The sequence below is a fragment of the Lepus europaeus genome, chromosome 3 (assembly GCF_033115175.1).
Source record: "Lepus europaeus isolate LE1 chromosome 3, mLepTim1.pri, whole genome shotgun sequence".
NCBI classification, from domain to species: Eukaryota; Metazoa; Chordata; class Mammalia; order Lagomorpha; family Leporidae; genus Lepus; species Lepus europaeus.
Window position 1 is genome coordinate 34925846 of NC_084829.1, and position 230671 is coordinate 35156516.

The window sequence follows — 230671 nt, forward strand, 5'->3', positions numbered from 1 at the left end:
AGCTGGGAGCCAGCGCTCCAGGGAAGGCTCACGACCTGCTCCAGGGAGCGGGGTCGCCCCTGCATGGAGATCCCAGGGTCCTGATACCACTGCCCGTGCTAGAGGCAGGTCCCTGCCAGTCCTCATTTTCTGTGTAACAGGAGAGCCGGAGGAAAATGCAGTCTGGGGGCCATACTGTCCTTGCAGGCATTCGCTGTCCACTGTGGCCATGCCGGGGCGGTGTGGCCGACCAGCCTGGGTGCAGGCAGGGGTCAGCACGCTATGGAGACGATGAACGCCTCCTGTGCGCTGCCCGCCATGCTGCCCCAAGGAGAGCAGCAGCCAGGACCCCATACCGGAGTGCTTGCTAAGGGCAATCAGGTCCCTGTCTCAGACCTGGGGCACCCCCAGCACTTCCGTGACGGACAGCCTGGCCCACAGCTTGCACAGGCTGCCCAGGGCCCCCAGCAGGCCGGCCCACCTCACCTCTCCGGCCCTGCCAGCTACAGCATCCTGTAAGTTCACGATTGGCTCCCGTCAGTTTCTAACAGAGGGATTTTGGGCATCGTGACAAGCCGTGTGCCGAAGCTACAGCAGAGCAGATTCAGGCTGCGAGACGGGTGCACAGCAGCCTCCGACACAGATCCTTTGAGGGGGCTCACCACCGGCTTCTCCTGCAGGCCTGCGCGCGGCTGGGCTGAGCACAGTGCGCACGCACAAGCTCAGGGTAGGACAGGCCCCACGGGAGGAGGGCCTCCGAGAGCAGAACAAGCACCTGCAGCCCCCAGCCTCAGGCCCTGCCCCCAGCTGCTCAGACCTCCACAAGGCCTCGCTCCCTGGACTAGGTCCCCAGGCCCCTGACCACAGCCGGGCCCAACCCAACCCTGCCCAGCTAGGCCGGCCTTTTCTGAACCTCTCCAAAGAGCTGGGCAAAGCCGCTTTTAGCCTCCCCTCCTTCCTTTGATCGTGTAACAGGAACAAGAGCAAGTAAAAATACCCAGCGAGTGAAAGGAGCCAGGAGAGCAGAGGCAGGGGTGGGGCGGGTGGGAGTGGGAGCTGCCCCAGGCTCAGTGCTCCCTTCTGCCCCCCACTCCCACCCCAGCCCTGCCTGCCTCTGCCCAGGAAGGGAGAGCTGGGGCCGGTTAGCAGGGGCTCTTCTGCGAGGCCCCTTCCCTAGTCTCCAGGGATCACCCCCCCCCCCCACACACACACACACACATTCCAGTACAGCCAGGAACAATGGCATCCCCCGGGAGTGTGCCAGTACAAGCCCCAGCGCCTGCCCCCCCCCCCCAGCCAGGTGGGCGCCTCCTCCCTCTCCTCCTGTTCCACCCGCTCCAGCCCCTGCTGGAATCTTTGGCTCCCACAGAGGACAGAGTTAGGCTGGGAGGGATGAGGCGAGCTGAGCGCAGAGGGCAGCAACAGTTCACAGGCCAGCTGGGTGTTCCAGAACATTCTCTGTGAATGGGGACATGAGGGAAGCTGGGGGGACAATGGCCAGCTACCCCCTCCCCGCACAAAGGACGTCCCCACCCAACCCAGCTGCGCGCAGGCCTCCCTGACATGGGAGGGCCTGGGTGAGGCTGCAGGCTTGGGGAGCAGGCGCTCCGCCGCCCTAATGCAGTGTGGCGCCTTGCCTCTCGGCCCAGCCAGGAAGAACCACAGGGCACACGCCACCACCAGTCCTACGAACCGCCGTGACTTTCTCAGCCCCCAATTACTTTTCCACCCAAAACGAAGGAAATGGAACAAAACCCACAGGCCAGAATAAAACGCTAATAAATACAGAGGAAACCTGACACTGGCTCCGGCAGCTCCAGGGCCGGTCCCGTGGCAGGGAGGCCTGGGGGGTGGGGGCACCCAGCACCTCGCAGGCCTGCTCCGTGGGGTCTCGGGGGAGCCCCTGCCCTCAGCTCACCACCTCACCCCAGCTCCCTCCACTGCCTCTCGCATTCCTTCCCCCCTGCACTGCCCCCACCCCCGGTGCTACGCAGGCATCCGCAGGGGTGGCAGGGGACACTGCTTTCACCCTCCGAAGCTGCGTACACTGGACATCAAAGTTGCCACTGCCGTCTCCCCAGGACAGGAAAAGAACCTGGGGGGGGGGACCCTCAGCTGGCTGGGCAGACGTGTGCTCTGCACAAGGTGCAGACCAGAAAGCAGGTCATAGGCACAGCCACGGCGCCACGTGGGCCACCACCGCTGGGGGCCAGGCCGTGCTCCTCGGATCCCCGGGCGCCCCAGCCAGCCGGGCCTGGCCTCCCCAGCATGGCATGGGGAAGACAGTGACAGAGATGTGAGCTCAGGACCCAGGGCCTCCGCTGCTGCGTCTCCAGGACCTGCCTGTCAACAGCTCTGTACCACACACGGACGGTCTAACGGTGGCCATCGGGCCAGAGCTTCAGACGGGCCACGAAGGACTGACCGGGCTATCGGGGGCGTCTCGCTGGCCATGGCCTGCTCTGCACAAGGAGTTCCCAGGCTCTCACCCAGCACCGCCGCGTCCTGAGAACGCGGTGGAGGGTTCTTGGAGGTCTGGCTCCCCAGCCCCCTGCCCACTGAGCCCCTGCCCTGCTCCAGCGCGTCGGCCTGGCCAGGGAACACCGCAGACCCCACCTCACAGGCCAGCCCTTCCTTGTCCTGCTCTGTGCTGGCCGTGCTCTGGGAGGCACTGGGGGGACACGTGAGGGAGCAGGGAGCAACAGGGCTGCAGCAGCTCCCTAGCTTAATACCAGTGGGCACAAAGGAGGGGAAACTTGAAACCGATGGCCCCTGCCATGCCCCTGCCTGTGAGTGCCTCCCTTCAAGACAGAGCTGAGCTCTCTCCTCCCCCAGGAAGCCTGCCCTGATTACTCCAATTCCTGTTACCACTCCCCCTGCAGCTAACGTCACAGACCCTCCCTCGTGTTAATACTAAGGAGCCTGAGGACATACTAAGGGCCTGTGGGGACCGGACCAGCCTCATCTCTGCATCACCTATGCCTAGTCCAAGGTTCAGAACACAGAAAATGTTCAATAAACACCTAGACAAGCAGCCAGCGCCACAGCCCGTGGTAGGGGGTCTTCGCCTTGCACTGAATTCCGAGATGCCTGTTGCGAGGCTACGCATGTGCAATTCACCGCCACGACTGCTTGGCCAATCACACACGGGCGGAGCAGCTCCCAACACCTGACTTGTGGGAGAGATGGTGAGTACCCCGTCACACAGCGCCGTGCAGCCCTCAGGGGCAGAGCCTGGGAGAGCAAGCAAGGGCCTGGGGAGTACCCCAGAGAGGCTCTCCTGGGAGAGGGCAGTCAGGCAGGCTTCTGAGGAGGGGGCATTCAGAGATTAAAAGCAGTGAACACGCGTGTGTCTCTCTTGGAGGGCAGAACAACCCAGGTGGAGAGAACAGCAAGAGCCAAGGCTGGGGGTGGGCGAGCACTTACACACATCTGGTGTTCAAGGGACTGGAAGGCAGTGGGACAGGGGAGAGACATGAGGACGTGAGATGGTGCCAAGCACACGACAAGTGGGCCCTGAGGGATCATAGTGTGGACAGGGACATCGGGGGCCACCGGAGTACGATGAGCACAGCGACAAGCAGCGACAAGGCCCAGGACGGCCACCTGCGAAGACCACAGTGGTTCACGTCACTGCTCCGGGATTGGAGCACAGCCAGACAAGCTCCTCCCATCGGCCCCTGGTCCCAGCAGTGCAGCCCAGCAGGTGCCCGGCACTGACCTTCCCCCTCGCCCAGACCCGGGACCCTGCTGCCATGCTCAGCTTGCCCAGGTCTCCACCCAGCAACAGGCCCCCACTCCCACGTGGCCCCAACCACACCTCCCTCCCTCCCTTTCCAGCACAAGATCCAAGTGGGCAAGTGCGTGCGGCTGATGCTCTTGCGTACGGCTGGTGCTCTTGCGGGCATCGCTGCTGCTGTTGCCTCCCCTCCTCCCGCCAGAGCTCCCCACCCCAGCTCCAGCACTGCCCTGGAAAGCTGGAGCCGCTGGCTTAGCCAAGGTTGAGACTCCCGCCCCCAGGCCACAGAGGCCAGGCCTCAAGAGGGGACAGTAAGCGACATCAGAGAAGCCAAGAATCCAGGTCGAGTCCCCAGGTCTTACTCCTATATTTAAACCTCAAAATAGCCCTGTCGCCATGGCCCCAGCCAGAAAACAGGTCCCAGGTCCGGTTTCTGTCTCCCTAAGGAGCAGAAGGAGGGCTGGGAGAAGCAGGCAGAACCGACTTCCCGGTCCTGAGGCCGGCGGCCCCCACCTGGGAGAACAGCCGGCTGAGCTCTCTCGGGACTCCGGTCACCAGAGTCTCACCAGTGACGGGCAGCCAGTCCCTCCTCCTGGAGGCCCCGGGTGGCTTCCCGAGACAGTGCAGTGGCTCAGCCGCCCAACAGCATGGGCCGGCATGTCCCAGGCACTGCAGATGCTATCTCCCTAATTGAGCGGGGGCCAGATAATGTCATCATGCACTGCGTTTCCCGACTTATTTAACAGACGTGCGTACACAGATATTTACGCCTCACTGCCGCCCCACAACCTCAACAGTGAGGTTCCTAATCAAACACGGCCACGGGGGCCAGCGGCCTTAATTGAAGGGGCGCTCTCTACTGTCGTGGCGCTCAGTGCTCCAAGGAGCCAAGAGAAATACAGACACGGGAGAAGAGCCTCTCTTGGGCCACGGACCAGGAGGCAGGTGGGCAGGGCTGTGGGCTGGGCTACTAGCAGGCCTCACCTTTCCTATACAAGTTCCATTTCTATGCGGCCCTCCCGGGAGCAAGCTAGGGCAAGGAAGGCAGGTCAGGGGAGAAGGAAGCCGGTGAGGAACAAGTGGCTACCGGCCTAGGGAGGGAGAGCAGAGCAGGGCTCAGGATGGGAAGAGAAGATTGCAAGGGCCAAAGGCAAGGCAGCCCCTAAGTTCATTATTCAGAGTCTCCTGCTAACTAGGGCAGAGGTGATGCAAGGAAGCCCTCCCGTTATTCCCATGAGCCATCATCGAGGGGAGGGGCCGGTGCCATAATGCCGAGCCCCCCAGCACCAGGCCCACAGAGCCCAGGGCCCGCCCCTCAGCACCCCCCCCCCCCCGGGTCAGCCTCTCCTGCCAGCCTCGGGGAGCAGGGCCAGAGCCCAGATGCCAGCTCCCTGCACGCCTTTCTCCGGGCAGCGGAGGCGGCCGCCACTCTGCAGCAGGGAGATAACCTTCCCCAGGCAGCCGGCCGCCCAGCTGCCCGGGCTGCCGGCGAGGCTGCCCGCTGCAAAGCTGGGGTCCAGGCCGAGCAGAGGAGGACAGCAGGGGTGGGCAGAGATCTTGGGGAGGGCGGTAATTAGGGGCTGCCGGCTCCACACTTGTCTAGGGAAAGGACTCGACTATTAGCTGTAATTGCAACATTCGGGAGCCGGCTCCCACTCTCCCTGCTGGCAGCAGGGCGGGGACCTGCAGGCCGGGCTGTGGACACCCAGGAAGCAGGTGTGCAGAGCCCACCCCACCCCACCCCCGGCCCGTTCTGGCTGGTGGCACGTGGCTGGCTCCCAGGCCGGCTACCTCAGCTGCCTGCCGTGGTGCTGTGCAAGGCGCTGCCTCCCTAAGACGTCATTGCTGCCGCCAGGATGAAGCCGCCCAGATGCAGGTGGGGGGAGTGGGAGGGAGGAGCAGCCACACTAGGCCAGAGGCGGGAGCGCAGCTCAACTCTGCCTGCTCAGGACCTGCTGCCCCCCCTCCTGCAAATCGCCCAAGGTGTGGAGGGGGGGCATTCCTCCCGTGCAGCCCTGCCACCTTCCCTCCTGGTCTCCTACTTGCAAACCCATCTGGGCCAGAGAATCCAAGAAGTGACTGAGACCTGGGTAGGGGACAACTTTCTGGGTATTTCTGTCCTGGTGGTGTGAAGGTGTTGGCAGGTGGGCGAAAGCTTATGCCTGAAGACAGAAGTTGAGGGAGAGGTTTCCACAGTGGTGCCCTAACTCACAGGTGCGCGCCCCAGCCAAACAGAAGCTCAAAGCTCCCCCCACCTCTCCAAGGACAAGGCCCTGGCTGAGGACTGGGGAAGCCCTCCAGGAAGTTTGGGGTGTGAGTGTCAGGGTCAGGGGGACAACGGCTTTGCACCCCACTCCCCGCTAGCCTCCAGGTCTGCCCACAGAGCAGAGCAGCCCCCTGCCCTAGGGTGCCACACCCAGCAGCCTCCAGACTGCTCTGTGGGAACTCTGCACAGACAGGAAGCTCCCCTGCTAGCTACAAAGTCCTAGACCCAGCATCCCCTGTGGGTAGGGGAGAGGGGGCAGACGCAGGGCCGTCCCCAGGGGCTGGCCCCGGGGCTGTGAGGCCCAGCGCTGCAGAGCAGCAGGCTGTGGGATGGGGGTGCCGGGCACCCAGGGCCTCCCTGTGAGCCCTCTGCCCGCTCCCAGGTGGAAGCACGCACCTGCCCACGCTCCCTCCCGTCACCCCCTCTTCCTGCCAGGCGGATAGAGGGGCTGGCAGACACGTGGCTCAACGGGGCAGCCCAGCGAGACAAGCCCGGCTCCCGGCTCGGTGGACGTCTGGAAGAACCAGCCTTCTCCCCGCGCCGCGGGCAGCGAAGGCGGCGAGATGGGGGAAGGAGGAGCTTCCTCGGAGAGGAGCGAACCGTGAGGGCGGGGGCATCACTCCGGGCCTAGGGGCAGGGGGCGCTCGTCCGTCCGCGCCTCAGGACTCCCCGCGCCGCCGCCGCGGCTGCCCCAGCTCTGCACAAACAGCCTCAGACCGCCCGGTGCGGGGGCGCCCCTCGCAGTTGGGGCCTCCCCCCTCCCGGCCCCGCCTCCGCGCGGGGAGGGGACGCCACCAGCCCGCGAGCGCCGGGGAAGACCGACCCCGCAGCGGGGACCCCCAACCCAGGCGCGCGCGCGCGCGCGCACACACACACACACACACTCGGCAGCCCACGCGCCCCATTGCCGCGCGGGGACTCGGTTCATCAGGGTCCCGGGTAGGGACGGCCCCGAGCGTCCGGAGACAGCCTGACCCTCAGGTGCTAGCGCTGCGGGGAGACCCCAGGCCCTGGGACGCCACCCCAAGCCGCCGCGGCTGTAAGGGGAGGGGGGTCGCTGGCTCCGGCCGGTGGCGAAGGCGGCGCTGGGACGGCACGGGAGCCAGACGCGGTGCCGGGAAGGGAGCCCAGGCGCGCGAAGCCGGCGCTGCCCTCCCTCGGGGAGAGACGGCGGGAGACGAGGGGCAGATACTGCCCCGCGCCCCCGCCGGCCCTGCCTGTCCGCAGAGGGGCGGCAAGACCCTCCATCCGCTGCTACCCGACAGAACCCCTGTCCAGACGCTACTTTCCCAAGCCCGAAAGGGAAAAAAAAAAAAAAAAGCCGCTTTCCATGCCCTCCCTCAGGTTCTGGAAAAGCAGATGCTACCCCAAGGGGAAGAGCCCCTGGGTCGGGGTCCCGCGCCCTGCGGCCCGAGGACTCCGTCGGCCGGTGCTCCTCCGGGCGCTGCCGGCCGGGCAGCTCGCCGAAGGACACCTCCCGAGCCCTGGAGTCCCCGCCGCAGCCCGCGTCCCAGGAGGCCGGAGGGCTCGGTCCTCGCTGCCCGTCCCCTTCGGGCCACAACTCACCGCGCGCCGGCGAGGTTTAAGCCGCGGCGAGGGGTCGGCTGCGCGCCCGCCTGCCCCGGGGGCGCAGGGAGGCGGCGGCCGGAGGCTCGGTGCTCGCGGTGCTCGCGGTGCCCGGAGCCCGGGCCGCGGCGGGCGGCGCTGACGCTGCGGACCGAGCAGGGCGCGGAGCCGCCCGGAGTCCCGGACGCAGCAGGGATGAGCTGGCGAGAACGCCAAGCCCGCGGCGTTCGGCGGCTGCTCCGGCGAGAGCGAGCTGGCGAGCGGCGGCAAGCCCCCGTTCCTGCTGCCGCGGAGCCCGGCGCCCGAGCCGGAGCGAGCAGGAGCCAGGAGGCTCCGGGGACTGGGTCCGGCAGCGGGCTCCGGGCTGGGAAGGCAGCGGAGCGGGAGCCGGCCAGGGAGCGCTGCCCGCCGGGGTGCGGGCGCCTAGCGGCGCCGCGGCAGCGGCAACAGCGGCAGCAGCAAAGAAAAAAATGAGAGCGAGCGAGAGAGGGAGCGCGAGACGGGGAGAGCGGGGAAGACGGCGAGAGGAGAGGCTGCGGGCGGGGCGGGAGCGGGCGAGGGGGCCGCAGCCGCTGCCCCTGCGCCCACAGCCGCTGCCGCACCCGACGAGGCGCCAGCCCAGCCCCGCAAGTTTGCGCTGCAAGTGCGGGCCGAGCGCGCGGCGCTTCCGCCAGCCTTTTAAAGAGAGAGCACCTGGGCGCCCACCCCTACCCGCACCTCCACCCCCGGAAGGCCCGGCTCCTGCGCGCCCCGCCGCCCCTCCACACGCGGCGGCTCCCCCCACCTCCCCGCGCGCGCCTCCACCGCACCCCACGGGCGCCCTCGCCCGGAAGCCCCCCTCCCCGGCGCGTGCCAGCTCACGGACCCCCGACCCCGAGGAAGACTCGGCGGGGGACTCCTCCTCACCCCAGAGGTCGAGGGTCAGGGACGCCCCCTACACACACACACACACTGAAAAGTACAGCAAGGCCCAGGCACGCCAGGGGCCGCGCTACTCCCACCCGGTGCGTCACGGGAAAGCCTCCCGCGGGGCTGCTTCTCACACATCGGCGAGCACGTGGTGTGTGCCCCCGTGTGGCATGTTCTTTTGCACACCCCACTGCGACTGGTTCGGGCCTATGATGGGGGCAGGGGGAGGCAGGCCCAGGGAGGCGTTTCCACGGCCCCCCTCCACGTGCCTCTCTGAGAGCCAGTGGCCACGGGAACATTCCAGCCGCTGCTCCACCAGGGCTAACAGGTGGTGTGGGCTGCGGGCTGCAGGAAGCCTTTGGCCTGCAAGGAGCTGGAGCCCAGCTCTCCCCCCTCCCCGGGGGGGGGGGGCTGCAGGTGCTTTGAGAAAGGTGGCCTTAGAGGCAGGCAGGGGAGGAAGCGGGGAGGGAGCCATACCGCCCTCTTAGGATGGCAAGAGTCCTTCCCAGACTGCAGAAGTGACTTCAATTAGAGCTGTAAGTGTGTGACTGTCCTTGTCCCAGGGAGAGCGCAGGACACATGCCAGGGAGCTGGGGACAGGGCCGGGGCAGCAGAGCTGTACAGACCCTCCCTGCTGCAGAGCACAGCCCAGGCCTGGGGGCAGCCAGCCACTCCCACTTCCAGGATGAGGGCTGTGGGGGGGCGGGGGGGGGTGGCCTCCCCCTGCTTCACCCCTGCTCCCTCCACCTCCCTTCTCCACAGACCTGCCCCCGTGGGAGGTGGGGGGCACCTCCCCCGGCGCTCCAGACTCCACGGGGCCAGCTCCAGTCTCGTTCACCATCCTTCACCCGGGGCTGGCACTGTGCCTGGACCATAGTGTGAGCTCAGAGAACGTTGGGTGAACGAGTCGCTGTTGGCAGAGCGCGCACGCACTCTGCTGTCCCATGTAATAGCCCCAGGACATGTCTCATTTACACCATCAGGCGGAACCTGCTGACGGAGGGGCCCACTTGTGTTCAGGCACTCATGCACGCTGCACATGTGTGTGTGTGAGAGAGAGACAGACCAGCATTGCCTGAGATCCTGCTCCATCCCCAGCCCTGAGAACACACACACACACACATAAGTGTGGCCATTGGGACCCCAGCGGGAAGCGTCTTAGAGAGACAAGAGCAAAGGCCGTGAAAGCCGCTGCCTGGGCCCAGCAGCTCTGCCCAGCCGTGTGTGCGGTGGTCCGGGCTCACCGGGACTCAAGGCGTGCCTGCCGAGGGCCGGGTCCGCACCTGTAGATCGATAGAGCTCTGCAGGGCCGGGCACTGCACGCAAGAGGCTGCCAGCGTGGGGAGCTGCGGGCAGGTTCCCATTCAGCGGGCCTGGGTTCTGACCCGAGAGCAAGGGTTATTTTTTCTCCTTCTCTCAGCGGCACCCCTTGGGCTGGTGCCCGGGCCAGAGACAGTCAGGAGCAAAACACGATGGTAACACATGCACGACACCTGGTCCTGTAAGTGGGAGCCACTGCCATTTCTAACACAACATAACCCTCACCGCCCTTTGGTTGAGTAAGGGAGCCAGTGGGTAAATGAATGGATTAGCCAAACTGAAAATAACACGGGCCACGCTGCCCATCCCCTGCCCGGAGCAGCGCCTTCACTCTGGCCATAATTATCCGGCCCCCGCCCCCCACCAGCTGTGTGGCAGAAGGCTGGGCAGGCTATATTTTTCGGGGTTAAAAAAGGAAACACTGTTGGCTGGCAGATGGCTGAGTTTGTGTGGACTCGTCCAGTCTGCAGGTTCCCTGCCTGAGGCCTAGCTCCTCCAGGCAGCCCGCCTGGACCACCCCTGGGGCCTCCGGACTGCCATGGCCTCAGAGTGCTCAGCCATCGGCCCTCACCTGCGGCCCCGGCCGTCCAGCGGGGGTACCTTCTTCTCTCTTGGGATTATGGCCGACTACTCGCCCTGGACACACACATGCTTCAAGGAACTCCCATGGGCATCCCCTGCCTTAGGGGAGCTGGGGAGCCCCCACTCTGGAAGACCCGTGGTCACAAGGGACCCCAAGGAGTCACACACGGAGGGCCCGGGCCTGGGCCAGCTGCTCCACAGTCTGCCTTCCAAAGCAACCCCTATTGCTCAGATGGACTGGGAGGGAGTGGACAAGGGCACAGAACTGGAAGCCAGGAGGCCTGGTCCCCAGGTCTTAAGAGCTGTGACCCTGGGGATGCCCCCAGCCCCTCTGAGCACTGGGTTCCCCACCAGCGAGGTCAGGGGCCCGGGCTGAGGACTCTTCTGGGATCCTAGGGAAATAACAGTACACAGACTGGTGCCTGGGCAGCATACCTCCGTGACCCGGAAGTTCTTCCTGAGATCTGATCTAACCCCATCCTGCTGCCCCAGATTCTTCTTTCCTGCCCTACCCCCACTGCACACAGTGTTGGGAGTTCATAACCACAAAGCCACTTCCCCATTTCAAAGGAATCCTAATAGGAGCAAGCGATTATCTGGGGAAAATCCTGAAGTTTGGGGTTTGTTGAAATCAGTCACAGCGAGCTTGAAGGGGCAGGGTCTGGGGAGAGGCTGGAAGCACCTGCCGATGGCCCTGGGCTGGGCTGACCAGCCACTGCCTCCGCCTCCCGTCTAATGGGTTTCAGTTGTGCTTTTCCCTCTCCCGGGCCATTAGATGGAGATGGCCGGGGGAGGGGGGCGGGGAGGACAGTACCGGTCAGGGGTCAGCACCGGTCCCCTGGCAGCAGGTCTGCAGGAGGAAGAGCTGACCTTCCAGGGAATGCAATGGGCCATGCTCCCCGGAGACTTGGAGACTCCTGAGTCACCTGCACACACTCAGGGCAGCGTCGCTGGGGCAGGGGCTGTGGCCCAGGGCCTCTTCCAGCCCCTCCCCCTCCCCCTCTCAGAGATGCGGATCAAGGGTGTGAGCACTGGGAAATGTCTCTTCCCTAGGGGGGGCTCCAGGACAGGCCCGGTCAGGCTCCAGCACACTTATAGGCCCTGCTCTTGCCCTTGGCCAGAGTGGCCCCAGCCTCCTGGAGCCCCCACCCCCACCCCCTACCCACCCACCCCCGTCCCGCACCAGCCTCCTGGAGCTTTGGGCTTGCAGTAGTGCCGCTTTGGCTAAAGCTGCAGCCCTCCTTGCACCACTCCAGAGCAATCGCGCATTCTGGGAAAAGCACATTTGTCTGCAGGTTTTCAGGGAACTTGAAAGCAGACGTGAAAGCTACGCGTTGCGGCTGGAGGCTTCTTTGCTGGGAGCCGCATGTGTCTGCAGGAATGACGAGAGCGTGCCTGCTGGGCCCGGCATCCCTGGGCCTTGCACACCCTGTGATACTACACCTCAGCTGCTTTGTCTGGCTAATCCCCAAACCACCTGCTCTAAGGGTCTCTGAGGAGGAGGGGTCTGTGCACCTGTCATCGTCCTGTTTGGACCAAGGGCCCCACAGCACACTCGCAGGCTCAGAGACCAGCCCGGCCACAAGGATGGAGCTTCCAAAGTGTGAACTGCAACGCTGACACCCATATGGGCATGGGTTCGACTCCCGGCTGCTCCACTACCCATCCAGCTCTCTGCTAATGTCCCTGGGAAAGCAGCAGAGGATGGCCCAAGTGCTAGGGCCCTTGCACCCAGGAGGGAGACCTGGAAGAAGCTTTTGGGTCCTGGCTTCAGCCTGGCCCAGCCCTGGCTGTTGCAGCCATCCGGGGAGCGACCAGTGGATATAAAATCAACCTCTCTCTCTCTTACTTCCTTTCTCTAGCTCTGTCATTCAAATGAATAAAATAAAAATATTTTCAGAAACAAAACAAAGAGCAGAGCTGTGTTCAGATCAAACCCAATCGCCCGGGATCAGGGGCTCAAGCCAGCCAGGTAGGGGAGGACTGAAGACCGGGCACGCTCAGCAGCTCTGTGCGAGGAGGGTTTGGCGCTGGCTCCATGAGCACCTTAGGAGAATGGGGTGCAGGACGGGCGTCAGAGGCTGCCTGGGGTCTGTGTCTTCTTCCACCTGTGTGGAGGTCAAGGCAGCCGGGGAGGGGGCGGGGTGGGGGAGAGGCTTACGGAGTTGGGGAGCAGCTGGGGGAGGGTGGGGCCAAGGGAGGGGCCCCGGGTGAACGTCAGCTTCCCACTGTCTGCTCCAAAGCACCTAACGACGGTGCTTCCTCTCCCTTCCAGCCTCAGTCTCCTCAGTTGGGGGGGAAGGCTGAAGGGGGAGGGCAAGGTGGCCACCTCCTCCCAGTGGGGGAGTGAAGGCCGCAGTGAATCCCTCCTGCGTGGCACACAGGCCACATGGGCAGAGACACCTTAGTCTGGGAGACAGGCAGGCGCAGCAAGTGGCAGGGGTAGGGGGCTCTCAGTGGACTGTGGAGACAGCTGAGGCCCCCGGCACCCAGGCCCCAGGCACCCAAGGCTGCCTCAAGCCTAAGGGTGGCCAGGAAGGAGGGGTCCCTGAGCACAAGAGGCCGGGGGAGGCCTCAGAGGAGGGGACACTTGAATCAGACCTGGCACACAGTAGGTACCCCAGGTTTGACTGCTGACCCCATCAGTAGCTAGCCCACCAGACAGGAAGACCCCCTCCTCCTCCCTCTCTTCTTTTTCTTAAGAGTCAGGATCTTCCAGCCTCTTTGCCACGCTGCAATTTAAAACTACTTATCATCTCTCCCTCTCTCTCCACATGTCCAGGGGCTGTCAGCCGCGAGCCAAATGTCATCAGGATGGATGTCACAAGTCTGGATGTCAAAATACAATTAACATTTCAAAGCCCCTCCCAACTGCAGCTTCAGCCTCTCGGCCAGCCTGCTCCAGCGGGGAGTGGCAGGGCTCTGGGCACCAGGGCGGGCAGCCAGGTGACAGGTGCAGGAGGGGGCGTGGCCAGGCTAGCTGGGAGGGGGGAGGAGAGGGGATACAGGGAGGGAGCAGGAAGGAAATGCACCCCCCAGAGAGCACCTCCTCCTGTCCCCCTTCAGACCCTATGCCTGCTACATGCCTCCCACACACACCCATGCGCCGTCCACATGCTGTCCACACACAGGCACTGTCCACAGCGCCCATTGTGCTAACCAGCGTGCGCCCCACACCACTCCCCTGTCCTCAGCCACCTCTGAGCTGTCTGAGCCATGAAGGGTGCTGCATGTTCAAGGCTCCTGGGCCCGGGGCCTCAGGTGGTGTCCTCCCGGCCAGGCCCCAGCACCCTCACCTCGGGCCTGCTCAGGCAGCTCCCGGACAGCAGGGAGGAAGCTCTGGCATTTGCTCCCTGCCCAGGAAGGACCCAGACAGCTGACCAGAAGGAAAGCTGGAGAGGACCCCAGGACCTCTGGCTGGCAAAGCCCCAGGCAGCACCGATCCCGCTCCAGCTCTCTCCAAGGCATTCCTGCCTGCCTCCAGCAGCCTCCACGGAGAGCCGGGGAGGCTGGGGGAAAAAAACGCACAATAGATCAAGGCGGGGGGGGGGGAGGTCTTGCATAGTCCAGTCTTGGGGCTGAGCTGCAGCCACCCCCTCATCAGCCCCAGGAAACCTGGGCCACACCAGGCGTGCAGCAGGTGCAGCAGCAGGCAGACAAACAGCCTTCCTCCTCCTCCTCCTCCTCCGCGTCCTCGCGCTCCTGCGCCTCCTCCCCGCCACCAACCTGTCACACGGACCCCCCAAAGGGGACAAAGCCATGCTGGAGAGGAAAAGCCCACACCCGCCAGCTCCTACCCTCGTGGGCTGCATTTTAATGGCGTCTGATTGGATCGGATGCGCTTTTAATTCCCTCCTGGGACATCAGGAGGAGGAGGGTAGGAAAGAATCTTTAATTCATCAAACTGAAATATTAATAGAACTCCAGCCGGCTGGGGTGGTAGATGAGGGGCCGGGAGGGGGCGGGGCTGGGGCCAGGGGCGCAGCTGAGAAGGCTCAGTGGGGGGTCCATCCCACCCCCTCAACACAAACTGCGAAGCTGAGAGACTCGGCTGCCCGAGAGAGGAGGTCGGGCCTGAACCGCAGTGGGCACCTGCCAGGACCTTGCCCATCCCTTCAGCCCACACCTCTGGGATCTGCATCAGGTGCAACCGAGCCCAGGCCACCTGAAACCTCCCCCAGACCAGTCCCCGGAGGTGGCGGCAACCTTGGTTCAGCTCCACCAAGAGTGCCCAGGGGAGGAAGAACCTCAGAGGCTGTCAGGGGCACCAAGACCTTATGTGTTCCCCGGAGCCGGCACCAGGCCCAGGGCCACACCGGGATCTTGAGGGCCGTTAGGGACGCAAGATGACCCCGGCGCTGGTCCCCTCCGGCGGAACGCACTCGCTCTGCGGCTGCAAGCGAGGCTCCTCCCCGCCACTTTCAGCTGGCACCCTAGACCCTGAGCAGGAGGAGCTGGTGAAGCCCTGCCCCGGGGCTCGGAGCGCTCAAAAGCCTACGCGCGCGGGCCCCAGGAGCTCCACAACCCGAGGCCGCTGATTCACTGGCCTGCCCCGAAATAACGCCCCGCTCCCCACTTCTTCCTCCAGGTCCCGACCTCGGGAAGCACGTGGGACACGTGCGCCCAGAAGCAGCAGCAGGGCCCGCCACGACCGCCGCCTGGGCCCCCTGCACGCGGGGAGCGCGCCCTCGGGCGGAGCAGGCGCTGGGGAGCCTCGCGTGCCGGCAGCCGCGCTCCCATCGCGGGCCAGCAGCGCCGCCCCGCGGCCGAGAGCCCTCAGTGCAGCGGCGCTCGGGCGCCGGGAGGGTCCGCGCCGAGGCCGGCGCGACCCAGGCCGGGGTCTCCACCGCCCACGGGACCAAGCGCCGGCCTCCTCCAACGCGGAGAAGGTTGTTTTTCACCTGAGCGGTTCCCAGGAGGAGGCTGCGGGGGCGGCGTGGGTCTATTTCAGGGCTGTTTCCCAGCTGGGCCGCCGCCCTCGGATTCGTGCGCGTCCCGGCTCACCTGCTCTGACGGCAGGGAGGGGCCCCCGCGGATGCACCCACACGCACAGCGGCGAACCCGGGGGGCCGTGGGCCAGGAAGCACAGGTGAGGGACGCAGTGCGCTCTGCTGCGGTGCGGAGGGGAGGCTGTCGGGGTGCAGGCCTGCCCCGGACCCCAGCGTCCCGCGCCCCCGCCGTGAGCCAGGCCCGCGGTGCCGCACCTGGCTGCACCGTGGCATCTGCCGAAGGCCTTGGAAGCTGCCCAGGAGCCTGGCATCCGACTCTGTGCAGGGCACCGGTGTTCACGGGTGGGCAGGCTGCATGGCGGGCTCCGCTCGGCCGCCCCCTTCCCACGGGCTGCTCTGTGCCTTGCTCTCTCTCGGGCCTGAGGGCTATCGCGAACACGCGTGACCGTCCGCGTGCCATTTTCACTAACAGTTCAGCCGTGTCTTCCCAAGGGGGTACGCGGGGGGGGGGGGGGCAGGAAAAGCACTGTTCCACCGGACACGAAAAGAAGGCAAGAGATGTGTGGGTGGAGGAGGCGCGTGTCAGACTCGGACTCCCAGCCCTGCACTGGGGACCATGGGGTGGGGTGTGGGGTCGCGAGGGCTGACAGAGGAACTCCGCCCCAGCCCTGCAGTGGTTTATCCGACGCTGCTGGGTGAGTCTCAGAGCCCTGTCGGTCGCACTTCCCAAACAGATCCTGGAGCTACCCACCAGGGTGAGCGAAGCCCACAGAAGGCGTGGAATCTGCAAAGCCAGACCAGGTGTGGGTACCGTGTGGCTCTGCGTGGCTCTGCTTATGCAAAGTAAAAAAAAAAAAAAGTCGGAAAAAGTGGAATCTGCAAGAGTATTTCGAAAAGTTCAAGAAAAACGGAATTAAAAGATGTTATTTTTGGTGCAAAAAATTGAAATCAATGTGTGGTTTTCTCATAATATGCATTCTTGTGAATTCTTTGATGATCTCATGTATGCATGCATTTCAAACGTTTTTAAAAGGTGTAGTTAGAAGGCCTGCTCTGTGGCGGCGTAAGCTAAGCCTCCATCTGCAGTGCTGGCATCTCATGTGGGCACTGGTTCAAGTCCCAGCTGCTCCACTTCCAATCCAGCTCTGTTGTGGTCTGGGAAAGCAGTAGAAGATGGCCCAGTCCTTGGGCCCCTGCACCCACGTGGGAGACCCAGAAGAAGCTCCTGGCTTCGGATCGGCACAGCTCTGGCCATTGCGGCCAACTGGGGAGCAAACCAACGGATGGAAGACCTCTCTCTCTCTCTCTCTCTCTCTCTCTCTCTCTCTCTCTGCCTCTCCTTCTCTCTGTGTAACTCTGACTTTCAAATAAGTAAATCTTTAAGAAAGAATTACTTGTGAGGCACACACACACACACACACAGCTCCCATCTGCGGGTTGACTCCCTAAATGCTCACAGAGGCTGGGATTGGGCGGGGCGGGGCTGAAGCCAGAGCCGGGACCACAATCCAGTTCTCCCACCGGGGTGGCAGGTTGGAGCCTTGGCAGGAAGCTGCAGTCCCAAGTACAGCCAGGTAGGGGACTCTGGCTCTCCAGCATGGGGCGCGGGCCTCTGAACTGGGGGCCCAAACACCTGCCAGCCGCGCGGACCTCCTGCAGCTCCCTCCTGCGGGGCCCAGGCACCGGCTCCCTGCCCCTTTGGGTCGCTGCTCACCTCAGAGGTAACCGATCTTGTGACCTCTCACTACAAAGGGAGAATCCTTGAAAAGTGGAATTAAGAGAGAAGTTTATTTCGGTGTAAGAAGTTTTGAGGAGTGAGTGTCGCCGCACAACGGGCTGAGCTGCCTCTCGGGATGTCTGCGTCCTACATAAAGCCCCTGGCTGGAGCCTCGGCTGCTCTCTTCCTCATCCAGCTCCCGGCTACCCACTTGGGAGACCCCCAGAACTCCCGGCTCAGCCTGGCCCAGCCGTCGCCGCTGGGGCTGTTTGGTGAGAGAGCCAGCAGATGGAAGATCTGTGTATGTGTGTCTTGCCTTCTCTCTATGTCACTCTGCTACTCCGCCTTTCAAATAACTAATTAAATATTTTTAAAAAGATTTTTATTTATTTATTTGAGAGGTAGAGTTATAGACAGAGAGAGGGAAAGACAGAAAGGTCTTCCATCTGCTGGTTCACTCCCCAAATGGTCACAACAGCCAATCTGAAGCCAGGAGCCAGGAGGTTCTTCCGGGTCTCCCATGTGGGTGCAGGGGCCCAAGGACTTGGGCCATCTTCCACTGCTTTCCCAGGCCATAGCAGAGAGCTGGATTGGACATGGTGCAGCTGGGACTTGAACCGGTGCCCATATGGGATGCCGGCACCACAAGCAGCATCTTTACCCACTACGCCACAGTGCCGGCCCCTCAAATAATTCTTAATTTTTTTTTTTTTACTTATAAATAGAGCTCGTGGAGGAATAGGCTAGGAGTTAGGACACTAGTTGAGACCTTATGTCCTGTATGGGAGTACCTGGGTTTGATACTGGCTGTGGCTCCCTTACCTGACCCCTGGCTTCAGATCAGCGCAGCTCCAGCCGTTGTGGCCAACTGGGGAGTGAACCAGCGGATGGAAGACTTCTCTCTCTCTCTGCCTCCCCTCTCTGTGTAACTCTGACTTTCAATTAAATAAATCAATCTTTTTAAAAAGCTGTGTATTGATTTAAATGTTTTTTGCATCTACATAAATTGTCTTGTAATTCGCTTTTCCGCGAACTCTCGGAAGTGCCCTCCGTGTCGGCTCAGTCCTTCCTCTGTGAAAGTGCGCTTCGGTCCCGTGGAAGCTTCTGACGCTCTCCGGACCCCAGGAATGGCCCTGGCCTGGGCCGGCCGGGAGGAAGGGCTCCAGCGCCCCCAGCTCCGTGGGCCTCGCCCTGCTGGCGGCTCCAGCCAGGCAGCAGGCACCTGAGGTTCCGGCTGGGGGTTGTGGCTGCACCAGGATGCCTCTGGCCAATTCATGGAAAATAAGATAACAGGAGCTGACGTGCTCGCTCTTGTGTGACTCCACTCCGAGGACCGGAACTGGCCTCCAGGTGCCCTTAGGACAGCAGGATAGCAGCAGCTGCCACGGTCCCAGCCTCGCCACACCTCCCGGAGCCATGGGAGAGACCAGGAGCACAGATACAGCCCCCCCCCCCGCCCCGCCTTCAGCGTCACTGGCAGTCGGCAGTGGGCAGTCGGGGCTCCGCAGACCCCAACCTGCTGTGAACCTCAGGAAGTGACAGGACCCGGTCTGCAACCTCGGAGGGCAGCATCACCTGGGTCTGCAGCGGGCACCGAGGCCGGGGCAGACGCACACGGAATTACCCGGAGGGAGGGCGTGTGCCCCGTGGGGAGACACTTCTGGAGAACGGGGGGGGGGGCGGGGGGGCAGGGGGGTGGGCCCAGGTCTTGCGGGGAGAGGGGTTGACTTGGCAGGGGCAGGTGTCCCTTGGAGAAGGAGATGAGCTGGGGACGCGAAGGGCTTTAACAGAACAAGAATCAACACACATTAACCCCCCTCCAAAAAAAAAAGGATGTCACTGATTGTGTTTAAAGTTTTTTTTTAAAATATTTTATTTATTTGAGAAGCAGAGTTAGAGAGACAGGGAGACAGAGAGAGGTCTTCCAACCGCTGGTTCACTCCCTAAATAGCTGTAGTGGCTGGAGCTAAGCCAATTCGAAGGCAGGACCTTCCTCAAGGTCTCCCAGGCGGGTGCAGAGGCCCAAGCACTTGGGCTATCTTCCACTGATTTCCCAGGCCATAGGAGAGAGCTGGATCGGAAGAGGAGCAGCCAGGACTCAAATCCACACCATATGGGATGCTGGCGCTGCAGGTGGAGGCTTAGCCCACTACATCACAGCGCTGGCCCCTAAAGTACTTTAGAAGCGCCCCTGTACCGAGAAACCAAACCTTTCACTTCTGCTGCTAGTGCCTGTTAACAGCCGCTCGAAGCAGATGATGTTTATTTTTTTAAAAAAAAGATTTATTTATTTACTTAAAAGGCAGAGTTACAGAGAGACGGAGTTGGGGAAGAGAGAGAGCGAGCCATGCCATCTGATGGTTCATTCCTGAAATGGCTGCAACAACTGGAATCGGGCCAGGCTGAGGCCAGTAGGAAAGGTGGAATTAAAAGATAAATTAAAAAAAAAAAGATAAATTCTGTGGCACAGTGGGTTAAAACTCAAGCCTGCAGTGCTGTGGTCCCCTATGAGCACTGGTTCTAGTCCCGGTTGCTCCACTTCCGATCCAGCTCTCTGCCATGGCCTGGGAAAGCAGCAGAAGATGACCCAAGTCCTTGGGCCCCTGAACCCCTGTGGGAGACCTGGAGGAAGCTCCTGGCTCCTGGCTCTGGATGGGCTCAGCTCTGCCATTGTGACCATTTGGGGAGTGAACCAGTGGTTGGAAGACCCCTCTCTCTCTCTAACTCTTTCAAATAAAAATAAGTCTTTTTTAAAAAATAAATTTATTGGCCGGCGCCGCGGCTCACTAGGCTAATCCTCCACCTTGCGGCGCTGGCACACCGGGTTCTAGTCCCGGTCGGGGCGCCGGATTCTGGCTCGGTTGCCCCCCTTCCAGGCCAGCTCTCTGCTGTGGCCAGGGAGTGCAGTGGAGGATGGCCCAAGTGCTTGGGCCCTGCACCCCATGGGAGACCAGGATAGGCACCTGGCTCCTGCCATCAGATCAGCACGGTGCGCTGGCTGCAGCACGCCAGCGGCGGCAGCCATTGGAGGGTGAACCAACGGCAAAGGAAGACCTTTCTCTCTGTCTCTCTCTCTCACTGTCCACTCTGCCTGTCAAAAAATAAAAAAATAAAATAAAAAATAAAAAATAAATTTATTTAGATGCAAAAAATATTTGAAATCAATACATAGGTGCAGGGGCCCAAGCACTGGGCCATCTTCTGCTGCTTTTCCAGGCCATAGCAGGGAGCTGGATTGGAAGAGGAGCAGCCGGGATGTGAACTGACGCCCATATGGGATGCGGGTGTCACAGGCAGTGGCTTAATCAACTGTGCCACAACACTGGCTACAATAGAAAGTATTTCAACAGAAACTAGAAGAAGTAGACAACATCCCTGCAAATCTACAAAAAAAAAAAAAAAAAAAAAAAAAAAAAAAAAACAGAAAATGAAAATCAAAACATTTCAGCTGATGAACACTCTTCCCCAGAGAAATACCAAGCAGAAGAAAACTGGTCCATAACCGTCCAAGCTGAACTGAATATTCTTTTGTTAAAAGAAGATTTTTATTTATTTATTTGAGAGGTAGAGTTACAGAGAGAGAGGGAGAGACAGAGAGAGAGAGAGGTCTACCATCTGCTGGTTCACTCCCCAAATGGCCGCAATGGTCAGAGCTACACCAATCCAAAGCCAGGAGCCAGGAGCTTCCTCCCACTCTCCCATGTGGGTGCAGGGGCCCAAGGACTTGGGCCCTCTTCCACTGCTTTCCCAGGCCACAGCAGAGAGCTGGATCAGAAGTGGAGCAGCCGGGACTAGAACCGGTGCCCATATGGGATGCCAGCGCTGAAGGCAGAGGCTTAACCCATGATGCCACAGCACTGAACTGAATATTCTTACATAAGCATTTACAAACAGGAGAAAGAGTGTATACTAAAATTTTAAAAACATCAAACAAAAATAGACAAAAGATATGGCAATAGGAAGTGAGAATTAGCGAACTTAGGAAATAAACAAAAGTCAAAAATCATCTCAGAAATGTCACAAGGTAAATTCAATCAAAAATACAGTGAGAGGCACTCACGAAAGGAATGAGAAATCCAAGAGAACTAAAATCAATTTAAAAGAAGCTTTTTAGAAAACGTCAGGGAGAACGAGATGGCCAAAGACGATCCAGTGTCCACGTAAGTGTTGTGCCTGGGACAAAAAACAAAGCCGGGAGCAGGCGTGTGGCGCAGTGAGTCAAATGTAAGCCGAGGCTTGGGACACCTGCCCCCATTGGAGTGCCTTGTTGAAGCTGCGTCACTTCCAGTCCAACTTTCTGCTGACACGCCGGGGAGGCAGCGATGAGGACTGAGGTACCCGGGCCCCTGCCACCCCCAGGGGAGACCAGGATGGAGCTCCTGGCTCCTGGCTTCCGTCTGGCCCAGCCCTGGCTGTTGCAGGCATTTGGGGAGTGATCCAGCAGATGGAAGATCCCTCTCTCTCTCTCTCTCTCTTTCTCTTTCTATTCTCCTCCTGCGGCTCTGCCTTTCAAGTAAGTAAATAAATCTTAAAAATAAATAAATAAATAAATAAAAAACCTAACATCAAAGTATAAGCCCCCAAAATGAGAAGCTTTCTAGAAATAAACTTGAATCTGCACACTGAAAGGACCAATCAAGTACTCAGAAAAGTTAACCTGGATGGGGCCAGTGCTGTAGCAGAGCGGGTTAACGCACTGGCCTGCAGTGCCAGCATCCCATATGGGCGCTGGTTCAAGACCCGGCTGCTCCACTTCCGATCCAGCTCTCTGCTGTGGTCTGGGCACACGTGGGAGACCTGGAAGAAGCTCCTGGCTCCTGGCTTCGGATCAGACAGCTCTGGCTGTTGCGGCCAATTGGGGGAGTGAATGAGTGAACCATCGAATGGAAGACCTCTCTCTCCTCTGCCTCTCCTCTCTGTGTAACTCTGACTTTCAAATAAATCTTTAAAAAAAAAAAAAAAAGTTAACCTGGAAAACCTGGGATAGTCAACTCTGAGTTAGAAAACCTGGGAAATGGGAGACGGCGTCTCGCAGACTCCACAGTAAACAGGAGATCTAGCTCAGCTGTCCAGGGGTGCTGCAGCAAGTACCAGCACCACCGAGGTGAGGCTTGGCCAGGAGCCGAGGGAATGAGAGAGAGGGATCTTCAGTCTGCTGGTTCACTCTGAGAGACTGGAGCTTCCTCTGGGTCTCCCATGTGGATGGCAGGGGCCTGGGCACTTGGGCCATCCTCCCCTGCCTTCCCAGGTGCCTTAGCAGGGAGCTGGATCAGCAGTGGAGCAACCGGGACTCGATCGGGTGCCCCTGTGAGGTGCCAGTGTCTCAGGCAGTGACATGACAGCCCACTGGGCCGCAGAGCCATCTGACCGGGATTGTGCTAACCTGAATCTAACCATGAGGAAACCATCAGATACATGTAGGTGACAGGTTATTCTACAGGATGACTGCACTCAAAACACAGCAGTGTCACGGGAGACGGAACACACGGGAGTGTTCTAGGGTGCTGAGGAGCTCTGACGACTAAGCTTTGCAGAATCCCTCACTGGGCGCTGGACTTTAAGACGTAGTTATGGTGTCGGCGCTGTGGCCTACTGGGTAAAGTTGCTGCCTGCAGTGCTAGCATTCCATATGGGTGCCGGTTCGAGTTCCGGCTGCTCCACTTCCAATCCAGCTCTCTGATGTGGCCTGGGAAAGAAGTAGAGGATGGCCCAGGTCCTGGGCCCCTGCACCTGCATGGGAGACCCGGAGGAAGCTCCTGGCTCCTGGCTTCAGATTGGTGCAGCTCCGGCCATTGCAGCCAATTGGGGAGTGAGCCAGTGGGTGGAAAACCTCTCTCTCCCTGCCCCCCCCCCCACTTCTCTCTCTAACTCTGACTTTCAAATGGATGAATAAATCTTAAAAAAAAAAAAAAAAGAAAAGAAAGCAAGCCAGGGTTCATCAGAAACTCCTGGCTAACAGAATGGGAAAGGGGGCGGTTTACCAGCCAGCTCCCCAGGGTGGGGAGGGGAGACAGAAGCAGCAGCCAGGGTTTCAGGGATCCCCAGCTTTGGGGCCCTGCTGTGGGGCAGCCTGAGCCCCAACCACCTCATCTCTGTCAATGCACAGGTCCCAAAATCCCAGGAGAGATCCTGATTGGCCCAGCAACTGGGCCCACCCCCTGTGTCTGTCCATCCTGTCAGACGTCAGGGGAAGAAGGCGGGCAACCACCCCACCAAAGATGTCACCTGCGGGGATGCCGCATCACAGACGCTCGGCCCCTCCCTCCGTGGTCGCTTTCTTGTGGCTTCCACTTGGGAAGTGGATTGGCGCTACTCCTTGGATCCTAGGTTCAAAAGCCTCACAAGGAAAGGCCTTCTCTTACCCTGGGTCCGCTAGCTGCAGCAGGGTTAAGGTGATAAGAGGCCCCTCCTCCTGAGCCTCTCAGCTGTGGCCTGGGGGTTGAGGTCAGACTACTGCCTGTGACGTTGGGGGCGGGGGGAGTGGAGCTGACAGGAGGGGTCTGCAGAGCCACAGTTCAGTTCACACGGTTAACCTGGGAAAGCCTGCAGACCCAGAGGCAGTGGCTCAGAGCGGGCGGAGGGCCGGGGCAGGGAGCCACATGTGGGGGGGGGGGGGGCAGGGAGCCGGATGGGCTCACGCTCAGCCGGGCCTTTCTCCCAGGAACCAGGACATGAAAGAGAGACCCACGATGCACCCCTGCCTGTCCCCATGAACTAGGACGCGCGCTGCCCTGCAGCCAGAGTGGGAACTAGAGAAGGAGGAACTGGCTCGCTCCCTGAGGCCCGGCCGTGTGCGAGACCCAGATGGAGTCCCTGGCTCCTGGCTGTGGTCTGGCCCAGCCCCAGGCAGTGCAGGCATTTTAGGGAGTGAACCAGCGGGTGGAAAAAAAAAAGATTTATTTATTTATTTGAAGGGCAGAGTTACAAAAAAGCAGAGGTAGAGAGAGGTCCTCCAACCACTGATTCACTCCCCAGAAGGCCACACAGCTGGGCCAATCCAAAGCCAGGAGCCAAGAGCCTCCTGCGCCTACCACGCAGGTGCAGGTGCCCAAGGACTTGGACCATCCTCCACTGCTTCCCCAGGCCATAGCAGAGAGCTGGATCAGAAGTGGAACAGCCGGGACTTGAACCAGTGCCCATATGGGATGCCAGCACTGCAGGCGGTGGCTTTACCCACTGTCCACAGCACCAGCCCTATGTGTGTCTTGCCCTGCCTTTCAAATAAATAAATATTTTGAAATAAAAATATAGAAACATCTTTAATTAAAAAGATTCCCACCAAGTGTGCAGCTTCTTGAAGAAGATCCACCTTCATTCACTCAACACACTGGATGCTTAAATTAAAAAGCTTTACGGGGCCGGCGCTGTGGCGTACCAGGTAAAGCCACCATCTGCAGTGCCGACATCCCATATGGGCGCCGGTTCGAGTCTCAGCTGCTCCACTTCCAATCCAGCTCTCTGCTATGGCCCGGGAAAGCAGTGGAGGATGGCCCAAGTCCTTGGGCCCCTGCACCTGCATGGGAGACCAGGAGAAGCACCTGGCTTTGGATCAGTGCAGCTCCGGCTGTTGCGGCCATCTGGGGAGTGAACCAGCAGATGGAAGACCTCTCTCTCTCTCTCTCTGTTTCTCCATCTCTCTTTGTAACTCTTTCAAATAAATAAATAAATCTTAAAAAAAAAAAAAAGAAAAAAGAAAAAAAAAAAGAAAACCTTTACAGAGCAGCTCAGCCAGCACTCGGGACGCCTGACTCACACCCAGGCTACTGCACACTTCAGACCCAGCTTCCTGCTAATAAGTCTGCCAGGCAGGGGAGATGGCCCAGGTCCTGGGGCCCCATCACCCACATGGGAGACTCCAACGGAGCTCCTGGCTCCCGGCTTGGGCCTGGCCCAGCCCTGGCGGTGGTGGCCATTTGGGGAGTGAACTAGCGAACTAGCGGAGGGAAGATTCTCTCTCTCTCTCTCTCTCTCTCTCTTTCTCTTTCACACTTTCATTCTGCCTTTTCAAATGCAGAAACACTGAATGGGGAGGGAGGAATGATGGGTAAGATCACCAACACAGAGGCTGTCAAGGGAGCAACTCTGGGGCAGCCGGGTCCCAGCTGCTACTAAGGGGCCCCTGGGGACCTGGCTGCTTGGTGCTGGCCTGGTTTCCTCAGCTGGTCTCCTGGGGGAGGGCTTGTCCCTGGGCTGCCCAGCTGCCTCCTCTCTGGACACTTTCCCCGGAAGCAGCGCCCCCTACTGCCTTCTGTCCCTACATCCCCACAGGCCTGGGCCGACAGCCACCAGGCAGAGCTGCTGTGTGGCCGCTCTATGCGGTGCTCATGGCTGTCCGCAGCGAGGTCTCTAAGGACCTCACACTGTTAGTCCAGCCTGGCCTGGGGCGGGGGGGGGGGAGGGGGCTCTAGGGACATCGAGGTGACAGCCCAGTGAGGGGAGGCAGAGGCAGAGGCTGGCTCAGAGATGCAGAACCACAGCTATTGTCCGATCATCAGTGCCACCACAGAGCCCTGGCACAGCCACCCCCGCCACTTTTCGTGGGGAGCTCCTGTCCCACCCAGCAGGAGGCACATGTGACTGAGTCCTCCCCCGCCCCACGGGCCCCTGCCGTAGCCTAAACCTCCATGGGGAGATCTCAACTTACAAAAACCAAAGAAATCAAGACGGGATTTTTTAATAATTTTTTTTTATTTTTAAAAATATATGGAGGCAGGTGCCACCGCATAGCAGGTAAAGCCATCGCCTTCAGCACCAGCATGCGATATGGGCAACGGTTAGAGTCCTGGCTGCTTCCAATCCAGCTCTCTGCTGTGGCCTGGGAAAGCAGTGGAAGATGGCCCAAGTCCTTGGGGCCCTACACCCACGTGGGAGACTCAGAAGAAGCTCCTGGCTCCTGGCTTCAGGTTGGCCCAGCTCTGGCTGATGTGGCCATTTAGGGAGTGAACCAGTGGATAGAAGACCTCTAGCTCTGTCTCTCCCCCTCTCTCTGTAACTCTGCCTTTCAAATAAACAAAATGAAACTTTTAAAAATATATAGATATATAGAAACTTCTAGGCTCCAGAACTGTATAGAAATAAATTTCTGTGGACTCCCACTAAATGTATATTTGTATGGAGAAAGACCGATCTCCTATCTGCTGGTTCACTCCCCAAATGCCCACAGCAGCCAGGGCTGGGCCAGACTGAAGCCAGGAGCCAGGAGCGCCACTTGAGTCTCCCACATGGGTAATGGGTCCAAGGACTCTCCTGCGTTTTATTGGTTTTTGTAAGAGAGAGACAGAGTGTACTCTCATCCACTAGTCCCTGCCCCCCCCCCCCCCAATGCCTGCAATTTCTAGACCTGAGCCAGGCCAAGAGCCAGGAGCTGGGAGCCCAATCCTGGTCTCCCACATGGGTGAAAGGGACCCAAGTACTTTAGCCATCACTCGCTGCCTCCCATCATCAGGAGGCTGGGATTGGGAGAAGGGCCAGGACTTAAATCCAGGCACTCTGATAGGGGACACGGGACTTAACCACTAACCAAACATCCACTCCAAGCATATGGATTTTTTTTTAAAAGATTTATTTATTTATTTATTTATTTGAAAGTCAGTTACACAGAGAGAGGAGAGGCAGAGAGAGAGAGAGAGAGGTCTTCCATCCCCTCGTTCACTCCTCAGATAGCTGCAACTGATGGAGCTGTGCCGATCCAAAGCCAGGAGCCAGGAGTTTCTTCCAGGTCTTCCACATGGGTGCAGGGGCCCAAGGACTTGGGTCATCCTCTACTGCTTTCCCAGGCCATAGCAGAGAGCTGGACTGGAAGAGAAGCAGCTGGGATTAGAACTGGCACCCATACGGGATGCCAGCGCTTCAGGCCCAGGAATTAACCTGCTGTGCCACAGTGCCAGCCCCAGCATATGGATTTTTACATGGAACTTCAAGAAATGAAAAACACAGAGGTTGAAATGTAAAACCATGATGAAGTCATCATTAGATACTGCTGAAGAAAGAATTAGTGATCTGAAGACCTGTCTGAAGAAATGACCTAGAAAAAACACAGTGAGGCAAGAAAATGAAGCATTTCATTTTCATTTCAGACTTTAATAGCAGAGCAGAGGCAGGTGTGTGGCACAGGGGTTAACTTGCCATTTGGGATGCTTAAATTCCATCCTGGGGTGCCCATGTGAGTCCTGGCGACCTCATTTCTGATTCTGCTTCCTGCCACTGTGCAGCCTGGAAGGCAGCAGATAATGGCCCTGGTTACTGTGGGCGTTTGGAGAGTGAACCATTGGATAGAAGATAGCTCTGTCTCTGTCTCTCTCTCTCTCTCTCTCTCTCTCTCTCTCTCTTTCTGCTCCTTTCAAATAAAATGAATATAAATATACCTGATCTTAGCCAAAAGGCCGAGAAGTGATAAAATGAATACAAATAAATAAATGGTTTGTTTTTTTTTCTTGCAAAACACCTCAGATTCCACTCGTGTCCACGACCAGATTAGAAACACGCAGCTCATAGCGCATCCTTTGCCACAGAGCAGCCAAGTAGAAAGTCAGCACAGAGTCTTATTTTACTTTTACAAAACAAGTGCACTTTAGAATTGAACCACTGTCTTGTTCATTTTTCCAGAGCTAAGACCTACGTTTTCTGGCTACTAACGTACAGCCAAACCCTGTGCTGACCCCAAGCAGACAAGGGCTGGGAAAGCTGTTCCCTGACCCTGCTCCGGCTGAGCTGGAGCGGAACGCCATCTCGGCAGGAGGTTTTCACAGAAAGAAATCTGCCCCTACCTATCCCAAGAGAAGACCCAGCACGCTGGCTCGCACAGAAGGCGTTGCGGGCAGCCGTGCATGCGCACAGGACCGGTGCCGGCCCGTGTGGGGCAGTCGCTGCTGCCAGGAAGGCGGGGACGCCAACGTGAGACGCAGCTTTGCCACCACAGCACTAACAACTAACAAGGGCGCAGCATAGAACACTTTGACCTTCAAGTGGGTAATCATGGGAGGTCCAAGCTCATATCAACTAGGGCAGCCTGGGTGTTCGACCAGAAAACTATATTTTTTAAAGATGTATTTATTTTATTTGAAAGTCAGAGTTACACATCAGAAGTGGAGCAGCTGGGACACAAATTGGTGCCCATATGGGATGCCGGCACTGCAGGCTGCAGCTTTACCTGGCATGACACAGCGCCGGCCCCAAGAAAAATATTTTTAAAAAAATAATGCTGGGGAGCTGGTGCTGTGGCGCAGTGGGTTAAAGCCCTGGCTTGATGCACCAGCATCCCATATGGGTGCCAGTTCGAGATCTGGCTGCTCCTCTTCTGATCCAGCTCTCTGCTATGGCCTGGGAAAGCAGTAGAAGGTGGCCCAAATCCTTGGGCCCCTGTACTCATGTGGGAAACCTAGAAGAAGCTCCTGGCTCCTGGCTTCAGATCGAGACAGCTCTGGCCATCGCGGCCATTTGGTGAGTGAACCAGCGGATGAAAGACCTCTCTCTCTCTCTCTCTCTCTCTCTCTCTCTCTCTCTGCCTCTCTGTGTAACTCTGACTTTCAAATGAAATAAATAAATCTTTAAAAAATAATAATAATAATGCTGGGACTGGTGCTGTGGCATAGCAGGTTAAACCACCACCTGCAGTGGTGGTCCACATGGACGCCAGTTCGAGTCCCAACTGCTCCACTTCTGATCCAGCACGCTGCTAATGCACCTGGGAAAGCAGTAGAGGATGGCTCAAATGCATGGGCCCCTGCACCCACGTGGGAGACACAGAAGAAGCTCCTGGCTCCTGGCTTCAGATTGGCCCAGCTCCAGCAGCTCCAGCAGTTGCAGCCATATGGGGAGTGAACCAGAGGATGGAAGATCGCGCTCTCTCTCTCTCTCTCTCTCTGCCTTTCAAATAAATAAATAAATCTTTTTTAAAAAATGTAATGCCAGGGCTAAAATTGTGGCTTTACAGGTAAAGCCACCACCTACAATGCCAGCATCCCATATGGGTGCCAGTTTGAGTCCCAGCTGCTCCACTTCTGATCCAGTGCCTTGCTAATGGCCTGGGAGAACAGCAGAAGATGGCCTAAGTGCTTGGGCCTCTGCACTCATGTGGGAGACGCAGATGAAACTCCTGGCTCCCAGCTTTGGACCAGCTCAGCTCCACCCACTGTGGCCATTTGGGGAGTGAACCAGTGGATGGAAGACCCCTCTCTCTCTGTCCCTCTCTGTATATCTGTAACTCTGCCTTTCAAATAAATAAATAAATAAATAAAGGTGCCTACAAGAGACTCCTAGAAACAGTGGGACTGCCTCAGGCCCAGCAGAAGACAAATCCTCACAAGGACTTCCACGGTGAGCGTCGGAGCTGATTTTCACGCATGGCTTTTAGGCTTTTAGAGGCCTCTCAGTTGATCTCACAGCCAAGACAAGCTGGGGTCATAGGAGACTCCGGAGTCATCCGACAGACGGCCGCTGGCTGAGCGCTGCCCTGGATAAAACAGTCCACTAAGCTGAATGACCGGACCTCTGACAGCGAGGTCCACGCAGAGCCTGCTGGGACAAAGAGGAGGTGCGACCCTGGGCTCCCCCGCGGTGCTGACACCAACATGGATGCGGGGGACGGATTGGCATGTGCGTGCTCCGGCAAGCCTGACTCGGGCGCGCCAGGGGCAGGGTGGGGGTCCTGTGGCTCTGAGGGCAGGGGTGGGGGGTGAGGAGGAGCAGAGCCGTTTCCAACCCATCGATGCACACTGCGAAGGAGGCACTGCGGACAGGAACAGGCTCAGCCTTCCCACGACCCGCTCTGTCGTCACAACCCGATGCAGCTCTGAGCCCGCTGGGCGCCCATTCACTGCCTGGAGGTGGGGCCCCGTGCGCAGGTCATTCTTGGAGGCCTGCGTGGAACGACCTGCACTGCACCATGGCAGAAGTCCAGGCTCCCGGCCTCTCTCTCTGCTCTGTAGCCCAGAATCGTGCAGTATTGTCTTAAATGGCTGTGCAGAGACAGGAGCTCTTACACGGGACCAGTCCCAGCAAGTCAGAATAGAGGGAAAAAGGAGGAGATTCAGTATTTCAAGAGATGACTATGAAACTTCCGAGAGCGAGGAGCAACGTATAGCCACAAAGAAAGCACAAATCCCAAGCAATTAGAGAGAGACTCCCACGGCAAAGCGCTTTGTGGTGAAAACACAGAACATCAAAGACAGAGCAGTGCTAAGATCCCCAGAGGGAAGGGACAGCTCCACCTGGACCGGAAGTCACAAGGGATGCCAGAGCCGGTGGAGCAATGCTTGACGCTGCAGTAGCAGAATGCACACAGCTGGGCGATTTATAAAGAGCAGAGATGTTTTCCTTCCTTGCTGTGGGCAGGAAAGCACAGGCATGAGAGAAAGGGAAGGAAAGGGGCCAAGCCCATCCTCTTATCAGTGTTCTTCTAAGAAAATAACTGGGGCTAGCATAGTGGCACGGCAGGGCAAGCCGCCACTTGTGACTCTCAAGTGCAAGCCGCTCCACTTCCAATCCAGCCCCCTGCTAATGCACCTGCAAGGCAGCGTAGGTGGGCCCAAGTGCTCGGGTCCCTGTCGCCCATGTGGGAGACCAGGAGGGAGTTCCTGGCCCCTGGCATCAACCTGCCCAAGACCTGGCTGTGCAGCCATTTGAGGAGTGAACTAGCAGATGGAAGATCTCCGTCTCTCCCTCTCTCTGTGTCATTCTACCTCTTAAATATATCAATCTTCAAAAAGAGAAAATAACTAACCATGGGCATATTGTACAGAAAAGAGGGGAAATGGCTCACAGTCAGCTTTTCCGTTACTATAATGAAGTACCAGACACAAGCCACGTAGGGAGAAAAGAGGTTACTTTTCTCACAGTTCTGGAGGTTCACAGTCCAAGATCAGGCAGGATCCCCAGGGTCAGCATCAGTGGTGACCTTCTGGCTGGCAGAGTCCCCGAGTGGCACAGACAGGCAGTGCCCCTGCCCGTGCCCGTGCGGCCTCATGTAACCATGGGGCCGCACCCAAACAACCCCATCACTAAACGTCATAGCAGATTAATTCCCACCCTCTCAGGACCCTTGACTTTGGGGCCTCAACACGTGGGTCTCTGGGGAACATCCCACTTCCAAACTAATATCCACTCTGCACAGTTCTACTGGCTTTCTCGGGAGACCTCGTCTTGTTGGGACTTCTGCTGCATCCCAGGATGACAGGAGCACGTGTGAGAGACATCACGTAGAGAGACAGGAAGCAAGAGACCAGGGAGGGGCTGGTCTCTGTTGTTTAAAACAATCGGTTCTCATAGGCGTGAATGCGGTCCCAGGAGAGCTGGCGCTCCCTTGGATAACACTGACCCATTTCTTTAAGATTTATTTTTTATTTATTTGAAAGGCAGAATTAGAGAGAGGGAGAGACAGAGAGATCTTCCATCTGCTGGCTTATTCCCCCAAATGGCTGAAACAGCCAAGCTGGGCCAGGCTGAAGCCAGGAGCCAGGAGCTTCATCTGGGTCTCCCACGTGGGTGCAGGGGCAGAAGGACTTGGGCCGTCTTCTGCTGCTTTCCTAGGCCATCAGCAGGGAACTGGATCAGAAGTGGGGCAGCCAGGACTCGAGCCGGTGCCCATATGGGATGCTGGCATCGCAGGCAGGGACTTAACTCGTTGTGCCACAGCACCAGACCCAACGCTGACCCATCCTAAGGACCTAATCCCCTCTCAGAGGCCCCACCGCCTCACTACCGTTATGTTGGGGGATGAAGCTTCAACATGAATGTTGGTGGAGACAAACCTCACTGAGTCCACAGCAGCCAGGAGCCCACCCCCAGGATAACGGCCCGAGGGCGGCTTGCAGAGCTCCCAGCCCTGGGCGGGAGGTGCAGCAGGTGCCCCATATCTGAACGTGGGGAGCCACAGTCAAGCCACAGCATTCCACTCTGAGCCCCAAAAGCTCATGCAAGACACGTTCAAGAAAACCCGGTGGCCCCAAAAGTCCTAACTCCCTCCAGCACCAGCTCCGAAGCCCGCAGTCCAGGGCGTCAATCACAGGAAATGTGAGAGCGACTCAGGCGTGACTCATCTGGGAGCGGGTATCTCCCCAGCTGGGAGCCTGGGAAATTGGCTTCCAAAATACCAGTGCCGGCCAGCACAGGGTGGACACTCCCTTTTCACCCCACCGGGGAGAGGCAGGCAAGGAACAAGGGCCACGGGGTCCAGACAAGTACAAAACCCACGGGGGGACACAACGCTGAAGTCTTCAACCTGGAGAGCCATCCCCTTCGACTTCAGCCCTGCATCCTGGGCTCCCTGGGGCCTCAGGCCCACACGCCCCTGCGGCTTTGATGGGCTCAGCCCAGCCAGCGGCTCTCACGGGCTGGGGTTGCATGCCCGTGGTCCTACCATTCTGGGGTCCTGGGAGCTGTGCATTCCCACAGCTTCCCTAAGCGTTATCCTAACAGAGACCCTGCAGGGCCGTCACCTCTACAGCTCCGCTGGGCGCTGCTCCGGGTGGGGATTCTCTGGCCCTGTGACGAGTCTCTGCCTGAGCTGCTAACACTTTGACACCTAGGCGGAGGCCGCCCTGGCCCCACACTTCCTGCGTGCTGTGCACCCGCAGAACGAGCACCACGTGGATGCCCCAGGGAGCTGCGTGTTGAAAGAGGTGAGCCTGGGCAGGAGGAAGCGGCTTCTGCTCACCGGGAGAAGGATGCTGAAGGCAGTGTAGCGATCTCCGGGGCAAGCTAGGACCTCGAGGGCAAAGCTCCCAGGAACGCGCCTCAGGGCCTCAGCTGGCCCCTGTCGCCTTGGGACCCCTGTCCTCTTGGGACCCCTGTTCCGGAAGCTGCTGCGATCCGCCCCGCCATCCCCGCCGCTGGGGCTCCCGCAGCCCCACCTCTGGTGTTTTGTCCTGAACTCACATTTTCACTCATTTCCCCAAACTGTTCCTTCTGTTTCCCATTCAGTTGCTAATTTCATCTCCCAGGCGTGTTTCTCCTCATTGTACAGTAAACAGCCAGAGGAACCCGCGCAGATTATTCCGCCTCTACCGCTAGCAGCTCCAAAGCCCCAGCTGCCTCCCGCTTGTCGGTGTGGGGTGCAGCGCCAGCCCCGCTTGTCGGTTCCGATCCCTTGTCTTAGTCGGAACTGAGCTGCTGTCACAGAGGCTGAACCTGGGCTCCAGGTGGAACGGAGAGTTACTTCCTTTCTGGAAGCCAAAAGTCCGGGGTCAAGGGCCTGTACCTGGCAGTAACCCTCTTTGGGCGTCATCCCATGGGAGAAGGCAGAAGGGCAAGAGAGCATGTAGGGGCTGTGGCGTAGCCGGTAAAGCCGCCGCCTGCACTGCCGGCGTCCCATATGGGCGCCGGTTCTAGTCCCGGCTGCTCCACTTCCCATCTCTGCTATGGCCTAAGACAGTAGTAGAAGATGGCCCAAGTCCTTGGGCCCCTGCACCAACATGGGAGACCTGGAGGAAGCTCCTGGCTCCTGGCTTTGGCCTGGCCCAGCCCCAGTCATTGTGGCCATTTGGTTAGTGAACCAGGGGATGGAAGATACCTCTCTCTCTCTCTCTCTCCCCTTCTTTCTGTATCTCTGCCTTTCAAATAAGTAAACAAATCATGAAAAAAAAAAAAAGGAAAGGAAAAGAAAACACACACACACACAAGGAGACCCATGTCACCAGGAACTCCAGTACTGCCCCCCATTAAAAAAAAACAACTTAGACATAAACAGCAAGGAAGATACATCCAAACTTGAATACAGTAGAAGCAATGAGTAGAGGGAAATCTCCTTAAAAACTAGGGAAGGAAGAAAGGCCGGGCGCTCACGCCTACGTCAAGGCGGCCGCCAGGACGCGGCGGAGACCGGCGAGGAAATCAGCACACAGGGACCCGGATCAGCCAGCGGAAAAGACGGTGACGCCGGCTTGGCCTCCTGAGTCAGACGCCGGGTAAGACGCTGGCGTCCAACACCCGAGTGCTGGGTTCAACGGCCGGCGCCACTCCCGACTCCAGCTTCCTGCCAATGCGGACCCTGGGCGCGCAGTGATGGCCCCAGCGGTGGGGCCCTGCCCCCCGTGTGGGAGACCTGGGCGGAGTTCCTGGCTCCCAGCTGTAGCCCCAGGTAGGGCCATGGTGGGCATCTGGGGAGTGAACCAGCCGATGGGACCTCTCTCTCTCTCTCTCTCTCTCTCCCTCTCTGTCTTAGAATAAAGAAGTAGATAAATAAACAAATGATTTTTTTTAGAAGACTTATTTATTTATTTTAGAGGCAAAGCTACAGAGAGGCAGAGGCAGAGAGAGAGGTCTTCCATCCACTGGTTTTATTTCCCAGACGGCCATTGAGGCCAGAGCTGCGCCGAACTGAAGTCAGGAGCCAGGGAGTTCCTCTGGGTCTCGCATGAAGGTGCAGGGGCCCAAGCACTTGGACCATCTTTCATTGCTTTCCCAGGGCATCAGCAGAGAGCTGGATTGGAAGTGGAGCTGCTGGGACTCGAACCAGTGCCCATGTGGGATGCCGGCACTGCAGGCGGCAGCCTTACGGGCTGTCACAGCACCGCCCCTGTTCCACTTCTGATCCAGCTCCCTGCTAAGGCACCTGGAAAGAGAACAGCAGATGGCCCGGGCCCCTGCCACCCACGTGGGAGACCCGGATGGAGGTCCTGGCTGTTTGGCTTTGACCTGGCACCGCCCTGGCTGTCGCAGTCATTTGGGCAGTGAACCAGTGGATGGAAGATCGATCTCTGTCTCTCCCTCTCTCTGTTGTTCTGCTTTTCAGAATAAAACTAAATATTAAAGGGGGCAGGGAGGGGCTTTAGTTCTGTGGCTTTTTTTTAAGATTCAAAGCCTAGAAACCGAACTTGACAGCAGAACGACCTTGCTGAAGGGTGAACAGGGGTTCATTCCGTTTCCTGTACGGTCCTGCATGCCCCAAGTGTTTCAAAATCTGTAGTGAAAAGCGAGGCCCACACGCACGCCGGGGCGCTGGGCAGGGCACCGGCAGGGGAAGCCGGCCTGCAGCCCACTCCGCAGCCTCGCCGCGCCCACCCGACCACCGCCCGGGTTTCCTGCCGGGAGCCCCCCCTCCTTGTCGACCCTCCCCCACCACGTGCCCCGTCGGGGGCATTTCCCCCACTTCCGCGTCTGCCCAGGTGCCCGCCCGTCACTCACCACACGGGCGCGCTGCACTCCAGGGTCTGCCGGCGCTCCGGCCCCCGCGCCTCTCATCAAAGAAAATGGAACAGGAGAGAAAGAACCCGGATCCCCTGTGCGGGGGCCGCTGGCCTCACGCACGGGCAGCTGTCAAGGTAGGCACTGAGGTGACGCCTGCTCTTCCCAGAATGGCCCCCCAACATCCCCTGGAGCTTTGCTCCTCCGGGTGCGGTCGGTGGACCAGCAGCACCCATCTGAGCCGGGCACCTGTAGGAGATCCAGCTGCCCCGGGAGCGCTGGGGGTTCCTGTGGCTCCGGCATTTCCCAAGCTGCATAACCAGGGCCAGTGGGTCCCAAGTCCCTCTTCATCCTAAAGTCGCTGCCAGGGCCAACGCGGCTGCTCCCTTTCCCCCAGGAGACTGTGTGAGCAGAGCACAGGGCCAACGAACGCTGCGGGCCCGCCCTTTGGGTCCCCGGCCCCTGACACCGTCCCCCCTGCCCCAGGCCACCCACGGAGGGCTCCGAGGTGACCCTGGAGGGGCGTGTGCGGGACAGGAAACCTGGCAGGCGCCCTCACCTCCAGGGCAGTGGCCCTGGTCAGCCAATGACCCTTCCCAGACCAGGGGGACAGCCCTGCTTCTCCTAGAGGCCTGACGAGGAGAAGCCGGGGTGCGTTGGTGGTGGGCTGGGCACCGTCACAGCCATGGCACCAGGGCTGTGATGTCTCCGGGCCCACGTGAGCTGACAGGAAGCTGTCCTCTTTGGGGGCTCCTGCTGAGCCCCCAGTCCCTCGTACCTCCTCCGCCTTCCAAGGGTATCCCGGGGTCCCATGTCTGTCCACTTGGGGTGGCTCACCTGCCTGCCGGACAGCAGTGGGCGGCCGCCCCGTCTCCCCACTACCAGCCCTCTCTCCTCCTGCTCAACTTGAGCACCCACTCGGGACAGCTGGCACCCACACCCTCGGGATCGCAAAGGAAAGAGCAGGAACAAAAGGCTGGAAGAGCCCCCGCCCACGAGCTGCCGCGCGCATCAGCAACAACCCGCCCCCTGCACAGGTGATGGCTCAGGCTGCGGTGAGGCGAGAGGACATGGTGCTAGCCAGGCCCAAAGGCCATGCACCTGTGGTCTCAGGTACGTGCGAATGCAGGGCCACAGCAGGCAGACGGGCAGGGGAGAGGGGGCAGCTAAGCTGCGTCGTCGCGTCATTGGCGGGGCGGTGGAAATGTTCCCAGATGCCGGGAGCCACGGCTGCCCAAGGCGAATCTCCTGACACTCGCGGAATCGTACGTGAGTTACGGAATCATATGGAATCGTGTGTGAGTTACAGCCCGAGCTGGATGCTTCGGAAGAGAGCCAGCATCCACGAGCCTTTCTCTGAGCGGGAGGACTTAGACGGCCCAGGAGGTGCCAGTGCCGTGGGTAAAAACGGCCTCAGGGCCAGCAGCACAAAGCTGCAGACAGGGTCTCCACAGGTCACGCGCAAGCGTCCGGAGCTGGGACGGCTCGGCAGTGATGCCGGGACCAGAAGACCCGGCCCCAGCGTTTCAGCCTCAGAAGACAGCGGCCTCCCGCCCACGGAGCAATGGCCAGCCAGTCAACCCAACGCAACGGGAGACTTGGGTCATGTGGGGGCCTGTTCTGCCCTGGACATCTTCTTAGAGGGCACAGCCAGTTGGGACACCACCTGTGACACCGGCATCCCTTATATGGGCCGGGTTAGGGTCCCCTATGTGGGCCAGTTAGGGTCCCAGCTCTCCACTTCCCACCCAGCTCCCTGCTGGTGCACCTGGGAAAGCAGTAGAAGACAGTCCGAGTGCTTGTGCCCTGCACCCACGTGGGAGACCTGGAGGAAGCTCCTGGCTCCTGCCTTTAGCCTGACCCAGCCCCAGTCGTTGCAACCATCTGGGGAGTGAACCAGGGGATGGAAGATTCTCTCTCTCTGCCACTCTGCCTTTCAAATAAATAACATAAATAAAAGCAGGTCACAGAGTCTGTGTCCCACCCACTGGCAGGAGCGCCCCCAGGAGGATGCTGTGGGTACAGGCGGGAGGTGAAGGGGGCCCTGGGTGACAGCAGGCACCACCCCGGGGCAGCCCACACCCAGATACATTGGTAAGTGCGGGCCACACCCCCTAAACACAGCAGTGGGTGCTCATTATGGGAAACACAGAAGGGTCCATCAAAGCGCAGCCTGTCACCCTCACCCCACCCCCCGCGCCGGGATCTGCCCCTGCCACCCAGCTCTGCCCCTCTCAGGAAACCTCCGGGCAGCGCTGGGAGTGGGCTGCCCCCGGGGTCTACACTGGCCACCGTTTCACTCACCCACACGGAGATCTTCTGGGGAGGAGGATGGTCAGTGGCGAGAAGAGCTGGGCCGGAGGAGAGGAGTGGCCGGGGGCTGCAGGCAGTGGGGCACAGGCGGGTACTGCCCAGGAAAGCCCAGACAGCAGACAGCCAGGTGGGCTACAGGGGAGACCCCTGGGCCGCGGCTCACACCAAGAGATGCCCACACCTGCTCCCGAGGGTCATTCCCGGACTGCCCCTCTCCCCAGCAGGGACCAGAGCGGTCCTCACTGCTGGCGAGGGTCCTGGGAGACCCTGGGGAGTCCGGCGGGATCCAGAGCCCCCCACCCGTGGCTCCCGTGGTCTCCAGGCTGGCCTGGGGAGTTTGTCTCAGGTCCAGTCACACTCGGGTTCCACTCCCAGACCGGAGTTAGGGCCTCGACTGTGGCCCAGCTTTGGTCTCTGTCCTCAGTGGTCAGGAGGGGTTGGAGGATGCCTCAGGCTGCTTGCCACACCACCTGGCCTGGGCCACAAATGCCCACAGGAAAAAGGTGCAGGACTCTGGGTGGTAAGCGGGGCGGGGGTGTGGATACCCCGGGGTAGCCATGGTCCTCAACCCCATGCCTGCCTCCTGGGGACTGGACACCCTCCTCCCAGTGCTTTCTTCCCAGCTTCCGGCTCGCCGAGGGCCTCAAGGGGCCCTCAAGGCAGTGGAGACAGGAACGCGGGAGGGAGCTGTCCACAGAGCCACAGTCCAAGGCCCAAATGGACCCAGCCCTGTCCATGTGCGCCGCCTGCAGCCTCACTTTGAGAGCAGGTGCGGCAACGCCGGCCACAGCCACGAGGTGGCGCCAGAAAACCACATTAAGACTCGCACAGCAGCACCATCCGGGCCTCTCTGAGTCGGGACCCCAGGGCTGCCAGGGTCTGCGCGCCGCCCGCCCAGACCCTCAGGGGAGCAGGCTGCAGGGCCCTGCCTGTGGAGGGAGACGAGGGAGCACTCGGTTGCACGGCGGCGCACCCTCCCCGCAGGCCCCGTTGCCGTGAACTTTGCGTCTCCCGGGTCGTTCGGGGCCAGCGCCTTGGTCAGTGGCTCCCTTGCCCGGCATCCCATCAGTGGAGAAGCCGGAGCCCAGGGGGATCCTGTGCCTTGGCCGGGCTGCGTCGCTCATCAGCGGTGGGGCTGGCCTTGGGACCACAGCCCCGCACGACCATCAGATCAGGGTGCCTCACCCCGTGGAAGGAGGGAGGCCCTGCCCACTGTGCGTGGCCATGGTCAGCCCAGGGACCTGGCCCAGGCGCCCCCACGGCCTAAGCAAGCTGGGTCCCAGGGCCAGGCTCCCCAGCCCACAGCCTGTCCCTGGCGCGAGTGGGGTCCCGGGAGCAGTGGCCTGAGCCGCACGGTCCTGGGAGAACCCTTCGGCCTCCCTCGTTCCACCCCCAAGTCGGTGCAAACCGAAGCTATGTGGTGCGCCGGGGAGACTCCTGTGTTGACCAAGTGCAGGGACCCCAGGGAGCAGGGGAAGTGGCTGCTGCCCTCCAGGCTCGCTGGTCAGGGCTGGGAGCCGGAGGTGTGGTTGGAGCGAGGGGGCCCTGGAAGGTGGCCCGCAGAGGCGGCGCTGGCCTGGCCCGGGGCTGCGCACTGCCTGCCTCTCAGACGGAACGTGCTGGTTGCCGCCGCCTCACTGACCCGCGGCTTGACTGGCTCGCACCCATCCAGTTTGTACTGAGGCCTGCTGGGTCCCAGGGAGCCTGTGCAGCCAATGAGGGTGACCACCACACTGTGGAGTCCCTGGGGGGTGGAGGGGACGTCAGGCTGAGACCCTCGGGGAGCGGAGAGCGGGAGCAGGTGCCCCGGCGGGGCCAGTGGGAGGAGGCATCCTCGGGGAAGCACGCTGGAAACCAGTCTGCTGTTCTTTCTCTGTGGCAGAGGGCTCCCATCCGCTGACCACCCCCCCAAATGCCTGCGACAGCTGGGGCCGGCTCAGGCTGCTCACAGCAGCCAGCAACTCCACCCGGGTCTCCATGGCAGCGGCAGGGACCCACATGTGAGAGCCGTCATCACCTGTCGCCTTCCACGGGTGCCTTAGCAAGACAGCTGGAGCCAGGAGCCAGAGCCGAGACTCAAACCCGGCACGCTGATGCCCGACGCAGGCGCCTCAGCCAGTGTCTGCACCGCCAGGCCCAAGGCCCGCCTACACCACTGGGCACCAGCAGCTCCAAACCCCGTCCTCCCCAAAAACCCTTTTGGTGGCTTAAGACCCCAACGATTGCTTTAACTGCTCTTGATCTTTAGTGATTTATATGCGAGCCTCAGATTAGCCTGTTCTTATCACCTGTGCTGTAGGAAACCCTGGATTCCACTGGAAAGCTAGCGGAGAGCCTTCTGGCTGCCAGTGCTGGTGTGGACGGGCGGCTGCTGGCACGCACGGCCGCGGGGGCTGGCACGCAGGGAGCGCGCAGCCGTGACACGCACACGGGCAGCTGGGCTTCAGGTGCCCCCGGCCCTTGGGCTTGCTCAGCAGCGTCCAGCTGGACGGGTGCTCGCGGGCTGCTGGGCTGAGCCGGCGACAGACACGGGCGCCCGTAGCCGCTGGAGGGCACCGTGAGCGGGCGCTGTCTGAGTCCCTGGCAGACTCGCCGGCGTGTTCAGGGCTTTCCTCGCCTGTCTGCGTATCTCTGGTTTCTTGTGAGGGAAAACTGTTTCCAAATAGAAGTGGTGAGTGTCCTCTGATCGGTCGTGATGGGAGACGATCGACAGATCTGCCTACGCTGTTCTAGAACACGAGTCTTGCAGAGCTCAGTTTTGATGAAGTCACTGACAATTCCGCGGAAGTCTGGGAACAGGAAGTGCAACGCTGATCACGCCGTGGACCTGGAGCCACGCTTTTCCCTTTTGTCTAAAGCACGCGTTGATGTAATTAAAAGTAAAATGCCCGTCTTCTCGCTGTTTAAAATGTTATACATTCTTCATTTATGTGAAAGGCACACAGAGATCTGGTGGCCCACTCCTCAAATGACTGCAACAACTGGGTTAGACCAGGCGGGAGCCGGGAGCCAGAAACCCCATCCGGACCTCCCATGTCAATGGCCGGGATTCCAATACTTGGGCCACCACCTGCTGCCTCCCAGGGGAGTGTGGAAGCTGGATCAGAAGCAGAGACATGGCAGGGCGCGGGGTGGGGGGGCAGCAGGTAAAGGCACCCTCTGCCATGCTGGCATCCCTTATGGGCACGGGTTCACATCCCAGCTGCTCCACTTCCCATCCAGCTCTCTGCTATGGCCTGGGGAAGCAGTAGAAGATGGCCCAAGTGCTTGGGGCCCTGTACCCATGTGGGAGACCAGGAAGAAGCTGCTGGCTCCTGGCTCTGGCCATTATGAACATGTGGGGAGTGAACCAGAAGATGGAAGTCCCCTCTCTCTCTCTCTCTCTCTCTGCCTCTCTGTAACTGCTTTTAAATAAGGAAGTAAATTATCTTTTAAAAAAAAAAAAAAAGGCAGAGCCGGGACTTGCACAGGCATCCAGTTGTGGGACAAAGGTGTTCCAGGCAGCATGCTAACTGCTGTGCCCGACGCGGGCCCCTCTTCTTGTTTGTGCTGGGATAATGCTTTATTTATTACTATTACACAGGGAACTCAATGAAAAATTCCTGCATTCTTATTGCTCATTATTATTATTCAAGTCACAATGATTGAAACTAAAGTAGGGGCCGGCTCTGTGACACAGCAGGTTAATCCTCCACCTGCAGCTCTGGCATCCCATATGGGCGCCAGTTCAAGTCCCAGTTGCGCCTCTTCCAATCCAGCTCTCTGCTGTGGCCTGGGAAAGCAGTGAAAGATGGTCCAAGTCCTTGGGCCCCTGCACCTGCATGGGAGACCGGGAAGAAGCTCCTGGCTCCTGGCTTTGGATTGGCTCAGCTCCAGCCATTACAGCCATTTGGGGAGTGAACCAGCGAATGAAAGACTCTCTCTCTCTTTCTGTCTCTCTGCCTCTCTCTGTAACTCTGCCTTTCAAATAAATAAATAAATCTTTAAAAAAGAAAAAGAAAAGAATTTTGTATACAGGAGAGGTGTTTAAAAAAAAATCCCCACTCTAGGTATGAAGGCAAGTTATGACCTTGCAGTCAGGGAGGGCTTCCCTGAGTAGGCAACGTGGCAGCTGGAGGTTAAGGGTAAGCTGCGGATAGCCGGGAAAAGAGGCCAGGGAGGCGCCCCCGGGTGGAGGGAAGAGTATGTGCAAAGGCCGATTCCAGGTGTGTGGGAGGAACACCTCCATCACTGTGGCTACGGCAGAGCAGAGAGTCCTGTGATTCTGGATCCAGCTGGGTTGTGGGAAATCCAAACTCTGTCCCATAGTTGTTCCCTATCAGAAAAGCCCAACGGTAGGTCGGTGACTTGGGCCTAACGTGGATCACAGTGCCTGAGACCCAACCCCTTACCGCCAGCCTCGACACTGGCTTCTTCCTCGTGCTCCGAGGTGGCTGCTTGAGTGTCAGCCATCACGGCTGTGTTCTTGTCAGCAGGCAAGAAGGGACAGAAGCCCCGGCCAGCAGGCGTCAGAACACAGTGCTGCTGCCTGGCCGGGGACCGGGACCCCGTCACGGAGGCCCACCCAGATACAAGGCGGCAGGGTGGAAAATGCCTCGAGCCCATATACAAGTGGGGATTCTCTTTCTAAAGAAAAAGAGAATGGGGGGCCTGGTGTTATGGCACAGCGAGTAAAACCAACACCTGCAGCGCCGGCATCCCACATGGGCGCCAGTTCGAGTCCTGGCTGCTCCACTTCCGATCCAGCTCCCAGCTAATGGCCTGGGAAAGCAGTGGAAGATGGCCCAAGTGCTTGGGGCCCTGCATCCGCGTGGGAGACCCGGAAGAAGCTCCTGGCTCCTGGCTCCTGGCTTTAGCCTGACCCAGCCATAGCTGTTGTGGCCATCTGGGGAGTGAATCAAAAGATAGCTCTCTCTCTCTCTCTCTCTCTCTCTCTCTCTTTCTCTGTAACTCTTCCTCCCCCATCCCCTTTTTTTTAAAAAAAAAAAAAAAAGAAGATTTAGTTATTTATTTGAGAGGCAGAGTTACAGAGAGAGAGAATGAAAGACAGAGAGAGATCGTCCATCTCCGGTTCACTCCCCAAATGGCCACAATGGCTGGAGCTGGGCCTATCGGAAGCCAGGAGCTTCCTCCAGGTCTCCCACACAGGTGCAGGGGCCCAAGGACTTGGGCCATCTTCCACTTTTTTCCCAGGCCACAGCAGAGAGCTGGATGGGAAGAGGAGCAGCTGGGACTTGAACTGGCGCCCAAATGGGATGCCAGCACTGCAGGTGGAGACTTAACCCACTATACCACAGTGCCAGTCCCGTAACTCTTCTATTTAAATAAATAAAATAAAATAAATCTATGGAAGGAAGGAAGGAGCAGAAAGAAAGAAACAGAGCGAGAAGCAGGGGTTTAGCCCAGCAGTTGAAGCCCGCACGTCCCACGGCAGAGTCGGGCTGCTCACCCGGCTTCTGCTCCTGACCCCAGCGTCCCAGCCGCGCAGACCCAGGCAGGGCGGCAGCGAAGGCTCAGACAACAGGGTTTCTGCCTCTCACGGGGAAGACCTGGGCATGTGGCGGTCTCCTGGCCGCAGCTCCGGCTGTCGCAGGTGTATGGGGAGTGAGTCTGTGGATGGAAGCTTGTCTGCCCACCTCTGTCTCCGTGCCTGTGTCTCTCTGCCTTGCAAATGAATAAATAATTCTTAACAAGACAACAAGGTTGGTTGGGGCCGAGCTTCTGTATCAGAGCACCCGGGGTTGAGTTCCGGGTCAGCTCGCAATTCCAGCTGCCTGCAGGGAGACGGCAGTGACCGCCTGGCTGGTTGCGTCCCTGCCACCGCATGGGAGACCTGGGCTGCGTTCCCAGCACCTGGCTTGGCTTGGCCCAGCCCTGGCTGTTGTGTGCATTTGGGGAGAGCCAGTGAGGGGAAGCTCTCTCTCTGTCTCTCTGCCTTCCATGTAAATAAAATAAATAAATAGAAATCATTTTTCAAAAAGGACAGAGTTGGGGCCGGCGCTGTGGTGTAGTGGGTAAAGCCGCCGCCTGCAGTGCCGGCATCCCATATGGACGCTGGTTCGTGTCCCGGCTGCTCCACTTCCAATCCAGCTCTCTGCTATGGCCTGGGAAAGCAGTAGAAGATGGCCCAAGTCCTTGGGCCCCTGCACCCACGTGGGAGACCTGGAGGAAGCTCCTAGCTCCTGGCTTCGGATCGGCACAGCTTCGGCTATTGTGGCCATTTGGGGAGTGAACCAGTGGATGAAAGACCTCTCTCTCTCTGTCTCTCCTCCCTCTCCCTCTCCTCTCTCTTCCTCTCTGCCGTTACTTCTCTCTGTATAACTCTGACTTTCAAGTAAATTAATAAATCTTAAAAACAAACAAACAAAGAGCAGAGTTGATGTATGTATACTGATTGGGGCGCAGTGTCTAAGATACACTTTTGGGTGAAAAACAGTGTGAAACTCTGGGACTGTTTATGTTAAGAAAACGAGTTATGGAGCCAGCACTGTGCCATGGCAGGTAGAGCACCGCCTGCAGTGCCGCCATCCCCTATGGGCGCTGGATCGGAAGTGGAGCAGCCAGGACACGAACCAGCGCCCATATGGGTTGCGGTGCTGTAGTTGGTGGCTTTACCCGCTATGCCACAGCGCTGACCCCTATAACTCGTTTTGTTTTCTTTTTTTAAAGATTTATTTATTTATTTGAAAGGCAGTGTTACAGAGAGGCACTTCCCATCCAACTTCCTGCTAATGTGCCTGGGAAAGCAGTAGAAGACGACCCAAGTCCTTGGGCCCCTTACCTGCGTGGGAGACCCGGAAGAAGCTCCTGGCTCCTGGCTTCAGATCAGTGTGGTGCGCCAGCCGCAGTGCGCCGGCCACGGCGGCCATTGGGGGGTGAACCAAGGGAAAAAGGAAGACCTTTCTCTCTGTCTCTCTCTGTCTCTCTCTCTCTCTCACTGTCCACTCTGTCTGTCAAAAAAAAAAAAAAAAAAAAAAAAAACGAGTTATAGGGGTCAGCGCTGTGGCATAGTGGGTAAAGCCACCAACTGCAGTACCGCAACCCATATGGGCGCTGGGTTGTGTCCTGGCTGCTCCACTTCTGATCCAGCTCCTTGTTAATGACTTGAGAAAAGCAGTGGAAGTGCTTGGGCCTCTGCTCCCACAGGGGAGACCTGAATGAAGCTCCTGGCTTTGGCCTGGCCCAGCACTGGCCACTTGGGGAGTGAACCAGCAGATGGAAAATCTTTCTCTCTCTGTCTCTCCCTCTCTCTCTGTAAATCTGCCTTTAAAATAAATAAATACATCTTAAGAGAGAGAGAGTTATGGACCAGGCCTGCTGCAGCTGCAACAGATAGGGTCGAGGCGTTGGTGGTGGTGCGGAAGACACACAGCCCTTGCGGGAATGAGGTGTTGCTAGGCAAAGGCTGGGAGGTGTGATGACCCCTCCAAGCTCCAACTGAAACACAGTCACCCGCAGCCCTGGGAGGGGCCGAGGCCTCTGGCACCCAGCGAGCCCCAGAACACCCTGGAGCCCCATGGTTCTGGCACTCCTGCCCCTGGCACCCCAGACGGACAGCCGCTCAGAGGAAGATCACGCCAGGGCTGGCAGTGGCCCGGGCTGGAAGCGTAGAGGTCTCCAGACCCAGAGCTCAGGGGGCTGCATGGTGGAGGCCGTGCCAGGCTGGAGGAAGTGCCCGAAGGCCATCAAAGCACAGGACACGGGCAGCCCGCCTGGAGCAGGGCTGCGCTGAGAAGCGGCAGTGGACGCAAAGTTCCAGCAGATGTTTGCCGAAGGCTGGCCTGGGGCGCCCACGAAACTACCCAGTCTTTTTCTTTCTTGTCTTCTTTTAAAAGATAGATCTTATTTATTTAAAAGGCAGAGAGACAGAGAGAGCAGAAGAGACAAAGGGGAAGAGAGAGAAAACTTTCATCCATTGGTTGTTTCCAAAGCACCACAGGGACAGGGCTGGGCCGATCCGCAGCCAGGAGCCAGGAGCTCCATCCGGTCTCCCACGTGGGCGGCAGGGGCCATCTTCTGCCTTCACTAGCTGGGTGCATTAGCAGGGAGCTGCGTCTGAGGTGGAGCAGCTGAGCCTGGAGCTGCTGGCATCGCAAGCGGCGGCTTAACCAGCAGCCCCCAACCCCACAGTGCTTTAGGAAATTTAAAAAGAGGATGCTAACCAATGGGTGGCTTCAGGGAGGCCATAACAAGACGCAGCCCAGAGGGGGATGGACGGGGCGGATCAGCGATGTGGAGATGGGATTACCGGGAGGGAAGCACGTTTGTGGGTGGCGCTGTGCGTTCAGCCCCGGCCTGTGATTCAGGTGCCTGTGAGACACCCAAAAGGTGGTGCCAGGTGGGCAGTTGGACATCCAAGTCCAGAGTGCAAAAAGAGGTCTGGAGGTAGACGGGGTAGGGGGAGCACGGTGAGGAGGCCGTGGGATGCCACCGGCCAGAGAGCACGGTGAGGAGGCCGTGGGATGCCACCAGCCAGAGAGCACAGGTGCGAGTGAGAGGCTGAGCCCAGCCAACTTGGCAGCGACCACTGGACAGAGAAGAAAGCAGAGCAGCAGCCTGGAGAAGGGGTTGGGGGGCAAAGCCCTGAACCGCAGCAGGCAGAGGCCGCCTGCAGGCCAAGGGGCTGAGTGTGACCAGCAATGGGGGGATGGTGGCCAGAGGCCTCCCCCCGACGGCCTCCCTCACCTGTTCCAGGAAGGACAGGCAGCAGCCCTGGCCCCGGCACCCCCCGCTCGGAAGGCAGTTCCTCGTGGGCAGGTGGACGCCACGGCCCTCAGCTTTACGGTTCCCCGGCGTCCCTCCCTTCCACCACAGAAAGCCATTTTCGCTCGGCTCTTGCCTGTCCGGCCACAGACTGCCGCCCACCTCCCTCGCAGCGGGCCATGTGGCTGCGCCCCGGGAGCAGGACCTCCGTCCACTTGCCCTTTGACCTGGAGGAAAGTGCTGACTTTCAGGGCTGCTGGGGACACAGAGCGTCCTGGAAGGCAGTGGACTCGGGCAGTCAGTGCCTTGGCGCACGAGATGGACAGGAGTGACAGAGACCACGGAGGCGGCAGACCTCACGGGGCAGGGCGAGGCTGCTGCCCGCAGTGCCCGCGTCCCATGTCAGAGCGCTGGTCAACTTCCAGCCTCCCTACTTCCCATCTGGCCTCCTGGAAGGCAGTGATGATGGGCCACGTACCCTGACCCCTGCTGCCTGTATGGGAGACCCCAGTGGAGGTTGGGCTCCTGGCTTCAGCCTAGCCAAACTCCAGGCATCTTGGGGGAACAAAAGCAGAGGGAAGTCTCTCTGTCTCTCTCTGTCTCTTTCTCTGACACTGTGCATTTCCAATAAGTACATCTTATGAAAGAGAGACTCACAGAGAATTAAGTGTTTCCACATTGCACGGATACGAATTCTGCATGAGCAATGGTATAATCGCAGCTACCAACACATGAAGATGAATTGTTAGGGGCTTGTGGGAAAGCCCTTTCCTCCTTCCACCGCATGTTATCGTGTGTAGAAGCAACATTTGGTGACAGGCAGCCATCTTGTGACCATGAGGAATAACGTGGCTAGTACCTTGACAATGGCAAATATGGAAGTTTGAAGTCCTTGGTCCTTGGTGAGGCTATTGAGCTACTCAACTAACTAGTGCTGTCTCATCTTAGCCATCACACTACAATAGAATTTTCTCAATGTTTTTTTAAAGGCAGAGAGAGAGAGAGAATCTTCCATCTACTGGTTCACTCCCCAAATGGCATCAAGGACCAGGACTGGGCCAGGTCAACGCCAGGAGCCGGGAGCTTCTTCCAGGTCTCTCACGGGGGTGCTGGGACCCAAACACCTGAGCCATCTTCCATTGCTGTCCCAAGTACTTTAGCAGGGAGTGGTTTGAAAGTGGAGCTGGGGCTGGCGCCACGGCTCACTTGGCTAATCCTCCGCCTGCGGCACCGGCACCTTGGGTTCTAGTCCCAGTCGGGGTGCTGGATTCTGTCCCGGTTGCCCCTCTTCCAGTCCAGCTCTCTGCTGTGTCCTGTGAGGGCAGTGGAGGATGGCCCAAGTGCTTGGGCCCTGCACCCCATGGGAGACCGGGAGGAAGCACCTGAGCCAGGTGCTCCTAGCTTCAGATCGGCACAGCGCGCCAGCCGTACCGGACACTTGGGAGGTGAACCAATGGAAGGAAGACCTTTCTCACTGTCTATAACTCTCTCTCTGTCTCTCTCTCTCTCACTGTCTAATGCTACCGGTCAAAAAAAAAAAAAAAAAAGTGGAGCTGCCAGGACTCAAACTGGTGCCCATATGGGATGCTGGCAGTACTGGTGGTGGTTTAACCGACCACCACAGCACCAGTCCCTCTGTTTTTCTTTAAAGATTTACTTATTTATGTATTTATTTGAAAGGTAGCACAATAGAGGGAGAGGGAGGAACATACACAGGGACAGATCTTCCATTTAGTTCACTCTCAAACGAACACAACAGCCAGGGCTGGGCCAGGCCAAAACCAGGAGCCAGGAACTCCATCCGGGTCTCCCACGTGGGTGCAGGGACTCAAGCACTTGGGCCATCATCTATTGCCTTCCCAGGTGCCAGGACGCAAGCCGGTGCTCATGTGGGATGCTGGGGCTGCAAGCAATGTAACCCATGGGGACACGATCCCTGGTCTCTACATTTCCTCATTTTTGAGCCATCTGAGACAAGATGTTTGGCACCAGTAGCCTGCATCTTGCTAACCACGCAGTGTCCCTTTCTCCCCCTGGAAATCTGGTACAAAAGGTCCGGGTGGCAAGTGGATAGCGGTGGCCTCATCCATGGGGGTGGGGTAGAAACTACTCATCCAAAACTACGGATAGGGGCTGGTGTTGCGACAGAGCAGGGTAAGCCACCACTCGTGACACCAGCACCCCATACTGGAATACCAGTTCCACCTGCTCTGCTTCCTCCAGCATTCCTACTAACGCACCTGGAAAGGCGGCAGGTAACGACGCGAGTGCCTGGACCCCAGCCACTCAAGTGGGAGACCTGGATGGAGCTCCTGGCTCCAGGCTTCAGCCTTGCCCAGCCCCAGTCATTGCAGCCATTTGGGGAGTGAACCAAAAGAAGAAAGCTCTGTCTCTCTCACTTTCTCCCCTCCCCTTTCAAATAAATAAATAAACAAATAAATAAATCTTAAAAAAAAAACACACATGGATAATGACACCTTGCCTAGCTAGCAGCAGGGGAGCTCTTGGGGTCCCTTCCGGCTGTGAGCTGTGCTCTGCCCAGCTGCTGATGTGGTACATTCCACCCGCGGGAGGAGGCTCAAGGGGGTGGCCCTGCGTGTCCCCTGGGGGCAGCTTTCCCTGAGGCCCTGCCCCAGCCCCTACCGTGCTCAGAGGGGGTGGGGGCGGGCAGACCTTGGGGGTCAAGTGGGGGTTCTGGGCCACGAGGGGAAGGCTGCTTTGGGCCTGGGGGCAGGACCCTGAGGAAGCACGAAGCCTGGTGACACAGGCCGTGGGTGACAAATGGTTTGTCAGCCCAGCTCGCCAGGACCCAGGGCCCTTGGTCACCCTCCCTCAGGACACACCACTTCCAAGCCGACCATGACCTTGAGCAAGCTGGTGCCGGGAGGGTTAGGGGAAAGACAGGGATCTTCTCACCCCTCAAATTACCCTCCTCCCAACTAAATTCAAACTGCATTGAACTACTGAGCACGCGGTTTGCCCTCGCTCTGCTGGCTGGACTCCGGCAGGGCCCACGGGGAGGGCCCACCTTTCTCCCTCAGCCTGCACCTCCTGCTCAGGCTCTCCATCTCAGCCGGACTCCCCGCCTGCCCCAGCCAGCTGGGTCAGCTCCCCTCAGAGGCCTCCATCCCAGCAGAGTCAACACCCCCCCACCACGTGAACCGTCCCTGCAATCGTTACCCCAGGCCATGCCCCAGCCTGTGAGGCACAATGTGCCCCGGGGGTGCAAAGGAGGCCAGGCACAATCTGGGAAAGGCTGAGAGGGCTGGGTGGGTGGGTGGGGAGCATGTCAGGTGCAGGGCACAGAGTCCAGGGCAGGGGAGTCCCGCAGACGCACACAGAGGCCAGGGCTGGTGAGAAGCAGCTCAGCGGGCAGGCAGGCTGGTGAAATCGGCCATTGCAAAGCTTCATTTGAGCCAGGGTGATGTGCGGGTGATGTGCCAGCTCCAGCGTGGGCGTTTTATGTGTCTTCCTTTTTTTTTTTTTTTTTTTTAATTTATTTAATTTAATTGAAAGACAGAGTTTGAGAGAGAGAGAGAGAGAGAATCTTCCAGGTTCACTCCCCAAATAGCTACAACAGCCGGGGCTGGACCAGACCAAAGCCAGGAGCCAGGAGCTTCTTCCAAGGCTCCCACATGGGTGCAGGGGGTCAAGCACTTGGTCCATCCTCTGCTCCTTTCCCAGGTGCATTAGCAGGGAGCTGGATGGGAAGTGGAGCAGCCGAGACTGGAACCGGTGCCCATATGGGATGCTGGCACTGTGGGCAGCAGCTTAGCTAGCTACACCACAGTGGTGACCCGGTGTCTTCCTCTTTTAATCCTTGCCACACCCGCACTCCATGGCTAAGGCACAGGGACCTGAACCTCAGCCTCCCTCCAGCTGCCCCCACCACAGCTTTCTGGGCCCTGCTCAGAGACTCTGCTTCTCGTAGTCACCGCACCTGCCCTCCCAGGAACTTCTCAGGGGCCACACAGGCCGCAGACGGCCACCTGGAGACCGGCATTGAGTTGCAGGCTCCGGCTCTGGCATGGCTCAGCGCCAGCTACTGCCAACATTTAGGGAGTGAAGCAGCAGATGGGAGCGTGCTCTCGCCTCTCTTGCTCACTTGCTCTCTCTCTCTCTCTGTTTCTCAAATAAATAAACAATTTTAAAAGGCCCAGCCAGGGGCCGGCACTGTGGCACAGTGGATAAAGTCACTGCCTCCAGCTCTCTGCTGTGGCCTGGGAAAGCAGTAGAAGGTGGCCTAAGTACTTGGGCCCCTGCACCCGCGTGGGAGACCTGGAGGAAGCTCCTGGCTCCTGGCTTCAGATCAGTGCAGCTCCAGGCCGTTGCGGCCATCTGGGGAGTAAACCAGTGGATGGAAGATTTTCACTCTGCCTCTGCCTCTCTGTACCTCTGCCTTTCAAATAAATAAATAAATCTTAAAAAAAAAAAAAAAAAAAAAAAAGCCCCAGCCTTTCATGTCCAACCATTATGCCACACTGTCTCCCCATTGTCCTCTGGAAGGGGCACCCCTCTTCACCCCTACAAAGCCGTCAGCGTAAGGCAGGCCCAGGGCAGGTCCCGGCCCTGTGTGGCCACCAGCCTGCAGAGTGACGGCCCAGGACCCCACCTTCTGCTAGGTCCCTCCTGCCTCACAGGGGGTTCTGTGGTTGCCAAGGAGGTCATCAAAGGCATCCTGGCTGTCAGCCTGGGATCACCTGCTCAGGGAGAGGCCAGCTTCCATGTCCTAGGGCACCCCTGCCGCCCTATGGGAGACACCAGGGCCTCCTGCCCACAGCCTTGTGAGCGACGCCCCCTCAAAGTGGCTCCCCAGCCCCTGTCAGGCTTCAGGTGACAGCAGCACTGGCCAGCGTCCTCACTGCAGCCTCACGGCAAACCCCGGGCCACGGCCACCCAGCCAAGCAGCTCCCGGATCGCGGCCCCACTTGCTGAGTTTGGGAGCAATAATATTCATTAATAGGTGGCTCGCACGGCCCCTGGGCCCAGTCCTTCTCTCTGTCTCTCACTCACTCTTTAAAGTAGATGGAATTTAATTTTCCATTGGTCGTATTTAGAAAGAAAGACAAGGAAATAATCTGATTCCAAGGATCAAAATGTGACATGTGGGGGCCAGTGCGGTGGTGCAGTGGGTAAAGCCGCTGCCTGCAGTGCTGACATCCCATATGGGCGCCGGTTCTAGTCCCGGCTGCTCCACTTCCAATCCAGCTCTCTGTTATGGCCTGGCGAAGCAGTAGAAGATGGCCCAAGTCCTTGGGCCCTGCACCCACGTGGGAGACCTGGAAGAAGCTCCTGGCTCCTGGCTTCGAATCAGCCCACTCTGGCTGTTGCAGCCATTTGGGGAGTGAACCCATGGATGGAAGACCTTTCTTTCTGTCTCTCCTTTCTCTCTGTAGCTCTACCTCTCAAATAAATAAAATCTTAAAAAAAAAAAAAAAAAAGTGCCATGTGGGCAGGCATTTGACCTGGTCATGAAGACCGATTAAGACGGTCACGGCCCATATCAGAGCACCTGGGGCTGAGTCCCAGGCTCTGCTCCCAATTCCCGCTTCCTACTGACCCGCACCCTGGGAGGCAGCAGGGGACGGCTCCAGGAGCTGGGACCCTGCTGCCATGTGGGAGACCTGGACTACACTCCTAACTCCCAGTTTTAGCCCAGCCCCAGCTACTAAGGGCATCTGGGGAGTGAACCTGCACCTAGGGCTCTCCTGTCTGTCCTGTCTCTGCCTCTCAAATAAACTGTGGAGAAAGAAGTACACGTGCTCAACAAAAATGCAGGTCAGGTGTGAGGAGGGGACTGGGGGGGAGGGCAGGGGTCTGCAGGACCCCACTGCGGGTCAGGTGTGAGGAGGGGTGGGGTGGGGGAGCAGTCTGCAGGACCCCACTGCGGGTCAGGTGTGAGGAGGGGTGGGGTGGGGGAGCAGTCTGCAGGTCCCCACTGCGGGGTCAGGTGTGAGGAGGAGGGGCTGGGAGGGCAGAGGTCTGCAGGTCCCCACTGCGGGGTCAGGTGTGAGGAGCAGGGGGCTGGGAGGGCAGAGGTCTGCAGGACCCCACTGCAGGGTCAGGTGTGAGGAGGAGGGGCTGGGGGGAGGGCAGGGGTCTGCAGGACCCCACTGCGGGGTCAGGTGTGAGGAGGGGGCTGGAGGGGAGGGCAGCGGTCTGCAGGTCCCCACTGCGGGGTCAGGTGTGAGGAGGAGGGGGCTGGGGGGAGGGCAGCGGTCTGCAGGTCCCCACTGCGGGGTCAGGTGTGAGGAGGAGGGGGCTGGGGGGAGGGCAGCGGTCTGCAGGTCCCCACTGCGGGGTCAGGTGTGAGGAGGAGGGGGCTGGGGGGAGGGCAGCGGTCTGCAGGTCCCCACTGCGGGGTCAGGTGTGAGGAGGAGGGGGCTGGGGGGAGGGCAGCGGTCTGCAGGACCCCACTGCGGTTCAGGTGTGAGGAGGAGGGGGCTGGGGGGGAGCGGTCTGCAGGACCCCACTGCGGAGTCAGGTGTGAGGAGGGGCTGGGGGGAGGGCAGCGGTCTGCAGGACCCCCACTGCGGAGTCAGGTGTGAGGAGGGGCTGGGGGGAGGGCAGCGGTCTGCAGGACCCCCACTTCGGGTCAGGTGTGAGGAGGAGGGGGCTGGGGGGGAGCGGTCTGCAGGACTCCACTGCGGGTCAGGTGTGAGGAGGAGGAGGGGGCTGGGGGAGGGCAGCGGTCTGCAGGACCCCCACTTCGGGTCAGGTGTGAGGAGGAGGGGGCTGGGGGAGGGCAGCGGTCTGCAGGACCCCCACTTCGGGTCAGGTGTGAGGAGGGGCCGGGGGGGAGGACAGCGGTCTGCAGGTCCCCACTGCGGGGTCAGGTGTGAGGAGGGGCTGGGGGGGAGGGCAGCGGTCTGCAGGTCCCCACTGCGGTTCAGGTGTGAGGAGGAGGGGGCTGGGGGGGAGCGGTCTGCAGGACCCCACTGCGGGTCAGGTGTGAGGAGGGGCTGGGGGGGAGGGCAGCGGCCTGCAGGACCCCACTGCGGGTCAGGTGTGAGGAGGGGCTGGGGGGGAGGGCAGCGGTCTGCAGGACCCCACTGCAGGGTCAGGTGTGAGGAGGAGGAGGGGGCTGGGGGGCAGCGGTCTGCAGGACCCCACTTCGGGTCAGGTGTGAGGAGGGGCTGGGGGGGAGGGCAGCGGTCTGCAGGTCCCCACTGCGGGGTCAGGTGTGAGGAGGGGGCTGGGGAGGGCAGAGGTCTGCAGGACCCCACTGCGGGGTCAGGTGTGAGGAGGAGGGGGCTGGGGGGAGGGCAGCGGTCTGCAGGACCCCACTGCGGGTCAGGTGTGAGGAGGAGGGGGCTGGGGGGCAGCGGTCTGCAGGACCCCACTGCAGGGTCAGGTGTGAGGAGGAGGGGGCTGGGGGGAGGGCAGAGGTCTGCAGGACCCCACTGCGGGTCAGGTGTGAGGAGGAGGGGGCTGGGGGGGAGCGGTCTGCAGGACCCCCACTTCGGGTCAGGTGTGAGGAGGAGGGGGCTGGGGGGGAGCGGTCTTCAGGACCCCACTGCAAGTCAGGTGTGAGGAGGAGGGGGCTGGGGGGGAGCGGTCTGCAGGACCCCACTGCGGGTCAGGTGTGAGGAGGGGCTGGGGGGGAGGGCAGCGGTCTGCAGGTCCCCTCGCGCTGCTGGAAGCAGGGCTGCCTTGCTGCTCCTGTGGCTCGAGTCTTCCTAGTATAATAACGGCCTCTAAGAGTTGAGGCCCCCAGAGAGGCCCCGGAGTTGGGGCTGCAGGGGCTCCCTACTGTCGGGCCCGCCTTCCGGGACAGGTACCACTTTGTAACCCAGGAAGTGAAACGCAGAAGCGCTCAAGCGAGGGTTTCAGTGTTTCCCAGAGATACAAAAGAAACTGAAAGCAAATACTTAAATCTTGTAAGACAACGCTGCACCTTTCCAAGAGGGCGCTCAGCGGAAGCCGGGCAGCGCCTGCACGCCCTGGTCCCCAGGCTCTGCGCCCCGGCCTCTTCCTCTCACCGCAACCCAGCGCTGTTCAGCCATGCTGGGCGTGGGAAAGAGAAGCAGATAGGCTGGGGTGCTGCTTTTTAATCTTACCTGTGTTTCTTTTTAACGTTGACAAGTAAAAATTGTAGAGAGGAGCTGTTTGGCGTTTAAAAGATGACGTGATGTGAGGGAGAGGTGTCGGGTTTACCTCTGGACACGCAGAAAGGGAACCGTGGCAACGAGGCCTCCGCCTTCGGAGCTCACCTGTTTCCAGACCCTTGAACCCCGCAGTAAGTGTGGATTGCACCTGTGAGTGAAAAAAGATTTAAAATATTGCCTGTAAACCCCCCCCCCCAATAAAACAAGATGGGCTGATTTGTAGAAAGTACAGGAAAAAAAATTGTAATTTTTAAAAAAATTTATTTATTTGAAAGTCAGAGTTACAGAGAAAGAGAAGGAGAGACAGAGAGAGGCCTTCCAACCACTGGTTCACTCCCCAAATGGCCACAATGGCCGGGGCCGGGCCAGGCCACAGCCAGGAGCCAGGAACTCCATCTAGACCTCCCATGTGGGTGGCAGGGGCCCAGGAACTCAGGCCATCTTCTGCTGCTTTCCCAGACATTAGTAGGGAGCTGGATCAGAAGTGGAGCTGCTGGGTACAAACTGGCCCCAAATACAAAAATATGTTTAAATTTCACCCTTCAGAGAGCTCACCACTGAACATTTTGGTATGATGCCTTCAACTTCTTCAGATAGATGATAGATAATACACAGACAGATGATAGATTTTTAGAGCTATTCAGGGTCATTCTGAACATAGCTTTTCTTAAATTTTATCATGAAGATTTTTTAAAAGATGTATTTATTTTACTTGAAAGTCAGAGTTACACACAGAGAGAAGGAAAGGCAAAGAGAGAGCATGCACGCAAAAGAGACAGGTCTTCCATCCGCTGCTTCACTCCCCAAATGGCTGCAACGACCAGAGCTGAGCCGATCTGGAGCCAGGAGCCAGGAGCTTCTTCCGGGTCTCCCACACAGATGCAGGGGCCCAAGGACTCGGGCCATCTTCTACTGCTTTCCCAGGCCATAGCAGAGAGCTGGATTGGAAGTGGAGCAGCTGGGACCCTAACCGGCACCCATGTGGGATGTTGGCACCGCAGGTGGCAGCTTCACCCACTACACCACAGCACCAGCCCCTATCATGAATATTTTTTAAAAAATATTTATTTATTTGAAAGAGTTAACAGAGAGAGGTAGAGAGAGAGAGAGAGGTCCTCCATCCACTGGTTCACTCCCCAGACAGCTGCAATGGCTGGAGCCGTGCCAATCAGAAGCCAAGAGCCAGGAGCTTCTTCTGGGTCTCCCACGTGGGTGCAGGGGCCCCAGGACTTGGGCCATCTTCTACTGCTTTCCCAGGCCATAGCAGAGAGCTGGATTGGAAGTGGAGCAGCTGGGACTAGAACCGGCACCCATATGGGATGCCAGCGCCTCAGGCCAGGGCTTTAACCTGCTGTGCCACAGCACTGGTCCCATGAAGATTTTTTAAACTAAAAGGTTCCTTATTTATTTGAGAGACACAGGAGGGGAGCAAGAGAGAGAGAGAGAGAGGCCTCATCTGCCAACTCACTCCCCAACTGTCCAGAGTGGACCAGACTGCGTGGGGGTGAAGCGAGCAGCTGGGGACCCCACCCAGGTTTCCAGAGTGGGTGGCAGGGAGCCAGCTTCTTGGGCCATCACCACTGCCTCCCATGGTCTGCATTAGCAGGACGCGGCACACAGGGCTGGAGCCTGGGACTGATGCCGGGTGCTCCCATTCACAGCTTGGCCTCTGAGCTGCCAGGCTGAGCTGCCACTCCTAGGGATAATTTCAAACACCCAACAGAACTCAGGCAACGTTCAGGGGACACCCACACCCGCCACCTGGGCTTCCCTTTGATGCTGCACTCTACCTGCCTCAGCGCAGCTGCCCCTCTGCACTGTGCCCCAGCGACATGGACCCTTCGGCTGTCCAGTCCCAGGAATTCCACTGGCACGGATGCACGTGGCCACCGTGGTCATCAAGATTCTGAACAGTACCATCAGCTGCAGACACCGCCCCTCCGGCCAACTCCTTACACCCACACCCATACGTGTGTCGGTTCTAGTCCCGGCTGCTCCTCTTCCAATCCAGCTCTCTGCTATGGCCTGGGAAAGCAGTAGAAGATGGCCCAAGTCCTGGCCTAAACCCCACAACTACTGACCCCTTCTCGTCACCCTTGTTTCGCCTGTTCTGGGATGTCATGTGAGTGTCTGAGGCTGCTTTTCCTATCCCTGTCATGTGGGTCATTAACTCAGCCTCTCTATTGTTGAGTAGGGTTCCATGGTATGGATGGACCATGATATACCTGTCCATTCACATTCCGGATGAACAAAGCTGCTGGAAGTACCCTTACAGACTTCTGTGTGAACCCAAGTTCTCATTTCTGTAGGGTAAGTATTTAGAAGGGAAATGCTTGGTCATGTGTTTTATCTATTTGAAAGGCAGTTAGAAAGGTGGGGGGAGAGACAGGGAGAGAATTCTTCCATCTGCTGGTTCACTCCCCAAATGGCCTCAATGACTAGGGCTGGGCCAGACCAAAGCCAAGAGCCAGGAGCCTGAGGGTGCAGGGGCCCAAGGACCTGGGCCATCTTCCACTGCTTTCCCAGGCATATTAGCAGGGAGGTGGATGGGAAATGGAGCAACAGGGTCTCAAACCGGTGCCAATATGGGATGCTGGCGTCACAGGGAGCAGCTTTATGCACAACGCCACGCTGGCCCCGTCAGCATGGTGTTAATTTTCTCCCAGGATCCCAGTGGACAATGATATTGGGCATCTTTCAGAGGCTTATTTGTCATCTGTATACTCTCTCGAGTGAGGTGTCTGTTCCACTGAATTTGCCGATTTTTACACTGGTAGGTGTTTTCTTACTATTGTTTTGAGCATTTTTAATGTATCTGTACAAATTGCCAAATACGCGATTTGTAAATACAAGACGTCTTCAGAAAGTTCATGCAACATACGTATTATTGAAAAGTGTGGGGCTGGTGCTGTGGCTCAGTGGGTTAAAGCCCCAGCCTGCAGCACCCACATTCCATATGGGCACTGGTTCTAGTCCCGGCTGCTCCACTTCTGATCCAGCTCTCTGCTATGGCCTGGGAAAGCAGTAGAAGATGGCCCAAGTCCTTGGGCCCCTGCACCCACATAGGAGACCCAGAAGAAGCTCCTGGCTCCTGGCTTTGGATCAGCTCAGCTCTGACTATTGCAGTCATTGGGGGAATGAACCAGCGGAATGAAGACCAACCTCTCTGTCTCTCCCTCTCTCTGTTACTCTTTCAAATAAATAAATAAAATTTTTTTTGTCTTTTTTTTTTTTTTTTGACAGGCAGAGTGGACAGTGAGAGAGAGAGAGAGAGAGAAAGGTCTTCCTTCTCCATTGGTTTACCTCCCAATGGCTGCTGCGGCCGTCGCACTACGGTCAGTGTACCGCGCTGATCTGAAGCCAGGAGCCAGGTGCTTCTCCTGGTCTCCCATGCAGGTACAGGGCCCAAGCACTTGGACCATCCTCCACTGCACTCCCAGGCCACAGCAGAGAGCTGGCCTGGAAGAGGGGCAACCGGGACAGAATCCGGCACTCCGACCCCGGGACTAGAACCCGGTGTGCCGGCACCACAGGCGGAGGATTAGCCTATTGAGCTACGGCGGCGCCGGCACTAAATAAAAATTTTAAAAACACATTTATTTAAAAAAAGTGTGCATGATCTCAAAAACGTTTGCATTAAAATAGGCTTATTGCAGAGTGTCAATTGTTAAATCAACAACAGGAGTCACTGTGCACTTACTCCCCATGTAGGACCTCTGTCCTTGATGCGTTGTACTATGTGAATTAATGGTAAAACTAGTACTCAAACAGTACTTTATACTTTGTGTGTCTGTGTGGGTGCAATCTGTTAAAATCTTTACTTAGTATATACTAAGTTGATCTTCTGTATATAAAGATAATTAAAAAGGAATCTTAATGAAGAATGGGATGGGAGATGGAGTAGGAGATGGGATGGTTTGCAGGTGAAAGGGAAGTTATGGGGGAAAAACCACTATAATTCAAAAGTTGTACTTTTGAAATTTATTTTTATTAAATAAAAGTTTAAAAATAAAGATAAGGATAAAAATTTCAAAACATTTTCTAAAAGTTGGAAGTGGTGGAACATAAAAAAAAAGCTTATTGCTTCATTTCATTTTCCAGTTTTCAAAGCCCCTTCATATTGTGCATCAGCCTGTGAGCTGCAGCGACATTCCCAGAACAACAGTGTCAATTTTGACAAAGTCCCATTTACCCATTGTTTTCTTTCACAGATCATGTTTTTATCATTTTTCATAATTTTTTGACTAATCCCAGGTCACAAAGAATTTCTTCCACTAGAAGTTTTATAGTTGCAGGTTTCACATTTAGATCTATGATTGACTTTGAGTTAATTGTAGTCTAATGTGTGAGGCTCAGGTTGAGGCTTATCAGTTTATTTGGTGTATAGATGTGCAGTGGCTCCAACTCCTTTTATCGCAAACACTTACCTTTTCTGTTGGATGGTTTTTGTACCTTTATCAACAATCACTTGGCAGGCTTTTTGCACAGTGGTTAAGACGCCAATTAGGGGGGGCCAGTGCAGTGGCATAGTAGGTTAAGCCTCTGCCTGCAGCACCGGCATCCTATGTAGGCAGTGGTTTGAGTCTCGGCAGCTCCACTTCCGATCCTGCTCTCTGCTATGACCTGGGAAAGCACTAGAAGATGGCCCAAGTGCTTGCGCCCCTGCACCCATGTGGTAGACCCAGAAGAAGCTCCTGGCTCCTGGCTTCAGATCGGCATAGATGTGGCTGTTGCAGCCATCTGGGGAGTGAAGCAGCAGATGGAAGATCTCTCTCGCTCTCTCTCTCTCTCTCTCTCTTCCTCTCTGTAACTTTGCCTTTCAAATAAATAAATAAATCTTTAATTAAAAAACACTAATTTATTTGAAAGGCAGAGTGATAGAGCTGTTTCATCCACTTGTTTACTCCCCAAATGCCCACATAGCTGGGGTTAGACCCAGTCAAAGCCAAGAGCCAGGAATTCCATCCTGGTCTCCCATGTGAGTGGCAGAGACCCAAGTACTTAAGTCATCGTCTGCTGCCTTCCCAGGTGCATTAGTAGGAACCTGGGTCAGAATCAGAGGAGCTCTCGCATGGCATGTGGGTGTCCCAAGCGTTGGCTCAACCTGCTGTACCACAGTGCCCACCCAAGACAACTTCTTCCCCTTCCCCTCCCTCCTCTCCCCCTTATTCTTCTGATTGATTTGAAAGTCCAAGTTGGAGAGAGGGAGAGATAGAGAGCTCTTCCAACCTCTGGTTCACTCTCCAGATGGCCAACACAGCCCAGGATGGGCCATGCTGAAGCCAGGAGCCAGGAGCTTCATCCGGGTCTCCCACATGGGTGGCAGGGACACAAACAGCTGGGCCATCTTCTGCTGCTTTTCCCAGGCCATTAGCAGGAAGCTGGATTGGAAGTGGAGCAGCCGGGACTCGAACTGCCAGCCCCCACTAGAAAATTCTCTTGCCTCCTTTTCCTCCCTTGTATCAGGCAGTACAGCACAGTTGCTTCTTTCTTTTTTTTTTTTTTTAAGGTTTTATTTATTTGCATGGCAGAATGACAGTGAGACAGACCTTCTATCCATTTAAATCTTTTTTAACAACTGCCTAAGCTTCGTGTTTCCCATCTAAACAAAGCCAGTGCCCCCATACCTGCTTCCCTCCGATGACGTCAGAGCTGCAGGTACCCACACTGCTCGGGCTGCACATCAGCGACCTGACCATCCTCTCCACCCGCTCCCACATCCAGTACCCACCCTGCCGTGGCCCCAGCCCAGAGTGCCAAGTGGCCGGGCAGTCAGGAAGTCATCACCACTCCGGGGCCGAGGGCAGTGGTGAAAGCTGTGTTCCTGGAGTTGCAGTCACCGGGTGACACGGACACAGCACCGGGGTGGGAGGGGAGCACCTGGCCTCTCTCTCTTGCCCGCAGATCTCCTGCTTAAGGTGCTGCCCACCAGAAAGCAAAGGAGCCTGGAGATCCAGGCCAAGCGTGGCCCCTGGCCCAGAGCCTGTCACAGCGGCGACAGGAGGGGAGCGCACAAAGGGAGCTGATCAAGCCCAAGAAGGCAGGGTTGTTCTCATCCCATTTTGCAGACGGGAAGAACTGAGGCCCAGAGATGTAAAGTAACTTGCCTGCTGTCACAGAGCAGGCTCAGCAGAGCTGGAGGAGGCAAGGTTCAGAGGCCACGGTCCCTTGGTCCCACTTCCTAGGACGGGCCACTAGCCCCCAGACGCCAGAGGGCTGAGGGTCGCTGCCCATGGCCCTGTCTTCCTCCCTCACTCTGCGGCTCGGCTCTGCTGCCTTTGCCTGGCCCTCCCTGGCCTCCAAGGAGGCGTCTGCCATCCTCTGCGCTCTGAGCCCTTCCTCACGTACCCCTCCTCTTCCCTCAGTCCCCTCTCTCCTTGTCTCTTAGTCGTCCCCAGAGTGGCTCCTTCCCTCGCTCTCAGACTCCTGCAAAGCTCAGCTTCTCCACGCCTGGGTCCTCCAGCGGCGCCCTGTGCTGCGGGCCCCTGCCCCACCCCGGGGCACCCCCTCCCCCGGCTCCCCGCGGCGGCCGGCTGGGTGGCAGCAGGGGGCGGGGAGCGCGGGGCTGGCGCGGCGCCCGGCCTGAGTCACCCGCATGAGGCAGCGTGAGTCAGGCGCGGAGGGAAGTCCCTGCGGAAGGGGCTTTCGGAGCCACAGCCGAGTCGCGGGGAAAGAGAAAGTGTCTTAAACGCTGTTTTGACACAGTGACCTTGGGTGAGCCCGGGGCCGGGCACGCCCACCACGTGCACCCCGGAATGCCGGCTCTCAGGTGCGCCCCCGCTGGGATGGCGAGGGCCAGCGGGCCTTACAGTCTGCACCCTGCGCCTCCACAGCCCCAGCCAGCATAGCTGTCCTCGGCCGGGCAAGGCCCCTTTCCCCTCACACGGCGGGCACGGGCAGGAAGGACTCCTTGGAAGTCTTCCAGGCCGCCTCATGGAGCCTTAGGGGCGCACCGAGAGCAGGCAACTTGGGGTCCCTCAGCACCAGAGGGCCACAAGGGGAGCTCCCCTGCCTTGAGAGCCCTCCCAGTCCTCCGAGGTTACCTTGGAATCAATGGGTTTCATTCAATTACCGCAGTGTTTATTGCACACCTACTAAGTGCCACCCTCAAAAACCTGGGCAATGCCAGTGAACAAAACAGGACAGTGCAGAAAATGTCAGAGGCAGACAGGCTGCTGCTGCCCAGGACCCCGGCATCCCATATGGGCACTGGTTCCAGTCTCAGCTGCTCGCCTTCCCATCCAGCTCCCTGCTAATGCCCTGGGAAAGCACCAGAAGATGCCCCAAGTACTTGGGCCCCTGCCACCCATGTAGGAGATCTGGATGGAGCCCCCAGCTCCTGGCTTTGGCCGGGCCCGGCCCTAGCTGTTGTGGCCATTTGGGGAGTGAATCAGTGTGGAAGATCTTTGTTTCTGTCTCTGTCTCTCCCTCTCTGTAACTCTGCCTTTCAAATAAATAAATAAATATTAAAAAAAAAAAAAGTCAACCCCCACCTTCCAAGAGTATGTATGCCTTGTGGGTGAGTGGGGGAGACAATAAATAATAAATAAACAGGGGCCAGCAATGGAGTGAGTCACTAGGCCACCTGTAGGGCCAGTATCCCACATCAGAGTGCCGTTTGGGGTCCCAGCTGCTCCACTTCTGATCCAGCTCCCTGCTAATGCACCTGGGAAGCAGCAGCAGATGGCCCAAGTGCGTGGCCCCTGCCATCTCTGTGAGACTGGATGGAGCTGCAGGCTCCTGGCTTCAGCCTAGCCCAGTCCCTGTCACTGTGGCCATCTAGGGAGGGGACCAGTGGATGGAAGATCTCTGCTTCTGTCTCGCTCTGTGCCACTCTTTCAAATACATTTTTAAAAGTTTTAAATAGTAATAATAAATAAAAAAGTTGTGTAGACCAGCATGGCTCAACAGAAATAGAGTGGGAGCCATTAAAGTAATGTTAAATTATCTAGTAGCTACATTAAAATGATTTTTAAAACTCACAAAAATTTAACTTTTATATTCTATTTTTTAAATTTTATTTGGAAGGCAGAGATAGAGAGAGAGGAGGAGAGACAGAGATCTTCCACCTACTGGTTCACTCCACAATGGCCAGGGCAGGGTCAGGCTGAAGCCAGGAGCCAGGGGCTTCTTCTGGGTCTCCCACGTAGGTACAGGGGCCCAAGTACTTGGGCCATCTTCTGCTGCTTTCCCAAGTACATTAGCAAGGAGAGGTCAAAGAAATGAAACAGCTGGGTCTCGAACCAGCACCATATGGAATGCCGGTGTGCAGGCGGAGGCTTAACCTGCTACACAAAGCTGGCCCCGGCCGGCGCCGTGGCTCAACAGGCTAATCCTCCGCCTTGCGGCGCCGGCACACCGGGTTCTAGTCCCGGTCAGGGCACCGATCCTGTCCCGGTTGCCCCTCTTCCAGGCCAGCTCTCTGCTGTGGCCAGGGAGTGCAGTGGAGGATGGCCCAAGTCCTTGGGCCCTGCACCCCACGGGAGACCAGGAGAAGCACCTGGCTCCTGCCATCGGAACAGCGCGGTGCGCCGGCCGCAGCGCGCCTACCGCGGCGGCCATTGGAGGGTGAACCAACGGCAAAAGGAAGACCTTTCTCTCTGTCTCTCTCTCACTGTCCACTCTGCCTGTCAAAAATAAAAAAAAATAAAAAAAAAAAAAAAAAAAAAAAAAAGCTGGCCCCTATATTCTGTTTAATGGAATATACCCAAATATCACCATTTCAACATGGAATCAATGCACTGTTTCTGTAGCCAGCACTGGAAATCCAGGGACTACTTCAGCACGGCTCATCGTGGGCCCGTCCCACAGCAGGTGCTCAGTCGTCACAGGTGCCTTGTGGCTACTGTCACAGCACAGTCCCACGTTAGGGAAGGGCCCTGGGACATGGGGGAGGGAGAGCAGGGTGACGGGGAGAGCACTGGGTGGGTGGCCTCAGCCCAGGTCTCGGGCGAGTGAGGCCTGCAGAGATCTAAACCCAAGCTCCGCCACTGGCCATGGCAAGTCACCTGATTTAGCTGGGCCCCAATGACATCTACAAAATGGGGACACAGCTTTATTCTCTGGGTGTGGGTTGGAGGAAGGCCCCTGAAGCAATGAGATACTCATGAAATGCCACTGTTAGCCCACCCAGCTGACTGCAGCAGTGGCCAGGGCCAGCCTCCCAAACTCACAGCCCCAGCTCTGCCCCGCCCAACACCTAGTGGCCACCAAAGGCAGCCTAGCAGCCCAGGCTACCCCACACCCTCCATTTTCTATCCATTTCTACCTCTTGCTAAAGCAAGAAACTTAGCTCTGTGGACCTCAGTTTCACTGACTGTGTAATGGGTGCCTTGAGTTCTGGAGAGAAAAGCACAGCAGATTTCCAGGGGACTAAGTCACCCTCTTAGGATGGACCTAGGCCAAAACTGAGGTTAGTGAGAGCAGCAGGTGCCAGGTGCCAACCTTACCACACCTCAGGGGAGAAAGACTGACCTTTTCTGCCCCAGCCCTCAAGGCTGCTGGGAGGCAGATACACCTGACCTGTAGACAGATCCCAGGGAGCAAGGGTGGCAGAGAGGGCCCCACACCCAGAGGCTACCATAGGAGGGGATTTGGGCCCCACCTCTACCTGTTGCTGGTGTAGGCCAGCAGACCCCCAAACACAAGGGACTTAGGAGGGTCTCCAATCAGGGGGCCACGTGGGCCCAGGTCTGAGGCTGCAGCCAGGTGGGAGGTAGGACATGGAGAGAGGCCCCGAAGTGCATAGAAAGAAGCCAGTGGGGCCGGGGCCTGGGCCGCAGACCTGCCTTGCCCCTTGCCCAGGCCTGAGAACTGGCAGGACACCCTGGATGGTGTGACCCAGAAACCTGGCAGTCAGCAGCTCCGGCCTGGCACTGCCCACAGCCAGCTCCATGGCTCCCTGCGCGAGTCCCTGGCGGCTATAGGGGTGGGGGTGGGGGTGGAGGGGTGGGCCCCGTGGATTGCTTCTGCTCATCAGCTCAGGGTCAGCCCTTAGCGACCTGCCCAGCTTCTCCAGGGCATAGCTAGGTCCCAGTCCAGTAGTGTGCTTCCCACCACCCAGACTTCAGATATGAAGTGAGAAGACACACTGCCCACCCCCAGGCCACTCAGGGACAGTGTTCTAGTCCCACAGGGCCTCAGACCCCTTGGTGGCCAGTTCCTAGAGAGTAAACAAACAAAAAATACAGTGAGGATTAGGTCTTGGAGGACATGCTGACCCCCAGGATGTATGGGATAGGGACAGGGTGGGCCAGGAGCAGAGGATGTTTCAGTGGGGGTGGGGGTGGGGAGAACACGGTGGGCCCCTCCCCAGGCCATCTTCTCGCCAGATTCCAGACAGGCAGGCTCTCCCAGCTCAGCCTGCCTCCTCCTCCTCCGATTTCCCGCCAGTGGCTACCTCCCCTGTACTCCCCTCCCCCATTCCTTGTCTCTCCCCCACTCTTCCTCTCCCTCCTCCCCCTCAACTTCCTCCACCCCTCCCCCAGCCCCTTCCATCCCATTCATCCATCCATTCACCAAACTTTTGCTGAGCGCCAGGGCCCCCTTAGGCCCTGATGTGGGGCTTGCGTTGTGGAGAGGAACAAAACAAAGCCTGGAGGGTTGCGACTGACTCTCCAGCCCGGTGCAGGCCCCTCTCCCACCGCCTCCACCTCCACCCCAGGCCATGTGATCTGGGGTCAGGCAGGCAGTCCCAGGATGGAGACCCCAAGAAAGCCTCTCAGCCCTAAGAAAGGTTCAAGATGGCTAGGAGTCCTGATCCCACATACAGTGTGACCCAGGACCCGTCCCCCGGGGCCAGGCAGCTTTCTGAACTGGGACACTCCTTCAGTAAATGGTGCAGCCTACAGAAGCATAAAAGGACCAGACTGAAAGTGGGAGAAGCCTCCCGGTAGCTAATGTGATGGAGAACAGTCACTCTGTTTTGTAAAGATTTATTTTATTTATTTGAAAAGTAGAGTTAGAATCTTCCCGTCCACTGGTTCACGCATTCCCCAAATGGCTGTGATGGCCTGGGCTGGGCCGGGCCAAAGCCAGGAACCTAGAACTCAAACCAGCCCTCATATGGGATGCCGGTGTTGCGGGTGGCAGCTTAACCCACTGCGCCACAACGATGGCTCCAGAACAGTCACTCGTGAGGCCCTGGGGACCGCCAGTCATTGCCTCCCAATCTGGCAGGAAACTGACATGAGAAAACACAAGCTGGAAAAAACAACGCAAAACCAAAAACACAAGTTGAAGACAAATAAAAATCACTTAAAACATCAGGGCCTGATCCCTGGCCCTGTGTGTGATGTGAGCAGGAAGGGGGACAGTGGCTAACATTACGCAACTTGAGACCACACATTCTACAACCATTCTACAAGGGGCAGTTAAAGAGCTGACACGGACTTCCAACCATGGTGTACTGCCTGGAGAGGCAAACCCAGCCCCAAGCCTCAAGCCAGACTCCTGAAAACAGCCCAGCACCTGGTAAGAGTTCACATTCCCTAACACACTTCCTTCCTGGGCTCCCACAGGCTCCCCATTTAAAGTGCATGCACAGTGAGCTGTTGAGGGAGGAGGAGGACACAGTGTTCGGGGGCAAATCCTGCAACATGGAACTCTGCAGTGGACATGGCACTTAGACCGAAGGGAAGCTATTTGCTCCACGTAAAGCTTAATAAATCTCACACTCATCCAGCCCCACGTGCCCCTCTGATGAGCTGCCACCACTGCCTGACCACCAACGGTGAACCAGCCAGTTTGCTCTAGTCAAAGGGACAAGGTAGTTGTTGAGCGGCTGCCTGCTTGTGATGTTATAAACCTGAGACCAAGCAAAAAGCCTATTTCCCACAGCAGGTGGCAAACTATAACATCTATAGGTAATGCCCACTAGAAATGACTCCCGTGGCAGGAGAGCATGTGGTAGCAGCACGGGGGTTTACCCTGGCCATAGAGAAGACAGCCAACTTTGGAAGGTATGGTAGCCCTTGCTCCTGTCTCAGGTTGGGTGGCCTGCCACTCCCATGATGGATGCTGGTTTTCCTGCCCTGGGATGTGGCCTTTCTGGATAACAGAAACCACTTTGGCCAATCATTCTTCAATCAGCACATTTTATGAGTCAAAACACTGCTCGGGCTGGTACTGTGGCATAGCAGGTAAAGCCGCTGCCTGCAGTGCCAATATCCCATATGGGCACCAGTTTTGAGTCCCGACTGCTCCACTTTGATCCTGCTCTCTGCTGTGGCCTGGAAAAGCAGTAGAAGATGGCTCAAATGCTTGGGCCCCTGCACCCACGTGGGAGACCCAGAAGTTGTTCCTGGCTCCTGGCTTTGCTGGCTATTGCGGCCATCTGGAGAGTGAAGCAGCGGACGGAAGACCTCTTTTTCCCTCTCTCTCTCTCTCTCTCTCTCTCTCTGCCTCTCTGTAGTTTTACCTGTCAAATAAATAAATAAATCTTAAAAAAAAAAAAGAAAAAAAAGAAAAGAAACACTGTGCTGGGGCCTGGGGACAACCCAGTGAACCCAAAAGATAATATTCTCTGACCTAAGAGAGCTGGCATTCCAGTGGAGAAAACTGGACAGAAAATACCACATACAGCATTTGTTACTGAGAACAATTAAGCAGATGAGTTAATTATATAATTATACAGTATGTTAGAAACTACTGCTATTATTATTTTTTTGGAAGGCAGAGACAGAACCTGCCATCTTCTGGTTCATTTGCCAATGCCTGCGACCGCCAGGCTAGGCCAGGACAAAGCCAGAAGCCCGGACAAGCTGGGTCTCCCATTTCAGAGACTCAACTACTTGAGCCATTATCTGAATCAGGAGTGGAGTCGGGATTCGAACCCGGACACTCTGATATGAAATGCGAGCATCCCAAGTGACATGTTAACCACTGTACCAAATGTCCACCCCAAGAAGCTAAAGATTCATGTGTCATGAGAAAAGCATGTAAGGGGGGGGGGGGTTCCAGGAGGAGACTTCGGCTTCAAACAGTGTAAACAAAGCATACTGAACAGACAGGACAGCGCCGAGAGGGCAAGCCCAAAGGATATCTGGGGGAAGAGGAACAGCAGGTGCAAAGGCCCTGCAGCAAGCTCATGCCTGTAAGAGAACACTGAGGGCCGGCGTGGCTGGAGCAGAGAGCATAGGTAGGAGCGCCAGCATGGGAGGCGCAGGCTGCAGGGCCGTGGTGAGCTGGAAACCCCTGAAGGCCTCTGAGCAGAGAGAAACACGCCTTCCACCGCAGAGAGACATTTACACTGGGAACGAGCGCTTACAAAACCTTCGCAAGAACTGGAGGAGCCGGCTTCGGGCTGGGCCTCCTCCAACAGGACTGAAGTGCTGGCCTCTGCCTCATCGTGTGGGCAGGGAATCAGGAAGCCCCACTGGAAATGCTGAGCTGAAACCTCCCTCGGGGCAGGGGTGGGGGCAGAGGCCCAGCAGCCGGCACCCCTGCATGCTGACCCCCACCACACTGCCCCACTGCCCCACCTCCCCTCACTGCCTCCAAATTGCACTCTTTCTTTGGGGGACCTAATTTACATCCACAACTCTAGCTTCAAAGGAGTATGGGGAATGGTGCTGAATGCCAGCGCACCATGCCTGTCAGAGCCCCAAGCCCATCCCCATGCCAGACCCCCTGAGCCCCTACCTGTCCTCTTCCCAGGCCTCCTGGGATGCTCCCCCTACACCCGGGGTCTCGCCTCTGCGCCCTCCCAACAGGTTCAACACTGGGGAGAGTGCCCAGGTACCTGTGTGTCCCTCCAGGACAGGAGTGCAGCTACCCAGTTCAAGGACACAGCCGAACTGTGAACGGTGGTGCCGGAGAAGGCAGCAAGCCGATCCGGCTGGAACAGAAGCAGGGGAAGGGAACGAGGTAGATTCCTAAGCCTTGAACCACCCCAAGATTCCGTTTTGACACCTGCCAGCCAGGGGCAGTAGCATCACTGACGGGTAGGGCAAGGGTGTGGAGGGGTCTAAGCCAGCACAGCAGTCGGTGTATGCTCCTCCGTGGCGTTCTGATGTTACAGCAGAGCCACACTTCCCCGGGGATCCGGCCCTGATGACGAAAGCCGAGTCCATGGCTTCCGGAGCCAAGCAGGGTACACAGCTGGCTCACAGCAGAGAGGTGCAGGCCTTCTGGGCCCTCGTTTTCACTTGAGAATTTTTCCCTCGAAAGTTGGACGCAGAAGAGGCCCTCCTCCCACTCTGGGCCTGCCAGGCCTCCTGGCAGCAGAGCTGTGGTCAGCAGGGCTTGGAGGCCTGATCCTGCCAGATGACCAGATGCACTAGTAGCTGGGTGACTCGAGCATAGTTAAACACTGTGAACCAGGATGATCTTATCTCTGGTTTGCTTAGGTTAATTCCAGCTGGCGTGGTCCGGCTGTAACTATTAGTAGCACCCCCTTCCACATTTAAATACCCTAGTCTCCCATTACAGCAGAGCACACACACCCAGCGATCTAGCCATTCCTCTTCTAGGCTCGTACTCAGCCAAAATGTGCATACCTACCCACCAAGACCTACCCACCACTGTGGTGCGTTCCTACCACCTAATCATTGCAGCTGTGAGAATTCCTACTCTGCAGACACATGCAACAGCATGGATGAATCTTAGACACCACGCTGAGCAAAGCGGGCGAACACGCAACATATAATTCCATCTAGCCATGTACGGGACCAGGTGGTACTGAGCAACGCCATGGGAGGTAGGATGGTGGGGACATAAAGGAGCAAGATATGCTCACCTCTTAATCCAGGTGACACAAGAGGATTCAGTTTGAAAAGACGTGGAACACCTACAGTTTGCACATTTTTCTGCTTGTACAGTTTCCATCAGTGAAAGGTTTACTTTAAAATGGATGCTGAGGAGCAGGCACCGTGGCTCAGCAGGCTAAGCTGTCCGCGTGGGAGGCCCACACGCCATGCTGGAGTCTCAGTTCTCTGCTCACCATCCAGCTTCCTGCTAATGCATCCTGGGAAGAAGCCCTTGGTGTCTCAAGCACTTGGACCCCTGCCACCCACGTGGCAGACCCAGATGGAGTTCTAGGATCCTAGCTTTGGCCTGGCACAGCCCTGGCTGTTGGAGGCATCTGGGGATTGAACCTGGAGGTGAAAGTAAGTGGAAGTATTTTTTTTTTTTTTAAAGCACACCGGTTTTGAGGACATGTTGGACAACTCCTGACGCTTTCCACCTCTACCCACCACGCTGAACAAACCTGATGGCCACACCCTTAGGAAAACTGGCAGTAACCCAGCCACTAAATGGAGCCACCCGCACTGGCCTTCCCACCTCCTGAAAAATCCAACTGACCTGAAGCCCCAGTTTCTGGACATTCCTGTTGGGCTCACTGAAGTTCACTGGATTGTCTGTATCACTGGACCCTGATCATCATAAAGTTGTTTCCTGTGGAGGAGACTGGTTCTGGTGTCACCCACCCCCTCAGGGACTCCTCAGGCCTGGGCCAACTGGCTGGCGTCCCAGGACTCCTCCCCACCCCAGCCACCCACCTCCCAAATCTGCTCAAGCCTGTCTCCCCGGGCTCCCACCCTCTCCTCCTGGAGCAACTGAAGCACCTGCTGACCCTGCCCCCTACATTTTGAGAGTGCCCACAACTTTGAGGTGCTCACCCCAGGAGCGTCCCACTTCCGGGCAGGTAGTAAGGCCCCGGGAACAGGGAGTGGATGAACCGCTCTCTGCTTCACGGCTCCTCCCCTGCTGCCGCTCAGCTCTCCCTGGTGTATTTTTGGTGGTGGTGGTGGGGGTCCTCTAGACATCAAATGGGCATCTCGGGCGTCTGACAGAGGAAAGCCAGGGCAGAAGGTACAGGGCATCGGTAAGCCAGAAGGCCCGGAGGTGGGGGTCAGGGGGTAGAGTGTTACTTGGACTTCAAGGGTGTGGGTAATCCTGCAGGAGAACTAGCTACTATATTTATTTGCCTAAGAATTTATTTATACCTGCCTCCGCCAGAGAGGGTTTGAGGTGGCTTACAAAAACACACACAATACAAGGTAAAAAACAAGTTGGTGAGGAAATCCGGACGAGAGGCAAATAAGAGTAGGAAAAATAGGATCAAGTCGGCTTGCCAGAAGTGGGCCAAAGAGTTGGCCAAGTTTTCCTACAGCCCCCTGGGGGGGGGGGGAGCCCCTCTTCCCTGCCCAACTCCCCCTGGGGCCAGCCACGTGTCCCAGGCTAGGTGCGGCTTGGAGAGGGGGCAGCCAGGTCTCTACCCGAATCTTTGGGGCCCGGCTGCCGCAGGGCCGCACACCCGGACTCTGACGCCGGCCTCGCTGGCCTCGGGGAGGGCTCTGGGCGCTATCCCGGGCCCAGGCCTGGGGACCCTGGTGGCTGACAGAGACCTGTGACCTGGGCAGGGGCAGCAGGAGCTGGAGGGCGGCGCCTCCGGCCAACGCAAAAGCCAAAGCTCTGGAGCTCGCACCTGAGGAGCCTCCGTCCAGCCGACGCGGCTCACGGCCTACTAAGCGCGCCCGGCGCGCGCCGGACACAAAGATGGAGGGAGCGGCGCGCTTCCACCCCGCCCCACCCCCACCCCGGCTCCAGACAAAGGGGCCGGCCGCCCCTCCCCCAGCCTCGCCCCGGCCTTCCCCCGCCGCCCAGGCCGCCCTCCGGTGACTTCCTCTCCCCTTCCAGGGGCGGCCCCGGGACTTCTCGAGAACTGCGTTTCACCTGGGCGCAGGGCGGGGAGCCAGCGCGCGCAGGGCGGCCGCCGGGCCCACCTCCAGGCCGGGCAGGCCTCAGGCCTGCGCCCTCCCCTTTGAACCCGCGCTCCCGGCCTCCCGCGCCTTCCCGCCCAGCCGCCCGCGCCCCGCCCCCACCCGGCCGAGCACGTGCTGCCCGCGCCCCGAGCGCCCCCCGCTGCCCCGGGTGGGGGCTGGGCCCCCTCCCCCACCGGAAACATTCCTGAAACATTCCTGAAACTTGGAGGCCCGGCCCCTCGGGCTCCCCACCCCGCCTCCACTGCGGGCTCCGGGTTTGCCTGGCGTCCCCCCACCCCACCCCCGCCCCTCCGTCGCCCCCTGAGGAGGGGGCTGGGCCTGGGCCTCGGCTGACCGGGGAGGAAGAAGGGGAGCAAAGAAAACCATGAGTCACTGCCGTGTGTCACTGGGCCGCATTACAATTCCCTGCCTCACAGGAGGTGTGGAAGGCCGCCTCGGGGACCGGGCGCGGGAGGTGCGCCCGACAGGGCCGCGGCCCGGCCTGCAGGGCGCGCCTCCTCCCCGACCCTGCCCTCTCTTCCCCCACCGCCATCTTCCCGCCCCGGCTTCCTCCTCCTTCAGCGCCGCGAGTCCCGGTGGAGCCCGGCGCGGCGGGCCCGGACGGCGCGCGTCTGCTCAGCCCTGCCCGCAAAGCGCTTCCAGGCGTCGCCGGCCCAGCCCTTCGTACTGTTTTTTTTTTTTAAATCACGGTAGACAAGAAATCGGGGGGCCACTGCGGGACCGCGTGCTTCCAAAACGGCCGGAGGGCGCCGAAGGGAGTGTCGCCCCGCTCGGGTGCAGCCCGCGAGCGAGCCAGTCGTGTTTGGCTCGAAGGCTGGAACTCGGTCTGCTCCGCGTGTGGCCGTTAACAAATCTAAACACCTCGGACTTCCCAAGGCGGCGCCCCACCCGCCAGTCACGCGCGGGCCGTCACTGAGGCGCACACGCGGACACACCTGTCGGCCTGGAGAAAACCGCAGGCCGTCGGTGTAAGGGAAAGGGGCGGCGCGTAGGCCGCGGAAGTCTCCCACACCCGCGTTCCCCTCCACCCCCTCCGGCCGCGTGGACCCCCGCGGGCGCGAAGGCCCACCCACACCCCCCACGGCGGGGCGCACACGCCCGGAGCGCCCCTAGAGGTGACTGTCCCGGGACTCCGTTCCAGACGGCGAGGACGCCCCCGCCCCGACGCCAGAAGCCCCTGGGTGACTGCTCGGCGCCCTGCTCCCCCTAGGACCGTGGGGAGTGGGTCGTGACTGGGCGCGCGCCCACCGCAGGCTGGCACCCACCCGCGCGGCGGCGGCGGCTGGCGGGCGGCCGCCCTTTTAAATCCCCGGGCTCATTTGCATGGCCCCGCCCCCCGGTGACACGGCTGGCGCGGGCGGGCCCGTCCCCCCTGCCCCTGGGTCGCTCTTTTTAAGCTCCCCTGAGCCGGGGCTGCGCTCCTCTAATTGGGACTCCGAGCCGGGGCTATTTCTGGCGCTGGCGCGGCTCCAAGAAGGCGTGAGTTCGCGGCCGCTCCGGTGGCTGCTTTTTTTTTTTTTTAATATATCTATAATTTAATTAAATTATTTATTTATTGAGGCCGCGCACGGGCCGTGCCCGGCTTCCTGCCCCTCGCCATCCTTCGGGGGAGGGGGGAGACTCCTGCCCACCCCCCCACCCCCGGCTGGATGTGACATATAAATACCCCGCGGGGGCCTGGGCGGCGAGCACGCGGCGGCGGCGGGCTCTGAGCGCCTCTGCCCTCTCTCCCGGTTTCAGATCCGCATTCGCTACCAGCGGCGGCGGCGGAGCCAGGCCGGTCCCCAGCGCCCAGCACCGTCGCTCCCGGCAGCCCCGGAGCGCGCACCGCAGGCCGGCGGCCGAGCTCGCGGTGAGTCGTCCCCGCGGCCCGCGGCGGCGGCGGCCGAGGGGGGCGCCCGCGCCCCCGCCCGGGGCTGCAGCGCGCGCCGCCGGCTTTATTCCCAGGCCGGGGCGGCGCGAGCCGGCGGCGGGGGAGGGCCGCGCGGCGCGGGGGCGGGCGGCGGGGCCCGGCGGCGCGGGGAGGCCCCCGCACCCCTTCCCCCGCGCCGCGGGCGCCCTGCGGGGGGGGCGCGGGCCCTGGGCAGGCGGGCGCGCGGTGGGGGAGGGGGCGCGCGGCTGCGGCGAGCGCGAGTTGTGCAGCCGGCGGAGCCCGGTGCACCTCGCGCGGCGGCCGCTCCCGCCGGGGCCGGGGTGGGGGGCGGGGAGGAGGACGGGCTGCGGCGGGCGTGCGGGGCGCTCGGACGCCCCCCCGCAGCCGCACGAAGTTCTGGAAGTGCGGGGGATGGGCGGGAACCCCGAGATTGGGCTCTGGCCCCCTGCGCGGGACGAGCCGGCTGCCCGGCCTGGATCTGGGGCTTCACCCCCGACCCCACCTCTGGCCCGAGCTGCGCCTCCTCAGCCCCCAGGGCCGGGCCTGCCCTCCGCCCCCACAAACTGGTTTCTCTGCTTTGCTGGGCTCTGTTGGAACTAGTCCCCTGGACTCCCCGTTTCTGTTTTCCTGGGGTTTTATCTGGCGGGGCGGGCGCAGAGAGGGGGCTTTCTTCCTGTCCCCCGCCAGCGCGCGCCAGGTCTGCTGCCCCGGGGCGGGCTTGGGTGCCCCCTCTGGCAGGAAGTGGGGCCGGGTGCACCCGCGTGGCGGTGCACGCGGCCGGGGTGCGCTCGTTTCCCGCGCCTGCAGGGACGGCCTGCGCCCCTCCCCCTCGCGCTCTGGCCCCGACTCCCGCCGGTCTGCCCACAACGGCCCGGCGCAGGCACTTGCAGACGCCGCCTGGGTCTGCAGCGAGGGCGCACGGGGTCTTCACCAGCCGCTAGGTGGGAGAGCACACCGGCGGGCTCGGAGGGTCGCCAGTTTGCTGTGTGACCTTGGAAAACTCATCAGGCTTCTCTGGGCTACTTTTTTAATTTTTTCCTTTGTGCAAAATAAAAGGGACTGCTAAGATGAGGTACTGGGGTCATTCCTGCAGAGCCTTTAAGCGCTGGAGGAGCCTGGGACCCGAGTGGGCTTCCTACAAGCTGAGGGATTGGGGCTGGCCCCGAAATGTGGCTGCTCCAGGCCAGGCCTCGTTGATGTTCGCGAACAGGTGGCAGAGAGACCAACGTTTCTTGGCCTCCCTAGAGAGAGCCTCAGGACTTCGTGGGGGCCTGGCCGGGTAGGGTAGGGGGGAGGCAGGCACCCACCCCGTGCTATCAGAGGTTCGGGGGACTCCGGGCCAGCTTCGCCTAACTGGAACCCCCCCTGCGAGGGGGCCCTGGGCAGACCTTATGTGAGGTCAGCACTCATTTAGCTGATTAATTTTGATGTTTAGTTTGAAGGGGGCCTGTGGTGTAATATAAGATTCTAATCACTGGCTGTAATTACAGAGCAGGCCAAGCCACTAATGACGGAGCAGGCTAAATCAACCACCTTGTTTGCAAGGGTCTCCCAGTCTGAGATATAAAATAGGGTAATTACCAGACAAAGTCCCGCCGTCTGGAGGGGCTCCGTGCTTGAGGGGTGGGGGCCTTGGGTCCTCAAAAAAAATCGCAAGTTTGCAAAAATGTTTGTTCTTTCCTGGGTTAAAATTGGAAATTGCCTCAGAATCTCTCAAAGGAGGAAGAGAAATCATTTTCCGATAGGAGGTCTCTCTGAGGCTTCAGTGTTTTTATAAACTGTTCTGAGTTGGAGCCCAAAGCCGCGTGGGGAGGCAGTGGAGACAGGTGTCAGCGTTGCCTGCATTTCACAGACGGAGGGGTGGGGCGGGGCAGGCAGGGGGTGGTGGCTGCAGGCTTCCAGGTCCACTTGGGGCTGCTGACCGGGCTGGCCCATGCTGCCCGTGCTGCCTGCTCCAGGAGGGATAGGTGAACTCAGCATGGTGTGTGTGTGTGGGGGGGGGGCTAATCAGACCCCCAGCAGGCTCTCCTCGCACCCCGCCCGCTGCAGGCTCCACTGTCTTCCTCCCTCAGTTGTCCCCATCTCTTGAGTCCTCAAGGATTTCCCCTGGGAGAGGGCAGAGACCCGGTGGGTGGGCACCAGCCCTGGCTGTGTGGGTGGTGGTCCTGAGGCTTGAGCCCCGCCAGATGCACACGGGGTCGCTGTGCGTGGCTGCTGCAGCTCCCACCGTCTCATCTCCCCTCGTCCCTTCTGAACTGGCCAGGTGTGCTCTCTGCCGGCCCTGTGGGTCCCCCACCTCACCTGCACCTCAGCCTGGCCCATGGTACCAGGTCTGGGCTGCACCTCCTGGGCACCACCCCCAGGGCCCGTGGGGGTGGTGTCTGGGCAGGACAACAAAGAGCCCTTCTCAGCAGGAGATAAGGAGCTGATTAGGCCAACGGCCCTGCCCCACCCTGGGGCAGCACGCTGGGGGTGGGCAGTGTGCTTTGAGGCAGGAAGTGGCTCAAGTTGAGATGTGTTGTTGAAGCCTGCTCTGCCCCTTGCAGCATCCCAGCCGGCGCTCTCGCACCTGCCCCGCAGAGAGGGAAGATGAGCGAGTCGAGCTCGAAGGCCAGCCAGCCCTTGGCCTCCAAGCAGGAGAAGGACGGCACGGAGAAGCGAGGCCGAGGCAGGCCGCGCAAGCAGCCTCCGGTGAGTCCTGGGACAGCGCTGGTCGGGAGTCAGGTGGGTGTCCACGACTTTGCCTCAGTGTACCCTTTGGGAAGGGGGAGGTGGCCGGTGTCTCAGCAGGCGAGAGCACGTGCGGTAGGGCACAGGATCATCGCCATCTGGGCTTGTGTCTGTGCTCACCCCACATGCGGCTCTGGGGTTTTGGGGGGATTCCAGGTGAGTTCCCAGGCCAGTGCTAGAAGGCCCAAACCGCAGGCAGCCGTGGTCGTGGTAGAGCCGCCCGCTCCCCACGCTGCCATCTATAGTGGACCAGTGACCACGTACAAGCGAGGAGATGCGTGCACGTAGTTACTCTGTCTGGTAGCTCTGAGTCTCTGAATGCTTGCTGTCCATTCTTGCTGGTCATGGCGCCCTGGGCTAGCACCTGTGGATGGCCACACTTGGAGGAGCCCTGGGAATGGGCTTCACGTGGCACCCTGCGTGGACGCGGAGGCCCTAGGAAATGAGACTCTGGGCAAGTTGGTGGCAGGGACCCTCAGAGCCGTGGTGCTGCCCCACCCCCACGGAGGAGAGGTGACACAGCCAGCCTGGCACTTCGAGGTGCACCTGTTCCTGTGAGAATCCGGGCCTCCCAGGTGCGGGCTGTGTTCGAGGGCAGAGGAGGATGGCGAGCAGAGGAGCTGAGATTGGCCCTTGCAGCTCTTCAGCCCGGGGCGGGTTGTTAACTGCCGTGTGCAACGTGGAGCCTGGGCTAAACCGCCCTGTTTCTCTGGGACTTTGGAGCAATTCACCTGTTACCTTCAGAACCTGGGGGGGAGGGGTCCTCCTCTGATCCACAACTCCCTCCCGCACCTGTTAGCTGTGGCCAGTGTTTGGGTGGGACCCCAGGAGAGAGGGCCTGGGTCACTAGGTCACTAGAGCACTAGACGTGGTTGTGAACAGCCCACGGGCGGCTGCTCCAAGAAGCAGTAGCTGGCTGCCTTCACTTACGATGATCCAGCCTCTTCACATCGTGCAGAGGTTTAGTGTTGCTCCGCCCGGGTTTAGTCAGATTTCAGCAGCGGTGACCTGGGGGGGAGGCCATGGTAATGCCCCTCTCCCCAGGGCGGCTTGGGACCCTCCTCGTCTCCAGCATGCGTCCTCTGAGGGGTGGGCAGGACTGGAAACTTTGCACACATGCATCTCATTTCCCTGACACTCTGCAAGGTGAGGTAGGCAGGCGGACGCTCCAGCATCCAGCGTCTTGCCCAAGAGCCATGGCAGAACTGGGACTCGGGCAGAGCTGCCTGCGGCGGTCTTGCTGCCTCTGTGACACCTTTTTGCTAGGGGACGTCGGTCTCTTACTGTTTTGTTGTCCCAGAGGCTCCAAGGAAAGCAAGGGGAGGGACTCTGCAAGGATGGTCCAGCTGAGGCCTCGAGTCCCCAGGGGCCTGCCCACCCTGGTTCCTGTGGGTGCAAGCCCGCTGCGGCGGGCAGAGGGCTGGGACAGGTGAGGACTGTCCTTGATTGCCCCGTCTGTCTCTGCAGAAGGAGCCTAGTGAAGTGCCAACACCCAAGAGACCTCGGGGCCGACCAAAGGGGAGCAAGAACAAGGGTGCTGCCAAGACCCGGGTGAGGACTGGGGAGACAGGGCAGGTGCACAGAAGTCCACTGCTGACGGGAGCTGGGGCGGGGGACGCGGGGGTGGGCTCAGTGCTGCCCAGGACAATGGGGAAATCAAGTCAGAAGTCCCTGTGGATTTCATGATCTGGAGAAGGACAGGTGGGGGAGAGAGGGGCTGAGTGAGTGCTGCCCTTGCCCAGGGGGACAGGGACACGCACTGGGAGGTCAGTTCCCGTGGCATCAGCCTTGCAGAAACCTTGTTTTGTTTTTTATTTTTTCTAAGGCACTACTCATATCCTCTGAGTCATGGGTGGAGGATGGAGTAGGGGGCGTGTGTGTGTGTGTGTGTGTAGGGCGGGGGGAGTGTGGCTGCCCAGACCCCACAGCTGGGCCTGCCTGGTGAGAGTGGCTGCCCTGAGCTTCGAGGCGGGGAGTGCCGCTCCCACGTGCCTTCCTCCGCGTCCCGGGCACCGGTCCTCGGACAGCACTGCTGAGCGTTTTCGACTTAGGGGATGTTTTCTCTGACCTCTAGAAAACCACCACAGCTCCAGGAAGGAAGCCAAGGGGCAGACCCAAAAAACTGGTAGGTACAGGAGCGGCGGCTCTTCCCATGGGTGCTGCTGGGAGTTCATGATGCGTGATTGCCTGCACCCACCACGGAAGGACGCGCTCCTGACTGTGCCCAGGGGTGCTGGGGTGCCAGATTGTGCAGAGGTCCAAAGGGAGATAGGAACTTGCCCCAGGGTTTTTTGTTTTTAAAGATTTTTTTTTTTTTGAAAGTCAAGAGATGGAGAGACAGATCTTCTGTACACTGGTTCACTCCTCTGGCCACAACAGCAAGGGCTGGGCCAGAGCCAGGAGCTCCGTCCTGGTTTCTTCTGCTGCCTTCACAGGCGCATTGCCCGGAAGCGCAGCCAGGAGGTGACACCAGCATCCCGAGCGGCCCCGAAACCTGCGGCTCCCAGGGGCTGTGTCCTGAGAAGGCAGGCGTCCGGGGCCAAGCCCGACCAGATAGCCGGGGTGGGCGGGCAGGCGGGCTCCCTACTCCTCCAGCAGCCTGGGACTAAAGCAGGGCCTAGGAGGTCGCCTAGCCTGGCCCTGTCTCTGGAGGCAGGAAAGGAAGCCACTGGGGCATTGGTGAGGGTCGCTCCTCCGTGGTCCTCCCGGGAAGAGGAAGCGAGGACAGCTCAGCCCTGGGGGAGGGTGGGAGGCACCCCGTCCTGCCTGGACCTTCCCTGGCTCCCTGAGGTGCTCATTCCTCACGGCTAAGGGGGGCGCTGCTGGCCAGGCCCCAGGAGTGAGTAACAGGAAACAAGTTGTTTTGGAGTTTGTGCCTGGCACGGGGGCTGCAGGCCTGTGTGGTGTCCCGACATTCCCGCCCAGTGAGTGGGCCCCCGGCACACACTTCCCCTGCCTCCCCACCCTGGCCCGGGGTCAGCCCTCGGCCACCCCAGGGGACCCAGGGCCACAGCCCAGTACCTGCCCCTGTGGGCCGAGGCCACCTGCTTCCCCTGCACACACAGGGGCCTCACCACCCTCTGGCCACCCGTTCCTCCCTGTGGCCTCTCCTCCGGAGACAGCCGGGCACTTGTCCACGCCCCCCGAGCCTGCCCTCTGCCCCTCGTGGGCCAGGGGGGCCTGGCTCCTGGCTCTGTGAGAGCAGCATGTGTGTGGTTTTTTTTTTTTCCCCCTTCCTTTTAAATTCTTCCTTTTTATGAATGAAACCGGGCTGTGGAGGTTGCTGAGTCACCCACACACTCAGCCCTGACTCACGCAGGGAGGGGGTGGGGCCCAGCCTCCGGGGGTGGAGAAGGAGGGCGCCCGCCCAGAGCTCCTCTGTCCACCTCCCAGGAGAAGGAGGAAGAGGAGGGCATCTCGCAGGAGTCCTCCGAGGAGGAGCAGTGACCGCGCCGAGCCGCCTGCTCCGGCATCCCAGGAGCAGCTTTCCTCTGGGACTGGACAGCTCCGCTCCGCTCCCACGGCCCCCGCCCTCCCCCAGGCCCCGCACCCCACCTGCGCCCTCCCCACCGCACACCGCAGCACACCACTTGCTGTAGGCCCCCGCCCTCCCAGGGGGGGCTAGCTGCCCTCTGGCCTCAGCTCCCGACCTGCCCTCCCGCAGCACATACTCGCCCGCCTGGACAAGGCTGATTCCCACTTAGCCGCACCCTGCACCTGCCATGACCCCGCTCCCTGGCCCGGTGGGAACACTGCTTTGTGGGCTCTTGGTTTGGGGGCCCTTTCTCGGCTCTACTGTTCCCTCTGGCTTCCCAGAGAGGGGCCTGAGAGGGCTCCCCTGGCCTTAAGGGGCCCAGGCCCCATCTCATTCTGACATGCACCACTCCAGTGCCCTGGCGGCAGCAGGTGTGGCCAATAGCCCCCTGGGACGCCCCAATAACCACAGTCACCAGGTGGGGCTCCCACCCCGTGTTCTGCTTTCCCTCACCTCACCAGGTCCCTGTCCGAGGATGGGCAGCCGCCTGCCCACCCTGCAGCCACTCTGGGATTTGGGTATTGCAGTTAGATGTACAGCAGGGTCACCTGTTGTCCAAGTGAGGCCCAGGGTCCCTGTGGCAGCCACCCGAGGGGGGCTGGGGCCGCGCCCACCCCTCCCTGCTTCTGCTGTAGGCCTGTCTCCCCCCCATGGGGCACTAATAACAAGGAGCTAGCCCTGCCCGCCCCCACCCCTCCTCCTGCTCCGCCCCACCCCCCAAGGTTCTGGTTCCATCTTTCCTCTGTTCACAAACTACCTCTGGACAGTTGTGTTGTTTTTGTTCAATGTTTTGTTCTTAGACATCCCATCACCACTGCTGTCAGCGCCGAACGCTCCCCCCATTGCCCGCCTCTGTTCTGTCCGCATCCCTCCCCCGGGACAAGGGGGCTGGGGCGCAGCAGGCTGGGGCCCTGACACTCAGGCCCAGGGAAGGTGGGGCCTCACCCCTAGGGTGCTGCAGCAGAGCCAGGGGGCCCGTGTTTGTCCTGAAGGGTGTAGGAGCCGCCTTCTCCCCCTGTTCTCTTGGGGAGGGGGCAGCCATTTTATGTCCCAGCCTGGGGCTCCCCCTTTGGTTTCCTATTTGCAGTTACTTGAATAAAAAAATATCCTTTTCTGGAAAGGAGTTTGGTTGTGCTCTAAGGCCTGGGGGACGGGGGGGGGGGGGGGCAAGGGGAGTGTCACTCTGGGGACCTCAGGCTGGGATTGGAGCCTCAGGTAACTTAACCCCCTTGGAAAAATTCTGCCACGTCTCTAGCCACAAAACTGTTTATTTACAAAATATATATACTGAGTATGATACATCTGGGTCCCTCGCTGTGGAAACCCAAAGCCAGTCCAAGATCCAGGGAACCTATGGAAAGCAGAGTTGTCTCCCAGCCACTTCTACCCCGGGGAGGAGGCCCCGTTAGTGCCAGGAGGTGGGTGAGGGCTGAGGGCAGGGTGAGGCTGCCGAGCAGAGGGCCTGGGGGGGGGGGCAGACTGCGGGACCCCGAGGCTCCGGTGGGGGGGAGGGTCAGGTCAGGTCTTGACGTCCAGCAGGGGCACCCGCTTGTGCTGGTAGCCACTCTGCCAGCCGTGCACCACCTGTGGGGATGGAGGTCACACAAGGCTGGGTTGGAGGAGGCGCCCCCCAGCCACGCCCAGGTAGGGAGGGCGGAGGGCAGAAGCAGCCTTGGTTTCCCTGCCCCTACTCACCTTCGGGTCTCCCACGTCCGACAGGAGCTCCTGCTCAGCCTCGTGCAGCTCCTCAGCCGGGTCATAGCTGTACATGGGGAGCAGGTGGTGGCGCAGCCGGTCCACCCTGGGGAGCAGGGCGGGATGCTCAGCCCAGAGGGCCCCCAACCCTCAGAACACCTGCCTGGACCCCCAGGCAAGGACAGGGGCCCTTCCCTGGAGAGCTGGCGGGGGGGGGGGGGGGGGCAGGGGGAACATCTCCGGAAGGAGTTTGAGCAGTGGGGGGCAGGGCCACTCACCGTTTTCTCTTCTGGACATACATTACCTGCAACAGAGACAGCACTGGGCAGCACTGGGCTGCTCAGCCCCTCACCCCCTTACAGAACACAGCTGAGATGGGTGCAGAGGTGGGGGGCTCCTTACCACGGCCACCACCACCCCGACCAGGGTGATGAGGAAGAAAGGGCCCAACACATAGCCCACCATGGAGTCGCTGTTGGCCTGGGGCGCATTGGGCACTGTGGTGTTACTCATGACACTGGCAGGCGGAGCGCACGGCGGTCAGCATGGGCAGTGGTGCCTGGGAGGGCGCCGCCACTGGGCTCCCTGGGGAGGAGGAAGGGAGGTTACCATTGCACCCAGACTTCTACACCCCCACCCGGGGAGCACTGTGAATACGGGCCCTAGGTCAAGTGTTGGGATGAGGGGTCCCCCAGACACCCCTGCTGGGTGTAACCAGCCCAGGACTCCGCAAATTCGTAAGAAGGCCTAGGTCTGGTGGTCTGGTGCCCAAGTCCTGTCCAGCTCTTATCCTGAAATCAGGGTGGGGCTCAGATCAGATGCTGGGCAAACATTTGCAAGCCTCGACTTCTGGGGAAAGGTCAGTAGCAAGTTCCCTGCGCCCTCAGACCTGGGCACCGGGGCTGCAGTTCCTGCCCAGGGGCGCACGCCATCGTAGGAAGGTCCTGAGCTGCGGCCTGGGGGTGAGGCGGCAGCGCCCCAGCCGACCCCCACACTTCGACTACAGGCCACATGCCGGCGCTCTGTGCCCTCCTCGGCCCTGGGGTCACCCCAGACACAGTCCGGACATCCCCTCGGCAGTTCCCCGCGCCAGGGTGCACACAGCGGGCAGGGCTGGCCTGTATCTTCGAGATGATGTCACCTCCCTCGGGTCCCTCTGGTCCCCACCCGGGGCTCCGCCCAGGTCCCTCCCCTCCTGGTCTGGAGGGCGCGGAAGGGGAGCGGGTCAGCCCCTTTGACAGACGCGAGATCGTCCCGCGGCGGCTGCACGCTGGTGAACCGAAGGCCCTGACCGGCTTCTCCAGGGCCTCTGTCAGGGCGTCAGGGGTGAGCGACCGCGCCGTGTTCCGGGGGCGCTGGGCTCGCCCCCGTCACCCAGTCCCCTCTCCTGCCCCCAGGGCGGGGAGGGCGTCAGGACGGGCCAGAGACGGCAGGCGGGAGGCAGTTCCCACGGCGCGGGGAGGCTCAGGCCGGGGTGGGGGTGCGGGGAGCGCCGAGGGGCCGCCCCGCGCCCCGGCATCCTGGGATGCCGGCGCTCCGCTGCCCAGCCACCCCGGCCATGCCTTACCTCCCGCCGCCGCAGCCCCGACAGGAACGCCCTCGCTTGGCTCGCCGGCCCCGGAAGAGCCCGCAGCGCGTGATCAAAGGACCCGGGGAAGTGGGCGGGGCCTGGGCCGCCGGGCGCAGCCAATCCGGTGGTGGAAGGAGGCCGGCCCGGAGCCTTCTGGAGCCGCCAATCCGGAGGCGGGGTGGGTGGGTGGGCGGTGCAGGGGGCGGGGTCGGGGCGGAGGGAAGCTCCCTGGCTTGCAGAGCCACGGCGGCGGCGGCAGGGGGCGACCGAGGGCTGCGCAGCGGGGGAGGAGGGGCGGGCCGGGCGCACTTGGTTTCCCGGCGGCCCCCGGGCCGAGGTGGGCTGCGCGCCCGAAGCTGCGGATCGGGTTCTGGGAGCGGCCGGCCGTGGGTTCGGACCCGGAGCGCCGGGCCCGCGAGGCCTCGCCCAGTGTTGGTTGGCCGGGCCCTGGGACTGTCTTAGCGGGAGGGCAAGCACGCACGAGACGCCGGGTGGGTTTCTCTGTGTTCTGTGGCTTTTGAGTCTGGAGGCCGCAGAGACCCCCGCCCTGGCTCCTGTCAGAACTGGGCCGGCCTGGCCTTGCAAGGACGTGAGGCGCAAGCGAGGGGTCGCGATGGCGTCCACGCATGCGGCTTCTGCCCTCGTCCTTCGGACCTCCGGCCCCATGTCTGAGCGCTCATGCCGGCAGGCTAGTGTGTGCAGGGGGCCAGGGTGTCAGGATGAGGGACTCGGCGCGTTTTAGCTCTCCTTGCTCCTAGGACAGAGCACCCTGACCTCAGGTGACGCTGTGCAAGCCGAGGCCTGGAGCACCGTGCTGGGCAGGCCTTCGACCTGAGAGGGCAAGGCGAACGGCGTGGTGGGCAGCCCCGTGGCTGCCTCCGGCGCTGGGCCGCCCCCAGCCCAGCCCGGGAACACTTCCAGCTCTGCCTGGCCTCTTCAGCGTTGAGGCTGCTCAGGCTTTCTCCCTCTCTGTGTTGCTGTGGCTACAGCTTGGCGGAGGGCAGGAGGACTGAGGCGTTAGAGCGAACCGGCAAAGGCGAGGCCTGAAGAGGTTGAACTGTTTGCAAGCGACCGCACTGCAGAACGAGGCTTGCGGACAGGCATAGACATGGAAGACATCCGGCCCGCAACATGGTAGCATTCTAATACCTGGCATCTGTCAACACGGTGACCCATAAACACCCAGGCACGGGGCGGCGCTGTGGCACAGCAGGGCAAGCCACTGCCTGCGAAACTGGCATCCCGTGTGGGTATCTGAGTCCGGGCTGCTTAGCCTCGCATCAAGCTCCCTAATAACTACCAGAATCATAGAGTTACAGATGCCCACAAAGGAGACAAAATGGAATAAAAATACGTGTAAAAGAAGGCAGAGTGGCCTGGTGCTGTGGCCTAGCGGGTAAAGCTGCCACCTGCAGTGCCGGCATCCCATATGGGCACCAGTTCAAGTCCTGGCTGCTCCACTTCAATCCAGATTTCTGCTGTGGCCTGGGAAAGCAGTAGAAGATGGCCCAAGTCCTTGGGCCCCTGCACCTGAGTGGGCGACCCAGAAGAAGCTCCTGGCTCCTGGCTTCAGATGGGCACAGTTTCGGCTATTGCAGCCATCAGGCAAGAGAACCAGTGGGTGGAAGACCTCTCCCTCTCTCTGTCTCTGCCTTTCAAATAAATAAATCTTTACAAAAAAAAAAAAAAAAAAAGAAGAAGAAGAAGAAGGCAGAAGCAGAAAGGGTGAACAAAGAAGAGATAATACAACAACTAGAAAACAAACAACAAGAAGATGAACTGAAACCTATCAATAATTATATTAAAAGTAAGTGGTCTAAACAACCCCATTAAATGGCAAAGACTTTCATATTCGATTAAAGTGAGATTCAACAATATTCTGCCCCCCAAGACTGCACTTCGAATACCTTCAGATGTGCTAAAAGTAAAAGGATTCGAGAGTCAAAACTGGAGAGGATACCCCAGGATCAGAGAAAGTTGATTTCAGAGCGCAGGGCATTACCAGGGATAAAGAAGGTAATTCCATGGTGACAAAGGAGTTAACTGAAGAAATAAGCTTAAATGTTCATGTACCAGATAAGAGAGCTTCAAAAGATATGAAGTAAAAACGGACAACTGCAAAAGCAAAAAAGTCACGGTTCTAATCCGAGATGGCCATATGGTTCTCTCAGTAAATGGTAAGAGGAGACATGAGCAGCCAGAATGTGGTGGACTTAAACAACACTGTCCATGAACGTGACCTGATTGCCGTTCACCGGACACTCCACTTAACCACAGTATAACGGGGGCTGGTGCTGTGGTACAGCAGGTCAAGCTGCCACCTGTGGCACCAGCCATCCCATATGGGCACCAGTTTGAGTCCTGCTGCTCCACTTCTGATCCAGCTCCCTGATAATGCACCTGGGAAAGCAGTGGAAGATGGCCCAGGAGTTTGTGCCCCTGCCGCTCACTTGGGAGACTCAGATGATGCTCCTGGCTCCTGGCTTCAGCCTGGCACAGGGCTGGCTGTGCAGCCATCTGGGGAGTGAACCAGTGGATGGAAGCTCCGTCTCTGTCTCTCTCTAACTCTTTCAAATAAATAAATGTATTTTTAAATGGCTCAGAAATAGCTCTGCTTACTGAGGAGGTGTTTGGTGCTATGATTTTCTCTCCGTTTTCGAGGCCTCCCACAAACGCTGAAGTTCCCTTCATCTTCCTTTAGCTCACACAGGTCCTGTTTGTTCTTTGACCATGAACGTAATTTGCTCAGTATCCAGATGTCTGAGGATTTGCCAAAGATCTTTCCGTTACTGCTTTCCTATATAGTTCCATTGTGACCAGAAAACATATTTGGTTATGTCTTAAATGTTTTTTAAATCCACTGAGTCTTGTTTGATGGCCTAATATATTCCTCTCTTGATAAAATGTTCTCTATAAACTTGAGAAGAATGTGTATTATGCTATTTTGTTGTTGTTTTAAATACTTATTTTGAAAGAATCGCAGAGAGAGGGAGAAGCACGCAGAGTTCATTCCCCAAATGGCTACCAGGAACACCATCTGAGTCTCCCACGTGGGTGCAGGGGCCCAAGGGCTAGGGCCACCTCCTGCTGCTTTCCCAGGCTGAATTGTAGGGAGCAGGATCGGAAGTAGAGAAGTGGGGGCTTGAACCAGCGCCCATATGGGATGTGCTTGCAGGCAGCGGCTTAACCTGCTCGGCCACAGGGCAAAGGCTGCTGCTTCTTGAGAAGAGCAGCGGAATGGATCAGGCTCTAGGCACCTGATCAGGCAGAGGGAAGACGGCCTGCCGCTGGCAGGAACGTGAGAGGTGGCGGCGTTACAGTCTTGGGCAGTGAAAGTCACAGGAGCATCGGGAAGAGCATTGCAGCAGTGCACTCCGTAACAGACGCGAACCACAGACACAAGTCACCGAAGCGTAGTTAATCTATAGCAAAGGGCCAGCGTCCTAGCTCCTGGCCAGCCCAGACCCCAGCCGTTTCGGCCATTTGGGCAGTGAAACACTGGATGATGAAAGATCTCTCTCTCTCTCCCTCTGTAACTCTGCCTTGGAAATAAATAAATCTTTAAGATGGCTGCCTTTATTTTATGATAAACAAACTTATAGCCATCAGTTTGAGCTGATTTTACTTTAATAGCCTAATTAACTGCCACTATGGATGCCAGCATCACAGATGGTGGCTTAACCCCTTACGCCACTACGCTGGCCTCTGCAGTTTTTTTTTTTTTTTAAAGATTTACTTTATTTGAAAGGCAGAGTTACCGAGAGAGAGAGAGAGAGAGAAATCGTCTATCTGCTGGTTCACTACCCAAATGGTTGCAACAACCAGGCCTGGGCCAGACCAAAGCTAGGAGCCAGGAGCTTTGTCTGGTGTCCTGTGTGGGTGCAGGAGTCCAAGCACTTGGGCCATCTCTGCAGCCTTATTAGGCACATAAGCAGGGAGCTGGATTCAAAGTGGAGCAGGGACCAGAGCTGTGGCATAGTGGGTGAAGTCAGTGGCATCCCATATGGGTGCCAGTTCTCTTCCTGGCTGCTCCACTTCTGATCCAGCTCTCTGCTATGGCCTGGGAAAGCAGTAGAAGATGCGCCATGTTCTTGGGCCCCTGCACCCATGTGGGAGACCTAGAAGAAGCTCCTGGCTCCTGGCTTCGGATTGGCCCAGCCCCAGCCATTGCAGCCACCTGGAGAGTGAACCAGCAGATGGAAGACCTCTCTCTCTCTCTATCCCCACCTCTGCTCTGTCTCTGTCTGTCTTTCAAATAAATAAAGCTTAAAAAAAAAAAGCTCCAAGTTTATCAAGTGTATCTTGCTTACAGGAGACTCACTCTGGACCTACACACAGGTTAAAAGTGAAAGGATGCAAAAAACCAAAAAGAGAGCTGACTGAAATCGATTCTGAGCCGAGCTAGTGAGGCGGGACGAAGCAGCACATTCAGTGTTGTAGCAGGCGAGCCGATAGGGAGGAGCAGCAACGGTGCACGCGCACACCGCACAGCACGGTCCCCGGTGGACGAAGCAAAGACGGACGCGGCCAGAGGGAGAAGTCAGTTTCTTTCTTTTTGAAAGAAAGAAATTTCATTTTGGGGAGAATATGGAACAATTGGAATTGTCATATCTGGCTCATGGTGGTGTGACAAGGAACAGGCACTTTGGAAAACTGTGTGGGATTTTCTTACAGATTTGAGGATGAACCTACTTAAGGATTCATTGCTTTATTTTTAAAAAAGATTTATTTATTTGAAAAAGTTACACAGAGAAAAGGAGAGTCGCGGGAGGGTGGTCTTCCATCCGCAGCAATGACCGGAGCTGCGCCGATCCAAAGCCAGGAGCCAGGTGCTTCTTCCTGGTTTCCCATGCAGGTGCAGGGGCCCAAGGACTTGGGCTATCTTCTACTGCTTTTCCAGGCCATAGCAGAGAGCTGGATAGGAAGTGGAACAGCAGGGACTTGAGCCGGCGCCCATATGGGATGCTGGCACTGCAGGCGGCGGCTTTACCCGCTACACCACAGCACCAGGCCCCATGACTCATCACTTTAATTCCCAGAAATGAAAATATATATCCTCGACAAAATGCATACCAGGATATAGCTGCATGATTTTTTAATCTTTAAAAAGGTCTCATTTTTTTGACAAATCATAATCATATATAATTATGGAATAAAAAATGGTGCTATATGTATATAGTGTGGAATGACTGAATTAAGCTACTTAACATAGATGCCACCTTGAGCATGCATCATTCATTCCTCCTGCCCAGCTGCAACTTCCTATGCTTTGGCCTCCAGCCCCTGCTAACCACCATTCTGCTCTCTGTTGTATGGATTCACTTGTTTTCGGGCCCACGTTGAGGTGAAAAAGTGCGGCCTGTGCCTAGAAATGGTTCTACAGTGGTCGGGAGGGATCTCAGAGCCGTCGTCCCAGTAACAACATCCTGGGTGAAGGGCGGTGCTGAGTGGGGACCGACACCCTGACGGCAGAGTGCTTGTAGACTGGAAAGCACCAGGACCATACGGGCCCTTATCACTGGCCGCTCCACTTCCTCGGATTGAGCCCCCCACCCCACCCCAGCAAAGCCAACTCCCCTGCACCGCCCAGAGGTGGTCTCCCTGGCCTGCCCCCCCAACCCCAGGCTTCCCCTTGGCTCCTGCCCCAGGCCCGGGAAAGCTGGCAGGGGGATCCTGAAGAGAGAGCTAAGGGGAGCAGCAGTGGCTGGGAGCCTCCCTCTCGTGAAAAGGCACCCCCTCTTCTTCCTTTGCTCCCCAGACTCAAGGCAGGAAGAGGAAGTGGGGGAAGGGAGCTCCAGGAGAGGCCTCCATCCGTGACGGGTGATTGGCCAGGGCGCCATGCTGGGTGAACACCACCTTTCCCCACAGGCTGTGCACTGTGGCTTTTTTTTTTTTTTTTTTTTAAAGCTTTTTATTATTTACTTGAAAGGGAGAGTTACAGAGAGTGAGCGAGAGCCAGAGAGAGGTCTTCCATCGGCTGGTTCTCTCCCCAAATGGCCACAACAGCTGGAGCTGGGCCAACCTGAAGCCAGGAGCCAGGAGCTTCTTCTGGGTCTTCCACGCGGTGCAAGGCCCAAGCGCTTGGGCCATCTTCTGCTGCTTTCCCAGGCCATAGCAGAGAGCTGGACTGGAAGTGGAGCAGCCGGGATGTGAACCGGAGCAAGGCTTAGCATACTATGTCACAGGCTCAGACTGCGGCTCTTCTACCTCCCGGACTCCTCCCATCCAGGTCCCTGAGGGCCTCTAGCATTTGCTCCGAGGCTCAGGGGGAAAGTGCAGGGCTGTGGGGGTGCTGAGACGGTGAGGTGATGCTGGGACACCCCTCTCCCCCAATGCCATTTGGCTCTGCCTCTTCTGAGCCCCATCTCCCCGGTCCCTGCTCTGCACCACCCAGCGGGATACGGATAGTGGAGACAGTCTCAGAGCGAGGGCTTGTCCATGGGGACACACAGCCCCCTTAGAGGGAAGGAGCGGATTCTTTCCCTAAGGAGGGCACAGATGTGAGTGTGCAATTATGCAATGGCGTATGGCGGGCAGGTATTGGGTACTTACTGAGCCAGGGAGGTGGAACTGGACCCTAAATGCTGTGAGTAGAAAGAGAAGCAGATGTTGCCAGGGCGAGAGGGGTCGGTGGGGTCTGAGGGGAGCAGACGGGTGGCATTTGGACTCCTCAAGGTGGCAGTCCTGGCCACAGGCTGAGTGCACGGCCTTCCTCGGGGCAGGCTCAGTTCTTTCACAGGACGGGGCAGCAATGGATGTAGCGTTTGGGGTTGGTTTTATTATTATTATTATTAATTTACTTGAAAGGCAGAGAGATAAGAGTGAGATTTTCCATCGCTGCTTCACTCCCCAAATGCCTGCAGCAGCCAGGGGTTGGGCCAGGCCCAGGCCAGAAGCCAAGTCCACCGTGGTCTCCTGTGTGGACAGCAGGGCACAAGTGGGTAAGATGTCACCTGCTGCCTCTCAGCGTGTGCCTTAGCAGGAAGCTGGAACAGAAGCAGAGCCAGGACTCGAACCCAGGCCCTCAGATATGGGATGTGGGAGTCCTAAGCGCTGTGCCCAGGACCTGCCCGTGGGACTGGAAGTCCGAGGGGGATTGCAGAAGGCGGTGGTGTGCATGGTGAATGAGCGAGTGGACACACGATGCGGGCTGACCCTGGCGCGGCCTGGATGGACTCCGGCAGCTGGAGTGGGGTCATCATTTAAATAAAGAACTGGATGGGGGCAGGCGCAGTGGCTCACTTGGTTAATCCTCTGCCTCTGGCACTGGCATCCCATATGGGCACTGGGCTCTAGTCCTGGCTGCTCCTCTTCCAGTCCAGCTCTCTGCTGTGGCCCGGGAGGGCAGTGGAGGATGGCCCAAGTGTTTGGGCCCCTGCGCCCGCGTGGGAGACCAGGAAGAAGCACCCGGCTCCTGGCTTCAGATCGGCGTAGCGGCCATTTGGGGAGTGAACCAATGGAAGGAAGACCTTTCTGTCTGTCTCTAACTCTGTCAAAAAAAAAAAAAAAAAAACCAAAACTGGATGGGGTGGACACTGTGGCACAGTGAGTTAAGCCACTTCTTGGGACACCTGCACCTCCTGTCGGCGTGCCCAGAATCAGTGCTGCCTCCCTGCCTGATTCAGCGCCCTGCTAGTGCGCACGGAAGGCGGCACATGATGGCTCAAGTTTCGGGCCCCTGCCACCTGCTTGGGAGATCAGGATGGAGTTCTGGGCTCTTGGCTTCAGCTTGGCCCGGCCCTGGTTGTCTTGGGCGTTTGGGGAGTGAACCAGCAGATGGAACATCTCTCGGTTTCCCTCTGTCTCTGTCACGCTGCCTTTCAAATAAACCTCACTAAGGAGCAGGACCTAATGCAGACAGAGCAGCAGGCGGTCCACAGTGTGGCAGCCACTGCACTCCTCACTCGGGATCGGAATCAGAATGCTGGGGAACAGGCCTGTCTCACGGTTCCTAAACAGGACTGGACACCCACCCGATCCTGAAAATCCATTTAGCTCTAACCCTAATGGTCCACTGCCACTGTCTCATCTGTAGCCTCCTCACACCTCCCTAAGTGGAACGGCCACTCAGACACTAAGTGGGCTTGAGTACTGCCGCCATTGCTCCCAGACACCTGTCCGCACCCAGGAGCATCCCCACTGCCCAGTCCCCAGCCGGCGTGGTGTGAGGTGTTTAGGGACCAGATGCAAACTCAGCCCTGCACTCGCCACCTCCCTACCCTCAGTTTCTGCTTGTCCTCGTCCACCCTTCAGTCTAGTGACCAAGACGGCGTGCCAAGGGTGTCCGAGGGTGGGTTCTGGGGCCAGCCCTTCCAGGCTGGGCCATGCTTGTTACCTTGGACGTGTTACCTGACTTCTGCATTTTCTTCTGCAGCCTGATGACCTCCTTTTCCCATCTGTGGACTTGCTTTTAGGAACAGCATCAGGTTCCTCCTTTGCGGGTCTTGCGCGTTTGCTGGCTGCCCATCACCCATCCTCTGCTGCAGAACCCGGCCCTCTCCACGCAGGCCTCCGTTCCCTGAGCCCCTGCTTCACCCTGCTCCCCAGAGGAGCTCTGTCACCACACTGCTTCAGCCACTGGGTCTTTGCCTCACGGTGTGGGTCCCCAGGGGACACGGGGCTCCCTGGACCAGTCTCTGGCTCTCGCCTCACTGCCTTCCCCTTTGGCTTGTACAATCCCGTTTCTCCAGCTCCCGGGGCCTCCGCCTCCTCTGCCACGCCTGGCTGCGAGCTGGAGCGTGGAGCAGGGCCTGTGGCCCGGAGCACACAGGACACGGTATCAGCTTCCCTGAAAGCCCAACCCCACGCAGTCACCGCTCCCTTTTAAAGCCTTTGCTGGCTTCTTGGTCATGCAGAGCAAAGGTCACGCACGGCCTGCCAGGCCGCCTGGCCCCAGCTTGCCTCTGCTGTGGCACCTCCTGCCGCTCCCCTTTGCTGCCCACCGTAGCTCTCAGGTGCCGCCGGCCAGGTCCAGCGCCTGCCCCTGCACACGCTGTCCCTTCAGCCCTCTGGGCTCCTCCTAGCTGCTGCCTCCTTTGGGAAGAAGTCACACCTGTCTTCTACCGTCTGCCATTCTTGGGTCTGTCGTCGCACTGTTTTATTAGTGACCGCGGCACTGCCCTTGGCATTTCCCAAACAGGTGCCACCATGTCAGGACCACAGCCCAACTTGGGGTCACATACATTCCTACTTAATGCTTGCAAGCACCCTGCCAAGTGGACTTCTCCCCCACTGAGGAGGGCACAGAGCTAAGGCCAGCTTGCCAACATCACAGAGCTCAGCGGAGCTAGGCCCCGAGCCCTGGCCCAAAGCCCACACTTGCCGTTACACCAGCACTAGGCGGCTGTTCCATGAATGGCGTCTACCCTCTTCTGCACCCTCCCATCCACGCACTCTCTCAGGAGGCGGCTTTTGGGTGTATGATGCAATTTCTCCCCGACACCTACCAGCATCTAGGTGCACCCTTGGTGCCCAACCTGTTGACTGAGTGACGGTGACATCACAAGCAGGCCCCTCCCTCCACCTCCCTGCAGCGCTGATGTGGTCCCACCCCCCAGGCTGTCATCTCCTCTACTTCAGGCCATCTGTCCCCGAGCAGGTGCCTCTGTCCCAGATTTAGCACACGGCTGGGATTCAGGAAAACGGAACGTGAAGCCTCAGGCTGAGATGGTAGCTGGGGGTCAGAGACTGGGCAGATCAACACACCCTTCACCCTCCAGAAAGCTAACAAGGCTGGTTTTTTTTTTTTTTTTTTTCCCCTTGAGGGAACACAATGACTGGGTCTCCAGGGCCGAGGGTGAGCCTGACTGGGGAAGAAGGAATTCAGCCAGCCCCACTGGCGTGGGTGGTCAGACATACCGCCTGGCACGCCAGCAGGGAACAGCAAGTGCACTGCTGATGCCAGTGTTCGGGGCTGTGCTGGGTCCTGCGGGCCGACTTCCTCCCATCACTCGTGTCTGAAGTTTCGGGGGCCCCTTCGTAGGTCTCTCTGGCCACAAGTCCCTTAGGCCACTGGAAGAGTGTAGAATGAGGACGCTGTACTTAGCAAGTCAACATGCAGTAAATACGACAGATGATGGGCCACCTGTCGAACGGCCCAGGAGGATATGACATGGGCAGATGGGAATGCCCCAGCAGCCAAACCCCACGAGAGGTGGCCAGCTAGGGACCCCGAGCCAGTCCCTCCTGAGGGTTCTTGGCTAAGAGGGCTGAGGCACGGGTGAAGGGAAGCCCGCACGATCGGGACTGTAGGGAAACAGGTGCCCTGACTGGCTGGTCGGGCACGTGTCCTGTGCCGGCATGTGTTTGTCAGGCGGCTACTGCCCAGCAGCCAACTTCCTGCCTCTGTGCAGCACCTTGCACAGCCAGCCAGTGCACTGACCAGGTAATGGGGCCTGCCCTCTGCCACCACGCATGCGAGCTGTCATCTGGCATACACATCAGTCTCTTAGGAGTTAAGCTGGTATGAATCTTGCACTGGAAGTGACTGATCCACTGACCACAGCATGTTTCTTGGCTAGTGGTGGCAGCCGCTGGAGTCCCGCCTCGAGAAGGCAGCCCGTCCTGGGGACGGCTGTGCTGGCCTGACCAGTCCTTCCCTCCTTGCATCTGGCCAGTCTCGGATCCGGTCTAGAATGGCTTCCAGGCTGCTCCCCTCTAAGCCATCCTGCCGGCTACTCCTTGACATGGCCAACACCACAACCAAAGCTGCCCCGTTCGGGAATGTGAGTGAGCTCCAACTCCTTGGGCTGCCCTCTGTCTTTGTAGGTCTCCCTCATCATAATTCATTTTTCATTACCGCTCAAAAGGCTTTCCTTTCCTTCTTGGGGGCAGGAGGACACGGCTCACTTAATGCTGTCCTCCCACTGAAGAGACCCCGTCACCTCCAGCCCCTCCTGGGCCCCCGACACTCCCGCACAGCTTCCTTGTTGTCCTGGACGTGTCTCACCTCCTTCCCCTTCCTGCTCCTAGGCCCTGGCGGGGGCAGCCCCCAGCCCGGCACTGGGCACTCTAGGAACCACGCGGCACGGCTGGCTGCAACCTCACTGCTCCTCCTGTCCTTCGCCTGAATTCCCTGGACGGTCCATCTTCCACAGAGCCACCCCTGACCTCTAAAGCAATTCCCAGGAACCCAAGAGCGGGATGGGGGTGAAACCAAGGCCTGAAGGAAAACTCCGGAAAGAAGAGACTGGACACTAACAGGGATGCGTGTGGGAAATACTGGTTTTTATTGGTTGGCACAAGATTACAACCTACAGTGGCAATGCCCTTCCCTCCCACACAGCTCAGACAGAAGGAAAGAGTTAACAGGATGGAAAGGAGGGGCACGCTCACAGGCTCAAGCATTTGTACAAAAGGAGAGGGGCACCGGGCTCCTAGTGCAGTACCGAGGCGCGCTCTAGCTGTGGGAAGGGTCTGTCTCTCCGCTGTTGCTGGCGCCACACAGGGGGACATGTTAGCAAGGACGGGGAAGGGTTACATACGGTTGCTATTAAGGGGAGGTGGGGTAGCATCTGCTGTGCACCTGTCTTGGGCCAGACCTGGGCTGGTCTTCTCAGCTCTCCTGCACAATCCTAGGATCTGCCGGCCGCACCCATGGGCAGGGGCGGGCAGGAGGCCTGTGACACCCGCCTTGAGAGCAGGACACAGGAAAGCTCGTTTCCTCCTGACTTCTCTGGTCCAAACCCCCTGCAGCTGCTGAGCACCGCCGAGGTCTTCCTGGGAGCGCAGTGCAGACACGGACACGGCCCTGCGCAGGCCAGAGGAAAAGCTCAAACGTCCAAGCAATAGCAAGCAAAAGGCCTGGGAAACAAAGCGCAAGGCCACGCGCCCGCAGCCTGGTGGATCCCAGCGCGCATCGACCCCGGGGCCGAGGGCAGGATCACCAAGCCCCGGCTTTGTGACCCTGCACGCACAGGCGCCACGGGATCTAGGATCACAACCAAGCCCTCCGCCCCACGGCGCCATCGTGTGGACTCCTAGCTCTGCGGCACTCACAGGGGCCCTGCTCGCCCTCCTCTTCAAAGGTGACCCGGCCCGCTGGCTGTTGTTTCCTGCCTTTCTACATAGCGAAGCAGCCCGGGCACCCGGGGCCCCGGCCGGTTCTGGAGGCTGAAATGTATGTGCACCAGGGGAAGGAGCAGGACGCCTGTGCCGGGGAAGAGGCCAGCTCACTGCATCCAGGTGACCTGGCCTCAGGGAGGCAGCACATCTCCTCCATGGCTGGTCCTGGGGCTGTCGCCCTCTGTGATGCTGATGGCGTGGAGGTGAGGAAACCTGGGGCTGTCTGGAGGTCACCCCCCGGGGGAGGCCTCCTCGGAACCCAGCCCTTACCAAGATCACTGGAAAGCACAGAAGCCAAGGCTCCTGCAGCCAAGGCCAGGCCACCGACGTCCTGACGGACACACTGGCACCAGTTGGAGGGCTTCTTCAGACAGACACTGACGGAACTCGTTTCCTCCGCCCCCACCCCGGCCGGGAAGCAGCAGAATGGACGTAACAGGCATCGTGAACAAAGCTGCAGCACGTCCACATTTCTTCTACACCACACTGGACCAGTCACTGCTCTAACCACTAATGAAGACGACATGGCAGGTGCCGGGACTCCTCGGATGGAAGCGAAAGGATGAAGCCTTCGGAGGCCTCGGCAGGACTCTGGCAGCAGAGTCTCCTTGGCAAAGATCTGAGCAGAACCGCTCTGGGCCGCAGGGCAGAGGTCAAAGGGCAGGCTGCAGCCGAGACGGCCCCTGCGCTGGGGAGGACACAGCCTCTGCTCCCTGGGCAGACGCTCCCTCTCCAGCACCTCGAGGCTCTCCCGGGCTCGGCCTCAGCCCCGCTGCCTGGGGAGACGGTGTGTGGAGCAGACCCGTCATTCTCAGTACTGCTCCTAGGTGCGTCCACTGTCAGCCTAACCCCTCCGGGCCCCCATTTTAGTTGTTATACTGCTGTAACTGAGTAACTAAAAGCAGATGTCCTTTGGGTCACTTATTAGCGACACGCTTCCTCCCCAACAGACGGAGGTGAAAGACCAAGGCTGAAGGCTGCAGAGCGTCTTATCGGTGGCAGAGGGACAAGTGGTGCCTCAGCTAAGGTGGCACTTCTAAGGTTCTCGTTTCCAGTACCACACACAAGTGCTGGCAGACAGGCTCCATGAATCTGCAGGGACCGCCAGGCCCTCTCCCTGGCAGAGGGACTTCCCACAGGTGACACCACCACTCCACACAGAGAAGGGGGTTCCGTTGTAAGGCCAGCACTTCCGACCTTTTCCTAAGGACTTCAAAGAATTAAGATTTTGATGTCAGGGTCTGGCGTGCAGCAGGCTAAGCTGACATCCCACATGAGTGACAGTCCCAGCTGCTTCGCTTCTAACCCAGCTTCCTGCTAACATACCAGGAGGCAGCGGAAGTGGCCATGCAGGAGACCAGGCTGGAGTTCCAGCTACTGCTGCTCACATCTGGGGAGTGACCCAGCGGATGCAACACCTGTCAGCCTGCCTTCTGAATAAATAAATTCATCCATTTAAATTTAGACTCCTCATTGGGACCTCAAGCCAGAAAAGCTATTTCACTGTTCCGTCCCAAGGTCTCTGAAAAGCTCTCCCACAGATACCAAGCACTGAGCTGATGACCGGTCCAGACCACGACTCAGTGATTACGAGCACTGCACCCTGGCCTGGCTTTGGGGCGGAAGGGAGCACACCGAAACGGCGATGGCCTGGGCAGCGTGGGCAGGCTGCGGCTCGTCTATCCCATAAAGCCTCTGTTCGGGACTGTAAATGCCTTTTTTGGGTTTTGCCTGGTAAGAAATCACATAAGTTTTATGGCTAAGAACTGGGAATGTAAACCAAAGAAAACTTGGGAGTGATTACACGGACTGCTAGAGGGACAGCAGCAGGGGCCCTCCCCACCTCCTAGGTCAGAATCTTTCTTTTTTGGCAAAAGCACCTTCTGCAGCTCCGTCTGGCTGCACCATGCAGTCCTCACGGCTCGCCTCGGCTCTTCCCCGGGCGGCAGTCTCCCGTTCCAGGACAAGCTCAACCTCGCCAATCACTGTGCACAAAGCTGCAGGGCGGGCACAGCAAAAACCACGCGCCTGCTGCCCTCCCGCACGCAGCGCGCCCAGATCAACACAACTCGGAGCTTGCTTTCTCCCTTCTGGGCCTTAAGGGAGCCAGGAAGACAACTATTTGACTAACGGGAAGGTGAGAAGTATCATTTTCTCAGATGCCCCTGAAAGGTTATCAGCTACACACAAGTTTTTGGGTTAAAGCAAAACTAGCTGTTCTCTGAGAGGCAGGGTGGGGTGCTCAAAGCAGAGCGCCCGAAATCCCCGGGCCCCAGATTCTCAACGCAACCAGATGTGGGCACAACAGAATCTGCCCGATTGTAGTCAATGTTGCTCAGATCAGGAGTTTTTACTTTAATGTCTCAAATATCTCACTGCGTTTGGTGACACTGAAAGTGACAAAGAAAGCACAGCCCTCATGCGCAGTGAGGTCAATGCACAGGCTGGTCCCGGTGATCGCCCACCCACTCCCACCCGCCTGACAGAGGCCAGGTTGAGCCACTAACACGGACAGCTCCACCCACTGAGACTCAGAAGAAACGAGGCCATCTCAACCGGGCAGCAGGAACCACAGGCCTTGGCTCTGGCCTCTCTCAGAATCGTTCAGAATGAGAACTAGAGGAGCTGTGTGCATCGTTTAATCATTTTAAGTAATCTCCTCCCTCCCTCTCCCTGCATGCCTCGCACTTTTTGGAAATCTGTGCATTGTTTTCTGAAATACAGATGGGACCATGATAAAATTCTATTATCAATTACAGCCAATTCTCATTTCTCTTCAGAAAGCAAAAATTTGGGGGTGACACAGCAGGTGAAACTTCCACCTGCAGCGCTGGCATCCCATATGGGCACTGGTTTGAGTCCCAGCTGCTCCACTTCCCATCCAGCTCTCTGCTGTGGTCTGGAAAAGCAGCAGCAGATGGCCCAAGTCCTTGGGCCCCTGCAGGCACATGGGAGACCTGGAAGAAGCTCCTGGCTCCTGGCTTCAGATCAGCCCAGATCCGGCATTGCGGCCATGCTGGGGAGTGAACCAGCAGATGGAAGACCTCTCTCTATGTCTCTCCTTCTGTCTGTAACTCCGCCTCTCGAGTAAATAAATAAATCTTAAAAAACAAAAACAAAAACCAGAAAGCAAAAATTAACCCACATGGAGACTTCTCCAGGTATTTCAACTCTCAGCCAGAATGGGCTGAAAGCATACTTCAGAAATAATAAAATCACAACTGTGGAAAAATCACACTGTGGGTACTACCCTCCTTTTTGTTAACAAAATGCATGTGGCTCAGGCTAAGCTGTTAAAAAAAAAAAAAAAAAAAGAAGATGATGAGGATTATGACTGTACAAAGGCTAACGCAGCCCAAACGGCCGTGAGAAGTCCGTGGGCTCCAGTATGTGGCGTGTACACCAGGGCTACCCAAAGACTGACGACACCTTTGGCTACAGAGGGCTGGAAGGAGCCGTCAGAGAGTGAGGAGGGAGTGGAGAAGAGCAAAGGGGAGAAGCAGGAGGAGGAAGAATGGTTTCGCACAGACCTTTTTTCTTCTTTAAAAAACCCACAGAAGTGAGTCTTCGCTTCTAGGCATGCCTGTGAGACTCCACATGGGCTGACTCCTAACATCAAAATAGAAAATATGTCCTTGGCACCAAGGAACTGACCAAGCAGCACCACATTTACACACCGCCTGCACAAGAATCCTGGGGGCAGTGACCTGCCCTGCTCCTCGGAGGCTGTGCGAACAAGGCCTCCAGGGCCCCTGCAGGATGCACGGCGCCACGCCGAGGGCGGAAGTCTAGCAGTGAGGCCACCCTCTAGCCTTCCGTGGTCTCAGAGGGGGCGACACTCCCATACCCTTTGACCCCTGCCAGATGGCTCAGCCTAGCCCCCGCAGTGAGGGGCCCTCTCCAGGAAGGGCAGGCGGGGCAGAAGACACTTGTACAAACAGAACACAACCGATTCAGTAACTGTTCCATCCTGTTAGGTTTGCTAGGAGAAAAATCCAGACTCCTGTCTCATGGATTGTACTCTTTCCTGTGGTCCACTCCCTTCTCTCTCACACACACAATTAAGTCCTGATCCACAGAGGCTGCAGGACCTTACTGGTGTTTCCCAAATGGCTACAATTTACAAGCTAAGAACAAGCTTTAATTAAAACCCCCATTACATTCTTCTCTCCTGAATCCGGGGGCCGATGACGGACGATCTCGTAATAACCAGTCCTGCGAGCCAGAGACTGCATCTGCCTGTCCGAAACCCAGGGCCTGTTTCCACAAAGCTAGCACTGGCAGAACTGATGGCCGATCAGTGCCAGTGAAACATCCCACCAGCAGGGTCACTGGAGATAAAGGTTACTTCAGCCGGACAACCGCCTCGTCTGTCACAAAGGACTGTAACTACACATCAGTAAAAATAGCCATCCGTGTACAGTGCCGGGAGAGAAAAACACCAAGCCCAGCTCACTGCAGTCCCAGGGCAACAGCACCAGTTCCGACAGCTCTGGCATCGGACAAAGCATCCCTTTGTCAGCTAAGAAGGCATCAGAACGCTCTCTCTAGCTAACTGCATTAATAGGACCCATTCATGTCACCACAGTCCACTCTCCTGACCCAAGACACCAGCACCAATCCAAACTGCACTTCTGGGAGAAGTCTATTGTCCCAGCAATCCAGCCAAAACATCTTCAGAGCATGAGAGTGAACAGGCGAGCACACAGCTCACGGCCCCCGAGCCCCGCTGTCAGGAGCACCGGCCGCCTCCTGGGACGCACCTGCAGCACACTCCCAAGATTGATCTGTGGCCCGTACTCTGTGGACTCTACTTCGCATGTATTTGGACAGAAGCTTAGGATGCGCCAAGTCAGGCAAAGAGCAGCAGTGTTTGTTTTGACGCAGGGCACGTGAACAGCAAGCTGGTGGTCAGGCTTACACCCCGAGGTGCCTGCGTTTCTATCCCCCAGGCCTCTGCTCGGGCCGGATCCCTTTCGAGGGCTCTGAGGTTCTGTTTTCTGACTGTTCCTGCATGAGAGAAAGGACACCAACTGAGAACAGACAGAAAATGTCAGAGCTCGTCAGCTGTTGTCTCCAGAACGGCAGGACACTAAATGGCACAGCTCTACCAGACACGTGTATTTCTTTTTAGTGGGAAGAAGAGCAAAAGCTTTTCAAAGTTTGAATATTTATTAGAATTTTTAAATAAAGAGCTACGATTTTAATTTCACATCTTGGCTATGATTTGACAGAGGAGACACCACTAAGAGTATAGCAACAATCTCCTGTCCCAAGCCAGGGATCAATCAGTGCCCCCCTCCCCCATGCCCAACCCTCAGGCAAGACCCTTTTCAAGACAATTTTACTTCTCAACTAAACAACACAATTAGCAAATGCAGCCAGCATGAACCTGTATCAGAAACCAACCAGCCAGCATCCGCTCCAGTAAATGACTAAGTGGCCTCCTGTCGCCCCCTAGGCTGCAGACAGACATTTCCCATCCTGGGGGGCAGAGTTTGGCATCTCTGAGCACGCTCCCAGGGGCGAGGAACTTCACACAGCAGCAGGTGTGAGGGCAGGACTTTGCGGCTGCACTTCTGTAAGGTACAGCCAGACGCCTCAGTGCACAAGGACAATAGCCAGGCCGGCATGGCCTAAGGCCTGGATGGACAGGAGGAGCGGCAGCTGGAGGAGATAGGCCACATTCTGGAACAGACTCCAAACCACGCAGACACAAGCAGCATTCGAGGATCCGGTTTTTAGACAGCCATCCTAAGGATCCAGTTCAAACCCTATGAGCAACAGGCAGGGCAGAATCCAACGTCTATCACTGTTTCTCCGGATCTGGGCTGAGCCAGTTGGTTTCTTCCTGTTTCTTTCCTGGCAGGGAAACCCAGCTTAGAGAAGAGAAGGCCAGGTGCCCCGGGAGCACTACAAAGGCCGCCAGCACTTCCCTCACTGTCTGGGGAACGGAGGATAGGGAAACCTGCCTAGTCACTAGCATCAAAAGCAAAAAGCTAAGTAATTGTGAGGCCCTCCATTTCAGAAATATACCAAATTAAAAAAAAAAAAAAAAAAAAAACTTGAAAAAGCAAACAGTTGAATTCCCCCTTCTAAAAGCCACTCATTTACATATTATACGTCCAGTCTATAGTGTGTAGGTAGATGCATTCTGCAGTGAGAATGACCAACCTGCTGGACCGGACACACACTGCAGGACAAGTGCTTGACAAGTTATCTCACGCTGGTACCTTTTAATTTAAAAAAAAAAAAAAAAAATCAAAGAAAACTCTCTGGCCAGGACTGGGCTGAGGCCAACAGGAACATTTTGGAATCCAAGGGAGGGAACGCTGTTTGCCTCTTCAGAGGCCTGCAGGGGTGCAAAGAGGGAGAGACAGAGCATGCACAAAATACTTACAATTACCTACCCACCCCGCCCCCGGATAAAAAGAAGAAGCCCCACCGCGTAACCCCGGCAGCAGCGCCACCAACACCCCTTTCTCTGCTGCCCATCATGCTGTATTAGAGAGAGGAGGCCTGTGAGGAGAGGCGAAGAGAGCCAGGGTGAGAGGGAGGATCTGCATTTCAGTCTGGTTTCCAATTTCCCTTTCTCTTACAGGAAGTCTTCAGTCATCTGATGCCTGACATGGAGCTCTGAGGAGAAACCGAGTATGTGGTGGCCACAACCGGGGTGCCATTGTTGGCCGAGTAGCCTTGCCTCAGCGTTTCAAAGTATGACGCCTGCACGGGTTTGTGACAACGCAGCACTTTGACAGCATCTTCTATTTTAAACCATTCCCTCTTCCTTCCTGTGGAGGCACGAAGAAAAAGAAGTTAGTACGAGAGGGGAGCAACGGGCAAGTTTCCAAGCCTGCAGGCGAGAGTAGAGGAAGGCTTGTCGACACAGGAACCAGGACTTTGGCCCACGTGCTGGGTTCCCACCACATCTCCAGCTCCAGTGAGCGTGTGACCCGGGCAAGGCACCGAGCCCCTCCATGCCCATTCTCCTCACCGACAGAGGTAATAAGCAGGATGTGGACCTCACGAGACCATCCTGAGGATCGATATACAAAACACCTAAAAGGCACCTGGCACACAGTGCACACTGTGAAGTTAGCTTTTTAGTTGTTACTCGTTCTTTTTTTACTTCTGTTGCTTCTTAAGCAATATTTTGTTATAAAAAGTATGATATTTAATAGCTACAGTACATCGTAATACCTAGCATGGATGTACTGTCATTCAATTAATCATTTTCCTATCATTAGAAACCAGTAGCCTACAATTTTAGCTTAAATAATATTTCATAGGAAGTCTTTCTTCCTGCTTTTCCTTTTTAAATTTCCCAGATAAAGATCCCTAGCAAAATGGCTACAAGAACAAAGCACTGAATGTCCAAGGGCTCAGGATACATAGTGCCAAAGTGTTTTCCTGAAAGGCTACACCAATTCTGTTCATGTGTCTCACTGTCTCACTACATCCCTGCCAGCACTGTTACCTTTTACTACTGCTAATTCTTTAGGTGAAAACTGGTAGTTTGTTTTGTTTTCATTTCAACTTTTTTTTTTTTTAAAGTTTTATTTTTTATTTATTTGAAAGGCAGAGTTAAAGACATGAGGAGAGACACAGCACATGATCTTCCATCTGCTGGTTCTTTCCCCCAAATGGCCACAATGGCCCTGGCTGAAGCCAGGAGCCCAGAACTTGGGCCATCTTCCACTGCTTTCCCAGGTGCATTAGCAGGGAGCTGGATCTGAAGTAGAGTAGCCAGGATTCAAACCGGCACCCATATGCTTAACCTGCTACAACACAAAGCCAGACCCTCAACTTACTATTTTAATGTAGCTCTATATAACTCTTCTATTATTATTTTTAAAAATTTATTTTATTTATTTGAAAGACAAAGTTACAGGGAGAGGTAGTGACAGAAAGATCTTCCATCTGCTGGTTCACTCCCCAAATGGCTGGAATGGCCAAAGCCAAGCCAATCCAAAGTCAGGAGTTTCTTCTGGGTCTCCCACACAGGTGCAGGGGCCCAAGGACTTGGGCCATCCATACTCTGCTGCTTTCCCAGGCGTATCAGCAGAGAGCTGGATCAGAAGTGGAGCAGCCAGGACTTGAACCGGTGCCCACATGGGATGCCAGCACTGCAGGCCGGGGTTTTAACCTGCTGTACCACAGTCCCGGCCCCAAGACTCTGTTTTTTAAAAAATATTTATTTATTTATTTGAAAGGCAGAATGAGAGAGGGAGGAGAGACAGATTTTCCTTCCACTGCTTTACTCCTCAAGTGGCTGCAACAGTGAGGGCTGGACGAGACTGAAGCCAAGAGTCAGGAACTCCATGTCTCCCACATGGGTGGGAGGATTCCAAGCACTTGGGCCATCCTCCACTGCCTTGCCAAGATGCATTAGCATCAGGGAGCTGGATTAGAAGCAGAGCAGCTGGGACTCGAACTGCCACTCAAATATGGAATGCTGGCATCCTAAGCAGCAGTGTAACCTATTGTACCACAATGCCTGCCCTGTGTTCTATGTTTAAGACCCCATTTTTTTTTTTTTTTCCCACTAGTAAGGGTAATCTCAGGAAGACCATTTGGAAGGAAGCTCAAAGGCTTACTCTCCCACTGGATAGTAACAGAGCAACTGGTGCCCTAAAAATTAGTGCTACGAATGTGAGGTTCTTGCCAGACAGACTGACCTGAGGACAGGACCACACTGTACTCATTTCTGCCTCCTTTCCAGCCCTCGGCACTGGTTGTCAAGGAGTTTATTTTCAGTATATCCATACTGAAAGCATTTATCTATGCACACTGCATTATTATTAGGTATAAAGCCATTAGGAGAAGAAGAGCTATGAACCATCCATGTTAACAGCAGGAGGGGTATATGGCAGCAAAGCGTGTACTAACAATAAAGGAAGGGTTTTGGTGAACAAATTTTATCTGCCTGCCAATTTCTTTCTTTTTTTTTTTTTTTTTTTGACAGGCAGAGTGGACAGTGAGAGAGAGACAGAGAGAAAGGTCTTCCTTTTTGCCGTTGGTTCACCCTCCAATGGCCGCCGCGCCGATCCGATGGCAGGAGCCAGGTGCTTCTCCTGGTCTCCCATGGGGTGCAGGGCCCAAGCACTTGGGCCATCCTCCACTGCCCTCCCTGGCCACAGCAGAGAGCTGGCCTGGAAGAGGGGCAACCGGGACAGGATCGGTGCCCCGACCGAGACTAGAACCCGGTGTGCCGGTGCCGCAAGGCAGAGGATTAGCCCATTAGGCCGCGGCGCCGGCCCTGCCTGCCAATTTCTAACAGCAATTATGCTGCTCTAGAACATACTTTGCTTCAGAGGCAAAAAATCAAAACATGAGTGAACCATAAAGCACCTCAGTTGCTTGTTCAGGACAGACACACAGCAGTGGTCTGAGAAAACGGATCCTCAGGAGAAAGCTGGGTGTCCCTACAGGGCAAGTGCCAGCAATAAAACTGGAAACGACCCCTCCCACCTTACATCTACTGATTGCCTTTGGAGGGCAGGGCCGTCATCCAAGAGTTTTCTGTATCAATATGAATGAGTGCCGTGAGGAGTAAGGCCAGGGTCCTGCTTCACCTGTGGTGGCCGCGGCCAGCAGAAGGCCTGGCAGTGAGTGGGCCCTCCGTCCGTGTCTGCTCAGGAGGTACCAAAGCAGAACCCTCTAGAGATGATCCACTGTGATAACAGAAACAATCACTCTACTTTTATGGGCCATGTTTCTATTTGTTGACGATGTACCCAACACAGCTTCCTTTCACACATTTCAATATACTAGCTTCTCAAGTTCAAAATATATACACGCTTGCTTTATTACACACAGCCTTGTGTTATTTCTTGTTACCAGGCTCCTGGGGAATGACCTAAAGTGAGGCAAGGGCTGGTGCTAGGTAGGACTCAGTGGGTCTCTCTGGTGACGACTTACCAATGTTCACAGAGTCCTCCCAGTCCTCCAGCACTTCTGTGACAATGAGCACGTACACATACGTCCTGTGCTTCCTCTCCTGGTTCTGAAAGGACAGTGGAGATTACTTACAGGTAACACAGTCACCCACACTGTCTAGAGCACAGGCACCAAGACTCCTCTTACTTTATCTTGCCCTACAATCACGGCCCATTTCTTCATTTTCATTTCATCTGAAAGGCAAAGACAGAGTAGCAGCCAGAGAGAGCTCTTCCACTCACTGAGTCACTCCCCCAACGCCTGCAACAGCAGGGGCTGGGGGCCAGGCTGAAGCTAGGAGTCCAGAATTCAATCTAGGTCTTCTACTGTGTGGCAGGGACCCAAGGACTTTAGCCATAACCTGCTGCCTCCTAGGGCCACACGAGCAGGAAGCTGAATGGGAAGCCGAGCCGCCGAGCCGAGAGTCAGGCACCGTGACATGGGATGCAGGCTTTAACAGCTGTGCCAGACACCTGCCTCTCGGCCAATCTGAATGAATTCAGGGTGTGTTTTCTGGCCCACTTCTGGAGCTAAAGTTTTATACTCATTCTCCCTTCTCCTTCCCCCAACTGCAGGTTCACATGAACACTGTGACCTCTCAATAAGCAGCAGGTCCGTTTAGCCAGTGAGAGACAGTGGCTGGGGACAGCGTGGTGCCGCCATTGAGGCCAACAAGCCAAGTGTCTTGAACACTGCCCTCCTTCCAAACCACTCTTTTCATCTTTATCCCGCAGTCTCCCACACCTTCCACTTCATTTCAAATCCCCCTTCCTCTGCCACAGCTCCGTATCTGCTAATTTTCCTCTTTTCTCTACACTTACCTATCTTTCCTCCCACCTTGGGAATAGAGATAGAAAAGTAGGAATGGGCTATATAGTAAAGCAAGTTATTCCAGTTGTCTAGAGGAGAAGCCCACAGGATTTAAAGGAGAATGCTATTTATTCTCTGATGGCGCTTCTGCATTTACACAGGTGAAACAGAGATGGCCTCTTCCCTCAATTAGGATTTCTGTGGTTATTATATTAACATACATTTATTCCACAGGGCGTAAAAGACTTACCTCAAAAATTCCAACTAGTCTTCCCAATGTCCCTTTTACTCCAGCCTGAAAAATGAAAGGGAAAAATTAACACACTGTTTCCTGCTGGTCTTAATGGCAGCCTTCTGGAGCAGTCTGTAAAACAGAAAGAAAAGATCAGAGGACACAGGTGGGGTGCACTCCAGGTATGGAGGTTACACCGCCTTCCTGTGTGTCCCAGCCGCAGACTGACCACAGCTGGGTACACTCTGAGGAGAGAGAAGTCCTCCAACTTTCTCTTCCCATAGCCTAAAAGAGCAAGCAAATCAAGGCCATGAAGCCATCAGGAAAGCAGTCATTTAGCTAACAAATACATACTGACTGCCTGACCTAAGCTAGGAAACAGTGCGTGAGCTGGAGGCACAGTGAGGAACAGGCCGGAAGGCAAGATCCATGGGGTGCCAAGACCCTTGCTAACTGGTTTCCTGGTTGTCCGTGTTTGCTGTGCAGGAGGAGCCTAGCACCCTGCAGGACCTCAGGAAGACTTGTGTCAACAAAAACAGACTAATTCTGCCAGCAATAGGTTATTGTAATGGAAATGCACGAGGCTGCAAAGGGGCAACTCCAGTAGTAGTTGGTTAGAATGTTTTAGTGTGTACTAACTCCCATCAGCCCTTGCGTACTTGTTTAGATTTGTGCATTAAAGATGATTTTTTCAGTCTATTTCAACTGATTAATTTTCTTAACTAGACTGGTATTTCCATTCCTACTTTTTCATATCTGCCTATTCCAACCATGTATGCTTTTGTTTCTGTGACATTTTTCTTTCTTTTTTATTAAAAATGATTTTATTTATTTACTCAAAAGTCAGAATTACAGAGAGGCAGTGGCAGGGAGAGAGAGGAGTCTTCCAACTGCTGGTTCACTCCCCAAATGGCCGCAACGGCCGGAGCTGGGCTAATTTGGAGCCAGAACTTCTTCCCGTCTCCTACATGGATGCTGGGGCCCAAGGATTTGGGCCATCTTCCACTGCTTTCCCAGGCCACAGCAGAGAGCTGGATCAGAAGTGGAGCAGCCGGGACTCAAACTGGCACCCTTATGGGATGCCGGCACTGCAGGCCAGGGCTTTACCCGTTATGCCACAGCACCTTTTTCTATCATTTTAATAGAGTGTAAGGATTTGCGCTTTGAACATCTTAACTTACTTATCTGCATCCTCTCCTTAACTAGGCCACTCATGTCTTTTGAAAAGCCTGGCTCCTGGTGTCCAACCCCCCCATCCCATTTCAAGAGAGGCTTTGGGACGCCTCCACTCCACGGGGTGCAATCAGCCCCTGAGGCCAGGCAGCTGCAGCTTCCCCTTGCAGTTCTGCAACTCTGCTGTGCTTCTGCTCCATGGACGTATCTGTCCTGTGGTTGGGCCAGGCTATCACTTGTTAGACTTTGCTTTTATATTTTATGTTTTTGCCTGAAGCAGAGGGGTGGCAGAGAAGGGAAAGAGGAGTGCCTGGATGTGCCTGGATAACGCTATAACTCATCTTCATTACTAATGCCATGCTACTGTATACTTTGTGAAAAATGAAGGCAAAATGTGTTTTAAAAAAGGGTTTGTTTATTTAAAAAGCAGAGTGATACAGGGAGAGAAACAGAAAGAGAGAAAGAGAGAAAGAGAGAAAGAGAGAGAGAGAGAGAGAGAGAGAGAGAGAGAGAGAGAGAGAAGACTCTTCTATCCCCTGGTTCACTCCACAAACACCTATAAACAGCCAGGGCTGGACCAGGCTGCAGCCAAGTACTTGGGTCATCATTCACTTCTTTTCTAGGTGCATTAGCAGGGAGCTGGATAGGAAGTGGAGTAGTCAGGACTTGAATCCATGCTGCAATTTGGGATGCTGGCATCACAGGCCTCAGCTAACCCACTGCGCCACAACACTGGCCCCAGCAACAATACTTTCTAAATACAAGTAATACTCAGTTTGTATCAAATACACAAAAATTTTAAATAAGTACTCTAACAGCTCTTTTAAAAGTTTATTTATTTTCATCTTATTTCAGAAGTACAGAGACAGAGAGAGAGATCTTCCACCCACTGATTTGTTCCCCAAATGCCCACCAACAGCCAGAGCTGGGCCAGGCCAAAGCCAGGAGCCCAGAAGGTGGCAGAGGCCCAAGTAACTGCTGTCTTCCAGGGTGTGCATTAGCACAAAGCTGGACTGGAAACACAGTAGCCTGGACTGGAACCAGGCACTCTAATATGGGATGTAGGTGTCCCAAGCAGAGATCTAAGCACTGTACCAAATGCCTGCCCTCTAACATTTTTTTAAAAAATATTTATTTTATTTATTTGAAAGACAGAGTTACAGTGGGAGAGACAGAGGTCTCCCATCCACTGGTTCACTACCAAAATGGCTGCAATGGCCAGAGCTGAGCTGATCTGAAGCCAGGAGCTTCTTCTAGGTCTCCCATGTGGGTGCAAGGGCCCAATGACCTGAGCCATCCTCTGCTGCTTTCCCAGATGCATAAGCAGAGAGATGGATTAGAAGTGGATCAGCCAGAACTTGAACCGGTGCCCTTACAGGATGCCGGCACTGCAGGCCAGGGTTTCACCCACTGTGCCATAGCGCCAGTCCCACCTCTTACATTTTATAAGAGATTCACAATAGGGGCTGGTGCTGTGGCGCCAGCATCCCATGTGGATACCAGTTAGTGTCCTGGCTGCTCCTCTTCTGATCCTGCTCTCTGCTTCTGGCCTGAGAAAGCAGTAGAAGATGGCCCAAGTGCTTTGGCCCCCACACCCACATGGAAGACCTAGAAGAAGCTCCAGACTTCTGGCTTCAGTTCAGCTCGGTTCTGGCCATTGAGGTCATTTGGGAAATAAACCAGCAGATGGAAGACCTTTCTCTCTCTCTCTCCTCTCTCTCTCTTTCTCCCTCTCCCTCTCTCCCTCTTAACTCTACCTCTCACATAAATAGATAAAATCTTGAGGGGGAGAGAAACATAATAATAGAAATGATAGAAACTGATTTAAAGCAGGGGTGGAGAACCTTTTTTTCTGACAAGGGCCAATTATCCAAATACTTTTAAAAACCATTCACGAGCCATACAAAATTATCAACTTAAAAAAATTACTGCCTGGGGCTGGTGCTATGACATACCAGGTAAAACTACCGCCTGCAATGCTGGCATCCCACATGGGTGCCGGTTCAAGTCCCAGCTGCTCCACTTCTGATACAGCTCCCTGCTAATGCACCTGGGAAAGCAGCAGAAGATGGCTCAACTCCTTGGGCCCTATACCCTTGTGGGAGATCCAGAAAAAGCTCCTGGCTCCTGGCTTCGGATCAGCCCAGCTCTGGTCGCTGTGGCCATTTGGGGAGTGAACCAGTGGATGGAAGATCTCTCTCTCTCTTTCTCTGCCTCTCTGTAACTTTGCCTTTCAAATAAATATATAAATCTTTTTAAAAAAAATTAGCCTGGGCCGGCGCCGCGGCTCACTAGGCTAATCCTCCGCCTTGTGGCACCGGCATACCGGGTTCTAGTCCCGGTCGGGGCACCGATCCTGTCCCGGTTGCCCCTCTTCCAGGCCAGCTCTCTGCTGTGGCCAGGGAGTGCAGTGGAGGATGGCCCAAGTCCTTGGGTCCTGCACCCCATGGGAGACCAGGAGAAGCACCTGGCTCCTGCCATCGGATCAGCGTGGTGCGCCGGCCGCAGCGCGCCTACCGCGGCGGCCATTGGAGGGTGAACCAACGGCAAAAAGGAAGACCTTTCTCTCTCTCACTGTCCACTCTGCCTGTCAAAAAAAAAAAAAAAAAATTAGCTTGCCTATATAGACATATTGAATTTGGAGTCCTGCCTATGGTTGCCTTGGCAGGGCCAGGCCAAAAGATTTCACAGGCTACACACTCCCCACCCCTGATTTAATGGCTTATACTTTTGGATGACTTATATTTTAAAATCAACTTCTGTTAATTATCTGTCAAGGAATTATGTTCCTTTCTCTGCCAACATGCCTGGTTTCTCTATTTTATATACATTCTTTTTTAAAAGGTTATATCAACTTTTTAAAAAAGAGTTTAATTTGTTTGAGAGGTAGAGCTACAGACAGAGGGAGGGAGAGACACAGTAAGGTCTTCCATCTGCTGGTTCACTCCCTAAATGGCTGCAATGGCTGGAGCTGAGCCAATCCAAAGCCAGGAGTCAGAAGCTTCTTCTGGGTTTCCCACATGGGTGCAGGGACCCAAGGACTTGGGCCATCTTCAATTGCTTTCCCATGTCATAAGCAGAGAGCTGGATTGGAAGAGGAGCAGTCGGGACACAAACCAGTACCCATATGGGAAGCTGGCACCACAGGCAGAGGCTTATTAGCCTACTATGCCAAAGTGCCAACTCATGTATCAATTCTTTATATCCATCCACTGTTTGTGGCTTTGGTCCACTTGAATGGAAATGTCTACCTTTCTTAAATTCTTAAATTGCTTCTCTCTATTTCTTCAAATAATTGCTCACCACAACCTGCTAAAGCTAGTTAGCTTGCATTTCATGGATTAACCAACATAGCTAGCTGCCTGAAAGGGTGGGCAGAGCTGCCGGAGGACCAGTTCTATGCTCTGATTCTGGGTCTCCTGAGACTAACACCTGTGCTCCTGCCATAGCCTCCACACATGCATGAAAGTAAACAATGTTGAGATTTAGCAGTTTCCTTATGAAGAGGTCCTCCTTTTCTAAGAGAGGGTTTCTGTTCTCTAAAGTCACAGAGCTGATAAAGAGAAATACTCCTCACAGGCAAAGCTGCTCTAAGACAGTGTCACTGCAACTGTCCCACTTCTCCCAAGTCCCCCGGACCCAGAGTGCAGCTCGCTCTCCAACTCTGCCACAGGCAATCTGACAGTGGGTTATATTTGTATCTCACATGATTCCTGCATGCAGATTGGGGGAAGTGTCAGGGTCATCTCTGACAGATATTTGGCTTAGACATTTGGGGATAAGATTTGATTTGGGATATATATAAAGTTTGGTCCAGTCTGGATACTGATACAGAACCGTTTTTCTCAAATTATATGAAAGCGGCTACAATTTCGATCTTTATGTCAAAGGCTCCTAATCCAGACAAAGAATGTTTATTTTTAAAAAACTTATCTTAGCTATTAGTGAGAATTCTAAATAAAATACATGTTGTCCTTCATTATTCAACCACACGGAGGTATTTTCTCCCTTAAACTTCAATGTATACAATACCAATTCTAGTACTTTAGATCAAATTAAGAATAATCTCAGCAACTGCCTACTTATTAAAAAGAGAGACCAAAAGCTTTTTGGCATTTTCCTGGGGTAGAAGTATTTGCCTGGGAAAGGCTGGACTCACAGGGAGACCTCAGTGAGCCCGTCCTTCCCCCAGCGTCTCCCACACACATGCACCCAGGCAGAGGCACTCATGTGAGTGATGGTCTTCATTGAGGCTGGCCCTCCAAGGACCTCTACCACAGGAACAGGAGCTGCCTACGGGTCTGCACGAGCTCTGAGTGGGCTGTCACCTTAGGAAATGGGCTTCTCAGTCCACAGCGGGCGTCCTGGCGGACACTGATGGCTGCCCGGCCACCTGGAGAAGCACGCCTGAGCTGGGTGCCATGAACCCCATGCCCCTCTGCAGGGACTGCTTCGGGTGCCAACGCCCGTGACCCAATTCTGGGTCCTGGCTCCTGACAGGATGTCTTCTGGGGACTTCTGAGAAAGATTTCCCATCATGATAGAAAGACTGCACAAAAAGAAACCCTACACCTACTTGTCCAGCAGGGACTGAGACTCGGAGCTGCTGCAGTCATCCGGTGATCAGGAGGGGAGGCCACGGACAGGCGAGAAGCTGAGCCCCTGCCCTCGTGCTGCTGCCGAGCGCTAAAGCAACGTGGCACTGGCCACCCCTGCACTTACCACGAGAACAATACAAGACAGGCGGAAAGCCACTTTCAGTTGGCTGAGGAGTCCCTGCTACTTCTTCCCCGATTAAAAGGTAGCTTTCTGACGAAGACCCAAGTATCTCCAGACAGCTACAGTACTGTAGACAAGCTTCCTTTTGAAAGCAGCAAGTCCACTCCTAGAAGGAGTTCAGGGGAACAGCTCTAATGCAAGTGTCTGTATAAGGAGGCCAAGAACAAAATACGACAGTCAATGCACATAACTGTCAGGTACCTGCCGAGCCTGGTCATTAATTACTGAAGACAGCAGTAAATGGGAAGTATAAGGAAAGCGTTCGACTTTCGTTTTTATCTTTCAACAAAATATTTCAAACCTCAAAAAAAAAAAAAAAAAAAAGAAAAAGAAACATTCATATTGTTACTGGCAGTTTTTGTCAAATATGAACAAACTGTGTTGTTTACTTCTTCTTTTTTTTTTTTTTTTTTTTTTTTTGGTTAAAGAAATAAAACAGGGGCCGCGTTGTGGCACAGCCCCAGCTGCTCTACTTCTGATCCAGCTCCTTGCTAATGTGCCTCGGAAAGCCCCTTGGGCCCCTCCATCCATGTGGGAGACCTGGAGGAAGTTCCTGGATCCTGGCTTTGGACCGGCCCAGGTCTGGCTGTTGCAGCCAATTGGGGAGTGAACCAGTGGATGGAAACGCTGTCTCTCTTTCTCTCTGTAACTCTACTTTTCAAATTAATAAATAACTCGCCACTTGCATTTGGTGTTCATCATTCTCTTCATGTCCTCATGCTTTTACAACTCGGCTGCATATCCCCCATTTATAGTATATGATATTTTCTGTAAGTTTCTCTATTCAATTTTTTAAAAAAGCACATACCTTCTGAAACTCTCCTCATCAATATTATATTTCAGAGTTTTAGCTATACTGATGCATGTAGTTCTAGTTAATGCACTTTAATTGCTGGCCATTCATTTATTTTGGGAACTTATCAAAATTAATCCAGTCATTTGTCTATTTAGTTTTGCTGTTATAAAAAATGCTGCTCAAAAAAACCCTACTGGAGATCTCCTTGTTCCCATGCATAAGAGTTGCTCTAACTGACTAAACTTCCATTTCCCCAGATATTATCAAGTTGCTCTCTGGTGTAGATCAACTGCAGAAATGGTTTCCATTCTTCATCTATCCCTGCATCTATGTCCTTTGAAATGTGATTCTGTGGCTCTTCCAAAGTGCTGTGGCTTAAAATATTAAGCATTTATTATTGTGTGCACACCCAGAGATAGGATCTACTTGCTCCTTCCTGTATCTAGGCTCACCTGTGACTTGCTTTGCTCAACAGAATACAGAACAATGGGGTATCAGTTCCAAGCCAGGTCTCAAGATACCTTGGTGTTTCTACCTTTTCTGCTGGAACTCTGCCATGGCATGTGGACAAGCCTGAGCTAGCTTCCTAAAGGTTGAAAGACTATAGTTGTCTCACAGAGCAACCCACAGCCATCTAACCGCCAAACTCGGACAGTGGAGCCAACATCAGAGGAGCTGCCTACTTGACCCAGAGCAGGCTCAGATTTCTGAACAGTCCAGCTGATACCAGAAGCTGATGCACGGGCAGCAATAAATATTTAGTATTTCAAGTCACTAAAAATTGGAATAGTTTGTTATTCAGCAAAGTTATCCACTCTTCAAATATACAAGCAGTAGACAAGCTGCCATCACTCCTGTTTCTCTGCAATACTTGGAATTTATTGTTTGCCATTCTCCTTCCTTCTATTTCTTTCTTTCTTTTGATCAACATAATAAATTTGAAATTGCATTAAATCATTTTTAAAAATGAAATTGTTGGGGCCAGCGCTGTGGCGCAGTGGGTTAACACCCTGGCTGAAGCACCGGTATCCCATATGGGCGCCGGTTCGAGACCCGGCTGCTCCACTTCCAATCCAGCTCTCTGCTATGGCCTGGGAAAGCAGAAGATGGCCCAAGTCCTTGGGCCCCTGCACCCACGTGGGAGACACGGAAGAAGTTCTTGGCTCCTGGCTTTGGATCGGCACAGCTCCGGCCATTGTGGCCAATTGGGAAGTGAACCAGAGATGGAAGACCGCTCTCTCTCTCTCTCTCTCTCTCTCTCTCTCTCTCTCTGCCTCTCCTCTCTGTATAATTCTGACTCTCAAATAAATAAATAAATCTTAAAAAAAAAAAAAACCTGAAATTGTTTATCCTGTCCTATGTTCAGTGGACATTCAGATCTCCTCTTCTGGGACATGTATATTATACACATCCACATTTCACATTTCAAGGTTGCAGTTACTTGCAGCTGTGGTCAGAAGGGCCAGTGTTGGGCCAGTGTTATGGCATCGCTGGTAGAGCTGCTGCCTGCGACACTAGCATCCCAGATGGGCACCAGTTTTGAGACCTGGCTGCTCCACTGCAGATCCAGCTCCCTGCTGGTATGCCTGGGAAGGCAGTGGAGGATGGCCCGAGTGCTTGGGCACCCACATGGAAGGCCCAGAGGAAGCTCCTGACTCCTGGCCATTATGATCATTTGGGGAGTGGAAAATCTCTCTCTTTCTCTGCCTCTTCTTCTCTTTGTGTAACTCAGACTTTCAAATAAATAAATAAATCTTTAAAAATATATATATACATTTTTGAGAGACGATATTCACCTAACTTTTATTATAGCATACTGTTGTAACTCATCTGTTTTACTGTTAGTTGTTAATCTCTTTCTGACCCTAAGTTATAAATTAAACTTTATCCTAAATATGTATCTATAGGAAAAAAACATCATTTATATAGGGTTCAGTACCATGTGCAGGTCCAGGCATCCATTGCAGGTCATGGAACATAGTCCCATGGCTAGGGTGACAGTACTGTGTTCTAATATTTCTTACTTGACTGAGACCATCTGAAAGATCTACAGAAGTATTTGTATCTTGTGATCCTACATTTTGTAGTAAATATTTTCTCCCAATTGGCACTTGTCTTTTACTCTGTTTTCAATGGTCTTTTGCTTCTTAAAAATGATTTATTTATTTGAAAGACAGAGAGAAGGAGAAAGTGAGCGAGCGAAAGAAAGAGAGAGAGCGATCAATCTTCCCATCCTCTGGTTCACTCCCCAAATGGCTGCAGTGACTGGGCTGGGCCAGGTTGAAGCCAGGAGCCAGGAGCTTCTTCCAAGTCTCCCACATGGGTGCAGGGCCCAAAGATTTGGGTCATCCTTCACTGCTTTCCCAGACACATCAGAAAGTGGAGTTGGATCTGAAGTGGAGCAGCCAGGACTCAAACCAGCGCCCATACAGGATGTCAGCACTGCAGGCCATGGCTTAATCTGTGGTATCAGAGCACTGACCCCTAATGTTCTTTGCTGAACATGTATTATTAGACAAACTTGATTTTACTTATCTTTCCCTTTTGTGTTCAGTATTATTTCAAAGGCAGAGTGACAGAGGGAGAGAGAGAGACAGACAGAGAGGGAGCATCCATCTACTGCTCACACCCCAAATGCCTGCACCTAGGGTCAGCACAGGCCAAATCCAGGAGCTAGGAACTCTGTCTGGGTCTCCCACATGGATGGCAGGGACTCAAGTACTTGGGTCAGCATCTGCTATCTCCCAGGTGCATTAGCAGGAAGCTGAGTTGGAAGCATGGAATAACCGTGACTTGAACTGGCATTCAAGTACGGAATGCTGCTGGCGTCTCAAGCAGCAGCTTGACCTGCTGAGCTACACTGCTTACTATGGGGTGCTTGGTGTCTTAAGAAACATCTCTCATCCAATGATATTAAGTTTGTCTCCTATTTATTTCCTAAAAGTCTGAGGATTTTATACTATTATCTACCTATAATTTATTCCCAGGTAACCAATGATTTAGGGACCTCCAGAATAGAGCTGTGTAAATTACTATCCCACTCTGCTAATCTAATTGTTAGTTTATGTACTAACAGCACATGATTTTAACTAATGCAGCTTTATCTTAATACCTGGAAAAGAAGTCTCTGTTCTCTTTTCTGTTTTTCTTTTTCAAAAGCTTCTAAGCCATTATTTGTACCTTCACTCTCCCATATAAATCTCAAAAGTTAGTTTTCCAGATTTCTTGAAAAATCCCTTTTGGATATTGTTATATTTAAAAAAAAAAAAAGGTTTATATATTTGAAAAGCAGCGTTTCAAGAGGGAGACACAGAGAGAGGGAGAGAGATTTTCCACTCATTTGTTCACTCCCCAAATGGCCAACATAGCTGGGGCTGGGCCAGGCCAAAGCCAGGAGCCTGGAACTCCAGCAGAGTCTCCACCTTGGGTGCAGGGGCCCAGGCACTCGGGCCATCATTGGCTGCTTTCCCAGGCGTAACAGCAGGGAGCTGGGTCGGATGTGGAGCAGCAGAGATTTGAATGACACTCCTATGGGATGCTGGCGTTGTATGCGGTGGCTTAACTCTCTGTGCCACAACACTGGCCCCAGAATATTGGTTTTTATTATTGAATAGTTAGAGTAATTCAAGAAAAACACACATAGTCACAATATTTAGTCTTCCCATCTAAGAACAGACTAAATCTCTTCATGTATTTCAGGTCTTGATTTCTTCAATAAAGTTCTATTATTTTTACTGTAAAAGGTCTTACACTACATTATGTTATAGCAAAGCATTTTAGCTTTGATACTATTGCAAACAGTGTTGTTGTTGGCATTTGGGGAGTGAACAACTTGACAGAAGATGGAGATTCTCATTCTCTCTCTCTCTCTCTCTGCCAAGTAGATTAAAGATAAAAATAAACACTTAAAAAATACAAAAGGCATAGAAAACAAAATCAGGAACAAAGACAAAGATAATACATAGAAACCAGTAGGTTCTACTCTAACTATATCAATAATGACCTTAAACATCAGTGGTTAAAAAGACATCAGTTAGGCCGGCGCCATGGCTCAACAGGCTAATCCTCCGCCTGCGGCGCCGGCACACCAGGTTCTAGTCCCAGTCGGGGTGCTGCATTCTGTCCCGGTTGCCCCTCTTCCAGGCCAGCTCTCTGCTGTGGCCCGGGAGTGCAGTGGAGGATGGCCCAAATGCTTGGGCCCTGCACCCCATGGGAGACCAGGAGAAGCGCCTGGCTCCTGGCTTCGGATCAGCGCGGTGCGCCGGCCGCAGCGCGCCTACCGCGGCGGCCATTGGAGGGTGAACCAACGGCAAAGGAAGACCTTTCTCTCTGTCTCTCTCTCTCACTGTCCACTCTGCCTGTCAAAAAAAATTTTTTTTTCAGGGGGAAAATTATTTCAGAATCTAAAAGTAATGGTATTTCTGGGGGCTGGCGCTGTGGCACAGCAGGTTAATGCCCTGGCCTGAAGCACCGGCATCCCATATGGGCGCTGGTTCAAGACCTGGTTGCTCCACTTCCAATCCAGCTCTCTGCTATGGCCTGGGAAAGCAGGAGAAGATGGCCCTGCACCCGTGTGGGAGACCGGGAGGAAGCTCCTGGCTCCTGGCTTCGGATTGGTGCAGCTCCGGCCGTGGCGGCCAATTGGGGAGTGAACCCGTGGATGGAAGATCTCTCTCTTTGTCTCTCTGTCTCTATCTCTCTCTTTCTCTCTGCCTCTCCTCTCTTCTGTAACTCTTTCAAATAAATAAATCTTTAAAAAAAAAAAGTAATTGTATTTCTCTTCTCACAAAATATGTCACAGAGGTCGTGAGAGGTGGCAGCCTTTTATTTTTTTTTCCCCAATTAAAATATGTGACCACCTTAAGGGGGGACGGGACAGATAAGTGTATTTAAATGGAATCTTATGCTTTTTTTGAATTTGCAATTACTGAAGGTGGATCATACAGCCTTCCAGACTACCTGAAAATCTGAAAAATCAGGACTGAAAGATGGGTTTTAAAAGGAGGGAGGGACCAAACACTTAAGAAAAGCTGGGTCAGCAGTCGTCAGTGACTCTGGTGCTCTCCCCTGACGGTTCCTCAGTTCTCCTGCTTTTATTTTAAAGGCAGAACTGTCCATTTCAGTTTGACGTGACCAAAAGTAAGTCCACTTTGCCAAACATTACTAAAAAGGTCATCTTGCTTTTTTCTGAAACATTTAATAGCACATATTTTAATTCACATAATAGATGAACAGTTTATCTTACAGCAGCAATAAACTGCAATTACCTTTCTCACTCTTTGAATGGCATTTCTTTTTTATTTTAATCATACTAACAGGTTAAATCTAGTGGCATCTCACTGTTGGATGACATTAAAGGTAATTTTTTTAACTAACAAAAGTATTTTTTAAAATTACTCACTGATACAACATAGAAGAGTCTCTTTCACATGCACATATTCAAAAGGAAGAAATAAAGATCAAACGGTGTAGATTTAGTTCTGTTTGACCAAAAGCATAGATATAGACTAGATCAGCTCTTGATGTCCTTCCCAACAATGTGTTTCTATGACCCCATAAAAATAAATTCCACCTGACATCACAGTCCCTATATAGACAGGCACACCCCTCAGGCTTCTCAAGTCTCAGGATCTGCCGGTGGTGTCCTTCTTCAGCTCTGCACCCAGAAAACTCTGCTGGTCCCCTGGTCATAAACAGTTGACTACTTATCTTTCAGCTCTCATAAATCTCAGTTAAAACACATCATGAGGGGCCGGAGTTGTGGTATATCATGTAAAGCCACAACCGTCAATGCCGGTATTCCACACGGGCAATTCTTGTCCTGGCTGCTCCACTTCCAATCCTGTTCATGGCCTGGGAAAGCAATGGAAGGTGGCTCAAGTGTTTGGACCCCTGCCGTTCACATGGGAGACCCAGATGAAGGTTCTGTTGCAGCCATTTGGGGAGTGAACCAGTGGAAGGAAGATCTCTCTCTCCCTCTCTCTCTCTCTGTAACTCTGACTTTCAAATAAATCTTAAAAAAAAAAAAACAAACAAAACACCACACACATGACCATCTTGGTTAAAAAAACGGTATCGCCCTTTTACAACTGCCTTCATCTCCATTCTTTTTTTTTCTTTTTTAAAATTTATTTATTTATTTTTTTTGGACAGGCAGAGTGGATAGTGAGAGAGAGAGACAGAGAGAAAGGTCTTCCTTTTTGCCGTTGGTTCACCCTCCAATGGCCGCTGCGACCGGCGCGCTGCAGCCAGCGCACCACGCTGATCCGAAGGCAGGAGCCAGGTGTTTATCCTGGTCTCCCATGGGGTGCAGGGCCCAAGCACTTGGGCCATCCTCCACTGCACTCCCTGGCCACAGCAGAGAGCTGGCCTGGAAGAGGGGCAACCAGGACAGAATGCGGCGCCCCGACCGGGACTAGAACCCGGTGTGCCAGTGAAACAAGGCAGAAGATTAGCCTATTCAGCCGCGGCGCCGGCTAAATTTATTTATTTATTTTTTAATTTATTTATTTGAAAGGCAGAGGTACTGAGAGGCAGAGGCAGAGAGAGATCTTCCATCTGCTGGTTCACTCCCAGATGGGTGTAATGGTGGGAGATGTGCTTATCTAAAGCCAGGAGCCAGGAGCTTCTTCCGGGTCTCCCATGAGGGTGCACGGGCCCAAGGACTTCAGCCATCATGAACTGCTTTCTCAGGCCACAGCAGAGAGCTGGATCAGAAGAGGAGCAGCCAGGACTCAAACCGGTACCCACATGGGATGCCAGCATTGCAGGCAGCAGCTTTACCAACTATGCCACAGCACTGGCCCTTCTCCCAGGCTTTTAGCAGAGATTTGGATTGGAAGTGGAGCAGCTTGGTCTTGAATCAGTGCCCTTATGGGATGCCAGCACAGGCAGTGCCCCAACCTGCTATGCCATAATGCTGGTCCTCCTTTCTATTTTTAAGGTTAATATTTTACAGAGCACCCCTAAAGATATTCCTAGTTAAAAACCCTAAATATTTAGACTAAAATGGTCACTAACACAAATATAACACCACATGACACAACTTTTCATAAACCAGTAAGACTTTTTTTGGGTAGATGTTTGGCTCAGCAATTAGGACACCAATTGGGACATCTGTATACCACATCAGAGTGCCTGGTTCAAGTCCCTATTACTCAGCTTCTGATCCAGCTTCCTGCTAATGTGCACCCTGAATGGCTCAAGTGCCTGGGTTCCTGCCATCCATGTGGGAGACCCAGATGGAGTTCCATGCTCCTGGCTTTATCTTGGCCCACTCCTGGCTGCTGCAAGCATTTGAAGAATGAACCAGGAGACAAATGATTTCTCTTCCCTTTGTCTTTCAAATAAAATGAAAATCAATTTTTATAACAATTTTTGCAAAGGCTGGAATGATAGTCTCTAAAAACGCAAACATCTTCAGGATGGTTCTAGAAGTAATCATGGCAATGACCCAGAAGCAGCCATCTTCTAGGAGCCTGGAGCAGAACTGTTTGAGAGAAGTGTCCATGCTCTGGGCCAGAGGTGAAGCATGCCCAGCCATGTGAGCGGAGGATCATCAGAACTGCACCTCAGCCAGGCCCATCACTGGAAGCCACATCTGTGCCAAGGTTTCCTTTCATCTCTGAACTGTAACTGAGAGGGGAGGACCTTTGCTAAGTTCTCAGCTGCCAGAAACAGGAGATTCAATACCAACTGACTGACAGGCCTGAAAGGTAACACCAAACATCCGTGAGATTCACTGTCCTCCAATGTAAAGCTGCCTTGCACCAGATTTTACACATTTTCTCTGTTCACTTCATAGAGTCAGAATTATTTTTTCTAACAATAAGTTTTCAATTTTTTTTGTTATATTTCTGTGTACACATATGCTTTTCCTGGAAGAGTAGGATAAAGATGGTTCCTCACATGAAATGTACACCAAGGATAAGTGGACAAATGGCCTGTCTTGGTATGAGTGGCAGCTATCATTCATGGTACTTCATGGTCTCCAGCTTAGACTCTTGAATGTGGTGGGCATATCAAAAGTATTTGTGCCTCTTTTCGCCGCACCTTTTTATTTTGAAAATGTCAAACACATGGAAAAATCCTTTGCCTATTTTGTACCTATGTTTAATTTACTGGGTACATACAACCACACTTGAACGTTAATACTAGTCATTCATATTCATGTATTTAAAAATTCTTATTAAATTAAATAATGAAAATTTGGAGAAAGGCATCTAAACAACACCTGTTGATAAATAAATGGGGTTGACTCATAATCCCTCGATTTCCAGCATGTACATCTAGATAGATTTTCTCATTTTAACATTTCCATTAAACAGTGAGATAGTCACAAGGTTTAAAATCTTTACTTGCCTTCACTTATTAATTAGGAGACTGAAAAAAGAAAACTCTTTCCTTCTATGAGACTGTAGTTGAATGGGTACACAGTTCAATGTAAAGTAAGTAAAGACCTAGAACACACTACCACTATGATCGTTAAGGTCTTTTAAAAAAAAATTATTTATTTATGATTTGAAAGACAAAATTATAGAGTAGGGGAGAAACAGAAGGAGGGAGGGGGAGAGAGAGAGAGACCGACCCTCCATCTGCTGGTCCACCGACCAAATGGCTGCAATAGCCAGGGCTGGTCCAGACAAAAGCCAGTAGCCTGGGACTCCATACAGGTCTCCCACAAGGATGGCAAGAGCCCAAATATTTGGGCTCTCTTCTACTGCTTTCCCAGGAGCATTAGTAGGGAGCTGCATCATAAGTGGAGCAGCTAGAACTTGAATTTGCACTCACATGGGATGCCAGCATTACAGCCAGCCTCACCCACTGTACTACAGTGCCAGTCCATTAGTGTCTTTTGTCTTTTTTTTTTTTTTTTTTTTTTTTTTTTTTACAGGCAGAGTGGACAGTGAGAGAGAGAGACAGAGAGAAAGGTCTTCCTTTTGCCATTGGTTCACCCTCCAATGGCCGCCGCGGTAGGCGTGCTGTGGCCGGTGCACCGCGCTGATCCAATGGCAGGAGCCAGGTGCTTCTCCTGGTCTCCCATGGGGTGCAGGGCCCAAGCACTTGGGCCATCCTCCACTGCACTCCCGGGCCACAGCAGAGAGCTGGCCTGGAAGAGGGGCAACCAGGACAGGATCGGTGCCCCGACCGAGACTAGAACCTGGTGAGCCGGCGCCGCAAGGCGGAGGATTAGCCTAGTGAGCCGCGGCGCCGGCCCATTAGTGTCTTTTAATCCATATACATATATTACATTAACATTTTGAAGATTTTACTTTAGAAGACACATTAAAAATATTTCTTTTTTTTTATTTAATGAATATAAATTTCCAAGGTACAGCTTATGGATTACAAAGGCTTCCCCCCCACCCGCAACCCTCCCCTTTCCCACTCGCTCTCCCCTTCCATTCACATCAAGATTCATTTTCAATTCTCTTTATATACAGAAAATCAGTTTAGTATATATAAAGATTTCAACAGTTTGCCCTCACATAGCAACATAAAGTGAAAAAATACTGTTGAAGTACTAGTTATAGCATTAAATAACAGTGTACAGCACATTAATGACAGAGATCCTGCATGATATTGATTACTTTTCTATGTAATTTCCAATTTAACACCAAGGTATTTGAAAGGCAGAGAGAGAGAGAGAGAAAGATCTTCAACCCAGTGATCCTCTCCTGAAACGCCAACTGACAGCCGGAGGTGGGCCAGGACAAAGCCAGAAGCCTGGAAGTCCATCCGGGTCTCCCAGACCCAACCACCTGAGCCGTTACCTGCTACCTCCCAGAGTGCACATTAGCAGGGAGCTATAATCAGAAAAGGGGCTGGAACTAAAACACAAGTACTCCAACATGGGATGCGGAATCCCAAAGGACACGCTAACTGCTGTGCCAAATGTCAGTCTCCAGTATGACGTTTTAATCCCACACAGTGGGTCTCATCTTGACAATTACTGGCAGAGTCTCAGCGGAGGCCACCCTCCCAGCTAGGACAGGTTCTCCTCACTAGGTCAGAACCTCACCCACTGTCAACTACTCCTCAACCACTGTCTGTCTACTCCTCTATAAGCTGATGAGTTGGAGACCCCAGTCTACAAAATTACTTCCTTCATAACTCCCCAAAACTGTTTCACTTATATCGAAATAACTGAAAATATTCTTGGTAAGTTATTCATATTTTAAGCTTTGTTAATGAATGATATATATTTTGTGATTCAAGTTCTGGATTTAAATATTCATGCTTCTGGAAGCCATTTTATGGTATAGCTAGTGAAGCTGCCACCTGGAATGCTAGCATCCCATATGGCCCCCACACCCACGTGGGAGACATAGAAGCAGCTCCTGGCTCTTTGCTCCAGATCGGATCAGCTCCAGCCATTGTAGTCATTTGGGGAGTGAACCAGCGGATGAAAGACCTTTCTCTCTGTCTCTTCCTCTCTGTTACTTCTCAAATAAATAAATAAATAAATAAATAAATAAATAAAGATGAAAATACAACAGTCAGGGGGTGGCATTGTGTGCAAGCCATCCCTTGCATCCCATATGGGCACTGGTTCAAGTCCTGGCTGCTCCACTTCTGATCCAACTTCCTGCTAATACACCTGGGAAGGCAGGGGAAGATCGCCCTTGGGCCTCTGCACCCACAGGAGACCAGGGTGGAGTTCCAGATCCTCACTTCTGCCTGGCCCAGCCCCAGCTGTTGCGGCCATTTGGGGAGTGAACCAGCAAATGGAAGATATTGCTCCCTCTCGGTAACTCTTCCTTTCAAATAAATAGATAAATCTTTAAAAAGAAAAAAAAAGGGGGGGGGGGGCGGTGCTGTGGCGCAGTAGGTTAACGCCCTGGCCTGAAGTGCCCGCATCCCATATGGGTGCTGGTTCGAGACCCTGCTGCTCCACTTCCTGTCCAGCTCTCTGCTATGGCCCAGGAAAGCAGTGGAAGATGGCCCAAGTCCTTGGACCCTTGCACCCACGTGAGAGACCGGGAAGAAGCTCCTGGCTCCTGGCTTCGGATCAGCACAGCTCCGACCATTGTGGCCAACTGGGGAGTGAACCAGTGGATGGAAGACCCTTCTCTCTCTCTCCCTCTTCCTCCCCCCCTCCCTCTCTTGACCCCTCTCTTGACCCCTCTCTCTCTCTCTACCTCTCCTCTCTCTGTGTAATTCTGACTTTCAAATAAATAAATAAATCTTTAAAAAAAAAAAAAAAGAAAATACAACACAGTCACACTGAGCCATAACTTTTCCCTAACTCCAAATAGAGCCAAACATTTATAAGCTATAAAAAGAGTAACAAAAAGAATTTCTTAAATTATTCCAAGTAGACACACACTTTAAAAAAAAAATGTTCTCCTGTATAACAAGAGACGTGAATAACTTTCCTGTTAGAAACAGTTCTGAGATACCATATGGACTTCTGGCTGCTATGATACACACATATATAAAAGAACACAACCATTCTTTGCAGGACAGAGAATGCATGGTACAGAACCAGGATGAGAAAACAGATTTTAAAAATAAAATCATTATGGCATTTCCTATGTTCATACCTGAAAATACAGATGGGATCAAGAAGGGTTACATTAAGTTCCTGACGGACTGCTGTGAGGTTGATTAGTTGGGGCTGGAGATCACTGAGAACAGTTCTGAGCAGTTGAGGAAGGCAACCTTAGGATATTCTATTAAGGTAGCTAGACAATGGAAAATTGTCTTCAACAAAGGTGAATGAAGCCCATACCTGCTGTGACGTTTTTATTTTACGTATGGCAGTGTACTAAAAATTTGAAGACGGGGTTGGCATCGTGTCATAGTAGGTTGGGCTGTCGCCTGCAATGCCAGCATCCTATGTGGGTGCTGGTTCAAGTCCCGGCTGCTCCACTTTTGATCCAGCTCCCTGTTAATGCCCTGGGAAAGCAGTGGAAGATGGCCCAACTACCTGGGCCCAGCCACCCATGTGGGAGGTGTGGAGGAAGTTCCTGGCTTCAGCCTGGCCCTGGGCTGACAGATGTGGTCATCTGGGGAGTGAATCAATGGATGGACGATATCATCTCTCTCTCTCTCTCATCAACTCTTCCAAAATAAATAAATCTTTAAAAAACAAACAAACAAACAAACCAAAAAAACCTTGAGGAAAGGCAGCAAGGTGCAGGAGTGTCTAAGGATACATTCCTACCCTGAAGATACTTCCAAGATAGTTTATATGGCTAAGAACAGGTGCTAAGAGCCAGGGGAGTAGCAGAGAGGTGTGATGTGAGGGACACAAGCAAGGCAGTCAGAGTACACACTGTCCTAAGCTGGTCCATGTCACGGGCTTACCACCAGGTCTGCAAACACGGCATGCACATCCCTCCCTCCTTCTGTCTCTCTTCAGATGTTCTGTGTCTTTGTGACAATGCCTCTGGTTTGGCTAAGGTGACAAGGAGTCAAAGAAAAGGAAATGAAGAGAGGAACAGGGGGCAGAACAGTTTCAGACCCAGCTTCTCTGTTTTCTCCTTGTCAGCGAAGAGTTTTACCTTCCCCATTGAATTAGGAAGAAAGAACAGTTCTGAATCCCACACAAAGAGATGCTTTTCTTTTTATTCCAGAGAGACTGTCTCATGGCTGGCTCCCACAAACCTTGGCTGTCCCGAGCTAGAGATGCACTGTGACCAAGGCCCAGGCAGGTCCTAGGAGAATGCCTGGTCCCTCTAGGCCCATGATGGGTCACCATAAGAAGATTTTGACTATAAGCAGCAGAAACAACAGAAGCCAGTTAGCAAAGGGGAATGTTTTACCCCTTTGTTTAAATGTGGCTGCTGCTGATTTAGCAACAGGTTTATCTGTTTCTGAAATTTCAGCCAATACACTGAAACTCTGAAGCTGAATTCAACAAAGCTTTAGAACAGGTGGAGTTTAATGAAAGTTAGGTCTGATAATGCCAAGTTGAACTATTTAATAATCTTTTTCTGTTCATATTTACCAGACTTTTTCTACTAACAAAATAAACAGAAGCTCAATACAGAGAACTTGACAGCTCACAAGCTAACCCAAAGCAACCACTGCAAACATTTTGGTGGACATCCTTCAAGGAGCATAGCATTAGAGTATGGGTGTCAAAACAAGATGTCCTGGATTCAAATCTTACCTTGAGCACACTAGCTGGGCACATTTGTTTGGGCAAATCATGTATCTCACTGAAGCTCAGTTTTTATTTTCACCTGTGAAATGTATCTCACAGGTTCCTGGAGGATTAAATGAGGCAATATGCTGAACAGCCTGGCAGAGAGTGTCCAAGCAATTTTATCTATTCTTCCTTCTACAAATGAAGACACGCATTTCTTCCTCACCAAATGGTTTCATCTCATAAACTCTGATTCTGCTTTGATTACTTAGGAATGTATTGCAATCATTTTCCCATGTGAGTAAATATTATTTCACTATATACACAGGACCCTCAGTAAAGCAGGGGCAAGCAGTACTTAAGCTAGGTTGCTGTGATTTATAGCACTTGACCTTGCCACTCTGAGCATAAATAAAAGTATAAGACACCAGCAAATAATGGAAAGGTAAGGCACACATCTTCAAAATGGCCAGAAGTTGATGATGCAGCGGGCAGCTCTGCCCAACAACCCACACTACATGAAGTTATAACTACGCAAATCCAACCAACCAACCAATCACGTCCCTCTTAGGATGGCTGAATGTGGGATACACAGAGTCAACAGACAGGTGAGTGGGGCACAAGAGACAACAAATATAAAAAATATTTCTTCTTTGGTTTTTCAACAATTTTCATGCTTCTTAAACCACTTGCAATGGCCGGCGCCGCGGCTCAATAGGCTAATCCTCCACCTCTCTGCTGTGGCCCGGGAAGGCAGTGGAGGATGGCTCAAGTGCTTGGGCCCTGCACCCACAAGGGAGACCAAAAGCACCTGGCTCCTGGTTTCGGATCAGTGCAGTATGCTGGCCGTGGTGGCCATCTGGGGGGGTAAACCAATGGAAGGAAGACCTTTCTATCTCTCTCTCTCTCTATCTCTGTCTAACTCTGCCTATAAAAACAAAAACAAAAACAAAAAAACAACCAAAAAACCACTTGTATTTGTCATTAAATAACTATATGCTCCTAAGCAGGAGTTTGGTTCAGTGGGGAAGTGACCACTTGAGATGTCCACATCCCATATCAGAGTGTCTGATTTGAATCTTGGCTCTGCTTCTGATTTCAGCTTCCTACTATGGCATACCCTGGGAAATCATGGCTCAAATACTTGTGCCCTGCCACCCATGAGAGACCAGGATTCAGTTCCTCCATGATGGAAGAGAGGTCTGAGCTAGTGAGAGTGTGACCAGGCTCCCTGAGCTAACGTGCATTCTGTCTTTCACTCACCGTAAGTGAGGCCCACAGCATTGTGACCCAAGCTCCTAGCTTGTATAGACTGGCTGAGTAGCTGCTGTGCTACTGTCATGCTCTTCCTCACTTAACTGAGGGATGTGGAGAACATGCCTGTCTATCCCACATCTACCCCATTTCTGAAGCTGCTATAATAGTCAGGTCAATAACTGTAACACCTCTTTTTATTAAACATTTGCTATGCGCTGGGCACCAAGGATTCAACAATAAGCAAGAAAGAATAGTACCTGACTACAGAGTGTAAAGTCTAGCACACAAGAAATCATGAACCTGCTGAGAGGAATCACAAAGACTGCATGAAGGAAATAACTATGGCTGATGCACAAAATTAGCCAAATACAACAGATGCTGTAGATTGCTGGCTTAACACCACTCCCACCCTTTGTGAACTCCATGATCATCACCAACCTTACGAAGTTATGGAGTCTTTTTTTTTTTTTTTTTGGACAGGCAGAGTGGACAGTGAGAGAGAGAGAGAGAGAGAGAGAGAGAGAGAAAGGTCTTCCTTCCATTGGTTCACCCCCCAAAATGGCTGCTTTGGCCGGCACGCTGCAGCAATCCGAAGCCAGGAGCCAAGTGCTTCTTCCTGGTCTCTGCAGGTGCAGGGCCCAGGCACTTGGGCCATCCTCCACTGTCTTCCCGGGCCACAGAGAGCTGGACTGGAAGAGGAGCAACCGGGACAGAATCTGGCACCCCAACCGGGACTAGAACCTGGGGTGCCGGCACCATAGGCGGAGGATTAGTCTAGTGAGCCTCGGTGCCAGCCAAGTTTTGGAGTCTTGATGGAGCGAGAGTAAACAGGGTCAACCAAGATTACCAGTCTCTAGTTTTTTTTTTTTTTTTTTTTTTTGCGGGGGAGGGTTAAGAATCTTTCAGTCCTGGAAATGTTTAGAATTAAATATATGAATGTTTCATAAAAATGAAAATCACAGTATAAATTTTTCTTATAAAAGAGCCCAGACATATTTATGATTTTGTAATGCTTATAAGACTATGAATCATTAGACTGTCAATCTTTTTTTTTTCTTTTAAGGTTTATTAGCAGGGAGTTGGAAGTGGAACAGCTGTAACTCAAACTGGCATCCATATGGGATGCCAGCAGCTTAACCACAGCACCAGCCCCGACTGCCAGCCTTATAACCTCAAATTTGAAAAGTATTCTTTGAGAAGTAGGCATTTAATGGTTAAGAAGTCTGTGTCCCACATCAAAGTATCTGGGTTTGATTCCTGGCTCCGGCTCCAGCTCCAGACTCCAGCTTCCTGCTAGTGTGGACCTTGGGAGGCATCAGCCATGGCTCAAGTAATTGAGTTGCTGGCTCCCTACTTTGGCCCAGCCCAGTCCCAATCATTTCAGGCATCTGGTGAGTGAACCAGTAGATGGGAGTTCTTTCTCTTTCTGCCTCTCAAATTTTTGAAAAGTTGGTTTTAAGATTTACATATTTATCTGAAAGGCAGAGTTACAGACAGACACAGACACACACACACATACACACACACACAGAGAGAGAGAGAGAGAGAGAGAGAGAGAGATGGAGGGAGGGAGGGAGGGAGGGAGGGAGAAGAGAGAGAGATCATCCATCTGCTGGTTCACTCCCCAAATGGCTGCAAAGGCTGGGAATGGGTCAGGCTGAAGTAGGAGCCTGGAATTACATCTGAGTCTCCCATGTGGGTGGCAGGATCCCAAGCACTTGGGCCATCCTCCACTGCCTTCCCAGGTGCATGAGCAGAAGGTGGATCAGAAGGAGAGCAGCTGATACATGTATCGGTGCTCACATGTGATGCCAGCATTGCAAGCAGTGGCTTACCCCACTGCACCACAATGCGAGGCTTTAAAAAAAATTTTTTAAAAAGTATAATTGAGTACTTTATTTCCAACTTATGATATTAAGTTTAAAATCTTAATAACCTTATATACAGTATGAGAATATTTAAAGAACCTGAATCATCTCATTTATAAGCATTTCCTGCTGCCATCATCCAGTTTTCTACATCTCAGATGCACCTGTGTAACCCACGGACCATTCCACTGTAATACCCAACAGAACAGCTTCCCTGAGACCCACACTAACTCCAAACCGTGTTCCACAAAAGCACAACCACTGGGTTCCAGCCATAGTTCTCCAACCAAGATCTCTGAACTTTGCTCTCTCTCCAGAACCATCATTCTATTTCAGGTCTTGGAACAACCTACCTGAACCCAAAATTGCAACATAACTCTGTCAAACATTACTTTTGTCTTAGGCATCTAAGAACCTACAGAAGCCAACTGGATTTAAATCAAAATTATGCACCAACAGGTCCTACCACACTTACTCAACAGTCAAACCTTTGGGATCCTCCAGAAGGGGCCAAAGGTTATGATGTTCAGAACCTAGGAAGAGAAAGCACAGAACCATACTTGGCCCTCAAGTCCTGTCTGTACCTCAGGCATTTCTCATTCCCAATAGGAAAATAGGGTCTGATTCTGCTTCAGAATAAAGAAAGGTTCACCCTGTATTTCATTCCTGTTTTATGAGAGGAGGAGGGAGGGGGAGAGGGATCTTCCATCCGCTGGTTCACTTTCTGAATGGCCACGGCAAACAGGGTTGAGCCAGGTTGAAGCCAGGAGCCAGGAACTCCACACTGGTTCCCACAGGGTGTCAGGAGCCCAAGTACTTGGGCCATTTTCCACTGCCTTCCTGGGTGCATTAGCAGGAAGCTGGATGAGAGCCTGAATGGGCACTCCACTGTGAGATGCAGGCATTGCAGGTGGCAGCTTCATCTGTTGCATATTTTAAACTTTTACTTATATTTATTTTCATTTATTTGAAAGGCAGAGAGACAGATAAAGACAGAGATGCTCCATCTGCTGGTTCACTCCCCAAATACCTGCAGGAGCAGGGACTAGGCCAGGCTGAAGCTAGGTGCCCAGAACTCCATCTGAGTCTCCCACAGGGGTGGCAGGGACCCACTGCTTGAGCCATCACCTGCTGCCTCCCAGGTTATGTGTTAGCAGGAAACTGGAATTATGAATAGAGCCAGGACTCAGATCTAGGCACTCCAAAGTGTGATGTGGGTGTTCCAAGCAACATTCTAACCACTGTGCCAAATATTTGCTCCCAAATAGAAGAATTTTAAATCGGCAAGTCCAAAACCATACAGATGACTTCCTAGAAGCCAATCTTTGTGCCAGAAGTGGCTATTCTAGCTGCTGAACTAACTACTCCTTCAAATCTTAACTTTCAAATTATAATTTCCAATTTGCTTTGTATTCTCCATGAGATGTTAAAATGCACTGAGAGCAAAACTTAGGTGCCTTATTTATTTATTTCTGTATCTCAGTCAACAGCCATGCAGAAGGCAGCTTCTGGATCTGAACCGGAATCTGCCCTAGCGGCCCTCTCCCATGGGTTCTGGTGTGTCTGATTTAAACCACTGACAAACTAGAGGTCACACAGCTCTCCTGTGGACCACTGAATACCCTTCCTTTAGAAGAGTCCCTGTGAAAGCATCTCAACTCATTGCAGGTTAACACTGCCAAGCAGGAGCACTGACGGGACTGGCAGTCACCACTCCCAGGGCATCTGGACTAATCAAGATTCTTAATTGCAGACAGTAGAAAGCAATCTGATTAAGAGATTTATTAAGGGATAAAAAGAATTTACAGAATCTTTGGGAGAGCTAAAGACAGAGATTGCAGCCCACGGTTCTAGGACAACTCCCTAAATACTGCGCAACTGGGCTGCCAAAGGACCGGCTGTCTCTAGGATGGATCGAGACCCTGCCAAATAAAGCACTCAGCCAAACAGGAAGCTGAGACCACAGCTGCCAATTCCAGAACCGTATCTCCTCTTGTCGAAGTGTGTGCCACCAGAGCCGACAGGGCTGCTACCCTCACAACAGAACCTGCTTCTCTCCTTGAGCTATCTGCAAGTCTTGTACGAGTGCTTCACACTAGGCAAACCTCCACCACACCAAGGAGACTTAGCTGCACTTGTTACAAGTCTGGGAAAAGTCCTTTGTTGTTTTCAAGTCTCTTTGTATCAGAGGGGATTAGAATGGATGTGGAGACAGCCAAATCAGAATCCATCCCTCAGAAACCATTTGTCTCCACAACTCCTTCAGGAGGGAGTCTCAGAACACTCGTCAGAATTCCACACTCTAGTGCAAGTGGGTTCTAACAATCAGCTGGGGAGCCTAGAAAACCAGATTCTGCTACACATGCACTCGGCCTCAACTGGGCCTCAGAGTTCCCATTTCAACAAGCTCCTGGCTGATGCTGATGTTTCAACAACCACACTCCGGACGGATTACAGCTCAGTGCTAGTTTTGTAAATAAAGCTTTCCTGGAACATAGCCACATCCATTCGCTTGTGTTACGCATTGTCTATGCTACTTTTGCCTTATAATGACAGAGTCTAATTGTAACAGAGACTGCATAAAGGATCTGAATTCAAAGTTATATTTTATCTGGTCTTTTACATTATAAAATAAACATGTATTGGTACATTCCAATGTAAGTACATTTCTAACAAAATAAACTCTATGGGGCCAGCACTGTGGCATATTCGGTAAAGCCACCACCTGCAGTGCCGGCATTCCCATATGGGTGCCAGTTCAGGTCCCGGCTGTTCCACTTCCCATCCAGCTCTCTGCTATGGCCTGGGAAAGCAGCAGAAGATGGCCCATGTCCCTGGGCCCCTGCACCCATGTGGGAGACCCAGAGGAAGCTCCTGGCTCCTGGCTTTGGGTAGGTGTAGCTCTGGCCATTGTGGCTAATTGGGGAGTGAATCAGCAGATGGAAGATCTCTCTCTCTGACTCTCCTTCTCTTTTTGTGTAACTCTTTCAAACAAATAAATAAATCTTTAAAAAAAAACTCTAAAGATTTTATCTTCTGGTTTTCTTGTTTTTGTTTTTTAGATTTATTATTTATTTGAAAGGTAGAGAGAGAGGGTAGAGACAGTCAAAGAGATCTTCCAACTACTGGTTCATTCCTCAAACACCTGCAACAGCCAGGGATGGGCCAGGCCAAAGTCAAGAGCCCAGGTCTCCCATATGGGTGGCAGGGATCCAATCTGCTGCCTCCCAGGTGAATCAGCAGGAAGCTGAATCAGAAGCAGAATAGTGGGACCTCCACCCCCCCCCTTAAAGATTTATTTATTTGTTTGAAAGCCAGAGAGAGAATCTTCCATCCACTGGTTCACTCCCCAAATGGCCACAATGGCCAGGATTGGCCCAGGCCAAATCCTGGAACCAGGAAATTTTTCTGGATATCTCACATGGATGCAGGGGTCCAAGTACTTAGTTCATCTTCTGCTGCTTTTCCCAGGCGCATTAGCAAGGAGCTGGATGGGAAGCAATGCAGCTGGGACTCAAACTGGTGCCCATATGTGATGCCAGCACTGTAGGCAGAGGCTTAACTTTCTTTTTTATTTGATTTGATTTGATTATTTGACAGGTAGAGTTACAGACAGTGAGAGAGAGAGACAGAGAAAAAGGTCTTCCTTCTGTTGGTTCACTCCCCAAATGGCTGCCACGACTGGCGCTGCACCGATCTGAAGCCAGGAGTCAGGTGCTTCTTCCCGGTCTCCTATGCGGGTACAGGGGCCCAAGCACCCGGGCCATCCTCCACTGCCCTCCTGGGCCACAGCAGAGAGCTGGACTGGGAGAGGAGCAACCAGGACTAGAACCCAGTGCCCATATGGGATGCTGGCGCCGCAGGCGGAGGATCAGCCACAGCCACAGCGCCAGACCCTAGGCTTAACTTTCTACACAGTGCCAGGGACTTGAACCACACACTCTGATAGGGAATATGGGAGACCCAAGCAGTGGCTTAATCCACTTATTTATTTGAAAGAGTTACACACACACACATACACACACACGGAGGTGGGGGGGTCTTCCATCCACTGGTTCACTCTCCAGATAGCTGCAATGGCTGGAGCTGTGCTGATCCAAAGCCAGGAGCCAGGAGCTTCTTCTGGGTCTCCCATGCGGGTGCAGGGGCCCAAGGACTTGGACCATCTTCCACTGCTTTCCCAGGCCAAAGCAGAGAGCGGGATAGGAAGCGGAGCAGCCAAGACTCGAGCCAGCACCCATATAGGATGCCAGCATTGCAGACCAGGGCTTTAACCCGCTGCACCACAGCACTGGCCCCTATTTTATTATTGCTCTTTGCCACAGGTAAAAGAAGCAATGCTAGAAGAGACCCATGGGAAGTCACAAAGGACTGTCCCATATAATCAGATAAAACCATTACTATTAGCTCTCTTCCTCCATACAGAGCCTGATAAATATTACCACATCACAGCTCAAACACCCCTGAATCAAGAAGGCATAAACAAACCATAAGAGCCAGCTTTCTGCGATCCTGAGTGTGCTTACTCAGTGGATGGCGATAAATTAAAGCACTAGACAGGCAGGACCGGCTCAGGAACACAAGGGACAGCTGTGCCCTTCCTCCTCATGCGTACCTCCTCACAGACTTCCCGGGCTGCTGCCACACTGGGCTCCTCCTCAGGCTCCATGCCTCCTCCAGGGACAATCCATCGGTCTGGATGGCGACTACTGCTCACAAGTAGTACCTGAAATCACAGAGGTCATGTTGGGAGGGGTTAAAAATTTGAAAAGGCACATTCAGACAGATTCAGAGTTTAAACACCATACACATCAAAGTAACTCAGACCCATTCTTGTTTATACCTCTCCAAACTACCTCTTATAAGTTGGCATCCATTCTGTTAGAACAAATAGACATATGATCGAGCAAAATCAGAAACAGTGGCCATTATCCCCTGACTCTCAGCTATTTATCTTCTCTATTCCTCCCTATTCAAAAGTCTTTAGAATACACACCTGTCAAGGTGACAAAAAACAAAAGATTATCATTGATGAACGTGAAGAAAGGTGACCAAAAGGAAAGAGGCTGCTGGCCAGGATTTTCACCATGGTCCAACCCTTCCCCTCCAAATTTCTCACTCCTCTGTGTCCCAGTTCCTGTCCCATCAGATCACCATGGGTCAATACAACACACCATTCTCAGCTCTAAGAGAACAGTGAGACTTTAACTCAGCAGTGTACATGTGAAGTAAAAATATCCACTGTTTTCAGATAAAACAAAACCAGACTTTTTTTGAAAGGCAAAGAGAGAAAAAATGCATGCAAGAAAGAACTCCTCCTATCCACTGCTCTACTCCCCAAATGTCCACATGCTCATCTACAAAATCTGTGATCTCCAGACTCAGAAGACACAATGGAGTTCTGAGAAAGGGACCCAAAGACCCACGAACCCATATACAGTCACCAATTAATTCCAACCCACGGACTGAAAAAAATCATGTTTTATACTTACCGGTACTACTTTTAAAATGTACACACTGGGGCAGGCATTCAGTGCCACGTTAAGACACTACTCGGGACACCTGCATCCCTGCTGGAGTGCCTGATTCAAATCCTGGCTCCTCCATTCCAATCCAGCTTCCTGCTAAGGTGCACCCTAGGAGGCAGCAGGTGACAGCCCAAGTCCTTGGGTCCCTGCCACCCATGTGGGAGACACAGATTTATTTCCTGGCTCGTGGCTTCAGTTTGGCCCAGTCTGACAGTTGCACGCACTTGGGGAATAAACCAATGGATGAAGATATCCCTTTTTCTCTCTCTCTCTCCTTCCATCCCTTTCAGATAAAATGAAAAATTACATAAATAATACAGATTCTACTTTGATTAATGCAATGCAGAATAATTTAAAAAAATACTATGAGGGATGGGCATTTGGTCTAGCGGTTAAGAGGCCTGAGTTTGGAAGATTTCCACTGAGTCTCTCCCTCTAACTCTTTCAAATAAAAATTTTTTTTTTTTTTAAAAGAAGCCCAAGTCCCACATCAGAGTACCTGGGTTGTACTCCTGATTCAAGTTTTCTGCTAATATGAACCTTGGGAAGCAGCGAATGATGGCTCAAGTGGTTGCGTTTTTATCACCCACATGGGAGACCTGAATTGAGCTTCAGGCTCGTGGCTTTGGCCCCATCCCAGCTTTGGCCATTACAAACATTTAGGAAGTGAACCAGCAGATGGGAGATTATCTCTCTCTCTGATTCACTCTGTATGTCTCTCAAATAAATAAATAAAATAATATGAAACCCATAGCAGTTTTCAGTTGATACAAATATAATATGAAGGTTCCATGAAATTTTGCCATCAAAACAGTTCTCATGAATTACCCTCACATATCATACATAAAAATTAACTCAAAATGGACCAACACCCTAAACACAGAGCTAAAACCATAAATATTTAGAATAAAACATGGGGATAAATCATAAAACATTCCAAATTCTTAAATATGACATGAAGGCCGGCGCCGTGGCTCACTAGGCTAATCCTCCGCCTGAGGCTCCGGCACACCGGGTTCTAGTCCCAGTCGGGGCACCGATCCTGTCCTGGTTGCCCCTCTTCCAGGCCAGCTCTCTGCTGTGGCCCGGGAGTGCAGTGGAGGATGGCCCAAGTCCTTGGGCCCTGCACCCCATGGGAGACCAGGAGAAGCATCTGGCTCCTGCCATTGGATCAGCGCGGTGCACCGGCCACAGCGCGCCTACCGCAGCGGCCATTGGAGGGTGAACCAATGGCAAAAGGAAGACCTTTCTCTCTGTCTCTCTCTCTCACTGTCCACTCTGCCTGTCAAAAAAAAAAAAAAAAAAAAAAAAAAAAGACATGAAAAATATGGACACAGAAAAAAAAAACAAACTGGACTTCACCAAAACTACAAGACTTCTTGTAGGGTTAAGCCACTGCCTGCAATGCCAGAAATCACTTTGTGTCCCAGCTACTTCACTTCCAATCCAGCTCCTTGCCAATGTGCCTGGGAAAGAGGCAGAAGATGGCCTGAGTCCTTGGGCCCCTGAACCCACAATGGAGATGTAGGTAGAGTTCCAGGCTCCTGGCTGCGCGCCCACACTCTCTCTCTCTGGCTTTCAAATAAATAAACTTTCAAAAAATACTAAAGATGTCAATGCATCAAAAGGCAGTATGTGAAAAGACAACCAATAGGAGAAAACTATTTGCAAATCATGTATCTAAAAATTAGGTATCTAAAATATATAAGGAACTCTTACAACTCAACAAAAAGACAATATTTCTCCAAACAATAAGCACAAAAGTATATGTTCACTATCATTATGTACTAGGGAAATGCAGAGGAACGCCACAATGAGATACCACCTCACACCCACTAGGTTAGCTGTGTTCAAACAAACAAAACGAATATAAGGAGTGCTGGCAAAGTTGTTGAGAAACTGGAACCCCTCATAAATTGCTTCTAGGAATGTGAAAAGATTTAGCCACTGGGGAAAACAGTTTGCTAATTCCTCAAAAAGTTAACGAAATGTGCAGATAAAGCACACTGCATTTTCTTAAAAAAAAAGATTTATTCATTCATTTGAAAGTCAAGTTACACAGAGAGAGAAGGAGAGGCAGAGAGCGAGAGAGGTCTTCCATCCACTGGTTCATTCCTCAACTGGCCGCAAACAGCAGGAGCTGCGCCTATCTGAAGCCAGGTGCTCCTTCCTGGTCTCCCATGCAGAGGCAGGGGCCCAAGGACTTGGGCCATCCTCTACTGTCCTCCCAGGCTGTAGCAGAGAGCTGGATCGGAAGAGGAGCAGCCAGGACTTGAACCGGCACCCATACGGGAAGCCGGCACTGCAGGCAGTGGCTTTACCTGCTATGCCACAGCGCTGGCCCCACACACAGCATTTTAATCTGCCACTTGAGATACCCACATCCCATTTCAGAATGTTAGTCTGAGTTCTGGCTACTCCACTTCTGATTAAGCTGCCTTCTAATGCCTTCTAATGTTACATTTGAATTATTAAACATTTATTATTTACTTATTTTTACTTTAACTGAAAGGCAGAAACAGAGAAACAGTGAGAGGGATCTTCCAACTGCTGGTTCACTCTCTAAATGCCTGCAACAGCCACGGCTGGGCTAGGCCAAAGCAGGGGCCCACAACTCAATCTGGGTCTCCTAACTGGGTGGCATGGAACCAGTACTTGAGCTGTGCCCAGCTGCCTCCCAGGATGCACTTTACCAAGAAACTGGACCCAAAGTGGGATCCAACTTGACTCAGTCAGTCACTCTGATACGCAATACAGGCATCCTGACTGACATCTTAACCAATGAGTCAAATGCCTGCCCCCAATGTTACCTTTTTTTTTTTTTTTTTAAATATTTATTTATTTATTTGAAAGGCAGAGTTACAGAGGGAGAAGAAGAGACAGAGATCTTCTATCCACTGTTTCATTCCCCAAATGGCGACAATGACTGGGGCTGAGCCGGGCCAAAGCCAGGAGCTAGGAGCTTCTTCCAGGTCTTACACATGGGTGCAGGAAATCAAGAGACTTGGGCCATCTTCCACTGTTTTCCTAGGCACATAAGCAGGGAGCAGGATCAGAAATGGAACAGTTGGAACTTGAACTGGTACCCATACAGGATGTCAGAGCTGCAGGTTGCGGCCTAACCAGCCATGCCACAGCACTGGCCCCCAATGTTACATTTTTGAATATTCCTTTTCAAAAAGAAAAATAAACCCAAATATAGATACTAATTCAAGTTACAAAGTAAAAAAAAAAAAAAGTTCTCCAAAGACTCTAGACAACAACATCTAAGTGGTATCTACTGAACATACAAGGAAGATTCAAAAAGAGAAAGTAGTAAACTGTGTTAATCCCTCATTGACTTATTACATAAGTAACAACACACGTTCTGTCTTCACACTTCCTGGCACAGAGTTTACTGGCTATTCTGAACTTCAGCCTTGCTTTAAAGGCTGACAAGGGCCAGCCAATTAAATCACACAGTCCGAATGAAAGACCTTTACAGGAACATTTCAAAACTACAGCAGAGGAAAGGAAACCTCTGTTGTAAAGTACAGCCATTCAATTCATAAATTTCAATCAATCTGAAACATGAATTGGTAAATCCACCAAGTATTACTGTTTGGAACATTCAAAGTATGATTATATGAAGTGAAACTATATGTAGGGGCCGGCACAGTGGCGTAGCAGGTAAAGCCGCCACCTGCAGTGCTGGCATCCCATATGGGCACCAGTTGAATTCTCAGCTAGTTCACTTCCAATCCAGCTCTCTTTTGTGGCCTGGGAAAGCAGTAGAAGATGGCCCAGGTGCTTGGGCCTCTGCACCTGTGTGGAAGATCTGGAAGAAGCTCCTGGCTTCTGACTGGCCCAGCTCTGGCTGTTACTGCCATTTGGGGAGTGAACCAGAGGATAGAAGACCTCTCTCCTCTAACTGCCTCTGCAACTTTGCCTTTCAAATAAATAAATAAAACTATAAAAAATTTGTTTAAAAAAAATGTGTGTAATAAGGAGGCTGAGTAAGCAAGCCTCCTTACTTCTTAGTCATACTTCCTACTGGTAAATAGCTCTCCTTGGTGAGCTTCCTTGACAACCCAACAAAAATGTTCTACCAAAAAAAAAAGCTTTACTCTAGTCAGGGGTTTTATTTCTTCCTACCTTATAAGATACAAAATGGTTTCTGGTCATCTGAAAACTGATCGTGAAACAAAATTAAATGGCAAAGCTCCTAAAAGCTTCTGAAAATGACATACTAAAAAAAAAAAAAAAAAAAAAAGGAACATGGCTGGCACCGTGGCTCAATAGGCTAATCCTCTGCCTGCGGCGCCAGCACACTGGGTTCTAGTCCCGGTCAGGGCGCTGGATTCTGTCCCAGTTGCCCCTCTTCCAGGCTAGCTCTCTGCTATGGCCCAGGAGTGCAGAGGAGGATGGCCCAAGTGCTTGGGCCCTGCACCCGCATGGGAGACCAGGAAAAGCACTTGGCTCCTGGATTCGGATCAGCGTGGTGCGCCAGCCGCAGCGGCCATTGGGGGGTGAACCAACGGAAAAAGGAAGACCTTTCTCTCTGTCTCTCTCTCTCACTGTCCACTCTGCCTGTCAAAAAAAAAAAAAAAAGGAACTTATATTTTATATTTTTATTCAACAAATATTAAGGCAGCATCATAAGCCAGGAACTGGAAATGTGGAGGTTTAAAACCAACAGAATTTTGAGGCAGATTAAAGTGGGAACTAGCAGATCTGTTATGAATCTGTAGTCATCCAGACAGGTGAGAGTGCAGAGATGGATGAACGGTCCCACAAGACACATGCACCCACAGACTCTTACTTTCACTGTACAGGTGGCTCTACAGAGCAGAGAGAAACCAACAGACAGGGCAGGGCCAACTGGTTTTCCATTTAGACCCAGAAGGAAACTGTACTGACTGGGGACACACTGAGTATCTAGCGGAAGAAGAAAAGGAGGAATGACAGAGGGAGAAGTCCTTTAGTTAGGTAAGGTATGTACAGAACACCACAATGACTTTGTAAAGTAATACCTGACCCAGGCTGGGGGAGGTAGCAGAGGGACAGAAAGGGTTTCTTAAAGGAAGTGGCTGCATTAGGCAGCTTTTCATCACTACAATGAAATACCTGAGAAAACTAACTTTATAAAGAAAATAGGTTTATTTAATTCACAAGTTTGAAGGTTCAAGTCCAGGATCGGGCAGCCCCATTGGTCTGGCCTCTTGCAAAAGGGTGGAAGATGGGAACAGGCAGTCAGGAAGGATCACATGTTGAGCCAGAAGGTAGAGAGAGAAAGGCTGGGCCCAAACTCTGGCCTTTCTGACCCATCCACTCACAAGAGCTACCTCCCATGGGCATGGCCCCCATGACCTCGGGATTTCCACCTGGACTCCACCTCTGGTCACCATAACAGGAGGAAGTTCCACCTCTTCTTCTTTTTTTAAAGTTATTTATTTGAGAGGCAGTATTAGAGAGAGAGAGAAAGAGACAGAGAGAGGTCTTCCATCCACTGGTTCACTCCCCAAATGGTCACAACAGCCAGAGCTGGGCGATCCAGGAGCTTCTTCTGGGTCTCCCACATGAATGCAGGGGCCCAAGCACTTAGGTAATCTTCACTGCCTTCCCAAGAGCATCAGCAGGCAGCTGGATCAGAAGAAGAGCAGCTAGGACTCCAACTGGCACCCATATGGGATGCCAGCATCGCAGGCTTAACTTTACTGCACCACAGCACCGGCCCTCTATCTTCTTAACACCATTAATTTATGACTCTGGGTTTTAAGTGTCTGTGTGAGTTCAGCAGCCAAACCATATTCAAGCTACAGCAGTGACTTAAGTTGGATCCAAGTTCAAGAAGAACATTTACTCAACAAAAATCGTAGGATGCCTACTGTGTGCTCATGTGCTCAGGACACAAAAGCAAGGCAATTACAGCTTCAGTGCATCAGAACATATGAATTAGGGGTTTCAGTGGGATACTGAATGAATATTTCTAGTGGGAAGTCATAAATCTGGGACTGGTGCTAAGAGACAGAGATTTGGGAAACAATGGTTTCAGAATAAGAATAGCACAAGGGAGAAAATGTGCATTTACAAAGCTCTAACTAGAAAAGTGAGTCCTATTCCTCCTACCCGCTCTCTAATCCCTCTTCCTACTGCCAAGAGTATAGTGGGGGTAGACATATTCCAGGTATCCCAGGATAAAGTTCTTATCTCTGGTGACAATCTACACCATGGGAAATCCTGATTGACAAGCTATAAAGCGACACAGTGCTAATTTCCAGGGAACCGTACACGGCAATGCACCTCACGTGATTGTTTCCGATAATGCAATGCCCTGACAGGTGACAGCCCCACAGCATTGCCAGCACTGCCAGAGAGCTCCGCTGGCGCTCTAGGTGGCACAGAGGCTGCACACCCTGTCGACTCTGTGGTGTGCCCTGAAAAATCGCTTCTACAGATGAGCCCAAAACAAAAGTAAACAACCGTGTCCTTGCTGGGACTCCAGAGAAATGGAATTTGTTTTGTTTTGTTTTGTCTACAGAGTGTTTTAAGAACAGCTGCTACAAATTCTTGTGCAAAATGACCCTATAAAATGTTTAAAAGACAAGTAAAGTGGAATGAGGCGAAATAACTTGTTGAAAGTAAACCAATAAATTATCATAGAACCAAGCAATAGTAGTTCCAGTTGCCACAGTTCTAAAACCATTCTACCTATTTTTAAAATAGTTATTTAAAAAATAAATCTTTTGGGGCCAGCATTGTGGTGTAGCTGGTTGGGCCACCATCTGTGATGCCAGCATCCCATATGAGTGCCAGTTCCAATCAAGTTCCCTGCTAATGCACCTGGGAAAGCAGTGGAGGGTGGCCCAAAAGATTGGGCCCCTGCACTCACGTTGAGTGCAGCCTGGCCCAGACCTGGTTGTTGGGGCCATTTGAGGAGTCAATCAATCGACAGAAGATCTCCCTCTTTCACTCTGTAACTCTGCCTTTCAAATAAATAAAATATGCCTTAAAAAAAAAAAAAAAAACTTAACATGAGGTCAAAAAACTGCTGGAAGGAGAAAAGCATTAGATGTAAACAGTTTACAAAAAGCCTTATAAACTCAGCTTCACCCTACCCAGCTGATTGGGTTGTTTGCTTAATAAAAGGCAATTCTCTACCTAGAACAAGGAAACACCACACTAGGCTGTGAACAGATATTCTGACAGTTTTAATCTTGGAAACAGGGTACTTTAAGAATATAATGAAAGGTAGCCACAAACACAAACTGTTCTACACAAACATCCTTCTTTAGTGAGAGTCCCAGGGCATGGGTACAATCCTAGCCAACAACTGCCTCTGTACAGTCCAAGGGTGGTGCTGGGGAGAAGCAGGCATTTCACTTTATAACCTTGTGGACAGTTCGAATATTTCAGACAAGCATTTAGACTTAGATAATTGGCCATGAGAAAGCAAAGCATTATTTCCTAGGAAATTTCTGAAAACCAAATGGAGTGCATGAAATATTTAGAATGTTTCAGTTTCCCAAGGTTATTAAAACAAAGCCATAGCTACAGCATTCCTGACATCCATACACTGCATTACTGTCCCACAAACAGTCTTAGAACTACTGGAATACACTGTAAAATCCTTGCCCATTAACACACTGATTGGGCCAAGCCATATAATAAATGACGTCCTCCAAAACAGGCTAATATAGGAGACACTGGCTCTAAATTCAAATGCAGGTATTGTATCCCCAAATGTATTAAACATACTTTAATTTAAGATGGTCAAGGGCTTTTTAAACGTTTTTTAAATGTTTGTTTCCAGCAACTCCATACTAGTATTCCACATGGGTGGCAAAGACTTAGTACTTGAACCATCACCTGCTGCCTTCCAAGATACACATTAGCAGGAAGCTAGAACTGGCAGCACAGCCAGGACTGGAACCCAGGCACTCTGAGGGATTTGGGGGTCCCAAGTGGTGCTTTAATCACCAAGACAAATGCCCGCCCCCAGAGTACTTTCAGAATGGAAGGGCAGAGGAAGCTGACAGGTCTTTCACAGGAAGTAATATCTGGCAGAGACGGACTAAAGTAAGGAAACAAGCCTTTGGTTCTCTGTGGGAAAGGAGGAAAGGAGTGTCCAGCACAGGTACCCTCAGGATCAAAGCTCCTACTCCCAGTTAACATGAACTTGGCTGGTTACAGTCCAAAGGCCAGGGAGGCAGGAGGAACAGTTGGTTAACAGATACTAGCTTACAGTCAGATAAGAGTAAGTTCTGGAGCAACTACTCTACTATGTTAATGTACAGTATATTTATCTATAAGGAAAAACAAACTAGAAACTAGAATATGGGATGCTTTTAACATAAAGAAATGGCAAATGTTTGAAAAGATAAATCTATCTACCTGAGGCCAGTGCTGTGGCACAGTAGGTTAAGCCTGCACCTGTGGTACCAGCATCCCATATGGGTGCTGGATCATGTTGTGGCTGCTCCTCTTCTGATTCAGCTCCCTGCTTCATGGCCTGGGAAAAAAGTGGAAGTTGGCCCAAATGCTTGGGCCCCTGCACCCTCATGGGAGACCCACAAGAAGCTCCTGGCTTCGCATCTGCCCAGCTTTGGCTGTTGCAGCCATTTGGGGAGTGAACCAGTGTATGGAAGACCTTTCTCTCTCTCTCTCTTTTTCTCTTTCTTTCTCTCTCACTCTAATTCTACCTCTCAAATAAATAAATAAATAAAATCTTCTAAAAAAATCTATTTACCCTAATAGGCCTGAGCCCTGTTTCCAAGGATCTAGACAAAGGAGTCTGAGAACAACCAATGAGAGAGAAAGACAATCAAAATGTGACTGGGTCAAGTAACATGTTTCCGTGACAAAATGATCAACTGAATTAAATGCTACTAACAGGATAAGTAAGATGGGAATTGAGAACTGACTATGAATCTAGCAATGTAGAGGTCATTTGTATCATGATACGGTTGGTTTCTTTATAAAACCTAAGATAGGAGTTTCCATGCTGAACACAGGCATATCTGTAACAATAAATGCTGAAGCTTCATCTTGCAGAGAGGTGGCATGGGTTAAATGCTACCATAAGCACAGACTGACTGTTTCCACACATGTCATTACTCAACTTTCTGACATATGTCAATCTGGAAGATGAAATATCGCATTTCAGAGGGCCAGCGTTGTGGCGCAGTTTAATCCTCTGCCTGCGGCACCAGCATCCCATATGGGCACCAGTTCGAGTCCTGGCTGCTCTTCTTCCAATCCCGCTCTCTGCTATGGCCTGGGAAAGCAGTGGAGGATGGCCCAGGCATTTAGGCCCCTGCACCCGCATGGGAGACCCAGAGGGGGCTCCTAGCTTTGAATTAGCCCAGCTCTACCCATTGCAGCCGTCTGGGGAGTAAACCAGCAGATGGAAGACCTTTCTCTTGTCTGTCCCTCTCATTGTCTGTAACTCTACCTCTCAAATAAATAAAATCTTTTTAAAAAAATGACATTTCAATTTAGTTTCAATTTCCATTTATCTTAAGAGGTAGATCATCTTTCATGTATTTAAGAGCCAGTCTTATTTCTCTTTAATATCCTTTGCCCACTTCTTAATTGGGTTACTGAGCTTATTCTTACTAACTGGGAAGAACCATTTAGCTATTAAGAAAATTAGCCCAGTGATAGTTTGTTGATTTGGCTTTATGATAATTTTGCCGAGTAAAAGCTTCCTATTTGGATGTGATTAATTTTTTTAAAAAGTTATTTATTTATTTATTTAAAAGGCAGAGTTACAGGGGTGGATGGGGGAGAGACAGAGAAAGATCTTCCATCCACTGGTGCACTCCCCAAATAGCCAAAATGGCCGGAGCTGGGCCTATCCAAAGCCAGAAGCCAGGAGCTTCTTCTAGGTCTCCTACGTGGGTGCAGGGGCCCAAACACTTGGGCCATCTTTCACTAATTTCTCAGGCACACTGGTAGGGAGCTAGATCAGAAGTGGAACAGCTGGGACACAAACCAGCGCCCAGCCTGTTACGCCACAGCACCGGCCCCAATATGATCAATTTTATAATCCCTTCTTTGTCAGTCTGGTAAATGTTTAATGGTCTTTAATTGTGGCTTTATTTGCCATTCTTTGATCACCAATAATGCTGAGTGTTATCGAAAATGTCTTCTGACCACTTGGGGTCCCTCTTTTATCAAGGGCCTTGATCAAATCACGAACCCATTTTTCTGCTTTGTTGTCTTTTTCTAATCAATTTGCAGGAGTTCTCTTTTTTTTCTCAAAATATTTATTCATTCATTAGAAAGTCAGAGTTACACAGAGAGAGAAGCAAAGGGAGAGAGAGAGAGAGATAAAGAAAGAGAGAGAGAGAGAGAGGGGTGTCCCCCACCCACTGGTTCACTCCCCAAAAGGCCGCAACAGCCAGAGCTGTGCTGATCTGAAGCCAGGAGCCAGGGCTTCGGGTCTCCCATGTGGGTGCAAGGGCCTAAGGGTTTGGGGCCATCTTCTACTGCTTTCCCAGGCCACAGCAGAGAGCTGGACTGGAAGTGGAGCAGCCAGGACTCGAATTGGTGCCCATATGGGATGGTGGCACTGCAGGCGGTGGCTTTACCCACTACACCACAGCACCAGACCCATGTAGGAGTTCTTTATAGATTCTTGTTATATATCGCAAATATTTTCTCCCATCCTTGAAGTTGGTTTTTTTCTTCATACTATGACACTTTTTGATGAACAGGGTATTAAGTCTGATGAAGACAAATTTTTTTCTGGGGCAAGCATTTTGGTGCAATTGGTAGAATGCTGCTTAGGATGCCTGCATCCCATATTGGGGTGCCCAGGTTTGAGCTGCAGGTCTCTTTCCCCTTCCAGCTTCCTGCTGATGCAAACCTTGGGAGGCAGCAGATGATGGCTCAAGTGATTAGGTTCCCGCCACCCACACAGGAGACCCAGGTGGAGTTCTGTGCTCCTGGCTTCGGCCTGGCCCAGCCCCTGCATTGCAGGCAGTCTCTTTCTGCCTTTCAAATAATTAATAAGTAAATGTTTTTCCTTATGGATAATGTTTTCTGTTTCTTGTATAAAGCATTCTTTTTTTTACCACAAGGTCATAATGCTTGTATATACCAGAAGCTGGCAGACTTTTCTGTAAAGGGCCAGAGAGTAAATATTTTCAGCATGTCACTCTGTTGTTGTAGCACCAAAATAGCCACAGACAACGCAATGTGTAAACTAAAGGGCATGGCTGTTTCAATAAAACCTATCTACAAAAATGAGCAATAGCTTGCCAATCCCTGCCCTACACTGTCTTTCAATGCTATTTTAAATATTCTTGGCTCCTGGCTTAGGCCTGGCCCAGCCCTGGCTGCTGTGGGTATTTGGGGAGTGAACCAGCAAATGGAAGATTCTCATTCTCATTCTCTCTCTCTCTCTCTCTCTCTCTGCCTTTCAAATAAATAAGATAAACCTTTAAAACAAAACCCATGAGTTTATATTACGTTATATTGTAATTAAAAAACAAAACAAGCCTGGAAACCACTGAAAGATGTCAATGAACTACCTCATCAATTTAGGGAATGATGGTAAATTGAAGAAAAAAATCATTCATTTATCTTGTCTTTTAAATATGAATTTTTAAAGTTTTTTAAAAATTTTAAAAACTTATAAAGATTTATTTATTTATTTGAAAGTCAGAGTTACACAGAGAGAGGAGAGGCGGAGAGGCAGAGAGAGAGAGAGGTCTTCCATCCGGTGATTCACTCCCCAAATGGCCACAACAGCCGGAGCTGCGCCGATCCAAAGCCAGGAGCTTCTTCCGGGTCTCCCATGTGGGTGCATGGGCCCAGGGACTTGGGCCATCTTCTACTGCTTTCCCAGGCCATAGCAGAGAGCTGGATTGGAAGTGGAGCAGCCGGGTCTCGAACTGGTGCCCATATGGGATGCCTGCACTTCAGGCCAGGGCATTAACCCGCTGTGCCACAGTGCCTGGCCCCAAAACTTATACATTTTAAAAATTTTATTTGAGGGCCCGGTATTGTGGTATGGTGGGTAAAGCCGCTTCCTGCAATGCCAGTATTCCATATGGGTGGTGGTTCAAGTCCTGGCTGCTCCACTTCAAATTCAGCATCCTTGCTGATGGCCTGGAAAAAAGCAGCGGAAGATGGTCCAAGTGCTTGGGCCCCTGCCACCCATGTAGGAGCACTGGAGAAAGCTCCTGGCTCCTGGCTTCAGTCTGGTCCCACCCAGGCTGTTGCGATAGTGAACCAGCAGATGGAAGTTCTCTGTCTCTCCATCTCCCTTTGTAACTCTTTCAAATAAATAAATAAATCTTTAAATGTAGAAAAGAAAAAAAAGAGAAAGACAGAGACAGAGAGTGAGCTTCTGTTTTCACTTCCCAAATTCCCCCAACAGCCAGGTCCAAACGCAGGAGGTGGGAACACAATCCAGGTTTCCCACGTGGGTGGTAGGAATCCTTTACTTGAACCACCACCAATGCTCAGGAATCTGCATTAGCAGGAAGCTGAAGTCAGGAGCCAGAGCCAAGAATCAAATCCAGGTACCTATTCCAAGGTGGGATTTCAGCACTGTTACTGTTGGCTAAATGCCCGTTCCTGTGCTTTTTTAAAGAAAGTATTCTCCTTTGGAAGTAACTGCTGGGGCCAGCGCTGTGGCACAGTGGGTTAACGCCCTGGCCTGAAGCGCCGGCATCCCATATGGGTGCTGGTTCAAGACCCAGCTGATCCACTTCTGATCCAGCTCTCTGCTATGGCCCGGGAAAGCAGTGGAAGATGGCCCAAGTCCTTGGGCTCCTGCACCCACGTGGGAGACCCGGAAGAGGCTCCTGGCTTCTGATCGGCGCAGCTCCAGCTGTTGCAGCCATTTGGGGAGTGACCATCGGATGGAAGACCTCTCTTTCTCTCTCTCTCTGCCTCTCCTCTCTCTGTGTAACTCTGACTTTCAAATAAAATAAATAAATCTTAAAAAAAAAAAAAGTAATTGCTGAAAATTTACAGATTATACGATGTCTAGAATTCATCCAACATCCTACAGGAGGGGTGGGTGTTGGGAGCAGTGGTTAGGTTGCTGCTTGGACACCATGTCCCATATCTGAGTGCCTTGTTCAAGTCCTGGCTACTCTACTTCCAATCCATCTTTCTGCTTATGCATATCCTGGAAGGCAGCATGTGATGGCTACCTCCCAGGGTCTGCATTAACAAGAAGCTGGAGTCAGGAGCCAGAGGCAGGTATCAAGCTCAAGAACTACAATGTGGTAGAATACAGGCATTCTAACTGGTATCTTAAAAAAAAAAAAAAAAAAAAAAACACACACACACAATGGGGCCTGTGCTGTGGCTTAACAGGTAAAGCCACCACCTGCAGTACCACCATCCCAAATGGGCACCAGTTGGAGTCCCAGCTGCTACACTTCTGATCCAGCTCTCTGCTGTGGCCTGGGAAAGCAGTGGAAGATGGCCCAACTCCTTGGGCCCCTGCACTCACGTGGGAGACCTGGAGGAAGCTCCTGGCTCCTGGCTTCAGATCAGCTCAGCTCTGGCTGTTGCGGCCATTTGGGGAGTGAACCAGTGGAATGGAAGACCCCTCTCTCTCTCTCTAGCTCTACTTCTTTCTTTAACTGTCTTCCAAATAAAAAAGAAAAAAAAAAAAAAAAAAGACAGAGTTCAGGGAAAGAAGGAGAAAGAGAGAGATCTTCTAGCTACTAGTTCACTCCCTAAATGGCCACAACATCCAGGGTTGGGCCAGGCCAAATCCAGAAGCCAGGAGTTTCATCTGGGTGGTAGGAACACAAGTACCTGGCCTGAAGCGCCGGCATCTGCTTGGGCCATCTGCTGCTGCTTTCCTAGGCACATTAGCAGGGAGCTGGATCAGAAGTGGAGCCGCCGGGACTGGAACCGGCACTCCAAGAAGGGATGCTGAAATTGCAAACAGCAGCTTAACTTGTACACCACAACACTTGCACCATCTTTTTTTTTTTTTTAAACATTGTCAACTTCTTTGAAATGGAGGCAGGGGGGGGAAGGGGTAGTCTTCTCTCTGGTAGTTTGCTTCCCAAATGTTCACTACATCAGAGGCTAGGCCAGGCCAAAGTCAAGAGCATAGCACCCAATCTGGATCTCCCACAGGGGTGACAGGGCTCCAAGCACTTGAGCCATGCAATGCCCACTGCCTCCAAGAGTGCATGTCAGCAGGAGGCCAGAGCTGGAAGCAGAGCTAGGACTCAAACCCCGGCACTCCAACATGGGCTGAGGACACCACAACAGCATCCTAATGTCTGCTCCTATGTTTGAGCTTCTGAGGAGCCATCAAACTTTTCCACAGCAGTTGAATGATTTTCCACTCCCACCAGCAATGTATAGCTACCCAATCTAACCAAATCCTTACTAACACTTGCTATTTTCTATCAGAGTGGGAGCAAAGTTTTAGAACTAATCTTAATAATGTCCGTAACACGGGAGTAGGCATCTAGCTTAGACTACCTGAGTTCACTTCCCAGCTCCAGCTCCTGACTCCAGCTTCCTGCTAATGTGGACCTTGGGAATGTTACAGCAATGGCTCAGGTAAGTGGGTTCCTTTCATCCATATGGCAGAGCTGGATTGTGCCCTAGCTCCCAACTTTGGTCCTGACCGAGTCCCACAACACGAATAGGTAGCAGCTGTCTCTCTGCTTGATTCCCCAACCCCTAAAAAGAATGTCTATTATGATTACCTACCTTCTTAAGGAATACAGAATGCCTAATCAACACCATTAGAAAATATTAAACTTAAAAAATATTTACCTTTATTTATTTGAAAGGTGGAGTTATAGAGATAGAAGGAGAGAAAGAGAGAGACATTGTCTATCCACTGGTTCACTCCTCAAATGGCCAGAATGGCCAAGGCTCTGCCAGGCGGAAGCCAGGAGCCAGGAGCTTCATCGGGTCCCCCAAGCTGATGCCAGGGGCCCCAGCACTTGGGTCATCTTCTGCTACCTTCCCAGGTGCATTAGCAGGGAGCTGCATCAAAAGTGAAGCAGGGGGGCTGGCGCTGTGGCTCAATGGGTAAAGCCACTGTATCCGATATGGTGCCAGCATCCCATATGGACGTCAGTTCGAGTCCCGGCTGCCTCACTTCCCATCCAGCTCTATGCTAAGGGCCTGGGAAAGCAGTGAGAGATGGCCCAAGTACTGGGGCCCCTGTATCTGCGTGGGAGACCCAGAAGAAGCTCCTGGCTCCTGGCTCCTGGCTTCGGATCAGCCCAGTTCAGGCCTTTGTGGCCATTTGCGGAGTGAACCAGCAGATGGAAGTCCTCTCTCTCTGCCTTTCTGTAACTCTGCCTTTCAAATAAATAAATAAATCTAAAAAAAAAAAAAAAGTAAAGCCTGTTTTAAAAAGTATTTAACATACTGTTTAACTGTATTGGATATATTTTTAAATGATACTGATTACATGAATAGATCAGTAAAAAAAATCAAGCTAAACTCAAAATTATTAGTAACAGTTGTAACTTATATTCCTATAGCAATTTAGAATGTTCCAAGTTCTATTCATGTAAAGGAAACCCCACTGAATACTTGCAGTAACTCCAGGAATTAGACCCAAGTAGATTTCTAGTCTAGCTTGAAGAAACTGGGGTTTAAACAATGTAACTCAGAACTGAACTCCAGACCTGTGTGTAAAGGACCGGTCTTTCCACCACAGCACCTGACTCCATCTGACCACTGCAGCCACCATGAGCTGCCGCACTTACAAGGGGAGCCCTGAGAGTCCGCACCTGAATGAAGAACAAATGACACAAGAGCAGTTCTACAGCACATGGATCCCTGTAATTCAAATTAGTCAAGCATGGCAGAATAACGATAAGCACAACACTTAATCCAGCAAGCACACTTTTCTGGGTAGCCAACCCAAACCTGCAGACACTCACTACGGACTGTGAACTGACAGACTACATAACATGCTGGCAGCCACACAAAGTAAGGTTCACCGTGTTCTACCTCAGAGCCTGGAAGTCCTTAGATCCACATCTCACCTCGACCAAGAATAAGGGATTCCTTGGGTTCCTTTGCAAGTTAATAAGTATTGGCATCTAGTAACTTCCACTAGAGGAAGGTAGCCATGCAAAACAGATCAGCAAAAGTGGCAAATAACCCAAGGCCAATTAAAATGAAAAGGTAGACTTAACTCCTCTTCAGCCTGCAGCACTTCAAAGCCACTGAGTTGCATCCTTGCCATGAAGCAGAGGAGGGAAGCCACCCTGTCATTTAAGGGTAAGAAGCAAATTCAGCAGTTGTGGGAGATTAGGGAGTCTTGGCAGTGGAAGAGGGCCCAAAATAGATGCATTAAACATGGCTAGGTGAGAGTTCTGATCAGCACATATTTTTAGTAAATGCACATTTATAACTTTCACATGTCCAGTTCAAATCTAATCCAGCTACCAGTCTTGTGAAATGCCAGAAAGCTCTTCCTACCCCCACATCACCCTCTAACGGAAATCATCACAATTAAAGTCCAATCATGATTCTGATGCTGCCCTGAGACTTCACAGTTTCCACTCCCGCATTCGTCTTTGTTCACCTGCACCCCTGCCTCCAAGCCCCGTGTCTGATCTGCACTCAGACTACATCTGACCACACCTTATTTTAATTTCTCCGTTGGTATTTTTCAACTGCTATCAAACTAATATTCTACCAAGACTGTCTTTAGCTCTGTTGAATATCAAGAATCAAGTTTTAGACAATCCTAACAAGAAAACACAACTGATAGAGAAAACAGCTACAGTTAATAAGCTGTCCTTATTTTCAATTATTGTAAACCTAATTAAATTTCAATGAACTTAATACTTTTGCCCTCATCTAGAAGCAAAGCCCTTTTGTTCTCTAACACTAGACAAGCTCCTGTATAATTTCCAATAGCAGTTCAGCCTGTTGTTCCCCTTTTGTAGAAGCCTCTGACTTATAAACAGATTTTTAAAAATACAAATACTAATGATACTTTCTAAATCTATAAACAATATGCTATCTTTTATTTCTAACCTTTACTCGGTAAGTGAAGCTTTCCTTCCCCTAATAAATCACAAGCTCTTTCCGTCAGGGCCTAAATCCTGGTCATGTTATATCACTGCTAGCATCAAGGACAGTATATATAGGGTAGAACAAATACTTATTAAAAGAAGCAACAAGTGAAATATTCGTCCATCCAGGGCATGGCTTTGGCAAGTGATTTTTAGATTTAAAATTTCACAGATAAGAAAAATATTTTAAGGTATCAGAATATTATTCAGCCTTTTTAAAAAGGAATAAAATTCTGAGACATGCCATGGCATGGGTGAACTTTAACTAATTTTCAAATTTTTTAAAAAATGTATTTATTTATTTGAAAGGCAGAGCTAAAGAGACAGACAGACAGACAGACAAGAGATCGTCCATCTGCTGGTTCACTACCCAAATGGCCACAACAATCGGTGCTAGAACAGGCTGGATCCAGGAGCCAGGGGTTTATTCCCGGTCTCCCATGTGGGTGCAGGGGCCAAGGACCTGGGCCATCTTCTAGTGCTTTCCCAAGCATATTACCAGGGAACTGGATTAGAAATGGAGCAGCTGGGATGCAAACCAGCGCCTATATGGGATGCCAGGCAATACACCACAGGGCCAGCCCCCATGGATGAACCTTGAAGACTTTAAGCTAAAGTCAGTCACAAAAAGATAAAAAGTTGCATGATTCTGAGAACGGCATTGTGGGTCAGAAGTGGAGCAGGGACCGGCGCTGTGGCATAGCGGGTAAAGCTGCCAACTCCAGTGCTGGCATTCCATATGGGTGCTGCTTTGAGTCCTGGATGCTCCACTTACAATCCAGCTCTCTGTTTTGGTCTGGGAAGGCAGTAGAAGATGGCCCAAATCCTTGGGCCTCTGCACCTGTGTGGGAGACCTGAAAGAAGCTCCTGGCTTCTGGCTTTGGAACAGCTCCGGCCATTGAGACCAATTGGGGAGTGAACCAGTGGATGGATGACCTCTCTCTCTCTCTCTCTGCCTCTCCTCTCTCTGTGTAGCTCTTTCAAATAAATAAATATTAAAAAAAAAAAAAAAAGAAAAGAAAAGAAAAGAAAAGGAAAGGGCCGGCGCTGTGGCGCAGCAGGTTAACACCCTGGCCTGAAGCACTGGCATCCCATATGGGCGCCAGTTCAAGACCCGGCTGCTCCACTTCCGATCCAGCTCTCTGCTATGGCCTGGGAAAGCAGTGGAGGATGGCCCAACTCCTTGGGCCCCTGCACCCACATGGGAAGACCTGGAGGAAGCTCCTGGCTCCTGACTTCAGATGAGAGCAACTCCAGCCATTGCAGCCAACTGGGGAGTGAACCATCGGATGGAAGACCTCTCTCTCTCTCTGCCTCTCCTCTCTCCGTGTAACTTTGACTTTCAAATTAAAAAAAAAAATCTTTAAAGAAAAACAAAAGAAAGAAAGAAAAAGAAGTGGAGCAACTGGAAGTCGAACTGGCGCCCATATCGCAGGTGGTGGCTTAACTTGCTGTGCCACAACGCTAGCCCCTTCCTAGGCTTGCATTTGGACACTATTGCTTTAGAGGAAGCTCAGAGCATTATCTCAAAGCCCGCGAGAAGGAAGAAGAAGAGCTGTGCCATGGAGTAAACTGGCCACTATGCTGGGGGCGGGGCAGGGAAGACGACGACTGTCAGAAAGAATGAAGAGGCTCAAAGATGTATCTTTTGAAGCTGGCACTCTGGCTCATGTCTCAGCTGCATCACTTCAGATCCAGCTCCCTGCTAATGCACCTGGGAAAGCAGCAGAGGATGGTCCAAGTGCTTGGGTCCCTGCACCCACATGGGAGACCTGGATGGAGTTCTTGGCTCCTGGCTTTGGTCTGGCAGAGCCCTGGCCATTGTGGCCATTTAGGGAGTGAACCATGCGATGGAGGCGCTCTCTCTCTCTCTCTCTCTCTCTCTCTCTCCATACCTCTGCCTTTCATATAAATAAAAAACTTTAAAAAAAAAAAAAGCTGCATCTTTCATAGGAAATATCCTTTAAGGATGTTTCTTTTTTAATTAATTATATGACAGGTAGAGTTATAGAGAAATGGAGAGAAAGAGAGGTCTTCCATCCACTGCTTCATTCCCTAAATGGCCGCAACAGCAGGAGATGGGCCAATCCGAAGCCAGGAGCCAGAATCTTCTTCCGGGTCTCCCACGTGGGTGCAGGGGCCTAAGCACTTGGGCCATCCTCCACTGCTTTCCCAGGCCATTATCAGGGAGCTGGATTGGAAGTGGAGCAGTGCCAATATGGGGTGCCGGCACCACAGGCATACACTTAATTTACTACACGACGGCATCAGCCCCTGGATGTTTCTTTGGACATTTTTCCTTCAGGACTGCTTCAAGCTCCTTTTTCTCTCATCCCTCTTCTTTTAAGTGATTGAGGACTGATGGTCAAGCTCCTTACAAACTCAAGAAGCGGCCACACCTCTTGCAGGGATGATCAACCTGGAAAGGGAAGGGGCCAGGAGATCTCACAAGGGAAAGAAGCACACAACCTCTTGTTTATAAATAAATAAAACAAAGGGCTGACATTGTGGCGAAGTGGGTAAAGCCGCCGCCTGCAGTGCCGGCATCCCACATGGGCGCCAGTTTGAGTCTCGGCTGCTATACTTCCGATCCAGCTCTCTGCTATGGCCTGGGAAAGCAGTAGAAGATGGCCCAAGTGCTTGGGCCCCTGCACCCGTGTGGAAGACTCGGAAAAAGCTCCTGGCTCCTGGCTTCGGATAGGTGCAGCTCTGGCTGTTGTGGCCAATTGGGGAGTGAACCAGCGGATGGAAGACCTCTCTCTCTCTGCCTCTCCTTCTCTCACTGTGTAACGCTGACCTTCAAATAAATAAGTAAATCTTAAAAAAAAAAAAAAAGTCTTGTTTATTTGGCTCACATCTAATCGCAGCATCAAAATATGGAATGGAAGAGGGACACAATATGGATCTCCACCAGTAACTCCTAAACTAGCCAAGCAAAAACTCTCAGGTTGAGGCAGGCACCTGGCAACAGGGTTAAGACACTACTCGGGATACCCTGTCTCCCACATCAGAGTGCCTGGTTAGGGTTCTGGCTCCACCATTTCAATCCAGCTTTCTACTAACGTGCACCCTGGGAGGCAGCAGATGATGACTCAAGTACTTGGGTCCTGGCCACCCATATAAGAGACCTGGATGGAATTCTGGGCTCTTGGTTTTGGCCTGATACAGTCCCAGCTGTTGTGAGAATTTGAGGAGTAAACCAGTGGATGGACAATCTGTGTGTGTGTGTATATGTGTGTGTTCCTTTCAAATGAAATTAAATAAATTTTTAAAATTTTAAACACCTTCCAGATTTAAGCACTAATGTATGGAACAATCTGTTGTCTCTATTCTGTTGAATTTTTTAAAACTAGGTACATGAGGCCGGCGCGGTGGCTCACTAGGCTAATCCTCCACCTTGCGGCGCCAGCACACGGGGTTCTAGTCCCGGTCGGGGCACCGGATTCTGTCCCGGTTGCCCCTCTTCCAGGACAGCTCTCTGCTGTGGCCGGGGAGTGCAGTGGAGGAAGGCCCAAGTGCTTGGGCCCTGCACCCGCATGGGAGACCAGGAGAAGCACCTGGCTCCTGCCTTCGGATCAGCGCGGTGCGCCGGCCGCAGCACACCGGCCGTGGCGGCCATTGGAGGGTGAACCAACGGCAAAAGGAAGACCTGTCTCTCTGTCTCTCTCTCCCTCACTATCCACTCTGCCTGTCAAAAAACAAAAAAACAAAAAAAAACAACAACTAGGTACATGATACATGCAACACAGAGTGAGCAACTTCCTCACAGTTCAACCCCCCAGCAGTCTAGGGAATTAGCTCTACATTGTTTATTGTGAATATAACATATAGAAGGAAAACTAGTATAGAAAAGCACATAGAAAGGAACATAAGTATAATTCTGCAAATTTCTGTCAAAATTATTTCTACTAAATTCAGAAGTTAAATTCAATTCATCATAAAATATATGAGTATGTCCACATATACAAAAACTAATAGCAAAAGTAAAAACTACAGTGAATAGTTTCATCTTGACTTTTTATTTACTGGGAATTAAAAATTACTCACAGGGGCTGGCACTGTGGCACAGTGGGTAAAGCTGCCGCCTGCAGTGCCTGCATTCCATATGTGCACCAGTTCAAGTCCTGGATGCTCCACTTCTGATTCAGCTCTCTGCTACGGCCTGGGAAAGCAGTAGAAGATGGCCCAAGTCCGTGGGTCCCTGCACCTGCGTGGGAGACCAGGAAGAAGTTCCTGGCTCCTGGCTTCGGATCAGTGCAGCTCAGGCCACTGCGGCCATTTGGGCGAGGGAACCAATGGATGAAAACCTCTCTCTTTCTGTCTGTGCTTCTCTGTAACTCTGCCTTTCAAATAAATAAATAAATAAATTTTAAAAAAAAATTACTTACAGTTTCAATGGCACACCGGGTTCTAGTCCTGGTTGGGGCACCGGATTCTATCCTGGTTGCCCCTCTTCCAAGCCAGCTCTCTGCTATGGCCCGGAAAGGCAGTGGAAGATGGCCCAAGTCCTTGGGCACTGCACCCGCATGGGAGACCAGGAGAAGCACCTGGCTCCTGGCTTTGGATCAGTGATGCGCCGGCCGCGGCGGCCATTGGAAGGTGAACCAACAGCAAAAAGGAAGACCTTTCTCTCTGTCTCTCTCTCTCTCTCTCACTATTCACTCTGCCTGCCCAAAAAAAAAATAAAAAGTTAATTTAATCTATCATCTGCTGAGTAAATTTACAGACCAAACTATTTAAACACTCTAAAGTACCTGTTTATATAAAAATATTCCATCTCTCATGCTAACTACAAATCATCCTTCTTTTCAGTTAGCCAGTGAGGCCTGTAATAAGAAATACTCTATAACTATGTATCTATGGATTAAAAAGCTTCACAATATAAAGTTTAGACAATTAATTGGCATTTCATCAAGTAAGTCTTAATTAAAAAGGTCCCACATTATGGGGGAAAAAAGGATCCTACTGTATTTTTTTTTTTAATTTTAATTTTTTGACAGGCAGAGTTAGACAGTGAGAGAGATAGAGAGTTATAGACAGTGAGAGAGAGACAGAGAGAAAGGTCTTCATTCCGTTGGTTCACTCCCTCAATGGCCACCACAGCCAGCACTGCGCCGATCCGAAGCCAGGAGCTGGGTACTTCCTCCCAGTCTCCCACGTGGGTGCAGGGACCCAAGGACCTGGGCCACCCTCTGCTGCCCTTCCGGGCCACAGCAGAGAGCTGGACTGGAAGAGGAGCGACCGGGACTAGTACCCAGCACCCCAACCGAGACTGGAACCCGGGGTGCCGGCACCACAGCGGAGGATTAGCCAATTGAGCCACAGCGCCGGCCATCCTACTATACTTTTAAATCAAATTTTGAAATACTAAACTAGCCACAGCAGCAAAGCGAGCACATTTTATAAATTATTTTTCAAACAATTTTCTTCATAAATTTAAAAAAAATTTAACAGACACATAATGGTTATACATATTATAGGGTACAATGTGAAATTTCAATACATGTGTAAAATATGTAATGATCAGATTAAGGTAACTGCTATATTTACCATCTGAAATATCATTGCTTTATGCTGGGAAAATTAAAATCTCTCTACTTGCTATTTTTTTTTTAAAGATTTATTCCAAGACACTGTGGGGCAAAAAAAAAAAAAAAAAAAGACCTAAATGAAAGATCTCTGTGAGTGAGATCCCAGCAGAAAGAATGGGCCATCAAAGAAGGAGGTACCTTTCTCTAAAGGGAGGAGAGAACTTCCACTTTGATTATGGCCTTGTCTAAATAAGATCAGAGTTGGTGAACTCAAGAGGCTTCCATAGCCTTGGCAGCTCATGACAAGAGCCTCAGGTGATTACTGACATCATAAATAAGAGTGTCAATTTTTAAATCAACAGGAGTCACTGTGTACTACTCCCCATGTAGAATCTGTCCTTAATGTGTTGTACTATGTGAATTAGCGGTAAAACTACTATTAGAACAGTATTCTATACTTTGTGTGTCTGTGTGGGTGCAAACTGTTGAAATCTTTACTTAGTAAATACTAAGTATATCTTCTGTATATAAAGATAATTGAAAATGAATCTTGATGAAGAATGAGATGGGAGAGGGAGAGGGAGTGGGAGATGGGATGGTTGCAGGTGGGAGGGAGGTTATGAGGGGGAAAAGCTGCTATAACCCAAAAGTTGTACTTTGGAAATTTATATTTATTTAATAAAAGTTTTAAAAGATTTATTTATTAATTTATTTGAAAGTCAGAGTTACACAGAGAGAGGGAGGCAGAGAGAGAGAGAGAGAGAGAGAGAGGTCTTTCATCCGATGGTTCACTCCCCAAATGGCGGCAATGGCTGGAGCTGCACCAATCTGAAGCCAGGAGCCAGGTGCTTCTTCCAGGTCTCCCACATGGGTGCAGGGGCCCAAGGACTTGGGCCATCTTCTACTGCTTTCCCAGGCCATAGCAGAGATCTGGATCGGAAGTGGAGCAGCCGGGTCTCAAACCAGCACCCATATGGAATGCCAATGCTTCAGGCCAAGGAGTTAATCCACTGCACCACAGCGCCGGCCCCTCTACTAGCTATTTTAAAATATATAAATTATTGTTGTAAGCCATGGTTACTTTACTGTGCTATAGAATATGAGAAGTTATTCCTTCTACACAACTCTATGCCACACCTGCTAACCACCCTCTCTCCATTCCACCATTTCCACAGGTTCTGGAAGCTACCATTCTATTCCTTCTATGAGATCAGCTTTTTTAGTTTCTATATGAATAAGATGTACAATCTGTCTGTGCCTAACTTATTTCACTTAGCATAATGTCCTCCAGTTCTGTCCATATGGCTGCAAACTACAGATTTCATTCTTTCCTATGGCTGAATATTCTATTTAGTGTATATACCGTATTTTCTTTTTTAAAGATATATTTATTTGAAAGTCAGAGTTACAGAGAGAGAGAGAGAGAGGGTTTCCATCCAATGGCTCACTTCCCAACTAGCTGCAACGGCCAAGGCTGTACCGATTGAAAACCAGGAGCCAGGTGCTTCTTCCAGGTCTCCCACATGGGTGCAGGGGCCCAAGGACTTGGGTCATCTTCTACTGCTCTCCAAGGCCATAGCAGAGAGCTGGATCGGAAGTGGAGCAGCCGGGTCTTGAACCGGCGCCCATATGGAATGCTGGCATTTCGGGCCAGGGTGTTAACCCGCTGCACCACAGCACTGGCCCCTTTTTTCTTTTTTAAACATTTACTTATTTCTTTTTTCTTTTTTTAAGATTTATTTATTTGTTTGCAAGACAGAATTAGAGAGAGAGATAGAGATCTTCCATCCGCTGCTTCACTCCCCAAATGGTTGCCAACAGCCAGGGCTGGGCCAAGCCAAAGCCAGAGCCAGAAGCTTCTTCTGGGTCTCCCATGTGGGTGCAGGTGCCCAAGCAACTGGGCCATCTTTCACTGCTTTCCCAAGCCATTAGCAGGGAGCTCGATCAGAAGAGTAGTAGCTGGAACTCGAACCAGCACCCATATGGTTGCCAACATCCCTGACGGTGGCTTAACCCACTGAGCCACAGTTCTGGCCCCGTCTATATTTTCTATATTTACTTATCCCTCAATAGATACCTCAGATGATTCTATAGCTTGGTTATAGTGAATAGTGCACAGTAAACACATTCCTCATAAATTTCAAGTAATTAATAAAATTAAATGAGACTATTCAAAAACTGTGCAAGGGAAAGATCTACATGCATTTTTAGAAACATTTCTGCCAAGTTAAATAAAACAAAAAATAACTTCTTGTAAGGAACTTAAAGCTGTTTTATTATCTGCTAGTTAGAAAGCAAAGGCCAAAGAGCAGATCTTCTGAAACCCAGATCATTCTCCAGCTGCAATAAAAGCTACATTTCAATTTTAGCCAGATGGAGCCTATCTTTAGGGAAAGACTTGATACCCCAAATAGTGTTTAACTGTTGACTGTCACTGGGGTCGGATGTTTGCCTTTGTGTTTAGCTAATTCCTCCTGCTATCAATGGTCCCATTCCGGTGTTTATGAGGTCAAGCAAGCTGGTTACATATATCAGAGTACTTATTAAGTAATTCTTCTGTTTTTCTCTTCAAGAAGTATGGATGTGTTGGGGCCAGCACTGTGGTAGCTGGTAAAGCCGCCACCTGCACTGCTGACATCCCATATGGGTGCCAGTTTGAGTACTGGCTGCTCCACTTCCGATCCAGCTCTCTGCTATGGCCTGGGAAAGCAGTAGAAGATGGCCCAAGTCCTTGGGCCCCTGCACCCACATGGGAGAGCCGGAAGAAGCTCCTGGCTCCTGGCTTTGGATCGCGCAGCCCTGGCCATTGCGGCTATCTGGGGAGTGAACCAGAGGATGGAAGACCTCTCTCTCTCTCTGCCTCTCCTTCCTTGTGTAACTTTGACTTTCATATAAATAAATAAATCTTAAAAAAAAAAAAAAGTAGTAGTATGGATGTGGGGCTGGCATTGTGATGTAGCAGGTTAAGCTGCCACCTGCAGCACTAGCATCCCATATGGGTGCCAGTTCAAGTCCTGGCTGCTCCGCTTCCAATCCTGTTCCCTGCTAACACACCTGGGAAAGCAGTGGAGCATGGCCCAAGTGCTTGGGCCCTGCAACCACATGGGAGACCCAGAAGGAAGCTCCTGGCTTGGGTCTGGCCCAGCCATGGCCATTGCTACTATCTGGGTACTGAACCAGCAGATAGACGATATCTCTCCCCAACCCCTCCCTAACTTTCAAATATATATATATATATATATATATATATATATATATATATATATATATATATATATATATATATATATATAAAAGTGTGGATCTTTATCTGGCAGTTACCAGAAGATTTTTAGGTGGTAACTTGTGTGCCAATTAACATTATATATGGCTCCTGAGTGTTACTGACCAAATGCTTAGATAAGCCATTCAATGTATCTATCAGGGCCCTTAAGAAGGTTGTTCAAGTCTACCGTTCTTCACAACTGACTTTCCTTTGTGCTAGAACTCAATGTTACATTCATCCCGCAACTAGTCTGCCAATCTCTTGAAATGTGTATAGAATTCTTAATCAGACTTCTACTTCGTTATCAGTGTATTGTTTACAGGTAGAATTAGGTGACAGCTTCCAGTCTTTCTGTACCTCCAAGGAAAAGCTTTGCCTGCACACAGGATTTTTCTGGTGAACTCAATAAATGCCCATTTGACACATATACAAGGTCTGATAATCTGTCTTTATCCTATCCATCACAGTTTATGGGGTTCATTGAATAAATGAAGAAACATACTTCTCATTAATGAGCACTGAGGGAAGAGAGTGTCATGTAGGAAATAATTCTTTAAGATGATCACTTCAGGGCCGGCGGCGCGGCTCACTTGGCTAATCCTCCGCCTGCGGCGCCCACACACCAGGTTCTAGTCCCGGTTGGGGTGCAGGATTTGACCCGGTTGCCCCTCTTCCAGTCCAGCTCTCTGCTGTGGCCCGGGAAGGCAGTGGAGGATGGCCCAGGTGCTTGGGCCCTGCACCTGCATGGGAGACCAGGAGGAAGCACCTGGCTCCTGGCACCGGATCAGTGCAGCGCGCCAGCCACAGCAGCCATTGGGGGGTGAACCAACGGAAAAGGAAGACCTCTTTCTCTGTCTCTCTCTAACTCCGCCTGTCAAAAAATTTAAAAAAAAAAAATGATTATTTAAGTGTCATATGAATATATTCCAAAAAATATGTACTTTGAGAAAATGGAGAAAAATAACACAATATTTATAGTTGTAACCACTGCATCAATATCAGCTTTTTTTGTGATTTCAAAATGTCATCCACAGCATGAGAAGAACATTTACATAAGTTCTTTCCTCTATTTACATTTTTAAAAGATTTTTTATTTATTTGAAAGGCAGAGTTACAGAGAGAGAAAAGGAGAGACAGATCTTCCATCCACTGGTTCACTCCCCAAATGGCCACAATGGCCAGGGCTGTGCCAGGCCGAAACCAGGACCCAGGAGCTTCTTCCGGGTCTCCTACGTGGGTACAGGGGCTCAGGGCCTTGGGCCATCCTCCACTGCTTTCCCAGGTACATCAGCAGGGAGCTAATTCAGAAGTGAAGCAGCCAGTAACTGAACTGGCATACATATGGGAGAAAAAAACAGGAGAGAGAGATCCATCTTCCATGCACTGGTTCACTCCCCAAATAACCAACACAGCCCAGGTTGGGCCAGGTGGAAGCCAGGAGCCAAAAACTCCATCTAGGTCTCCCATGTGGGTGGCAGGGACCAAAGCACCTGGTCATCTACTGCTTTCCCAGGCATATTAGCAGAGAGCTGGATGGGACGCAGAGCAGCCAGGACTTTTATCAGTACTCCAATGAGATGGCAACATCACAAGTTGTGGTTGAGACCACTGCACCGTAACAAGAGCCCCTCTTTCATCCATTTAAAGGGTATGTAGCCATTAAAAATGTGTATTCAGGAAGAATACACATTTAGCATAACAGCTGAGACACCACTCACAATGTCCTATATAGGAGTGCCTGAGTAGCAGTCTAAGCTCCACTTCTGATTCCCGTTTCCACTAAAGTGCATTCTGGGAGGCAGCAAATGATGGTTCATGCAATTAGGTACCTGTCAGCCATGTGGGAGACCTAGACTGAGTACTGGGCTCCAGTCTAGTCCAGCCCTGGCTGTTGTGGACATCTGAGAAGTGAACCAGTAAATGGAAGTTCTCTCTGTCTGTCTCTCTGCCTTTTATATTTAAACAACGTGTACGCAGAATTCAGGTTAGGAAAAACATGTGAAAACAGATTATAAAACTGTTCTACATCAACCACAATATTGTAAAACCATAAAACATAATGATTAAAGAAAATAATTTCCAGGGCCAGCGCCACCTGTGGTGCCAGCATCCCATATGGGTGCTGGTTCGAGTCCCGGATGTTCCACTTCCGATCCAGCTCCCTGCTATGGCCTGGGAAAGCAGTGGAAGATGGCCCAAGTCCTTGGGCTCGTGCCCCCACGTGGGAGACCTGGAAGCAGTTCCTGGCTCCTGGCTTCAGATTGGCACAGCTCTGGCCACTGTGGCTACTTGGTGAGTGAACCAGCAGATGGAAGACCTCTCTCTCTCTCTCTGCCTCTCCTTCTCTCTCTCTGTGTAACTCTGACTTTCAAGTAAATAAATAAATCTTAAAAAAAAAAAAAAAGGAAAAAAATAATTTCCTTCATATGGTCTTGGAGGAAATTATTTGGAGGCTGACTGGTGCTTATCCTCGCAGACATCACAGAGTTTAATAAACTCTGAGCAGAAGGGACATTTTGAAACTCTGGTAACTTTTTTTTTTTTTTTTTTTTTTGACAGGCAGAATGGATAGTGAGAGAGAGACAGAAAGAAAGGTCTTCCTTTTTGCCGTTGGTTCACCCTCCAATGGCCGCTGCGGCCGGCGCATCTCACTGATCCGAAGCCAGGAGCCAGGTTCTTTTCCTGGTCTCCCATGTGGGTGCAGGGCCCAAGCACTTGGGCCATCCTCCACTGCCTTCCCGGGCCATAGCAGAGAGGTGACCTGGAAGAGGGGCAACCGGGATAGAATCTGGGGCCCCGACCGGGACTAGAACCCTGTGTACCGGCGCCGCAAGGCGGAGGATTAGCCTGTTAAGCTACGGCGCCGGCTGAAACTCTGGTAACTTATAACCCAGCGGTCTCAGAAAAGGGGATACTGTCTAAATTTCTTAAGTGAAACATCTTTATAATGGAAAGACTACTAAAAATTGCCTTCAAAGTACTTTTTGGCTTTCAAAATTTGCCAAAAATATCCATATTTCTGACTAATTTGGTTCCTTCCCACAACACACATGCACAGGATTCGTGATCAGTTACAGCTAATAGTGACAACAGAGCAGTAGATGCTGCTGAAGTTGATACAGACTGCACTTCTATAATTACATTACACCCTCTCATTCCACCCATTCTCTTTTAAATGCCAGTGCTAAATGTCAGTTTTAGAACTATATTTTTATTCAAATTTCTTCAATTCTACTTCTTTAACTCCTTTTGTGGATCTGTTGAGAAAAAACTGTGTTCTGCTTTTGTGCACATTATTTACCAGAAATATCACAGAAGATAGATCTGAACACCTTTTGTTTTCAATTTCTTTATCTCACTCAAGTAGCTGGATAAATCATGTCTACGGTTACTTTCCAGTTTATAAATTTAAAGATTTTGTAAACTTCCTTCCAGAAAGTCCTTTCCAAGTAAACTCACACAGCTCAGTTTCCTACATTAAATCCTTTCTTTTCTAGTTCTTGTATTTTTGGATCACATACCATGCTGAAGCCTATCTGTGCAGTGTGTACAGCTATTGTAATCAGGATCTGGTTTTTTAAATGCCTGCACAATCAGTACTGGAGTTGGAGCAAACGGGTACTCACCTTTCAGCCCCTACATTTCCCCTTCCTCTGTTTCTGACTTTCCAATCCAACATTTATCACTAAAGCATTCGAGACAGGGCTCTTTTTCAGCACCTACTTCACTGTATCATAATTATGTGTTAGCCAGGATGATCCTTCCCTGGTTCCTATCTTGGTAACAATGGCTAACACTTCCTGGGCATTTGTTATGTACCTCAGAGGCACTTTCCTCATCCAACTCTCACAGAAACCTTCTAAATTAGACACAAATTATTCCCATTTCATAAAGGAACTGACCTTATATGATGTTCTTTAATCAGCCCTCAAACTTGGAGTTTCTTTTCTCTTTTCCCTCTCAAATTCCTACATATAAAGGGATAGCAAAATAATCAAATCTTACCCACTCTAAATCCCATCCCTTCTTTTGAGCAACCAGATTGTAAGTTCTAAAACTGTCTCTCCTAGTCACGTTACCCTCTGTGGTACCCGCATAGTGTTCTCTACACAGAAGACCCACAAGTGTCTGTGAATATGAATACCAACTACCCTCCAAATGTTCTCCCTTATCAAACTCATTTCAGTCCTGACCACACCAAGATCTGGTGTGGCACAATGGGGAAAGCCACAGCCTGTGACGCCAGACCCCATATGGGAACCGGTTTGAGTCCTGGCTGCTCCACTTCCAATACAGCTCCATGCCAAAGGGCTGGGAAAAGTGGCATTAGATGTCCCAAATGCTTGGGCCCTTCCACCCACGTGGGAGATTTGGATGAACCTCCTGGCTCCTGGTTTTGGCCTGATCCAGTGTTGGCCGTGGTGGCCATCTGGGAAGTGAACCAGCAAACAGAATATTTTTCTTCTTCACTCTCCCCCCTCTCTCTGTAACTCTTTCGAAATAAATAAATAAAGTCAAAACTCAACCCTGACCACACCAAAGCAAGTTTGCTAGACTTGTTCTTGCCTCTCAAGCCTCTATCATCAGCTTAGTTCCAGTGAATACTCTTAATGCTTCCTTCTTAGAATGGAGCCTTCTGGAAGGAGTTTTCTTAAATCCACATCAATATAATTCAAGTTTTTTCTTTTTTAAACGATGTCATGGGAAGGAGGAGCAGGTTCCATTACCGTGAAGCCCCAAGGTTCTCATGTGCAGGGCAGACTTCTTTCTCAGGAGGCAGCTGGAAGGGCTCATGGGATGGACTGATGAGCTGGATATCTTGTAGGCTGGCTTGGGCTTTTGGCTTCTTTCAGTGTGATGGCTCTGCCCCCCAAATCTAACTTAAAACCTCATCTCCTATCTCCTTGTGTCTTTACCAGGATGTTTTCAAAGGCTCTCAGGACAACGGAGCCTTCTAGTATGTTTAGAAGTTGATTCAAGGGACAACCTAGGGAAAATCTAAGCTGGAAAAGCGAGAAATGAGTGCAGTGAAAACTCATGTGTGTCAATCTTGTCTCAGGGTTTTCCTGGAGCTTGGCAGTGACCTGGGAGTTACTAACGGGCAGGGAAAGGCAAGGGGTTCTCCAAGAGCTCCAGGTGGGGCGCAGGGTGTGTGTGGGGGAATCTGAAGAAAGCCAGAAGCCACTCAGGAGAGAGGGTTCACACCTGCTAAGCCAAACTGCATCTGCCCTGTGGGGCTGAGCAGTTTCCCAGGGAACTGGAGAAACTCAACTGTGGATCCTCCCCTAGCTTGGGAAGAGTTCTTGGGATTCCCCTTGCCTGAAGCTTCCCAAAGGAGAGAGGGGAACACACGCCCCAAAGAAAAGGAGGGGATCCTCTTGTTTCTCTTCCCCCTTCGTGTTTTGTCTTTTACCTACCCTCCAATCTCTGAATTAGGCTGTAGGAAAATCCATTCTCTTCAATCAGTCCAAATCCACACATCCATCCTACCGTTCTACTGGAACTTCTTTCTAAAATCATGCTATCATCAAATATAGATCTGACTGACACTATCACCCACCATACCTTTTTATAAAAAATTTATTTATTTGAAAGGCAGAGTAAGAGACAGAGTGGGAGAAACAGAGATCTTCCATCTGCTGGTTTACAACCCAAATGGTTGTAATGGCCAGGGCTGGGCTAGACCAAAGCCAGGGGTCTGGAGCTTCTTCTGCATCTCCCACATGGGTACAGTGGCCCAAGTACTTGGCCATCTTCTGCTGCCTTCCCATGCTCATGAGCAGGGGGCTAGATCAGAAGTTGAGTAGTCAGGACACAAACTGGTGCCCATGAGATGGCTGCCAACTCAAGCAGCGGTTTAAGCTGCTATGACACAGTGCCAGCCCCCACCATACTTTTTTGAGGGTTCCTCTCCCTCAGCTTTAATGATAAGGCCTCAGCTGGCCCCTGTGATGCCCCAGGCTTAGGCTGAGCCTCCACTTTTCTCTTAAGTCACTTTCTCTTATGCTAACTTCCCACTCCTTCTCTAAAGAGGGAGATACTCCACTCTACTTATTGTCCTTACTTCTCACACTCTCTCTAGTCCCACATCTTCAACTAGCATCAGTTCAACTCAGTTCACTGCTTCTAATTCAACATAGTAAAAACAAAATCCTATCTTTTCTCCAAAACAACCTCTCTTCCAAATTTCCACTTTTCTCATCATTCAGGATCAGAATTTAATATTTATTTACTTATTCTTTAGAATAAGAAGAGAGAGAGAGAGAGAGAGAGAGAGAGAGAGATCAATCATCTGTCTATCCACTGGTTCACTCCCCAAAAGGCTGCAAAGGCCAGAGCTGGGCCAATCTGAAGCCAGGAGCTTCTTCTAGGTCTCCCAGGTGAGTGCAGGGTCCCCAGCACTTGGGCCATCTTCTGTTGCTTTCCCAAGCGCATTAGCCGGGCACTGGATCCAAAGTGGAGCAGCCAGGACTCGAACCGGCATCCATATGGGATGCTGGCATCACTGCAGGCGGCGGCTTTTCCCACTATGCTACAACACCAGCCCTAGGATCAGAATTTAGAAGTCAACTTCAGCTAGAAGCCCTTTCACCTTTAACATAGCATCTGTCACCAAATCCACTCTTTTGACTGCTAGATCACTATATTCTCTCCTTCACTCCATTCCCCTGCTGCCATAGCTGGCACTTCCAGAATGGAACGGCATTCTTCCCACATTCCCTCTGGCAGGAGTTCATCCTGCATTCTGCCCTGCACAAGACTTTCCACAACAGTCCTTCGAAGGATATCTGGTTTCGCATATTGGGATCAAACCCAAACTACTTATTCTCTTAAAGCAAAGCTCTAACCCTCAACTCCCTCTGACTTTCCCTAACCAACATTTCCTCATCTTTGCCCTATCACACTACTATCCCCAACTCAGGCTCCTGTGCTGAGCCTCTGGCATGCAACAAACTTATGACCTCAAATACTCTGGGTTCCCATCTCCTAATACACTCTTTACCCTCCCTTTCCACCTACCCAAGTCTTACTCATTTTTTTTTTTTTTTTTTTTGACAGGCAGAGTGGACAGTGAGAGAGAGACAGAGAGAAAGGTCTTCCTTTTGCCGTTGGTTCACCCTCCAATGGCCGCCGCGGTAGCGCGCTGCGGCCGGCGCACCGCGCTGTTCCGATGGCAGGAGCCAGGTGTTTATCCTGGTCTCCCATGGGGTGCAGAGCCCAAGCACTTGGGCCATCCTCCACTGCACTGCCTGGCCACAGCAGAGAGCTGGCCTGGAAGAGGGGCAACCGGGACAGGATCGGTGCCCGGACCGGGACTAGAACCCGGTGTGCCGGCGCCGCAAGGCAGAGGATTAGCCTGTTGAGCCACAGCGCCGGCCGTCTTACTCATTTTTTAAAGCCCAATATTGACTACTTCAGTATTTTATCTCCAAAATAAATACCTCCAAAGCACAGCTTCTCCCGCATTGTTTCTGGTTCCTCCATGCACCATAATCCTGTCTTTTCTGATCTGATCCCACATAAGACATCATATACTCACTTAATTCAACTGTATGGAAATGGCTAAATGTAATCTGATTAACTCATCAATTTTGAAAGGCATTCTTTTTATAGAACAGGGAATGTGTCCACAGCTTTAAATTTATTGATCTATTTGAAAGGCAGATCCTCCTGATTTATGTCTTACCCACTATGCCAAATGCCTGCTCCTTGTTCACAGTTTTAAAATCATCACTGCACCTCAATTAATACTCTGCATAAAATAAGGACTCAACAGATCCTTGTTACGTGAGACAGAATCACCATAGAGACAGAGAAAGGGCTCCCACCTGCTGGTTCACACCCCATATGCCCACTATGGCCCTAGGGGCTGAATCTGGCAGCCAGAAAATCAATTCTGGTCTTCCTTATAAGTGTCTAGAACCTAAGCCATCACCACTGCCCTCAGGGTCTGCCAACAGCAGGAAGATGGAGTCAGAAGCTGCAGCTTCTGTAGTACTGCATCCAGGGCCTTTTGTTGTTGTTTTTACATTTATGGAGCCAGCGTTGTAGCATAATTTATTAAGCTACTGCCTGCAGGGCCAGTATCCCATATGGATGCCAGATCGAGTCTTGGCTGTTCCACTTCAGATCCAGCTCCCTGCTAATGTACCTGGGAAAGCAGTGGAAAAATGGGTCCAAGTCCTTGGGCCACTGTACCCATGTGGGAGATCTGCATGGAGTTCTGGATTCCCAGCTTCTGGCCCAGTCCTCCAGCAGAGGGAAGATCTAACTCTGCTTTTCAAACAAACAAACAAATAAATAAATAAATAATATTTTTTTTGGACAGGCAGAGTGGATAGTGAGAGAGAGAGAGACAGAGAGAAAGGTCTTCCTTTTTGCCGTTGGTTCACCCTCCAATGGCCGCTGCGGCCGGCACATCGTGCTGATCCGAAGCCAGGAGCCAGGTGCTTCTCCTGGTCTCCCATGCGGGTGCAGGGCCCAAGGACTTGGGCCATCTTCCACTGCCTTCCTGGGCCATAGCAGAGAGCTGGCCTGGAAGGGGGCAACCGGGATAGAATCTGGCGCCCCAACCAGGACTAGAACCCTGTGTGCGGGCACCGCAAGGCGGAGGATTAGCCTGTTAAGCCATGGCGCCGGCAATAAATAAATATTTTAAAAGTAAATATAATAACTTTTTAAAAATTTATTTATTTTGAAAGGCAGTGCAATATAGGCCATAATGGCCAGGGCTGGTCCACGTAAAAGGCAGGAGCATGGAATTCTATCAGGGTCTCCCATGTGCGTCGAAGGGGCCCAAGTACTTCAGTCATCCTTCACTGCCTTCCCAGGACCATTAGCAAGGAGCTGGATGGGAAACAGAGCAGTGGGATTTGAACTGACACTCCAATATGGGACACTGGTGACACAGACTGTGGCTTAACCTACTGCATCACAAACGCTGGCCCCAATAAATAATTTTTTTAAATAAAATGACAGTATGCAACCTATATATACATATATGTGTGTATATACACATATAATCCTGTATACTTTTTTTTCCACTTTATCTGAAAGGCATAGGGACAGAGAGAGAGAATGAGACAGAGAGAGAGAACGCTTTACTCTCCAAATGCCTGTAATAGCTGGGGCTAGATCAAGCCAATCCAGGCCTCTCAAATGGATGGCAAGGACCCAACTACTTGAGCCATTACCTGCTGCTTCCCAGGAAGCATATTAGGAGGAAGCTGGATCAAAAGCAGAACTGGCACTCCAGATACAGTCATCCCAAGCAAAGTCTTAACCACTGAGCCACACACTCATGACCTTCCTATATAAATCATCTCTAGATTACCTGTAATACCTAATTCCATGTTAATGCTATGTGAGTAGCTATTACACTGTATTGTTTTGTGTAAAATGGCCAAAAAGTTGCCACGTAGGTATAGCAAAGACATAATTTGTTTTTCTTGATTCATGTTTGGTCAAATTCACAGATGCGGAACCCATGGATGTAAAGGGCTGGCTATACTAATTTTTAATAGTACAGAGTATTAATATCATGAAATAAAAAGGCTAGGCAATGAGCATTTCACCTAGCAGTTAAGATGCCCATGTCCCATACTACAGTACCCAGGTTCAATCCCAGGTTCCAGCTCCTGACTCAAGCTTCCTGCTAATAAAGACCCTGGGAGGCAGCAGTGATGCTGCAAGAAAATTGGGTTCCTGTCACTATGTGGGAGACCTAGAATATGTTCTTGGCCCCCAGTTTTGGCCCAAGAGGCCCCAGCCATTCTGTACATGTGTGGAATGAACCAGTGGATAGGAGTTCTCTGTCTCTGTGCCTCTCAAATAAACTTAAGAAATTTTTTTTCTGAATAGGTTACATTTTGAAGGATTTTCCTGGTTTCAGTAGCAGTTCCAAAACCCAAAACCAGCAGTGTTTTCTGCTGAGTTGTTTTCAAGTTCATAGGGATGAGAAAAGGGTTCCTCTGCCAGACATTAGTTGGATCTTTAAAAAAAAAAAAAAAAAATCATTCATTTATTTGAAAGGCAGAAGGACAGAGTGAGAAGGAAAGGGAGAGAAGAGGGGATATCTTCCATTCACTGATTCACTCCCCAAATGACCACAACAGTCAGGGCTGAACCAGGCCAAAGCCAGGAGCCAGGAATTCAGTCTGAATCTCTCATATAAGTGAGAAAGGCCTCCCTAGGTACATTAACAGGAGCTGGAATGGGGAGCCAAACTAGGACTCCAACCCAGACATTCCAATGTGGGATGCAGGCATCCCAACCAGCAGCTCAACTACTAGACTACTGCCTGCCCATGGGTTATACCCTCTCAAGTTCTCTGCCAGCACAGAAGTGGGGACAGGAAGGCAAAGGATAAGAGCTTTCTTTGAAAATCAGGCTTCTAAAGGCTATGAATTTAGGCCTAAGAAGCTAACCCAATGTGCTCCTCCTGGAATATCCTAATTTAGCCACGCAGTCCACCCCAGTCAATCAGGTCTGATCCTGTGTAATCCATAAAGCCATCCCTGACATCGCAGCTTATCACTCATCACAGACTCCTACAAATTCCTAAAACATTCCGCTCCATCCCTTCTCTAGGGACTTTACACTCTCAATCATATCTTGCTAACAGATTAAAGCTTATCAGGGGTGGAGACCGTCCAGCCTGCAGACTGTATAAGGCCTCAAAATCATTTTCTCTGGCTCGAACAACATGACTGTAAGTGGGACTTGAAATTCAATAAATCTACAGCAGGCTAATTTTTAAGTTGGTAATTTTGTATGGCCTGAGTATGGTGTTATAAATACACAAATGGCCGTTGGCAATAAAAAGGTTCCCCACCCCTGGCTTTGATGCTACATTCTACAAATCTCAGACTCAGTTTAAGCATTCCTTATAAATAAACAGTACCATTACCTTTGTAACAGAAAAAAAGCCTTTTGAAAGAAAAAGCACTCATAGCACCTGGCAAAGCAAAATCCCAAAGTAGCTTCTAATTAAACAGTTGAGCCTATAAAAATGTCGTAAGTATATAATACTAAGCACAGAAACTCACTGAATTATGTCCCTAACTCACTGTATCAATAAAATCTAACTTTTGTCTTATTATTATCAGAGGCAAACGACACAAACTGCAACACTGGGAAAGGCACCAACACCACAGTAATAGATGTGAAAGCCCGGAGTCAGGGCTTAGCACACTCCAGGATGAAGTGTGAGTCTAACAGCCAAGTCACATCTTCAGAGGAATCAAATGAACACCCTGAGTAAACAAACTTTCAAGTATGATCACAATGACCACATATTTAAAAGCTCTTCATAAATTAAAAAAAAAAAGCTTAGGGCCAGCATTGTAGCATAGTGGGTTAAGTCACTGCCTGCAAAGCCAGCATGCCATATTAGCCAGTTCAAGAAGCAGATGCTCCACTTCCAATCCAGCTGCTCTCCACTGCACCTGGAAAAGCAGAAGATGGCCCAAGTTCTTGGGCCCCTGCCATCCACATGGGGGACCTGGAGGTGCTCCTAACTCCTGGATTCAACCTGACCCAGCCCTGGCTATTACAGCCATTTGGGGAGTAAACTAGGGGATGGAAGATCCCTCTCGCCCTCTCTCTCTAACTCTGCCTCTCAAATAAATAAATAAACCATTTTATAAAATAAAGAAATTTGAGACCAGTGCTATGGCATAGTGGGTTAAAGCCCCAGCCTGTAGCGCTGGCATCAAGTACCAGCTAATCCACTTTCAATCCAGCTCCCTGCTAATGTGCCTGGGAAAGCAGCGGAAGATGGCCCAAGTTCTGGGCCCTTGCACCCACATGGGAGATCCGGAAGAAGCTCCTGACTTCAGATCAGCCCAGCTCTGACTGTTGAGGCCACTTGGGGAGTGATGGAAGACCTCTCTCTCTGTCTCTACCTCTCTCTCTGTAACTCTTTCAAATAAAAATTTTAAAGAAATTTAAAAAGCTTTATGAAAGTATATAACTTCTCTTAATGCATATTTTATCAGGATTCCTAAACACTCAAGTCACTATCCTTCGTTTTAACAGAAATGCAAGCACAACATGCCCAAGGAGTTCATATCTACTTCAGTTCATCATTCCTAAGCTGCTCTTACCAAGCACATTGAGATGTGTTAAGTAACCAACCCAGAGTTCAGGCAGCTTTGTAAAAGGACTTTACTGTTTTGTGAACAAAGAAATCAGCTGATTGTACACAAAGAAAGTATTTAAGGGATGAATTTGTTTTCATTATTATGTTTATAATAGTCTTGTTTTCTAACAGTTGGTTTTCTACTTGTTTTAGATTTACATTTTTGTATCTTTTGTAATACTTCTTTCACATGCTCTCAGACGCCTGGCCTAGAAACTCGTCTCCTCTTGGAAATGCTCGCAAAAACACCATCATTAAGATAACAGTTCATGGCACTCAGATGTTCACTTCCCATTTGGAATAGAATAAAAAGCCTTTTGAAGAACAAGTATTTGGCTTAAAGGTGAATATGCTGGGTTAAGAGTTTGGGACCCACATCCCAGAGACCAGGAAGAAGCACCTGGCTCCTCCTGGCTTCGGATTGGCGTAGCTCCAGCCATAGTGGCCATTTTGAGGTGAACCAACAGAAGGAAGACCTTTCTCTCTGTCTCTCACTGTCTAATTCTGTCAAATAAAAAAATTTTTAAAAATTAAAAAATTATAGGCCAGCGCCGTGGCTTAACAGGCTAATCCTCCGCCTTGCAGTGCTGGCACACCAGGTTCTAGTCCTGGTTGGAGCGCTGGATTCTATCCTGGTTGCCCCTCTTCCAGGCCAGCTCTCTGCTATGGCCCGGGAAGGCAGTGGAGGATGGCCCAAGTGCTTGGGCCCTGCACCTGCATGGGAGACCAGGAGAAGCACCTGGCTCCTGCCTTCGGATCAGCGAGATGCGCTGGCCACAGCGGCCATTGGAGGGTGAACCAACGGCAAAAAGGAAGACCTTTCTCTCTGTCTCTCTCTCTCTCACTATCCACTCTATCAAAAAAAAAAAAAAATTATAAAATTATAAAAAAAAATAAGATTCCCACATCCCAGGGCTGGCATTATGGTGCAGCGGGTAAAGCCACCGCCTGCAGTGCTGGCATCCCATATGGGCACTGGTTCGAGTCCCAGCTGCTCCACCTCTGATCCAGCTCTCTGCTATGGCCTGGGAAAGCAGCAGAAGATGGACCAAGTGCTTGGGCCCCTGCACCCACATGGGAGACCAGGAAGCTCCTGGCTCCCAGCTTTGGATCATCCACCCAGCTTGGGCCGTTGCAGCCATTTGGGGAGTGAGTCAGTAGATGAAAGATCTTTCTCTCTCTCTCTCTCTCTCTCCCTCCCTCCCTCCCTCCTTCTCTCTGCATCTCTGTAACTCTGCCTTTCAAATAATAAATAAATAAATAAATCTTTAAAAAAATAAAAGATTCCCACATCCCACGACAGAGCTCCTGGGTTCAATTTCTGGCTGCACTCTGGATTCCAGCTTCCTGATGCACACCTTGAGAGGCAGAAGGTGACAGCTCAAGTATCTGGTTTCTGCTACTGTGGCAGACCTGTACTGCATTCCCACTTCCTGGCTCCAGCCCTGACTCAGCCAAATCATTGCAGGCACTTGGGGAGTGAATCGACGAATGGGAACTCTCTGTCTCTCTGCCTCTCAATTAAAAAACAGGGAAAAGTGGGGGTCCCAAACTCTTAAACTCTCCCCATCCTGTCCCTCCCACCTTCACACGCAAAGGAAAGGAGGCAATTTGCGGGATGTTACTGGCCTGCTTGCTTAAGCAACAAGACAAAGCGGGGAAACCAGAGCAGCAGCAGGGCCCCACACAATCTGACTCCCTCCATCCCCAACATCTCCCACCACTCCCCTCCCCCTCCCTGCACCTCATCTTGCACGCCCCTCTGGCCTCCAGCCACACTGTCCACGTCCACGCAGAGCTCATTCCTGCATTGGGAGGTATGTATCGCTCCTCCCTCTGCCTTGCCTTTCAGGGGGCCACCAAATCAAAACTTGACAGAACCCCACTCCACTGGAGCTCTATCACACACTGACTTTCTGCCCGCCACTTCACTGCTCCCTAAAAGCATCATGTTGACTGATGTAATTCCTCACGTACCGGCTCCCCACATCTGTAGCACGTGTGTCCCAAGAGAAAGGGCATTTGTCTGCCTTGTTCACCACTGCTCACCGAAACAGCAGCCAGCAAGGCTTGGGTAAATGAAGTCTTCCCCGCTCAAAAAATGAGGAAGCAGAGGCTTCTTCTTCTTCTTTTTTGACAGGCAGAGTGGACAGTGAAAGAGAGAGACAGAGACAAAGGTCTTCCTTTGCCGTTGGTTCACCCTCCAATGGCCGCCGCGGCCGGCGTGCTGTGGCCGGCGCACCGCGCTGATCCGAAGGCAGGAGCCAGGTGCTTCTCCTGGTCTCCCATGGGGTGCAGGGCCCAAGCACTTGGGCCATCCTCCACTGCACTCCCAGGCCACAGCAGAGGGCTGGCCTGGAAGAGGGGCAACCGGGACAGAATCCGGCGCCCCGACCGGGACTGGAACCCGGTGTGCCAGCGCCGCATGCAGAGGATTAGCCTGTTGAGTCACGGCGCCGGCTGCAGAGGCTTCTTCCAGGAAGACCAGAGAAAAGGCTCCTGTAGTGGACACACTACTTTAGGGCCGAAATTCTCAAAGTGGATTCAAGGATATTTTCTTGGGTGTTCACAGTATTTCACTCAAAAAATTAACTTTGCATCTGTGTTTCCTTACTAAACTTCGTCTGAGGATTTTTTTTTTTTTTCGAAGCTTTTACTAAAACCTAAGGATTTTATTTCTAAACTTAATTCCTTACTCATCTTTTATTCACATCATCTTTTTTTTTTTTTGCCTCTTATAGTTATTTTGTTCTGTTCTGTATGTTAACAAAAATCAAATCTTCAAAACTCCTCACCTACAAACTTTTTTTTAAGGTTTACTTATTTATCTGAAAGGCAGAGTGACACAGAGATACAGGGAGATCTTCCATCCATCTTCACGCCCCAGAAGGTTGCAGCAGCCACGCCTAGGCCAGGCAGAAGCGTGGAACTTCATCCTGGTCTTTCACATGGGTGGCAGGGGCCCAGGCACCAGGACCTTCCCCCACTACAACCAGGTGATATGGGATGCTGTGCCCCAACACCAGCCTGTACATCACGTTTCTTACACATTTTACCTATATTTAGAACAAAATGCTGATGACAGGGATAGACAGTTGATGCAGCATTTAAGACACTGGTTGGGACACCCACAACCCATACTGAAGTGCCCACGTTCAAATCCCAGCTCCGCACTTGATTCCAGCTTCCTACTGAAGTGTGCCGTGGGAGGCAGAGGTGATGGCTCAAATATTTGGGTCCTGCCACCCACTTGGGAGACCTGAATTGAGTTTCCAGCTCCTCTTTTGGCCCAACACCCTGAGCACTGTGGGCATTTGGGAAGAGAACTAGCAGATAAGAGTACATGCTCTCTGCTGCCAAAAAGAAAAAAAAAGAAAAAACACAGGAAATCTTAACAACCATCCCTATCAGCTCCATCTCCAAGTAATCCTAATGTTAACTAACTTTTACAACCCAGATTTGATATACATTCTAGACTACGAACCACTACCAACAAGTCACTGAATGACCACCTCACTGTAGTTTGTATATTTACTTATGCATTGATAAAAGATCTCAGGGTATCACCAAAATTAAAATCCCTGCCTCTGGACACTGCATCACTAGGGTTGGGGAATCAGTTCGGCGTATTAACCAGCCAACAGAAATCCGACAAGATGGCACAGAATTGCAAGTTCAATGTCTGAAAGAAATCTTAACATCCTATCATAGGACTAGCCACAAAGAAGAAAGATTTACAACCTAATGCACACATACTACAACTGAGTTGATATTCAAGATAGCCTGTCACTTAAGACACTAGAAATAGAGCCAGGGGACTTTTCTGAAACATATTTATCAACACATTACTGTTAAACACTAGCTAGCACTGTGTATTTTGGCCATCAGTTCCACACTACACTATCAGCTGCTGCGACCCCCCCCCCCCTTTAAAATTTATTTATTTGAAAGGCAGAGTAGAAGAAACAAAGGGAAATCCTTCACGTGCGGAACAGAAGCCAGGAGCCCAGAATTCAACCCAGGTCTCCTACATGGATGGCAGGGAACCAAGTACTTGAACCATCACCCTCATTCCCAATCCCCAACTCCCTAACCCATACCCTTGGCAGGGTGCACACTAGAAGGAAGGTGTAATCAGAAGCAGAGCCAGGATTCAAGCCCAGCACTCCAATACAGGATGCAAGGCGCCCCAAACCATGGCTTAATCACTACACCGAACACCTACCTACCACTATATATTTCTTTGAAAGCAGGAACTGGAGTCAGTGTTGTGGCACTGCAGGAAAAGCTGCCTGCAATGCTAGTATCCCATACAGACATCAGTTGAAGTCTCAGCTGCTCCACTTATGATCCCGTTCCCTGCTAATGGCCTGGAAAAACAGCAGAAGATGGTTCAAGTACTTTGGCCCCTGCCACCCACGAGGGAGACTAGCCTGACTAAGCCCTGACCATTATGGCCACTTGGGAAGATAACCAGCTGATGGAAGATCACTAGCTCTGTGTCTCTCCCTCTCTCTCTGTAACTCTGACTTCAAATGAATAAATAAACCTCAAAAAGAAAGAGAGAGAGAGAGAGAGACTGTGAGAGAGATTATGAGAGAGACAGAGAAAAAGAGAAAGGAAGGAAGGAAGGAAGGAAGGAAGGAAGGAAGGAAGGAGAAAGAAAGCAGGAATTTCAGGGGTTAACTAATTCATTCATACATCCAACAAATATACTGAGCATCTCTATATCCTAAGCACTAATGATACAGAAGCAGATAAAACAGACAAAATCTCTATCCTCAGAGAACTAGCTTCCATTCTAGTGCTAGCAAATGGGCAATAAACAAATGACACATCTAGTGTCATGCCTAGTTACGTGCTGTCAAGAAAAAAGCATTAGAGACCTACAGTGACAATGGACCGCTGCTACTTTATACTGAGTGATCACTAAAGACGTCTGAAAAGATGCTAACTAAGCAAAGAGCTAAGTAAGGGAGTGAGCCATGCAGACATAAGGGTGACAAGTAGCACAGGGACCTGTGGGGCTGGTAGAGGGATGAGCAGAGGGACAGAGGTAAGAAATGATGTCAGAGCCACCCCGTGCTATGGAAGTCACAGTGAGACGGAAATACCACCGCAGTAGAGAAGTGCCCGGAATGCTGGAAGAATCAATCCAGAAGCTGGGGCAGAAAAACATTGGAGGAATAACAGCAGCAACAGGGAGACCAGTTAAGATGACATAGCAGTTAACAGTCCAGGCAAGAGGCAATACTGGATTATGCAAGAAAAGCACAATGAAGGCTATTAAAGAAACATAGTTGGATTTGGAATCTCTGCCAGATTGGATGACAGAAAGGGAAAAATCAAGGATGACTCCAAGATTTCTAACTTGAGCAACTGATAGCATAGAGATTCCTTTTACTGAAAGACTGTAGGAGACCAAGTATTTTTGTTGTTGCTTTGTTTTCTGGTGGATGGAATCAAAACTTCAGTTTGGGGGCCAGCGCCACGGTGTAGTAGGTTAAGCCTCTGTCCACAGTGCTGGCATCCCATATGGGCGTTGCTGGTTCGAGTCCTGTCCCAGCTGCTCCACTTCCAATCCAGCTCCCTACTAATGTGCCTGGGAAAGCAGTGGAAGATGGCCCAAGTCTTTGGGGGCCCTGTACCCACACAGGAAACACAGATGAAGCTTCTGGCTCCTGGCTTCAGCCTGAACCATCCTTGGCCATTGTGGCCATTTGGGGAGTGAACCAGCGGTTGGAGGAGCTCTCTCTGTCTCTCCCTCTCTCACTGTAATTCTCACTTTCAAATAAATTAATCTTTACAAAAAAAAAAAAAAAAGGAATTCAGTTTGGATATCGATATTTGAGATGTCTATCATATATACAAATGGAAATATTGAGTAGATTGTAGGCTATTCAAGTCTTGAAGTCAGGAGAGAGGTCAGGGCCAAAAATAGACGTTTGGAAGTATTCGGTGTATTTAAAGATGGGACTGGATGAGATCACCTACTGCATGGGGGCAGGGAGGAGAAGAGGTTCAAAGACTGAGCCCTCATACATTGCAATGGGTGAAGTCAGGAAAATGGAGAGGAATACACAACAGCACTAAGAAGAAGCACCAGAAAAGGAGGGGAGAACCAGAGAGAGGTCCTACAAGCACAATGAAGAAAGTGTTTCAAGAAGAAAGGACTGATCAAGTAACGTGACAACTGACAACTGGACACTGGATTTAGCAACTTGAAGGTTATCTTACAGACTGGCTTCAGCAAATGTGGGGGGAAAATCCCTAGCTGGAATGAGGTGGGAGAGAATGGGAAGAAGGAAAGTGGAGACAGCAATTGCAGAAATATTTTGCCACGAAAGGGAAGAGAGAAATGGAATGGTAGATAGAAGAAGGAAATATAGGGTCAAGGGATAATTTCTTTTCATAACACTGCTTGCCCTGGGAAGGATAAAGCTAAAAAGGAGACAGTGTGCAAGAGAGGACAACTGTAGGAGTCAGAGGCCTAGAGAGGTAGGAGGGAATGGACACAGGGGCAGCCGCTGGCTTTCTGCGGAACCACAGCCTTTTTTATCTGTGTACTACCAGGGTCTGGCATGGTGACTAGTCCTTAGTAGGACCCGCAACAACATATGTTTGAGGAATGAATAAACATGTATTCCTCAACATGGGCCCTTCCTTTTTGTAGCAGGCTGTGAAGAAAAATACAGTTCGTTTCACACAGTAGATATACAGCACTATTTTTCACAAATGAGAATCACCCAAAAACAGAAAAGCAGGATTGGGACAAGGCATGGCTAAAGAACAAAGGGGGGGTGGGGTGGGGGAGGTGCCAGTATTGTGGTGCAGCAGGTTAAGCCAATTTGAGTCCTGGCTGCTCCACTCGGATCCAGCTCCCTGCTAATGCACCTGGGAAAGCAGCAGAGGATGGCCCAAGTACTTGGGCCCCTGTAACCACATAGGAGATCCTGCTGGAGTTCTTGCCTCCTGGCTTTGGCCAGGCTCAGACCCAATTATTGTGGACATTTGGGAAGTGAACCAGCAGATGGAAGATCTCCTTCTTTTTCTGTTTCTTCTTCCATTTCTGCTTTCCAAATAAATAAAATTTTTAGGGAGAGAGACAGAGAGAGAGAGACTTGAGCTTGGCCTAGGCCGTGACCAGCCTCCAGCCTCCAGACTATCCCGCAGCCTGATCCTGACCTGTAACCTCAAAACTGTAGGCTGAAATAAACCTTTCCTTCCCCAAGGAACAAAAATTAAAAACTGAGAGGGAGCGATTAGTCTGACTTCAGACCAGAATTCACATTTTGGGAAGGAGGCAGAAAAGGACACAACAGGAGAAATAACTAACTGGTCCTGGGAAGGCAGAAAGGGAAGCAGAACGAAACCTCCCAGGAAAGATTTTGAGAAATGAAAAGCAAAAACATCCAGTCATGTGACTGGATCGAGGCATCCATCAAGATCTTATAGGAGCCTTGGACAATGACTGAGATATGCTACAAAAGAACTCTTCAAGGGGCCAGCGCCGTGGCATAGCAGGTAAAGCTGCCTCCTGCAGTGCCAGCATCCCATATGGGTGCCAGTTCGAGACCTGGCCACTCCACTTCCGATCCAGCTCTCTGCTGTGGCCTGGGAAAGCAGTGGAAGATGGCCCAAATCCTTGGGCCCCTGTACCTGCATGGGAGACCCGGAAGAAGCTCCTGGCTCCTGAATTCAGATCAGTCCAGCTCCAGCCACTGCAGCCATTTAGAGAGTGAACCAGTGGATGGAAGACTTGACTCTGCCTTTCAAATAAACAAATAAATAGATAAATATTTTTTTTAAAAAGGGTGTGTGGGGGGGTACTCCTCAAGCAGCTTGGGATGGACTGGAAGCCCTGCGTCATGGTTATGGCCTCTGGGATTGCCGCCTGTGCCTTACTCCCCCCTCGAGAGTACTGGAAGCTGTGGTCTATAGTGACATCCTTCCTCTTGCTCCTCTGGGGCAGTCTGCAAACACAAACACTCAGGCCACCAGGGTCTCTGCCCACTGAGCATCTCCAATGCCCATCACCTCTCCATCCAACCTACTGAGCTCAAGGTCTGAGAAAAGCAGCAGCAGCTCCCTCTTCCCAAGGATACAGGGCTTCTGATGGTAAAGCTCAAGTCAAAGTTTCATCCTTTTTTTTTTGTTTGTTTGTTTTGACAGGCAGAGTTAGACAGAGAGAGAGAGACAGAAAGGTCTTCCTTCCATTGGTTCACCCCCTAAATGGCTGCTACGACCTGTACGCTGCGCCGATCCAAAGCCAGGAGCCAGGTACTTCCTCCTGGTCTCCTATGCGGGTGCAGGGCCCAAGCACTTGGGCCATCCTCCACTGCCTTCCCGGGCCACAGCAGAGAGCTGGCCTGGAAGAGGGGCAACCAGGACAGAATCCGGCACCCCAACCGGGACTAGAACCCGGGGTACTGGCACCATAGGCGGAGGATTAGCCTAGTGAGCCGCGGAGCTGGCCCACTCTTTTTTTTTTTTTTTTAAATATTTATTTATTTACTTGAAAGTCAGAGTATGGGGCTGGCCCTGTGGCTCACCTGGTTAATCCTCCACCTGCAGCACCGGCATCCCATATGGGTGCCAGCTTCTAGTCCCGGTTGCTCCTCTTCCAGTCCAGCTCTCTGCTGTGGCCCGGGAAGGCAGTGGAGGATGGCCCAAGTGGCTGGGCCCTGCTCCCACATGGGAAACCAGGAGGAAGCACCTGGCTCCTGGCTTCAGATGGGTGTAGCTCCGGCCGTGGCGGCCATTTGGGGGGTGAACCAATGGACCAATGGAAGGAAGACCTTTTTCTCTGTCTCTCTCACTGTCTAACCCTATCTGTAAAAACAAAAAAAAAAAAAAGGAGTTAACACAGGAGAGGCAGAGAGAGAGAGAGGTCTTCAATTTGCTGGTTCATTCCTCAATTGGCTGCAACGGCTGGCACTGTGCCAATCCAATGCCAGGCACCTAGAGCTCCCTGGGTCTCCCACACAGGTGCAGGGGCCCAAGGATTTAGGTCATCTTCCACTGCTTTCCCAGGCCACAGCAGAGAGCTGGATCTGAAGTGGAGCAGTCAGGACTCAAACTGGTGCCCATATGGGATGCCAGCACTGCAGGTGGCGGCTTTACCTGCCACAGCATCAGCCCTCATCCTTTCTTTTTAAGCACAGTTTTAAGACACAGGTAAATCTAACAGACGCCATCCTATGACTACTCATTTTTTTTTTTTTAATTTTTATTTATTTACTTGAGAGGTAGTTATAGACAGAGAAAGGCAGAGCCAGATAGAGAGGTGTTCCAACTGCTGGTTCACTCCCCAGATGGTTGCAATGGCCGGAGCTGATCCGAAGCCAGGAGCCAAGAGCTTCTTCCAGGTCTCCCTTACAGGTGTAAGGGCCCAAGCACTTGGGCCAAGCCTCTGCTGCCTTCCCAGGCCATAACAGAGTGATGGATCAGAAGAGGATCAGCCAGGACTCAAACCAGTGCCGCAGGCAGAGCCTTAGTCCACTACGCCACAGCGCCAGCCCTGAGTACTCATTTTTACCCTGGGTTAAACAAACTCTTTAGGAGCTTTCCCTTTTCCGGGCACCATGATGGCATCTGACGTACACTCTGCATCACTGACCTTTCTAAGAGTATCTCACACTCCTAGACAGTTCAGGATCTAAAATGCCTGTGTTGATGATGGCTCAAATATCTGTGCCCTGCCACCCACGTGGGAGATCCAGACTGAGTTCCTGGTTCCTGGTTTCAGCCTGCCCAGTTTTGGCTATCACAGGCATTGGGGAGTATACCAGCAGATGGTAGTTCTTTCTCTTTCTTTCAAATAAAATAAATTTCTAAAAATTAAGAAAAAATTTTAATGCCTGTATTACATTCTCCACTCTACTGATTTAAGAAGTGTCTCTCGGCCGGCGCCGTGGCTCAACAGGCTAATCCTCCGCCTTGCGGCGCCGGCACACCGGGTTCTAGTCCCGGTCGGGGCACCGATCCTGTCCCGGTTGCCCCTCTTCCAGGCCAGCTCTCTGCTGTGGCCAGGGAGTGCAGTGGAGGATGGCCCAAGTGTTTGGGCTCTGCACCCCATGGGAGACCAGAATAAGCACCTGGCTCCTGCCATCGGAACAGCGCGGTGCGCCGGCCGCAGCGCACTACCGCGGCGGCCATTAGAGGGTGAACCAACGGCAAAAGGAAGACCTTTCTCTCTGTCTCTCTCTCTCTCTCACTGTCCACTCTGCCTGTCAAAAAAAAAAAAAAAAAAAGAAGTGTCTCTCACTTTTGTCAGACTCCAAAAAAGAAAGGAATGGGGAGAAGGGAAAATGAAATGATGTAAGAAGGCCAAGGTTAGGCCGGCGCCGTGGCTTAACAGGCTAATCCTCCACCTTGCAGCGCCGGCACACCGGGTTCTAGTCCCGGTTTGGGCGCTGGATTCTATCCTGGTTGCCCCTCTTCCAGGCCAGCTCTCTGCTATGGCCCGGAAAGGCAGTGGAGGATGGCCCAAGTCCTTGGGCCCTGCACCCGCATGGGAGACCAGGAGAAGCACCTGGCTCCTGGCTTCAGATCAGCGAGATGTGCCGGCCGCAGCGGCCATTGGAGGGTGAACCAACGGCAAAAAGGAAGACCTTTCTCTCTGTCTCTCTCTCTCACTATCCATTCTGCCTGTCAAAAAAAAAAAAAAAAAAAAAAAAAAGGCCAAGGTTGAACAACATGACAGAAAATGAATGTTCTAGTACCCAATTCAGAATAATCAAAACTTAGTCAAGAAGCATGTTCCAGTCTTCCATACTACTTATGATGAAGTAGCAAATGGAAACTATGATAGATTGAAAATATAACAATATTTATTTGCTAATCTTTGTAGTCTGAATCTATTGTTGAAATGCCAGCTGTCTTTCTTTCATATACCACACCCATAATAACTAACCTCTTTCCCAAGTCCTGGTTTCTAGAAAGAACAAAAACCTGAAAACCTTCACAAAGTAATCTATGTACAGAATACATCTACACTTTTAAGAGCCCCTGTCCAATCTGCCCAGTTTACGTGTCTATATGAGATGTGATTTATTTTAATAACTTGCATGTATAATCTCTGCAAAGCATTTGAAACACTTCTCACAAACCTGTTCTTCTTTATCTCAAATTCACCAGCTTACACTATATTTAACTGCCTGATTATAACAAGTATGATGAACATAAGCAGACACAGAAATAAATACAACTGACTCTTCATAAGCAAAAATCCCATGCTAAAGGCTCCATGGCTAGGGTGTATCAGCCCAAGCAGCGTGTGCGGGACCTCACCGGTATGCCAAGCTGGTTAAAGGGCAACTGGTTAAGAGACTGCCCACTGTCCATCAGGTTCAAAGTGCCGCAATGAATTATGTTACTACAAATGCCTCAAACTTGAGGTTTTAATTTACCAAAATACTGGTAACACTGAGAAGAACTTTTAAATGTGGGATTTTTTTGTTAATTCTTGTTATAAACAGGGAAAAACAGCCAGAGGTTTGGTCTGTTTGCTCTCTGAGCTCCCTCCTTGCTCGCAGTATCACAGGCCCCGGTGCTCAGTGAGTGCTCCATAAACTTGCTAACTATGTTCACACATCCTAACCCGGATCGGAATTTCAACTGCCCTCACTGCTGGCCTGTAAATAGGTTTCTAGGGCTGAAAAAACAGAATGCTAAGGGGTTTGACTGACGGTCAATTATCTTCTCATAGTTTCATCTTTTTTCTTCACATTGTATGTATGTTTCCTGACATTGGTTAATTAAATTTAAAAATCAAGGTCCTGGCTATACTTAGATCACAGTTGTACTGACGCTAATAATATTCTATAAACTACTCCATCTTGATTATAGCCATTAGTGCTCATTAAAAACCAAAACTGGGCTGAATGTCCCATTATGTTTGAATCCCACATTCCCACAATGTGTGGCAGTTAATACTTCCAGTCTTTGGCACGTCTACTGAGAACATAAAAGTTCTCCTGGAACTAACAAATTACTTCCCTTCCAACACAATTATATAATCTGAGAGCTGAACAGCACCCTAGAGATTATGCTGTGGTCCAAAATCCCTTTCAATTAAAGGACCTCATCTAAAAGTACTGGGGGGGGGGGGGTGCGCGCTTATCTTTAAATCACATATGACACAGTGCTATCTATACCCACAGTAGGCCCTTTAATACATACATGTTTAATTGAACTGAGCAAGTCTAAAATGGGCTCATTTCATTAATTTTCTTGGTCTGCCCAGGCTTCAGCTGCAACACTCACTGAATGTATAATTAAAGACTCGCATGATTATTCTGCTCATTAACCAATGTTCAAAAAGAAATGCACTAAAGCAAACTCCATGATCATTCAAATGTTTTAATCCACTACAGAGACTTGTTTCATAGCTTAAAAATTCAAGCTCGTAAAAAGCAAGTCCTAGGCCTCGTCTGACTTCCGGTAGGCAGCGGCGTAGCCTAAACACGCAACTAAGCACGCAACATGAACGCTGCTAAGCACACAATAAAACTTTAACAGAACATGGAGACAAGAATTCGTTAATTTGTTTATGAAAAAGGAGTTCTAATTCACCCAGAATATTCACATGTTTTCAATTTCAAGTGTGCTTTTTAAAACATAGTCTTGCATCATTCATACAACTAAATTACATACCCTACTACTTATAATTGGGGTGCTCACAGACTTAACTCCCACAGTGTAGGAAGACATGCTATTATGCTAATTCATCTTCTTTCCGGTTAACAGCCTGCGATCCCATCTGATATCCCATAATATGATATGATAATGAGGAGAACAAAGACTGCAGCAGTAACCGCTACCAATCATATTTACTTCTCTCCACTATCTACTCCAAAACAGGACATAATTACTGCCCACTATCACTATTACACTGCATCCGCTTTGGGGGACTTTAGTAATGTATACTAGGACCCAAAGTATCTATTTCTAAGACTCCTTTCCTTCTCTTTCGCTAAAAGGAGGGTACCCATGAGATGGCCCCACACCACCATTAGCGCGGCACTAATCTTCCTCAGGTGGTAATTTACATGCCCACTTCCTCCTAAACATTCTGGACAGCAACGCCTGGTAATCCATCTGTCTCTTTCATCACAGCTCCTTTTCATAACTAACGGGTCGAGTTCCTCTCCCCCATTTCAACACCGAGGCGCTGTCCCGCCGCCCCGCCACCTCAGCCCACTGGGGAACGCCAGAATCCAACAGATTGAATTTCCCTGTCTTTCATTGTTTCCACCCTAACTGCCATTTTACCACCGCGCTCACAAGAGACATGCGTTCCCACAGGCATCTCACGAATTTCCAAAGCAGCTATTCTTTGTGGATTTACAAACCATGGGCCCTCTCTGAATTCCCTTCATCACCACAGAAACGGCTTTGGGAAGCTGAGGTTTTTTTTTTCCCCCAGTACCCTAAGCAAAAAAAGAGACTGATTCTCAAACATTTCTGCTGTCCTAGCACAGGAGGAATGTCAGGGCCCAGATCTCCAACAAGCCTTTCGGTCTTTCCAAGCACAAGGAAACACTTTCAGTCCGCAAAGATGATTTTCTCAGACGTCTTTTCTTCTCAGGCTACCCCTTCAGGGCTAGCCAGCGCGCTGTAAACCAGACAGAGGCTCCGGCCGGTGCACAACGCCCTCCATCTTCCCCCCACCCCCCGGCGCTCAGACACACCTAATCCCTCGGCAAACCCCAAATCGGCCCAAGAAGCGGACGGTTTCTCGGCCACAAAGGCCGGCCTGCGCCTCGTGCGCCGCGGCCTCCGCACACATGTGCCGGGCTGACGAGCGCCGAGCTGCCCTTCCCGGATCCGCGCGGTGGCCTGGGCCGAAAGCCACGCTCCTGCCGGGTGACAGGCGGCCGCCCCGCCGCCCGCGCTCCGCACCCCCAGCCCCACCGCCCCTCATGTGCGCCCCCCGGGGAAGTCCGTCGGAACCTCCCGGGGGCCGAGCGGGCGCCCCGGCCGCGGCCCGGGCACACCCTCCCGCGGCGGCCGCGCCCCCCGCGCCCGCGCCCCCCGCCCGCGAGGCCCGCGCCTCACCTCCTCCTCGCTCTCGCTGCGGAAGCAGAGGCACGCGGCCCGCTTCTTGTAGCCGTCGCCGTCATAGGTGCGGGTCTGGTTCGACTTGAGCTTCATCATCCTCCGGGCCCGGGGTGGGGGTGCAGCGCGGGTCGCGGGAGTCGAGGGGTGGGGAGCCCGCTCCTGACGGCCGCGCGCGCGCGCGCGCCCCCGGCTCGGTCAAGGAAGCAGGGAGAGAAGCCGCTTCTCTGCTACACGGCTCCGCCGCTGGCCCGCCGCGGCCGCCTCATTCCCCCCGGCCCAGGTCCCGCGCCGTTGCCGCCGCCGTCACGGCTGCCGTCGCCGCCGCCGCCACGGCCGCCGCCCCCTCTGCCGCCGCCACCCCCGACGACGACCACGCCGCCATCTTGGGCGCGCTGCGTCAGCGGCGTAAGGCCGCGCCGGCCTGCGGGACGGCCGCGCGCTCACAGCGCAGACCGCGTTCGGGAATAGCGCCCTCCCAGCCCGCGCGGCGTAAACGAGCGTCTGGAGTGAGAGGGCCGGGCGACTCCAGGCTGCCGCTACGCGAGCAGCGCAGGCGTGGGGGCCGTGGGGCGCGCGCGCAGGAAGCGACGGAGATAAGATGCGGGAGGGCGCGGGGCGGGGATTCCCGCGGGACTGCTGCTCGGGGCCCCGGGGCAGGAGCGGAGACTTGGCCGAGGTCTCTGCGAGCCCGCGGCAGAGGATGATCCAAGGTCATGTCCTCTGGCCTTTCGCCTTGCCTGTGTGGGGAGAAGGTAAGGGAGGAGGTGTGGAGGGAGAAAATGGTATGCAATTAAACACGACAGAGTGCAGCCTGAGAGAGGTGTTCGCCCCAAATCTTGGGAAGCGAGGGGAGCATCCCCCGCTGTCCGTTGAGGTGACAGCCTGAAGTTAGGGAGGTCTTAATGGGGTGGCGCATGTCGTCCATGCAATCCTTTGTTGGTGCAAAAAGCTAGTGCTTCCGCTTAAGTTGAACCAGAGAGCAAGAAGGGGTGTGTGTGTGTGTACATATGCGTACGCACGGATCAATCGTAGATCGTAAAACATCATCGTTCCTGGCAACAAACGAGGACCATATGTCGTGGGGGTCAGACAGCGTCTCCGGAAAAAGATGCAGACTGATGCTCTCCAGGAAGGAGAAATGTGTTGTGACCTGCGACTGTGCCCAGCAGCCAGACCTACCCTGCCCGGGGCCAGCGTTGCCATAAACATACAGAACTTTTCCTGCAGGATTTGGCTGTGAATTGTTTATTATTACCCCTTTTTTTGAATTTGCTTCTATTTAGCGTAATCAAAAAGGTCAGGATTTAAAACCAACAAACCTGGTTGGAACCTCGATTACATCATTTTTTAAACTCTGTAACACAGGGATAGTAAGCTTGCTTGGCCTCTGACCGTAGTAGACACCAAAGGTATTGCAGCTAATGTTGGCACTGCTCTCAACCCTTGCTACATAAGTGGAGTTTCTTTTGTTAAATATACTTTTTAAAAATTTATTTATTTGAAAAGCAGAGTTACACAGAGAGAGAACAAGATCTTCCATCCTCTGGTTTGCTCCCCAAGTAGCCACAACAGCTGGAGCTGGGCTGATCTGAAAGCCAAGAGTCTCTTCCAGGTCTCCCATGTGGGTGCAGGACCCCAAGCACTTGGGCCATCTTCCACTGCTTTCCCAGGCACATTAGCAGGGAGCTGGATCTGAAGTGGAACAGCCAGGACTCAAACCAGTGCCCATATGGGATGCAGATGTACTTTTTACCCGCTAAGCCACAACACCAGCCCTTAAATACATATTTTAAAATTTTATTTGAAAAGCAAAGTTACAGAGAGAGATGGGTCTTCCATCTGCTAGTTCTCCCCCAGAATGGGCTCAACGGCCAGGGCTGGGCCACACTTGTGCTGCCAGGAGCCCAAGCACTTGGTCCAACTTGTGCTGCTTTCCCAGGCTCACTAACAGGCAGCTTGATTGGAAGTGAAGCTGCCGGGACTCAAAGCAGTGCTTACTGAATGTGGTAGGTAGCTCAACCTGCTGTATCACAATGCTGACCTTGAGATGTGGAATTTCTTATCATTTTGGTCAAACCCCTTGCAACAGAATTCCCAAACACAGTCATTTTGTTTGTCTTTCTAGCTTTCTCCTGAGTTAAAAGATGCCTCTGGGAGCTATGGCTGTGGCGTAGAAGATTAAACCTCTGCCTACAGTGTCTGCATCCCATATGGATGCCAGTTCAAGTCCCAGCTGCTCTACTTCTGATCCAGCTCCCTGCTAAAGTGCCTAGGAAAGCCACAGAAGATGGGCCTGATGCTTGGGCCCCTGCACCCACGTGGGAGATCCAGAGCAGCTCCTGTCTCCTGGATTCGGCCTGGCCTAGCCCCGGCAATTGCAGCCATTTGGGGAATAAACCAGTTAGATAGAAGATCTCTCTTGCTCTGTATGTCTCTCTGTCTCTCTCCTTATCTATATATCTGCCTTTCAAATAAATAAGTAAATCTTAAAAAAAAAAAAAAAAAAAGCCGGCGCTGTGGCTCAATAGGCTAATCCTCCGCCTTGCGGCGCCAGCACACCGGGTTCTAGTCCTGGTCGGGGCACTGATTCTGTCCCGGTTGCCCCTCTTCCAGGCCAGCTCTCTGCTGTGGCCCGGGAAGGCAGTGGAGGATGGCCCAAGTGCTTGGGCCCTGCACCCCATGGGAGACCAGGAGAAGCACCTGGCTCCTGCCTTCAGATCAGCACGGTGCGCTGGCTACAGTGCGCCAGCCGCCGTGGCCATTGGAGGATGAACCAACGGCAAAAGGAAGACCTTTCTCACTCTCTCACTGTCCACTCTGCCTGTCAAAAAAAAAAAAAAAAGTTCCATTTGTAGAAACAGGACACGTACACTGTTAAACTTCTGAAAAATCCATGGGACATAAAGAGCATGAAATCATGGATGGCTTTGAGCATATTCTGTAGACATTGCTATCCTGCCCTTTTTTTGGCCTTTTCCCCATGTCATTCAGGTTTTTTTTTTTTCTTTTAACATTTATTTATTTATTTGAAATTAAGAGTTACAGAGAGAGAGAAGGAGAGGCAAAGAGAGAGAGAGGTCTTCCATCCGCTGGTTCACTCCCCAGTTGCCCACAATGGCCAGAGCTGCGCTGATCCAAAGCCAGGAGCCAGGAGCTTCTTCCGGGTCTCCCACGTGGGTGCAGGGGCCCAAGGACTTTGGCCATCTTCTACTGCTTCCCCAGGCCATAGCAGGGAGCTGGATCAGAAGTGGAGCAGCCGGGACTCGAACCGGCACCCCATGGGATGCCAACACTGCAGGCAGCGGCTTTACCCACTACACCACAGTGCTGGCCCCATTCAGTTTTTCTTTCTCTTTCTTTCTTTCTTTCTTTTTTTTTTTTTTTTTTTTGACAGGCAGAATTAGAGACAGAGACAGAAAGGTCTTCCTTCCGTTGGTTCACTCCCCAAATGGTCACTACTGCTGGCACACTGCGCTGATCCGAAGCCAGGAGCCAGGTGCTTCCTCCTGGTTTCCCATGTGGGTGCAGGGGCCAAGCACTTGGGCCATCCTCCACTGCCTTCCCGGGCCACAGCAGAGAGCTGGACTGGAAGAGGAGCAACCGGGACAGAATCCAGCACCCCAACCAGGACTAGAACCTGGGGTGCCAACGCCACAGGCAGAGGATTAGCCAAGTGAGCCGCGGTGCTGGCCTCATTCCATTTCTAAGTGCTACTTATAGGCTGGCGTGGAGATGTACATCAACCATGTTCCCGTCATTAGGTTAGGCTGTGTCCTGTGACGCTAGAACCGCATCAGTCTGTGTCTCCTGAGCCAGGGTGAGGAGAACGGAACGTGTTTGTGATTTGCTGCCTCTTGCCGGAGCCTCCCTGGGAAGACTGCAGTCAGACACTGCCCTGGACTGTGTGCCTCTTTCTTAAGGCTGAGAGCACAACGAATGGCGTCTGCCCTTCAGTCCCTCGGAGTCCAGGTAATAAGCAAGTGAGATTGGAACCTTCCTGAAGGTAAAGACTACCATTTACAGCCACGTCCCCACGTCTTAGCACCTGGCCTTGTCCAAAGGAAGCACTCTGCAGTGGGGCGGGATGTGGAGAAGCAGATTAAGCCACAGCTGGGTTGCCTGCACCCCGAATCCGAGCGTCCTGATGTGGCCTTGGAGATCCAGCTTCCCGCTAAGGCATCAGAGGCAGCAGGTGATGGCTCAGGTGCTTGGGCCCCAGAGGGGAGTGAACAACAGATGGAAGCACTCTCGCTCTCGCTCTCCCACTCTCTCTCTCTCTCTCACTCTCGCTCTCGCTCTCGCTCTCCCACTCTCTCTCTGCCTTTCAAGTAGATGAACATAAAGTTTTCTTTCCTTACTTTTTAAAGATTCGTTTAGGGGCCGGCACTGTGGCATGATGGGCTAAACCTCTTCCACCTGTGGCGCTGGCATCCCAGATGGGTGCCATTCAAGTCCCGTCTGCTCCTTTTCCAATCCAGCTCTCTGCTAAGGCCTGGGAAATCGGTAGAAGATGGCCCAGCTCTGGGGCCCCTGCACCCATGTGGGAGACCTGGAGGAAGCTCCTGGCTTCAGATCGGCCAAACTCTGGCTGTTAACAGCCATTTTGGGAGTGAATCAGTGAATGGAAGACCTTTCTCTCTGTCTTACTCTCTCTGTCTGTAACTCTACTTCTCAAATAAATAAATAACATCTTTTTAAAAAGGGAGATTCTTTTATTGATTTATTTGTTTGAAAGAGCAACAAAAGGCAGTGGTTAAGATACCACTTGGGGGTGGGGCAGGGCAACACTTGGCACAGTGTGTTAAGCTGTTGTGTGCAACATCAGCATCCCATATGGGTACCGGGAGTAGAACCCGGTGTGCCGGCGCCACAAGGCAGAGGATTAGCCTGTTGAGCCATGGCGCCGGCCATGTACCTCTGATTTTCAAGATGGACCAGAAGAGCTGGCATTGTGGCGCAGTGGGTTAAATTGTCACTTGGCATCCCATATCAAATTGCTGGTTCAGCACTGTTTCTGATCCAGCTTCCTGCTAATGTGTTTGGGAAAGCAGCAGAAGATGGCCCAAGCACGTGGGCCCCTGTGGTGCATATAGGAGACCAGCCGTGGTTGCTGGCTTCGGCCTGGTCCAGTCCTCGCTTTGGGAGCCATCTGGGGAATGAACCAGCAGAACTGCCACTGACAAGAAGCACCAGCGTTACAGGCAGCTTAGCCCTCTGCACCACAACACTGGTCCTAGGCTTTCAATTTTTTTTTTTTTTAAATTTTTATTTATTTATTTTTTGACAGGCAGAATGGATAGTGAGAGAGAGACAGAAAGAAAGGTCTTCCTTTTTGCCGTTGGTTCACCCTCCAATGGCCACTGCGGCCAGCACATCTTGCTAATCCGAAGCCAGGAGCCAGGTGCTTCTCCTGGTCTCCCATGCAGGTGCAGGGCCCAAGCACTTGGGCCATCCTCCACTGCCTTCCCCCACTGCCTTCCCGGGCCATAGCAGAGAGCTGGCCTGGAAGAGGGGCAACCAGGATAGAATCCGGCGCCCCAACCGGGACTAGAACCCGGTGTGCCGGCGCCGCAAGGCGGAGGATTAGCCTGTTAAGCCACGGCGCCGGCCAGTAGGCTTTCAATTTTCATCAAAACCAGAGCTGGGCCGGGTCAAAGCCAGGAATCCATACTCCATCTGGTTCTCCCACATGGGTGGCAGGAGCCCAAGTACTCTGGGCATCATCTACTGCTTTCCTCAGTACATTAGCAGGAAGCTGGATCAGAAATGGAGCAGTAGGGACTCGAACCCGCACGCCAATGCAGAATGCCATCACCGCAAGTGGCAATGTAACCCACTGCGCCACAACACCGGCCCCTCCAAGACTAAAATCAACAAAAAGTAAACATTAAAAAAAGGCAAAACCAGGACTGGCGTTGTGGTGCAGCACGTTAGGCAGACATTGTGACGCCAGCATTCCATATCAGAGCACTAGTTGGAATCCCAGCTGCTCCACTTCCAATCCAGTTCCCCACTAATGCACCTGGGGAAGCAGCGGAAGATGACCCAAGTGCCTGGGACCCTACACCCACGTGGGAGACCCAGATAGAGTTGCTGGCTCCTGGCTTTGGCTTGGTCCAAACCTGGCTGTTGTGGCCATCTGGGGAGTGAAGCAGTGGATGGAAGATCTCTCTGTGTCTTTCCTTCTCGCCAACTAAGCCTTTCAAACGAATAAATCTTTAAAAAATAAAGTCAAAACTTGTTTAAAGTGGTAAAGTATTTGAAGATACTTCATGAAGAAAAATGGTCAGTAAGCACAGTGTTCAGCGTCACTGGTAATCAGTGAAATGCAAGTTCAACTGTAACGAGACTTTGCTGCGTCTCTACTGGAATGGCCAAAATTAAAAATGCTGACAGCATCAAATCTTGGTGAGAATGCTGAGAAGCAGAACTCTCACACGCTGGTGTCGAGAACGTTCCGTGGTACAAATGCTCGAGAGAAGTGTTTGGCGGTGTCTGATGAAGCGAAACAGTATCCACCTCACAACTCAGGGAGTCCATGTCTGGGTGTACTTTCCCAATGTGGTAGCCAGAATAAGGCCCCCACCCAAGATGTCCACCTCCTACGCCCCAGAATTTGTGACTATGGTACCTTGCTTGGGAAAAGGGACTCTGATGATGTGCTTAAGGATCTTGAGGTGGGGATAGAATTGCCTATTATCTTGGTGGGCCCAGCGTAATCACAAGGGTCCTATAGGGAAAGAAGGTGATAGAATAGTCAAAGACTGAAGAATACAATGATAGGAACTGAGATCAGAGAAAGCTTTAAACGCGCTGTGAGGTGTGGGTGCTTGGCTTAGGGGTTAAGGTGCTGCTTGGGATGCCCCCTGGGTTCAAGTCCCAGCTCTGCCTCTGCCCTACCATCCTGCAAATGCCCACACTGGGAGGCAGCAAGTGATGGAAGGCTCAGGTGGTTGGGTCCCTACCCTGCACATGAAAGACTGGCATTGAGTTCCTGGTGCCTAGTTTCCACCTGGCCCAGCCCCAGCTCTTGCAGGCATTTGGGGGTGAACTAGTGGGTGGGAGATTCTCTCTCTCTCTCTCCCTAATAAAAATAAATAAAATTTTAAGAAGTGCTCTATCCTCTAGGATGGAGGGAGGGGCTACAGGCTGCAGGTGGCTTCTAGAAGGTGGAAGAGATGAGAAACAGATTCTCCTCCAAGCTGCCAGGACAAATACAGTCCTGCTGACCCATATTGGAACTTGGCCATCAGAAGTTTAAGATAATAAATGTGTATGGCTTTAGGCCTCTACAGGTGTGGTAATGTGTCACAACAGCAATTGGAAACTAATGCAATCAGCAAAAGTGAAAACACTGGTCTCCAAAAAGGCTTTTACAAAATGGTCTTTCAAATAAATAAATCTTTTTAAAAAATAAAAATGAATAAACTCTAGTATATCTTTGCAATGGAATACTATTCAGCAATAAAAAGGAGCAAACTTTTGATATATGCAATATCCATGGATGAATCTCAATATATTATGCCAAACAACAGAAGCCAGATTCAAGAACATGTATTATATGTCTCTATTTGTCTGACATTCTGGAGCATTACAGAGACCAAGGACAGCGACTGTCAGGGGGATTGGCCACAGGAGAGCAGCGTGGGGGAGCTTCTCAGCATATAAAAGACCTATAGCTTCACGTGTGATGGTTACATGACCGTACAAGGGTCAAGTTCATGGAGGGGGTGGTCTTTGGCACAGTGGTAAAAATGCCTTTTGGAATATGCACATCCCATATCAGAAGGTTGAAGTTCAAGTCTTGGCTCCACTTCCAATTCCAGCTTCTTGCTAATGCAGACCTTAGGAGGCAGAGGATAATGGCTCAAGTACTTGGCTCCCTGCAACCACAATGGGAGACCTGTGGAGTTGCAGCCTCCCAGCTTCAGCCTGGTCCAACCCTGGCTGTTCCGGGCATTTAAGGAGTAAATCAGTAGATGGAAGATCTTTCTCTGCTTTTCAAGTAAAATGAAAATAAATAAATAATAATAAAGTTCATGGAAAATTAGATTATTAAAAAAAAAACTGTGTATGCCTGGATTTTAAAAAATATGGTTGCACCAAAATAACTTATTTTTAAAGTTAACATTGTTTATTTGTTTGTTTGACTTGAGAAGCAGAATTACAGAGAGAGGAGGACAGACAGAGAGGTCTTCTATCCACTGGTTCACTCCCCAAATGGCCATGATGGCCAGAGCTGGGCCAATCTGAAGCCAGGAGCCAGGAGTTTCTTCCAGGTCTCCCACATGAGTGCAGGGGCCTAAGCACTTGGGCCATCTTCCACTGATTTCCCAGGCCATAGCTGGATCAGAAGTGGAGCAGCCGGGACTCAAACTGGCGCCCTTTTGAGATGATGGTGCTACAGTCAGATGCTTAACTTACTAAGCCACAGTGCCAGCCACACTTATTTAATTTTTTAAAGTTTTATTTATTTGAAAACAGAGAGACAGAGAGGGAGTGTGTATGTGTGTGTGTGTGGGGGGGGGTGGTGAGAGAGAAAGAAAGAGACCCAGATCTCCTCCCATCTGCTGGTTCAGTCCTTAAATATCCAAGGCTGACCCAGGTCAAAGCCAGGAACCCAGAATTCCGTCCGCATCTCTCATGTGGGTTGCAGGGACCCAACTACTTGAGCCATCACTGCTGCCTCCCAAGGCATTAGCTGGGATTCAAATCCAGACACACCAGTATGGGTTGTGGGCATCCCAAGTGGTATTGTATCTGCTCTACCAAATGCCCACCCCCTAAATTTATCTTTCAATTCCATTTCCATAAACTTTCTAAAATACCTTCATATCTATCAAACCCAGAATTATAAAAAGCATATTTTCCCTGCATGTAAATTTTGCCTCAACAAGCCTGAGAGTAAGTGTTGTGGGGAAGGAGAGCAGGTGTGGCCATCAAGGTAACAAAAACGGGGAATGCTGGCGCCTGCTGACGCTCATTCCCCGGTGGGTGCACTGGTTTTTACACACTTGCTTATTTTATATACATTGAAATTTTCCCATACCAAAACATTTTCAAATTTTATTCATTTATTTATTTTTAAAGATGTATGTATGTATGTATGTATGTATTTTTTGAAAGGCAGAACAACAGAGAGAAAGGGAGACAGAGATCTTCCATCTGGTGATTCACTCCCCAAGTCACCACCACTGCCAGGTCTGGGCCAAGTCAAAGCCAGGAGCCAGGACTCCATCCTGGTCCTCCATGGGGGCGATGGTGGCCCAGGCACGTCAGTCATCCTCTCTGCTGGCTCCCCACGTACAAGTATGTTAGCAAGAAGCAGGATCAGAAACAGAGCAGCGACCTGGTGCGGGATGCTGGTGTCACTGACAGCAGCTTGGCCCACTGTGCCATGCCAGCCCCCTAAGAGTTATTTCAGATGACGGGGAAGCTGTAACAGAGGTAAAGATGCTGGCTGCTCGCCGTTCCATGCACATTAATGAACGGATGCCCCGAGATCCTCCAACTGATCTACTTTCCATGCGCTTAAATAAACTAGAACTATTTACTTTGACATTTCTTGCAGGTACCCTTCAGAATTCCTTAATGCTATTTAATTTGTGTCTTTCATAAATTTTGCCCCATTTTGAGGCCTCCTAAATTCCTTTGGCTCGGGTGTCCTCTCTCATTTAATATTTCTGTATTTTCCAAGATGCCCTTTCCCTCACAATGCCCTCTTTGACATGTCCGTAAACCGTGCAGGCTTATTTTTCAAGTGGCTGTCCTTTTGGACTTGTGCCATGCATTTATCACAGGCTTCCAATAAGCACTTTTAAATAGAAATGGGCTCCAGGCTTTCTATGGGCTGTAACTTTTTAAACAATTCTTTTCATTCCCCCCGCCCCCTCCAGTGCCCTCATTCTGTCCTAGTTTCCCTTTCTAAAAGTGAGCAATCAAGTGATGGATTTGCCCTTCCCTTTCCCGTTAGCAAGCTGAATGTGCATTGTGCTCACTGTGGACTAAATGGTTTACCCATGACCACTCAGTGCCCACTGCGGTCACTGGGCAGACCCAATTCAGCCGAACAGATTCTGCAGCAGGGGTTCAGGCTGTTTGCCAAGCATCAGGCATTCCTGGCATGTCAATCCTCACCTACATGCTGTTGGGCATTTTTAAGGTTTTTGGTTTTTTTAACATTATTTGAAAGGCAGAGTTATAGAGAGAGAGGGAGAAACAGAGATCTTGCATCCACTGGTTCACTCCTCAAATGGCCGCAACATCCAGGGCTGGGCCAGGCCAAAGCCAGGAGCTGGGAGCTTCATCCGGGTCTCCCACGTGGGTGCAGGGACCCCAACGCTTGGGCCATCCTCCACTGCTTTCCCAGGTGCATTAGCAGAGCCGGATCAGAAGTGGAGCAGCCAGGACTCGAACTGGCACCCACACGGGATGTCAGCACTGCAGACAGCAGCTTAACTCGCTGTACCACAGCGCCAGCCCAAGTTTGCTTTTTTTTTTTTTTTCCTCTGACAAATAACTGTATTTTATTGACACAGAGACCGAGACAAAGCTATATAGGGTTCCCCTCTACTGTTCACTCTCTAGATGCCAGTGGTGGCCAGGACTGGGCTGAGGGACTAAAGCCTGGAGCAGAAACTCAATCTAGATCTGCATTACCGGGAAGCTGGCGTCAGAGCGAGTAAGGAATTTAGTCCAGGTCCTATGGTGTCTTAACTGCTAGCTTAAATGGATACACGGGGAGTCTTCACAAGTTTCTGGAAATGCAATTAGGAAAAAAATATGCAGCAACTTCAAACATTCTGTGTACTAAAATAAAATTTTCTTAAAGACTTACTAGAAAAGCATTTTTTTTTTTTTTTTTTTTTTAATTTTTGACAGGCAGAGTGGACAGTGAGAGAGAGAGACAGACAGAAAGGTCTTCCTTTTGCCGTTGGTTCACCCTCCAATGGCCGCCGCGGTTGGCGCGCTGCGGCCGGCGCACCGCGCTGATCCGATGGCAGGAGCCAGGTGCTTCTCCTGGTCTCCCATGGGGTGCAGGGCCCAAGCACTTGGGCCATCCTCCACTGCACTCCCTGGCCACAGCAGAGAGCTGGCCTGGAAGAGGGGCAACCGGGACAGGATCGGTGCCCCGACCGGGACTAGAACCCGGTGTGCCGGCGCCGCAAGGCGGAGGATTAGCCTAGTGAGCCGCGGCGCCGGCCAGCATTTTTTTTTTTTTAATAGAAAGAATCGTCCATCTGCGGGTTCTCTCCATCAATGGCCACAATGGCCAGGGCTGAGCCAAAGCGGAAGCCAGGAGTCAGGAGCTTCACCCAGGTTTCCCACATGCTTCCCCAAGTGCAGAGTAGACTCAAACGGGCTCTCACAGGATGCCAGCGTTGCAGGCAGCAGCTTGACCCACAATGCCACAATGCCGGCCCCACCACCTGGCACTTTCATTTCCCAGCGAAACCTCCGCAAGTTGCCCTGACTGGTCTCGGCCCCCCCATCCCAGAAACCCCCTGCTTTGCACTTCCTTAGAATGCAATCTGAACATAACTTGCCGTGTACACATACTTTTACACAGCTTTTTCTCTCATCAGTGAGGTGCTTGATGACAAATTTTGAGCCTGCTTCTTGGAGCACGTGCCAGCAGTGACCCAAGCCGCTAGGGAATGAGTACTGACTGGCAGGGCCATGTCAGCCACCGAAGTGGGAGAGGGGCTGGCAGACAGCAAGAGCCACCTGCACCTGCATGTTTTTATCAACAGGCTGTGATTACCATGGAGACCCCTCGGGCTTTCTCCAGATCCCGAGGCCATGGCTCATCCCAGAGAATATATTCTGGAACTCATTTAAATCACAAGGGGTTGGCAAAGAGCCCTGGTTAAAAAACAGGGCTGTTTTAGGGCCACTTACTCGCCAGGGCAGTAGAGGAAACCCATCTGCTCGCTGACCTTAGTGGGAAACAGAAAGGCCGGGAGCTGCTAACACTTTAGTGGAATCCAGGTTAAACAATCACAAGGCGTGTGAACATGGCAAACCACTTGACATCACTACAGCCAGCAGAGAAACTGGATGAAAGGCAGTCGTTGGCAGGGCAGCCAAGGCAGTGCTGAAATGAGCTTCCGCAAACACTGCCGCTTTCTGCCAAAGCAAGCCTTTCTGTGTTGGTGGTGATTCCAAAGCGCCCCTCCCAGCACAGATTTAAGGAATTGCTATTAGCTGCCACCTTGTGGCCTAAAATGTAACTACCAAGATAAAGGTGGTTGTCAGCACAAAACCCACCTGCCTACCTTAGGACTTAATCCCCCCCCCCCCCCCCCCCCCCGTGACCAGCCACCCATCTCCATACAGCACTTGGCCAAACACCCTACAAATGCAACGCCCAAGCCCAAGTTTTGCTGACTAGAACACCAGACCTTGCTAGGGCCCAGAGCTGGTGCTCCAGGCGCTCCCCCCCTACTACTGTTTATGTTCACCTGCAAGCCAAGGTTGCCGTCTTGTTCAGCAAAGCAAAATCCAAATTGTTGCTAAGCTCTTGCCAGGCTGCTTGAAAGCCCGTTTCTTGCAAAATTCTAGGTAGTATATTTGTGGTAGAGCACCAGATGGTCCTTTCACACACACACACACACCCACACCCAACTTCCCATCACAGCTCCTCTAGGAACAAAGGTGGCCCTTGGCATCCTCACCAGAAAGCTGAACATTACCACCCATGTCCACTGGCCACCGCTCATGGAAACTACTCATAATGCACTTTTTTCATAGAGCCCTGCGATGGCAGCACCTCCAGCTGCCCATTTATTCCAAACATGGAAAGACACAAAAATCTCGGGAGTCTACAGATGGCTAGGCAGTCTCTCTTTTTTTTTTTTGACAGAGTGGATAGTGAGAGAGACAGAAAGGTCTTCCTTTTTGCCGTTGGTTCACCCTCCAATGGCCACTGCGGCCGGCGCATCTCGCTGATCCGAAGCCAGGAGCCAGGTGCGTCTCCTGGTCTCCCATGCGGGTGCAGGGCCCAAGGACTTGGGCCATCCTCCACTGCCTTCCCGGGCCATAACAGAGAGCTGGCCTGGAAGAGGGGCAACCGGGACTAGAACCTGGTGTGCCGGCGCCGCAAGGCAGAGGATTAGCCTGTTAAGCCACGGTGCTGGCCAGGCAGTCCCAAGCTGGCTTTTGTGTACCTTTTTTTCCTGTGAGTCTGAAGCTTAGAGCCTGAGGCCTGCAATGCCGGAATCCCATGTGGGCCCCAGTTCAAGTCCCACTGCTCCACTTCCGATCCAGCTCTACTGTGGCCTGGTAAAGCAGTGGAAGATGGCCCAACTCCTTGAGCCCCTGATCAGCCAGCTCTGGCCTTTGTGGCCACGTGAGGAACCAGTGGATGGAAGACCTCTCTCTCTCTCTCTGTAACCCCGCCTTCAAATAAATAAAAAATAAATCTTAAAAACAAAAAAACCCAGAGCCTCAAAGACCCAGATTAAACCTCAGGCATAAACACCACTACTGCACTCCCCCCCCCCCCCCCCGAACTGCAAAGGATTCCAGGAACAGCATTCCCTTCCAGCCTCCCTCCCCAGCACTTCTCAGATGTCCCAGAAGCAGGCACAGAACCAACTGCAACTTTCCCACCACGCAGAGCTGAGTGCGCATGGCTGGTCTGCAGAAGCTGCCCAGTTTAGGCGTGGTACCATACTCCCTGCAGGGAGGTGCTGGATAGAGCCAAGGGCATGTGACAAAGCCAAGTGCACAGCCTAACAGCAACAAGTGACATCACCAGCAACAAGGTCCACTCCCAAACCCAACTCAGTCTTGAGTCATCTTTATTCTGACCTGTAACCACTGCAGTCAGGTTATGCAATGCAATAAAGGACACAGAAGGCTACATTTTTCTGGCTACAAGTTTATTTAACACAAAATAATCCCCTCCAACTTCACTGGGGTGGCTGACCACGTCCACGACCAAATCCGCCTCTCTGCAAGAGAAAGCATCAGCGTTAGTGTCACTCCCAGCTCCACCTCTTCAGGGCTCTGCTAACCTTGCCTTGTCATTACTGCAGAGCCCAGGCATGAGTCAGCCTGGTCCTCTACTGGCCTGTGACCACACGAAGACGTAGGCCCGTTTCCTCAGCGGTAACCTGGGACACCATGCCCACACATATGGAAGCACCTGGCAGGGGATGGGAACTTGTTTCTACCATATAAGCAAACCTCCAGTTCACATCTCTGAGGGACTGTGTGCGGTTTAGACCTGCCACACAGCTGCCCCCATGCTGAGCACCTGACCCGGATTAGCCACCTCACAATCATTTTGATAGCTCTAACCTCCACCTCTGTCTTATGGATGAGGAGACTGCGGCAGAATGCCACTGCCCAGGATCACACCACCTCTGAGAATACGGAGCATCTGATCTCAGAGCCCACCCTATCTGCAGCATTTACTTCAATGCCGGGCTTCACTTTAGGAAACAAATCGTTAAATGAAATAATACCACTATGTCACATGTTTTCATCTATTGAGATCCATTTCAGTAATTCATAGTCACAAAAGTCTGCATACATCTCAATGTCAAATTTGGAATTGGGGGGATTTGGGGAAAAAGACGGGGAAGGGAGGGACAAGACCCAGCACACCCGCAGCACTGCGGCTTAAACAAATGACTGCTGATGGAAAGGGAACAGAAGATACTCACAAACTGGAATTCAGTTGCTGACCCAGCCCCAGCCTCGGCTTTCTTGTCGGCACCAGCTGCAAAGGAATACCAATGTAAGAGTAGTCGCCACGCATGCAATCAGAAGCCATTAGTGAAGTAAGCCAGTCCCCAAAAGACATTCAGTTTGCATACGGGTTTCCTGGATACGTAGCCATTAACACAGAATACAAAAAGCATGTAGGAACAATACATCCTGCGATTTGATTGACTGGAGGAGGGAAGTATGGTTATCGTAGAATTGTACCTATGGACTCTCTTCTTTATATTAGTAAAACACAAAGCCTGGACCGCATGCCCTGCCCTGTAAGGTCTGAGGACCCTCAACTTCCCACCGGGTTACTGATCATCCATTTCAGATCAGCACCAATTTTACAGAGGGAGCTTAACAGAGGAAGAACCAAGACGAAGGCAGCGATGGCCCATGGATGCCACGGGAGAAGCAAACATGAAAAAATTGTTAGTGCTGCAATACCCTATATAGTGGCCACTAGTTCAAATGAAAGGTGTGGGAGCTGGCATTGTGGCACAGCGGGTTAAGTAGCTGCTTGTGCCCGTCCTGCTCAGCTGATCTAGCTCCCTCCTAATGCACCCGAGAAAGCAGCAGATGGCCCAAGTGCTGGGACCGCTGCCACCCATGGGCTCGACCCTGCTGGAGTTCCTGGCTCCCGGCTTAGTAGCCATTTGGGGAGTGAACCAGCAGGTGAAGGATCTCTCTGCTTTTAAATAATCTTTTTCAGACCAGACTCATCACAGGCTCCTGTCTGCTCACCTCCCTGAATGCTTGGCAAGCACGCCAACATGTTCACTCTAACTCTGCACATCCAAGCTCTAGCCTGAAATGCTCTCCCCCACACCCCCGTCACCAAGCTGAGGACCCCCATGGCTCACTCTAAGAGTTCTGACTGATCCCTGCACGGATGACTTCCAATCCAAGCAACCACCTCCTCTGAAACCAGAGCTGGAGATCCATCCTCACTGCTGCCGGCTAGCGTTCACCTCTACTCCACACAGGTGAATGAGGTAGAACTAGCCAAAATTCCCCCATTTATACCTTGCTTATGTATCATAATTAACTGCTTTGCACAAAGACTAGCAGGTAGGATGCCGACGGCTCCCCATCTCAGTCAAGAGTAAGCGCAAGCCCTTACCATGGCTCGCTCTTATCTTCCCACCAAGCCAGGCGTCCTCCAGGAAAGGCTTTGCCTAGAGTGCCCTCCCCGAGACGGCCACTGCCGGCGCCCTCACTGCCATCAGGAGCTTGCTTCTGTCTCACCTGTGCTTTGTCCTTCCCTCCACAACACCTGCACCCCCTGACGGCTGAGCACGCCCTTCTATCTGTTAGGGACACTACGGTCTCCCCAGCTCCCAGAGCAGAACTCAGAATCGAGATTGTGCTCAAGGGCCCTGCGAGAGGTGACGCATTACTCACGGGGCACAGCGCTTCGTCTGTAAGTGTCTCTGTCAGCTTCCCCTCTTGTGAGTCTCGCAGGCCGCTCTCCCTCCAGACCTACAGAAAGCAAACCACATTATGAACACGGACAGCCTGGGAACTCTACCCCTTAAAGAGAAAGAAAGTTTGCACTACTGTCTTGTTCTCACCAGACAACCACTTAGTTACTGTAAGTTAACGGGGTCAGAACTCCTTTCTTCCTGTCAGCTAGACACTGACCCCACAGACACTCCTCATCAGTTTGGCTCCTCAAAGGCCTAAACAGCGCTCATCTCAGGTAAAACGCCACATATTTGCAGTAACATTCTTTTACTATGCTTCTCAACAGAAGTGTTGTCACTTGACAAATTTACAAAACTGGCTATTTCTACAAGCATGTAAACGGTCAACATTTTGAAGTTTATTCATCTCTGTAGGAGGGAATATTCAGCAGCTGGTGAGTTTGCGTAGTGGCATGAACTGCCCGCCACCTTTGACGCCAGCACTCGATGTGGGCACTGGTTAAGTCTTCAAATCCAGCTCCATTGTGCATGCTCCTTGGAAAGCAGAGGAGGGTGGCTCAAGTCCCTGGGCCCCAGCAACCATTTGGGGAGTGAACCAACAGATGGACGATCTCTCTGTAACTCTTTCAAATAATTTTTTAAAAAAACTAAAATTTAATATGCAAATAGAAAACATGGCATATGGTGTAAGGCCCACCTAAGGCACACAGCATATAATCTAGAGGCTATCAAGAGGGTCAGCTTCTCCATCTACCTCATCAGGCCATGGGATATGAGTACAGCGCCTCTTGGGATATCTGGACACTTAAGTCCCATGTAGAAAATGATGCAGTACTTGCTTATGAGCTACACACATCCTTCCACATACCTTAAACCACCTCTAGATAATCTGTAATACCTAACACAACTTAAATGCTTGTTCTGCTGTGTTTAGAAAACAATGACCAGGGAGTGTATGCAGATCAGTACAGATGCAATTTCTGTTCCTCAGTGGAATCTGTGGCTGCAGCACCCACGGACGTGGAGGGCCAACTATCTGCTAAGGCACAGCTTAAAAAACAAACATCGAAAGTAACAATTTCATCTTCTAAGAAATTTTCACCTAGTTACCACCCTAGAATTCACCTGAAATCTGTATTTGTAAAAAGTTAAATGAAATAGACCTTATGGCAAGTGGGAAAAAAACTCAGTCACACAAAACACCAGGCCCACCCATGCTGATTCAGTCAGAATCTGCGACAGAAAGGCACTTCCCCCCAGATAAGGCACTTCCCCCCAGATGCAGGAGGGAACAGAATCCACCTTAAGGAGCTTTCATTACCAACACACCTTCCCGAGCTCCAGGAAATCGCCCTTCAGACCTGGAAAGTCTGATGAGCATGTTTTCAAAAACCTCTGCCTCTCAGCCCAGAGTCTCTGCAGCTCCTACAAAGTTCATGTGACAAGGAACCAAACCCTCTGCCAACAAGCAACTCCGAGCCAGCGATGATCTCAGGAGTCAGAAGATAGCTTCCCAGCCAAGATGCACTGCACGCCACCGTTGTACACACATCTGTCTTCCCTCTGTCATTTTTGCTCCCGTTGCAAAAAAAATACAAGATGGTCCATTCTTCCGCAATGATTAGTTTTGCTTTGGACTTCTTGAGAAAGCACAAACTCTGCTGCTCACAAAATGGTCACTCAGTGCTCTATCCCATGTCTGAATATTTGCACAGGGACTGGGGAACAAAAACCAACTTTCTACTCGTCTAAGGCCATTCCAGGATGGCCTCAAGTCCCACGTCAGGGGACAAAGGTTCCAGAACCTGACCAAGAATCCGTGCGCCATAACCCTTCTACAGCTGACACCAGCGATGTGTCCCGAGAACACCTCTGTCCCCACACCCACTTCTCCCCAGCAAGAGCTGCTGCCAAGCAGGCCCCTGGCCATGCTCATCTGGGCCGCGTACCTTTAGGCCTAGGCCTGCCGGTCTCGGGTCGGCTGCGGCGCAGGGTGGCAGGCACGATCTCGGGGGGCAGGTGGAGGTAGTCCCGGAGATACTGGATGCCCTCGTTGGTGAGGTACCAGTAGAAGTGTCTCCACGCGAACTGCTCCTTCACATAGCCTCGAGACTTGAGCGACTGCAAGGCAGAAAATGACCGTTAAACCCGCCCCCGAAGCCTGGGGGTTAGAAACGAGAGGCAAACACGTTTAGTCGGCCTTGATGATGAACCAAAAACCCACTTCCAGCCCCCCCCCCCACCTGCATGGCCTTCATGACGTGGAGGTTGGGCACGTTCTTGTCCGCCAACTCTGGGTGCTTCGGCATGTGCACGTCCTTTTTGGCTACCATCACCCCCTCCTTGAAGAGGAGTTCGTAAATGGCAATGCGATTCTTCTTGGGCATCAACATCTGCAGGAAGGAAAACGGCCAAGTTCACGGGCCTCACAACGACCGCGCCAAACCACTGGGCACCCCACAGAAATGTGCAGACAGAAAAACTGCAGCACGCGCCCCGCGACGGCGTATGCGGAAGAGCAGCAGCAGGTGACTGCGTTGTGGGTACCTGGGGAGCCAGGCGGCTGCACCCTAAGGCGCGCAGACACGTTCCGGGGAAGAAAGCTGTCGCTTCTGGAAGGCCGCTGACTCCAAGGCGAAGCGCCAAGGCCTTCGCCCCCTCCACTCCTCCCCCGACTAGAGCTCCAGCGCCAGCCAGGCAGGCGGCGCCGACTCGGGTCTTCCCCGAGCTAAGCGCACACAGGCAGGCTGCTGTCTTCCCAGCCTCGCCCGGCTGGCCCCCTCGCGCAACAGCTTCATCTCCCTGCCGTCACCGGACGCCAATCTTCGCCAACCCGCGTCCCTCTACCCGGGGAAAGGCGCCCCAGACCCTCTCGCTGCTCAAAAATAGATGCGTGGAGAGGGTGAGAGAAGGCCCCCGCCCGACCCTACAGAAGCGGGGCCGCTGCGGCGGCGGGATGGCCCCGATGGGTGCCGATGGAAACCAAACCCCGCCAGAACTCACCGCGGCGGCTGTAGGGTTCGGAGCCGAGGCCGGAAAGGAAGGGGCATGCGCGGCGCAGCGTCTCTTCCGGGCTGGCGTGGCCCCGCCCCCCGCCAGGACCCGCGCCGCTGTCTGGGGTGGCCTCGGCGGTGCCTGAGGGACGCGAGGCTCTCGCTGCAGCTCTGTCCGCCCTCGTGCGCATGCGCGAGGGCCGCGCCGCCGGGAGCTCGCGTGCGCTTTCAATCTCTGGTCATTTGTGTTCCGGCTAAAACTGGACGCCGGTAGCTTGTTTGTTTTCCCTGCCTTATAATTTAACTGCAGGTGACTTCCATACTCTTGGAGCAGGAAGAGAGAGAACATAAAGATAAAATAATAATGTAACAATAACCAAAAAAGCCAGAAAAAACAATTTTAACATTTTAATATATTCTTACAAATTAGTATGTACTCACACCAATATGTTTTTATATATGTGTGTTATGTATGACATGTTTTGTGAGCTTTTTTCTTCTGGGAATCTCTTCACGTTAACACCTACGATTTTAATGTCTGTTGAAGTCAGCTGGTGAATAATCAACACTCTAATTGATTACATATTTTTAAAGATGTATTTACTTATTTGAAAGGCAGAGTTACAGAGAGGCAGAGGTAGAGAGAGAGAGAGGTGTCTTCCATCCGCAGGTTCACTCTCCAGATGGCCACAACGGCCAGAGCTGTGCTGATCCGAAGCCAGGAGCCAGGAGCTTCTTCTGGGGGGTCTCCCACGCAGGTGCAGGGGCCCAAGCACTTGGGCCATCTTATACTGCCTTCCCAGGCCATAGCAGATGGATCAGAAGTGGAGCAGCCAGGTCTCAAACCAGCACCCATTTGGGAAGCCGGCACTGCAAGCAGTGGCTTTACCGGCTACGGCACAGAGCCGGCCCTCATACAAAAGCTCTTAACCCAGGGCAGGATTTGACACAATGGTTAAGATGCCACTTGAGACACCTGTATCCCATTTCTGGGTTTGCGTTCATCTCTGCTCCCAATTCCAGCTCCCCAATAATGTGTACCTTCTGCTGCCCCAGGGGGCAGAGGATAGAGGTTCATGACCCAGGAGGAGCGATGCCCCAGCCAGGTCCTGTCTGCATCTCCTTCTTTATTTATTTATTGACAGGCAGGGTTAGACAGTTGAGAGAGAAAGAGAGAGACAGAGAGAAAGGTCTTCCTTCCGTTGGTTCACCCCCCAATGGCAGCTACGGCCGGCACTGCGCCGATCCGGCAGCCAGGAGCCAGGTGCTTCTCCTGGTCCCCCATACGGGTGCAGGGCCCAAGCACTTGGGCCATCCTCCACTGCACTCCTTGGCCACAGCAGAGAGCTGGCCTGGAAGACGGGCAACCGGGACAGAATCTGGCGCCCCGACTGGGACTAGAACCCGGTGTGCCGGCACCGCAGGTGGAGGATTAGCCTAGTGAGCCACGGTGCCGGCCCTGTCTGCATCTCCTTCCGCCACACCAGAATGAGTTCCCGATCCTGCAGCCTGCCAGCTCTTCTGTCTAGGCAGAACCGGCCCGGGAAGCCAGCTGTCCTGCAAGTCTTCATTCCCAGCTGGCTTGGCACCTGTGAGCTCGTAGTGTGTAGCTGATCCAGCACACGCACCCTCACACACACTGCTCATCCACGCAGGTGCAGGGGCTGAGGGCCTGACTGCTCCTCTGAGCCTGGCCAGCCCCTCCACACGGGTCAAGCAGGCTATGGACCACGGATCATGAGTCCCTCCTGTTAGGAACCTCCTGGCTTCTCACCGTTTGGAGCAGCCGCTCTGGGCTCATTGGCTGTGACTGCTTTCCTCCACTGCGACCCTGTGACCCTGTGATCCACGCGAGGTCTGCTTCATCCATCACCGCCTGCAGCCCTGGGAACACGGCTCCTCCGCCGCGTCTTCTCCACTGCCTGCCCTTATCTGCGAGTACCCGTTTTCCAGCTGTGAATGCTGAGACATGGCAGAGTTTGAAATGTTAGTGCCACAAGGGCAGGGGTTTCTGCCATGGCTCTCACAGCTGGGGCCCCGGCAGCCTGGCACACAGGAGGGGCTCAGTGTGAGGTTTCTGAGAGAAGGGCCAGCCTGTGGCACAGCAGGTTCAGCTGCTGCCTGTGACGCCGGCTCATATTGGAGCTCTGGTTTGAGTCCCAGCCACTCTGCTTCAGGTTGAGCAGCGGAGGACGGCCCAGGTGCTTGGGTCCCTGCCACCCACATGGGAGACCCAGATGGAGTTGCAGGTCCTGGCTTCAGCCTGGCCCAGCCCCAGCAGTTGCAGCCATCTGGACAGTGAATCAGCGGCTGGAAGACCTCTCTCTGTCTCTCCCTCTCTGTATATAATTCTTGCAGGCTGGGGAGCCACGGGGCCTGTGGCAAGCCCCAGCTGGGGGCCTTGTGCACACACGTTGGCCTCCCTGTGGCTTTGTTACCTCGCCTGCCTGTGGCCATAACAGCAGGACCAAGAGCACAGAGCCAGGGACTGAAAGAGTTAACACAGTGCCTGATACCTACCCATCAGCTACCAGTTAATTTTTTTTTTTTTTTGGACAGGCAGAGTGGACAGTGAGAGAGAGAGACAGAGAGAAAGGTCTTCCTTTTTTCCGTTGGTTCACCCCCCAATGGCAGCTGCGGCTGGCGTGCTGCGGCTGGCACACCGTGCTGATCCGAAGCCAGGAGCCTGGTCTCCCATGCAGGTGCAGGGCCCAAGCACTTGGGCCATCCTCCACTGCACTCCCAGGCCACAGCAGAGAGCTGGCCTGGAAGAGGAGCAACCAGGACAGAATCTGGCGCCCCGACTGGGACTAGAACCCAGGGTGCCGGCGCCGCAGGCGGAGGATTAGCCTATTGAACTGCGGCGCCGGCCTTAAGTTTCGTTTGTAACAGTTCATTTCAAAAACCAGCTACAGAGGGGCTGGCAATGTGGTGTAGGGGTTAAAGCCGCCGCCTGAAGTGCTGGCATCTCATATTGGTGCCTGTTTAAGTCCCGGCTGCTCCACCTTTTTTTTTTTTTTTTTTTTTTTTAATTTGACAGGTAGAGATACAGATAGTGAGAGAGACAGAGAGAAAGGTCTTCCTTCCGTTGGTTCGCTCCCCAAGTGGCTGCTACAGCCGGCGCTGCGCTGATCCGAAGCCAGGAGCCAGGTGCTTCTTCCTGGCCTCCCATGCGGGTGCAGGAGCCCAAGCACCTGGGCCATCCTCCACTGCCCTCCTGGGCCACAGCAGAGAGCTGGACTGGAAGAGGAGCAACCGGGACTAGAACTGGCGCCCATATGGGATGCCGGCACAGCAGGTGGAGGATTAACCAAGTGAGCCAGGGCGCCAGCCCCAAGCTGCTCCACTTCTGATCCAACTCTGCTATGGCCTGGGAAAGCATTAGGAGATGGCCCAAGTCCTTGGGCCCCTGCACCCGCATGGGAGACCCAGAAGAAGCTCCTGGCTCCTGGCTTCAGATTGGTGCAGCTCTGGCCGTTCGACCACTTGGGGAATGAACCAGTGGGTGGAAGACCTTTCTCTCTTTCTCTCCCTCTGCCTCTCTATAGCTCTGCCTTTCAAATAAATAAATACGTCTTTAAAGAAAAAAGCTGCAAGAAGCTATAGAAAGCAAAGGTATAGCTAAATAACTTTTTTTTAAAAAAGATTTATTTATTTATTTGAGAGTCAGAGTTACAGACAGAGGGAAAGACAGAGAGAAAGGTCTTCCACCCACTGGTTCACTCCCCAAAGGGTCACAGTCTGCTGGAGCTGGGACAGGCCAAAGCCAGGAGCCAGGAGCTTCTTCTGAGTCTCCATGTGGGTGCAGGGGCCAAGGCACTTGGGCCATCTCCTGCTGCTTTCCCAGGCCATAGCAGAGAGCTGATGGGAAGACAAGCAGCCGGGACAGGAACTGGCAGCCATATGGAATGCTGGCACCGCGGGTCGAGGCTTAGCCTACTATGCCACAGCGCTGGCCCCCAAATCCACCTGTTTTAAGTGTGCAGTTGGATGAGTTTATAAAGTCACATGGCCAACAGTCATGCCAAGACAATGTTTCCAGCACCTGAAAAACTTGCTCCATGCCCCTCTGTACTCAGTTCCTTTTCCCTAGTCCTAGACCTAGGCAATGACTCATCTTTCTGTCGCTGTAAATTAGATTTCCCGTTTCTTTTCTTAAATTGTTTTGAAAGGCAGAGATACGGAGAAAGAGGTCTTCCATCTGCTGGTTCACTCCCCAGATGACAGCAACAGCCAGGACTGGGCCATTTGATCCCAAGGAAGCCAGGAGCCCAGAGCTTCTTCTGGGTCTCCCATATTCGTGCAGGGGCCCAAGGACCTGGGCCATCTTCCACTGCTTTCCCAGGTGCATTAGCAGGGAACTGGATCAGAAGTGGAGCAGCCAGGACTCGAACCTATGCCCATATAGGATGCTGGCACCATAGGAAGAGGCTTAACCTGCTGTGCCACAGTGCCAGCCCTGATTACCCTTTTCTAAACTTTCATATAACTGATCTCATGCAGTATGTTTTTTTTTTCATTGTAGTTCCTTTGACTAAACTAAATGGTTTTGAAATTCATCCCCATTGTTGACTCTATCAGTATTTGCTTCCTTTCTATCACTGTGTAGTACTCTGTTGAATGAATAACCAAGTTTGCTGATTTAATCTTCTTTGGATGGACATTTGGATTGTTACCAACAATCCAATTAAAAAAAATAATTTATTTGAAAGGTTGAGTTACAGAGAGGGAGAGAGAGAGAGGTCTTCCATCCACCGGTTCACTCCCCAGAAGGCTGCAATAGCTGGAGCTGGGCTGATCCGAAGCCAGGAACCAGGAGCTTCTGGGTCTGCCACGCAGGTGCAGGGGCCTGAGGACTTGGGCCATCTTCTGCTGCTTTCCCAGGCCATAGCAGAGAGCTGGATCAGAACTGGAGCAGCCGGGATTCGAACCAGCACCCAAATGGGATGCCAGGACTGCAGGAAGTGGCTTTACCTGCTATTTCACAGTGCTGGCCCCCCAATAACCCAGTTTTTGGCTGTCGCGGATAAAGGGCCTAGGACATTGGTGTTCGGTTTTTTTGTGTAGATGCATGTTTCTGTTTTCCTGGATAAATACCCAAGAGTGTGATTGCTAGGCCTTAGGAGAGGCTTGTGTTGAAATGTACATGAAACCGTCAAAGTGGTTTTCAAAGTCACTGCACCACTGTACAGTGTCACGAGCAATAAATGAGAGTTTCCGTTCTGCATCCTATTTAGAATGCCACAACTTTTAAAGATCAACTTAAATTTTTAAAATTTATTCATTTTCATTTTATATGAAATGCAAAGACAGAGAGAAAGGGAGAGATCCATCAATTGATCCTCCATCTCAGGTTCACTCCCTACATGTGCAGAGCAGAGCCAGGAACTGGCTTTTTCCATGGTGGGTTTTCCATGTGGGTATCAGGGACTTCCAGGACTTGAGTCACCTTCCATGGCACAGACCGCAGAAAGCTGGAATCTGAAGTGGAGTTGGTCCTCAAACCAGGTACACAATCCAGGATGCTGGTGTCTTAGAACATTCTAGAAGACAAAGAGTGGAATCTCATTTGCATTTTCCCAGTGACCAGTCTTGTTGAACATTTTTTCATATGGTCATTTGGCCACTCGTGTATCTTTTTTTTTTTTTTTTTTTTTTGGACAGGCAGAGTTAGACAGTGAGAGAGAGAGAGAGAGAGAGAGAGAAAGGTCTTCAATCCGTTGGTTCACTCCCCAAATGGTCGCCATGACCGGTGCACTATGCCAATCCAAAGCCAGGAGCCAGGTGCTTCCTCCTGGTCTCCCATGTGGGTGCAGGGCCCAAGCACTTGGGTCATCCTCCACTGCCTTCCCGGGCCACAGCAGAGAGCTGGACTGGAAGAGGAGCAACTGGGACAGAACCGGCGCCCCAACCGGGACTAGAACCTGGAGTGCTGGCGCCGCAGGCGGAGGATTAGCCAAGTGAGCCATGGCGCTGGCCCACTCATGTATCAAAAAAAAAAAAAAAAAAAAAGAAGACTTATTTATATTTTGGATGTCAGAGTTACAGAGAGAGGGAGACATCTTCCATCCACTGGTTCACTCCCTAGATGGCCACAATGGCTGGAGCTGGGCTAGCCCAAAGTCAGGAGCCAGGAGCTTCATCTGGGTCTCCCACGTGGGTGCAGGGGCCCAAGGACTTGGGCCACCTTGCACTGCTTTTCCTAGGTCATTAGCAGGGAGCTGGGTTGGAAGTGAAGCAGCTGAGACGTGAGCCAGTGCCCATACGGGATGCATGCGTCACAAGCGGCAGGTTAATCTGCAATGCCACAATGCTGGCCCCTTTTTATGTATCTTTTTCCTGGTATGCTATAAAATCTACCATCTTAAACACTTTTCAGTTCCCAGTTTAGTCTTTTGCTCGTGTTTAGAACTGGGCCACTTGTCTTCTGGCTGAGTTTCAGGAGTCACTTACACGGCCTGAATGTCAGTCTGCTTGGCTTGCCAGTCCAGTTCCCTGTAACGTGCACCCTGGGTGGCAGCAGCTGACGGCCAAGTGCCAGGGTCCCGGCCACCCTCTCGGGAGACCCAGATGGAGTTCAAGGCTTCTGGCTTTGGCCTGGCCCATCCCCAGCTGTGGCCTGCATCTGAGGGGTGAACCAACAGATGGAATATTTCTGTCTCTGTCTCTCTCTCTGACTTCCAAATAAAGAATGAAAATAAATAAATAAAATTAAAAAAAAAAAAAAGAAAAAGAGCTCCTAGTATTGATATCATTTAAAAATAGTTTTGGCTTGCTAACTTAATATATATATATATATATATATATATATATATATATATATATATATATGTATGTATGTATATCCCAAATTTGGAAAGTGTCACAAAAGACCAAGACTCACAGATTGAAGGAGAGTGAGGAGAAACAGCATCCAGATGCAATGTGGGATCAGGGATCAGGTTCTGGAGCCAAAAAAGGGACACTGGTGAAAAATTCATAAACATCAAGTAGGATCTGCAGTTTAATGAATGATACTGGACTAATGTTAACTTCCTCCTCTTGGTTAATATGGAGGGAAGCAGACTGACACAAGGACATTCTGCACTATTTTTGAAACTTTCCTCTAAGTCTAAAATTGGTTCAAAATAAAAAGATTTCTTTTTACAGATTTACTTATTTATTTGAAAGGCAGAGTGACAGAAAGGGGGAAAGAGGAGGGACAAGATCTTTTATCTGCTGGTTCAACAGCCAAGGCTGAGCCAGGCAGAAGCCAGGAGCCAGGAACTCTACCGGGGTCTCCCACGTGGGTGGCAGGGGCCACGTATTTGAGCCATCATTGCTGCTTGCTGGTGCATTATCACCCAGGAGCTGGATCTGAAGCTGAGTAGCTAACACCAAGCAGTCCTCTGATAGGAGACATGGGCGGCCCAAGGGGGCCTGACCCACTGCGTCACAGTGCCCACTCCTTCAAAATAAAGAGATTTTTAAATATTAATTTGAAAGGCTGAGAGAGAGAGGAAGAGGGGTATCGTCCATCTACTGGTTCACGCCCTAAACACTCACAATGTGGTGGAGCTGGGTCAGAGCCTACTCAATTTTGCTGTGACATAAAACTGCTTTAAAAAGTAGTCTATTTTAAAACCAGAAAAATGAATTGAAATTTTTTTAGTACTTTTTATTTATTTGAGAGTCAGAGAAACAGCGAGAACGCGTGACTGACACTCCTATCTGCTGGCTCATGCCCACATCAGACCAAAACTCAATGTGGCCTCCCACATGGGCAGCAGGGACCTAATTACCATCACCTAATTGAGCCATCCCCGCTGGCCCCCAGGGTCTACACTGGCAGGAGCTAGAGCTGGAGCTGGGCATTGAACACCAATGTCTTAACCAAGGGACCACATTCCCACTCCTGTAAAACATTTTGAAAAACTTTTTTGGTTATTATTATTATTTTGAGACAGAGAGAGTGTGTATTCCCATCTGATGGTCCACTCTCCAAATGCCCACCAGGGCTCCTGGCCAAGGGGACCCAACTACTTGAGCCATCACCACTGCCTCCCAGGGTATGCATGAGGAGGAAGCTGGAACCCAGAGCAGGAACCAGGGCTCGAACCCAGGCACTCCACTGTGGATGCAGGCACCTTAACCACTACACCAAATGGCTGTCACCCTAGAATCAAAATTTCAAGGCAAGTTCAAAAGAATGAGATGTGTGGGGGGAGGACCAGCATTGTTGTGTAGTGAGTTAAGCTACCACTTGTGACACTGGCATCCCATACTGGAGCACCTGTTCAAGTTCCAGCTGCTCTGCTTCTGATCCAGCTACCTGCTAATGTGCCTGGGAAGACCACAAAAGATGGTCTGAGTAGTTGGATCCCCGCCACCCATGTGGGAGACCCAGATGGAATTCGTGGCTCCTGGCTTGCTCTCTCGCTCTCTTAAATGTTTTTAAAAAGATTTAAAAATTGATGGCCAATTTTTTTAAAGATATATTTATTTACTTAAATACATAGAGGGGGGACAAGGGAGGAGAAAGAGAGAGAGAGAAATCTTCTATCTGCTGATTCACTCCAAACATGGCTGCAACAGCCAGGGTTGAGCCAGGCTGAAGCCAGGAACCAGCAACTCCATCTGGGCCTCCCATGTGGGTGCAGGGGCCCAAGCACTGGGCCATCTTCTGCTGCCTTTCCAGGTGCATTAGCAGGGAGCTGAATTGGAAGCGGAGCCACCAAGATTTGAACCAGTATTGTGTGGGATGTTGGTGCCACAGGTGATGATTTGGCCTGCTACGCCACAACGCGGGCCCACAACTGATTATTTTTCTTTTCATTACGACCTGTGAATTTAAGCTTATTTGATTGATTTGAACCCACTGTGACTCTTACCTTATTAAAGCTCCCGTGGCCCAGTGGGAGCCTCTCCAGGTCTTGGTGCACAACTCTTAGTTGTTTTTTTTTTTTTTTTTAAGATTTTATTTACTTATTTGAGAGGTAGACTTACAGAGAGAGGGAGAGACAGAGAGACAGAAAGGTCTTCCATCCACTGGTTCACTCACCAAATGTCCTCAACGGCAAAGCTGAGCAGATCTGAAACCAGGAGCCAATAGCTTCTTCCAGGTCCCCCACGCAGGGGCCCAAGTACTCAGGCCATTTTCCACTGTTTTTTCAGACCACAGCAGAGAGCAGGGTTGAACGAAGATCAGCCGGGACTCCAACCGCACCCATATGGGATGCCGGTGCTACAGGTGGAGGCTTAGCCCACTATGCCACAGCGCTGGCCCCAGCTCTCTTGTTTCTGAAGAGCAGCCTGGGCAGGTGCTCTAGGCTCATCCCCTACCTGGTGCTTTTCTGCTCCAACCTGAAACGCAGCATCTCTCCAAGAAGCCCCAGTCTCTCTTCATGGGAAATGGTATTTCAAGGCCACAATGTGCGCTCCAGGGAGCCTTGCTGTGACTGAGTTCACCACTGCTTGTAGGCTTCCTGGTGGACGCAACTAGGAAGAGGCAGAGTGCTTTGTGAGCCCGGCTGACACGCGGAAGAAAGGGTGGGAGGTTGGCACAGAGGAGCGGTGAGTTAACAGTGGGCATACCCGCTTTTCCGGGGCCCTCCTGCCCCTCACGTCTCCTGCCCCTCCACTGCAGCCTCTCCCCAGGGTGGGTACCGTCTCCACAGAGAGCTGTGTCCCAAGGATTCACAGGAGCGGAGCTCCATCCTCGACTCCAGCGCCTTTGCACTAGTGGCAATTGGCGACGCCCGCTTTGGCCCCTCTTCCTAATGTGGCCACAGTGCTGCCTGCCTGTGCATACTGGCGGCCTGCTCGGGCTCGGCTCTCTCTCTCTCTCTCTCTCTCTCTCTCTCTCTCTCTCTCTGTCTCTTTCTTTGAAAGAGTTACACAGAGAGAGAAGAGAGGCAGAGAGAGAGAGGTCTTCCATCCGTTGGTTCACTCCTCAATTGGCTACAACAGCTGGAGCTGCGCCGTTCCGAACCCAAGAGCCAGGAGATTTTTCCGGGTCTCCCGCGTAGGTGCAGGGGCCCAGGGACTTGGGCCATTTTCTACTGCTTTCCCAGGCCATAGCAGAGAGCTGCATTGGAAGTGGTGCAGCTGGGGACTCGAACTGTCATCCATACAGGATGCCCGCACTGCAGGCGGTGGTTTTACCCCCTACACCACAGCGCTGGCCCTGGGCTCTTGTTTCCACAGCCATCTGATGCTGCACCCCCCAGCCCCCCTTGGGGGAGGGCTGCCTGCACAAATCTTGTGGCTGTCAATGGGTCATCCTCACTCATGTTTTAGGCTTTGCTGGTTGACAGCTGTGCTGTAAACCTTGTCTGTGGTTTCTGATGATGTCAAGGTCATCTCAGCTGGTGGCTGGGAGGGGCTGCAAGGAACCAGAAACTTTTTCCCACAAGGCTTTTCTCTCTCCCTGAGGGCGTCCCTGGGAACACAGGAGTGGAAGCTGCCGGGTCTCCTATATCCGGTGTGGAGCTGTCATCTCCGCTTTCTGGTGATCAAAGCAAGACACAAACTCCGCCTCCGTTCAAGGTGAGGGAGACACACCCCAGCTCCTGCAGGGAAGAGCAGCAGGTGCCCAGGGGAAGGGGAACCGATGGCGCCAGCTAGGGAAATTCTAGCTCAGGCTGGTCTGAGCCGAAGCAGGTGCCATCCTGCTGCCTAGGAAACTTGCCTTGGCTGACACAGTTCCACCCACTGTCCCAAAGGATGGGTGGGCGGTGCCAGGATTCTCCACCCTAGGGGGCAAGAGGACTGGCACAGGCCCTGCCCTCTAGCAGGGAACTGGCTCCTACCTCCCCTCCCGCCCCATCACTCACAGCCCTCCGAGGGCTAGCAGGACAGACGGGCCCTGCCGGCGGTGAGTCAGGCTGGGAGCCCGGCCAGGGAGGGCCAGATGGAGCAGGACGAAAGCACCAGTCCGCCCTCGGCGCCGTAAATACCGCCGGTGGGTGCGTGCGTGCGCAGCCCGCAGCCCCTCCCTCCCCTCTGGCCCCAAGGTCCTCGCTGCTGGGCACCACACTCCGCAGCCCACGGGCGGGTCACTCGCCATGCCAGCTCACCCCCAGTCATTTTTCGTCGCCCCTCGCTGATCCCCCACGCACGGGCTGAGCCCCCCCCCACCCCGCGGCTGCGGCTCCACGTGCCCCGTGGGGAGGGGCCGGCACCAGGGGCCTTGACATTCTGGTGGGGGAAAGGACAGAGCGTTTTCCTCTCTGATGCTCAGCTTGGCGTCAGGGGCTGGCTGCGAGAAGCCAGATGGCGCTCCCGCGTCCTCAGCACCGGAGCGGATTTTCGCAGGCCCTGAGCTGTGTCCAGCCGCCTTCTGTGGTCGCCTTGCTCCCTTCAAGGTGAAGGTCTGACTTCCCACAGGCGGTTCCATTCCGCCTTCAGAAGCGGGGCACGGAGCGCCCCCGGCGGACTCCGGACTCTATCTTTGCTCCCCATGAGCCGCCTTGGGTGGGAAGGCGTGGGAGGAGCCAGCAGGGGCTGCATCTCCTCCCAGGGCTCGCTGCTTGTAGCATCTCCGGGCTCAGTCCCCTGCACTCCGTGTCATTGCATTGGGAAGCGTCTTGGAGCTCTGCTTCTCCAAGTGCAGTCAGGTTCCATCCGAGAGCTTTTAAAAATAGCAACTTCCTGGGCTTCACCAGAAGTGGAGGCGTGAGAGACTGTGTTTTATTTTTATTTAAAAATATATATCGCTAATTTATAATTATTTGCTAGATAGAAAAAATGACACAGATAGAGACAGACATAGCTCCCATCTGCTTGTTCACCCCCCTCCACCATGCCTGCAATGGCTGGGGCTGGCTCAGGGCCAAAGCTGGGAGCCAGGAACACAATACAGGTCTCTCCCATGGTGGCAGGGGCCATGCACCTGCGCCATCTTCTGTTGCCTCCCAGGGTCTGCACTGGCTGGAAGCCACAGTCAGGAGCAGGGCCACCCACTGAAGCCAGGGCACTTTGATGTGGGATGTGGACATGCTACCAGCAGCTTCATCACCAGGCCAAACACCCAAACCTGCATCTTCCATAAACCCTCTGCTGCACCAAACGCCAGCCCTCTTTAGGTGATTCTGTTTTCTACTTTCTTTCTTTATGACTTATTTATTTGAAAGGCAGTTACAGAAAGGGGGGAGAGGGAGAGAGATTCCATCCACTGATTCACTCCCGAACACAAGTCAGGAGTCAGGAACTCCATGTGGGTCTCCCATTGGGTCCCCATTGGGCCATCTTCTCCTGCTTTCCCATGTGCAGTAGCAGGGAGCTGGGGCAGAAGTGAAGCAACTGGGACTGGAACAGGTGCTCATATGGGCTGCCGGCACTGCAGGCAGCAATTCAACTCACTATGCCACAATGCTGGTCCCCTCGTGATTTTTTTTTTAGGAATTATTTATTTATTTGAAAGTCAGAGTTACAGAGAGAGGAGGGGAGAGACAGAAAGAGGAAAGATTTTTTTTTAATTTAATGAATGCATTTTTACATAGATACAACTTTAGGAATACAGTGGTTCTTTCCCGCATACCCCCCACCCCACTCCCTTCCCATCTCCCATTCCCTCTCATCTCTTTCTTCATTATGGATCATTTTTAGTGTGACTTTATATACAGAGGAATAACTCTATGCTAATCATAGATTGCAACAATTTGCTCCCATGCTCATAAACAACATATAGAGTACAGTTTGGAGGGAGATTTTGCAGTTAATTCTCGTATTACAATTCAATAGGGACAGAGGTCCTACCTGAAGAGCAAGTGCACAGTGACTACTGTTGTTCCTTTAACAATTAACACTCTTTTGTACGACGTCAGTGATCATCCGAGGCTCTGGTCATGGGTGAGATATTTTCCATCTGTTGGTTCACTCCCCAGATGGCTGCAATGGCTGGGATTGGGTTAGTCTAAAGCCAGGAGCCAGGAGCATCTTCCAGGTCTCCCATATGAGTGGCAGGAACCCAAGTACTTGGGCCATCTTCCACTACTTTTCACAGACTGTTAGCAGGGAGCTGGATTGGAAGTGGGGCACCCGGGACTTGAACCAGCACCCATATGAGATGCTGTCATCACAGGCAGCAGTTTCACCCACTGTGCCACAGTGCCGCCCCCAACCCCCCTTGATTCTTTTATTTATTTATTATTAATTAATTTATGTATTTATTTGAAAGAGTTACACAGAGAGAAGAGAGGCAGAGGAGAGAGAGAGAGAGAGAGAGAGAGAGAGAGAGGTCTTCCATCTGCTGGTTCACTCCCGAGTTGGTCTCAACAGCTCCAGATGGGCTGATTCAAAGCCAGGATCCTAGAGCTTCTTCCAGGTCTCCCCTATGGGCTCAGGGGCCCAAGGACTTAGGCCATCTTCTACTGCTTTCCCAAGCCACAGCAGAGAGCCAAATTGGAAGTGGAGCAGCTGGGACTAGAACCGGCACCCATATGGGATGCCAGCACTGCAGGTGCTGGCTTTACCCACTATTCCACAGCGCTGCCCCCCCTTCCCCTTTTAAAAGGACACTTGTGATGCCATTGGTCCCACCCAGATAATATGGGAAACCACTCCCCATCTCAAGATCCTCAACTTAATCACATCTGGGAGGTTCTTACCATCTGATCAACCTGGTCACAGGTCCTCCACACCTGGCATCTTTGGGGACCACTGTGGGTGTACCACACAAGAACCAGCAAAAAAGGAGGGGGAGCTAAGACAGGCGGTCAAGACTGCTCTGGCCGCAGGTTGTTAGGAACAGTGAAATCTGGGCAAGGCGTGCTAGGGCCTCGCCTGTAGACTGGGGATGGTGGCAGGGGCTGGAAGACGAAAATGGCCGTCAGCATGGGTGGTGTGGGTCCTGTGCTCCTCGCTGTGCTCTCTGGTGGAGGGGGGCTGGGCTGCACCAGGAAGCCCCCAGTGTGCTGTGGAGGGGAGGGAGCCAGGTGAGTGAGCGGCCTGGGTCTGGGGGTGGCCCAGGGCCCTGAGCTGCCGCTCTGGCAAGCCCACTGCTGGTACTCATGGTACTCCTGGCCCTTTGGGTCTGATGGGGCCAGGGACTCTGCCCCGCCACATCCCTGGCCTGGCCTGGTTTTGCCGCATCCCGACCTGGGATGAGTTCTCCAAGGCACTTTGCGCCCTTATTGTGAATACGCGATTCCGTACACAGCATCCAGAGACACAGTCTGCGAACCACTCAGCTCTAGAGTCACAAGCCACGGCTTCCTGTCCTGTCCCCTCACAGGGCCTCACACAGCAACAGCTCCACTAACAGCAGGCAGGGCTGACACCACCTGCGACCCTGCCCACGGCTCCCTGACAGCAGATGGGAGGCGGGGGTCTGCGATGCCCCAGGAGCTCACCTTCACGGTTCACGGCCTGCAGCCCTCTCTGCCATCCCGTGCCAGCCAGGCTGGGCAGCAGGGGCCGAGGGTCTCGGCTGGAGGCAGGTGCTAGAATCTGAACAAGGTGGGGGGGGGGGTACAGCTTCGGAGGAGGGGCCGGCGGCTCTGCGCGGAACATGTCCGCAGTCCCCTCTGTCACTTTTCTTTCTCCCTTGAGTTCAGGTGTGCTCGGGAGAGCTCCGCCTCAGCCTCTCCATTGGGGGGGGGGGGGCAGGGAGTGGGGGGGACGGGGAGTAGCGGGGATAGAGTCTGCCGGGGGCAGGTGGGACTTGGTGCTTCTGCAGCCTGCCTGCCATTAGAGCCACTGTGGAGGGAGCTGTGTGGCATATGAGCCCACGGCAGAGGACCAAGGCAAGTCTGAGAGCCGCTTTCTGCCCGGTGTGCCCAGCTCCCCTCGCCACCGAAGCGCACCGGCTCCCCAGGACGAAGGCGTGCCCTCGAGGAGGCGGCCTGGTGATTGCCGCTGTCCGTGGAGAAGCCACCACATCCTCACTGCGTGGCTCACTCTGATGTGGCCAGCATGTGGCTGGGCTTTTCCTGGCCTCAGAGAGGGGCTGCCCGATACAGCCGGTGGAGCTGGTGCAGCGCCTTTCAAAGTCCTGTCCCGGTGCCTTACGCAGAGTCATACCACGCCATCCACACAGGATCTCAGGGCACCCCAAAGGGAGAAAACTGTATTGGAAAAGAACAAAGCTGGAAACAGACACTTCCTGGTTTCTTTTCTTCTTCTTCTTCTTCTTTTTTTTTTTTTTTTTTGACAGGCAGAGTGGATAGTGAGAGAGATAGAGAGAAAGGTCTTCCTTTTTGCCGTTGGTTCACCCTCCAATGGCCGCTGCGGCCGGTGCATCGCACTGATCCGAAGCCAGGAGCCAGGTGCTTCTCCTGGTCTCTCATGCGGGTGCAGTGCCCAAGGACTTGGGCCATCCTCCACTGCCTTCCCATGCCATAGCAGAGAGCTGGCCTGGAAGAGGGGCAACCAGGATAGAATCCGGCGCCCCAACTGGGACTAGAACCCGGTGTGCCGGCGCTGCAAGGTGGAGGATTAGCCTGTTAAGCCACGGCGCCGGCCATGGTTTCTAACTTAGTACTACAGAAGGAGCACAAAGTACAGATGGAAAATAAATAAATAGGGGCTGGAACTGTGGCATAGCTGGTAAGGCTGCCGCCTGCAGTGCCAGCATCCCATATGGGCGCCAGTTCGAGTCCTGGCTACTCCACTTCTGATCTAGCTCTCTGCTGTTGCCTGGGAAAGCAGGAGAAGATGGCTCAAGTCTTCGGACCCCTGCACCCGTGTGGGAAACCCAGAAAAAGCTCCTGGCTTCGGATTGCTCAGCTCTGGCCATTGTGGCCATTTGGGGAGTGAACCAGTGGATGGAAGACCTCTCTCTTTCTCTCTTTCTCTCTCTCTCTCTCTCTCTCTCCTCTCTCTCTCTCTTTCTCTCTTTGCCTCTCCTTCTCTCTCTGTGTAACTCTGACTTTCAAATAAATAAATCTTTAAAAAAAATAAAACCAAAATCAAAACGTACTACAAAGTCACAATGGAGACAGGGTGGTACTGGCACAAGGACAGACTTGCAGACCAGGGGAACAGATTAGAGAGCCAGGAAGGAAGCCCTCGCACGCAGGACCAAAGGACTTGTGACAAGGATGCCAAGACTCACAGGGAGAGAGGGCGATCTCTGCTGAAGACAGGGCTGGGAAAACCGAATAGCCTCACGCCGAAGACTGAAGCTGAACTCTTACCACACACAACATGTGCAAATTAACTCAGCGGCTCAAGGACTGAAATGCAAGAGATAAGTCGCAAAACCCTCAGAAAGAAACACCGGGGGCCTTCGCGACACTGGATCTGGAGTGATTTCTTGGATATGATGCCAGAAGCACAGACAAGTAAAGAAAAGAATAAAGTGGATTATTTTTAAATAGATAAATTGGATACTTTTTATGCCATAGGACACTAAGGGGTGGGGGTGTTGGTGCTGTGGCGTAGCAGGTTAAGCTGCTGCCTGTGGCACGGCCATCCCATTGGGCACCAGTTTAAGTCCTTGCTGCTCCACTTCTGATCTAGCTCTCTGCTATGCCCTGGGAAAGCAGTGGAAGATGGCCCAAGTACTCGGGCCCCTGCACCCATGTGGGAGACCCAGAGGAAGCTCCTAGCTCCTGGTTTCAGATCGGCTCAGCTCCAGCTGTTGCAGCCTTTTGGGGAGTAAACAAGGAAGACCTCTCTCTCTGTCTCTCAAGCAGCTGGGACTTGAATGGATGCCCATAGGGGATGTTGGTGCTGTAGGCCGGGGCTTTAACTTTCTGTCACACAGCACAGACCTCCGAACTCCCCATTTTAAAGAGGACAGGGGCATTCAGAATGTTGTTCAACCACCATGACCGTCTAGTCCCAGAACACTCCCATCACTCCCAACAGACGTTCCATCTCCTTTAACAGTGGCTCCCACCCCCCCAGCCCCTGGCAACCACTTTGTGCCGCTATGGATTTGCTGACCGACTCCATTTTATCAGAAGATGTCAGCCGTGTGTGCTTCCTGTATCAGTTTCCATTGAGAAAAGACTTGGTGGAATGGTGATATTGACGAGATGATCCCTTGACTAATTTTCTTTTTTCAGGTTTCAGGGTGAGTCTAACACCACCTACATTAAAACACCAAGGCTGAGCGGTGGGTTTTCTCTGTGCCCCACACGATGGCCTTGGGAACCCAGTTCTTGGCCAGGGCGCTCATCAGCATCACTGAGTCTCCGTGCCCTCAGAGTCACCCTCCCTGGCTGGCTCACCCTCAGGTTGCTTTCTATCGTGTGCAGTAACATGTTTTCTTTCTTTCTTTTTTTTTTTTAAGATGTGTTTATTTATTTGAAAGACAGAGTTACAGAGAAAGAGAGAGAGAGAGAGAGAGAGGTCTTCCATCCACTGGTTCACTCCCCAAATGGCCACAATGACCAGAGCTGAGCTGATCTGAAGCCAGGAGCCAGGAGCTTCTTCCAGGCTTCCCACTTGGGTGGCAGGGGCCCAAGCACCTGGGCCATCTTCTGCTGCTTCCCCAGGGCATAGCAGGGAGCGAGATCGGAACTGGAGCAGCTGGGACTTGAACGGGCACCCATATGGGATGCCACAGGTGGGCTTACCCCACTTGGCCACAACACTGGCCTCTATTTTGTTTTTTACGTTGCTGAGATAATAATCATTAGGATGAATTATTTCCCAATACTTTAAAAAAATGCCACATGACTTACTGACTCTGTTTTAGGGGGGCTGCATGGCTTACTGAGTTTTTGTTGGGGGGGAATGCACACGAAATTTCACTGGTTAAAGCTATGTAATTGTGGGTTTTCTTTGTGGCCCTTATGCAATCAGTCATTGAGATATGGTTTTTTTCTGGACATTTTGATTCTCTGGCCCATTTTTGTGTGGATGGTTTTTTGGGAACATGCACTGCGCTCCCCAGCAGAAGGAATATCTTCTATTAGTCTCCAACTGCCCAGCCCCTGCTACTCCTCACAGCACGTCACCGCCCAGCAGTCGTATTTATCTGCTCCCATCTGTCTTCCTTCCCCGGTTCATGGGCCCCAGGACAGGAGGGCAGACATTTCACCCGTCTTGTTCACAGCCACATTCCCAGCACCCAGGACGGTGCCCGGACCACAGGGTCCTCAACACTCCCAGCGGATGAGGGACTGAAGTGTGGCGTGGGTAGAATGCCAATGGTCTGAACTTGTCTCTTAGTCCATGAGCAAAATCCTGAGCTGTGTGAGTAACAGAGAGAGAAGAAGGACCCAGGACTGAGAATGGTACAGCCCCCAAATGTGGGCCAAGCCCTCCCCCTTGCACGCGGAGGGCGAGCCTAGCTCCCTGCAGCTCCCCGCATTGCAGGGAATCAGGCAGCCCTAGTGTCAGTGTTTAACTGACGCCAGCAGGGGGTGACGCACAGCTTAGCACAGCAGAGTGCATGGCCAACACCACCGGGAAGTGCCACCCAGACCAGAGCAGACGGAGAGGCCAAGGGCAGGCTTTTGGTGCAGTAATTAACAGACCTCTGGTGCAGATGACATTGTGGTGTAGCAGGTAAAGTTGCTGCTTGCAACACCGGCGTCCCATATGGGTGCAGGTTCGTGTCCCTGCTGCTCCACTTCTGATCCAGCTCTCTGCTAATGGCCTGGGAAAAGCAACAAAAGATGGCCAAGTGCTTGGGCCCTGCACCCCTGTGGGGGACCTGGAAGAAGCTCCTGGCTCCTGGCTTCAGCTTGACCCAGTCCTGGCCATTGTGACCATCTGGGGAGTGAACCAGCAGATGGAAGATCGCTCTTTCTCTCTATATATGTCTCTTCAAAATAAGACGAATAAATCTAGAAAGAAAGAAAGAAAGAAAGAAAGAAAGAAAGAAAGAAAGAAGGAAGGAAGGAAGGAAGGAAGGAAGGAAGGAAGGAAGGAAGGAAGGAAGGAAGGAAGACAACCTGCTGATACCTCTGGGGACCCCTGTCTCCCATACTACAGTGCCTGAGTTGGAGTCCCAGCTTCCTGCCAACGTGAACCCAGGGCAGCAGCAGGTGATGGCTCAGGTACCTGGGTCACTGCTGTCCATGCGGGAGACCTGGATGGGGTTCCAGGCTCCTAGCTTCGGTCTGGCCCAGTCCTGACTGTTGTAGACATCTCGGGAGACAAGTGGCAGATGGGTGCTCTCTGTCTCTCTGCCTTTCAAATAGAGATAGATAGAAAGGTAGATAGATAGATAGATAACTTTTAAGAAAAGGAGCACCAAGGAGAGACAAGGAGGTGGGACTTCGGGGACCTGGGCACACAGCTCCTGAAGGCGGCCCAAGGGGCCTGGTGGGGCCTCTGCCTTCTCTACCCCCTCTGCCCATCTGAACACCGATAAGCAGCAGAAGCTCAGCCAAGCACTGGGCCCCCATGGAAGCTGCCTCCCCAGGAATCCTCCCTCGGTTACACGAACCACCCTGCACCGAGCCACTGCACATAACCGTGCCGGTTCTCTCTGCTGACCCGGCTCAGCTGGAGGTGGTACTGACTTGGGAGCCACCTGTGTTGCCTCTGATTGCGGCTGGGGCCAGAGTCTCTCAGAGGCCTGCTGGGTGGAAGTCTCGCGGGGCTGTCTGTCTCTCACCTGCCAGCGGCCAGGGGTCTGATTCCAGGAGCGCCCACCAGAGGCAGGGGGCAGAAGCTGCAGGCTGCGGAACCACGCACCATCACATCTGCCTGCCGCTTCCTGTTGGTCAAAGCTGCCGCAGCACATCCGGGTGGCCGGGACGGGGCACGGGCTCTGCCGCGTCGTGCGCACTGCCAGAGACAGGCGTGCGAGCTTGGGCGGCACCGCCACCACCGCCACGCAAGCACATCGCGCAAGGCTCTGCCCAGAGCAGCACAGTGCCCGCGCTCTCCACAGAGCCCTCCTGCCCAGGTGTCCCTTGTGTCCCATGAGGGCGTGGCCAGCAGCTCCGGGGAGGCCACTGCTTCCTCCCTGCGGGACTCGGACGAGCCAGTTTACCGCCCCCCCCCCGTGCCTCAGTTTCCCTATCTGCAAACGGAGTCAGGGAGAGGCGGGGAGGTGCTGGAGGGGGTGACGGTCAGAGGGAGGTCACGTGCGTAGCACCCAGCCTTACCACTCCAGGCTGTGTTTATTTAACCTCAGCGATGTCATTTTTTTTTTTTTTTTAATAGGAAATGCACTCGCCTGATCCCACGTCAGACAGGGCGAGGAGGGCTGCAGAGCCAGAGTCCAGCTGTGCAGAAGGCCACACACACACACACACACACCCCGGCTGTCTGTGAGCGCAGAGGGAGCCCGTGGCAGCGCCTCTGCCCGAGTCTTGCTTCCTTCTTCCTGTGGAGTTTCCCTCTGGAGGCAGCAGAAGCTGAAACAGCCCAGTGCCAGGGAGGAACTCGGCCTAAGCTTCAGGAGCCCTGCCCAGGTCTCGCTGGCCTCCTTAGCCGGGCCACTCAACCTCTGCCGGCCTCATCATGGGAGCTGGACCCACGGGGGCCTCTCGAGGGGCCCCGATACACCTGCTGGAACCACCAGGCCTGGCTTCCAACACCAACTCAATCCCTCCCTCCTCAACAAGAAGCAGGGGTTTGGCGCAGCGGCTTAAGTCGCCACTTGGGACGCCCGCGGCCACGTCAGAGTGCCTGGTTCAAGTCCGGCTGCTCGGCTCCCCATCCGGCTGCTGCTAACACACCTGGAAGCCAGGGGAAGGGGACTCTACCATTTGGGAGTTCTGGGTTTCTGGTTTCAGCCTGGCCCAGCTCTGGCTGTTGCATTTGGGGAGTGAACCAGTAGCTGGAAGTTTCTTCTCTTTCTGTCACTCTACGTTTCAAATACAATGAAAATCAGTAAGTAAAGTTTTTCAAAAAAGAAGAGCCAAACATTTGCGAAAGACCTTGGAAAACAAGAAATCAAAACACTACAGATTTTCCTCCTCCCAAGTACCAGTTTTGAGAAGAATATTCCAAGGACTGGAGCTGTGGCCCTGGTAAAGCTGCTGCCTGCAGTGCCGGCATCCCATGTGGACGCCGGTTCAGGTCCTGGCTGCTCCACTTCTGTTCCAGCTCCCTGCTAATGTGCCTGGGAAGGCAGCAGAAGATGGCCCAAGTCCTTGGTCCCCTGTAGCCTTGTGGGAGACCCGGAGGAAGCTCCAGGCTCTTGGCTCCTGCCATTGTGGCCATTTAGGGAGTGAACCAGTAGATGGAAGACCCCCCACGCCCGCCGCCTCAGCCTCTCTCTAACTCTGCCTTTCAAATAAATAAATAAATCTTTAAAAAATAAAGTTAAAAGTTCAATGTGAATTCCGGACAAGCAATGAATAACTTTCAAGCAGTGTTTGGGATATATTAACACTAGAAAGTTATTCACTGTTTATCTGAAATTCACATTTAAAATAAAAAGAGAGAGAGAGAATAACATTCCAGAACTCAGTCCAAGACCACAGCTTAAACATGAAAGACTACTATTAGGGACCGACGCTGTGGCTCAGCAGGTTAATCCTCCACCTGAGGCACTGGCATCCTATATGAGCGCTGGTTCTAGTCCCAAATACTCCTCTTCTGATCCAGCTCTCTGCTGTGTCCTGGGAAAGCAGTGGAGGATGGCCCAAGTCCTTGGGCCCCTGCACCCACATAGGAGACCCAGAGGAAGCTCCTGGCTTCAGATTGGCTCAGCTCCGGCCATTGTGGCCATTTGGGTAGTGAACCAACCAGTAGATGGAAAATCAATCTCTCTCTCTCTCTCTCTCCCTCTCACTGTCTGTAACTCTACCTCTCAAATAAATAAATAAATAAATAATTTAACGATTTATTTGAAAGACAGAGTTACAGAGAGAGATCAAATGGCCGGAGCTGAGCTGATCTGAAGCCAGGAGCCAGGAGCCTCCTCAGGGTCTCCCACGTGGGTACAGTGTTCCGAGGGCTTGGGCCATCCTCTGCTGCTTTCCCAGGCACATTAGCAGGGAGCTGGATCAGAAGTGAAGCAGCCAGGTCTCAAACCAGCGCCCATATGGGATGCTAGCACTGCAGGTGGGGGCTTTAACCCACTGTGCCATAGCATCAGCCCCAAATAAAATATTTTTTTAAAAAAGAAAAACTACTATTAGCCAAACTTCGTTATTGCTCAGGACACAGAGACTGAAACACAAGAAGAGGGGCGGGTGCTGGGTGAAGTGGCTGAGTGACCCCACTCGGGGTCCTCCCACGCCATATCCCCGTGCCTACCTTTGGGTCCTGGCTTTGCTCCCGATTCCAGCACTGGTGGCCACTGAGGGCGTCTGGGGGGTGGCCCTGCTGATGGAAGACATCTGCCTCTGTCTCTGCCATTCAAATTTAAAAATGCAAACATCCAAATCGAGACACAGAATCATAAAGATGCAGTGCCGGCATCCCATGTGGGCGCCGGTTCTAGTCCTGGCTGCTGCACTTCCGATCCAGCTCTCTGCTGTAGCCTGGGAAAGCAGTAGAAGATGGCCCAAGTCCTTGGGCTCCTGCACTCACGTGGAAGACTCGGAAGAAGCTCCTGGCTCCTGGCTTCGGATCGGCGCAGCTCCCTCAGGCCGTTGTGGCCATCGGGGGAGTGAACCAGTGGATGGAACACCTCTCTCTGCCTCTCCTTCTCTCTCTGTGTAACACTGACTTTCAAGTAAATAAATCAATCTTAAAATAAAAAAAAAAAGAATAGCATATGTTGAACTTAACACACAAAGCCTCTGCTTAGGCACCCTGCTTGCACTTAAGGTACACTGCCACCAGGCGGCGATGGTGTCCATGCCGTGGTGGCAGACACCCCAGGGACAACCTCAAATGGCCTCCTTCTTTATACTTTGAGAGCATTCTCCCCCAATGACCCACTGGGCCTTGGTTTTCCCACCTGTACTATGGGAATAAGAGTACCTAAATGAGGGACGGGCATCGTGGCACAGTGGGATGCCCCAGCCCATAGCACAGCACCAGGTCATGTCCTTGCTGCTCCGTTTCCAAGCCAGCTTCCTGCTGGCGTGCACCCTGGGAGGCAGCAGTGATGGCTCAAGTACCTGGGCCCCTGCCACCCACGTGGGAGACCTGGATGGAGCTCCCGGCTCCTGGCTTTGGCCTGGCCCAGCCCTGGCTGTTGCAGGCGGGGGGGGGGGGGGTGTGATTCAGCAGATGCAAGATGGATCTCTCTCTCTCTCTCTCTCTCCCTTTCAGGTAGACAAAAATAAACAAACATAAAGAAGAGCACCTACATGAGATAAGGTATGCGAGATCCCCCCTGCACAGCCAGGGCCTCAGCGTTTGCCCCTTTGAGAGCTGGTGATTAAGAGCACGGCTTCTGGAACCGCACTGCCTGGGTTTGAAGCCCAGCTCTGCCATTTACCAGCTGTGTGATCTGGGGTCAGTGACTTCACGTCTCTGGGCCGCAGCCTCCCTGTCTGTAAGATGGGGCGACCACCCCCCAGAGTTAGTGCGTGTAGGGCTTAAAACGTGGCTGTCCAGGAAAAGGCCGGGCATGTCTCGGGCAGCCTCTGCTCACCTGCTGGACGGAGGCCTCGGCAACCAGCACGTTCAACCCCTGGAGGTGAGTCCCGGGGAAGCCACAGAGTGCAAGGCTCCTGACCCTGGTGTCAGGATTCAGGGCACGGCCGGCAGCAGCCTCTGGCCACCAGGCAGCCGGGGGAATACAGGTGAGGGCACAGGGGCTGCTGCTCCTGTCTTTCTGTCCCACCTTCACCTCCAGGCACGCATGTCGCTGAGGGGCAGCTGAGACAGAACCCCGCCCAGGGCTCCTGGGCCGGCCTCCTGCGCTGTGCACCTGACCAGCACCCAGAGATCTGTTTTTAGCTCCAGCTCTGTCACGGATGTGCTGTGTGACCTTGAAGGAGTCACTTTCCCTCTCTGGGCTTCCGACTCCGGCTCTGCCCAAACTGGGACATGATCCCTGCCCTTCCTTTCCAGCCAGAGATGTGACAAGAACAGAGACGTCCCTAGGACCTCACCGCCTCCTTGAAGCCTTCCGTGTGGGAAGGCACAAAAGAAACTCAAAGCCTTCCCCCAGGCCTCATGTGCAGTGTTAGCGAGTGTTTAGCATTCACTCGTTCATTGATTGGCTTCACATGCCTGTGCGGCGCTGGTCTGTCCTATTGACATGCCCTCTGTGTCCTGTCCACATTGGAACACGCCTCCGGCAGGGCCTGTGCCTGCCCCGTTGCTGTGTGGCTGGGAGTCCAAGGTGGGGCCTGTGGGAGCAAGGTTTCAGTGAGGCTGAGAGAAGTGGCTGCCGGGGGCGGGAGAGGCGTGGCAGGGTCAAGTAGGGCCAAAGTCGTCCTCACTGGGCAGGTGTGCAAAGCGCCGAGGGAGGGGACGGAGGGCCCACGCTGGTGGACATGTTTTGCAATCACAAAATCCAGGAGGAAGCAGTTTAATTTTAGGAAGCATGGAAGTTTTGTCAGTTCCTAAAATAACGCTTTATTTTGGATTGCACAGGGCAGGTGTGTGTGTGTGTGCGCGTGTGCGTGCTCCATTCTCATTTATTTTTCGGGGCGTGAGCTGCTAAGGTCTGACCCGAATCCCAGGCCTCCTCCAGGAGCTCCGTATAGAGTGAGCCTGTCTTGTCTTCCCCCACCCCCCAACCCGCTCCATGCCCCAACCCTCTCCCCACGGTCACCTGTCCCACCAGGTCTGCCTCGCCTGGACCCTCCCCACGTTGCCCCAGGAACTCCAGCTCCCTCGAAGACGCAGTCTGCTCTGGGCTCCCGGTGAACGGCCCCTACCTGCTGCAGCCCGGCTGGGAGGGGACGCCCTGGTGGGCACAGCTCACGGCCTGGACCTCATGGCCTCTCAAGCCCTAGGAGGCCTGCCTTGGAGCCCCTGCTGACACCCGGCGCGGGCCCCTGGCACGGCAGATAAGCCTGTTCCCGTCTCTGCCCGCCAGGCTGCACTGCCAGGGCCTCTGGGGGAGTGAGCTGCTTTGCCTGCAGAAAGTTCTGTGAACGGAGGGGATTTCCCAGCAGGCCCAAAGGGGAGGGGCTCGCTCAGCGGCCAGAAGAGGAACAGGAGCCGCTTCGTCCCAGGCACGGTGCTGGGTGCCCCCTGCAGCCCCCCACCCCCACCCCCTGCTCCATCACACCTCCTCCTGGGCCCGCTGGGAGTCCCTGGGTGGGTGGGTGGGCAGCTGCACTGGAAACTGAGGAGGGGGCAGGGGGAGGGGCCTCCCCAGCCCTGGCCCACCGCACACCCCCTGCACAGAGAACGTGTAGCATGGTTCAGGGCGCCAGCGCTGACCGCCCATAGAACGTCCCTGGGCTTTGCCAGCCTCTCCCAGGAATCCTTCTTGTAGCACAGTGGGTTAGGCTGCCACTTGGGATGCCAGTTGGCATCCTGGCTGCTCCACTTCTGAACCAGCTCCCTGCTAACAAGCCTGGGCCCCTGCCATCCACGTGGGAGAACTGCATAGAGTTCCAGGCTCCTGGCATCGGCCTGGCCCAGTTCCAGTTATTGCGGCTTCCTGGGGGTGTGAACCAGCGGATGGAAGCCTGCCCTCCCTCCCTCCCTCTCTCTCTCCTCCCTCTCTCTGTAGGTCTACCTTTCAAATAAATAAATAGGGGCCGGCACCATGGCCTAGGAGGTAAAGCCGCCGCCTGCAGTGCCGGCATCCGATATGGACGGCGGTTTGAGACCCGGCTGCTCCTCTTCAGATCCAG

At 52.7% G+C, this 230671-nt stretch overlaps 4 protein-coding genes across 12 annotated transcripts; 1 reads left to right on the forward strand and 3 right to left on the reverse strand.

Moving 5' to 3' along the window:
- Positions 1–72401: 72401 nt before the first annotated feature.
- HMGA1 (high mobility group AT-hook 1) lies at positions 72402–79140 on the forward strand. Of its 6 annotated transcripts, none has more exons than XM_062187451.1 (5): positions 72402–72477; positions 75418–75595; positions 77069–77152; positions 77676–77726; positions 78995–79140. In XM_062187451.1, exons 2-5 carry the CDS (start codon positions 75461–75463, stop codon positions 79046–79048), a joined length of 324 nt encoding a protein of 107 aa, XP_062043435.1. In that variant the 5' UTR covers positions 72402–72477; positions 75418–75460; the 3' UTR covers positions 79049–79140. The 6 variants fall into 6 exon arrangements, with proteins under 6 accessions (XP_062043435.1, XP_062043430.1, XP_062043431.1 ...); XM_062187446.1 differs by lacking the exon at positions 72402–72477 and adding an exon at positions 75056–75134; XM_062187447.1 differs by lacking the exon at positions 72402–72477 and adding an exon at positions 75056–75134 and having other exon boundaries at positions 78998–79140.
- Positions 79141–80559: 1419 nt separating this feature from the next.
- On the reverse strand, positions 80560–82446 carry SMIM29 (small integral membrane protein 29). Of its 4 annotated transcripts, none has more exons than XM_062187453.1 (5): positions 82399–82446; positions 81234–81416; positions 81110–81135; positions 80832–80937; positions 80560–80720 (listed from the first exon to the last, which is right to left on the reverse strand). In XM_062187453.1, exons 2-5 carry the CDS (start codon positions 81342–81344, stop codon positions 80655–80657), a joined length of 309 nt encoding a protein of 102 aa, XP_062043437.1. In that variant the 5' UTR covers positions 81345–81416; positions 82399–82446; the 3' UTR covers positions 80560–80654. The 4 variants fall into 4 exon arrangements, with proteins under 4 accessions (XP_062043437.1, XP_062043438.1, XP_062043440.1 ...); XM_062187454.1 differs by lacking the exon at positions 82399–82446 and adding an exon at positions 82075–82130; XM_062187456.1 differs by lacking the exon at positions 82399–82446 and adding an exon at positions 81721–82058.
- An 11160-nt stretch (positions 82447–93606) lies between these two features.
- NUDT3 (nudix hydrolase 3) lies at positions 93607–186244 on the reverse strand. The gene is made up of 5 exons (XM_062185979.1): positions 185969–186244; positions 133030–133140; positions 105464–105508; positions 104386–104470; positions 93607–101255 (listed from the first exon to the last, which is right to left on the reverse strand). Exons 1-5 carry the CDS (start codon positions 186065–186067, stop codon positions 101077–101079), a joined length of 519 nt encoding a protein of 172 aa, XP_062041963.1. The 5' UTR covers positions 186068–186244; the 3' UTR covers positions 93607–101076.
- Positions 186245–199836: 13592 nt separating this feature from the next.
- RPS10 (ribosomal protein S10) lies at positions 199837–205202 on the reverse strand. Its single transcript, XM_062185981.1, has 6 exons — positions 205123–205202; positions 204363–204512; positions 204069–204240; positions 202097–202174; positions 200647–200702; positions 199837–199929 (listed from the first exon to the last, which is right to left on the reverse strand). The coding sequence occupies exons 2-6, from the start codon at positions 204510–204512 to the stop codon at positions 199888–199890; spliced, it is 498 nt and encodes a 165-aa protein (XP_062041965.1). The 5' UTR covers positions 205123–205202; the 3' UTR covers positions 199837–199887.
- Positions 205203–230671: the final 25469 nt, after the last annotated feature.

What these genes read in the sequence shown, in the direction of transcription:
- HMGA1 (XM_062187446.1), top strand. Translation starts at nt 75,058, where the DNA reads ATGCACACGGGGTCGCTGTGCGTGGCTGCTGCAGCTCCCACCGTCTCA. An exon ending in CAGCGCTGGTCGGGAGTCAG is followed by an intron (nt 75,596 to 77,068) that starts GTGGGTGTCCAC and finishes CTGTCTCTGCAG; the next exon opens with AAGGAGCCTAGTGAAGTGCC. An exon ending in AGGGTGCTGCCAAGACCCGG is followed by an intron (nt 77,153 to 77,675) that starts GTGAGGACTGGG and finishes TCTGACCTCTAG; the next exon opens with AAAACCACCACAGCTCCAGG.
- SMIM29 (XM_062187453.1), bottom strand. Translation starts at nt 81,344, where the DNA reads ATGAGTAACACCACAGTGCCCAATGCGCCCCAGGCCAACAGCGACTCC. An exon ending in TCGGGGTGGTGGTGGCCGTG is followed by an intron (nt 81,136 to 81,233) that starts GTAAGGAGCCCC and finishes TCTCTGTTGCAG; the next exon opens with GTAATGTATGTCCAGAAGAG. An exon ending in CGGACGTGGGAGACCCGAAG is followed by an intron (nt 80,721 to 80,831) that starts GTGAGTAGGGGC and finishes CCATCCCCACAG; the next exon opens with GTGGTGCACGGCTGGCAGAG.
- NUDT3 (XM_062185979.1), bottom strand. Translation starts at nt 186,067, where the DNA reads ATGATGAAGCTCAAGTCGAACCAGACCCGCACCTATGACGGCGACGGC. An exon ending in GCAGCGAGAGCGAGGAGGAG is followed by an intron (nt 133,141 to 185,968) that starts GTGAGGCGCGGG and finishes CTGTGATTTCAG; the next exon opens with GTACTACTTGTGAGCAGTAG. An exon ending in CCCGGGAAGTCTGTGAGGAG is followed by an intron (nt 105,509 to 133,029) that starts GTACGCATGAGG and finishes TTCATTTTTCAG; the next exon opens with GCTGGAGTAAAAGGGACATT.
- RPS10 (XM_062185981.1), bottom strand. Translation starts at nt 204,512, where the DNA reads ATGTTGATGCCCAAGAAGAATCGCATTGCCATTTACGAACTCCTCTTC. An exon ending in CAGACGAAGCGCTGTGCCCC is followed by an intron (nt 200,703 to 202,096) that starts GTGAGTAATGCG and finishes ATTCCTTTGCAG; the next exon opens with CTGGTGCCGACAAGAAAGCC. An exon ending in CAGCAACTGAATTCCAGTTT is followed by an intron (nt 199,930 to 200,646) that starts GTGAGTATCTTC and finishes TTTCTCTTGCAG; the next exon opens with AGAGGCGGATTTGGTCGTGG.